Source organism: Pleurodeles waltl, unplaced genomic scaffold (genome assembly GCF_031143425.1).
Source record: "Pleurodeles waltl isolate 20211129_DDA unplaced genomic scaffold, aPleWal1.hap1.20221129 scaffold_69, whole genome shotgun sequence".
NCBI lineage: Eukaryota > Metazoa > Chordata > Amphibia > Caudata > Salamandridae > Pleurodeles > Pleurodeles waltl.
This window is the reverse complement of record NW_027150390.1, coordinates 1,240,085-1,482,120: the sequence shown is the minus strand read 5'-3', so window position 1 is coordinate 1,482,120 and position 242,036 is coordinate 1,240,085. Positions and strand designations below refer to the sequence as shown.

General features: G+C 47.0%; 86 non-coding genes across 86 annotated transcripts; all 86 read left to right on the top strand.

Moving 5' to 3' along the window:
• Positions 1–619: 619 nt before the first annotated feature.
• TRNAG-UCC (transfer RNA glycine (anticodon UCC)) lies at positions 620–691 on the top strand. Its single transcript has one exon. It is a non-coding gene; the product is annotated as a tRNA-Gly (tRNA).
• A 6,313-nt stretch (positions 692–7,004) lies between these two features.
• On the top strand, positions 7,005–7,076 carry TRNAG-UCC (transfer RNA glycine (anticodon UCC)). The gene has a single exon. It is a non-coding gene; the product is annotated as a tRNA-Gly (tRNA).
• A 1,532-nt stretch (positions 7,077–8,608) lies between these two features.
• TRNAG-UCC (transfer RNA glycine (anticodon UCC)) lies at positions 8,609–8,680 on the top strand. The gene has a single exon. It is a non-coding gene; the product is annotated as a tRNA-Gly (tRNA).
• A 9,508-nt stretch (positions 8,681–18,188) lies between these two features.
• On the top strand, positions 18,189–18,260 carry TRNAG-UCC (transfer RNA glycine (anticodon UCC)). Its single transcript has one exon. It is a non-coding gene; the product is annotated as a tRNA-Gly (tRNA).
• Positions 18,261–21,386: 3,126 nt separating this feature from the next.
• TRNAG-UCC (transfer RNA glycine (anticodon UCC)) lies at positions 21,387–21,458 on the top strand. Its single transcript has one exon. It is a non-coding gene; the product is annotated as a tRNA-Gly (tRNA).
• Positions 21,459–22,980: 1,522 nt separating this feature from the next.
• On the top strand, positions 22,981–23,052 carry TRNAG-UCC (transfer RNA glycine (anticodon UCC)). Its single transcript has one exon. It is a non-coding gene; the product is annotated as a tRNA-Gly (tRNA).
• Positions 23,053–30,972: 7,920 nt separating this feature from the next.
• TRNAG-UCC (transfer RNA glycine (anticodon UCC)) lies at positions 30,973–31,044 on the top strand. Its single transcript has one exon. It is a non-coding gene; the product is annotated as a tRNA-Gly (tRNA).
• Positions 31,045–34,171: 3,127 nt separating this feature from the next.
• Positions 34,172–34,243, top strand: TRNAG-UCC (transfer RNA glycine (anticodon UCC)). The gene has a single exon. It is a non-coding gene; the product is annotated as a tRNA-Gly (tRNA).
• A 3,127-nt stretch (positions 34,244–37,370) lies between these two features.
• TRNAG-UCC (transfer RNA glycine (anticodon UCC)) lies at positions 37,371–37,442 on the top strand. The gene has a single exon. It is a non-coding gene; the product is annotated as a tRNA-Gly (tRNA).
• Positions 37,443–38,964: 1,522 nt separating this feature from the next.
• Positions 38,965–39,036, top strand: TRNAG-UCC (transfer RNA glycine (anticodon UCC)). The gene has a single exon. It is a non-coding gene; the product is annotated as a tRNA-Gly (tRNA).
• Positions 39,037–42,163: 3,127 nt separating this feature from the next.
• On the top strand, positions 42,164–42,235 carry TRNAG-UCC (transfer RNA glycine (anticodon UCC)). The gene has a single exon. It is a non-coding gene; the product is annotated as a tRNA-Gly (tRNA).
• A 1,532-nt stretch (positions 42,236–43,767) lies between these two features.
• On the top strand, positions 43,768–43,839 carry TRNAG-UCC (transfer RNA glycine (anticodon UCC)). Its single transcript has one exon. It is a non-coding gene; the product is annotated as a tRNA-Gly (tRNA).
• Positions 43,840–45,371: 1,532 nt separating this feature from the next.
• On the top strand, positions 45,372–45,443 carry TRNAG-UCC (transfer RNA glycine (anticodon UCC)). Its single transcript has one exon. It is a non-coding gene; the product is annotated as a tRNA-Gly (tRNA).
• Positions 45,444–48,570: 3,127 nt separating this feature from the next.
• Positions 48,571–48,642, top strand: TRNAG-UCC (transfer RNA glycine (anticodon UCC)). The gene has a single exon. It is a non-coding gene; the product is annotated as a tRNA-Gly (tRNA).
• A 1,531-nt stretch (positions 48,643–50,173) lies between these two features.
• TRNAG-UCC (transfer RNA glycine (anticodon UCC)) lies at positions 50,174–50,245 on the top strand. Its single transcript has one exon. It is a non-coding gene; the product is annotated as a tRNA-Gly (tRNA).
• Positions 50,246–51,777: 1,532 nt separating this feature from the next.
• TRNAG-UCC (transfer RNA glycine (anticodon UCC)) lies at positions 51,778–51,849 on the top strand. The gene has a single exon. It is a non-coding gene; the product is annotated as a tRNA-Gly (tRNA).
• Positions 51,850–53,381: 1,532 nt separating this feature from the next.
• Positions 53,382–53,453, top strand: TRNAG-UCC (transfer RNA glycine (anticodon UCC)). The gene has a single exon. It is a non-coding gene; the product is annotated as a tRNA-Gly (tRNA).
• A 1,522-nt stretch (positions 53,454–54,975) lies between these two features.
• TRNAG-UCC (transfer RNA glycine (anticodon UCC)) lies at positions 54,976–55,047 on the top strand. Its single transcript has one exon. It is a non-coding gene; the product is annotated as a tRNA-Gly (tRNA).
• A 3,117-nt stretch (positions 55,048–58,164) lies between these two features.
• Positions 58,165–58,236, top strand: TRNAG-UCC (transfer RNA glycine (anticodon UCC)). Its single transcript has one exon. It is a non-coding gene; the product is annotated as a tRNA-Gly (tRNA).
• A 1,532-nt stretch (positions 58,237–59,768) lies between these two features.
• On the top strand, positions 59,769–59,840 carry TRNAG-UCC (transfer RNA glycine (anticodon UCC)). The gene has a single exon. It is a non-coding gene; the product is annotated as a tRNA-Gly (tRNA).
• Positions 59,841–61,363: 1,523 nt separating this feature from the next.
• Positions 61,364–61,435, top strand: TRNAG-UCC (transfer RNA glycine (anticodon UCC)). Its single transcript has one exon. It is a non-coding gene; the product is annotated as a tRNA-Gly (tRNA).
• Positions 61,436–62,967: 1,532 nt separating this feature from the next.
• Positions 62,968–63,039, top strand: TRNAG-UCC (transfer RNA glycine (anticodon UCC)). Its single transcript has one exon. It is a non-coding gene; the product is annotated as a tRNA-Gly (tRNA).
• Positions 63,040–64,560: 1,521 nt separating this feature from the next.
• TRNAG-UCC (transfer RNA glycine (anticodon UCC)) lies at positions 64,561–64,632 on the top strand. The gene has a single exon. It is a non-coding gene; the product is annotated as a tRNA-Gly (tRNA).
• Positions 64,633–66,164: 1,532 nt separating this feature from the next.
• TRNAG-UCC (transfer RNA glycine (anticodon UCC)) lies at positions 66,165–66,236 on the top strand. The gene has a single exon. It is a non-coding gene; the product is annotated as a tRNA-Gly (tRNA).
• Positions 66,237–67,759: 1,523 nt separating this feature from the next.
• Positions 67,760–67,831, top strand: TRNAG-UCC (transfer RNA glycine (anticodon UCC)). The gene has a single exon. It is a non-coding gene; the product is annotated as a tRNA-Gly (tRNA).
• A 1,532-nt stretch (positions 67,832–69,363) lies between these two features.
• Positions 69,364–69,435, top strand: TRNAG-UCC (transfer RNA glycine (anticodon UCC)). Its single transcript has one exon. It is a non-coding gene; the product is annotated as a tRNA-Gly (tRNA).
• A 1,532-nt stretch (positions 69,436–70,967) lies between these two features.
• Positions 70,968–71,039, top strand: TRNAG-UCC (transfer RNA glycine (anticodon UCC)). Its single transcript has one exon. It is a non-coding gene; the product is annotated as a tRNA-Gly (tRNA).
• Positions 71,040–72,571: 1,532 nt separating this feature from the next.
• On the top strand, positions 72,572–72,643 carry TRNAG-UCC (transfer RNA glycine (anticodon UCC)). The gene has a single exon. It is a non-coding gene; the product is annotated as a tRNA-Gly (tRNA).
• Positions 72,644–74,175: 1,532 nt separating this feature from the next.
• On the top strand, positions 74,176–74,247 carry TRNAG-UCC (transfer RNA glycine (anticodon UCC)). The gene has a single exon. It is a non-coding gene; the product is annotated as a tRNA-Gly (tRNA).
• A 1,532-nt stretch (positions 74,248–75,779) lies between these two features.
• On the top strand, positions 75,780–75,851 carry TRNAG-UCC (transfer RNA glycine (anticodon UCC)). The gene has a single exon. It is a non-coding gene; the product is annotated as a tRNA-Gly (tRNA).
• A 1,522-nt stretch (positions 75,852–77,373) lies between these two features.
• On the top strand, positions 77,374–77,445 carry TRNAG-UCC (transfer RNA glycine (anticodon UCC)). Its single transcript has one exon. It is a non-coding gene; the product is annotated as a tRNA-Gly (tRNA).
• A 1,522-nt stretch (positions 77,446–78,967) lies between these two features.
• Positions 78,968–79,039, top strand: TRNAG-UCC (transfer RNA glycine (anticodon UCC)). The gene has a single exon. It is a non-coding gene; the product is annotated as a tRNA-Gly (tRNA).
• Positions 79,040–80,571: 1,532 nt separating this feature from the next.
• Positions 80,572–80,643, top strand: TRNAG-UCC (transfer RNA glycine (anticodon UCC)). The gene has a single exon. It is a non-coding gene; the product is annotated as a tRNA-Gly (tRNA).
• Positions 80,644–82,150: 1,507 nt separating this feature from the next.
• Positions 82,151–82,222, top strand: TRNAG-UCC (transfer RNA glycine (anticodon UCC)). Its single transcript has one exon. It is a non-coding gene; the product is annotated as a tRNA-Gly (tRNA).
• A 1,532-nt stretch (positions 82,223–83,754) lies between these two features.
• Positions 83,755–83,826, top strand: TRNAG-UCC (transfer RNA glycine (anticodon UCC)). The gene has a single exon. It is a non-coding gene; the product is annotated as a tRNA-Gly (tRNA).
• Positions 83,827–85,357: 1,531 nt separating this feature from the next.
• Positions 85,358–85,429, top strand: TRNAG-UCC (transfer RNA glycine (anticodon UCC)). The gene has a single exon. It is a non-coding gene; the product is annotated as a tRNA-Gly (tRNA).
• Positions 85,430–90,159: 4,730 nt separating this feature from the next.
• TRNAG-UCC (transfer RNA glycine (anticodon UCC)) lies at positions 90,160–90,231 on the top strand. Its single transcript has one exon. It is a non-coding gene; the product is annotated as a tRNA-Gly (tRNA).
• A 1,532-nt stretch (positions 90,232–91,763) lies between these two features.
• On the top strand, positions 91,764–91,835 carry TRNAG-UCC (transfer RNA glycine (anticodon UCC)). Its single transcript has one exon. It is a non-coding gene; the product is annotated as a tRNA-Gly (tRNA).
• A 1,532-nt stretch (positions 91,836–93,367) lies between these two features.
• Positions 93,368–93,439, top strand: TRNAG-UCC (transfer RNA glycine (anticodon UCC)). The gene has a single exon. It is a non-coding gene; the product is annotated as a tRNA-Gly (tRNA).
• A 3,122-nt stretch (positions 93,440–96,561) lies between these two features.
• Positions 96,562–96,633, top strand: TRNAG-UCC (transfer RNA glycine (anticodon UCC)). Its single transcript has one exon. It is a non-coding gene; the product is annotated as a tRNA-Gly (tRNA).
• A 1,532-nt stretch (positions 96,634–98,165) lies between these two features.
• Positions 98,166–98,237, top strand: TRNAG-UCC (transfer RNA glycine (anticodon UCC)). The gene has a single exon. It is a non-coding gene; the product is annotated as a tRNA-Gly (tRNA).
• A 1,519-nt stretch (positions 98,238–99,756) lies between these two features.
• On the top strand, positions 99,757–99,828 carry TRNAG-UCC (transfer RNA glycine (anticodon UCC)). Its single transcript has one exon. It is a non-coding gene; the product is annotated as a tRNA-Gly (tRNA).
• Positions 99,829–101,360: 1,532 nt separating this feature from the next.
• Positions 101,361–101,432, top strand: TRNAG-UCC (transfer RNA glycine (anticodon UCC)). Its single transcript has one exon. It is a non-coding gene; the product is annotated as a tRNA-Gly (tRNA).
• A 3,134-nt stretch (positions 101,433–104,566) lies between these two features.
• Positions 104,567–104,638, top strand: TRNAG-UCC (transfer RNA glycine (anticodon UCC)). The gene has a single exon. It is a non-coding gene; the product is annotated as a tRNA-Gly (tRNA).
• Positions 104,639–106,169: 1,531 nt separating this feature from the next.
• Positions 106,170–106,241, top strand: TRNAG-UCC (transfer RNA glycine (anticodon UCC)). Its single transcript has one exon. It is a non-coding gene; the product is annotated as a tRNA-Gly (tRNA).
• Positions 106,242–107,773: 1,532 nt separating this feature from the next.
• Positions 107,774–107,845, top strand: TRNAG-UCC (transfer RNA glycine (anticodon UCC)). Its single transcript has one exon. It is a non-coding gene; the product is annotated as a tRNA-Gly (tRNA).
• A 1,522-nt stretch (positions 107,846–109,367) lies between these two features.
• Positions 109,368–109,439, top strand: TRNAG-UCC (transfer RNA glycine (anticodon UCC)). The gene has a single exon. It is a non-coding gene; the product is annotated as a tRNA-Gly (tRNA).
• Positions 109,440–112,575: 3,136 nt separating this feature from the next.
• On the top strand, positions 112,576–112,647 carry TRNAG-UCC (transfer RNA glycine (anticodon UCC)). The gene has a single exon. It is a non-coding gene; the product is annotated as a tRNA-Gly (tRNA).
• A 1,531-nt stretch (positions 112,648–114,178) lies between these two features.
• On the top strand, positions 114,179–114,250 carry TRNAG-UCC (transfer RNA glycine (anticodon UCC)). Its single transcript has one exon. It is a non-coding gene; the product is annotated as a tRNA-Gly (tRNA).
• Positions 114,251–117,375: 3,125 nt separating this feature from the next.
• TRNAG-UCC (transfer RNA glycine (anticodon UCC)) lies at positions 117,376–117,447 on the top strand. The gene has a single exon. It is a non-coding gene; the product is annotated as a tRNA-Gly (tRNA).
• Positions 117,448–120,572: 3,125 nt separating this feature from the next.
• TRNAG-UCC (transfer RNA glycine (anticodon UCC)) lies at positions 120,573–120,644 on the top strand. The gene has a single exon. It is a non-coding gene; the product is annotated as a tRNA-Gly (tRNA).
• Positions 120,645–123,772: 3,128 nt separating this feature from the next.
• TRNAG-UCC (transfer RNA glycine (anticodon UCC)) lies at positions 123,773–123,844 on the top strand. The gene has a single exon. It is a non-coding gene; the product is annotated as a tRNA-Gly (tRNA).
• Positions 123,845–128,583: 4,739 nt separating this feature from the next.
• On the top strand, positions 128,584–128,655 carry TRNAG-UCC (transfer RNA glycine (anticodon UCC)). The gene has a single exon. It is a non-coding gene; the product is annotated as a tRNA-Gly (tRNA).
• An 11,157-nt stretch (positions 128,656–139,812) lies between these two features.
• On the top strand, positions 139,813–139,884 carry TRNAG-UCC (transfer RNA glycine (anticodon UCC)). Its single transcript has one exon. It is a non-coding gene; the product is annotated as a tRNA-Gly (tRNA).
• A 7,946-nt stretch (positions 139,885–147,830) lies between these two features.
• On the top strand, positions 147,831–147,902 carry TRNAG-UCC (transfer RNA glycine (anticodon UCC)). The gene has a single exon. It is a non-coding gene; the product is annotated as a tRNA-Gly (tRNA).
• A 1,533-nt stretch (positions 147,903–149,435) lies between these two features.
• Positions 149,436–149,507, top strand: TRNAG-UCC (transfer RNA glycine (anticodon UCC)). Its single transcript has one exon. It is a non-coding gene; the product is annotated as a tRNA-Gly (tRNA).
• A 1,534-nt stretch (positions 149,508–151,041) lies between these two features.
• Positions 151,042–151,113, top strand: TRNAG-UCC (transfer RNA glycine (anticodon UCC)). Its single transcript has one exon. It is a non-coding gene; the product is annotated as a tRNA-Gly (tRNA).
• A 1,522-nt stretch (positions 151,114–152,635) lies between these two features.
• On the top strand, positions 152,636–152,707 carry TRNAG-UCC (transfer RNA glycine (anticodon UCC)). The gene has a single exon. It is a non-coding gene; the product is annotated as a tRNA-Gly (tRNA).
• A 1,533-nt stretch (positions 152,708–154,240) lies between these two features.
• On the top strand, positions 154,241–154,312 carry TRNAG-UCC (transfer RNA glycine (anticodon UCC)). Its single transcript has one exon. It is a non-coding gene; the product is annotated as a tRNA-Gly (tRNA).
• A 1,532-nt stretch (positions 154,313–155,844) lies between these two features.
• On the top strand, positions 155,845–155,916 carry TRNAG-UCC (transfer RNA glycine (anticodon UCC)). The gene has a single exon. It is a non-coding gene; the product is annotated as a tRNA-Gly (tRNA).
• A 3,124-nt stretch (positions 155,917–159,040) lies between these two features.
• On the top strand, positions 159,041–159,112 carry TRNAG-UCC (transfer RNA glycine (anticodon UCC)). The gene has a single exon. It is a non-coding gene; the product is annotated as a tRNA-Gly (tRNA).
• Positions 159,113–160,634: 1,522 nt separating this feature from the next.
• Positions 160,635–160,706, top strand: TRNAG-UCC (transfer RNA glycine (anticodon UCC)). Its single transcript has one exon. It is a non-coding gene; the product is annotated as a tRNA-Gly (tRNA).
• A 4,740-nt stretch (positions 160,707–165,446) lies between these two features.
• Positions 165,447–165,518, top strand: TRNAG-UCC (transfer RNA glycine (anticodon UCC)). The gene has a single exon. It is a non-coding gene; the product is annotated as a tRNA-Gly (tRNA).
• A 4,738-nt stretch (positions 165,519–170,256) lies between these two features.
• Positions 170,257–170,328, top strand: TRNAG-UCC (transfer RNA glycine (anticodon UCC)). The gene has a single exon. It is a non-coding gene; the product is annotated as a tRNA-Gly (tRNA).
• A 1,531-nt stretch (positions 170,329–171,859) lies between these two features.
• On the top strand, positions 171,860–171,931 carry TRNAG-UCC (transfer RNA glycine (anticodon UCC)). The gene has a single exon. It is a non-coding gene; the product is annotated as a tRNA-Gly (tRNA).
• A 1,531-nt stretch (positions 171,932–173,462) lies between these two features.
• On the top strand, positions 173,463–173,534 carry TRNAG-UCC (transfer RNA glycine (anticodon UCC)). Its single transcript has one exon. It is a non-coding gene; the product is annotated as a tRNA-Gly (tRNA).
• Positions 173,535–176,659: 3,125 nt separating this feature from the next.
• TRNAG-UCC (transfer RNA glycine (anticodon UCC)) lies at positions 176,660–176,731 on the top strand. Its single transcript has one exon. It is a non-coding gene; the product is annotated as a tRNA-Gly (tRNA).
• A 6,344-nt stretch (positions 176,732–183,075) lies between these two features.
• Positions 183,076–183,147, top strand: TRNAG-UCC (transfer RNA glycine (anticodon UCC)). The gene has a single exon. It is a non-coding gene; the product is annotated as a tRNA-Gly (tRNA).
• Positions 183,148–186,272: 3,125 nt separating this feature from the next.
• Positions 186,273–186,344, top strand: TRNAG-UCC (transfer RNA glycine (anticodon UCC)). The gene has a single exon. It is a non-coding gene; the product is annotated as a tRNA-Gly (tRNA).
• A 1,532-nt stretch (positions 186,345–187,876) lies between these two features.
• Positions 187,877–187,948, top strand: TRNAG-UCC (transfer RNA glycine (anticodon UCC)). The gene has a single exon. It is a non-coding gene; the product is annotated as a tRNA-Gly (tRNA).
• A 1,531-nt stretch (positions 187,949–189,479) lies between these two features.
• Positions 189,480–189,551, top strand: TRNAG-UCC (transfer RNA glycine (anticodon UCC)). The gene has a single exon. It is a non-coding gene; the product is annotated as a tRNA-Gly (tRNA).
• A 3,126-nt stretch (positions 189,552–192,677) lies between these two features.
• On the top strand, positions 192,678–192,749 carry TRNAG-UCC (transfer RNA glycine (anticodon UCC)). Its single transcript has one exon. It is a non-coding gene; the product is annotated as a tRNA-Gly (tRNA).
• A 1,532-nt stretch (positions 192,750–194,281) lies between these two features.
• Positions 194,282–194,353, top strand: TRNAG-UCC (transfer RNA glycine (anticodon UCC)). Its single transcript has one exon. It is a non-coding gene; the product is annotated as a tRNA-Gly (tRNA).
• A 3,126-nt stretch (positions 194,354–197,479) lies between these two features.
• Positions 197,480–197,551, top strand: TRNAG-UCC (transfer RNA glycine (anticodon UCC)). The gene has a single exon. It is a non-coding gene; the product is annotated as a tRNA-Gly (tRNA).
• Positions 197,552–202,270: 4,719 nt separating this feature from the next.
• TRNAG-UCC (transfer RNA glycine (anticodon UCC)) lies at positions 202,271–202,342 on the top strand. The gene has a single exon. It is a non-coding gene; the product is annotated as a tRNA-Gly (tRNA).
• Positions 202,343–205,479: 3,137 nt separating this feature from the next.
• Positions 205,480–205,551, top strand: TRNAG-UCC (transfer RNA glycine (anticodon UCC)). Its single transcript has one exon. It is a non-coding gene; the product is annotated as a tRNA-Gly (tRNA).
• A 1,532-nt stretch (positions 205,552–207,083) lies between these two features.
• On the top strand, positions 207,084–207,155 carry TRNAG-UCC (transfer RNA glycine (anticodon UCC)). The gene has a single exon. It is a non-coding gene; the product is annotated as a tRNA-Gly (tRNA).
• A 3,126-nt stretch (positions 207,156–210,281) lies between these two features.
• Positions 210,282–210,353, top strand: TRNAG-UCC (transfer RNA glycine (anticodon UCC)). The gene has a single exon. It is a non-coding gene; the product is annotated as a tRNA-Gly (tRNA).
• A 1,532-nt stretch (positions 210,354–211,885) lies between these two features.
• Positions 211,886–211,957, top strand: TRNAG-UCC (transfer RNA glycine (anticodon UCC)). Its single transcript has one exon. It is a non-coding gene; the product is annotated as a tRNA-Gly (tRNA).
• Positions 211,958–213,489: 1,532 nt separating this feature from the next.
• TRNAG-UCC (transfer RNA glycine (anticodon UCC)) lies at positions 213,490–213,561 on the top strand. Its single transcript has one exon. It is a non-coding gene; the product is annotated as a tRNA-Gly (tRNA).
• A 3,134-nt stretch (positions 213,562–216,695) lies between these two features.
• TRNAG-UCC (transfer RNA glycine (anticodon UCC)) lies at positions 216,696–216,767 on the top strand. The gene has a single exon. It is a non-coding gene; the product is annotated as a tRNA-Gly (tRNA).
• Positions 216,768–218,289: 1,522 nt separating this feature from the next.
• On the top strand, positions 218,290–218,361 carry TRNAG-UCC (transfer RNA glycine (anticodon UCC)). The gene has a single exon. It is a non-coding gene; the product is annotated as a tRNA-Gly (tRNA).
• Positions 218,362–221,497: 3,136 nt separating this feature from the next.
• TRNAG-UCC (transfer RNA glycine (anticodon UCC)) lies at positions 221,498–221,569 on the top strand. Its single transcript has one exon. It is a non-coding gene; the product is annotated as a tRNA-Gly (tRNA).
• A 6,318-nt stretch (positions 221,570–227,887) lies between these two features.
• On the top strand, positions 227,888–227,959 carry TRNAG-UCC (transfer RNA glycine (anticodon UCC)). The gene has a single exon. It is a non-coding gene; the product is annotated as a tRNA-Gly (tRNA).
• Positions 227,960–232,669: 4,710 nt separating this feature from the next.
• Positions 232,670–232,741, top strand: TRNAG-UCC (transfer RNA glycine (anticodon UCC)). The gene has a single exon. It is a non-coding gene; the product is annotated as a tRNA-Gly (tRNA).
• Positions 232,742–235,856: 3,115 nt separating this feature from the next.
• TRNAG-UCC (transfer RNA glycine (anticodon UCC)) lies at positions 235,857–235,928 on the top strand. The gene has a single exon. It is a non-coding gene; the product is annotated as a tRNA-Gly (tRNA).
• The last annotated feature ends 6,108 nt before the right edge of the window (positions 235,929–242,036 follow it).

Genomic DNA, 242,036 nt, shown 5'->3' with positions numbered 1-242,036 from the left:
GCAGCGGAAGCGTGCTGGGCCCATAACCCAGAGGTCGATGGATCGAAACCATCCTCTGCTAGCATGGATTGATTTTTTTTCTTGTGAGGACCACTCTCTCGTTTCCACGCTGCCAGAGCGGAAAACAGCAGGCTTGTGCCAGCTTTTTGTGGGAAGAGACTGCTCAACTATCGGTCTCTGCTCAAAGTCAGGGAGACAGATGGTCAGAGAATCAACCCTACACTTCAAAGGAAATGATGCACAGTTATGACCATTAACGAAAGATGGGACCCTCGCACTTCTTTCTGAGGCTGCTTGGAACGTTATTATTCCCTTTTTTTGTCCTGCTATTATCAATCTCCTGTGAATTTCGTGGAGCTGTTTTCTTTCTCTACCCTGCTGTTTTTCCCTTGCTGCCAATATATGCTTATTTCAATGATTTGAACTGCTGCTTTCCCTTTCTCCTTTTCTGCTCAGCTTTTGCATTGGTTTCAATCTCCAGTTCCTTAGCAGTTGCAAGAACTTTTTTCCTGATTTTCATGTTGGTCTGTAAACCAAACATACCTCTGATACTGGTGCAATATAGTCATTGAACTCAGGGTTGTGATGTCTAGAGTTTAAAAAAAACATATGCCATGGAGCGTTGGTGGTATAGTGGTGAGCATAGCTGCCTTCCAAGCAGTTGACCCGGGTTCGATTCCCGGCCAACGCAGTGCTAATATTTATACATTAAGCAAGCTGTAGCTATTCTAATGCAATATGTTAAAAAAAAGAGAAATATCTTGACCAGATTACTCAGCTATTAGATAAATAATAAACAAAGACATAGGCAGGCATCCCAAAAGCCCCGTCTGCGACTTTCTATGTCCTGAAATTTTTATATTTTACAAACAGCAGTCACCACTCACAACTGCTGGTAATAAATGGGCTGCAGGGGGGAAGGCAATGGAACGGCTAAGCCCTTCTGCCCGACCAGCCTTTAGAACTGCAGCATCTCTGCAGTAAAAAGTGTTTCAGGTCAATATCTCTCCCCTGGAAAAAATGTGCGAGACCCACCACCGATAAATGTGGCAAAAGTCCCCAACATTTTCTGCATATTTGTGCTCTTACCTGAAAGCAGCGCCACCTTGTAGTCATCGCAGGCAACTGCAGCATACAACCAAATTTATCCGAGAGCAAGGTGAAAGAAACCCAAGGGAACAGCCCCTGTCTGCAGCAGGATGGTTAGCTGTTTCGAATGGACAGAACTTCCAGTCCTAAGTCCACTCAAGTCCCGAACGCTCATACCGGGCAAGCCCTCACCGGGTGCACCTCTGGCTCCCAGGTAAGGCCAAAACCTGAGCATGGTAGCGCAGGATCACAGAGAAGGAGCGGGTGGGGGTGCTTCTGTCTTGACAAAGGCGTGACATGGCTAGTGACTGAGAGGGCCTTGACTTTCCCCTATGACTGACTGTGAGAGGGGAAGGCGAAGATTTTCTGCACCCAGCATGCCTTGTGACATTCTTAGGCAAATGAGGTGAGAGCCCTGCCAGAATAGCTCCAGCGATCCCATGCCACTCCTCTGAAGGCTCCTGATCTGCATAACCACAGCATTTTGAACAGGAAGCAGAGTGGCGCAGCGGAAGCGTGCTGGGCCCATAACCCAGAGGTCGATGGATCGAAACCATCCTCTGCTAGCATGGATTGATTTTTTTTCTTGTGAGGACCACTCTCTCGTTTCCACGCTGCCAGAGCGGAAAACAGCAGGCTTGTGCCAGCTTTTTGTGGGAAGAGACTGCTCAACTATCGGTCTCTGCTCAAAGTCAGGGAGACAGATGGTCAGAGAATCAACCCTACACTTCAAAGGAAATGATGCACAGTTATGACCATTAAAGAAAGATGGGACCCTCGCACTTCTTTCTGAGCCTGCTTGGAACGTTATTATTCCCTTTTTTTGTCCTGCTATTATCAATCTCCTGTGAATTTCGTGGAGCTGTTTTCTTTCTCTACCCTGCTGTTTTTCCCTTGCTGCCAATATATGCTTATTTCAATGATTTGAACTGCTGCTTTCCCTTTCTCCTTTTCTGCGCAGCTTTTGCATTGGTTTCAATCTCCAGTTCCTTAGCAGTTGCAAGAACTTTTTTCCTGATTTTCATGTTGGTCTGTAAACCAAAAATACCTCTGATACTGGTGCAATATAGTCATTGAACTCAGGGTTGTGATGTCTAGAGTTTAAAAAAAACATATGCCATGGAGCGTTGGTGGTATAGTGGTGAGCATAGCTGCCTTCCAAGCAGTTGACCCGGTTCGATTCCCGGCCAACGCAGTGCTAATATTTATACATTAAGCAAGCTGTAGCTATTCTAACGCAATATGTTAAAAAAAAGAGAAATATCTTGACCAGATTACTCAGCTATTAGATAAATAATAAACAAAGACATAGGCAGGCATCCCAAAAGCCCCGTCTGCGACTTTCTATGTCCTGAAATTTTTATATTTTACAAACAGCAGTCACCACTCACAACTGCTGGTAATAAATGGGCTGCAGGGGGGAAGGCAATGGAACGGCTAAGCCCTTCTGCCCGACCAGCCTTTAGAACTGCAGCATCTCTGCAGTAAAAAGTGTTTCAGGTCAATATCTCTCCCCTGGAAAAAATGTGCGAGACCCACCACCGATAAATGTGGCAAAAGTCCCCAACATTTTCTGCATATTTGTGCTCTTACCTGAAAGCAGCGCCACCTTGTAGTCATCGCAGGCAACTGCAGCATACAACCAAATTTATCCGAGAGCAAGGTGAAAGAAACCCAAGGGAACAGCCCCTGTCTGCAGCAGGAAGGTTGGCTGCTTCGAATGGACAGAACTTCCAGTCCTAAGTCCACTCACGTCCCAAACGCTCATACCGGGCAAGCCCTCACCGGGTGCACCTCTGGCTCCCAGGTAAGGCCAAAACCTGAGCATGGTAGCGCAGGATCACAGAGAAGGAGCGGGTGGGGGTGCTTCTGTCTTGACAAAGGCGTGACATGGCTAGTGACTGAGAGGGCCTTGACTTTCCCCTATGACTGACTGTGAGAGGGGAAGGCGAAGATTTTCTGCACCCAGCATGCCTTGTGACATTCTTAGGCAAATGAGGTGAGAGCCCTGCCAGAATAGCTCCAGCGATCCCATGCCACTCCTCTGAAGGCTCCTGATCTGCATAACCACAGCATTTTGAACAGGAAGCAGAGTGGCGCAGCGGAAGCGTGCTGGGCCCATAACCCAGAGGTCGATGGATCGAAACCATTCTCTGCTAGCATGGATTGATTTTTTTTCTTGTGAGGACCACTCTCTCGTTTCCACGCTGCCAGAGCGGAAAACAGCAGGCTTGTGCCAGGTTTTTGTGGGAAGAGACTGCTCAACTATCGGTCTCTGCTCAAAGTCAGGGAGACAGATGGTCAGAGAATCAACCCTACACTTCAAAGGAAATGATGCACAGTTATGACCATTAAAGAAAGATGGGACCCTCGCACTTCTTTCTGAGCCTGCTTGGAACGTTATTATTCCCTTTTTTTGTCCTGCTATTATCAATCTCCTGTGAATTTCGTGGAGCTGTTTTCTTTCTCTACCCTGCTGTTTTTCCCTTGCTGCCAATATATGCTTATTTCAATGATTTGAACTGCTGCTTTCCCTTTCTCCTTTTCTGCGCAGCTTTTGCATTGGTTTCAATCTCCAGTTCCTTAGCAGTTGCAAGAACTTTTTTCCTGATTTTCATGTTGGTCTGTAAACCAAAAATACCTCTGATACTGGTGCAATATAGTCATTGAACTCAGGGTTGTGATGTCTAGAGTTTAAAAAAAACATATGCCATGGAGCGTTGGTGGTATAGTGGTGAGCATAGCTGCCTTCCAAGCAGTTGACCCGGGTTTGATTCCCGGCCAACGCAGTGCTAATATTTATACATTAAGCAAGCTGTAGCTATTCTAACGCAATATGTTAAAAAAAAGAGAAATATCTTGACCAGATTACTCAGCTATTAGATAAATAATAAACAAAGACATAGGCAGGCATCCCAAAAGCCCCGTCTGCGACTTTCTATGTCCTGAAATTTTTATATTTTACAAACAGCAGTCACCACTCACAACTGCTGGTAATAAATGGGCTGCAGGGGGGCAGGCAATGAAACGGCTAAGCCCTTCTGCCCGACCAGCCTTTAGAACTGCAGCATCTCTGCAGTAAAAAGTGTTTCAGGTCAATATATCTCCCCTGGAAAAAATGTGCGAGACCCACCACCGATAAATGTGGCAAAAGTCCCCAACATTTTCTGCATATTTCTGCTCTTACCTGAAAGCAGCGCCACCTTGTAGTCATTGCAGGCAACTGCAGCATACAACCAAATTTATCCGAGAGCAAGGTGAAAGAAACCCAAGGGAACAGCCCCTGTCTGCAGCAGGAAGGTTGGCTGCTTCGAATGGACAGAACTTCCAGTCCTAAGTCCACTCACGTCCCGAACGCTCATACCGGGCAAGCCCTCACCGGTTGCACCTCTGGCTCCCAGGTAAGGCCAAAACCTGAGCATGGTAGCGCAGGATCACAGAGAAGGAGCGGGTGGGGGTGCTTCTGTCTTGACAAAGGCGTGACATGGCTAGTGACTGAGAGGGCCTTGACTTTCCCCTATGACTGACTGTGAGAGGGGAAGGCGAAGATTTTCTGCACCCAGCATGCCTTGTGACATTCTTAGGCAAATGAGGTGAGAGCCCTGCCAGAATAGCTCCAGCGATCCCATGCCACTCCTCTGAAGGCTCCTGATCTGCATAACCACAGCATTTTGAACAGGAAGCAGAGTGGCGCAGCGGAAGCGTGCTGGGCCCATAACCTAGAGGTTGATGGATCGAAACCATCCTCTGCTAGCATGGATTGATTTTTTTTCTTGTGAGGACCACTCTCTCGTTTCCACGCTGCCAGAGCGGAAAACAGCAGCCTTGTGTCAGCTTTTTGTGGGAAGAGACTGCTCAACTATCGGTCTCTGCTCAAAGTCAGGGAGACAGATGGTCAGAGAATCAACCCTACACTTCAAAGGAAATGATGCACAGTTATGACCATTAAAGAAAGATGGGACCCTCGCACTTCTTTCTGAGCCTGCTTGGAACGTTATTATTCCCTTTTTTTGTCCTGCTATTATCAATCTCCTGTGAATTTCGTGGAGCTGTTTTCTTTCTCTACCCTGCTGTTTTTCCCTTGCTGCCAATATATGCTTATTTCAATGATTTGAACTGCTGCTTTCCCTTTCTCCTTTTCTGCGCAGCTTTTGCATTGGTTTCAATCTCCAGTTCCTTAGCAGTTGCAAGAACTTTTTTCCTGATTTTCATGTTGGTCTGTAAACCAAAAATACCTCTGATACTGGTGCAATATAGTCATTGAACTCAGGGTTGTGATGTCTAGAGTTTTAAAAAAACCTATGCCACGGAGCGTTGGTGGTATAGTGGTGAGCATAGCTGCCTTCCAAGCAATTGACCCGGGTTTGATTCCCGGCCAACGCAGTGCTAATATTTATACATTAAGCAAGCTGTAGCTATTCTAACGCAATATGTTAAAAAAAAGAGAAATATCTTGACCAGATTACTCAGCTATTAGATAAATAATAAACAAAGACATAGGCAGGCATCCCAAAAGCCCCGTCTGCGACTTTCTATGTCCTGAAATTTTTATATTTTACAAACAGCAGTCACCACTCACAACTGCTGGTAATAAATGGGCTGCAGGGGGGCAGGCAATGAAACGGCTAAGCCCTTCTGCCCGACCAGCCTTAAGAACTGCAGCATCTCTGCAGTAAAAAGTGTTTCAGGTCAATATCTCTCCCCTGGAAAAAATGTGCAAGACCCACCACCGATAAATGTGGCAAAAGTCCCCAACATTTTCTGCATATTTGTGCTCTTACCTGAAAGCAGCGCCACCTTGTAGTCATCGCAGGCAACTGCAGCATACAACCAAATTTATCCGAGAGCAAGGTGAAAGAAACCCAAGGGAACAGCCCCTGTCTGCAGCAGGAAGGTTGGCTGCTTCGAATGGACAGAACTTCCAGTCCTAAGTCCACTCACGTCCCAAACGCTCCCAAACGCTCATACCAGGCAAGCCCTCACCGGGTGCACCTCTGGCTCCCAGGTAAGGCCAAAACCTGAGCATGGTAGCGCAGGATCACAGAGAAGGAGCGGGTGGGGGTGCTTCTGTCTTGACAAAGGCGTGACATGGCTAGTGACTGAGAGGGCCTTGACTTTCCCCTATGACTGACTGTGAGAGGGGAAGGCGAAGATTTTCTGCACCCAGCATGCCTTGTGACATTCTTAGGCAAATGAGGTGAGAGCCCTGCCAGAATAGCTCCAGCGATCCCATGTCACTCCTCTGAAGGCTCCTGATCTGCATAACCACAGCATTTTGAGCAGGAATCAGAGTGGCGCAGCGGAAGCGTGCTGGGCCCATAACCCAGAGGTCGATGGATCGAAACCATCCTCTGCTAGCATGGATTGATTTTTTTTCTTGTGTGGACCACTCTCTCGTTTCCACGCTGCCAGAGCGGAAAACAGCAGCCTTGTGCCAGCTTTTTGTGGGAAGAGACTGCTCAACTATCGGTCTCTGCTCAAAGTCAGGGAGACAGATGGTCAGAGAATCAACCCTACACTTCAAAGGAAATGATGCACAGTTATGACCATTAACGAAAGATGGGACCCTCGCACTTCTTTCTGAGCCTGCTTGGAACGTTATTATTCCCTTTTTTTGTCCTGCTATTATCAATCTCCTGTGAATTTCGTGGAGCTGTTTTCTTTCTCTACCCTGCTGTTTTTCCCTTGCTGCCAATATATGCTTATTTCAATGCTTTGAACTGCTGCTTTCCCTTTCTCCTTTTCTGCGCAGCTTTTGCATTGGTTTCAATCTCCAGTTCCTTAGCAGTTGCAAGAACTTTTTTCCTGATTTTCATGTTGGTCTGTAAACCAAAAATACCTCTGATACTGGTGCAATATAGTCATTGAACTCAGGGTGGTGATGTCTAGAGTTTAAAAAAAACATATGCCACGGAGCGTTGGTGGTATAGTGGTGAGCATAGCTGCCTTCCAAGCAGTTGACCCGGGTTCGATTCCCGGCCAACGCAGTGCTAATATTTATACATTAAGCAAGCTGTAGCTATTCTAACGCAATATGTTAAAAAAAAGAGAAATATCTTTACCAGATTACTCAGCTATTAGATAAATAATAAACAAAGACATAGGCAGGCATCCCAAAAGCCCCGTGTGCGACTTTATATGTCCTGAAATTTTTATATTTTACAAACAGCAGTCACCACTCACAACTGCTGGTAATAAATGGGCTGCAGGGGGGCAGGCAATGAAACGGCTAAGCCCTTCTGCCCGACCAGCCTTTAGAACTGCAGCATCTCTGCAGTAAAAAGTGTTTCAGGTCAATATCTCTCCCCTGGAAAAAATGTGCGAGACCCACCACCGATAAATGTGGCAAAAGTCCCCAACATTTTCTGCATATTTGTGCTCTTACCTGAAAGCAGCGCCACCTTGTAGTCATCGCAGGCAACTGCAGCATACAACCAAATTTATCCGAGAGCAAGGTGAAAGAAACCCAAGGGAACAGCCCCTGTCTGCAGCAGGAAGGTTGGCTGCTTCGAATGGACAGAACTTCCAGTCCTAAGTCCACTCACGTCCCGAACGCTCCCAAACGCTCATACCGGGCAAGCCCTCACCGGGTGCACCTCTGGCTCCCAGGTAAGGCCAAAACCTGAGCATGGTAACGCAGGATCACAGAGAAGGAGCGGGTGGGGGTGCTTCTGTCTTGACAAAGGCGTGACATGGCTAGTGACTGAGAGGGCCTTGACTTTCCCCTATGACTGACTGTGAGAGGGGAAGGCGAAGATTTTCTGCAACCTGCATGCCTTGTGACATTCTTAGGCAAATGAGGTGAGAGCCCTGCCAGAATAGCTCCAGCGATTCCATGCCACTCCTCTGAAGGCTCCTGATCTGCATAACCACAGCATTTTGAACAGGAAGCAGAGTGGCGCAGCGGAAGCGTGCTGGGCCCATAACCCAGAGGTCGATGGATCGAAACCATCCTCTGCTAGCATGGATTGATTTTTTTTCTTGTGAGGACCACTCTCTCGTTTCCACGCTGCCAGAGCGGAAAACAGCAGGCTTGTGCCAGCTTTTTGTGGGAAGAGACTGCTCAACTATCGGTCTCTGCTCAAAGTCAGGGAGACAGATGGTCAGAGAATCAACCCTACACTTCAAAGGAAATGATGCACAGTTATGACCATTAACGAAAGATGGGACCCTCGCACTTCTTTCTGAGGCTGCTTGGAACGTTATTATTCCCTTTTTTTGTCCTGCTATTATCAATCTCCTGTGAATTTCGTGGAGCTGTTTTCTTTCTCTACCCTGCTGTTTTTCCCTTGCTGCCAATATATGCTTATTTCAATGATTTGAACTGCTGCTTTCCCTTTCTCCTTTTCTGCGCAGCTTTTGCATTGGTTTCAATCTCCAGTTCCTTAGCAGTTGCAAGAACTTTTTTCCTGATTTTCATGTTGGTCTGTAAACCAAAAATACCTCTGATACTGGTGCAATATAGTCATTGAACTCAGGGTGGTGATGTCTAGAGTTTAAAAAAAACATATGCCACGGAGCGTTGGTGGTATAGTGGTGAGCATAGCTGCCTTCCAAGCAGTTGACCCGGGTTCGATTCCCGGCCAACACAGTGCTAATATTTATACATTAAGCAAGCTGTAGCTATTCTAACGCAATATGTTAAAAAAAAGAGAAATATCTTTACCAGATTACTCAGCTATTAGATAAATAATAAACAAAGACATAGGCAGGCATCCCAAAAGCCCCGTCTGCGACTTTATATGTCCTGAAATTTTTATATTTTACAAACAGCAGTCACCACTCACAACTGCTGGTAATAAATGGGCTGCAGGGGGGCAGGCAATGAAACGGCTAAGCCCTTCTGCCCGACCAGCCTTTAGAACTGCAGCATCTCTGCAGTAAAAAGTGTTTCAGGTCAATATCTCTCCCCTGGAAAAAATGTGCGAGACCCACCACCGATAAATGTGGCAAAAGTCCCCAACATTTTCTGCATATTTGTGCTCTTACCTGAAAGCAGCGCCACCTTGTAGTCATCGCAGGCAACTGCAGCATACAACCAAATTTATCCGAGAGCAAGGTGAAAGAAACCCAAGGGAACAGCCCCTGTCTGCAGCAGGAAGGTTGGCTGCTTCGAATGGACAGAACTTCCAGTCCTAAGTCCACTCACGTCCCGAACGCTCCCAAACGCTCATACCGGGCAAGCCCTCACCGGGTGCACCTCTGGCTCCCAGGTAAGGCCAAAACCTGAGCATGGTAACGCAGGATCACAGAGAAGGAGAGGGTGGGGGTGCTTCTGTCTTGACAAAGGCGTGACATGGCTAGTGACTGAGAGGGCCTTGACTTTCCCCTATGACTGACTGTGAGAGGGGAAGGCGAAGATTTTCTGCACCCAGCATGCCTTGTGACATTCTTAGGCAAATGAGGTGAGAGCCCTGCCAGAATAGCTCCAGCGATCCCATGCCACTCCTCTGAAGGCTCCTGATCTGCATAACCACAGCATTTTGAACAGGAAGCAGAGTGGCGCAGCGGAAGCGTGCTGGGCCCATAACCCAGAGGTCGATGGATCGAAACCATCCTCTGCTAGCATGGATTGATTTTTTTTCTTGTGAGGACCACTCTCTCGTTTCCACGCTGCCAGAGCGGAAAACAGCAGGCTTGTGCCAGCTTTTTGTGGGAAGAGACTGCTCAACTATCGGTCTCTGCTCAAAGTCAGGGAGACAGATGGTCAGAGAATCAACCCTACACTTCAAGGGAAATGATGCACAGTTATGACCATTAAAGAAAGATGGGACCCTCGCACTTCTTTCTGAGCCTGCTTGGAACGTTATTATTCCCTTTTTTTGTCCTGCTATTATCAATCTCCTGTGAATTTCGTGGAGATGTTTTCTTTCTCTACCCTGCTGTTTTTCCCTTGCTGCCAATATATGCTTATTTCAATGATTTGAACTGCTGCTTTCCCTTTCTCCTTTTCTGCGCAGCTTTTGCATTGGTTTCAATCTCCAGTTCCTTAGCAGTTGCAAGAACTTTTTTCCTGATTTTCATGTTGGTCTGTAATCCAAAAATACCTCTGATACTGGTGCAATATAGTCATTGAACTCAGGGTTGTGATGTCTAGAGTTTAAAAAAAACATATGCCATGGATCGTTGGTGGTATAGTGGTGAGCATAGCTGCCTTCCAAGCAGTTGACCCGGGTTTGATTTCCGGCCAACGCAGTGCTAATATTTATACATTAAGCAAGCTGTAGCTATTCTAACGCAATATGTTAAATAAAAGAGAAATATCTTGACCAGATTACTCAGCTATTAGATAAATAATAAACAAAGACATAGGCAGGCATCCCAAAAGCCCCGTCTGCGACTTTCTATGTCCTGAAATTTTTATATTTTACAAACAGCAGTCACCACTCACAACTGCTGGTAATAAATGGGCTGCAGGGGGGCAGGCAATGAAACGGCTAAGCCCTTCTGCCCGACCAGCCTTTAGAACTGCAGCATCTCTGCAGTAAAAAGTGTTTCAGGTCAATATCTCTCCCCTGGAAAAAATGTGCGAGACCCACCACCGATAAATGTGGCAAAAGTCCCCAACATTTTCTGCATATTTGTGCTCTTACCTGAAAGCAGCGCCACCTTGTAGTCATCGCAGGCAACTGCAGCATACAACCAAATTTATCCGAGAGCAAGGTGAAAGAAACCCAAGGGAACAGCCCCTGTCTGCAGCAGGATGGTTGGCTGCTTCGAATGGACAGAACTTCCAGTCCTAAGTCCACTCAAGTCCCGAACGCTCATACCGGGTAAGCCCTCACCGGGTGCACCTCTGGCTCCCAGGTAAGGCCAAAACCTGAGCATGGTAGCGCAGGATCACAGAGAAGGAGCGGGTGGGGGTGCTTCTGTCTTGACAAAGGCGTGACATGGATAGTGACTGAGAGGGCCTTGACTTTCCCCTATGACTGACTGTGAGAGGGGAAGGCGAAGATTTTCTGCACCCAGCATGCCTTGTGACATTCTTAGGCAAATGAGGTGAGAGCCCTGCCAGAATAGCTCCAGCGATCCCATGTCCTCTGAAGGCTCCTGATCTGCATAACCACAGCATTTTGAGCAGGAAGCAGAGTGGAGCAGTGGAAGCGTGCTGGGCCCATAACCCAGAGGTCGATGGATTGAAACCATCCTCTGCTAGCATGGATTGATTTTTTTTCTTGTGAGGACCACTCTCTCGTTTCCACGCTGCCAGAGCGGAAAACAGCAGGCTTGTGCCAGCTTTTTGTGGGAAGAGACTGCTCAACTATCGGTCTCTGCTCAAAGTCAGGGAGACAGATGGTCAGAGAATCAACACTACACTTCAAAGGAAATGATGCACAGTTATGACCTTTAAAGAAAGATGGGACCCTCGCACTTCTTTCTGAGCCTGCTTGGAACGTTATTATTCCATTTTTTTGTCCTGCTATTATCAATCTCCTGTGAATTTCGTGGAGCTGTTTTCTTTCTCTACCCTGCTGTTTTTCCCTTGCTGCCAATATATGCTTATTTCAATGATTTGAACTGCTGCTTTCCCTTTCTCCTTTTCTGCGCAGCTTTTGCATTGGTTTCAATCTCCAGTTCCTTAGCAGTTGCAAGAACTTTTTTCCTGATTTTCATGTTGGTCTGTAAACCAAAAATACCTCTGATACTGGTGCAATATAGTCATTGAACTCAGGGTTGTGATGTCTAGAGTTTAAAAAAAACATATGCCATGGAGCGTTGGTGGTATAGTGGTGAGCATAGCTGCCTTCAAAGCAGTTGACCCGGGTTTGATTCCCGGCCAACGCAGTGCTAATATTTATACATTAAGCAAGCTGTAGCTATTCTAACGCAATATGTTAAATAAAAGAGAAATATCTTGACCAGATTACTCAGCTATTAGATAAATAATAAACAAAGACATAGGCAGGCATCCCAAAAGCCCCGTCTGCGACTTTCTATGTCCTGAAATTTTTATATTTTACAAACAGCAGTCACCACTCACAACTGCTGGTAATAAATGGGCTGCAGGGGGGCAGGCAATGAAACGGCTAAGCCCTTCTGCCCGACCAGCCTTTAGAACTGCAGCATCTCTGCAGTAAAAAGTGTTTCAGGTCAATATCTCTCCCCTGGAAAAAATGTGCGAGACCCACCACCGATAAATGTGGCAAAAGTCCCCAACATTTTCTGCATATTTGTGCTCTTACCTGAAAGCAGCGCCACCTTGTAGTCATCGCAGGCAACTGCAGCATACAACCAAATTTATCCGAGAGCAAGGTGAAAGAAACCCAAGGGAACAGCCCCTGTCTGCAGCAGGATGGTTGGCTGCTTCGAATGGACAGAACTTCCAGTCCTAAGTCCACTCAAGTCCCGAACGCTCCCAAACGCTCAAGCCCTCACCGGGTGCACCTCTGGCTCCCAGGTAAGGCCAAAACCTGAGCATGGTAGCGCAGGATCACAGAGAAGGAGCGGGTGGGGGTGCTTCTGTCTTGACAAAGGCGTGACATGGCTAGTGACTGAGAGGGCCTTGACTTTCCCCTATGACTGACTGTGAGAGGGGAAGGCGAAGATTTTCTGCACCCAGCATGCCTTGTGACATTCTTAGGCAAATGAGGTGAGAGCCCTGCCAGAATAGCTCCAGCGATCCCATGCCACTCCTCTGAAGGCTCCTGATCTGCTTAACCACAGCATTTTGAGCAGGAAGCAGAGTGGCGCAGCGGAAGCGTGCTGGGCCCATAACCCAGAGGTCGATGGATCGAAACCATCCTCTGCTAGCATGGATTGATTTTTTTTCTTGTGAGGACCACTCTCTTGTTTCCACGCTGCCAGAGCGGAAAAAAGCAGGCTTGTGCCAGCTTTTTGTGGGAAGAGACTGCTCAACTATCGGTCTCTGCTCAAAGTCAGGGAGACAGATGGTCAGAGAATCAACCCTACACTTCAAAGGAAATTATGCACAGTTATGACCATTAACGAAAGATGGGACCCTCGCACTTCTTTCTGAGGCTGCTTGGAACGTTATTATTCCCTTTTTTTGTCCTGCTATTATCAATCTCCTGTGAATTTCGTGGAGCTGTTTTCTTTCTCTACCCTGCTGTTTTTCCCTTGCTGCCAATATATGCTTATTTCAATGATTTGAACTGCTGCTTTCCCTTTCTCCTTTTCTGCGCAGCTTTTGCATTGGTTTAAATCTCCAGTTCCTTAGCAGTTGCAAGAACTTTTTTCCTGATTTTCATGTTGGTCTGTAAACCAAAAATACCTCTGATACTGGTGCAATATAGTCATTGAACTCAGGGTTCTGATGTCTAGAGTTTAAAAAAAACATATGCCACGGAGCGTTGGTGGTATAGTGGTGAGCATAGCTGCCTTCCAAGCAGTTGACCCGGGTTTGATTCCCGGCCAACGCAGTGCTAATATTTATACATTAAGCAAGCTGTAGCTATTCTAACGCAATATGTTAAAAAAAGGAGAAATATCTTGACCAGATTACTCAGCTATTAGATAAATAATAAACAAAGACATAGGCAGGCATCCCAAAAGCCCCGTCTGCGACTTTCTATGTCCTGAAATTTTTATATTTTACAAACAGCAGTCACCACTCACAACTGCTGGTAATAAATGGGCTGCAGGGGGGCAGGCAATGAAATGGCTAAGCCCTTCTGCCCGACCAGCCTTTAGAACTGCAGCATCTCTGCAGTAAAAAGTGTTTCAGGTCAATATCTCTCCCCTGGAAAAAATGTGCGAGACCCACCACCGATAAATGTGGCAAAAGTCCCCAACATTTTCTGCATATTTGTGCTCTTACCTGAAAGCAGCGCCACCTTGTAGTCATCGCAGGCAACTGCAGCATACAACCAAATTTATCCGAGAGCAAGGTGAAAGAAACCCAAGGGAACAGCCCCTGTCTGCAGCAGGAAGGTTGGCTGCTTCGAATGGACAGAACTTCCAGTCCTAAGTCCAGTCACGTCCCGAATGCTCCCAAACGCTCAAGCCCTCACCGGGTGCACCTGTGGCTCCCAGGTAAGGCCAAAACCTGAGCATGGTAGCGCAGGATCACAGAGAAGGAGCGGGTGGGGGTGCTTCTGTCTTGACAAAGGTGTGACATGGCTAGTGACTGAGAGGGCCTTGACTTTCCCCTATGACTGACTGTGAGAGGGGAAGGCGAAGATTTTCTGCACCCAGCATGCCTTGTGACATTCTTAGGCAAATGAGGTGAGAGCCCTGCCAGAATAGCTCCAGCGATCCCATGCCACTCCTCTGAAGGCTCCTGATCTGCATAACCACAGCATTTTGAACAGGAAGCAGAGTGGCGCAGCGGAAGCGTGCTGGGCCCTTAACCCAGAGGTCGATGGATCGAAACCATCCTCTGCTAGCATGGATTGATTTTTGTTCTTGTGAGGACCACTCTCTCGTTTCCACGCTGCCAGAGCGGAAAACAGCAGGCTTGTGCCAGCTTTTTGTGGGAAGAGACTGCTCAACTATCGGTCTCTGCTCAAAGTCAGGGAGACAGATGGTCAGAGAATCAACCCTACACTTCAAAGGAAATGATGCACAGTTATGACCATTAAAGAAAGATGGGACCTTCGCACTTCTTTCTGAGCCTGCTTGGAACGTTATTATTCCCTTTTTTTGTCCTGCTATTATCAATCTCCTGTGAATTTCGTGGAGCTGTTTTCTTTCTCTACCCTGCTGTTTTTCCCTTGCTGCCAATATATGCTTATTTCAATGATTTGAACTGCTGCTTTCCCTTTCTCCTTTTCTGCGCAGCTTTTGCATTGGTTTCAATCTCCAGTTCCTTAGCAGTTGCAAGAACTTTTTTCCTGATTTTCATGTTGGTCTGTAAACCAAAAATACCTCTGATACTGGTGCAATATAGTCATTGAACTCAGGGTTGTGATGTCTAGAGTTTAAAAAAAACATATGCCATGGAGTGTTGGTGGTATAGTGGTGAGCATAGCTGCCTTCCAAGCAGTTGACCCGGGTTTGATTCCCGGCCAACGCAGTGCTAATATTTATACATTAAGCAAGCTGTAGCTATTCTAACGCAATATGTTAAATAAAAGAGAAATATCTTGACCAGATTACTCAGCTATTAGATAAATAATAAACAAAGACATAGGCAGGCATCCCAAAAGCCCCGTCTGCGACTTTCTATGTCCTGAAATTTTTATATTTTACAAACAGCAGTCACCACTCACAACTGCTGGTAATAAATGGGCTGCAGGGGGGCAGGCAATGAAACGGCTAAGCCCTTCTGCCCGACCAGCCTTTAGAACTGCAGCATCTCTGCAGTAAAAAGTGTTACAGGTCAATATCTCTCCCCTGGAAAAAATGTGCGAGACCCACCACCGATAAATGTGGCAAAAGTCCCCAACATTTTCTGCATATTTGTGCTCTTACCTGAAAGCAGCGCCACCTTGTAGTCATCGCAGGCAACTGCAGCATACAACCAAATTTATCCGAGAGCAAGGTGAAAGAAACCCAAGGGAACAGCCCTGTCTGCAGCAGGATGGTTGGCTGTTTCGAATGGACAGAACTTCCAGTCCTAAGTCCACTCAAGTCCCGAACGCTCATACCGGGCAAGCCCTCACCGGGTGCACCTCTGGCTCCCAGGTAAGGCCAAAACCTGAGCATGGTAGCGCAGGATCACAGAGAAGGAGCGGGTGGGGGTGCTTCTGTCTTGACAAAGGCGTGACATGGCTAGTGACTGAGAGGGCCTTGACTTTCCCCTATGACTGACTGTGAGAGGGGAAGGCGAAGATTTTCTGCACCCAACATGCCTTGTGACATTCTTAGGCAAATGAGGTGAGAGCCCTGCCAGAATAGCTCCAGCGATCCCATGCCACTCCTCTGAAGGCTCCTGATCTGCATAACCACAGCATTTTGAACAGGAAGCAGAGTGGCGCAGCGGAAGCGTGCTGGGCCCATAACCCAGAGGTCGATGGATCGAAACCATCCTCTGCTAGCATGGATTGATTTTTTTTCTTGTGAGGACCACTCTCTCGTTTCCACGCTGCCAGAGCGGAAAACAGCAGGCTTGTGCCAGCTTTTTGTGGGAAGAGACTGCTCAACTATCGGTCTCTGCTCAAAGTCAGGGAGACAGATGGTCAGAGAATCAACCCTACACTTCAAAGGAAATGATGCACAGTTATGACCATTAAAGAAAGATGGGACCCTTGCACTTCTTTCTGAGCCTGCTTGGAACGTTATTATTCCCTTTTTTTGTCCTGCTATTATCAATCTCCTGTGAATTTCGTGGAGCTGTTTTCTTTCTCTACCCTGCTGTTTTTCCCTTGCTGCCAATATATGCTTATTTCAATGATTTGAACTGCTGCTTTCCCTTTCTCCTTTTCTGCGCAGCTTTTGCATTGGTTTCAATCTCCAGTTCCTTAGCAGTTGCAAGAACTTTTTTCCTGATTTTCATGTTGGTCTGTAAACCAAAAATACCTCTGATACTGGTGCAATATAGTCATTGAACTCAGGGTTGTGATGTCTAGAGTTTAAAAAAAACATATGCCATGGAGCGTTGGTGGTATAGTGGTGAGCATAGCTGCCTTCCAAGCAGTTGACCCGGTTCGATTCCCGGCCAACGCAGTGCTAATATTTATACATTAAGCAAGCTGTAGCTATTCTAACGCAATATGTTAAAAAAAAGAGAAATATCTTGACCAGATTACTCAGCTATTAGATAAATAATAAACAAAGACATAGGCAGGCATCCCAAAAGCCCCGTCTACGACTTTCTATGTCCTGAAATTTTTATATTTTACAAACAGCAGTCACCACTCACAACTGCTGGTAATAAATGGGCTGCAGGGGGGAAGGCAATGGAACGGCTAAGCCCTTCTGCCCGACCAGCCTTTAGAACTGCAGCATCTCTGCAGTAAAAAGTGTTTCAGGTCAATATCTCTCCCCTGGAAAAAATGTGCGAGACCCACCACCGATAAATGTGGCAAAAGTCCCCAACATTTTCTGCATATTTGTGCTCTTACCTGAAAGCAGCGCCACCTTGTAGTCATCGCAGGCAACTGCAGCATACAACCAAATTTATCCGAGAGCAAGGTGAAAGAAACCCAAGGGAACAGCCCCTGTCTGCAGCAGGAAGGTTGGCTGCTTCGAATGGACAGAACTTCCAGTCCTAAGTCCACTCACGTCCCGAACGCTCCCAAACGCTCATGCCGGGCAAGCCCTCACCGGGTGCACCTCTGGCTCCCAGGTAAGGCCAAAACCTGAGCATGGTAGCGCAGGATCACAGAGAAGGAGCGGGTGGGGGTGCTTCTGTCTTGACAAAGGCGTGACATGGCTAGTGACTGAGAGGGCCTTGACTTTCCCCTATGACTGACTGTGAGAGGGGAAGGCGAAGATTTTCTGCACCCAGCATGCCTTGTGACATTCTTAGGCAAATGAGGTGAGAGCCCTGCCAGAATAGCTCCAGCGATCCCATGCCACTCCTCTGAAGGCTCCTGATCTGCATAACCACAGCATTTTGACAAGGAAGCAGAGTGGCGCAGCGGAAGCGTGCTGGGCCCATAACCCAGAGGTCGATGGATCAAAACCATCCTCTGCTAGCATGGATTGATTTTTTTTCTTGTGAGGACCACTCTCTCGTTTCCACGCTGCCAGAGCGGAAAACAGCAGGCTTGTGCCAGCTTTTTGTGGGAAGAGACTGCTCAACTATCGGTCTCTGCTCAAAGTCAGGGAGACAGATGGTCAGAGAATCAACCCTACACTTCAAAGGAAATGATGCACAGTTATGACCATTAAAGAAAGATGGGACCCTCGCACTTCTTTCTGAGCCTGCTTGGAACGTTATTATTCCCTTTTTTTGTCCTGCTATTATCAATCTCCTGTGAATTTCGTGGAGCTGTTTTCTTTCTCTACCCTGCTGTTTTTCCCTTGCTGCCAATATATGCTTATTTCAATGATTTGAACTGCTGCTTTCCCTTTCTCCTTTTCTGCGCAGCTTTTGCATTGGTTTCAATGTCCAGTTCCTTAGCAGTTGCAAGAACTATTTTCCTGATTTTCATGTTGGTCTGTAAACCAAAAATACCTCTGATACTGGTGCAATATAGTCATTGAACTCAGGGTTGTGATGTCTAGAGTTTAAAAAAAACATATGCCATGGAGCGTTGGTGGTATAGTGGTGAGCATAGCTGCCTTCCAAGCAGTTGACCCGGGTTTGATTCCCGGCCAACGCAGTGCTAATATTTATACATTAAGCAAGCTGTAGCTATTCTAACGCAATATGTTAAATAAAAGAGAAATATCTTGACCAGATTACTCAGCTATTAGATAAATAATAAACAAAGACATAGGCAGGCATCCCAAAAGCCCCGTCTGCGACTTTCTATGTCCTGAAATTTTTATATTTTACAAACAGCAGTCACCACTCACAACTGCTGGTAATAAATGGGCTGCAGGGGGGCAGGCAATGAAACGGCTAAGCCCTTCTGCCCGACCAGCCTTTAGAACTGCAGCATCTCTGCAGTAAAAAGTGTTTCAGGTCAATATCTCTCCCCTGGAAAAAATGTGCGAGACCCACCACCGATAAATGTGGCAAAAGTCCCCAACATTTTCTGCATATTTGTGCTCTTACCTGAAAGCAGCGCCACCTTGTAGTCATCGCAGGCAACTGCAGCATACAACCAAATTTATCCGAGAGCAAGGTGAAAGAAACCCAAGGGAACAGCCCCTGTCTGCAGCAGGATGGTTGGCTGCTTCGAATGGACAGAACTTCCAGTCCTAAGTCCACTCAAGTCCCGAACGCTCATACCGGGCAAGCCCTCACCGGGTGCACCTCTGGCTCCCAGATAAGGCCAAAACCTGAGCATGGTAGCGCAGGATCACAGAGAAGGAGCGGGTGGGGGTGCTTCTGTCTTGACAAAGGCGTGACATGGCTAGTGACTGAGAGGGCCTTGACTTTCCCCTATGACTGACTGTGAGAGGGGAAGGCGAAGATTTTCTGCACCCAGCATGCCTTGTGACATTCTTAGGCAAATGAGGTGAGAGCCCTGCCAGAATAGCTCCAGCGATCCCATGCCACTCCTCTGAAGGCTCCTGATCTGCATAACCACAGCATTTTGAACAGGAAGCAGAGTGGCGCAGCAGAAGCGTGCTGGGCCCATAACCCAGAGGTCGATGGATCGAAACCATTCTCTGCTAGCATGGATTGATTTTTTTTCTTGTGAGGACCACTCTCTCGTTTCCACGCTGCCAGAGCGGAAAACAGCAGCCTTGTGCCAGCTTTTTGTGGGAAGAGACTGCTCAACTATCGGTCTCTGCTCAAAGTCAGGGAGACAGATGGTCAGAGAATCAACCCTACACTTCAAAGGAAATGATGCACAGTTATGACCATTAAAGAAAGATGGGACCCTCGCACTTCTTTCTGAGCCTGCTTGGAACGTTATTATTCCCTTTTTTTGTCCTGCTATTATCAATCTCCTGTGAATTTCGTGGAGCTGTTTTCTTTCTCTACCCTGCTGTTTTTCCCTTGCTGCCAATATATGCTTATTTCAATGATTTGAACTGCTGCTTTCCCTTTCTCCTTTTCTGCGCAGCTTTTGCATTGGTTTCAATCTCCAGTTCCTTAGCAGTTGCAAGAACTTTTTTCCTGATTTTCATGTTGGTCTGTAAACCAAAAATACCTCTGATACTGGTGCAATATAGTCATTGAACTCAGGGTTGTGATGTCTAGAGTTTTAAAAAAACCTATGCCACGGAGCGTTGGTGGTATAGTGGTGAGCATAGCTGCCTTCCAAGCAATTGACCCGGGTTTGATTCCCGGCCAACGCAGTGCTAATATTTATACATTAAGCAAGCTGTAGCTATTCTAACGCAATATGTTAAAAAAAAGAGAAATATCTTGACCAGATTACTCAGCTATTAGATAAATAATAAACAAAGACATAGGCAGGCATCCCAAAAGCCCCGTCTGCGACTTTCTATGTCCTGAAATTTTTATATTTTACAAACAGCAGTCACCACTCACAACTGCTGGTAATAAATGGGCTGCAGGGGGGCAGGCAATGAAACGGCTAAGCCCTTCTGCCCGACCAGCCTTAAGAACTGCAGCATCTCTGCAGTAAAAAGTGTTTCAGGTCAATATCTCTCCCCTGGAAAAAATGTGCGAGACCCACCACCGATAAATGTGGCAAAAGTCCCCAACATTTTCTGCATATTTGTGCTCTTACCTGAAAGCAGCGCCACCTTGTAGTCATCGCAGGCAACTGCAGCATACAACCAAATTTATCCGAGAGCAAGGTGAAAGAAACCCAAGGGAACAGCCCCTGTCTGCAGCAGGAAGGTTGGCTGCTTCAAATGGACAGAACTTCCAGTCCTAAGTCCACTCACGTCCCAAACGCTCCCAAACGCTCATACCAGGCAAGCCCTCACCGGGTGCTCCTCTGGCTCCCAGGTAAGGCCAAAACCTGAGCATGGTAGCGCAGGATCACAGAGAAGGAGCGGGTGGGGGTGCTTCTGTCTTGACAAAGGCGTGACATGGCTAGTGACTGAGAGGGCCTTGACTTTCCCCTATGACTGACTGTGAGAGGGGAAGGCGAAGATTTTCTGCACCCAGCATGCCTTGTGACATTCTTAGGCAAATGAGGTGAGAGCCCTGCCAGAATAGCTCCAGCGATCCCATGCCACTCCTCTGAAGGCTCCTGATCTGCATAACCACAGCATTTTGAGCAGGAAGCAGAGTGGCGCAGCGGAAGCGTGCTGGGCCCATAACCCAGAGATCGATGGATCGAAACCATCCTCTGCTAGCATGGATTGATTTTTTTTCTTGTGAGGACCACTCTCTCGTTTCCACGCTGCCAGAGCGGAAAACAGCAGGCTTGTGCCAGCTTTTTGTGGGAAGAGACTGCTCAACTATCGGTCTCTGCTCAAAGTCAGGGAGACAGATGGTCAGAGAATCAACCCTACACTTCAAAGGAAATGATGCACAGTTATGACCATTAACGAAAGATGGGACCCTCGCACTTCTTTCTGAGCCTGCTTGGAACGTTATTATTCCCTTTTTTTGTCCTGCTATTATCAATCTCCTGTGAATTTCGTGGAGCTGTTTTCTTTCTCTACCCTGCTGTTTTTCCCTTGCTGCCAATATATGCTTATTTCAATGCTTTGAACTGCTGCTTTCCCTTTCTCCTTTTCTGCGCAGCTTTTGCATTGGTTTCAATCTCCAGTTCCTTAGCAGTTGCAAGAACTTTTTTCCTGATTTTCATGTTGGTCTGTAAACCAAAAATACCTCTGATACTGGTGCAATATAGTCATTGAACTCAGGGTGGTGATGTCTAGAGTTTAAAAAAAACATATGCCACGGAGCGTTGGTGGTATAGTGGTGAGCATAGCTGCCTTCCAAGCAGTTGACCCGGGTTCGATTCCCGGCCAACGCAGTGCTAATATTTATACATTAAGCAAGCTGTAGCTATTCTAACGCAATATGTTAAAAAAAAGAGAAATATCTTTACCAGATTACTCAGCTATTAGATAAATAATAAACAAAGACATAGGCAGGCATCCCAAAAGCCCCGTCTGCGACTTTCTATGTCCTGAAATTTTTATATTTTACAAACAGCAGTCACCACTCACAACTGCTGGTAATAAATGGGCTGCAGGGGGGCAGGCAATGAAACGGCTAAGCCCTTCTGCCCGACCAGCCTTTAGAACTGCAGCATCTCTGCAGTAAAAAGTGTTTCAGGTCAATATCTCTCCCCTGGAAAAAATGTGCGAGACCCACCACCGATAAATGTGGCAAAAGTCCCCAACATTTTCTGCATATTTGTGCTCTTACCTGAAAGCAGCGCCACCTTGTAGTCATCGCAGGCAACTGCAGCATACAACCAAATTTATCCGAGAGCAAGGTGAAAGAAACCCAAGGGAACAGCCCCTGTCTGCAGCAGGATGGTTGGCTGCTTCGAATGGACAGAACTTCCAGTCCTAAGTCCACTCAAGTCCCGAACGCTCATACCGGGTAAGCCCTCACCGGGTGCTCCTCTGGCTCCCAGGTAAGGCCAAAACCTGAGCATGGTAGCGCAGGATCACAGAGAAGGAGCGGGTGGGGGTTCTTCTGTCTTGACAAAGGCGTGACATGGCTAGTGACTGAGAGGGCCTTGACTTTCCCCTATGACTGACTGTGAGAGGGGAAGGCGAAGATTTTCTGCACCCAGCATGCCTTGTGACATTCTTAGGCAAATGAGGTGAGAGCCCTGCCAGAATAGCTCCAGCGATCCCATGCCACTCCTCTGAAGGCTCCTGATCTGCATAACCACAGCATTTTGAGCAGGAAGCAGAGTGGAGCAGCGGAAGCGTGCTGGGCCCATAACCCAGAGGTCGATGGATCGAAACCATCCTCTGCTAGCATGGATTGATTTTTTTTCTTGTGAGGACCACTCTCTCGTTTCCACGCTGCCAGAGCGGAAAACAGCAGGCTTGTGCCAGCTTTTTGTGGGAAGAGACTGCTCAACTATCGGTCTCTGCTCAAAGTCAGGGAGACAGATGGTCAGAGAATCAACCCTACACTTCAAAGGAAATGATGCACAGTTATGACCATTAACGAAAGATGGGACCCTCGCACTTCTTTCTGAGGCTGCTTGGAACGTTATTATTCCCTTTTTTTGTCCTGCTATTATCAATCTCCTGTGAATTTCGTGGAGCTGTTTTCTTTCTCTACCCTGCTGTTTTTCCCTTGCTGCCAATATATGCTTATTTCAATGATTTGAACTGCTGCTTTCCCTTTCTCCTTTTCTGCGCAGCTTTTGCATTGGTTTCAATCTCCAGTTCCTTAGCAGTTGCAAGAACTTTTTTCCAGATTTTCATGTTGGTCTGTAAACCAAAAATACCTCTGATACTGGTGCAATATTGTCATTGAACTCAGGGTGGTGATGTCTAGAGTTTAAAAAAAACATATGCCACGGAGCGTTGGTGGTATAGTGGTGAGCATAGCTGCCTTCCAAGCAGTTGACCCGGGTTCGATTCCCGGCCAACACAGTGCTAATATTTATACTTTAAGCAAGCTGTAGCTATTCTAACGCAATATGTTCAAAAAAAGAGAAATATCTTTACCAGATTACTCAGCTATTAGATAAATAATAAACAAAGACATAGGCAGGCATCCCAAAAGCCCTGTCTGCGACTTTATATGTCCTGAAATTTTTATATTTTACAAACAGCAGTCACCACTCACAACTGCTGGTAATAAATGGGCTGCAGGGGGGCAGGCAATGAAACGGCTAAGCCCTTCTGCCCGACCAGCCTTTAGAACTGCAGCATCTCTGCAGTAAAAAGTGTTTCAGGTCAATATCTCTCCCCTGGAAAAAATGTGCGAGACCCACCACCGATAAATGTGGCAAAAGTCCCCAACATTTTCTGCATATTTGTGCTCTTACCTGAAAGCAGCGCCACCTTGTAGTCATCGCAGGCAACTGCAGCATACAACCAAATTTATCCGAGAGCAAGGTGAAAGAAACCCAAGGGAACAGCCCCTGTCTGCAGCAGGAAGGTTGGCTGCTTCGAATGGACAGAACTTCCAGTCCTAAGTCCACTCACGTCCCGAACGCTCCCAAACGCTCATACCGGGCAAGCCCTCACCGGGTGCACCTCTGGCTCCCAGGTAAGGCCAAAACCTGAGCATGGTAACGCAGGATCACAGAGAAGGAGAGGGTGGGGGTGCTTCTGTCTTGACAAAGGCGTGACATGGCTAGTGACTGAGAGGGCCTTGACTTTCCCCTATGACTGACTGTGAGAGGGGAAGGCGAAGATTTTCTGCACCCAGCATGCCTTGTGACATTCTTAGGCAAATGAGGTGAGAGCCCTGCCAGAATAGCTCCAGCGATCCCATGCCACTCCTCTGAAGGCTCCTGATCTGCATAACCACAGCATTTTGAACAGGAAGCAGAGTGGCGCAGCGGAAGCGTGCTGGGCCCATAACCCAGAGGTCGATGGATCGAAACCATCCTCTGCTAGCATGGATTGATTTTTTTTCTTGTGAGGACCACTCTCTCGTTTCCACGCTGCCAGAGCGGAAAACAGCAGGCTTGTGCCAGCTTTTTGTGGGAAGAGACTGCTCAACTATCGGTCTCTGCTCAAAGTCAGGGAGACAGATGGTCAGAGAATCAACCCTACACTTCAAGGGAAATGATGCACAGTTATGACCATTAAAGAAAGATGGGACCCTCGCACTTCTTTCTGAGCCTGCTTGGAACGTTATTATTCCCTTTTTTTGTCCTGCTATTATCAATCTCCTGTGAATTTCGTGGAGATGTTTTCTTTCTCTACCCTGCTGTTTTTCCCTTGCTGCCAATATATGCTTATTTCAATGATTTGAACTGCTGCTTTCCCTTTCTCCTTTTCTGCGCAGCTTTTGCATTGGTTTCAATCTCCAGTTCCTTAGCAGTTGCAAGAACTTTTTTCCTGATTTTCATGTTGGTCTGTAAACCAAAAATACCTCTGATACTGGTGCAATATAGTCATTGAACTCAGGGTTGTGATGTCTAGAGTTTAAAAAAAACATATGCCATGGATCATTGGTGGTATAGTGGTGAGCATAGCTGCCTTCCAAGCAGTTGACCCGGGTTTGATTCCCGGCCAACGCAGTGCTAATATTTATACATTAAGCAAGCTGTAGCTATTCTAACGCAATATGTTAAATAAAAGAGAAATATCTTGACCAGATTACTCAGCTATTAGATAAATAATAAACAAAGACATAGGCAGGCATCCCAAAAGCCCCGTCTGCGACTTTCTATGTCCTGAAATTTTTATATTTTACAAACAGCAGTCACCACTCACAACTGCTGGTAATAAATGGGCTGCAGGGGGGCAGGCAATGAAACGGCTAAGCCCTTCTGCCCGACCAACCTTTAGAACTGCAGCATCTCTGCAGTAAAAAGTGTTTCAGGTCAATATCTCTCCCCTGGAAAAAATGTGCGAGACCCACCACCGATAAATGTGGCAAAAGTCCCCAACATTTTCTGCATATTTGTGCTCTTACCTGAAAGCAGCGCCACCTTGTAGTCATCGCAGGCAACTGCAGCATACAACCAAATTTATCTGAGAGCAAGGTGAAAGAAACCCAAGGGAACAGCCCCTGTCTGCAGCAGGATGGTTGGCTGCTTCGAATGGACAGAACTTCCAGTCCTAAGTCCACTCAAGTCCCGAACGCTCATACCGGGTAAGCCCTCACCGGGTGCACCTCTGGCTCCCAGGTAAGGCCAAAACCTGAGCATGGTAGCGCAGGATCACAGAGAAGGAGCGGGTGGGGATGCTTCTGTCTTGACAAAGGCGTGACATGGCTAGTGACTGAGAGGGCCTTGACTTTCCCCTATGACTGACTGTGAGAGGGGAAGGCGAAGATTTTCTGCACCCAGCATGCCTTGTGACATTCTTAGGCAAATGAGGTGAGAGCCCTGCCAGAATAGCTCCAGCGATCCCATGCCACTCCTCTGAAGGCTCCTGATCTGCATAACCACAGCATTTTGAGCAGGAAGCAGAGTGGAGCAGCGGAAGCGTGCTGGGCCCATAACCCAGAGGTCGATGGATCGAAACCATCCTCTGCTAGCATGGATTGATTTTTTTTCTTGTGAGGACCACTCTCTTGTTTCCACGCTGCCAGAGCGGAAAACAGCAGGCTTGTGCCAGCTTTTTGTGGGAAGAGACTGCTCAACTATCGGTCTCTGCTCAAAGTCAGGGAGACAGATGGTCAGAGAATCAACCCTACACTTCAAAGGAAATGATGCACAGTTATGACCATTAAAGAAAGATGGGACCCTCGCACTTCTTTCTGAGCCTGCTTGGAACGTTATTATTCCCTTTTTTTGTCCTGCTATTATCAATCTCCTGTGAATTTCGTGGAGCTGTTTTCTTTCTCTACCCTGCTGTTTTTCCCTTGCTGCCAATATATGCTTATTTCAATGATTTGAACTGCTGCTTTCCCTTTCTCCTTTTCTGCGCAGCTTTTGCATTGGTTTCAATCTCCAGTTCCTTAGCAGTTGCAAGAACTTTTTTCCTGATTTTCATGTTGGTCTGTAAACCAAAAATACCTCTGATACTGGTGCAATATAGTCATTGAACTCAGGGTTGTGATGTCTAGAGTTTAAAAAAAACATATGCCATGGAGTGTTGGTGGTATAGTGGTGAGCATAGCTGCCTTCCAAGCAGTTGACCCGGGTTTGATTCCCGGCCAACGCAGTGCTAATATTTATACATTAAGCAAGCTGTAGCTATTCTAACGCAATATGTTAAATAAAAGAGAAATATCTTGACCAGATTACTCAGCTATTAGATAAATAATAAACAAAGACATAGGCAGGCATCCCAAAAGCCCCGTCTGCGACTTTCTATGTCCTGAAATTTTTATATTTTACAAACAGCAGTCACCACTCACAACTGCTGGTAATAAATGGGCTGCAGGGGGGCAGGCAATGAAACGGGTAAGCCCTTCTGCCCGACCAGCCTTTAGAACTGCAGCATCTCTGCAGTAAAAAGTGTTTCAGGTCAATATCTCTCCCCTGGAAAAAATGTGCGAGACCCACCACCGATAAATGTGGCAAAAGTCCCCAACATTTTCTGCATATTTGTGCTCTTACCTGAAAGCAGCGCCACCTTGTAGTCATCGCAGGCAACTGCAGCATACAACCAAATTTATCCGAGAGCAAGGTGAAAGAAACCCAAGGGAACAGCCCCTGTCTGCAGCAGGATGGTTGGTTGCTTCGAATGGACAGAACTTCCAGTCCTAAGTCCACTCAAGTCCCGAACGCTCCCAAACGCTCAAGCCCTCACCGGGTGCACCTCTGGCTCCCAGGTAAGGCCAAAACCTGAGCATGGTAGCGCAGGATCACAGAGAAGGAGCGGGTGGGGGTGCTTCTGTCTTGACAAAGGCGTGACATGGCTAGTGACTGAGAGGGCCTTGACTTTCCCCTATGACTGACTGTGAGAGGGGAAGGCGAAGATTTTCTGCACCCAGCATGCCTTGTGACATTCTTAGGCAAATGAGGTGAGAGCCCTGCCAGAATAGCTCCAGCGATCCCATGCCACTCCTCTGAAGGCTCCTGATCTGCTTAACCACAGCATTTTGAGCAGGCAGCAGAGTGGCGCAGCGGAAGCGTGCTGGGCCCATAACCCAGAGGTCGATGGATCGAAACCATCCTCTGCTAGCATGGATTGATTTTTTTTCTTGTGAGGACCACTCTCTTGTTTCCACGCTGCCAGAGCGGAAAAAAGCAGGCTTGTGCCAGCTTTTTGTGGGAAGAGACTGCTCAACTATCGGTCTCTGCTCAAAGTCAGGGAGACAGATGGTCAGAGAATCAACCCTACACTTCAAAGGAAATGATGCACAGTTATGACCATTAACGAAAGATGGGACCCTCGCACTTCTTTCTGAGGCTGCTTGGAACGTTATTATTCCCTTTTTTTGTCCTGCTATTATCAATCTCCTGTGAATTTCGTGGAGCTGTTTTCTTTCTCTACCCTGCTGTTTTTCCCTTGCTGCCAATATATGCTTATTTCAATGATTTGAACTGCTGCTTTCCCTTTCTCCTTTTCTGCGCAGCTTTTGCATTGGTTTAAATCTCCAGTTCCTTAGCAGTTGCAAGAACTTTTTTCCTGATTTTCATGTTGGTCTGTAAACCAAAAATACCTCTGATACTGGTGCAATATAGTCATTGAACTCAGGGTTCTGATGTGTAGAGTTTAAAAAAAACATATGCCACGGAGCGTTGGTGGTATAGTGGTGAGCAAAGCTGCCTTCCAAGCAGTTGACCCGGGTTTGATTCCCGGCCAACGCAGTGCTAATATTTATACATTAAGCAAGCTGTAGCTATTCTAACGCAATATGTTAAAAAAAGGAGAAATATCTTGACCAGATTACTCAGCTATTAGATAAATAATAAACAAAGACATAGGCAGGCATCCCAAAAGCCCCGTCTGCGACTTTCTATGTCCTGAAATTTTTATATTTTACAAACAGCAGTCACCACTCACAACTGCTGGTAATAAATGGGCTGCAGGGGGGCAGGCAATGAAATGGCTAAGCCCTTCTGCCCGACCAGCCTTTAGAACTGCAGCATCTCTGCAGTAAAAAGTGTTTCAGGTCAATATCTCTCCCCTGGAAAAAATGTGCGAGACCCACCACCGATAAATGTGGCAAAAGTCCCCAACATTTTCTGCATATTTGTGCTCTTACCTGAAAGCAGCGCCACCTTGTAGTCATCGCAGGCAACTGCAGCATACAACCAAATTTATCCGAGAGCAAGGTGAAAGAAACCCAAGGGAACAGCCCCTGTCTGCAGCAGGAAGGTTGGCTGCTTCGAATGGACAGAACTTCCAGTCCTAAGTCCACTCACGTCCCGAACGCTCCCAAACGCTCATACCGGGCAAGCCCTCACCGGGTGCACCTGTGGCTCCCAGGTAAGGCCAAAACCTGAGCATGGTAGCGCAGGATCACAGAGAAGGAGCGGGTGGGGGTGCTTCTGTCTTGACAAAGGTGTGACATGGCTAGTGACTGAGAGGGCCTTGACTTTCCCCTATGACTGACTGTGAGAGGGGAAGGCGAAGATTTTCTGCACCCAGCATGCCTTGTGACATTCTTAGGCAAATGAGGTGAGAGCCCTGCCAGAATAGCTCCAGCGATCCCATGCCACTCCTCTGAAGGCTCCTGATCTGCATAACCACAGCATTTTGAACAGGAAGCAGAGTGGCGCAGAGGAAGCGTGCTGGGCCCATAACCCAGAGGTCGATGGATCGAAACCATCCTCTGCTAGCATGGATTGATTTTTTTTCTTGTGAGGACCACTCTCTCGTTTCCACGCTGCCAGAGCGGAAAACAGCAGGCTTGTGTCAGCTTTTTGTGGGAAGAGACTGCTCAACTATCGGTCTCTGCTCAAAGTCAGGGAGACAGATGGTCAGAGAATCAACCCTACACTTCAAAGGAAATGATGCACAGTTATGACCATTAAAGAAAGATGGGACCCTCACACTTCTTTCTGAGCCTGCTTGGAACGTTATTATTCCCTTTTTTTGTCCTGCTATTATCAATCTCCTGTGAATTTCGTGGAGCTGTTTTCTTTCTCTACCCTGCTGTTTTTCCCTTGCTGCCAATATATGCTTATTTCAATGATTTGAACTGCTGCTTTCCCTTTCTCATTTTCTGCGCAGCTTTTGCATTGGTTTCAATGTCCAGTTCCTTAGCAATTGCAAGAACTTTTTTCCTGATTTTCATGTTGGTCTGTAAACCAAAAATACCTCTGATACTGGTGCAATATAGTCATTGAACTCAGGGTTGTGATGTCTAGAGTTTTAAAAAAACATATGCCACGGAGCGTTGGTGGTATAGTGGTGAGCATAGCTGCCTTCCAAGCAGTTGACACGGGTTTGATTCCCGGCCAACGCAGTGCTAATATTTATACATTAAGCAAGCTGTAGCTATTCTAACGCAATATGTTAAAAAAAAGAGAAATATCTTGACCAGATTACTCAGCTATTAGATAAATAATAAACAAAGACATAGGCAGGCATCCCAAATGCCCCGTCTGCGACTTTATATGTCCTGAAATTGTTTATATTTTACAAACAGCAGTCACCACTCACAACTGCTGGTAATAAATGGGCTGCAGGGGGGCAGGCTATGAAACGGCTAAGCCCTTCTGCCCGACCAGCCTTTAGAACTGCAGCATCTCTGCAGTAAAAAGTATTTCAGGTCAATATCTCTCCCCTGGAAAAAATGTGCGAGACCCACCACCGATAAATGTGGCAAAAGTCCCCAACATTTTCTGCATATTTGTGCTCTTACCTGAAAGCAGCGCCACCTTGTAGTCATCGCAGGCAACTGCAGCATACAACCAAATTTAACCGAGAGCAAGGTGAAAGAAACCCAAGGGAACAGCCCCTGTCTGCAGCAGGAAGGTTGGCTGCTTCGAATGGACAGAACTTCCAGTCCTAAGTCCACTCACGTCCCGAACGCTCATACCGGGCAAGCCCTCACCGGGTGCACCTCTGGCTCCCAGGTAAGGCCAAAACCTGAGCATGGTAGCGCAGGATCACAGAGAAGGAGCGGGTGGGGGTGCTTCTGTCTTGACAAAGGCGTGACATGGCTAGTGACTGAGAGGGCCTTGACTTTCCCCTATGACTGACTGTGAGAGGGGAAGGCGAAGATTTTCTGCACCCAGCATGCCTTGTGACATTCTTAGGCAAATGAGGTGAGAGCCCTGCCAGAATAGCTCCAGCGATCCCATGCCACTCCTCTGAAGGCTCCTGCTCTGCATAACCACAGCATTTTGAGCAGAAAGCAGAGTGGCGCAGCGGAAGCGTGCTGGGCCCATAACCCAGAGGTCGATGGATCGAAACCATCCTCTGCTAGCATGGATTCATTTTTTTTCTTGTGAGGACCACTCTCTCCTTTCCACGCTGCCAGAGCGGAAAACAGCAGGCTTGTGCCAGCTTTTTGTGGGAAGAGACTGCTCAACTATCGGTCTCTGCTCAAAGTCAGGGAGACAGATGGTCAGAGAATCAACCCTACACTTCAAAGGAAATGATGCACAGTTATGACCATTAACGAAAGATGGGACCCTCGCACTTCTTTCTGAGGCTGCTTGGAACGTTATTATTCCCTTTTTTTGTCCTGCTATTATCAATCTCCTGTGAATTTCGTGGAGCTGTTTTCTTTCTCTACCCTGCTGTTTTTCCCTTGCTGCCAATATATGCTTATTTCAATGATTTGAACTGCTGCTTTCCATTTCTCCTTTTCTGCGCAGCTTTTGCATTGGTTTCAATCTCCAGTTCCTTAGCAGTTGCAAGAACTTTTTTCCTGATTTTCATGTTGGTCTGTAAACCAAAAATACCTCTGATACTGGTGCAATATAGTCATTGAACTCAGGGTGGTGATGTCTAGAGTTTAAAAAAAACATATGACATGGAGCGTTGGTGGTATAGTGGTGAGCATAGCTGCCTTCCAAGCAGTTAACCCGGGTTCGATTCCCGGCCAACGCAGTGCTAATATTTATACATTAAGCAAGCTGTAGCTATTCTAAAGCAATATGTTAAAAAAAAGAGAAATATCTTGACCAGATTACTCAGCTATTAGATAAATAATAAACAAAGACATAGGCAGGCATCCCAAAAGCCCCGTCTGCGACTTTATATGTCCTGAAATTTTTAAATTTTAAAAACAGCAGTCACCACTCACAACTGCTGGTAATAAATGGGCTGCAGGGGGGCAGGCAATGAAACGGCTAAGCCCTTCTGCCCGACCAGCCTTTAGAACTGCAGCATCTCTGCAGTAAAAAGTGTTTCAGGTCAATATCACTCCCCTGGAAAAAATGTGCGAGACCCACCACCGATAAATGTGGCAAAAGTCCCCAACATTTTCTGCATATTTGTGCTCTTACCTGAAAGCAGCGCCACCTTGTAGTCATCGCAGGCAACTGCAGCATACAACCAAATTTATCCGAGCGCAAGGTGAAAGAAACCCAAGGGAACAGCCCCTGTCTGCAGCAGGAAGGTTGGCTGCTTCGAATGGACAGAACTTCCAGTTCTAAGTCCACTCACGTCCCGAACGCTCCCAAACGCTCATACCGGGCAAGCCCTCACCGGGTGCACCTCTGGCTCCCAGGTAAGGCCAAAACCTGAGCATGGTAGCGCAGGATCACAGAGAAGGAGCGAGTGGGGGTGCTTCTGTCTTGACAAAGGCGTGACATGGCTAGTGACTGAGAGGGCCTTGACTTTCCCCTATGACTGACTGTGAGAGGGGAAGGCGAAGATTTTCTGCACCCAGCATGCCTTGTGACATTCTTAGGCAAATGAGGTGAGAGCCCTGCCAGAATAGCTCCAGCGATCCCATGCCACTCCTCTGAAGGCTCCTGATCTGCATAACCACAGCATTTTGAACAGGAAGCAGAGTGGCGCAGAGGAAGCGTGCTGGGCCCATAACCCAGAGGTCGATGGATCGAAACCATCCTCTGCTAGCATGGATTGATTTTTTTTCTTGTGAGGACCACTCTCTCGTTTCCACGCTGCCAGAGCGGAAAACAGCAGGCTTGTGTCAGCTTTTTGTGGGAAGAGACTGCTCAACTATCGGTCTCTGCTCAAAGTCAGGGAGACAGATGGTCAGAGAATCAACCCTACACTTCAAAGGAAATGATGCACAGTTATGACCATTAAAGAAAGATGGGACCCTCACACTTCTTTCTGAGCCTGCTTGGAACGTTATTATTCCCTTTTTTTGTCCTGCTATTATCAATCTCCTGTGAATTTCGTGGAGCTGTTTTCTTTCTCTACCCTGCTGTTTTTCCCTTGCTGCCAATATATGCTTATTTCAATGATTTGAACTGCTGCTTTCCCTTTCTCATTTTCTGCGCAGCTTTTGCATTGGTTTCAATGTCCAGTTCCTTAGCAATTGCAAGAACTTTTTTCCTGATTTTCATGTTGGTCTGTAAACCAAAAATACCTCTGATACTGGTGCAATATAGTCATTGAACTCAGGGTTGTGATGTCTAGAGTTTTAAAAAAACATATGCCACGGAGCGTTGGTGGTATAGTGGTGAGCATAGCTGCCTTCCAAGCAGTTGACACGGGTTTGATTCCCGGCCAACGCAGTGCTAATATTTATACATTAAGCAAGCTGTAGCTATTCTAACGCAATATGTTAAAAAAAAGAGAAATATCTTGACCAGATTACTCAGCTATTAGATAAATAATAAACAAAGACATAGGCAGGCATCCCAAATGCCCCGTCTGCGACTTTATATGTCCTGAAATTGTTTATATTTTACAAACAGCAGTCACCACTCACAACTGCTGGTAATAAATGGGCTGCAGGGGGGCAGGCTATGAAACGGCTAAGCCCTTCTGCCCGACCAGCCTTTAGAACTGCAGCATCTCTGCAGTAAAAAGTATTTCAGGTCAATATCTCTCCCCTGGAAAAAATGTGCGAGACCCACCACCGATAAATGTGGCAAAAGTCCCCAACATTTTCTGCATATTTGTGCTCTTACCTGAAAGCAGCGCCACCTTGTAGTCATCGCAGGCAACTGCAGCATACAACCAAATTTAACCGAGAGCAAGGTGAAAGAAACCCAAGGGAACAGCCCCTGTCTGCAGCAGGAAGGTTGGCTGCTTCGAATGGACAGAACTTCCAGTCCTAAGTCCACTCACGTCCCGAACGCTCATACCGGGCAAGCCCTCACCGGGTGCACCTCTGGCTCCCAGGTAAGGCCAAAACCTGAGCATGGTAGCGCAGGATCACAGAGAAGGAGCGGGTGGGGGTGCTTCTGTCTTGACAAAGGCGTGACATGGCTAGTGACTGAGAGGGCCTTGACTTTCCCCTATGACTGACTGTGAGAGGGGAAGGCGAAGATTTTCTGCACCCAGCATGCCTTGTGACATTCTTAGGCAAATGAGGTGAGAGCCCTGCCAGAATAGCTCCAGCGATCCCATGCCACTCCTCTGAAGGCTCCTGCTCTGCATAACCACAGCATTTTGAGCAGAAAGCAGAGTGGCGCAGCGGAAGCGTGCTGGGCCCATAACCCAGAGGTCGATGGATCGAAACCATCCTCTGCTAGCATGGATTCATTTTTTTTCTTGTGAGGACCACTCTCTCCTTTCCACGCTGCCAGAGCGGAAAACAGCAGGCTTGTGCCAGCTTTTTGTGGGAAGAGACTGCTCAACTATCGGTCTCTGCTCAAAGTCAGGGAGACAGATGGTCAGAGAATCAACCCTACACTTCAAAGGAAATGATGCACAGTTATGACCATTAACGAAAGATGGGACCCTCGCACTTCTTTCTGAGGCTGCTTGGAACGTTATTATTCCCTTTTTTTGTCCTGCTATTATCAATCTCCTGTGAATTTCGTGGAGCTGTTTTCTTTCTCTACCCTGCTGTTTTTCCCTTGCTGCCAATATATGCTTATTTCAATGATTTGAACTGCTGCTTTCCATTTCTCCTTTTCTGCGCAGCTTTTGCATTGGTTTCAATCTCCAGTTCCTTAGCAGTTGCAAGAACTTTTTTCCTGATTTTCATGTTGGTCTGTAAACCAAAAATACCTCTGATACTGGTGCAATATAGTCATTGAACTCAGGGTGGTGATGTCTAGAGTTTAAAAAAAACATATGACATGGAGCGTTGGTGGTATAGTGGTGAGCATAGCTGCCTTCCAAGCAGTTAACCCGGGTTCGATTCCCGGCCAACGCAGTGCTAATATTTATACATTAAGCAAGCTGTAGCTATTCTAAAGCAATATGTTAAAAAAAAGAGAAATATCTTGACCAGATTACTCAGCTATTAGATAAATAATAAACAAAGACATAGGCAGGCATCCCAAAAGCCCCGTCTGCGACTTTATATGTCCTGAAATTTTTAAATTTTAAAAACAGCAGTCACCACTCACAACTGCTGGTAATAAATGGGCTGCAGGGGGGCAGGCAATGAAACGGCTAAGCCCTTCTGCCCGACCAGCCTTTAGAACTGCAGCATCTCTGCAGTAAAAAGTGTTTCAGGTCAATATCACTCCCCTGGAAAAAATGTGCGAGACCCACCACCGATAAATGTGGCAAAAGTCCCCAACATTTTCTGCATATTTGTGCTCTTACCTGAAAGCAGCGCCACCTTGTAGTCATCGCAGGCAACTGCAGCATACAACCAAATTTATCCGAGCGCAAGGTGAAAGAAACCCAAGGGAACAGCCCCTGTCTGCAGCAGGAAGGTTGGCTGCTTCGAATGGACAGAACTTCCAGTTCTAAGTCCACTCACGTCCCGAACGCTCCCAAACGCTCATACCGGGCAAGCCCTCACCGGGTGCACCTCTGGCTCCCAGGTAAGGCCAAAACCTGAGCATGGTAGCGCAGGATCACAGAGAAGGAGCGAGTGGGGGTGCTTCTGTCTTGACAAAGGCGTGACATGGCTAGTGACTGAGAGGGCCTTGACTTTCCCCTATGACTGACTGTGAGAGGGGAAGGCGAAGATTTTCTGCACCCAGCATGCCTTGTGACATTCTTAGGCAAATGAGGTGAGAGCCCTGCCAGAATAGCTCCAGCGATCCCATGCCACTCCTCTGAAGGCTCCTGATCTGCATAACCACAGCATTTTGAACAGGAAGCAGAGTGGCGCAGCGGAAGCGTGCTGGGCCCATAACCCAGAGGTTGTTGGATCGAAACCATCCTCTGCTAGCATGGATTGATTTTTTTTCTTGTGAGGACCACTCTCTCGTTTCCACGCTGCCAGAGCGGAAAACAGCAGGCTTGTGTCAGCTTTTTGTGGGAAGAGACTGCTCAACTATCGGTCTCTGCTCAAAGTCAGGGAGACAGATGGTCAGAGAATCAACCCTACACTTCAAAGGAAATGATGCACAGTTATGACCATTAAAGAAAGATGGGACCCTCACACTTCTTTCTGAGCCTGCTTGGAACGTTATTATTCCCTTTTTTTGTCCTGCTATTATCAATCTCCTGTGAATTTCGTGGAGCTGTTTTCTTTCTCTACCCTGCTGTTTTTCCCTTGCTGCCAATATATGCTTATTTCAATGATTTGAACTGCTGCTTTCCCTTTCTCATTTTCTGCGCAGCTTTTGCATTGGTTTCAATGTCCAGTTCCTTAGCAGTTGCAAGAACTTTTTTCCTGATTTTCATGTTGGTCTGTAAACCAAAAATACCTCTGATACTGGTGCAATATAGTCATTGAACTCAGGGTTGTGATGTCTAGAGTTTTAAAAAAACATATGCCACGGAGCGTTGGTGGTATAGTGGTGAGCATAGCTGCCTTCCAAGCAGTTAACCCGGGTTTGATTCCCGGCCAACGCAGTGCTAATATTTATACATTAAGCAAGCTGTAGCTATTCTAATGCAATATGTTAAAAAAAAGAGAAATATCTTGACCAGATTACTCAGCTATTAGATAAATAATAAACAAAGACATAGGCAGGCATCCCAAAAGCCCCGTCTGCGACTTTCTATGTCCTGAAATTTTTTATATTTTACAAACAGCAGTCACCACTCACAACTGCTGGTAATAAATGGGCTGCAGGGGGGCAGCCAATGAAACGGCTAAGCCCTTCTGCCCGACCAGCCTTTAGAACTGCAGCATCTCTGCAGTAAAAAGTATTTCAGGTCAATATCTCTCCCCTGGAAAAAATGTGCGAGACCCACCACCGATAAATGTGGCAAAAGTCCCCAACATTTTCTGCATATATGTGCTCTTACCTGAAAGCAGCGCCACCTTGTAGTCATCGCAGGCAACTGCAGCATACAACCAAATTTAACCGAGAGCAAGGTGAAAGAAACCCAAGGGAACAGCCCCTGACTGCAGCAGGAAGGTTGGCTGCTTCGAATGGACAGAACTTCCAGTCCTAAGTCCACTCACGTCCCGAACGCTCATACCGGGCAAGCCCTCACCGGGTGCACCTCTGGCTCCCAGGTAAGGCCAAAACCTGAGCATGGTAGCGCAGGATCACAGAGAAGGAGCGGGTGGGGGTGCTTCTGTCTTGACAAAGGCGTGACATGGCTAGTGACTGAGAGGGCCTTGACTTTCCCCTATGACTGACTGTGAGAGGGGAAGGCGAAGATTTTCTGCACCCAGCATGCCTTGTGACATTCTTAGGCAAATGAGGTGAGAGCCCTGCCAGAATAGCTCCAGCGATCCCATGCCACTCCTCTGAAGGCTCCTGATCTGCATAACCACAGCATTTTGAACAGGAAGCAGAGTGGCGCAGCGGAAGCGTGCTGGGCCCATAACCCAGAGGTCGATGGATCGAAACCATCCTCTGCTAGCATGGATTGATTTTTTTTCTTGTGAGGACCACTCTCTCGTTTCCACGCTGCCAGAGCGGAAAACAGCAGGCTTGTGTCAGCTTTTTGTGGGAAGAGACTGCTCAACTATCGGTCTCTGCTCAAAGTCAGGGAGACAGATGGTCAGAGAATCAACCCTACACTTCAAAGGAAATGATGCACAGTTATGACCATTAACGAAAGATGGGACCCTCGCACTTCTTTCTGAGGCTGCTTGGAACGTTATTATTCCCTTTTTTTGTCCTGCTATTATCAATCTCCTGTGAATTTCGTGGAGCTGTTTTCTTTCTCTACCCTGCTGTTTTTCCCTTGCTGCCAATATATGCTTATTTCAATGATTTGAACTGCTGCTTTCCATTTCTCCTTTTCTGCGCAGCTTTTGCATTGGTTTCAATCTCCAGTTCCTTAGCAGTTGCAAGAACTTTTTTCCTGATTTTCATGTTGGTCTGTAAACCAAAAATACCTCTGATACTGGTGCAATATAGTCATTGAACTCAGGGTGGTGATGTCTAGAGTTTAAAAAAAACATATGCCATGGAGCGTTGGTGGTATAGTGGTGAGCATAGCTGCCTTCCAAGCAGTTGACCCGGGTTCGATTCCCGGCCAACGCAGTGCTAATATTTATACATTAAGCAAGCTGTAGCTATTCTAAAGCAATATGTTAAAAAAAAGAGAAATATCTTGACCAGATTACTCAGCTATTAGATAAATAATAAACAAAGACATAGGCAGGCATCCCAAAAGCCCCGTCTGCGACTTTATATGTCCTGAAATTTTTAAATTTTAAAAACAGCAGTCACCACTCACAACTGCTGGTAATAAATGGGCTGCAGGGGGGCAGCCAATGAAACGGCTAAGCCCTTCTGCCCGACCAGCCTTTAGAACTGCAGCATCTCTGCAGTAAAAAGTATTTCAGGTCAATATCTCTCCCCTGGAAAAAATGTGCGAGACCCACCACCGATAAATGTGGCAAAAGTCCCCAACATTTTCTGCATATATGTGCTCTTACCTGAAAGCAGCGCCACCTTGTAGTCATCGCAGGCAACTGCAGCATACAACCAAATTTAACCGAGAGCAAGGTGAAAGAAACCCAAGGGAACAGCCCCTGACTGCAGCAGGAAGGTTGGCTGCTTCGAATGGACAGAACTTCCAGTCCTAAGTCCACTCACGTCCCGAACGCTCATACCGGGCAAGCCCTCACCGGGTGCACCTCTGGCTCCCAGGTAAGGCCAAAACCTGAGCATGGTAGCGCAGGATCACAGAGAAGGAGCGGGTGGGGGTGCTTCTGTCTTGACAAAGGCGTGACATGGCTAGTGACTGAGAGGGCCTTGACTTTCCCCTATGACTGACTGTGAGAGGGGAAGGCGAAGATTTTCTGCACCCAGCATGCCTTGTGACATTCTTAGGCAAATGAGGTGAGAGCCCTGCCAGAATAGCTCCAGCGATCCCATGCCACTCCTCTGAAGGCTCCTGATCTGCATAACCACAGCATTTTGAACAGGAAGCAGAGTGGCGCAGCGGAAGCGTGCTGGGCCCATAACCCAGAGGTCGATGGATCGAAACCATCCTCTGCTAGCATGGATTGATTTTTTTTCTTGTGAGGACCACTCTCTCGTTTCCACGCTGCCAGAGCGGAAAACAGCAGGCTTGTGTCAGCTTTTTGTGGGAAGAGACTGCTCAACTATCGGTCTCTGCTCAAAGTCAGGGAGACAGATGGTCAGAGAATCAACCCTACACTTCAAAGGAAATGATGCACAGTTATGACCATTAACGAAAGATGGGACCCTCGCACTTCTTTCTGAGGCTGCTTGGAACGTTATTATTCCCTTTTTTTGTCCTGCTATTATCAATCTCCTGTGAATTTCGTGGAGCTGTTTTCTTTCTCTACCCTGCTGTTTTTCCCTTGCTGCCAATATATGCTTATTTCAATGATTTGAACTGCTGCTTTCCATTTCTCCTTTTCTGCGCAGCTTTTGCATTGGTTTCAATCTCCAGTTCCTTAGCAGTTGCAAGAACTTTTTTCCTGATTTTCATGTTGGTCTGTAAACCAAAAATACCTCTGATACTGGTGCAATATAGTCATTGAACTCAGGGTGGTGATGTCTAGAGTTTAAAAAAAACATATGCCATGGAGCGTTGGTGGTATAGTGGTGAGCATAGCTGCCTTCCAAGCAGTTGACCCGGGTTCGATTCCCGGCCAACGCAGTGCTAATATTTATACATTAAGCAAGCTGTAGCTATTCTAAAGCAATATGTTAAAAAAAAGAGAAATATCTTGACCAGATTACTCAGCTATTAGATAAATAATAAACAAAGACATAGGCAGGCATCCCAAAAGCCCCGTCTGCGACTTTATATGTCCTGAAATTTTTAAATTTTAAAAACAGCAGTCACCACTCACAACTGCTGGTAATAAATGGGCTGCAGGGGGGCACGCAATGAAACGGCTAAGCCCTTCTGCCCGACCAGCCTTTAGAACTGCAGCATCTCTGCAGTAAAAAGTGTTTCAGGTCAATATCTCTCCCCTGGAAAAAATGTGCGAGACCCACCACCGATAAATGTGGCAAAAGTCCCCAACATTTTCTGCATATTTGTGCTCTTACCTGAAAGCAGCGCCACCTTGTAGTCATCGCAGGCAACTGCAGCATACAACCAAATTTATCCGAGAGCAAGGTGAAAGAAACCCAAGGGAACAGCCCCTGTCTGCAGCAGGAAGGTTGGCTGCTTCGAATGGACAGAACTTCCAGTTCTAAGTCCACTCACGTCCCGAACGCTCCCAAACGCTCATACCGGGCAAGCCCTCACCGTGTGCACCTCTGGCTCCCAGGTAAGGCCAAAACCTGAGCATGGTAGCGCAGGATCACAGAGAAGGAGCGAGTGGGGGTGCTTCTGTCTTGACAAAGGCGTGACATGGCTAGTGACTGAGAGGGCCTTGACTTTCCCCTATGACTGACTGTGAGAGGGGAAGGCGAAGATTTTCTGCACCCAGCATGCCTTGTGACATTCTTAGGCAAATGAGGTGAGAGCCTTGCCAGAATAGCTCCAGCGATCCCATGCCACTCCTCTGAAGGCTCCTGATCTGCATAACCACAGCATTTTGAACAGGAAGCAGAGTGGCGCAGCGGAAGCGTGCTGGGCCCATAACCCAGAGGTTGTTGGAACGAAACCATCCTCTGCTAGCATGGATTGATTTTTTTTCTTGTGAGGACCACTCTCTCGTTTCCACGCTGCCAGAGCGGAAAACAGCAGGCTTGTGTCAGCTTTTTGTGGGAAGAGACTGCTCAACTATCGGTCTCTGCTCAAAGTCAGGGAGACAGATGGTCAGAGAATCAACCCTACACTTCAAAGGAAATGATGCACAGTTATGACCATTAAAGAAAGATGGGACCCTCACACTTCTTTCTGAGCCTGCTTGGAACGTTATTATTCCCTTTTTTTGTCCTGCTATTATCAATCTCCTGTGAATTTCGTGGAGCTGTTTTCTTTCTCTACCCTGCTGTTTTTCCCTTGCTGCCAATATATGCTTATTTCAATGATTTGAACTGCTGCTTTCCCTTTCTCATTTTCTGCGCAGCTTTTGCATTGGTTTCAATGTCCAGTTCCTTAGCAGTTGCAAGAACTTTTTTCCTGATTTTCATGTTGGTCTGTAAACCAAAAATACCTCTGATACTGGTGCAATATAGTCATTGAACTCAGGGTTGTGATGTCTAGAGTTTTAAAAAAACATATGCCACGGAGCGTTGGTGGTATAGTGGTGAGCATAGCTGCCTTCCAAGCAGTTGACCAGGGTTTGATTCCCGGCCAACGCAGTGCTAATATTTATACATTAAGCAAGCTGTAGCTATTCTAATGCAATATGTTAAAAAAAAGAGAAATATCTTGACCAGATTACTCAGCTATTAGATAAATAATAAACAAAGACATAGGCAGGCATCCCAAAAGCCCCGTCTGCGACTTTCTATGTCCTGAAATTTTTTATATTTAACAAACAGCAGTCACCACTCACAACTGCTGGTAATAAATGGGCTGCAGGGGGGCAGCCAATGAAACGGCTAAGCCCTTCTGCCCGACCAGCCTTTAGAACTGCAGCATCTCTGCAGTAAAAAGTATTTCAGGTCAATATCTCTCCCCTGGAAAAAATGTGCGAGACCCACCACCGATAAATGTGGCAAAAGTCCCCAACATTTTCTGCATATATGTGCTCTTACCTGAAAGCAGCGCCACCTTGTAGTCATCGCAGGCAACTGCAGCATACAACCAAATTTAACCGAGAGCAAGGTGAAAGAAACCCAAGGGAACAGCCCCTGACTGCAGCAGGAAGGTTGGCTGCTTCGAATGGACAGAACTTCCAGTCCTAAGTCCACTCACGTCCCGAACGCTCATACCGGGCAAGCCCTCACCGGGTGCACCTCTGGCTCCCAGGTAAGGCCAAAACCTGAGCATGGTAGCGCAGGATCACAGAGAAGGAGCGGGTGGGGGTGCTTCTGTCTTGACAAAGGCGTGACATGGCTAGTGACTGAGAGGGCCTTGACTTTCCCCTATGACTGACTGTGAGAGGGGAAGGCGAAGATTTTCTGCACCCAGCATGCCTTGTGACATTCTTAGGCAAATGAGGTGAGAGCCCTGCCAGAATAGCTCCAGCGATCCCATGCCACTCCTCTGAAGGCTCCTGATCTGCATAACCACAGCATTTTGAACAGGAAGCAGAGTGGCGCAGCGGAAGCGTGCTGGGCCCATAACCCAGAGGTCGATGGATCGAAACCATCCTCTGCTAGCATGGATTGATTTTTTTTCTTGTGAGGACCACTCTCTCGTTTCCACGCTGCCAGAGCGGAAAACAGCAGGCTTGTGTCAGCTTTTTGTGGGAAGAGACTGCTCAACTATCGGTCTCTGCTCAAAGTCAGGGAGACAGATGGTCAGAGAATCAACCCTACACTTCAAAGGAAATGATGCACAGTTATGACCATTAAAGAAAGATGGGACCCTCGCACTTCTTTCTGAGCCTGCTTGGAACGTTATTATTCCCTTTTTTTGTCCTGCTATTATCAATCTCCTGTGAATTTCGTGGAGCTGTTTTCTTTCTCTACCCTGCTGTTTTTCCCTTGCTGCCAATATATGCTTATTTCAATGATTTGAACTGCTGCTTTCCCTTTCTCCTTTTCTGCGCAGCTTTTGCATTGGTTTCAATCTCCAGTTCCTTAGCAGTTGCAAGAACTTTTTTCCTGATTTTCATGTTGGTCTGTAAACCAAAAATACCTCTGATACTGGTGCAATATAGTCATTGAACTCAGGGTTGTGATGTCTAGAGTTTAAAAAAAACATATGCCATGGAGCGTTGGTGGTATAGTGGTGAGCATAGCTGCCTTCCAAGCAGTTGACCCGGGTTTGATTCCCGGCCAACGCAGTGCTAATATTTATACATTAAGCAAGCTGTAGCTATTCTAACGCAATATGTTAAATAAAAGAGAAATATCTTGACCAGATTACTCAGCTATTAGATAAATAATAAACAAAGACATAGGCAGGCATCCCAAAAGCCCCGTCTGCGACTTTCTATGTCCTGAAATTTTTATATTTTACAAACAGCAGTCACCACTCACAACTGCTGGTAATAAATGGGCTGCAGGGGGGCAGGCAATGAAACGGCTAAGCCCTTCTGCCCGACCAGCCTTTAGAACTGCAGCATCTCTGCAGTAAAAAGTGTTTCAGGTCAATATCTCTCCCCTGGAAAAAATGTGTGAGACCCACCACCGATAAATGTGGCAAAAGTCCCCAAAATTTTCTGCATATTTGTGCTCTTACCTGAAAGCAGCGCCACCTTGTAGTCATCGCAGGCAACTGCAGCATACAACCAAATTTATCCGAGAGCAAGGTGAAAGAAACCCAAGGGAACAGCCCCTGTCTGCAGCAGGATGGTTGGCTGCTTCGAATGGACAGAAATTCCAGTCCTAAGTCCACTCAAGTCCCGAACGCTCCCAAACGCTCATACCGGGCAAGCCCTCACCGGGTGCACCTCTGGCTCCCAGGTAAGGCCAAAACCTGAGCATGGTAGCGCAGGATCACAGAGAAGGAGCGGGTGGGGGTGCTTCTGTCTTGACAAAGGCGTGACATGGCTAGTGACTGAGAGGGCCTTGACTTTCCCCTATGACTGACTGTGAGAGGGGAAGGCGAAGATTTTCTGCACCCAGCATGCCTTGTGACATTCTTAGGCAAATGAGGTGAGAGCCCTGCCAGAATAGCTCCAGCGATCCCATGCCACTCCTCTGAAGGCTCCTGATCTGCATAACCACAGCATTTTGAACAGGAAGCAGAGTGGCGCAGCGGAAGCGTGCTGGGCCCATAACCCAGAGGTCGATGGATTGAAACCATCCTCTGCTAGCATGGATTGATTTTTTTTCTTGTGAGGACCACTCTCTCGTTTCCACGCTGCCAGAGCGGAAAACAGCAGGCTTGTGTCAGCTTTTTGTGGGAAGAGACTGCTCAACTATCGGTCTCTGCTCAAAGTCAGGGAGACAGATGGTCAGAGAATCAACCCTACACTTCAAAGGAAATGATGCACAGTTATGACCATTAAAGAAAGATGGGACCCTCGCACTTCTTTCTGAGCCTGCTTGGAACGTTATTATTCCCTTTTTTTGTCCTGCTATTATCAATCTCCTGTGAATTTCGTGGAGCTGTTTTCTTTCTCTACCCTGCTGTTTTTCCCTTGCTGCCAATATATGCTTATTTCAATGATTTGAACTGCTGCTTTCCCTTTCTCCTTTTCTGCGCAGCTTTTGCATTGGTTTAAATCTCCAGTTCCTTAGCAGTTGCAAGAACTTTTTTCCTGATTTTCATGTTGGTCTGTAAACCAAAAATACCTCTGATACTGGTGCAATATAGTCATTGAACTCAGGGTTCTGATGTCTAGAGTTTAAAAAAAACATATGCCACGGAGCGTTGGTGGTATAGTGGTGAGCATAGCTGCCTTCCAAGCAGTTGACCCGGGTTTGATTCCCGGCCAACGCAGTGCTAATATTTATACATTAAGCAAGCTGTAGCTATTCTAACGCAATATGTTAAATTAAAGAGAAATATCTTGACCAGATTACTCAGCTATTAGATAAATAATAAACAAAGACATAGGCAGGCATCCCAAAAGCCCCGTCTGCGACTTTCTATGTCCTGAAATTTTTATATTTTACAAACAGCAGTCACCACTCACAACTGCTGGTAATAAATGGGCTGCAGGGGGGCAGGCAATGAAACGGCTAAGCCCTTCTGCCCGACCAGCCTTTAGAACTGCAGCATCTCTGCAGTAAAAAGTGTTTCAGGTCAATATCTCTCCCCTGGAAAAAATGTGCGAGACCCACCACCGATAAATGTGGCAAAAGTCCCCAACATTTTCTGCATATTTGTGCTCTTACCTGAAAGCAGCGCCACCTTGTAGTCATCGCAGGCAACTGCAGCATACAACCAAATTTATCCGAGAGCAAGGTGAAAGAAACCCAAGGGAACAGCCCCTGTCTGCAGCAGGATGGTTGGCTGCTTCGAATGGACAGAACTTCCAGTCCTAAGTCCACTCAAGTCCCGAACGCTCCCAAACGCTCATACCGGGCAAGCCTTCACCGGGTGCACCTCTGGCTCCCAGGTAAGGCCAAAACCTGAGCATGGTAGCGCAGGATCACAGAGAAGGAGCGGGTGGGGGTGCTTCTGTCTTGACAAAGGCGTGACATGGCTAGTGACTGAGAGGGCCTTGACTTTCCCCTATGACTGACTGTGAGAGGGGAAGGCGAAGATTTTCTGCACCCAGCATGCCTTGTGACATTCTTAGGCAAATGAGGTGAGAGCCCTGCCAGAATAGCTCCAGCGATCCCATGCCACTCCTCTGAAGGCTCCTGATCTGCTTAACCACAGCATTTTGAGCAGGAAGCAGAGTGGCGCAGCGGAAGCGTGCTGGGCCCATAACCCAGAGGTCGATGGATTGAAACCATTCTCTGCTAGCATGGATTGATTTTTTTTCTTGTGAGGACCACTCTCTTGTTTCCACGCTGCCAGAGCGGAAAAAAGCAGGCTTGTGCCAGCTTTTTGTGGGAAGAGACTGCTCAACTATCGGTCTCTGCTCAAAGTCAGGGAGACAGATGGTCAGAGAATCAACCCTACACTTCAAAGGAAATGATGCACAGTTATGACCATTAACGAAAGATGGGACCCTCGCACTTCTTTCTGAGGCTGCTTGGAACGTTATTATTCCCTTTTTTTGTCCTGCTATTATCAATCTCCTGTGAATTTCGTGGAGCTGTTTTCTTTCTCTACCCTGCTGTTTTTCCCTTGCTGCCAATATATGCTTATTTCAATGATTTGAACTGCTGCTTTCCCTTTCTCATTTTCTGCGCAGCTTTTGCATTGGTTTCAATGTCCAGTTCCTTAGCAGTTGCAAGAACTTTTTTCCTGATTTTCATGTTGGTCTGTAAACCAAAAATACCTCTGATACTGGTGCAATATAGTCATTGAACTCAGGGTTGTGATGTCTAGAGTTTTAAAAAAACATATGCCACGGAGCGTTGGTGGTATAGTGGTGAGCATAGCTGCCTTCCAAGCAGTTGACCCGGGTTTGATTCCCGGCCAACGCAGTGCTAATATTTATACATTAAGCAAGCTGTAGCTATTCTAACGCAATATGTTAAAAAAAAGAGAAATATCTTGACCAGATTACTCAGCTATTAGATAAATAATAAACAAAGACATAGGCAGGCATCCCAAAAGCCCCGTCTGCGACTTTCTATGTCCTGAAATTTTTTATATTTTACAAACAGCAGTCACCACTCACAACTGCTGGTAATAAATGGGCTGCAGGGGGGCAGGCAATGAAACGGCTAAGCCCTTCTGCCCGACCAGCCTTTAGAACTGCAGCATCTCTGCAGTAAAAAGTATTTCAGGTCAATATCTCTCCCCTGGAAAAAATGTGCGAGACCCACCACCGATAAATGTGGCAAAAGTCCCCAACATTTTCTGCATATTTGTGCTCTTACCTGAAAGCAGCGCCACCTTGTAGTCATCGCAGGCAACTGCAGCATACAACCAAATTTAACCGAGAGCAAGGTGAAAGAAACCCAAGGGAACAGCCCCTGTCTGCAGCAGGAAGGTTGGCTGCTTCGAATGGACAGAACTTCCAGTCCTAAGTCCACTCACGTCCCGAACGCTCATACCGGGCAAGCCCTCACCGGGTGCACCTCTGGCTCCCAGGTAAGGCCAAAACCTGAGCATGGTAGCGCAGGATCACAGAGAAGGAGCGGGTGGGGGTGCTTCTGTCTTGACAAAGGCGTGACATGGCTAGTGACTGAGAGGGCCTTGACTTTCCCCTATGACTGACTGTGAGAGGGGAAGGCGAAGATTTTCTGCACCCAGCATGCCTTGTGACATTCTTAGGCAAATGAGGTGAGAGCCCTGCCAGAATAGCTCCAGCGATCCCATGCCACTCCTCTGAAGGCTCCTGATCTGCATAACCACAGCATTTTGAGCAGAAAGCAGAGTGGCGCAGCGGAAGCGTGCTGGGCCCATAACCCAGAGGTCGATGGATCGAAACCATCCTCTGCTAGCATGGATTGATTTTTTTTCTTGTGAGGACCACTCTCTCGTTTCCACGCTGCCAGAGCGGAAAACAGCAGGCTTGTGCCAGCTTTTTGTGGGAAGAGACTGCTCAACTATCGGTCTCTGCTCAAAGTCAGGGAGACAGATGGTCAGAGAATCAACCCTACACTTCAAAGGAAATGATGCACAGTTATGACCATTAACGAAAGATGGGACCCTCGCACTTCTTTCTGAGGCTGCTTGGAACGTTATTATTCCCTTTTTTTGTCCTGCTATTATCAATCTCCTGTGAATTTCGTGGAGCTGTTTTCTTTCTCTACCCTGCTGTTTTTCCCTTGCTGCCAATATATGCTTATTTCAATGATTTGAACTGCTGCTTTCCCTTTCTCCTTTTCTGCGCAGCTTTTGCATTGGTTTCAATCTCCAGTTCCTTAGCAGTTGCAAGAACTTTTTTCCTGATTTTCATGTTGGTCTGTAAACCAAAAATACCTCTGATACTGGTGCAATATAGTCATTGAACACAGGGTGGTGATGTCTAGAGTTTTAAAAAAACATATGCCATGGAGCGTTGGTGGTATAGTGGTGAGCATAGCTGCCTTCCAAGCAGTTGACCAGGGTTCGATTCCCGGCCAACGCAGTGCTAATATTTATACATTAAGCAAGCTGTAGCTATTCTAACGCAATATGTTAAAAAAAAGAGAAATATCTTGACCAGATTACTCAGCTATTAGATAAATAATAAACAAAGACATAGGCAGGCATCCCAAAAGCCCCGTCTGCGACTTTATATGTCCTGAAATTTTTATATTTTAAAAACAGCAGTCACCACTCACAACTGCTGGTAATAAATGGGCTGCAGGGGGGCAGGCAATGAAACGGCTAAGCCCTTCTGCCTGACCAGCCTTTAGAACTGCAGCATCTCTGCAGTAAAAAGTGTTTCAGGTCAATATCTCTCCCCTGGAAAAAATGTGCGAGACCCACCACCGATAAATGTGGCAAAAGTCCCCAACATTTTCTGCATATTTGTGCTCTTACCTGAAAGCAGCGCCACCTTGTAGTCATCGCAGGCAACTGTGCCATACAACCAAATTTATCCGAGAGCAAGGTGAAAGAAACCCAAGGGAACAGCCCCTGTCTGCAGCAGGAAGGTTGGCTGCTTCGAATGGACAGAACTTCCAGTCCTAAGTCCACTCACGTCCCGAACGCTCCCAAACGCTCATACTGGGCAAGCCCTCACCGGGTGCACCTCTGGCTCCCAGGTAAGGCCAAAACCTGAGCATGGTAGCGCAGGATCACAGAGAAGGAGCGGGTGGGGGTGCTTCTGTCTTGACAAAGGCGTGACATGGCTAGTGACTGAGAGGGCCTTGACTTTCCCCTATGACTGACTGTGAGAGGGGAAGGCGAAGATTTTCTGCACCCAGCATGCCTTGTGACATTCTTAGGCAAATGAGGTGAGAGCCCTGCCAGAATAGCTCCAGCGATCCCATGCCACTCCTCTGAAGGCTCCTGATCTGCATAACCACAGCATTTTGAACAGGAAGCAGAGTGGCGCAGCGGAAGCGTGCTGGGCCCATAACCCAGAGGTCGTTGGATCGAAACCATCCTCTGCTAGCATGGATTGATTTTTTTTCTTGTGAGGACCACTCTCTCGTTTCCACGCTGCCAGAGCGGAAAACAGCAGGCTTGTGTCAGCTTTTTGTGGGAAGAGACTGCTCAACTATCGGTCTCTGCTCAAAGTCAGGGAGACAGATGGTCAGAGAATCAACCCTACACTTCAAAGGAAATGATGCACAGTTATGACCATTAAAGAAAGATGGGACCCTCACACTTCTTTCTGAGCCTGCTTGGAACGTTATTATTCCCTTTTTTTGTCCTGCTATTATCAATCTCCTGTGAATTTCGTGGAGCTGTTTTCTTTCTCTACCCTGCTGTTTTTCCCTTGCTGCCAATATATGCTTATTTCAATGATTTGAACTGCTGCTTTCCCTTTCTCCTTTTCTGCGCAGCTTTTGCATTGGTTTCAATCTCCAGTTCCTTAGCAGTTGCAAGAACTTTTTTCCTGATTTTCATGTTGGTCTGTAAACCAAAAATACCTCTAATACTGGTGCAATATAGTCATTGAACTCAGGGTTGTGATGTCTAGAGTTTTAAAAAAACATATGCCATGGAGCGTTGGTGGTATAGTGGTGAGCATAGCTGCCTTCCAAGCAGTTGACCCGGGTTTGATTCCCGGCCAACGCAGTGCTAATATTTATACATTAAGCAAGCTGTAGCTATTCTAACGCAATATGTTAAATAAAAGAGAAATATCTTGACCAGATTACTCAGCTATTTGATAAATAATAAACAAAGACATAGGCAGGCATCCCAAAAGCCCCGTCTGCGACTTTCTATGTCCTGAAATTTTTATATTTTACAAACAGCAGTCACCACTCACAACTGCTGGTAATAAATGGGCTGCAGGGGGGCAGGCAATGAAACGGCTAAGCCCTTCTGCCCGACCAGCCTTTAGAACTGCAGCATCTCTGCAGTAAAAAGTGTTTCAGGTCAATATCTCTCCCCTGGAAAAAATGTGCGAGACCCACCACCGATAAATGTGGCAAAAGTCCCCAACATTTTCTGCATATTTGTGCTCTTACCTGAAAGCAGCGCCACCTTGTAGTCATCGCAGGCAACTGCAGCATACAACCAAATTTATCCGAGAGCAAGGTGAAAGAAACCCAAGGGAACAGCCCCTGTCTGCAGCAGGAAGGTTGGCTGCTTCGAATGGACAGAACTTCCAGTTCTAAGTCCACTCACGTCCCGAACGCTCCCAAACGCTCATACCGGGCAAGCCCTCACCGTGTGCACCTCTGGCTCCCAGGTAAGGCCAAAACCTGAGCATGGTAGCGCAGGATCACAGAGAAGGAGCGAGTGGGGGTGCTTCTGTCTTGACAAAGGCGTGACATGGCTAGTGACTGAGAGGGCCTTGACTTTCCCCTATGACTGACTGTGAGAGGGGAAGGCGAAGATTTTCTGCACCCAGCATGCCTTGTGACATTCTTAGGCAAATGAGGTGAGAGCCCTGCCAGAATAGCTCCAGCGATCCCATGCCACTCCTCTGAAGGCTCCTGATCTGCATAACCACAGCATTTTGAACAGGAAGCAGAGTGGCGCAGCAGAAGCGTGCTGGGCCCATAACCCAGAGGTCGATGGATCGAAACCATCCTCTGCTAGCATGGATTGAATTTTTTTCTTGTGAGGACCACTCTCTCGTTTCCACGCTGCCAGAGCGGAAAACAGCAGGCTTGTGTCAGCTTTTTGTGGGAAGAGACTGCTCAACTATCGGTCTCTGCTCAAAGTCAGGGAGACAGATGGTCAGAGAATCAACCCTACACTTCAAAGGAAATGATGCACAGTTATGACCATTAAAGAAAGATGGGACCCTCGCACTTCTTTCTGAGCCTGCTTGGAACGTTATTATTCCCTTTTTTGTCCTGCTATTATCAATCTCCTGTGAATTTCGTGGAGCTGTTTTCTTTCTCTACCCTGCTGTTTTTCCCTTGCTGCCAATATATGCTTATTTCAATGATTTGAACTGCTGCTTTCCCTTTCTCCTTTTCTGCGCAGCTTTTGCATTGGTTTAAATCTCCAGTTCCTTAGCAGTTGCAAGAACTTTTTTCCTGATTTTCATGTTGGTCTGTAAACCAAAAATACCTCTGATACTGGTGCAATATAGTCATTGAACTCAGGGTTCTGATGTCTAGAGTTTAAAAAAAACATATGCCACGGAGCGTTGGTGGTATAGTGGTGAGCATAGCTGCCTTCCAAGCAGTTGACCCGGGTTTGATTCCCGGCCAACGCAGTGCTAATATTTATACATTAAGCAAGCTGTAGCTATTCTAACGCAATATGTTAAATTAAAGAGAAATATCTTGACCAGATTACTCAGCTATTAGATAAATAATAAACAAAGACATAGGCAGGCATCCCAAAAGCCCCGTCTGCGACTTTCTATGTCCTGAAATTTTTATATTTTACAAACAGCAGTCACCACTCACAACTGCTGGTAATAAATGGGCTGCAGTGGGGCAGGCAATGAAACGGCTAAGCCCTTCTGCCCGACCAGCCTTTAGAACTGCAGCATCTCTGCAGTAAAAAGTGTTTCAGGTCAATATCTCTCCCCTGGAAAAAATGTGCGAGACCCACCACCGATAAATGTGGCAAAAGTCCCCAACATTTTCTGCATATTTGTGCTCTTACCTGAAAGCAGCGCCACCTTGTAGTCATCGCAGGCAACTGCAGCATACAACCAAATTTATCCGAGAGCAAGGTGAAAGAAACCCAAGGGAACAGCCCCTGTCTGCAGCAGGAAGGTTGGCTGCTTCGAATGGACAGAACTTCCAGTCCTAAGTCCACTCACGTCCCGAACGCTCCCAAACGCTCATACCGGGCAAGCCCTCACCGGGTGCACCTCTGGCTCCCAGGTAAGGCCAAAACCTGAGCATGGTAGCGCAGGATCACAGAGAAGGAGCGGGTGGGGGTGCTTCTGTCTTGACAAAGGCGTGACATGGCTAGTGACTGAGAGGGCCTTGACTTTCCCCTATGACTGACTGTGAGAGGGGAAGGCGAAGATTTTCTGCACCCAGCATGCCTTGTGACATTCTTAGGCAAATGAGGTGAGAGCCCTGCCCCAATAGCTCCAGCGATCCCATGCCACTCCTCTGAAGGCTCCTGATCTGCATAATCACAGCATTTTGAGCAGAAAGCAGAGTGGCGCAGCGGAAGCGTGCTGGGCCCATAACCCAGAGGTCGATGAATCGAAACCATCCTCTGCTAGCATGGATTGATTTTTTTTCTTGTGAGGACCACTCTCTCGTTTCCACGCTGCCAGAGCGGAAAACAGCAGGCTTGTGCCAGCTTTTTGTGGGAAGAGACTGCTCAACTATCGGTCTCTGCTCAAAGTCAGGGAGACAGATGGTCAGAGAATCAACCCTACACTTCAAAGGAAATGATGCACAGTTATGACCATTAACGAAAGATGGGACCCTCGCACTTCTTTCTGAGGCTGCTTGGAACGTTATTATTCCCTTTTTTTGTCCTGCTATTATCAATCTCCTGTGAATTTCGTGGAGCTGTTTTCTTTCTCTACCCTGCTGTTTTTCCCTTGCTGCCAATATATGCTTATTTCAATGATTTGAACTGCTGCTTTCCATTTCTCCTTTTCTGCGCAGCTTTTGCATTGGTTTCAATGTCCAGTTCCTTAGCAGTTGCAAGAACTTTTTTCCTGATTTTCATGTTGGTCTGTAAACCAAAAATACCTCTGATACTGGTGCAATATAGTCATTGAACACAGGGTGGTGATGTCTAGAGTTTTAAAAAAACATATGCCATGGAGCGTTGGTGGTATAGTGGTGAGCATAGCTGCCTTCCAAGCAGTTGACCCGGGTTCGATTCCCGGCCAACGCAGTGCTAATATTTATACATTAAGCAAGCTGTAGCTATTCTAACGCAATATGTTAAAAAAAAGAGAAATATCTTGACCAGATTACTCAGCTATTAGATAAATAATAAACAAAGACATAGGCAGGCATCCCAAAAGCCCCGTCTGCGACTTTATATGTCCTGAAATTTTTATATTTTAAAAACAGCAGTCACCACTCACAACTGCTGGTAATAAATGGGCTGCAGGGGGGCAGGCAATGAAACGGCTAAGCCCTTCTGCCCGACCAGCCTTTAGAACTGCAGCATCTCTGCAGTAAAAAGTGTTTCAGGTCAATATCTCTCCCCTGGAAAAAATGTGCGAGACCCACCACCGATAAATGTGGCAAAAGTCCCCAACATTTTCTGCATATTTGTGCTCTTACCTGAAAGCAGCGCCACCTTGTAGTCATCGCAGGCAACTGTGCCATACAACCAAATTTATCCGAGAGCAAGGTGAAAGAAACCCAAGGGAACAGCCCCTGTCTGCAGCAGGAAGGTTGGCTGCTTCGAATGGACAGAACTTCCAGTCCTAAGTCCACTCACGTCCCGAACGCTCCCAAACGCTCATACTGGGCAAGCCCTCACCGGGTGCACCTCTGGCTCCCAGGTAAGGCCAAAACCTGAGCATGGTAGCGCAGGATCACAGAGAAGGAGCGGGTGGGGGTGCTTCTGTCTTGACAAAGGCGTGACATGGCTAGTGACTGAGAGGGCCTTGACTTTCCCCTATGACTGACTGTGAGAGGGGAAGGCGAAGATTTTCTGCACCCAGCATGCCTTGTGACATTCTTAGGCAAATGAGGTGAGAGCCCTGCCAGAATAGCTCCAGCGATCCCATGCCGCTCCTCTGAAGGCTCCTGATCTGCATAACCACAGCATTTTGAACAGGAAGCAGAGTGGCGCAGCGGAAGCGTGCTGGGCCCATAACCCAGAGGTCGATGGATCGAAACCATCCTCTGCTAGCATGGATTGATTTTTTTTCTTGTGAGGACCACTCTCTCGTTTCCACGCTGCCAGAGCGGAAAACAGCAGGCTTGTGTCAGCTTTTTGTGGGAAGAGACTGCTCAACTATCGGTCTCTGCTCAAAGTCAGGGAGACAGATGGTCAGAGAATCAACCCTACACTTCAAAGGAAATGATGCACAGTTATGACCATTAAAGAAAGATGGGACCCTCGCACTTCTTTCTGAGCCTGCTTGGAACGTTATTATTCCCTTTTTTTGTCCTGCTATTATCAATCTCCTGTGAATTTCGTGGAGCTGTTTTCTTTCTCTACCCTGCTGTTTTTCCCTTGCTGCCAATATATGCTTATTTCAATGATTTGAACTGCTGCTTTCCCTTTCTCCTTTTCTGCGCAGCTTTTGCATTGGTTTCAATGTCCAGTTCCTTAGCAGTTGCAAGAACTTTTTTCCTGATTTTCATGTTGGTCTGTAAACCAAAAATACCTCTGATACTGGTGCAATATAGTCATTGAACTCAGGGTTGTGATGTCTAGAGTTTTAAAAAAACATATGCCATGGAGCGTTGGTGGTATAGTGGTGAGCATAGCTGCCTTCCAAGCAGTTGACCCGGGTTTGATTCCCGGCCAACGCAGTGCTAATATTTATACATTAAGCAAGCTGTAGCTATTCTAACGCAATATGTTAAAAAAAAGAGAAATATCTTGACCAGATTACTCAGCTATTAGATAAATAATAAACAAAGACATAGGCAGGCATCCCAAAAGCCCCGTCTGCGACTTTCTATGTCCTGAAATTTTTATATTTTACAAACAGCAGTCACCACTCACAACTGCTGGTAATAAATGGGCTGCAGGGGGGCAGGCAATGAAACGGCTAAGCCCTTCTGCCCGACCAGCCTTTAGAACTGCAGCATCTCTGCAGTAAAAAGTGTTTCAGGTCAATATCTCTCCCCTGGAAAAAATGTGCGAGACCCACCACCGATAAATGTGGCAAAAGTCCCCAACATTTTCTGCATATTTGTGCTCTTACCTGGAAGCAGCGCCACCTTGTAGTCATTGCAGGCAACTGCAGCATACAACCAAATTTATCCGAGAGCAAGGTGAAAGAAACCCAAGGGAACAGCCCCTGTCTGCAGCAGGAAGGTTGGCTGCTTCGAATGGACAGAACTTCCAGTCCTAAGTCCACTCACGTCCCGAACGCTCATACCGGGCAAGCCCTCACCGGGTGCACCTCTGGCTCCCAGGTAAGGCCAAAACCTGAGCATGGTAGCGCAGGATCACAGAGAAGGAGCGGGTGGGGGTGCTTCTGTCTTGACAAAGGCGTGACATGGCTAGTGACTGAGAGGGCCTTGACTTTCCCCTATGACTGACTGTGAGAGGGGAAGGTGAAGATTTTCTGCACCCAGCATGCCTTGTGACATTCTTAGGCAAATGAGGTGAGAGCCCTGCCAGAATAGCTCCAGCGATCCCATGCCACTCCTCTGAAGGCTCCTGATCTGCTTAACCACAGCATTTTGAGCAGGAAGCAGAGTGGCGCAGCGGAAGCGTGCTGGGCCCATAACCCAGAGGTCGATGGATCGAAACCATCCTCTGCTAGCATGGATTGATTTTTTTTCTTGTGAGGACCACTCTCTTGTTTCCACGCTGCCAGAGCGGAAAAAAGCAGGCTTGTGCCAGCTTTTTGTGGGAAGAGACTGCTCAACTATCTGTCTCTGCTCAAAGTCAGGGAGACAGATGGTCAGAGAATCAACCCTACACTTCAAAGGAAATGATGCACAGTTATGACCATTAACGAAAGATGGGACCCTCGCACTTCTTTCTGAGGCTGCTTGGAACGTTATTATTCCCTTTTTTTGTCCTGCTATTATCAATCTCCTGTGAATTTCGTGGAGCTGTTTTCTTTCTCTACCCTGCTGTTTTTCCCTTGCTGCCAATATATGCTTATTTCAATGATTTGAACTGCTGCTTTCCCATTCTCATTTTCTGCGCAGCTTTTGCATTGGTTTCAATGTCCAGTTCCTTAGCAGTTGCAAGAACTTTTTTCCTGATTTTCATGTTGGTCTGTAAACCAAAAATACCTCTGATACTGGTGCAATATAGTCATTGAACTCAGGGTTGTGATGTCTAGAGTTTTAAAAAAACATATGCCACGGAGCGTTGGTGGTATAGTGGTGAGCATAGCTGCCTTCCAAGCAGTTGACCCGGGTTTGATTCCCGGCCAACGCAGTGCTAATATTTATACATTAAGCAAGCTGTAGCTATTCTAATGCAATATGTTAAAAAAAAGAGAAATATCTTGACCAGATTACTCAGCTATTAGATAAATAATAAACAAAGACATAGGCAGGCATCCCAAAAGCCCCGTCTGCGACTTTCTATGTCCTGAAATTTTTTATATTTTACAAACAGCAGTCACCACTCACAACTGCTGGTAATAAATGGGCTGCAGGGGGGCAGGCAATGAAACGGCTAAGCCCTTCTGCCCGACCAGCCTTTAGAACTGCAGCATCTCTGCAGTAAAAAGTATTTCAGGTCAATATCTCTCCCCTGGAAAAAATGTGCGAGACCCACCACCGATAAATGTGGCAAAAGTCCCCAACATTTTCTGCATATATGTGCTCTTACCTGAAAGCAGCGCCACCTTGTAGTCATCGCAGGCAACTGCAGCATACAACCAAATTTAACCGAGAGCAAGGTGAAAGAAACCCAAGGGAACAGCCCCTGACTGCAGCAGGAAGGTTGGCTGCTTCGAATGGACAGAACTTCCAGTCCTAAGTCCACTCACGTCCCGAATGCTCATACCGGGCAAGCCCTCACCGGGTGCACCTCTGGCTCCCAGGTAAGGCCAAAACCTGAGCATGGTAGCGCAGGATCACAGAGAAGGAGCGGGTGGGGGTGCTTCTGTCTTGACAAAGGCGTGACATGGCTAGTGACTGAGAGGGCCTTGACTTTCCCCTATGACTGACTGTGAGAGGGGAAGGCGAAGATTTTCTGCACCCAGCATGCCTTGTGACATTCTTAGGCAAATGAGGTGAGAGCCCTGCCAGAATAGCTCCAGCGATCCCATGCCACTCCTCTGAAGGCTCCTGATCTGCATAACCACAGCATTTTGAGCAGAAAGCAGAGTGGCGCAGCGGAAGCGTGCTGGGCCCATAACCCAGAGGTCGATGGATCGAAACCATCCTCTGCTAGCATGGATTGATTTTTTTTCTTGTGAGGACCACTCTCTCGTTTCCACGCTGCCAGAGCGGAAAACAGCAGGCTTGTGCCAGCTTTTTGTGGGAAGAGACTGCTCAACTATCGGTCTCTGCTCAAAGTCAGGGAGACAGATGGTCAGAGAATCAACCCTACACTTCAAAGGAAATGATGCACAGTTATGACCATTAACGAAAGATGGGACCCTCGCACTTCTTTCTGAGCCTGCTTGGAACGCTATTATTCCCTTTTTTTGTCCTGCTATTATCAATCTCCTGTGAATTTCGTGGAGCTGTTTTCTTTCTCTACCCTGCTGTTTTTCCCTTGCTGCCAATATATGCTTATTTCAATGATTTGAACTGCTGCTTTCCCTTTCTCCTTTTCTGCGCAGCTTTTGCATTGGTTTCAATCTCCAGTTCCTTAGCAGTTGCAAGAACTTTTTTCCTGATTTTCATGTTGGTCTGTAAACCAAAAATACCTCTGATACTGGTGCAATATAGTCATTGAACTCAGGGTTGTGATGTCTAGAGTTTAAAAAAAACATATGCCATGGAGCGTTGGTGGTATAGTGGTGAGCATAGCTGCCTTCCAAGCAGTTGACCCGGGTTTGATTCCTGGCCAACGCAGTGCTAATATTTATACATTAAGCAAGCTGTAGCTATTCTAACGCAATATGTTAAATTAAAGAGAAATATCTTGACCAGATTACTCAGCTATTAGATAAATAATAAACAAAGACATAGGCAGGCATCACAAAAGCCCCGTCTGCGACTTTCTATGTCCTGAAATTTTTATATTTTAGAAAAAGCAGTCACCACTCACAACTGCTGGTAATAAATGGGCTGCAGGGGGGCAGGCAATGAAACGGCTTAGCCCTTCTGCCCGACCAGCCTTTAGAACTGCAGCATCTCTGCAGTAAAAAGTGTTTCAGGTCAATATCTCTCCCCTGGAAATAATGTGCGAGACCCACCACCGATAAATGTGGCAAAAGTCCCCAACATTTTCTGCATATTTGTGCTCTTACCTGAAAGCAGCGCCACCTTGTAGTCATCGCAGGCAACTGTGCCATACAACCAAATTTATCCGAGAGCAAGGTGAAAGAAACCCAAGGGAACAGCCCCTGTCTGCAGCAGGAAGGTTGGCTGCTTCGAATGGACAGAACTTCCAGTCCTAAGTCCACTCACGTCCCGAACGCTCATACCGGGCAAGCCCTCACCGGGTGCACCTCTGGCTCCCAGGTAAGGCCAAAACCTGAGCATGGTAGCGCAAGATCACAGAGAAGGAGCGGGTGGGGGTGCTTCTGTCTTGACAAAGGCGTGACATGGCTAGTGACTGAGAGGGCCTTGACTTTCCCCTATAACTGACTGTGAGAGGGGAAGGCGAAGATTTTCTGCACCCAGCATGCCTTGTGACATTCTTAGGCAAATGAGGTGAGAGCCCTGCCAGAATAGCTCCAGCGATCCCATGCCACTCCTCTGAAGGCTCCTGATCTGCTTAACCACAGCATTTTGAACAGGAAGCAGAGTGGCGCAGCGGAAGCGTGCTGGGCCCATAACCCAGAGGTCGATGGATCGAAACCATCCTCTGCTAGCATGGATTGATTTTTTTTCTTGTGAGGACCACTCTCTCGTTTCCACGCTGCCAGAGCGGAAAACAGCAGGCTTGTGTCAGCTTTTTGTGGGAAGAGACTGCTCAACTATCGGTCTCTGCTCAAAGTCAGGGAGACAGATGGTCAGAGAATCAACCCTACACTTCAAAGGAAATGATGCACAGTTATGACCATTAAAGAAAGATGGGACCCTCGCACTTCTTTCTGAGCCTGCTTGGAACGTTATTATTCCCTTTTTTTGTCCTGCTATTATCAATCTCCTGTGAATTTCGTGGAGCTGTTTTCTTTCTCTACCCTGCTGTTTTTCCCTTGCTGCCAATATATGCTTATTTCAATGATTTGAACTGCTGCTTTCCCTTTCTCCTTTTCTGCGCAGCTTTTGCATTGGTTTCAATCTCCAGTTCCTTAGCAGTTGCAAGAACTTTTTTCCTGATTTTCATGTTGGTCTGTAAACCAAAAATACCTCTGATACTGGTGCAATATAGTCATTGAACTCAGGGTTGTGATGTCTAGAGTTTAAAAAAAACATATGCCATGGAGCGTTGGTGGTATAGTGGTGAGCATAGCTGCCTTCCAAGCAGTTGACCCGGGTTTGATTCCCGGCCAACGCAGTGCTAATATTTATACATTAAGCAAGCTGTAGCTATTCTAACGCAATATGTTAAATAAAAGAGAAATATCATGACCAGATTACTCAGCTATTAGATAAATAATAAACAAAGACATAGGCAGGCATCCCAAAAGCCCCGTCTGCGACTTTCTATGTCCTGAAATTTTTATATTTTACAAACAGCAGTCACCACTCACAACTGCTGGTAATAAATGGGCTGCAGGGGGGCAGGCAATGAAACGGCTAAGCCCTTCTGCCCGACCAGCCTTTAGAACTGCAGCATCTCTGCAGTAAAAAGTGTTTCAGGTCAATATCTCTCCCCTGGAAAAAATGTGCGAGACCCACCACCGATAAATGTGGCAAAAGTCCCCAAAATTTTCTGCATATTTGTGCTCTTACCTGAAAGCAGCGCCACCTTGTAGTCATCGCAGGCAACTGCAGCATACAACCAAATTTATCCGAGAGCAAGGTGAAAGAAACCCAAGGGAACAGCCCCTGTCTGCAGCAGGATGGTTCGCTGCTTCGAATGGACAGAACTTCCAGTCCTAAGTCCACTCAAGTCCCGAACGCTCCCAAACGCTCATACCGGGCAAGCCCTCACCGGGTGCACCTGTGGCTCCCAGGTAAGGCCAAAACCTGAGCATGGTAGCGCAGGATCACAGAGAAGGAGCGGGTGGGGGTGCTTCTGTCTTGACAAAGGCGTGACATGGCTAGTGACTGAGAGGGCCTTGACTTTCCCCTATGACTGACTGTGAGAGGGGAAGGCGAAGATTTTCTGCACCCAGCATGCCTTGTGACATTCTTAGGCAAATGAGGTGAGAGCCCTGCCAGAATAGCTCCAGCGATCCCATGCCACTCCTCTGAAGGCTCCTGATCTGCTTAACCACAGCATTTTGAGCAGGAAGCAGAGTGGCGCAGCGGAAGCGTGCTGGGCCCATAACCCAGAGGTCGATGGATCGAAACCATCCTCTGCTAGCATGGATTGATTTTTTTTCTTGTGAGGACCACTCTCTTGTTTCCACGCTGCCAGAGCGGAAAAAAGCAGGCTTGTGCCAGCTTTTTGTGGGAAGAGACTGCTCAACTATCTGTCTCTGCTCAAAGTCAGGGAGACAGATGGTCAGAGAATCAACCCTACACTTCAAAGGAAATGATGCACAGTTATGACCATTAACGAAAGATGGTACCCTCGCACTTCTTTCTGAGGCTGCTTGGAACGTTATTATTCCCTTTTTTTGTCCTGCTATTATCAATCTCCTGTGAATTTCGTGGAGCGGTTTTCTTTCTCTACCCTGCTGTTTTTCCCTTGCTGCCAATATATGCTTATTTCAATGATTTGAACTGCTGCTTTCCCTTTCTCCTTTTCTGCGCAGCTTTTGCATTGGTTTAAATCTCCAGTTCCTTAGCAGTTGCAAGAACTTTTTTCCAGATTTTCATGTTGGTCTGTAAACCAAAAATACCTCTGATACTGGTGCAATATAGTCATTGAACTCAGGGTTCTGATGTCTAGAGTTTAAAAAAAACATTTGCCACGGAGCGTTGGTGGTATAGTGGTGAGCATAGCTGCCTTCCAAGCAGTTGACCCGGGTTTGATTCCCGGCCAACGCAGTGCTAATATTTATACATTAAGCAAGCTGTAGCTATTCTAACGCAATATGTTAAAAAAAGGAGAAATATCTTGACCAGATTACTCAGCTATTAGATAAATAATAAACAAAGACATAGGCAGGCATCCCAAAAGCCCCGTCTGCGACTTTCTATGTCCTGAAATTTTTTATATTTTACAAACAGCAGTCACCACTCACAACTGCTGGTAATAAATGGGCTGCAGGGGGGCAGGCAATGAAACGGCTAAGCCCTTCTGCCCGACCAGCCTTTAGAACTGCAGCATCTCTGCAGTAAAAAGTATTTCAGGTCAATATCTCTCCCCTGGAAAAAATGTGCGAGACCCACCACCGATAAATGTGGCAAAAGTCCCCAACATTTTCTGCATATTTGTGCTCTTACCTGAAAGCAGCGCCACCTTGTAGTCATCGCAGGCAACTGCAGCATACAACTAAATTTAACCGAGAGCAAGGTGAAAGAAACCCAAGGGAACAGCCCCTGTCTGCAGCAGGAAGGTTGGCTGCTTCGAATGGACAGAACTTCCAGTCCTAAGTCCACTCACGTCCCGAACGCTCATACCGGGCAAGCCCTCACCGGGTGCACCTCTGGCTCCCAGGTAAGGCCAAAACCTGAGCATGGTAGCGCAGGATCACAGAGAAGGAGCGGGTGGGGGTGCTTCTGTCTTGACAAAGGCGTGACATGGCTAGTGACTGAGAGGGCCTTGACTTTCCCCTATGACTGACTGTGAGAGGGGAAGGCGAAGATTTTCTGCACCCAGCATGCCTTGTGACATTCTTAGGCAAATGAGGTGAGAGCCCTGCCAGAATAGCTCCAGCGATCCCATGCCACTCCTCTGAAGGCTCCTGATCTGCATAACCACAGCATTTTGAGCAGAAAGCAGAGTGGCGCAGCGGAAGCGTGCTGGGCCCATAACCCAGAGGTCGATGGATCGAAACCATCCTCTGCTAGCATGGATTGATTTTTTTTCTTGTGAGGACCACTCTCTCGTTTCCACGCTGCCAGAGCGGAAAACAGCAGGCTTGTGCCAGCTTTTTGTGGGAAGAGACTGCTCAACTATCGGTCTCTGCTCAAAGTCAGGGAGACAGATGGTCAGAGAATCAACCCTACACTTCAAAGGAAATGATGCACAGTTATGACCATTAACGAAAGATGGGACCCTCGCACTTCTTTCTGAGGCTGCTTGGAACGTTATTATTCCCTTTTTTTGTCCTGCTATTATCAATCTCCTGTGAATTTCGTGGAGCTGTTTTCTTTCTCTACCCTGCTGTTTTTCCCTTGCTGCCAATATATGCTTATTTCAATGATTTGAACTGCTGCTTTCCCTTTCTCCTTTTCTGCGCAGCTTTTGCATTGGTTTCAATCTCCAGTTCCTTAGCAGTTGCAAGAACTTTTTTCCTGATTTTCATGTTGGTCTGTAAACCAAAAATACCTCTGATACTGGTGCAATATAGTCATTGAACTCAGGGTGGTGATGTCTAGAGTTTTAAAAAAACATATGCCATGGAGCGTTGGTGGTATAGTGGTGAGCATAGCTGCCTTCCAAGCAGTTGACCCGGGTTCAATTCCCGGCCAACGCAGTGCTAATATTTATACATTAAGCAAGCTGTAGCTATTCTAACGCAATATGTTAAAAAAAAGAAAAATATCTTGACCAGATTACTCAGCTATTAGATAAATAATAAACAAAGACATAGGCAGGCATCCCAAAAGCCCCGTCTGCGACTTTATATGTCCTGAAATTTTTATATTTTAAAAACAGCAGTCACCACTCACAACTGCTGGTAACAAATGGGCTGCAGGGGGGCAGGCAATGAAACGGCTAAGCCCTTCTGCCCGACCAGCCTTTAGAACTGCAGCATCTCTGCAGTAAAAAGTGTTTCAGGTCAATATCTCTCCCCTGGAAAAAATGTGCGAGACCCACCACCGATAAATGTGGCAAAAGTCCCCAACATTTTCTGCATATTTGTGCTCTTACCTGAAAGCAGCGCCACCTTGTAGTCATCGCAGGCAACTGTGCCATACAACCAAATTTATCCGAGAGCAAGGTGAAAGAAACCCAAGGGAACAGCCACTGTCTGCAGCAGGAAGGTTGGCTGCTTCGAATGGACAGAACTTCCAGTCCTAAGTCCACTCACGTCCCGAACGCTCCCAAACGCTCATACTGGGCAAGCCCTCACCGGGTGCACCTCTGGCTCCCAGGTAAGGCCAAAACCTGAGCATGGTAGCGCAGGATCACAGAGAAGGAGCGGGTGGGGGTGCTTCTGTCTTGACAAAGGCGTGACATGGCTAGTGACTGAGAGGGCCTTGACTTTCCCCTATGACTGACTGTGATAGGGGAAGGCGAAGATTTTCTGCACCCAGCATGCCTTGTGACATTCTTAGGCAAATGAGGTGAGAGCCCTGCCAGAATAGCTCCAGCGATCCCATGCCACTCCTCTGAAGGCTCCTGATCTGCATAACCACAGCATTTTGAACAGGAAGCAGAGTGGCGCAGCGGAAGCGTGCTGGGCCCATAACCCAGAGGTCGATGGATCGAAACCATCCTCTGCTAGCATGGATTGATTTTTTTTCTTGTGAGGACCACTCTCTCGTTTCCACGCTGCCAGAGCGGAAAACAGCAGGCTTGTGTCAGCTTTTTGTGGGAAGAGACTGCTCAACTATCGGTCTCTGCTCAAAGTCAGGGAGACAGATGGTCAGAGAATCAACCCTACACTTCAAAGGAAATGATGCACAGTTATGACCATTAAAGAAAGATGGGACCCTCGCACTTCTTTCTGAGCCTGCTTGGAACGTTATTATTCCCTTTTTTTGTCCTGCTATTATCAATCTCCTGTGAATTTCGTGGAGCTGTTTTCTTTCTCTACCCTGCTGTTTTTCCCTTGCTGCCAATATATGCTTATTTCAATGATTTGAACTGCTGCTTTCCCTTTCTCCTTTTCTGCGCAGCTTTTGCATTGGTTTCAATCTCCAGTTCCTTAGCAGTTGCAAGAACTTTTTTCCTGATTTTCATGTTGGTCTGTAAACCAAAAATACCTCTGATACTGGTGGAATATAGTAATTGAACTCAGGGTTCTGATGTCTAGAGTTTAAAAAAAACATATGCCACAGAGCGTTGGTGGTATAGTGGTGAGCATAGCTGCCTTCCAAGCAGTTGACCCGGGTTTGATTCCCGGCCAACGCAGTGCTAATATTTATACATTAAGCAAGCTGTAGCTATTCTAACGCAATATGTTAAAAAAAGGAGAAATATCTTGACCAGATTACTCAGCTATTAGATAAATAATAAACAAAGACATAGGCAGGCATCCCAAAAGCCCCGTCTGCGACTTTCTATGTCCTGAAATTTTTATATTTTACAAACAGCAGTCACCACTCACAACTGCTGGTAATAAATGGGCTGCAGGGGGGCAGGCAATGAAACGGCTAAGCCCTTCTGCCCGACCAGCCTTTAGAACTGCAGCATCTCTGCAGTAAAAAGTGTTTCAGGTCAATATCTCTCCCCTGGAAAAAATGTGCGAGACCCACCACTGATAAATGTGGCAAAAGTCCCCAACATTTTCTGCATATTTGTGCTCTTACCTGAAAGCAGCGCCACCTTGTAGTCATCGCAGGCAACTGCAGCATACAACCAAATTTATCCGAGAGCAAGGTGAAAGAAACCCAAGGGAACAGCCCCTGTCTGCAGCAGGAAGGTTGGCTGCTTCGAATGGACAGAACTTCCAGTCCTAAGTCCACTCACGTCCCGAACGCTCCCAAACGCTCGCCCTCACCGGGTGCACCTCTGGCTCCCAGGTAAGGCCAAAACCTGAGCATGGTAGCGCAGGATCACAGAGAAGGAGCGGGTGGGGGTGCTTCTGTCTTGACAAAGGCGTGACATGGCTAGTGACTGAGAGGGCCTTGACTTTCCCCTATGACTGACTGTGAGAGAGGAAGGCGAAGATTTTCTGCACCCAGCATGCCTTGTGACATTCTTAGGCAAATGAGGTGAGAGCCCTGCCAGAATAGCTCCAGCGATCCCATGCCACTCCTTTGAAGGCTCCTGATCTGCATAACCACAGCATTTTGAACAGGAAGCAGAGTGGTGCAGCGGAAGCGTGCTGGGCCCATAACCCAGAGGTCGATGGATCGAAACCATCCTCTGCTAGCATGGATTGATTTTTTTTCTTGTGAGGACCACTCTCTCGTTTCCACGCTGCCAGAGCGGAAAACAGCAGGCTTGTGTCAGCTTTTTGTGGGAAGAGACTGCTCAACTATCGGTCTCTGCTCAAAGTCAGGGAGACAGATGGTCAGAGAATCAACCCTACACTTCAAAGGAAATGATGCACAGTTATGACCATTAAAGAAAGATGGGACCCTCGCACTTCTTTCTGAGCCTGCTTGGAACGTTATTATTCCCTTTTTTTGTCCTGCTATTATCAATCTCCTGTGAATTTCGTGGAGCTGTTTTCTTTCTCTACCCTGCTGTTTTTCCCTTGCTGCCAATATATGCTTATTTCAATGATTTGAACTGCTGCTTTCCCTTTCTCCTTTTCTGCGCAGCTTTTGCATTGGTTTCAATCTCCAGTTCCTTAGCAGTTGCAAGAACTTTTTTCCTGATTTTCATGTTGGTCTGTAAACCAAAAATACCTCTGATACTGGTGCAATATAGTCATTGAACTCAGGGTTGTGATGTCTAGAGTTTAAAAAAAACATATGCCACGGAGCGTTGGTGGTATAGTGGTGAGCATAGCTGCCTTCCAAGCAGTTGACCCGGGTTTGATTCCCGGCCAACGCAGTGCTAATATTTATACATTAAGCAAGCTGTAGCTATTCTAACGCAATATGTTAAATAAAAGAGAAATATCATGACCAGATTACTCAGCTATTAGATAAATAATAAACAAAGACATAGGCAGGCATCCCAAAAGCCCCGTCTGCGACTTTCTATGTCCTGAAATTTTTATATTTTACAAACAGCAGTCACCACTCACAACTGCTGGTAATAAATGGGCTGCAGGGGGGCAGGCAATGAAACGGCTAAGCCCTTCTGCCCGACCAGCCTTTAGAACTGCAGCATCTCTGCAGTAAAAAGTGTTTCAGGTCAATATCTCTCCCCTGGAAAAAATGTGCGAGACCCACCACCGATAAATGTGGCAAAAGTCCCCAAAATTTTCTGCATATTTGTGCTCTTACCTGAAAGCAGCGCCACCTTGTAGTCATCGCAGGCAACTGCAGCATACAACCAAATTTATCCGAGAGCAAGGTGAAAGAAACCCAAGGGAACAGCCCCTGTCTGCAGCAGGATGGTTCGCTGCTTCGAATGGACAGAACTTCCAGTCCTAAGTCCACTCAAGTCCCGAACGCTCCCAAACGCTCATACCGGGCAAGCCCTCACCGGGTGCACCTGTGGCTCCCAGGTAAGGCCAAAACCTGAGCATGGTAGCGCAGGATCACAGAGAAGGAGCGGGTGGGGGTGCTTCTGTCTTGACAAAGGCGTGACATGGCTAGTGACTGAGAGGGCCTTGACTTTCCCCTATGACTGACTGTGAGAGGGGAAGGCGAAGATTTTCTGCACCCAGCATGCCTTGTGACATTCTTAGGCAAATGAGGTGAGAGCCCTGCCAGAATAGCTCCAGCGATCCCATGCCACTCCTCTGAAGGCTCCTGATCTGCTTAACCACAGCATTTTGAGCAGGAAGCAGAGTGGCGCAGCGGAAGCGTGCTGGGCCCATAACCCAGAGGTCGATGGATCGAAACCATCCTCTGCTAGCATGGATTGATTTTTTTTCTTGTGAGGACCACTCTCTTGTTTCCACGCTGCCAGAGCGGAAAAAAGCAGGCTTGTGCCAGCTTTTTGTGGGAAGAGACTGCTCAACTATCTGTCTCTGCTCAAAGTCAGGGAGACAGATGGTCAGAGAATCAACCCTACACTTCAAAGGAAATGATGCACAGTTATGACCATTAACGAAAGATGGTACCCTCGCACTTCTTTCTGAGGCTGCTTGGAACGTTATTATTCCCTTTTTTTGTCCTGCTATTATCAATCTCCTGTGAATTTCGTGGAGCGGTTTTCTTTCTCTACCCTGCTGTTTTTCCCTTGCTGCCAATATATGCTTATTTCAATGATTTGAACTGCTGCTTTCCCTTTCTCCTTTTCTGCGCAGCTTTTGCATTGGTTTAAATCTCCAGTTCCTTAGCAGTTGCAAGAACTTTTTTCCAGATTTTCATGTTGGTCTGTAAACCAAAAATACCTCTGATACTGGTGCAATATAGTCATTGAACTCAGGGTTCTGATGTCTAGAGTTTAAAAAAAACATTTGCCACGGAGCGTTGGTGGTATAGTGGTGAGCATAGCTGCCTTCCAAGCAGTTGACCCGGGTTTGATTCCCGGCCAACGCAGTGCTAATATTTATACATTAAGCAAGCTGTAGCTATTCTAACGCAATATGTTAAAAAAAGGAGAAATATCTTGACCAGATTACTCAGCTATTAGATAAATAATAAACAAAGACATAGGCAGGCATCCCAAAAGCCCCGTCTGCGACTTTCTATGTCCTGAAATTTTTTATATTTTACAAACAGCAGTCACCACTCACAACTGCTGGTAATAAATGGGCTGCAGGGGGGCAGGCAATGAAACGGCTAAGCCCTTCTGCCCGACCAGCCTTTAGAACTGCAGCATCTCTGCAGTAAAAAGTATTTCAGGTCAATATCTCTCCCCTGGAAAAAATGTGCGAGACCCACCACCGATAAATGTGGCAAAAGTCCCCAACATTTTCTGCATATTTGTGCTCTTACCTGAAAGCAGCGCCACCTTGTAGTCATCGCAGGCAACTGCAGCATACAACTAAATTTAACCGAGAGCAAGGTGAAAGAAACCCAAGGGAACAGCCCCTGTCTGCAGCAGGAAGGTTGGCTGCTTCGAATGGACAGAACTTCCAGTCCTAAGTCCACTCACGTCCCGAACGCTCATACCGGGCAAGCCCTCACCGGGTGCACCTCTGGCTCCCAGGTAAGGCCAAAACCTGAGCATGGTAGCGCAGGATCACAGAGAAGGAGCGGGTGGGGGTGCTTCTGTCTTGACAAAGGCGTGACATGGCTAGTGACTGAGAGGGCCTTGACTTTCCCCTATGACTGACTGTGAGAGGGGAAGGCGAAGATTTTCTGCACCCAGCATGCCTTGTGACATTCTTAGGCAAATGAGGTGAGAGCCCTGCCAGAATAGCTCCAGCGATCCCATGCCACTCCTCTGAAGGCTCCTGATCTGCATAACCACAGCATTTTGAGCAGAAAGCAGAGTGGCGCAGCGGAAGCGTGCTGGGCCCATAACCCAGAGGTCGATGGATCGAAACCATCCTCTGCTAGCATGGATTGATTTTTTTTCTTGTGAGGACCACTCTCTCGTTTCCACGCTGCCAGAGCGGAAAACAGCAGGCTTGTGCCAGCTTTTTGTGGGAAGAGACTGCTCAACTATCGGTCTCTGCTCAAAGTCAGGGAGACAGATGGTCAGAGAATCAACCCTACACTTCAAAGGAAATGATGCACAGTTATGACCATTAACGAAAGATGGGACCCTCGCACTTCTTTCTGAGGCTGCTTGGAACGTTATTATTCCCTTTTTTTGTCCTGCTATTATCAATCTCCTGTGAATTTCGTGGAGCTGTTTTCTTTCTCTACCCTGCTGTTTTTCCCTTGCTGCCAATATATGCTTATTTCAATGATTTGAACTGCTGCTTTCCCTTTCTCCTTTTCTGCGCAGCTTTTGCATTGGTTTCAATCTCCAGTTCCTTAGCAGTTGCAAGAACTTTTTTCCTGATTTTCATGTTGGTCTGTAAACCAAAAATACCTCTGATACTGGTGCAATATAGTCATTGAACTCAGGGTGGTGATGTCTAGAGTTTTAAAAAAACATATGCCATGGAGCGTTGGTGGTATAGTGGTGAGCATAGCTGCCTTCCAAGCAGTTGACCCGGGTTCGATTCCCGGCCAACGCAGTGCTAATATTTATACATTAAGCAAGCTGTAGCTATTCTAACGCAATATGTTAAAAAAAAGAGAAATATCTTGACCAGATTACTCAGCTATTAGATAAATAATAAACAAAGACATAGGCAGGCATCCCAAAACCCCCGTCTGCGACTTTCTATGTCCTGAAATTTTTATATTTTACAAACAGCAGTCACCACTCACAACTGCTGGAAATAAATGGGCTGCAGGGGGGCAGGCAATGAAACGGCTAAGCCCTTCTGCCCGACCAGCCTTTAGAACTGCAGCATCTCTGCAGTAAAAAGTGTTTCAGGTCAATATCTCTCCCCTGGAAAAAATGTGCGAGACCCACCACTGATAAATGTGGCAAAAGTCCCCAACATTTTCTGCATATTTGTGCTCTTACCTGAAAGCAGCGCCACCTTGTAGTCATCGCAGGCAACTGCAGCATACAACCAAATTTATCCGAGAGCAAGGTGAAAGAAACCCAAGGGAACAGCCCCTGTCTGCAGCAGGATGGTTGGCTGCTTCGAATGGACAGAACTTCCAGTCCTAAGTCCACTCAAGTCCCGAACGCTCCCAAACGCTCATACCGGGCAAGCCTTCACCGGGTGCACCTCTGGCTCCCAGGTAAGGCCAAAACCTGAGCATGGTAGCGCAGGATCACAGAGAAGGAGCGGGTGGGGGTGCTTCTGTCTTGACAAAGGCGTGACATGGCTAGTGACTGAGAGGGCCTTGACTTTCCCCTATGACTGACTGTGAGAGGGGAAGGCGAAGATTTTCTGCACCCAGCATGCCTTGTGACATTCTTAGGCAAATGAGGTGAGATCCCTGCCAGAATAGCTCCAGCGATCCCATGCCACTCCTCTGAAGGCTCCTGATCTGCATAACCACAGCATTTTGAAAAGGAAGCAGAGTGGCGCAGCGGAAGCGTGCTGGGCCCATAACCCAGAGGTCGATGGATCGAAACCATCCTCTGCTTGCATGGATTGATTTTTTTTCTTGTGAGGACCACTCTCTCGTTTCCACGCTGCCAAAGCGGAAAACAGCAGGCTTGTGTCAGCTTTTTGTGGGAAGAGACTGCTCAACTATCGGTCTCTGCTCAAAGTCAGGGAGACAGATGGTCAGAGAATCAACCCTACACTTCAAAGGAAATGATGCACAGTTATGACCATTAAAGAAAGATGGGACCCTCGCACTTCTTTCTGAGGCTGCTTGGAACGTTATTATTCCCTTTTTTTGTCCTGCTATTATCAATCTCCTGTGAATTTCGTGGAGCTGTTTTCTTTCTCTACCCTGCTGTTTTTCCCTTGCTGCCAATATATGCTTATTTCAATGATTTGAACTGCTGCTTTCCCTTTCTCCTTTTCTGCGCAGCTTTTGCATTGGTTTCAATGTCCAGTTCCTTAGCAGTTGCAAGAACTTTTTTCCTGATTTTCATGTTGGTCTGTAAACCAAAAATACCTCTGATACTGGTGCAATATTGTCATTGAACTCAGGGTTGTGATGTCTAGAGTTTTAAAACAACATATGCCACGGAGCGTTGGTGGTATAGTGGTGAGCATAGCTGCCTTCCAAGCAGTTGACCCGGGTTTGATTCCCGGCCAACGCAGTGCTAATATTTATACATTAAGCAAGCTGTAGCTATTCTAACGCAATATGTTAAAAAAAAGAGAAATATCTTGACCAGATTACTCAGCTATTAGATAAATAATAAACAAAGACATAGGCAGGCATCCCAAAAGCCCCGTCTGCGACTTTCTATGTCCTGAAATTTTTATATTTTACAAACAGCAGTCACCACTCACAACTGCTGGTAATAAATGGGCTGCAGGGGGGCAGGCAATGAAACGGCTAAGCCCTTCTGCCCGACCAGCCTTTAGAACTGCAGCATCTCTGCAGTAAAAAGTGTTTCAGGTCAATATCTCTCCCCTGGAAAAAATGTGCGAGACCCACCACCGATAAATGTGGCAAAAGTCCCCAACATTTTCTGCATATTTGTGCTCTTACCTGAAAGCAGCTCCACCTTGTAGTCATCGCAGGCAACTGCAGCATACAACCAAATTTATCCGAGAGCAAGGTGAAAGAAACCCAAGGGAACAGCCCCTGTCTGCAGCAGGAAGGTTGGCTGCTTCGAATGGACAGAACTTCCAGTCCTAAGTCCACTCACGTCCCGAAAGCTCCCAAACGCTCATACCGGGCAAGCCCTCACCGGGTGCACCTCTGGCTCCCAGGTAAGGCCAAAACCTGAGCATGGTAGCGCAGGATCACAGAGAAGGAGCGGGTGGGGGTGCTTCTGTCTTGACAAAGGCGTGACATGGCTAGTGACTGAGAGGGCCTTGACTTTCCCCTATGACTGACTGTGAGAGGGGAAGGCGAAGATTTTCTGCACCCAGCATGCCTTGTGACATTCTTAGGCAAATGAGGTGAGAGCCCTGCCAGAATAGCTCCAGCGATCCCATGCCACTCCTCTGAAGGCTCCTGATCTGCATAACCACAGCATTTTGAGCAGAAAGCAGAGTGGCGCAGCGGAAGCGTGCTGGGCCCATAACCCAGAGGTCGATGGATCGAAACCATCCTCTGCTAGCATGGATTGATTTTTTTTCTTGTGAGGACCACTCTCTCGTTTCCACGCTGCCAGAGCGGAAAACAGCAGGCTTGTGCCAGCTTTTTGTGGGAAGAGACTGCTCAACTATCGGTCTCTGCTCAAAGTCAGGGAGACAGATGGTCAGAGAATCAACCCTACACTTCAAAGGAAATGATGCACAGTTATGACCATTAACGAAAGATGGGACCCTCGCACTTCTTTCTGAGGCTGCTTGGAACGTTATTATTCCCTTTTTTTGTCCTGCTATTATCAATCTCCTGTGAATTTCGTGGAGCTGTTTTCTTTCTCTACCCTGCTGTTTTTCCCTTGCTGCCAATATATGCTTATTTCAATGATTTGAACTGCTGCTTTCCCTTTCTCCTTTTCTGTGCAGCTTTTGCATTGCCTTCAATCTCCAGTTCCTTAGCAGTTGCAAGAACTTTTTTCCTGATTTTCATGTTGGTCTGTAAACCAAAAATACCTCTGATACTGGTGCAATATAGTCATTGAACTCAGGGTGGTGATGTCTAGAGTTTTAAAAAAACATATGCCATGGAGCGTTGGTGGTATAGTGGTGAGCATAGCTGCCTTCCAAGCAGTTGACCCGGGTTCGATTCCCGGCCAACGCAGTGCTAATATTTATACATTAAGCAAGCTGTAGCTATTCTAACGCAATATGTTAAAAAAAAGAGAAATATCTTGACCAGATTACTCAGCTATTAGATAAATAATAAACAAAGACATAGGCAGGCATCCCAAAAGCCCCGTCTGCGACTTTATATGTCCTGAAATTTTTATATTTTAAAAACAGCAGTCACCACTCACAACTGCTGGTAATAAATGGGCTGCAGGGGGGCAGGCAATGAAACGGCTAAGCCCTTCTGCCCGACCAGCCTTTAGAACTGCAGCATCTCTGCAGTAAAAAGTGTTTCAGGTCAATATCTCTCCCCTGGAAAAAATGTGCGAGACCCACCACCGATAAATGTGGCAAAAGTCCCCAACATTTTCTGCATATTTGTGCTCTTACCTGAAAGCAGCGCCACCTTGTAGTCATCGCAGGCAACTGTGCCATACAACCAAATTTATCCGAGAGCAAGGTGAAAGAAACCCAAGGGAACAGCCCCTGTCTGCAGCAGGAAGGTTGGCTGCTTCGAATGGACAGAACTTCCAGTCCTAAGTCCACTCACGTCCCGAACGCTCCCAAACGCTCATACTGGGCAAGCCCTCACCGGGTGCACCTCTGGCTCCCAGGTAAGGCCAAAACCTGAGCATGGTAGCGCAGGATCACAGAGAAGGAGCGGGTGGGGGTGCTTCTGTCTTGACAAAGGCGTGACATGGCTAGTGACTGAGAGGGCCTTGACTTTCCCCTATGACTGACTGTGAGAGGGGAAGGCGAAGATTTTCTGCACCCAGCATGCCTTGTGACATTCTTAGGCAAATGAGGTGAGAGCCCTGCCAGAATAGCTCCAGCGATCCCACGCCACTCCTCTGAAGGCTCCTTATCTGCATAACCACCGAATTTTGAACAGGAAGCAGAGTGGCGCAGCGGAAGCGTGCTGGGCCCATAACCCAGAGGTCGATGGATCAAAACCATCCTCTGCTAGCATGGATTGATTTTTTTTCTTGTGAGGACCACTCTCTCGTTTCCACGCTGCCAGAGCGGAAAACAGCAGGCTTGTGCCAGCTTTTTGTGGGAAGAGACTGCTCAACTATCGGTCTCTGCTCAAAGTCAGGGAGACAGATGGTCAGAGAATCAACCCTACACTTCAAAGGAAATGATGCACAGTTATGACCATTAAAGAAAGATGGGACCCTCGCACTTCTTTCTGAGCCTGCTTGGAACGTTATTATTCCCTTTTTTTGTCCTGCTATTATCAATCTCCTGTGAATTTCGTGGAGCTGTTTTCTTTCTCTACCCTGCTGTTTTTCCCTTGCTGCCAATATATGCTTATTTCAATGATTTGAACTGCTGCTTTCCCTTTCTCCTTTTCTGCGCAGCTTTTGCATTGGTTTCAATCTCCAGTTCCTTAGCAGTTGCAAGAACTTTTTTCCTGATTTTCATGTTGGTCTGTAAACCAAAAATACCTCTGATACTGGTGCAATATAGTCATTGAACTCAGGGTTGTGATGTCTAGAGTTTAAAAAAAACATATGCCATGGAGCGTTGGTGGTATAGTGGTGAGCATAGCTGCCTTCCAAGCAGTTGACCCGGGTTTGATTCCCGGCCAACGCAGTGCTAATATTTATACATTAAGCAAGCTGTAGCTATTCTAACGCAATATGTTAAAAAAAAGAGAAATATCTTGACCAGATTACTCAGCTATTAGATAAATAATAAACAAAGACATAGGCAGGCATCCCAAAAGCCCCGTCTGCGACTTTCTATGTCCTGAAATTTTTATATTTTACAAACAGCAGTCACCACTCACAACTGCTGGTAATAAATGGGCTGCAGGGGGGCAGGCAATGAAACGGCTAAGCCCTTCTGCCCGACCAGCCTTTAGAACTGCAGCATCTCTGCAGTAAAAAGTGTTTCAGGTCAATATCTCTCCCCTGGAAAAAATGTGCGAGACCCACCACCGATAAATGTGGCAAAAGTCCCCAACATTTTCTGCATATTTGTGCTCTTACCTGAAAGCAGCGCCACCTTGTAGTCATCGCAGGCAACTGCAGCATACAACCAAATTTATCCGAGAGCAAGGTGAAAGAAACCCAAGGGAACAGGCCCTGTCTGCAGCAGGAAGGTTGGCTGCTTCAAATAGACAGAACTTCCAGTCCTAAGTCCACTCACGTCCCGAACGCTCCCAAACTCTCATACCATGCAAGCCCTCACCGGGTGCACCTCTGGCTCCCAGGTAAGGCCAAAACCTGAGCATGGTAGCGCAGGATCACAGAGAAGGAGCGGGTGGGGGTGCTTCTGTCTTGACAAAGGCGTGACATGGCTAGTGACTGAGAGGGCTTTGACTTTCCCCTATGACTGACTGTGAGAGGGGAAGGCGAAGATTTTCTGCACCCAGCATGCCTTGTGACATTCTTAGGCAAATGAGGTGAGAGCCCTGCCAGAATAGCTCCAGCGATCCCATGCCACTCCTCTGAAGGCTCCTGATCTGCATAACCACAGCATTTTGAACAGGAAGCAGAGTGGCGCAGCGGAAGCGTGCTGGGCCCATAACCCAGAGGTCGATGGATCGAAACCATCCTCTGCTAGCATGGATTGATTTTTTTTCTTGTGAGGACCACTCTCTCGTTTCCACACTGCCAGAGCGGAAAACAGCAGGCTTGTGCCAGCTTTTTGTGGGAAGAGACTGCTCAACTATCGGTCTCTGCTCAAAGTCAGGGAGACAGATGGTCAGAGAATCAACCCTACACTTCAAAGGAAATGATGCACAGTTATGACCATTAAAGATAGATGGGACCCTCGCACTTCTTTCTGAGCCTGCTTGGAACGTTATTATTCCCTTTTTTTGTCCTGCTATTATCAATCTCCTGTGAATTTCGTGGAGCTGTTTTCTTTCTCTACCCTGCTGTTTTTCCCTTGCTGCCAATATATGCTTATTTCAATGATTTGAACTGCTGCTTTCCCTTTCTCCTTTTCTGCACAGCTTTTGCATTGGTTTCAATCTCCAGTTCCTTAGCAGTTGCAAGAACTTTTTTCCTGATTTTCATGTTGGTCTGTAAACCAAAAATACCTCTGATACTGGTGCAATATAGTCATTGAACTCAGGGTTCTGATGTCTAGAGTTTAAAAAAAACATATGCCACGGAGCGTTGGTGGTATAGTGGTGAGCATAGCTGCCTTCCAAGCAGTTGACCTGGGTTCGATTCCCGGCCAACGCAGTGCTAATATTTATACATTAAGCAAGCTGTAGCTATTCTAAAGCAATATGTTAAAAAAAAGAGAAATATCTTGACCAGATTACTCAGCTATTAGATAAATAATAAACAAAGACATAGGCAGGCATCCCAAAAGCCCCGTCTGCGACTTTCTATGTCCTGAAATTTTGATATTTTACAAACAGCAGTCACCACTCACAACTGCTGGTAATAAATGGGCTGCAGGGGGGCAGGCAATGAAACGGCTAAGCCCTTCTGCCCGACCAGCCTTTAGAACTGCAGCATCTCTGCAGTAAAAAGTGTTTCAGGTCAATATCTCTCCCCTGGAAAAAATGTGCGAGACCCACCACCGATAAATGTGGCAAAAGTCCCCAACATTTTCTGCATATTTGTGCTCTTACCTGAAAGCAGCGCCACCTTGTAGTCATCGCAGGCAACTGCAGCATACAACCAAATTTATCCGAGAGCAAGGTGAAAGAAACCCAAGGGAACAGCCCCTGTCTGCAGCAGGAAGGTTGGCTGCTTCAAATAGACAGAACTTCCAGTCCTAAGTCCACTCACGTCCCGAACGCTCCCAAACTCTCATACCATGCAAGCCCTCACCGGGTGCACCTCTGGCTCCCAGGTAAGGCCAAAACCTGAGCATGGTAGCGCAGGATCACAGAGAAGGAGCGGGTGGGGGTGCTTCTGTCTTGACAAAGGCGTGACATGGCTAGTGACTGAGAGGGCTTTGACTTTCCCCTATGACTGACTGTGAGAGGGGAAGGCGAAGATTTTCTGCACCCAGCATGCCTTGTGACATTCTTAGGCAAATGAGGTGAGAGCCCTGCCAGAATAGCTCCAGCGATCCCATGCCACTCCTCTGAAGGCTCCTGATCTGCATAACCACAGCATTTTGAACAGGAAGCAGAGTGGCGCAGCGGAAGCGTGCTGGGCCCATAACCCAGAGGTCGATGGATCGAAACCATCCTCTGCTAGCATGGATTGATTTTTTTTCTTGTGAGGACCACTCTCTCGTTTCCACACTGCCAGAGCGGAAAACAGCAGGCTTGTGCCAGCTTTTTGTGGGAAGAGACTGCTCAACTATCGGTCTCTGCTCAAAGTCAGGGAGACAGATGGTCAGAGAATCAACCCTACACTTCAAAGGAAATGATGCACAGTTATGACCATTAAAGATAGATGGGACCCTCGCACTTCTTTCTGAGCCTGCTTGGAACGTTATTATTCCCTTTTTTTGTCCTGCTATTATCAATCTCCTGTGAATTTCGTGGAGCTGTTTTCTTTCTCTACCCTGCTGTTTTTCCCTTGCTGCCAATATATGCTTATTTCAATGATTTGAACTGCTGCTTTCCCTTTCTCCTTTTCTGCACAGCTTTTGCATTGGTTTCAATCTCCAGTTCCTTAGCAGTTGCAAGAACTTTTTTCCTGATTTTCATGTTGGTCTGTAAACCAAAAATACCTCTGATACTGGTGCAATATAGTCATTGAACTCAGGGTTCTGATGTCTAGAGTTTAAAAAAAACATATGCCACGGAGCGTTGGTGGTATAGTGGTGAGCATAGCTGCCTTCCAAGCAGTTGACCTGGGTTCGATTCCCGGCCAACGCAGTGCTAATATTTATACATTAAGCAAGCTGTAGCTATTCTAAAGCAATATGTTAAAAAAAAGAGAAATATCTTGACCAGATTACTCAGCTATTAGATAAATAATAAACAAAGACATAGGCAGGCATCCCAAAAGCCCCGTCTGCGACTTTCTATGTCCTGAAATTTTGATATTTTACAAACAGCAGTCACCACTCACAACTGCTGGTAATAAATGGGCTGCAGGGGGGCAGGCAATGAAACGGCTAAGCCCTTCTGCCCGACCAGCCTTTAGAACTGCAGCATCTCTGCAGTAAAAAGTGTTTCAGGTCAATATCTCTCCCCTGGAAAAAATGTGCGAGACCCACCACCGATAAATGTGGCAAAAGTCCCCAACATTTTCTGCATATTTGTGCTCTTACCTGAAAGCAGCGCCACCTTGTAGTCATCGCAGGCAACTGCAGCATACAACCAAATTTATCCGAGAGCAAGGTGAAAGAAACCCAAGGGAACAGCCCCTGTCTGCAGCAGGAAGGTTGGCTGCTTCGAATGGACAGAACTTCCAGTCCTAAGTCCACTCACGTCCCAAACGCTCCCACCGGGCAAGCCCTCACCGGGTGCACCTCTGGCTCCCAGGTAAGGCCAAAACCTGAGCATGGTAGCGCAGGATCACAGAGAAGGAGCGGGTGGGGGTGCTTCTGTCTTGACAAAGGCGTGACATGGCTAGTGACTGAGAGGGCCTTGACTTTCCCCTATGACTGACTGTGAGAGGGGAAGGCGAAGATTTTCTGCACCCAGCATGCCTTGTGACATTCTTAGGCAAATGAGGTGAGAGCCCTGCCAGAATAGCTCCAGCGATCCCATGCCACTCCTCTGAAGGCTCCTGATCTGCATAACCACAGCATTTTGAACAGGAACTAGAGTGGCGCAGCGGAAGCGTGCTGGGCCCATAACCCAGAGGTCGATGGATCAAAACCATCATCTGCTAGCATGGATTGATTTTTTTTCTTGTGAGGACCACTCTCTCGTTTCCACGCTGCCAGAGCGGAAAACAGCAGGCTTGTGCCAGCTTTTTGTGGGAAGAGACTGCTCAACTATCGGTCTCTGCTCAAAGTCAGGGAGACAGATGGTCAGAGAATCAACCCTACACTTCAAAGGAAATGATGCACAGTTATGACCATTAAAGAAAGATGGGACCCTCGCACTTCTTTCTGAGCCTGCTTGGAACGTTATTATTCCCTTTTTTTGTCCTGCTATTATCAATCTCCTGTGAATTTCATGGAGCTGTTTTCTTTCTCTACCCTGCTGTTTTTCCCTTGCTGCCAATATATGCTTATTTCAATGATTTGAACTGCTGCTTTCCCTTTCTCCTTTTCTGCGCAGCTTTTGCATTGGTTTCAATCTCCAGTTCCTTAGCAGTTGCAAGAACTTTTTTCCTGATTTTCATGTTGGTCTGTAAACCAAAAATACCTCTGATACTGGTGCAATATAGTCATTGAACTCAGGGTTGTGATGTCTAGAGTTTAAAAAAAACATATGCCATGGAGCGTTGGTGGTATAGTGGTGAGCATAGCTGCCTTCCAAGCAGTTGACCCGGGTTTGATTCCCGGCCAACGCAGTGCTAATATTTATACATTAAGCAAGCTGTAGCTATTCTAACGCAATATGTTAAAAAAAAGAGAAATATCTTGACCAGATTACTCAGCTATAAGATAAATAATAAACAAAGACATAGGCAGGCATCCCAAAAGCCCCGTCTACGACTTTCTATGTCCTGAAATTTTTATATTTTACAAACAGCAGTCACCACTCACAACTGCTGGTAATAAATGGGCTGCAGGGGGGCAGGCAATGAAACGGCTAAGCCCTTCTGCCCGACCAGCATTTAGAACTGCAGCATCTCTGCAGTAAAAAGTGTTTCAGGTCAATATCTCTCCCCTGGAAAAAATGTGCGAGACCCACCACCGATAAATGTGGCAAAAGTCCCCAACATTTTCTGCATATTTGTGTTCTTACCTGAAAGCAGCGCCACCTTGTAGTCATCGCAGGCAACTGCAGCATACAACCAAATTTAACCGAGAGCAAGGTGAAAGAAACCCAAGGGAACAGCCCCTGTCTGCAGCAGGAAGGTTGGCTGCTTCGAATGGACAGAACTTCCAGTCCTAAGTCCACTCACGTCCCAAACGCTCATACCGGGCAAGCCCTCACCGGGTGCACCTCTGGCTCCCAGGTAAGGCCAAAACCTGAGCATGGTAGCGCAGGATCACAGAGAAGGAGCGGGTGGGGGTGCTTCTGTCTTGACAAAGGCGTGACATGGCTAGTGACTGAGAGGGCCTTGACTTTCTCCTATGACTGACTGTGAGAGGGGAAGGCGAAGATTTTCTGCACCCAGCATGCGTTGTGACATTCTTAGGCAAATGAGGTGAGAGCCCTGCCAGAATAGCTCCAGCGATCCCATGCCACTCCTCTGAAGGCTCCTGATCTGCATAACCACAGCATTTTGAACAGGAAGCAGAGTGGCGCAGCGGAAGCGTGCTGGGCCCATAACCCAGAGGTCGATGGATCGAAACCATCCCCTGCTAGCATGGATTGATTTTTTTTCTTGTGAGGACCACTCTCTCGTTTCCACGCTGCCAGAGCGGAAAACAGCAGGCTTGTGCCAGCTTTTTGTGGGAAGAGACTGCTCAACTATCGGTCTCTGCTCAAAGTCAGGGAGACAGATGGTCAGAGAATCAACCCTACACTTCAAAGGAAATGATGCACAGTTATGACCATTAAAGAAAGATGGGACCTTCGCACTTCTTTCTGAGCCTGCTTGGAACGTTATTATTCCCTTTTTTTGTCCTGCTATTATCAATCTCCTGTGAATTTCGTGGAGCTGTTTTCTTTCTCTACCCTGCTGTTTTTCCCTTGCTGCCAATATATGCTTATTTCAATGATTTGAACTGCTGCTTTCCCTTTCTCCTTTTCTGCGCAGCTTTTGCATTGGTTTCAATCTCCAGTTCCTTAGCAGTTGCAAGAACTTTTTTCCTGATTTTCATGTTGGTCTGTAAACCAAAAATACCTCTGATACTGGTGCAATATAGTCATTGAACTCAGGGTTGTGATGTCTAGAGTTTAAAAAAAACATATGCCACAGAGCGTTGGTGGTATAGTGGTGAGCATAGCTGCCTTCCAAGCAGTTGACCCGGGTTTGATTCCCGGCCAACGCAGTGCTAATATTTATACATTAAGCAAGCTGTAGCTATTCTATCGCAATATGTTAAAAAAAAGAGAAATATCTTGACCAGATTACTCAGCTATTAGATAAATAATAAACAAAGACATAGGCAGGCATCCCAAAAGCCCCGTCTGCGACTTTCTATGTCCTGAAATTTTTATATTTTACAAACAACAGTCACCACTCACAACTGCTGGTAATAAATGGGCTGCAGGGGGGCAGGCAATGAAACGCCTAAGCCCTTCTGCCCGACCAGCCTTTAGAACTGCAGCATCTCTGCAGTAAAAAGTGTTTCAGGTCAATATCTCTCCCCTGGAAAAAATGTGCGAGACCCACCACCGATAAATGTGGCAAAAGTCCCCAACATTTTCTGCATATTTGTGCTCTTACCTGAAAGCAGCGCCACCTTGTAGTCATCGCAGGCAACTGCAGCATACAACCAAATTTATCCGAGAGCAAGGTGAAAGAAACCCAAGGGAACAGCCCCTGTCTGCAGCAGGAAGGTTGGCTGCTTCGAATGGACAGAACTTCCAGTCCTAAGTCCACTCACGTCCCAAACGCTCCCAAACGCTCATACCGGGCAAGCCCTCACCGGGTGCACCTCTGGCTCCCAGGTAAGGCCAAAACCTGAGCATGGTAGCGCAGGATCACAGAGAAGGAGCGGGTGGGGGTGCTTCTGTCTTGACAAAGTCGTGACATGGCTAGTGACTGAGAGGGCCTTGACTTTCCCCTATGACTGACTGTGAGAGGGGAAGGCGAAGATTTTCTGCACCCAGCATGCCTTGTGACATTCTTAGGCAAATGAGGTGAGAGCCCTGCCAGAATAGCTCCAGCGATCCCATGCCACTCCTCTGAAGGCTCCTGATCGGCATAACCACAGCATTTTGAACAGGAAGCAGAGTGGCGCAGCGGAAGCGTGCTGGGCCCATTACCCAGAAGTCGATGGATCAAAACCATCCTCTGCTAGCATGGATTGATTTTTTTTCTTGTGAGGACCACTCTCTCGTTTCCACGCTGCCAGAGCGGAAAACAGCAGGCTTGTGCCAGCTTTTTGTGGGAAGAGACTGCTCAACTATCGGTCTCTGCTCAAAGTCAGGGAGACAGATGGTCAGAGAATCAACCCTACACTTCAAAGGAAATGATGCACAGTTATGACCATTAAAGAAAGATGGGACCCTCGCACTTCTTTCTGAGCCTGCTTGGAACGTTATTATTCCCTTTTTTTGTCCTGCTATTATCAATCTCCTGTGAATTTCGTGGAGCTGTTTTCTTTCTCTACCCTGCTGTTTTTCCCTTGCTGCCAATATATGCTTATTTCAATGATTTGAACTGCTGCTTTCCCTTTCTCCTTTTCTGCGCAGCTTTTGCATTGGTTTCAATCTCCAGTTCCTTAGCAGTTGCAAGAACTTTTTTCCTGATTTTCATGTTGGTCTGTAAACCAAAAATACCTCTGATACTGGTGCAATATAGTCATTGAACTCAGGGTTGTGATGTCTAGAGTTTAAAAAAAACATATGCCATGGAGCGTTGGTGGTATAGTGGTGAGCATAGCTGCCTTCCAAGCAGTTGACCCGGGTTTGATTCCCGGCCAACGCAGTGCTAATATTTATACATTAAGCAAGCTGTAGCTATTCTAACGCAATATGTTAAAAAAAAGAGAAATATCTTGACCAGATTACTCAGCTATTAGATAAATAATAAACAAAGACATAGGCAGGCATCCCAAAAGCCCCGTCTGCGACTTTCTATGTCCTGAAATTTTTATATTTTACAAACAGCAGTCACCACTCACAACTGCTGGTAATAAATGGGCTGCAGGGGGGCAGGCAATGAAACGGCTAAGCCCTTCTGCAAGACCAGCCTTTAGAACTGCAGCATCTCTGCAGTAAAAAGTGTTTCAGGTCAATATCTCTCCCCTGGAAAAAATGTGCGAGACCCACCACCGATAAATGTGGCAAAAGTCCCCAACATTTTCTGCATATTTGTGCTCTTACTTGAAAGCAGCGCCACCTTGTAGTCATCGCAGGCAACTGCAGCATACAACCAAATTTATCCGAGAGCAAGGTGAAAGAAACCCAAGGGAACAGCCCCTGTCTGCAGCAGGAAGGTTGGCTGCTTCGAATGGACAGAACTTCCAGTCCTAAGTCCACTCACGTCCCAAACGCTCTCACCGGGTGCACCTCTGGCTCCCAGGTAAGGCCAAAACCTGAGCATGGTAGCGCAGGATCACAGAGAAGGAGCGGGTGGGGGTGCTTCTGTCTTGACAAAGGCGTGACATGGCTAGTGACTGAGAGGGCCTTGACTTTCCCCTATGACTGACTGTGAGAGGGGAAGGCGAAGATTTTCTGCACCCAGCATGCCTTGTGACATTCTTAGGCAAATGAGGTGAGAGCCCTGCCAGAATAGCTCCAGCGATCCCATGCCACTCCTCTGAAGGCTCCTGATCTGCATAACCACAGCATTTTGAGCAGGAAGCAGAGTGGCGCAGCGGAAGCGTGCTGGGCCCATAACCCAGAGGTCGATGGATCAAAACCATCCTCTGCTAGCATGGATTGATTTTTTTTCTTGTGAGGACCACTCTCTCGTTTCCACGCTGCCAGAGCGGAAAACAGCAGGCTTGTGCCAGCTTTTTGTGGGAAGAGACTGCTCAACTATCGGTCTCTGCTCAAAGTCAGGGAGACAGATGGTCAGAGAATCAACCCTACACTTCAAAGGAAATGATGCACAGTTATGACCATTAAAGAAAGATGGGACCCTCGCACTTCTTTCTGAGCCTGCTTGGAACGTTATTATTCCCTTTTTTTGTCCTGCTATTATCAATCTCCTGTGAATTTCGTGGAGCTGTTTTCTTTCTCTACCCTGCTGTTTTTCCCTTGCTGCCAATATATGCTTATTTCAATGATTTGAACTGCTGCTTTCCCTTTCTCCTTTTCTGCGCAGCTTTTGCATTGGTTTCAATCTCCAGTTCCTTAGCAGTTGCAAGAACTTTTTTCCTGATTTTCATGTTGGTCTGTAAACCAAAAATACCTCTGATACTGGTGCAATATAGTCATTGAACTCAGGGTTGTGATGTCTAGAGTTGAAAAAAAACATATGCCATGGAGCGTTGGTGGTATAGTGGTGAGCATAGCTGCCTTCCAAGCAGTTGACCCGGGTTTGATTCCCGGCCAACGCAGTGCTAATATTTATACATTAAGCAAGCTGTAGTTATTCTAACGCAATATGTTAAAAAAAAGAGAAATATCTTGACCAGATTACTCAGCTATAAGATAAATAATAAACAAAGACATAGGCAGGCATCCCAAAAGCCCCGTCTGCGACTTTCTATGTCCTGAAATTTTTATATTTTACAAACAGCAGTCACCACTCACAACTGCTGGTAATAAATGGGCTGCAGGGGGGCAGGCAATGAAACGGCTAAGCCCTTCTGCCCGACCAGCATTTAGAACTGCAGCATCTCTGCAGTAAAAAGTGTTTCAGGTCAATATCTCTCCCCTGGAAAAAATGTGCGAGACCCACCACCGATAAATGTGGCAAAAGTCCCCAACATTTTCTGCATTTTTGTGCTCTTACCTGAAAGCAGCGCCACCTTGTAGTCATCGCAGGCAACTGCAGCATACAACCAAATTTATCCGAGAGCAAGGTGAAAGAAACCCAAGGGAACAGCCCCTGTCTGCAGCAGGAAGGTTGGCTGCTTCGAATGGACAGAACTTCCAGTCCTAAGTCCACTCACGTCCCGAACGCTCCCAAACGCTCATACCGGGCAAGCCCTCACCGGGTGCACCTCTGGCTCCCAGGTAAGGCCAAAACCTGAGCATGGTAGCGCAGGATCACAGAGAAGGAGCGGGTGGGGGTGCTTCTGTCTTGACAAAGGCGTGACATGGCTAGTGACTAAGAGGGCCTTGACTTTCCCCTATGACTGACTGTGAGAGGGGAAGGCGAAGATTTTCTGCACCCAGCATGCCTTGTGACATTCTTAGGCAAATGAGGTGAGAGCCCTGCCAGAATAGCTCCAGCGATCCCATGCCACTCCTCTGAAGGCTCCTGATCTGCATAACCACAGCATTTTGAGCAGGAAGCAGAGTGGCTCAGCGGAAGCGTGCTGGGCCCATAACCCAGAGGTCGATGGATCGAAACCATCCTCTGCTAGCATGGATTGATTTTTTTTCTTGTGAGGACCACTCTCTCGTTTCCACGCTGCCAGAGCGGAAAAAAGCAGGCTTGTGCCGGCTTTTTGTGGGAAGAGAGTGCTCAACTATCGGTCTCTGTTCAAAGTCAGGGAGACAGATGGTCAGAGAATCAACCCTACACTTCAAAGGAAATGATGCACAGTTATGACCATTAACGAAAGATGGGACCCTCGCACTTCTTTCTGAGGCTGCTTGGAACGTTATTATTCCCTTTTTTTGTCCTGCTATTATCAATCTCCTGTGAATTTCGTGGAGCTCTTTTCTTTCTCTACCCTGCTGTTTTTCCCTTGCTGCCAATACATGCTTATTTCAATGATTTGAACTGCTGCTTTCCCTTTCTCCTTTTCTGCGCAGCTTTTGCATTGGTTTCAATCTCCAGTTCCTTAGCAGTTGCAAGAACTTTTTTCCTGATTTTCATGTTGGTCTGTAAACCAAAAATACCTCTGATACTGGTGCAATATAGTCATTGAACTCAGGGTTGTGATGTCTAGAGTTTAAAAAAAACATATGCGATGGAGCGTTGGTGGTATAGTGGTGAGCATAGCTGCCTTCCAAGCAGTTGACCCGGGTTTGATTCCCGGCCAACGCAGTGCTAATATTTATACATTAAGCAAGCTGTAGCTATTCTAACGCAATATGTTAAAAAAAAGAGAAATATCTTGACCAGATTACTCAGCTATTAGATAAATAATAAACAAAGACATAGGCAGGCATCCCAAAAGCCCCGTCTGCGACTTTCTATGTCCTGAAATTTTTATATTTTACAAACAGCAGTCACCACTCACAACTGCTGGTAATAAATGGGCTGCAGGGGGAAGGCAATGAAACGGCTAAGCCCTTCTGCCCGACCAGCCTTTAGAACTGCAGCATCTCTGCAGTAAAAAGTGTTTCAGGTCAATATCTCTCCCCTGGAAAAAATGTGCGAGACCCACCACCGATAAATGTGGCAAAAGTCCCCAACATTTTATGCATATTTGTGCTCTTACCTGAAAGCAGCGCCACCTTGTAGTCATCGCAGGCAACTGCAGCATACAACCAAATTTATCCGAGAGCAAGGTGAAAGAAACCCAAGGGAACAGCCCCTGTCTGCAGCAGGAAGGTTGGCTGCTTCGAATGGACAGAATTTCCAGTCCTAAGTTCACTCACGTCCCGAACGCTCCCAAACGCTCATACCAGGCAAGCCCTCACCGGGTGCACCTCTGGCTCCCAGGTAAGGCCAAAACCTGAGCATGGTAGCGCAGGATCACAGAGAAGGAGCGGATGGGGGTGCTTCTGTCTTGACAAAGGCGTGACATGGCTAGTGACTGAGAGGGCCTTGACTTTCCCCTATGACTGACTGTGAGAGGGGAAGGCGAAGATTTTCTGCACCCAGCATGCCTTGTGACATTCTTAGGCAAATGAGGTGAGAGCCCTGCCAGAATAGCTCCAGCGATCCCATGCCACTCCTCTGAAGGCTCCTGATCTGCATAACCACAGCATTTTGAGCAGGAAGCAGAGTGGCGCAGCGGAAGCGTGCTGGGCCCGTAACCCAGAGGTCGATGGATTGAAACCATCCTCTGCTAGCATGGATTGATTTTTTTTCTTGTGAGGACCACTCTCTCGTTTCCACGCTGCCAGAGCAGAAAACAGCAGGCTTGTGCCAGCTTTTTGTGGGAAGAGACTGCTCAACTATCGGTCTCTGCTCAAAGTCAGGGAGACAGATTGTCAGAGAATCAACCCTGCACTTCAAAGGAAATGATGCACAGTTATGACCATTAACGAAAGATGGGACCCTCGCACTTCTTTCTGAGGCTGCTTGGAACGTTATTATTCCCTTTTTTTGTCCTGCTATTATCAATCTCCTGTGAATTTCGTGGAGCTGTTTTCTTTCTCTACCCTGTTGTTTTTCCCTTGCTGCCAATATATGCTTATTTCAATGATTTGAACTGCTGCTTTCCCTTTCTCCTTTTCTGCGCAGCTTTTGCATTGGTTTCAATCTCCAGTTCCTTAGCAGTTGCAAGAACTTTTTTCCTGATTTTCATGTTGGTCTGTAAACCAAAAATACCTCTGATACTGGTGCAATATAGTCATTGAACTCAGGGTTGTGATGTCTAGAGTTTAAAAAATTCTTATGCCATGGAGCGTTGGTGGTATAGTGGTGAGCATAGCTGCCTTCCAAGCAGTTGACCCGGGTTTGATTCCCGGCCAACGCAGTGCTAATATTTATACATTAAGCAAGCTGTAGCTATTCTAACGCAATATGTTAAAAAAAAGAGAAATATCTTGACCAGATTACTCAGCTATTAGATAAATAATAAACAAAGACATAGGCAGGCATCCCAAAAGCCCCGTCTGCGACTTTCTATGTCCTGAAATTTTTATATTTTACAAACAGCAGTCACCACTCACAACTGCTGGTAATAAATGGGCTGCAGGGGGGCAGGCAATGAAACGGCTAAGCCATTCTGCCCGACCAGCCTTTAGAACTGCAGCATCTCTGCAGTAAAAAGTGTTTCAGGTCAATATCTCTCCCCTGGAAAAAATGTGCGAGACCCACCACCGATAAATGTGGCAAAAGTCCCCAACATTTTCTGCATATTTGTGCTCTTACCTGAAAGCAGCGCCACCTTGTAGTCATCGCAGGCAACTGTGCCATACAACCAAATTTATCCGAGAGCAAGGTGAAAGAAACCCAAGGGAACAGCCCCTGTCTGCAGCAGGAAGGTTGGCTGCTTCGAATGGACAGAACTTCCAGTCCTAAGTCCACTCACGTCCCGAACGCTCCCAAACGCTCATACCGGGCAAGCCCTCACCGGGTGCACCTCTGGCTCCCAGGTAAGGCCAAAACCTGAGCATGGTAGCGCAGGATCACAGAGAAGGAGCGGGTGGGGGTGCTTCTGTCTTGACAAAGGCGAGACATGGCTAGTGACTGAGAGGGCCTTGACTTTCCCCTATGACTGACTGTGAGAGGGGAAGGCGAAGATTTTCTGCACCCAGCATGCCTTGTGACATTCTTAGGCAAATGAGGTGAGAGCCCTGCCAGAATAGCTCCAGCGATCCCATGCCACTCCTCTGAAGGCTCCTGATCTGCATAACCACAGCATTTTGAACAGGAAGCAGAGTGGCGCAGCAGAAGCGTGCTGGGCCCATAACCCAGAGGTCGATGGATCGAAACCATCCTCTGCTAGCATGGATTGAATTTTTTTCTTGTGAGGACCACTCTCTCGTTTCCACGCTGCCAGAGCGGAAAACAGCAGGCTTGTGTCAGCTTTTTGTGGGAAGAGACTGCTCAACTATCGGTCTCTGCTCAAAGTCAGGGAGACAGATGGTCAGAGAATCAACCCTACACTTCAAAGGAAATGATGCACAGTTATGACCATTAAAGAAAGATGGGACCCTCGCACTTCTTTCTGAGGCTGCTTGGAACGTTATTATTCCCTTTTTTTGTCCTGCTATTATCAATCTCCTGTGAATTTCGTGGAGCTCTTTTCTTTCTCTACCCTGCTGTTTTTCCCTTGCTGCCAATATATGCTTATTTCAATGATTTGAACTGCTGCTTTCCCTTTCTCCTTTTCTGCGCAGCTTTTGCATTGGTTTCAATCTCCAGTTCCTTAGCAGTTGCAAGAACTTTTTTCCTGATTTTCATGTTGGTCTGTAAACCAAAAATACCTCTGATACTGGTGCAATATAGTCATTGAACTCAGGGTTGTGATGTCTAGAGTTTAAAAAAAACATATGCGATGGAGCGTTGGTGGTATAGTGGTGAGCATAGCTGCCTTCCAAGCAGTTGACCTGGGTTTGATTCCCGGCCAACGCAGTGCTAATATTTATACATTAAGCAAGCTGTAGCTATTCTAACGCAATATGTTAAAAAAAAGAGAAATATCTTGACCAGATTACTCAGCTATTAGATAAATAATAAACAAAGACATAGGCAGGCATCCCAAAAGCCCCGTCTGCGACTTTCTATGTCCTGAAATTTTTATATTTTACAAACAGCAGTCACCACTCACAACTGCTGGTAATAAATGGGCTGCAGGGGGCAGGCAATGAAACGGCTAAGCCCTTCTGCCCGACCAGCCTTTAGAACTGCAGCATCTCTGCAGTAAAAAGTGTTTCAGGTCAATATCTCTCCCCTGGAAAAAATGTGCGAGACCCACCACCGATAAATGTGGCAAAAGTCCCCAACATTTTATGCATATTTGTGCTCTTACCTGAAAGCAGCGCCACCTTGTAGTCATCGCAGGCAACTGCAGCATACAACCAAATTTATCCGAGAGCAAGGTGAAAGAAACCCAAGGGAACAGCCCCTGTCTGCAGCAGGAAGGTTGGCTGCTTCGAATGGACAGAACTTCCAGTCCTAAGTTCACTCACGTCCCGAACGCTCCCAAACGCTCATACCAGGCAAGCCCTCACCGGGTGCACCTCTGGCTCCCAGGTAAGGCCAAAACCTGAGCATGGTAGCGCAGGATCACAGAGAAGGAGCGGGTGGGGGTGCTTCTGTCTTGACAAAGGCGTGACATGGCTAGTGACTGAGAGGGCCTTGACTTTCCCCTATGACTGACTGTGAGAGGGGAAGGCGAAGATTTTCTGCACCCAGCATGCCTTGTGACATTCTTAGGCAAATGAGGTGAGAGCCCTGCCAGAATAGCTCCAGCGATCCCATGCCACTCCTCTGAAGGCTCCTGATCTGCATAACCACAGCATTTTGAGCAGGAAGCAGAGTGGCGCAGCGGAAGCGTGCTGGGCCCGTAACCCAGAGGTCGATGGATTGAAACCATCCTTTGCTAGCATGGATTGATTTTTTTTCTTGTGAGGACCACTCTCTCGTTTCCACGCTGCCAGAGCAGAAAACAGCAGGCTTGTGCCAGCTTTTTGTGGGAAGAGACTGCTCAACTATCGGTCTCTGCTCAAAGTCAGGGAGACAGATTGTCAGAGAATCAACCCTGCACTTCAAAGGAAATGATGCACAGTTATGACCATTAACGAAAGATGGGACCCTCGCACTTCTTTCTGAGGCTGCTTGGAACGTTATTATTCCCTTTTTTTGTCCTGCTATTATCAATCTCCTGTGAATTTCGTGGAGCTGTTTTCTTTCTCTACCCTGTTGTTTTTCCCTTGCTGCCAATATATGCTTATTTCAATGATTTGAACTGCTGCTTTCCCTTTCTCCTTTTCTGCGCAGCTTTTGCATTGGTTTCAATCTCCAGTTCCTTAGCAGTTGCAAGAACTTTTTTCCTGATTTTCATGTTGGTCTGTAAACCAAAAATACCTCTGATACTGGTGCAATATAGTCATTGAACTCAGGGTTGTGATGTCTAGAGTTTAAAAAATACTTATGCCACGGAGCATTTATTGGTATAGTGGTGAGCATAGCTGCCTTCCAAGCAGTTGACCCGGGTTCGATTCCCGGCCAACGCAGTGCTAATATTTATACATTAAGCAAGCTGTAGCTATTCTAACGCAATATGTTAAAAAAAAGAGAAATATCTTGACCAGATTACTCAGCTATTAGATAAATAATAAACAAAGACATAGGCAGGCATCCCAAAAGCCCCGTCTGCGACTTTCTATGTCCTGAAATTTTTATATTTTACAAACAGCAGTCACCACTCACAACTGCTGGTAATAAATGGGCTGCAGGGGGGCAGGCAATGAAACGGCTAAGCCATTCTGCCCGACCAGCCTTTAGAACTGCAGCATCTCTGCAGTAAAAAGTGTTTCAGGTCAATATCTTTCCCCTGGAAAAAATGTGCGAGACCCACCACCGATAAATGTGGCAAAAGTCCCCAACATTTTCTGCATATTTGTGCTCTTACCTGAAAGCAGCGCCACCTTGTAGTCATCGCAGGCAACTGCAGCATACAACCAAATTTATCCGAGAGCAAGGTGAAAGAAACCCAAGGGAACAGCCCCTGTCTGCAGCAGGAAGGTTGGCTGCTTCGAATGGACAGAACTTCCAGTCCTAAGTCCACTCACGTCCCGAACGCTCATACCGGGCAAGCCCTCACCGGGTGCACCTCTGGCTCCCAGGTAAGGTCAAAACCTGAGCATGGTAGCGCAGGATCACAGAGAAGGAGCGGGTGGGGGTGCTTGTGTCTTGACAAAGGCGTGACATGGCTAGTGACTGAGAGGGCCTTGACTTTCCCCTATGACTGACTGTGAGAGGGGAAGGCGAAGATTTTCTGCACCCAGCATGCCTTGTGACATTCTTAGGCAAATGAGGTGAGAACCCTGCCAGAATAGCTCCAGCGATCCCATGCCACTCCTCTGAAGGCTCCTGATCTGCATAACCACAGCATTTTGAACAGGAAGCAGAGTGGCGCAGCGGAAGCGTGCTGGGCCCATAACCCAGAGGTTGATGGATCAAAACCATCCTCTTCTAGCATGGATTGATTTTTTTTCTTGTGAGGACCACTCTCTCGTTTCCACGCTGCCAGAGCGGAAAACAGCAGGCTTGTGCCAGCTTTTTGTGGGAAGAGACTGCTCAACTATCGGTCTCTGCTCAAAGTCAGGGAGACAGATGGTCAGAGAATCAACCCTACACTTCAAAGGAAATGATGCACAGTTATGACCATTAAAGAAAGATGGGACCCTCGCACTTCTTTCTGAGCCTGCTTGGAACGTTATTATTCCCTTTTTTTGTCCTGCTATTATCAATCTCCTGTGAATTTCGTGGAGCTGTTTTCTTTCTCTACCCTGCTGTTTTTCCCTTGCTGCCAATATATGCTTATTTCAATGATTTGAACTGCTGCTTTCCCTTTCTCCTTTTCTGCGCAGCTTTTGCATTGGTTTCAATCTCCAGTTCCTTAGCAGATGCAAGAACTTTTTTCCTGATTTTCATGTTGGTCTGTAAACCAAAAATACCTCTGATACTGGTGCAATATAGTCATTGAACTCAGGGTTGTGATGTCTAGAGTTTAAAAAAAACATATGCCATGGAGCGTTGGTGGTATAGTGGTGAGCATAGCTGCCTTCCAAGCAGTTGACCCGGGTTTGATTCCCGGCCAACGCAGTGCTAATATTTATACATTAAGCAAGCTGTAGCTATTCTAACGCAATATGTTAAAAAAAAGAGAAATATCTTGACCAGATTACTCAGCTATTAGATAAATAATAAACAAAGACATAGGCAGGCATCCCAAAAGCCCCGTCTGCGACTTTCTATGTCCTGAAATTTTTATATTTTACAAACAGCAGTCACCACTCACAACTGCTGGTAATAAATGGGCTGCAGGGGGGCAGGCAATGAAACGGCTAAGCCCTTCTGCCCGACCAGCCTTTAGAACTGCAGCATCTCTGCAGTAAAAAGTGTTTCAGGTCAATATCTCTCCCCTGGAAAAAATGTGCGAGACCCACCACCGATAAATGTGGCAAAAGTCCCCAACATTTTCTGCATATTTGTGCTCTTACCTGAAAGCAGCGCCACCTTGTAGTCATCGCAGGCAACTGCAGCATACAACCAAATTTATCCGAGAGCAAGGTGAAAGAAACCCAAGGGAACAGCCCCTGTCTGCAGCAGGAAGGTTGGCTGCTTCGAATGGACCGAACTTCCAGTCCTAAGTCCACTCACGTCCCGAACGCTCCCAAACGCTCATACCGGGCAAGCCCTCACCGGGTGCACCTCTGGCTCCCAGGTAAGGCCAAAACCTGAGCATGGTAGCGCAGGATCACAGAGAAGGAGCGGGTGGGGGTGCTTGTGTCTTGACAAAGGCGTGACATGGCTAGTGACTGAGAGGGCCTTGACTTTCCCCTATGACTGACTGTGAGAGGGGAAGGCGAAGATTTTCTGCACCCAGCATGCCTTGTGACATTCTTAGGCAAATGAGGTGAGAGCTCTGCCAGAATAGCTCCAGCGATCCCATGCCACTCCTCTGAAGGCTCCTGATCTGCATAACCACAGCATTTTGAACAGGAAGCAGAGTGGCGCAGCGGAAGCGTGCTGGGCCCATAACCCAGAGGTCGATGGATCGAAACCATCCTCTGCTAGCATGGATTGATTTTTTTTCTTGTGAGGACCACTCTCTCGTTTCCACGCTGCCAGAGCGGAAAACAGCAGGCTTGTGCCAGCTTTTTGTGGGAAGAGACTGCTCAACTATCGGTCTCTGCTCAAAGTCAGGGAGACAGATGGTCAGAGAATCAACCCTACACTTCAAAGGAAATGATGCACAGTTATGACCATTAAAGAAAAATGGGACCTTCGCACTTCTTTCTGAGCCTGCTTGGAACGTTATTATTCCCTTTTTTTGTCCTGCTATTATCAATCTCCTGTGAATTTCGTGGAGCTGTTTTCTTTCTCTACCCTGCTGTTTTTCCCTTGCTGCCAATATATGCTTATTTCAATGATTTGAACTGCTGCTTTCCCTTTCTCCTTTTCTGCGCAGCTTTTGCATTGGTTTCAATCTCCAGTTCCTTAGCAGTTGCAAGAACTTTTTTCCTGATTTTCATGTTGGTCTGTAAACCAAAAATACCTCTGATACTGGTGCAATATAGTCATTGAACTCAGGGTTGTGATGTCTAGAGTTTAAAAAAAACATATGCCACGGAGCGTTGGTGGTATAGTGGTGAGCATAGCTGCCTTCCAAGCAGTTGACCCGGGTTTGATTCCCGGCCAACGCAGTGCTAATATTTATACATTAAGCAAGCTGTAGCTATTCTATCGCAATATGTTAAAAAAAAGAGAAATATCTTGACCAGATTACTCAGCTATTAGATAAATAATAAACAAAGACATAGGCAGGCATCCCAAAAGCCCCGTCTGCGACTTTCTATGTCCTGAAATTTTTATATTTTACAAACAACAGTCACCACTCACAACTGCTGGTAATAAATGGGCTGCAGTGGGGCAGGCAATGAAACGGCTAAGCCCTTCTGCCCGACCAGCCTTTAGAACTGCAGCATCTCTGCAGTAAAAAGTGTTTCAGGTCAATATCTCTCCCCTGGAAAAAATGTGCGAGACCCACCACCGATAAATGTGGCAAAAGTCCCCAACATTTTCTGCATATTTGTGCTCTTACCTGAAAGCAGCGCCACCTTGTAGTCATCGCAGGCAACTGCAGCATACAACCAAATTTATCCGAGAGCAAGGTGAAAGAAACCCAAGGGAACAGCCCCTGTCTGCAGCAGGAAGGTTGGCTGCTTCGAATGGACAGAACTTCCAGTCCTAAGTCCACTCACGTCCCGAATGCTCCCAAACGCTCATACCGGGCAAGCCCTCACCGGGTGCACCTCTGGCTCCCAGGTAAGGCCAAAACCTGAGCATGGTAGCGCAGGATCACAGAGAAGGAGCGGGTGGGGGTGCTTCTGTCTTGACAAAGGCGTGACATGGCTAGTGACTGAGAGGGCCTTGACTTTCCCCTATGACTGACTGTGAGAGGGGAAGGCGAAGATTTTCTGCACCCAGCATGCCTTGTGACATTCTTAGGCAAATGAGGTGAGAGCCCTGCCAGAATAGCTCCAGCGATCCCATGCCACTCCTCTGAAGGCTCCTGATCTGCATAACCACAGCATTTTGAGCAGGAAGCAGAGTGGCGCAGCGGAAGCGTGCTGGGCCCATAACCCAGAGGTCGATGGATCAAAACCATCCTCTGCTAGCATGGATTGATTTTTTTTCTTGTGAGGACCACTCTCTCGTTTCCACGCTGCCAGAGCAGAAAAAAGCAGGCTTGTGCCGGCTTTTTGTGGGAAGAGACTGCTCAACTATCGGTCTCTGCTCAAAGTCAGGGAGACAGATGGTCAGAGAATCAACCCTACACTTCAAAGGAAATGATGCACAGTTATGACCATTAACGAAAGATGGGACCCTCGCACTTCTTTCTGAGGCTGCTTGGAACGTTATTATTCCCTTTTTTTGTCCTGCTATTATCAATCTCCTGTGAATTTCGTGGAGCTGTTTTCTTTCTCTACCCTGCTGTTTTTCCCTTGCTGCCAATATATGCTTATTTCAATGATTTGAACTGCTGCTTTCCCTTTCTCCTTTTCTGCGCAGCTTTTGCATTGGTTTCAATCTCCAGTTCCTTAGCAGTTGCAAGAACTTTTTTCCTGATTTTCATGTTGGTCTGTAAACCAAAAATACCTCTGATACTGGTGCAATATAGTCATTGAACTCAGGGTTGTGATGTCTAGAGTTTAAAAAAAGCATATGCCATGGAGCGTTGGTGGTATAGTGGTGAGCATAGCTGCCTTCCAAGCAGTTGACCCGGGTTTGATTCCCGGCCAACGCAGTGCTAATATTTATACATTAAGCAAGCTGTAGCTATTCTAACGCAATATGTTAAAAAAAAGAGAAATATCTTGACCAGATTACTCAGCTATTAGATAAATAATAAACAAAGACACAGGCAGGCATCCCAAAAGCCCCGTCTGCGACTTTCTATGTCCTGAAATTTTTATATTTTACAAACAGCAGTCACCACTCACAACTGCTGGTAATAAATGGGCTGCAGGGGGCAGGCAATGAAACGGCTAAGCCCTTCTGCCCGACCAGCCTTTAGAACTGCAGCATCTCTGCAGTAAAAAGTGTTTCAGGTCAATATCTCTCCCCTGGAAAAAATGTGCGAGACCCACCACCGATAAATGTGGCAAAAGTCCCCAACATTTTATGCATATTTGTGCTCTTACCTGAAAGCAGCGCCACCTTGTAGTCATCGCAGGCAACTGCAGCATACAACCAAATTTATCCGAGAGCAAGGTGAAAGAAACCCAAGGGAACAGCCCCTGTCTGCAGCAAGAAGGTTGGCTGCTTCGAATGGACAGAACTTCCAGTCCTAAGTCCACTCACGTCCCGAACGCTCCCAAACGCTCATACCGGGCAAGCCCTCACCGGGTGCACCTCTGGCTCCCAGGTAAGGCCAAAACCTGAGCATGGTAGCGCAGGATCACAGAGAAGGGGCGGGTGGGGGTGCTTCTGTCTTGACAAAGGCGTGACATGGCTAGTGACTGAGAGGGCCTTGACTTTCCCCTATGACTGACTGTGAGAGGGGAAGGCGAAGATTTTCTGCACCCAGCATGCCTTGTGACATTCTTAGGCAAATGAGGTGAGAGCCCTGCCAGAATAGCTCCAGCGATCCCATGCCACTCCTCTGAAGGCTCCTGATCTGCATAACCACAGCATTTTGAACAGGAAGCAGAGTGGCGCAGCGGAAGCGTGCTGGGCCCATAACCCAGAGCTTGATGGATCAAAACCATACTCTTCTAGCATGGATTGATTTTTTTTCTTGTGGGACCACTCTCTCGTTTCCACGCTGCCAGAGCGGAAAACAGCAGGCTTGTGCCAGCTTTTTGTGGGAAGAGACTGCTCAACTATCGGTCTCTGCTCAAAGTCAGGGAGACAGATGGTCAGAGAATCAACCCTACACTTCAAAGGAAATGATGCACAGTTATGACCATTAAAGAAAGATGGGACCCTCGCACTTCTTTCTGAGCCTGCTTGGAACGTTATTATTCCCTTTTTTTGTCCTGCTATTATCAATCTCCTGTGAATTTCGTGGAGCTGTTTTCTTTCTCTACCCTGCTGTTTTTCCCTTGCTGCCAATATATGCTTATTTCAATGATTTGAACTGCTGCTTTCCCTTTCTCCTTTTCTGCGCAGCTTTTGCATTGGTTTCAATCTCCAGTTCCTTAGCAGATGCAAGAACTTTTTTCCTGAATTTCATGTTGGTCTGTAAACCAAAAATACCTCTGATACTGGTGCAATATAGTCATTGAACTCAGGGTTGTGATGTCTAGAGTTTAAAAAAAACATATGCCATGGAGTGTTGGTGGTATAGTGGTGAGCATAGCTGCCTTCCAAGCAGTTGACCTGGGTTTGATTCCCGGCCAACGCAGTGCTAATATTTATACATTAAGCAAGCTGTAGCTATTCTAACGCAATATGTTAAAAAAAAGAGAAATATCTTGACCAGATTACTCAGCTATTAGATAAATAATAAACAAAGACATAGGCAGGCATCCCAAAAGCCCCGTCTGCGACTTTCTATGTCCTGAAATTTTTATATTTTACAAACAGCAGTCACCACTCACAACTGCTGGTAATAAATGGGCTGCAGGGGGGCAGGCAATGAAACGGCTAAGCCATTCTGCCCGACCAGCCTTTAGAACTGCAGCATCTCTGCAGTAAAAAGTGTTTCAGGTCAATATCTCTCCCCTGGAAAAAATGTGCGAGACCCACCACCGATAAATGTGGCAAAAGTCCCCAACATTTTCTGCATATTTGTGCTCTTACCTGAAAGCAGCGCCACCTTGTAGTCATCGCAGGCAACTGCAGCATACAACCAAATTTATCCGAGAGCAAGGTGAAAGAAACCCAAGGGAACAGCCCCTGTCTGCAGCAGGAAGGTTGGCTGCTTCGAATTGACAGAACTTCCAGTCCTAAGTCCACTCACGTCCCGAACGCTCCCAAACGCTCAGCCCTCACCGGGTGCACCTCTGGCTCCCAGGTAAGGCCAAAACCTGAGCATGGTAGCGCAGGATCACAGAGAAGGAGCGGGTGGGGGTGCTTCTGTCTTGACAAAGGCGTGACATGGCTAGTGACTGAGAGGGCCTTGACTTTCCCCTATGACTGACTGTGAGAGGGGAAGGCGAAGATTTTCTGCATCCAGCATGCCTTGTGACATTCTTAGGCAAATGAGGTGAGAGCCCTGCCAGAATAGCTCCAGCGATCCCATGCCACTCCTCTGAAGGCTCCTGATCTGCATAACCACAGCATTTTGATCAGGAAGCAGAGTGGCGCAGGTGAAGCGAGCTGGGCCCATAACCCAGAGGTTGATGGATCAAAACCATCCTCTTCTAGCATGGATTGATTTTTTTTCTTGTGAGGACCAATCTCGTTTCCACGCTGCCAGAGCGGAAAACAGCAGGCTTGTGCCAGCTTTTTGTGGGAAGAGACTGCTCAACTATCGGTCTCTGCTCAAAGTCAGGGAGACAGATGGTCAGAGAATCAACCCTACACTTCAAAGGAAATGATGCACAGTTGTGACCATTAAAGAAAGATGGGACCCTCGCACTTCTTTCTGAGCCTGCTTGGAACGTTATTATTCCCTTTTTTTGTCCTGCTATTATCAATCTCCTGTGAATTTCGTGGAGCTGTTTTCTTTCTCTACCCTGCTGTTTTTCCCTTGCTGCCAATATATGCTTATTTCAATGATTTGAACTGCTGCTTTCCCTTTCTCCTTTTCTGCACAGCTTTTGCATTGGTTTCAATCTCCAGTTCCTTAGCAGATGCAAGAACTTTTTTCCTGATTTTCATGTTGGTCTGTAAACCAAAAATACCTCTGATACTGGTGCAATATAGTCATTGAACTCATGGTTGTGATGTCTAGAGTTTAAAAAAAACATATGCCATGGAGCGTTGGTGGTATAGTGGTGAGCATAGCTGCCTTCCAAGCAGTTGACCCGGGTTTGATTCCCGGCCAACGCAGTGCTAATATTTATACATTAAGCAAGCTGTAGCTATTCTAACGCAATATGTTAAAAAAAAGAGAAATATCTTGACCAGATTACTCAGCTATTAGATAAATAATAAACAAAGACATAGGCAGGCATCCCAAAAGCCCCGTCTGCGACTTTCTATGTCCTGAAATTTTTATATTTTACAAACAGCAGTCACCACTCACAACTGCTGGTAATAAATGGGCTGCAGGGGGGCAGGCAATGAAACGGCTAAGCCCTTCTGCCCGACCAGCCTTTAGAACTGCAGCATCTCTGCAGTAAAAAGTGTTTCAGGTCAATATCTCTCCCCTGGAAAAAATGTGCGAGACCCACCACCGATAAATGTGGCAAAAGTCCCCAACATTTTCTGCATTTTTGTGCTCTTACCTGAAAGCAGCGCCACCTTGTAGTCATCGCAGGCAACTGCAGCATACAACCAAATTTATCCGAGAGCAAGGTGAAAGAAACCCAAGGGAACAGCCCCTGTCTGCAGCAGGAAGGTTGGCTGCTTCGAATGGACAGAACTTCCAGTCCAAAGTCCACTCACGTCCCGTACACTCCCAAACGCTCATACCAGGCAAGCCCTCACCGGGTGCACCTCTGGCTCCCAGGTAAGGCCAAAACCTGAGCATGGTAGCGTAGGATCACAGAGAAGGAGCGGGTGGGGGTGCTTCTGTCTTGACAAAGGCGTGACATGGCTAGTGACTGAGAGGGCCTTGACTTTCCCCTATGACTGACTGTGAGAGGGGAAGGCGAAGATTTTCTGCACCCAGCATGCCTTGTGACATTCTTAGGCAAATGAGGTGAGAGCCCTGCCAGAATAGCTCCAGCGATCCCATGCCACTCCTCTGAAGGCTCCTGATCTGCATAACCACAGCATTGTGAGCAGGAAGCAGAGTGGCGCAGCGGAAGCGTGCTGGGCCCATAACCCAGAGGTCGATGGATCGAAACCATCCTCTGCTAGCATGGATTGATTTTTTTTCTTGTGAGGACCACTCTCTCGTTTCCACGCTGCCAGAGCGGAAAAAAGCAGGCTTGTGCCAGCTTTTTGTGGGAAGAGACTGCTCAACTATCGGTCTCTGCTCAAAGTCAGGGAGACAGATTGTCAGAGAATCAACCCTACACTTCAAAGAAAATGATGCACAGTTATGACCATTAACGAAAGATGGGACCCTCGCACTTCTTTCTGAGGCTGCTTGGAACGTTATTATTCCCTTTTTTTGTCCTGCTATTATCAATCTCCTGTGAATTTCGTGGAGCTGTTTTCTTTCTCTACCCTGCTGTTTTTCCCTTGCTGCCAATATATGCTTATTTCAATGATTTGAACTGCTGCTTTCCCTTTCTCCTTTTCTGCGCAGCTTTTGCATTGGTTTCAATCTCCAGTTCCTTAGCAGTTGCAAGAACTTTATTCCTGATTTTCATGTTGGTCTGTAAACCAAAAATACCTCTGATACTGGTGCAATATAGTCATTGAACTCAGGGTTGTGATGTCTAGAGTTTTAAAAAAACATATGCCACGGAGCGTTGGTGGTATAGTGGTGAGCATAGCTGCCTTCCAAGCAGTTGACCCGGGTTTGATTCCCGGCCAACGCAGTGCTAATATTTATACATTAAGCAAGCTGTAGCTATTCTAACGCAATATGTTAAAAAAAGAGAAATATCTTGACCAGATTACTCAGCTATTAGATAAATAATAAACAAAGACATAGGCAGGCCTCCCAAAAGCCCCGTCTGCGACTTTCTAAGTCCTGAAATTTTTATATTTTACAAACAGCAGTCACCACTCACAACTGCTGGTAATAAATGGGCTGCAGGGGGGCAGGCAATGAAACGGCTAAGCCATTCTGCCCGACCAGCCTTTAGAACTGCAGCATCTCTGCAGTAAAAAGTGTTTCAGGTCAATATCTCTCCCCTGGAAAAAATGTGCGAGACCCACCACCGACAAATGTGGCAAAAGTCCCCAACATTTTCTGCATATTTGTGCTCTTACCTGAAAGCAGCGCCACCTTGTAGTCATCGCAGGCAACTGCAGCATACAACCAAATTTATCCGAGAGCAAGGTGAAAGAAACCCAAGGGAACAGCCCCTGTCTGCAGCAGGAAGGTTGGCTGCTTCGAATTGACAGAACTTCCAGTCCTAAGTCCACTCACGTCCCGAACGCTCCCAAACGCTCAGCCCTCACCGGGTGCACCTCTGGCTCCCAGGTAAGGCCAAAACCTGAGCATGGTAGCGCAGGATCACAGAGAAGGAGCGGGTGGGGGTGCTTCTGTCTTGACAAAGGCGTGACATGGCTAGTGACTGAGAGGGCCTTGACTTTCCCCTATGACTGACTGTGAGAGGGGAAGGCGAAGATTTTCTGCACCCAGCATGCCTTGTGACATTCTTAGGCAAATGAGGTGAGAGCCCTGCCAGAATAGCTCCAGCGATCCCATGCCACTCCTCTGAAGGCTCCTGATCTGCATAACCACAGCATTTTGATCAGGAAGCAGAGTGGCGCAGGTGAAGCGTGCTGGGCCCATAACCCAGAGGTTGATGGATCAAAACCATCCTCTTCTAGCATGGATTGATTTTTTTTCTTGTGAGGACCAATCTCGTTTCCACGCTGCCAGAGCGGAAAACAGCAGGCTTGTGCCAGCTTTTTGTGGGAAGAGACTGCTCAACTATCGGTCTCTGCTCAAAGTCAGGGAGACAGATGGTCAGAGAATCAACTCTACACTTCAAAGGAAATGATGCACAGTTGTGACCATTAAAGAAAGATGGGACCCTCGCACTTCTTTCTGAGCCTGCTTGGAACGTTATTATTCCCTTTTTTTGTCCTGCTATTATCAATCTCCTGTGAATTTCGTGGAGCTGTTTTCTTTCTCTACCCTGCTGTTTTTCCCTTGCTGCCAATATATGCTTATTTCAATGATTTGAACTGCTGCTTTCCCTTTCTCCTTTTCTGCACAGCTTTTGCATTGGTTTCAATCTCCAGTTCCTTAGCAGATGCAAGAACTTTTTTCCTGATTTTCATGTTGGTCTGTAAACCAAAAATACCTCTGATACTGGTGCAATATAGTCATTGAACTCATGGTTGTGATGTCTAGAGTTTAAAAAAAACATATGCCATGGAGCGTTGGTGGTATAGTGGTGAGCATAGCTGCCTTCCAAGCAGTTGACCCGGGTTTGATTCCCGGCCAACGCAGTGCTAATATTTATACATTAAGCAAGCTGTAGCTATTCTAACGCAATATGTTAAAAAAAAGAGAAATATCTTGACCAGATTACTCAGCTATTAGATAAATAATAAACAAAGACATAGGCAGGCATCCCAAAAGCCCCGTCTGCGACTTTCTATGTCCTGAAATTTTTATATTTTACAAACAGCAGTCACCACTCACAACTGCTGGTAATAAATGGGCTGCAGGGGGGCAGGCAATGAAACGGCTAAGCCCTTCTGCCCGACCAGCCTTTAGAACTGCAGCATCTCTGCAGTAAAAAGTGTTTCAGGTCAATATCTCTCCCCTGGAAAAAATGTGCGAGACCCACCACCGATAAATGTGGCAAAAGTCCCCAACATTTTCTGCATTTTTGTGCTCTTACCTGAAAGCAGCGCCACCTTGTAGTCATCGCAGGCAACTGCAGCATACAACCAAATTTATCCGAGAGCAAGGTGAAAGAAACCCAAGGGAACAGCCCCTGTCTGCAGCAGGAAGGTTGGCTGCTTCGAATGGACAGAACTTCCAGTCCAAAGTCCACTCACGTCCCGAACACTCCCAAACGCTCATACCAGGCAAGCCCTCACCGGGTGCACCTCTGGCTCCCAGGTAAGGCCAAAACCTGAGCATGGTAGCGTAGGATCACAGAGAAGGAGCGGGTGGGGGTGCTTCTGTCTTGACAAAGGCGTGACATGGCTAGTGACTGAGAGGGCCTTGACTTTCCCCTATGACTGACTGTGAGAGGGGAAGGCGAAGATTTTCTGCACCCAGCATGCCTTGTGACATTCTTAGGCAAATGAGGTGAGAGCCCTGCCAGAATAGCTCCAGCGATCCCATGCCACTCCTCTGAAGGCTCCTGATCTGCATAACCACAGCATTGTGAGCAGGAAGCAGAGTGGCGCAGCGGAAGCGTGCTGGGCCCATAACCCAGAGGTCGATGGATCGAAACCATCCTCTGCTAGCATGGATTGATTTTTTTTCTTGTGAGGACCACTCTCTCGTTTCCACGCTGCCAGAGCGGAAAAAAGCAGGCTTGTGCCAGCTTTTTGTGGGAAGAGACTGCTCAACTATCGGTCTCTGCTCAAAGTCAGGGAGACAGATTGTCAGAGAATCAACCCTACACTTCAAAGAAAATGATGCACAGTTATGACCATTAACGAAAGATGGGACCCTCGCACTTCTTTCTGAGGCTGCTTGGAACGTTATTATTCCCTTTTTTTGTCCTGCTATTATCAATCTCCTGTGAATTTCGTGGAGCTGTTTTCTTTCTCTACCCTGCTGTTTTTCCCTTGCTGCCAATATATGCTTATTTCAATGATTTGAACTGCTGCTTTCCCTTTCTCCTTTTCTGCGCAGCTTTTGCATTGGTTTCAATCTCCAGTTCCTTAGCAGTTGCAAGAACTTTATTCCTGATTTTCATGTTGGTCTGTAAACCAAAAATACCTCTGATACTGGTGCAATATAGTCATTGAACTCAGGGTTGTGATGTCTAGAGTTTTAAAAAAACATATGCCACGGAGCGTTGGTGGTATAGTGGTGAGCATAGCTGCCTTCCAAGCAGTTGACCCGGGTTTGATTCCCGGCCAACGCAGTGCTAATATTTATACATTAAGCAAGCTGTAGCTATTCTAACGCAATATGTTAAAAAAAGAGAAATATCTTGACCAGATTACTCAGCTATTAGATAAATAATAAACAAAGACATAGGCAGGCCTCCCAAAAGCCCCGTCTGCGACTTTCTATGTCCTGAAATTTTTATATTTTACAAACAGCAGTCACCACTCACAACTGCTGGTAATAAATGGGCTGCAGGGGGGCAGGCAATGAAACGGCTAAGCCCTTCTGCCCGACCTGCCTTTAGAACTGCAGCATCTCTGCAGTAAAAAGTGTTTCAGGTCAATATCTCTCCCCTGGAAAAAATGTGCGAGACCCACCACCGATAAATGTGGCAAAAGTCCCCAACATTTTCTGCATATTTGTGCTCTTACCTGAAAGCAGCGCCACCTTGTAGTCATCGCAGGCAACTGCAGCATACAACCAAATTATCCGAGAGCAAGGTGAAAGAAACCCAAGGGAACAGCCCCTGTCTGCAGCAGGAAGGTTGGCTGCTTCGAATGGACAGAACTTCCAGTCCAAAGTCCACTCACGTCCCGAACGCTGCCAAACGCTCATACCAGGCAAGCCCTCACCGGGTGCACCTCTGGCTCCCAGGTAAGGCCAAAACCTGAGCATGGTAGCGCAGGATCACAGAGAAGGAGCGGGTGGGGGTGCTTCTGTCTTGACAAAGGCGTGACATGGCTAGTGACTGAGAGGGCCTTGACTTTCCCCTATGACTGACTGTGAGAGGGGAAGGCGAAGATTTTCTGCACCCAGCATGCCTTGTGACATTCTTAGGCAAATGAGGTGAGAGCCCTGCCAGAATAGCTCCAGCGATCCCATGCCACTCCTCTGAAGGCTCCTGATCTGCATAACCACAGCATTTTGAGCAGGAAGCAGAGTGGCGCAGCGGAAGCGTGCTGGGCCCATAACCCAGAGGTCGATGGATCGAAACCATCCTCTGCTAGCATGGATTGATTTTTTTTCTTGTGAGGACCACTCTCTCGTTTCCACGCTGCCAGAGCGGAAAAAAGCAGGCTTGTGCCAGCTTTTTGTGGGAAGAGACTGCTCAACTATCGGTCTCTGCTCAAAGTCAGGGAGACAGATTGTCAGAGAATCAACCCTACACTTCAAGGAAAATGATGCACAGTTATGACCATTAACGAAAGATGGGACCCTCGCACTTCTTTCTGAGGCTGCTTGGAACGTTATTATTCCCTTTTTTTGTCCTGCTATTATCAATCTCCTGTGAATTTCGTGGAGCTGTTTTCTTTCTCTACCCTGCTGTTTTTCCCTTGCTGCCAATATATGCTTATTTCAATGATTTGAACTGCTGCTTTCCCTTTCTCCTTTTCCGCGCAGCTTTTGCATTGGTTTCAATCTCCAGTTCCTTAGCAGTTGCAAGAACTTTATTCCTGATTTTCATGTTGGTCTGTAAACCAAAAATACCTCTGATACTGGTGCAATATAGTCATTGAACTCAGGATTGTGATGTCTAGAGTTTAAAAAAAACATATGCCACGGAGCATTGGTGGTATAGTGGTGAGCATAGCTGCCTTCCAAGCAGTTGACCCGGGTTCGATTCCCGGCCAACGCAGTGCTAATATTTATACATTAAGCAAGCTGTAGCTATTCTAACGCAATATGTTAAAAAAAAGAGAAATATCTTGACCAGATTACTCAGCTATTAGATAAATAATAAACAAAGACATAGGCAGGCATCCGAAAAGCCCCGTCTGCGACTTTCTATGTCCTGAAATTTTTATATTTTACAAACAGCAGTCACCACTCACAACTGCTGGTAATAAATGGGCTGCAGGGGGGCAGGCAATGAAACGGCTAAGCCCTTCTGCCCGACCAGCCTTTAGAACTGCAGCATCTCTGCAGTAAAAAGTGTTTCAGGTCAATATCTCTCCCCTGGAAAAAATGTGCGAGACCCACCACCGATAAATGTGGCAAAAGTCCCCAACATTTTCTGCATATTTGTGCTCTTACCTGAAAGCAGCGCCACCTTGTAGTCATCGCAGGCAACTGCAGCATACAACCAAATTTATCCGAGAGCAAGGTGAAAGAAACCCAAGGGAACAGCCCCTGTCTGCAGCAGGAAGGTTGGCTGCTTTGAATGGACAGAACTTCCAGTCCTAAGTCCACTCACGTCCCGAACGCTCCCAAACGCTCATACCGGGCAAACCCTCACCGGGTGCACCTCTGGCTCCCAGGTAAGGCCAAAACCTGAGCATGGTAGCGCAGGATCACAGAGAAGGAGCGGGTGGGGGTGCTTCTGTCTTGACAAAGGCGTGACATGGCTAGTGACTGAGAGGGCCTTGACTTTCCCCTATGACTGACTGTGAGAGGGGAAGGCGAAGATTTTCTGCACCCAGCATGCCTTGTGACATTCTTAGGCAAATGAGGTGAGAGCCCTGCCAGAATAGCTCCAGCGATCCCGTGCCACTCCTCTGAAGGCTCCTGATCTGCATAACCACAGCATTTTGAACAGGAAGCAGAGTGGCGCAGCGGAAGCGTGCTGGGCCCATAACCCAGAGGTCGATGGATCAAAACCATCCTCTGCTAGCATGGATTGATTTTTTTTCTTGTGAGGACCACTCTCTCGTTTCCACGCTGCCAGAGCGGAAAACAGCAGGCTTGTGCCAGCTTTTTGTGGGAAGAGACTGCTCAACTATCGGTCTCTGCTCAAAGTCAGGGAGACAGATGGTCAGAGAATCAACCCTACACTTCAAAGGAAATGATGCACAGTTATGACCATTAAAGAAAGATGGGACCCTCGCACTTCTTTCTGAGCCTGCTTGGAACGTTATTATTCCCTTTTTTTGTCCTGCTATTATCAATCTCCTGTGAATTTCGTGGAGCTGTTTTCTTTCTCTACCCTGCTGTTTTTCCCTTGCTGCCAATATATGCTTATTTCAATGATTTGAACTGCTGCTTTCCCTTTCTCCTTTTCTGCGCAGCTTTTGCATTGGTTTCAATCTCCAGTTCCTTAGCAGTTGCAAGAACTTTTTTCCTGATTTTCATGTTGGTCTGTAAACCAAAAATACCTCTGATACTGGTGCAATATAGTCATTGAACTCAGGGTTGTGATGTCTAGAGTTTTAAAAAAACATATGCCACGGAGCGTTGGTGGTATAGTGGTGAGCATAGCTGCCTTCCAAGCAGTTGACCCGGGTTTGATTCCCGGCCAACGCAGTGCTAATATTTATACATTAAGCAAGCTGTAGCTATTCTAACGCAATATGTTAAAAAAAGAGAAATATCTTGACCAGATTACTCAGCTATTAGATAAATAATAAACAAAGACATAGGCAGGCATCCCAAAAGCCCCGTCTGCGACTTTCTATGTCCTGAAATTTTTATATTTTACAAACAGCAGTCACCACTCACAACTGCTGGTAATAAATGGGCTGCAGGGGGGCAGGCAATGAAACGGCTAAGCCCTTCTGCCCGACCTGCCTTTAGAACTGCAGCATCTCTGCAGTAAAAAGTGTTTCAGGTCAATATCTCTCCCCTGGAAAAAATGTGCGAGACCCACCACCGATAAATGTGGCAAAAGTCCCCAACATTTTCTGCATATTTGTGCTCTTACCTGAAAGCAGCGCCACCTTGTAGTCATCGCAGGCAACTGCAGCATACAACCAAATTTATCCGAGAGCAAGGTGAAAGAAACCCAAGGGAACAGCCCCTGTCTGCAGCAGGAAGGTTGGCTGCTTCGAATGGACAGAACTTCCAGTCCTAAGTCCACTCACGTCCCGAATGCTCCCAAACGCTCATACCGGGCAAGCCCTCACCGGGTGCACCTCTGGCTCCCAGGTAAGGCCAAAACCTGAGCATGGTAGCGCAGGATCACAGAGAAGGAGCGGGTGGGGGTGCTTCTGTCTTGACAAAGGCGTGACATGGCTAGTGACTGAGAGGGCCTTGACTTTCCCCTATGACTGACTGTGAGAGGGGAAGGCGAAGATTTTCTGCACCCAGCATGCCTTGTGACATTCTTAGGCAAATGAGGTGAGAGCCCTGCCAGAATAGCTCCAGCGATCCCATGCCACTCCTCTGAAGGCTCCTGATCTGCATAACCACAGCATTTTGAGCAGGAAGCAGAGTGGCGCAGCGGAAGCGTGCTGGGCCCATAACCCAGAGGTCGATGGATCAAAACCATCCTCTGCTAGCATGGATTGATTTTTTTTCTTGTGAGGACCACTCTCTCGTTTCCACGCTGCCAGAGCAGAAAAAAGCAGGCTTGTGCCGGCTTTTTGTGGGAAGAGACTGCTCAACTATCGGTCTCTGCTCAAAGTCAGGGAGACAGATGGTCAGAGAATCAACCCTACACTTCAAAGGAAATGATGCACAGTTATGACCATTAACGAAAGATGGGACCCTCGCACTTCTTTCTGAGGCTGCTTGGAACGTTATTATTCCCTTTTTTTGTCCTGCTATTATCAATCTCCTGTGAATTTCGTGGAGCTGTTTTCTTTCTCTACCCTGCTGTTTTTCCCTTGCTGCCAATATATGCTTATTTCAATGATTTGAACTGCTGCTTTCCCTTTCTCCTTTTCTGCGCAGCTTTTGCATTGGTTTCAATCTCCAGTTCCTTAGCAGTTGCAAGAACTTTTTTCCTGATTTTCATGTTGGTCTGTAAACCAAAAATACCTCTGATACTGGTGCAATACAGTCATTGAACTCAGGGTTGTGATGTCTAGAGTTTAAAAAAAGCATATGCCATAGAGCGTTGGTGGTATAGTGGTGAGCATAGCTGCCTTCCAAGCAGTTGACCCGGGTTTGATTCCCGGCCAACGCAGTGCTAATATTTATACATTAAGCAAGCTGTAGCTATTCTAACGCAATATGTTAAAAAAAAGAGAAATATCTTGACCAGATTACTCAGCTATTAGATAAATAATAAACAAAGACATAGGCAGGCATCCCAAAAGCCCCGTCTGCGACTTTCTATGTCCTGAAATTTTTATATTTTACAAACAGCAGTCACCACTCACAACTGCTGGTAATAAATGGGCTGCAGGGGGCAGGCAATGAAACGGCTAAGCCCTTCTGCCCGACCAGCCTTTAGAACTGCAGCATCTCTGCAGTAAAAAGTGTTTCAGGTCAATATCTCTCCCCTGGAAAAAATGTGCGAGACCCACCACCGATAAATGTGGCAAAAGTCCCCAACATTTTATGCATATTTGTGCTCTTACCTGAAAGCAGCGCCACCTTGTAGTCATCGCAGGCAACTGCAGCATACAACCAAATTTATCCGAGAGCAAGGTGAAAGAAACCCAAGGGAACAGCCCCTGTCTGCAGCAGGAAGGTTGGCTGCTTCGAATGGACAGAACTTCCAGTCCTAAGTCCACTCACGTCCCGAACGCTCCCAAACGCTCATACCGGGCAAGCCCTCACCGGGTGCACCTCTGGCTCCCAGGTAAGGCCAAAACCTGAGCATGGTAGCGCAGGATCACAGAGAAGGAGCGGGTGGGGGTGCTTCTGTCTTGACAAAGGCGTGACATGGCTAGTGACTGAGAGGGCCTTGACTTTCCCCTATGACTGACTGTGAGAGGGGAAGGCGAAGATTTTCTGCACCCAGCATGCCTTGTGACATTCTTAGGCAAATGAGGTGAGAGCCCTGCCAGAATAGCTCCAGCGATCCCATGCCACTCCTCTGAAGGCTCCTGATCTGCATAACCACAGCATTTTGAACATGAAGCAGAGTGGCGCAGCGGAAGCGTGCTGGGCCCATAACCCAGAGGTTGATGGATCAAAACCATCCTCTTCTAGCATGGATTGATTTTTTTTCTTGTGAGGACCACTCTCTCGTTTCCACGCTGCCAGAGCGGAAAACAGCAGGCTTGTGCCAGCTTTTTGTGGGAAGAGACTGCTCAACTATCGGTCTCTGCTCAAAGTCAGGGAGACAGATGGTCAGAGAATCAACCCTACACTTCAAAGGAAATGATGCACAGTTATGACCATTAAAGAAAGATGGGACCCTCGCACTTCTTTCTGAGCCTGCTTGGAACGTTATTATTCCCTTTTTTTGTCCTGCTATTATCAATCTCCTGTGAATTTCGTGGAGCTGTTTTCTTTCTCTACCCTGCTGTTTTTCCCTTGCTGCCAATATATGCTTATTTCAATGATTTGAACTGCTGCTTTCCCTTTCTCCTTTTCTGCGCAGCTTTTGCATTGGTTTCAATCTCCAGTTCCTTAGCAGATGCAAGAACTTTTTTCCTGATTTTCATGTTGGTCTGTAAACCAAAAATACCTCTGATACTGGTGCAATATAGTCATTGAACTCAGGGTTGTGATGTCTAGAGTTTAAAAAAAAAAATATGCCATGGAGCGTTGGTGGTATAGTGGTGAGCATAGCTGCCTTCCAAGCAGTTGACCCGGGTTTGATTCCCGGCCAACGCAGTGCTAATATTTATACATTAAGCAAGCTGTAGCTATTCTAACGCAATATGTTAAAAAAAAGAGAAATATCTTGACCAGATTACTCAGCTATTAGATAAATAATAAACAAAGACATAGGCAGGCATCCCAAAAGCCCCGTCTGCGACTTTCTATGTCCTGAAATTTTTATATTTTACAAACAGCAGTCACCACTCACAACTGCTGGTAATAAATGGGCTGCAGGGGGGCAGGCAATGAAACGGCTAAGCCATTCTGCCCGACCAGCCTTTAGAACTGCAGCATCTCTGCAGTAAAAAGTGTTTCAGGTCAATATCTCTCCCCTGGAAAAAATGTGCGAGACCCACCACCGATAAATGTGGCAAAAGTCCCCAACATTTTCTGCATATTTGTGCTCTTACCTGAAAGCAGCGCCACCTTGTAGTCATCGCAGGCAACTGCAGCATACAACCAAATTTATCCGAGAGCAAGGTGAAAGAAACCCAAGGGAACAGCCCCTGTCTGCAGCAGGAAGGTTGGCTGCCTCGAATTGACAGAACTTCCAGTCCTAAGTCCACTCACGTCCCGAACGCTCCCAAACGCTCAGCCCTCACCGGGTGCACCTCTGGCTCCCAGGTAAGGCCAAAACCTGAGCATGGTAGCGCAGGATCACAGAGAAGGAGCGGGTGGGGGTGCTTCTGTCTTGAGAAAGGCGTGACATGGCTAGTGACTGAGAGGGCCTTGACTTTCCCCTATGACTGACTGTGAGAGGGGAAGGCGAAGATTTTCTGCACCCAGCATGCCTTGTGACATTCTTAGGCAAATGAGGTGAGAGCCCTGCCAGAATAGCTCCAGCGATCCCATGCCACTCCTCTGAAGGCTCCTGATCTGCATAACCACAGCATTTTCAACAGGAAGCAGAGTGGCGCAGGTGAAGCGTGCAGGGCCCATAACCCAGAGGTTGATGGATCAAAACCATCCTCTTCTAGCATGGATTGATTTTTTTTCTTGTGAGGACCACTCTCTCGTTTCCACGCTGCCAGAGCGGAAAACAGCAGGCTTGTGCCAGCTTTTTGTGGGAAGAGACTGCTCAACTATCGGTCTCTGCTCAAAGTCAGGGAGACAGATGGTCAGAGAATCAACCCTACACTTCAAAGGAAATGATGCACAGTTATGACCATTAAAGAAAGATGGGACCCTCGCACTTCTTTCTGAGCCTGCTTGGAACGTTATTATTCCCTTTTTTTGTCCTGCTATTATCAATCTCCTGTGAATTTCGTGGAGCTGTTTTCTTTCTCTACCCTGCTGTTTTTCCCTTGCTGCCAATATATGCTTATTTCAATGATTTGAACTGCTGCTTTCCCTTTCTCCTTTTCTGCACAGCTTTTGCATTGGTTTCAATCTCCAGTTCCTTAGCAGATGCAAGAACTTTTTTCCTGATTTTCATGTTGGTCTGTAAACCAAAAATACCTCTGATACTGGTGCAATATAGTCATTGAACTCATGGTTGTGATGTCTAGAGTTTAAAAAAAACATATGCCATGGAGCGTTGGTGGTATAGTGGTGAGCATAGCTGCCTTCCAAGCAGTTGACCCGGGTTTGATTCCCGGCCAACGCAGTGCTAATATTTATACATTAAGCAAGCTGTAGCTATTCTAACGCAATATGTTAAAAAAAAGAGAAATATCTTGACCAGATTACTCAGCTATTAGATAAATAATAAACAAAGACATAGGCAGGCATCCCAAAAGCCCCGTCTGCGACTTTCTATGTCCTGAAATTTTTATATTTTACAAACAGCAGTCACCACTCACAACTGCTGGTAATAAATGGGCTGCAGGGGGGCAGGCAATGAAACGGCTAAGCCCTTCTGCCCGACCTGCCTTTAGAACTGCAGCATCTCTGCAGTAAAAAGTGTTTCAGTTCAATATCTCTCCCCTGGAAAAAATGTGCGAGACCCACCACCGATAAATGTGGCAAAAGTCCCCAACATTTTCTGCATATTTGTGCTCTTACCTGAAAGCAGCGCCACCTTGTAGTCATCGCAGGCAACTGCAGCATACAACCAAATTTATCCGAGAGCAAGGTGAAAGAAACCCAAGGGAACAGCCCCTGTCTGCAGCAGGAAGGTTGGCTGCTTCGAATGGACAGAACTTCCAGTCCTAAGTCCACTCACGTCCCGAACGCTCCCAAACGCTCATACCGGGCAAGCCCTCACCGGGTGCACCTCTGGCTCCCAGGTAAGGCCAAAACCTGAGCATGGTAGCGCAGGATCACAGAGAAGGAGCGGGTGGGGGTGCTTCTGTCTTGACAAAGGCGTGACATGGCTAGTGACTGAGAGGGCCTTGACTTTCCCCTATGACTGACTGTGAGAGGGGAAGGCGAAGATTTTCTGCACCCAGCATGCCTTGTGACATTCTTAGGCAAATGAGGTGAGAGCCCTGCCAGAATAGCTCCAGCGATCCCATGCCACTCCTCTGAAGGCTCCTGATCTGCATAACCACAGCATTTTGAGCAGGAAGCAGAGTGGCGCAGCGGAAGCGTGCTGGGCCCATAACCCAGAGGTCGATGGATCGAAACCATCCTCTGCTAGCATGGATTGATTTTTTTTCTTGTGAGGACCACTCTCTCGTTTCCACGCTGCCAGAGCGGAAAAAAGCAGGCTTGTGCCAGCTTTTTGTGGGAAGAGACTGCTCAACTATCGGTCTCTGCTCAAAGTCAGGGAGACAGATTGTCAGAGAATCAACCCTACACTTCAAAGAAAATGATGCACAGTTATGACCATTAACGAAAGATGGGACCCTCGCACTTCTTTCTGAGGCTGCTTGGAACGTTATTATTCCCTTTTTTTGTCCTGCTATTATCAATCTCCTGTGAATTTCGTGGAGCTGTTTTCTTTCTCTACCCTGCTGTTTTTCCCTTGCTGCCAAAATATGCTTATTTCAATGATTTGAACTGCTGCTTTCCCTTTCTCCTTTTCCGCGCAGCTTTTGCATTGGTTTCAATCTCCAGTTCCTTAGCAGTTGCAAGAACTTTATTCCTGATTTTCATGTTGGTCTGTAAACCAAAAATACCTCTGATACTGGTGCAATATACTCATTGAACTCAGGATTGTGATGTCTAGAGTTTAAAAAAAACATATGCCACGGAGCATTGGTGGTATAGTGGTGAGCATAGCTGCCTTCCAAGCAGTTGACCCGGGTTCGATTCCCGGCCAACGCAGTGCTAATATTTATACATTAAGCAAGCTGTAGCTATTCTAACGCAATATGTTAAAAAAAAGAGAAATATCTTGACCAGATTACTCAGCTATTAGATAAATAATAAACAAAGACATAGGCAGGCATCCGAAAAGCCCCGTCTGCGACTTTCTATGTCCTGAAATTTTTATATTTTACAAACAGCAGTCACCACTCACAACTGCTGGTAATAAATGGGCTGCAGGGGGGCAGGCAATGAAACGGCTAAGCCCTTCTGCCCGACCAGCCTTTAGAACTGCAGCATCTCTGCAGTAAAAAGTGTTTCAGGTCAATATCTCTCCCCTGGAAAAAATGTGCGAGACCCACCACCGATAAATGTGGCAAAAGTCCCCAACATTTTCTGCATATTTGTGCTCTTACCTGAAAGCAGCGCCACCTTGTAGTCATCGCAGGCAACTGCAGCATACAACCAAATTTATCCGAGAGCAAGGTGAAAGAAACCCAAGGGAACAGCCCCTGTCTGCAGCAGGAAGGTTGGCTGCTTCGAATGGACAGAACTTCCAGTCCTAAGTCCACTCACGTCCCGAACGCTCCCAAACGCTCATACCGGGCAAACCCTCACCGGGTGCACCTCTGGCTCCCAGGTAAGGCCAAAACCTGAGCATGGTAGCGCAGGATCACAGAGAAGGAGCGGGTGGGGGTGCTTCTGTCTTGACAAAGGCGTGACATGGCTAGTGACTGAGAGGGCCTTGACTTTCCCCTATGACTGACTGTGAGAGGGGAAGGCGAAGATTTTCTGCACCCAGCATGCCTTGTGACATTCTTAGGCAAATGAGGTGAGAGCCCTGCCAGAATAGCTCCAGCGATCCCATGCCACTCCTCTGAAGGCTCCTGATCTGCATAACCACAGCATTTTGAACAGGAAGCAGAGTGGCGCAGCGGAAGCGTGCTGGGCCCATAACCCAGAGGTCGATGGATCAAAACCATCCTCTGCTAGCATGGGTTGATTTTTTTTCTTGTGAGGACCACTCTCTCGTTTCCACGCTGCCAGAGCGGAAAACAGCAGGCTTGTGCCAGCTTTTTGTGGGAAGAGACTGCTCAACTATCGGTCTCTGCTCAAAGTCAGGGAGACAGATGGTCAGAGAATCAACCCTACACTTCAAAGGAAATGATGCACAGTTATGACCATTAAAGAAAGATGGGACCCTCGCACTTCTTTCTGAGCCTGCTTGGAACGTTATTATTCCCTTTTTTTGTCCTGCTATTATCAATCTCCTGTGAATTTCGTGGAGCTGTTTTCTTTCTCTACCCTGCTGTTTTTCCCTTGCTGCCAATATATGCTTATTTCAATGATTTGAACTGCTGCTTTCCCTTTCTCCTTTTCTGCGCAGCTTTTGCATTGGTTTCAATCTCCAGTTCCTTAGCAGTTGCAAGAACTTTTTTCCTGATTTTCATGTTGGTCTGTAAACCAAAAATACCTCTGATACTGGTGCAATATAGTCATTGAACTCAGGGTTGTGATGTCTAGAGTTTTAAAAAAACATATGCCACGGAGCGTTGGTGGTATAGTGGTGAGCATAGCTGCCTTCCAAGCAGTTGACCCGGGTTTGATTCCCGGCCAACGCAGTGCTAATATTTATACATTAAGCAAGCTGTAGCTATTCTAACGCAATATGTTAAAAAAAGAGAAATATCTTGACCAGATTACTCAGCTATTAGATAAATAATAAACAAAGACATAGGCAGGCATCCCAAAAGCCCCGTCTGCGACTTTCTATGTCCTGAAATTTTTATATTTTACAAACAGCAGTCACCACTCACAACTGCTGGTAATAAATGGGCTGCAGGGGGGCAGGCAATGAAACGGCTAAGCCCTTCTGCCCGACCTGCCTTTAGAACTGCAGCATCTCTGCAGTAAAAAGTGTTTCAGGTCAATATCTCTCCCCTGGAAAAAATGTGCGAGACCCACCACCGATAAATGTGGCAAAAGTCCCCAACATTTTCTGCATATTTGTGCTCTTACCTGAAAGCAGCGCCACCTTGTAGTCATCGCAGGCAACTGCAGCATACAACCAAATTTATCCGAGAGCAAGGTGAAAGAAACCCAAGGGAACAGCCCCTGTCTGCAGCAGGAAGGTTGGCTGCTTCGAATGGACAGAACTTCCAGTCCTAAGTCCACTCACGTCCCGAATGCTCCCAAACGCTCATACCGGGCAAGCCCTCACCGGGTGCACCTCTGGCTCCCAGGTAAGGCCAAAACCTGAGCATGGTAGCGCAGGATCACAGAGAAGGAGCGGGTGGGGGTGCTTCTGTCTTGACAAAGGCGTGACATGGCTAGTGACTGAGAGGGCCTTGACTTTCCCCTATGACTGACTGTGAGAGGGGAAGGCGAAGATTTTCTGCACCCAGCATGCCTTGTGACATTCTTAGGCAAATGAGGTGAGAGCCCTGCCAGAATAGCTCCAGCGATCCCATGCCACTCCTCTGAAGGCTCCTGATCTGCATAACCACAGCATTTTGAGCAGGAAGCAGAGTGGCGCAGCGGAAGCGTGCTGGGCCCATAACCCAGAGGTCGATGGATCAAAACCATCCTCTGCTAGCATGGATTGATTTTTTTTCTTGTGAGGACCACTCTCTCGTTTCCACGCTGCCAGAGCAGAAAAAAGCAGGCTTGTGCCGGCTTTTTGTGGGAAGAGACTGCTCAACTATCGGTCTCTGCTCAAAGTCAGGGAGACAGATGGTCAGAGAATCAACCCTACACTTCAAAGGAAATGATGCACAGTTATGACCATTAACGAAAGATGGGACCCTCGCACTTCTTTCTGAGGCTGCTTGGAACGTTATTATTCCCTTTTTTTGTCCTGCTATTATCAATCTCCTGTGAATTTCGTGGAGCTGTTTTCTTTCTCTACCCTGCTGTTTTTCCCTTGCTGCCAATATATGCTTATTTCAATGATTTGAACTGCTGCTTTCCCTTTCTCCTTTTCTGCGCAGCTTTTGCATTGGTTTCAATCTCCAGTTCCTTAGCAGTTGCAAGAACTTTTTTCCTGATTTTCATGTTGGTCTGTAAACCAAAAATACCTCTGATACTGGTGCAATATAGTCATTGAACTCAGGGTTGTGATGTCTAGAGTTTAAAAAAAGCATATGCCATGGAGCGTTGGTGGTATAGTGGTGAGCATAGCTGCCTTCCAAGCAGTTGACCCGGGTTTGATTCCCGGCCAACGCAGTGCTAATATTTATACATTAAGCAAGCTGTAGCTATTCTAACGCAATATGTTAAAAAAAAGAGAAATATCTTGACCAGATTACTCAGCTATTAGATAAATAATAAACAAAGACATAGGCAGGCATCCCAAAAGCCCCGTCTGCGACTTTCTATGTCCTGAAATTTTTATATTTTACAAACAGCAGTCACCACTCACAACTGCTGGTAATAAATGGGCTGCAGGGGGCAGGCAATGAAACGGCTAAGCCCTTCTGCCCGACCAGCCTTTAGAACTGCAGCATCTCTGCAGTAAAAAGTGTTTCAGGTCAATATCTCTCCCCTGGAAAAAATGTGCGAGACCCACCACCGATAAATGTGGCAAAAGTCCCCAACATTTTATGCATATTTGTGCTCTTACCTGAAAGCAGCGCCACCTTGTAGTCATCGCAGGCAACTGCAGCATACAACCAAATTTATCCGAGAGCAAGGTGAAAGAAACCCAAGGGAACAGCCCCTGTCTGCAGCAGGAAGGTTGGCTGCTTCGAATGGACAGAACTTCCAGTCCTAAGTCCACTCACGTCCCGAACGCTCCCAAACGCTCATACCGGGCAAGCCCTCACCGGGTGCACCTCTGGCTCCCAGGTAAGGCCAAAACCTGAGCATGGTAGCGCAGGATCACAGAGAAGGAGCGGGTGGGGGTGCTTCTGTCTTGACAAAGGCGTGACATGGCTAGTGACTGAGAGGGCCTTGACTTTCCCCTATGACTGACTGTGAGAGGGGAAGGCGAAGATTTTCTGCACCCAGCATGCCTTGTGACATTCTTAGGCAAATGAGGTGAGAGCCCTGCCAGAATAGCTCCAGCGATCCCATGCCACTCCTCTGAAGGCTCCTGATCTGCATAACCACAGCATTTTGAGCAGGAAGCAGAGTGGCGCAGCGGAAGCGTGCTGGGCCCATAACCCAGAGGTCGATGGATCAAAACCATCCTCTGCTAGCATGGATTGATTTTTTTTCTTGTGAGGACCACTCTTTCGTTTCCACGCTGCCAGAGCAGAAAAAAGCAGGCTTGTGCCGGCTTTTTGTGGGAAGAGACTGCTCAACTATCGGTCTCTGCTCAAAGTCAGGGAGACAGATGGTCAGAGAATCAACCCTACACTTCAAAGGAAATGATGCACAGTTATGACCATTAACGAAAGATGGGACCCTCGCACTTCTTTCTGAGGCTGCTTGGAACGTTATTATTCCCTTTTTTTGTCCTGCTATTATCAATCTCCTGTGAATTTCGTGGAGCTGTTTTCTTTCTCTACCCTGCTGTTTTTCCCTTGCTGCCAATATATGCTTATTTCAATGATTTGAACTGCTGCTTTCCCTTTCTCCTTTTCTGCGCAGCTTTTGCATTGGTTTCAATCTCCAGTTCCTTAGAAGTTGCAAGAAATTTTTTCCTGATTTTCATGTTGGTCTGTAAACCAAAAATACCTCTGATACTGGTGCAATATAGTCATTGAACTCAGGGTTGTGATGTCTAGAGTTTAAAAAAAGCATATGCCATGGAGCGTTGGTGGTATAGTGGTGAGCATAGCTGCCTTCCAAGCAGTTGACCCGGGTTTGATTCCCAGCCAACGCAGTGCTAATATTTATACATTAAGCAAGCTGTAGCTATTCTAACGCAATATGTTAAAAAAAAGAGAAATATCTTGACCAGATTACTCAGCTATTAGATAAATAATAAACAAAGACATAGGCAGGCATCCCAAAAGCCCCGTCTGCGACTTTCTATGTCCTGAAATTTTTATATTTTACAAACAGCAGTCACCACTCACAACTGCTGGTAATAAATGGGCTGCAGGGGGGCAGGCAATGAAACGGCTAAGCCATTCTGCCCGACCAGCATTTAGAACTGCAGCATCTCTGCAGTAAAAAGTGTTTCAGGTCAATATCTCTCCCCTGGAAAAAATGTGCGAGACCCACCACCGATAAATGTGGCAAAAGTCCCCAACATTTTCTGCATATTTGTGCTCTTACCTGAAAGCAGCGCCACCTTGTAGTCATCGCAGGCAACTGCAGCATACAACCAAATTTATCCGAGAGCAAGGTGAAAGAAACCCAAGGGAACAGCCCCTGTCTGCAGCAGGAAGGTTGGCTGCTTCGAATTGACAGAACTTCCAGTCCTAAGTCCACTCACGTCCCGAACGCTCCCAAACGCTCAGCCCTCACCGGGTGCACCTCTGGCTCCCAGGTAAGGCCAAAACCTGAGCATGGTAGCGCAGGATCACAGAGAAGGAGCGGGTGGGGGTGCTTCTGTCTTGACAAAGGCGTGACATGGCTAGTGACTAAGAGGGCCTTGACTTTCCCCTATGACTGACTGTGAGAGGGGAAGGCGAAGATTTTCTGCACCCAGCATGCCTTGTGACATTCTTAGGCAAATGAGGTGAGAGCCCTGCCAGAATAGCTCCAGCGATCCCATGCCACTCCTCTGAAGGCTCCTGATCTGCATAACCACAGCATTTTGAACAGGAAGCAGAGTGGCGCAGGTGAAGCGTGCTGGGCCCATAACCCAGAGGTTGATGGATCAAAACCATCCTCTTCTAGCATGGATGGATTTTTTTTCTTGTGAGGACCACTCTCTCGTTTCCACGCTGCCAGAGCGGAAAACAGCAGGCTTGTGCCAGCTTTTTGTGGGAGGAGACTGCTCAACTATCGGTCTCTGCTCAAAGTCAGGGAGACAGATGGTCAGAGAATCAACCCTACACTTCAAAGGAAATGATGCACAGTTATGACCATTAAAGAAAGATGGGACCCTCGCACTTCTTTCTGAGCCTGCTTGGAACGTTATTATTCCCTTTTTTTGTCCTGCTATTATCAATCTCCTGTGAATTTCGTGGAGCTGTTTTCTTTCTCTACCCTGCTGTTTTTCCCTTGCTGCCAATATATGCTTATTTCAATGATTTGAACTGCTGCTTTCCCTTTCTCCTTTTCTGCACAGCTTTTGCATTGGTTTCAATCTCCAGTTCCTTAGCAGATGCAAGAACTTTTTTCCTGATTTTCATGTTGGTCTGTAAACCAAAAATACCTCTGATACTGGTGCAATATAGTCATTGAACTCATGGTTGTGATGTCTAGAGTTTAAAAAAAACATATGCCATGGAGCGTTGGTGGTATAGTGGTGAGCATAGCTGCCTTCCAAGCAGTTGACCCGGGTTTGATTCCCGGCCAACGCAGTGCTAATATTTATACATTAAGCAAGCTGTAGCTATTCTAACGCAATATGTTAAAAAAAAGAGAAATATCTTGACCAGATTACTCAGCTATTAGATAAATAATAAACAAAGACATAGGCAGGCATCCCAAAAGCCCCGTCTGCGACTTTCTATGTCCTGAAATTTTTATATTTTACAAACAGCAGTCACCACTCACAACTGCTGGTAATAAATGGGCTGCAGGGGGGCAGGCAATGAAACGGCTAAGCCCTTCTGCCCGACCAGCCTTTAGAACTGCAGCATCTCTGCAGTAAAAAGTGTTTCAGGTCAATATCTCTCCCCTGGAAAAAATGTGCGAGACCCACCACCGATAAATGTGGCAAAAGTCCCCAACATTTTCTGCATATTTGTGCTCTTACCTGAAAGCAGCGCCACCTTGTAGTCATCGCAGGCAACTGCAGCATACAACCAAATTATCCGAGAGCAAGGTGAAAGAAACCCAAGGGAACAGCCCCTGTCTGCAGCAGGAAGGTTGGCTGCTTCGAATGGACAGAACTTCCAGTCCAAAGTCCACTCACGTCCCGAACACTCCCAAACGCTCATACCAGGCAAGCCCTCACCGGGTGCACCTCTGGCTCCCAGGTAAGGCCAAAACCTGAGCATGGTAGCGCAGGATCACAGAGAAGGAGCGGGTGGGGGTGCTTCTGTCTTGACAAAGGCGTGACATGGCTAGTGACTGAGAGGGCCTTGACTTTCCCCTATGACTGACTGTGAGAGGGGAAGGCGAAGATTTTCTGCACCCAGCATGCCTTGTGACATTCTTAGGCAAATGAGGTGAGAGCCCTGCCAGAATAGCTCCAGCGATCCCATGCCACTCCTCTGAAGGCTCCTGATCTGCATAACCACAGCATTTTGAGCAGGAAGCAGAGTGGCGCAGCGGAAGCGTGCTGGGCCCATAACCCAGAGGTCGATGGATCGAAACCATCCTCTGCTAGCATGGATTGATTTTTTTTCTTGTGAGGACCACTCTCTCGTTTCCACGCTGCCAGAGCGGAAAAAAGCAGGCTTGTGCCAGCTTTTTGTGGGAAGAGACTGCTCAACTATCGGTCTCTGCTCAAAGTCAGGGAGACAGATTGTCAGAGAATCAACCCTACACTTCAAAGAAAATGATGCACAGTTATGACCATTAACGAAAGATGGGACCCTCGCACTTCTTTCTGAGCCTGCTTGGAACGTTATTATTCCCTTTTTTTGTCCTGCTATTATCAATCTCCTGTGAATTTCGTGGAGCTGTTTTCTTTCTCTACCCTGCTGTTTTTCCCTTGCTGCCAATATATGCTTATTTCAATGATTTGAACTGCTGCTTTCCCTTTCTCCTTTTCTGCGCAGCTTTTGCATTGGTTTCAATCTCCAGTTCCTTAGCAGTTGCAAGAACTTTATTCCTGATTTTCATGTTGGTCTGTAAAACAAAAATACCTCTGATACTGGTGCAATATAGTAATTGAACTCAGGATTGTGATGTCTAGAGTTTAAAAAAAACATATGCCACGGAGCATTGGTGGTATAGTGGTGAGCATAGCTGCCTTCCAAGCAGTTGACCCGGGTTCGATTCCCAGCCAACGCAGTGCTAATATTTATACATTAAGCAAGCTGTAGCTATTCTAACGCAATATGTTAAAAAAAAGAGAAATATCTTGACCAGATTACTCAGCTATTAGATAAATAATAAACAAAGACATAGGCAGGCATCCGAAAAGCCCCGTCTGCGACTTTCTATGTCCTGAAATTTTTATATTTTACAAACAGCAGTCACCACTCACAACTGCTGGTAATAAATGGGCTGCAGGGGGGCAGGCAATGAAACGGCTAAGCTCTTCTGCCCGACCAGCCTTTAGAACTGCAGCATCTCTGCAGTAAAAAGTGTTTCAGGTCAATATCTCTCCCCTGGAAAAAATGTGCGAGACCCACCACCGATAAATGTGGCAAAAGTCCCCAACATTTTCTGCATATTTGTGCTCTTACCTGAAAGCAGCGCCACCTTGTAGTCATCGCAGGCAACTGCAGCATACAACCAAATTTATCCGAGAGCAAGGTGAAAGAAACCCAAGGGAACAGCCCCTGTCTGCAGCAGGAAGGTTGGCTGCTTCGAATGGACAGAACTTCCAGTCCTAAGTCCACTCACGTCCCGAACGCTCCCAAACGCTCAGCCCTCACCGGGTGCACCTCTGGCTCCCAGGTAAGGCCAAAACCTGAGCATGGTAGCGCAGGATCACAGAGAAGGAGCGGGTGGGGGTGCTTCTGTCTTGACAAAGGCGTGACATGGCTAGTGACTGAGAGGGCCTTGACTTTCCCCTATGACTGACTGTGAGAGGGGAAGGCGAAGATTTTCTGCACCCAGCATGCCTTGTGACATTCTTAGGCAAATGAGGTGAGAGCCCTGCCAGAATAGCTCCAGCGATCCCATGCCACTCCTCTGAAGGCTCCTGATCTGCATAACCACAGCATTTTGAACAGGAAGCAGAGTGGCGCAGGTGAAGCGTGCTGGGCCCATAACCCAGAGGTTGATGGATCAAAACCATCCTCTTCTAGCATGGATGGATTTTTTTTCTTGTGAGGACCACTCTCTCGTTTCCACGCTGCCAGAGCGGAAAACAGCAGGCTTGTGCCAGCTTTTTGTGGGAGGAGACTGCTCAACTATCGGTCTCTGCTCAAAGTCAGGGAGACAGATGGTCAGAGAATCAACCCTACACTTCAAAGGAAATGATGCACAGTTATGACCATTAAAGAAAGATGGGACCCTCGCACTTCTTTCTGAGCCTGCTTGGAACGTTATTATTCCCTTTTTTTGTCCTGCTATTATCAATCTCCTGTGAATTTCGTGGAGCTGTTTTCTTTCTCTACCCTGCTGTTTTTCCCTTGCTGCCAATATATGCTTATTTCAATGATTTGAACTGCTGCTTTCCCTTTCTCCTTTTCTGCACAGCTTTTGCATTGGTTTCAATCTCCAGTTCCTTAGCAGATGCAAGAACTTTTTTCCTGATTTTCATGTTGGTCTGTAAACCAAAAATACCTCTGATACTGGTGCAATATAGTCATTGAACTCATGGTTGTGATGTCTAGAGTTTAAAAAAAACATATGCCATGGAGCGTTGGTGGTATAGTGGTGAGCATAGCTGCCTTCCAAGCAGTTGACCCGGGTTTGATTCCCGGCCAACGCAGTGCTAATATTTATACATTAAGCAAGCTGTAGCTATTCTAACGCAATATGTTAAAAAAAAGAGAAATATCTTGACCAGATTACTCAGCTATTAGATAAATAATAAACAAAGACATAGGCAGGCATCCCAAAAGCCCCGTCTGCGACTTTCTATGTCCTGAAATTTTTATATTTTACAAACAGCAGTCACCACTCACAACTGCTGGTAATAAATGGGCTGCAGGGGGGCAGGCAATGAAACGGCTAAGCCCTTCTGCCCGACCAGCCTTTAGAACTGCAGCATCTCTGCAGTAAAAAGTGTTTCAGGTCAATATCTCTCCCCTGGAAAAAATGTGCGAGACCCACCACCGATAAATGTGGCAAAAGTCCCCAACATTTTCTGCATATTTGTGCTCTTACCTGAAAGCAGCGCCACCTTGTAGTCATCGCAGGCAACTGCAGCATACAACCAAATTATCCGAGAGCAAGGTGAAAGAAACCCAAGGGAACAGCCCCTGTCTGCAGCAGGAAGGTTGGCTGCTTCGAATGGACAGAACTTCCAGTCCAAAGTCCACTCACGTCCCGAACACTCCCAAACGCTCATACCAGGCAAGCCCTCACCGGGTGCACCTCTGGCTCCCAGGTAAGGCCAAAACCTGAGCATGGTAGCGCAGGATCACAGAGAAGGAGCGGGTGGGGGTGCTTCTGTCTTGACAAAGGCGTGACATGGCTAGTGACTGAGAGGGCCTTGACTTTCCCCTATGACTGACTGTGAGAGGGGAAGGCGAAGATTTTCTGCACCCAGCATGCCTTGTGACATTCTTAGGCAAATGAGGTGAGAGCCCTGCCAGAATAGCTCCAGCGATCCCATGCCACTCCTCTGAAGGCTCCTGATCTGCATAACCACAGCATTTTGAGCAGGAAGCAGAGTGGCGCAGCGGAAGCGTGCTGGGCCCATAACCCAGAGGTCGATGGATCGAAACCATCCTCTGCTAGCATGGATTGATTTTTTTTCTTGTGAGGACCACTCTCTCGTTTCCACGCTGCCAGAGCGGAAAAAAGCAGGCTTGTGCCAGCTTTTTGTGGGAAGAGACTGCTCAACTATCGGTCTCTGCTCAAAGTCAGGGAGACAGATTGTCAGAGAATCAACCCTACACTTCAAAGAAAATGATGCACAGTTATGACCATTAACGAAAGATGGGACCCTCGCACTTCTTTCTGAGCCTGCTTGGAACGTTATTATTCCCTTTTTTTGTCCTGCTATTATCAATCTCCTGTGAATTTCGTGGAGCTGTTTTCTTTCTCTACCCTGCTGTTTTTCCCTTGCTGCCAATATATGCTTATTTCAATGATTTGAACTGCTGCTTTCCCTTTCTCCTTTTCTGCGCAGCTTTTGCATTGGTTTCAATCTCCAGTTCCTTAGCAGTTGCAAGAACTTTATTCCTGATTTTCATGTTGGTCTGTAAAACAAAAATACCTCTGATACTGGTGCAATATAGTAATTGAACTCAGGATTGTGATGTCTAGAGTTTAAAAAAAACATATGCCACGGAGCATTGGTGGTATAGTGGTGAGCATAGCTGCCTTCCAAGCAGTTGACCCGGGTTCGATTCCCAGCCAACGCAGTGCTAATATTTATACATTAAGCAAGCTGTAGCTATTCTAACGCAATATGTTAAAAAAAAGAGAAATATCTTGACCAGATTACTCAGCTATTAGATAAATAATAAACAAAGACATAGGCAGGCATCCGAAAAGCCCCGTCTGCGACTTTCTATGTCCTGAAATTTTTATATTTTACAAACAGCAGTCACCACTCACAACTGCTGGTAATAAATGGGCTGCAGGGGGGCAGGCAATGAAACGGCTAAGCTCTTCTGCCCGACCAGCCTTTAGAACTGCAGCATCTCTGCAGTAAAAAGTGTTTCAGGTCAATATCTCTCCCCTGGAAAAAATGTGCGAGACCCACCACCGATAAATGTGGCAAAAGTCCCCAACATTTTCTGCATATTTGTGCTCTTACCTGAAAGCAGCGCCACCTTGTAGTCATCGCAGGCAACTGCAGCATACAACCAAATTTATCCGAGAGCAAGGTGAAAGAAACCCAAGGGAACAGCCCCTGTCTGCAGCAGGAAGGTTGGCTGCTTCGAATGGACAGAACTTCCAGTCCTAAGTCCACTCACGTCCCGAACGCTCCCAAACGCTCAGCCCTCACCGGGTGCACCTCTGGCTCCCAGGTAAGGCCAAAACCTGAGCATGGTAGCGCAGGATCACAGAGAAGGAGCGGGTGGGGGTGCTTCTGTCTTGACAAAGGCGTGACATGGCTAGTGACTGAGAGGGCCTTGACTTTCCCCTATGACTGACTGTGAGAGGGGAAGGCGAAGATTTTCTGCACCCAGCATGCCTTGTGACATTCTTAGGCAAATGAGGTGAGAGCCCTGCCAGAATAGCTCCAGCGATCCCATGCCACTCCTCTGAAGGCTCCTGATCTGCATAACCACAGCATTTTGAACAGGAAGCAGAGTGGCGCAGCGGAAGCGTGCTGGGCCCATAACCCAGAGGTCGATGGATCAAAACCATCCTCTGCTAGCATGGATTGATTTTTTTTCTTGTGAGGACCACTCTCTCGTTTCCACGCTGCCAGAGCGGAAAACAGCAGGCTTGTGCCAGCTTTTTGTGGGAAGAGACTGCTCAACTATCGGTCTCTGCTCAAAGTCAGGGAGACAGATGGTCAGAGAATCAACCCTACACTTCAAAGGAAATGATGCACAGTTATGACCATTAAAGAAAGATGGGACCCTCGCACTTCTTTCTGAGCCTGCTTGGAACGTTATTATTCCCTTTTTTTGTCCTGCTATTATCAATCTCCTGTGAATTTCGTGGAGCTGTTTTCTTTCTCTACCCTGCTGTTTTTCCCTTGCTGCCAATATATGCTTATTTCAATGATTTGAACTGCTGCTTTCCCTTTCTCCTTTTCTGCGCAGCTTTTGCATTGGTTTCAATCTCCAGTTCCTTAGCAGTTGCAAGAACTTTTTTCCTGATTTTCATGTTGGTCTGTAAACCAAAAATACCTCTGATACCTCTGGTGCAATATAGTCATTGAACTCAGGGTTGTGATGTCTAGAGTTTTAAAAAAACATATGCCACGGAGCGTTGGTGGTATAGTGGTGAGCATAGCTGCCTTCCAAGCAGTTGACCCGGGTTTGATTCCCGGCCAACGCAGTGCTAATATTTATACATTAAGCAAGCTGTAGCTATTCTAACGCAATATGTTAAAAAAAGAGAAATATCTTGACCAGATTACTCAGCTATTAGATAAATAATAAACAAAGACATAGGCAGGCATCCCAAAAGCCCCGTCTGCGACTTTCTATGTCCTGAAATTTTTATATTTTACAAACAGCAGTCACCACTCACAACTGCTGGTAATAAATGGGCTGCAGGGGGGCAGGCAATGAAACGGCTAAGCCCTTCTGCCCGACCTGCCTTTAGAACTGCAGCATCTCTGCAGTAAAAAGTGTTTCAGGTCAATATCTCTCCCCTGGAAAAAATGTGCGAGACCCACCACCGATAAATGTGGCAAAAGTCCCCAACATTTTCTGCATATTTGTGCTCTTACCTGAAAGCAGCGCCACCTTGTAGTCATCGCAGGCAACTGCAGCATACAACCAAATTTATCCGAGAGCAAGGTGAAAGAAACCCAAGGGAACAGCCCCTGTCTGCAGCAGGAATGTTGGCTGCTTCGAATGGACAGAACTTCCAGTCCTAAGTCCACTCACGTCCCGAACGCTCCCAAACGCTCATACCGGGCAAGCCCTCACCGGGTGCACCTCTGGCTCCCAGGTAAGGTCAAAACCTGAGCATGGTAGCACAGGATCACAGAGAAGGAGCGGGTGGGGGTGCTTCTGTCTTGACAAAGGCGTGACATGGCTAGTGACTGAGAGGGCCTTGACTTTCCCCTATGACTGACTGTGAGAGGGGAAGGCGAAGATTTTCTGCACCCAGCATGCCTTGTGACATTCTTAGGCAAATGAGGTGAGAGCCCTGCCAGAATAGCTCCAGCGATCCCATGCCACTCCTCTGAAGGCTCCTGATCTGCATAACCACAGCATTTTGAACAGGAAGCAGAGTGGCGCAGCGGAAGCGTACTGGGCCCATAACCCAGAGGTCGATGGATCGAAACCATCCTCTGCTAGCATGGATTGATTTTTTTTCTTGTGAGGACCACTCTCTCGTTTCCACGCTGCCAGAGCGGAAAACAGCAGGCTTGTGCCAGCTTTTTGTGGGAAGAGACTGCTCAACTATCGGTCTCTGCTCAAAGTCAGGGAGACAGATGGTCAGAGAATCAACCCTACACTTCAAAGGAAATGATGCACAGTTATGACCATTAAAGAAAGATGGGACCTTCGCACTTCTTTCTGAGCCTGCTTGGAACGTTATTATTCCCTTTTTTTGTCCTGCTATTATCAATCTCCTGTGAATTTCGTGGAGCTGTTTTCTTTCTCTACCCTGCTGTTTTTCCCTTGCTGCCAATATATGCTTATTTCAATGATTTGAACTGCTGCTTTCCCTTTCTCCTTTTCTGCGCAGCTTTTGCATTGGTTTCAATCTCCAGTTCCTTAGCAGTTGCAAGAACTTTTTTCCTGATTTTCATGTTGGTCTGTAAACCAAAAATACCTCTGATACTGGTGCAATATAGTCATTGAACTCAGGGTTGTGATGTCTAGAGTTTAAAAAAAACATATGCCATGGAGCGTTGGTGGTATAGTGGTGAGCATAGCTGCCTTCCAAGCAATTGACCCGGGTTTGATTCCCGGCCAACGCAGGGCTAATATTTATACATTAAGCAAGCTGTAGCTATTCTAACGCAATATGTTAAAAAAAAGAGAAATATCTTGACCAGATTACTCAGCTATTAGATAAATAATAAACAAAGACATAGGCAGGCATCCCAAAAGCCCCGTCTGCGACTTTCTATGTCCTGAAATTTTTATATTTTACAAACAGCAGTCACCACTCACAACTGCTGGTAATAAATGGGCTGCAGGGGGGCAGGCAATGAAACGGCTAAGCCCTTCTGCCCGACCAGCCTTTAGAACTGCAGCATCTCTGCAGTAAAAAGTGTTTCAGGTCAATATCTCTCCCCTGGAAAAAATGTGCGAGACCCACCACCGATAAATGTGGCAAAAGTCCCCAACATTTTCTGCATATTTGGGCTCTTACCTGAAAGCAGCGCCACCTTGTAGTCATCGCAGGCAACTGCAGCATACAACCAAATTATCCGAGAGCAAGGTGAAAGAAACCCAAGGGAACAGCCCCTGTCTGCAGCAGGAAGGTTGGCTGCTTCGAATGGACAGAACTTCCAGTCCAAAGTCCACTCACGTCCCGAACGCTCCCAAACGCTCATACCAGGCAAGCCCTCACCGGGTGCACCTCTGGCTCCCAGGTAAGGCCAAAACCTGAGCATGGTAGCGCAGGATCACAGAGAAGGAGCGGGTGGGGGTGCTTCTGTCTTGACAAAGGCGTGACATGGCTAGTGACTGAGAGGGCCTTGACTTTCCCCTATGACTGACTGTGAGAGGGGAAGGCGAAGATTTTCTGCACCCAGCATGCCTTGTGACATTCTTAGGCAAATGAGGTGAGAGCCCTGCCAGAATAGCTCCAGCGATCCCATGCCACTCCTCTGAAGGCTCCTGATCTGCATAACCACAGCATTTTGAGCAGGAAGCAGAGTGGCGCAGCGGAAGCGTGCTGGGCCCATAACCCAGAGGTCGATGGATCGAAACCATCCTCTGCTAGCATGGATTGATTTTTTTTCTTGTGAGGACCACTCTCTCGTTTCCACGCTGCCAGAGCGGAAAAAAGCAGGCTTGTGCCAGCTTTTTGTGGGAAGAGACTGCTCAACTATCGGTCTCTGCTCAAAGTCAGGGAGACAGATTGTCAGAGAATCAACCCTACACTTCAAAGAAAATGATGCACAGTTATGACCATTAACGAAAGATGGGACCCTCGCACTTCTTTCTGAGGCTGCTTGGAACGTTATTATTCCCTTTTTTTGTCCTGCTATTATCAATCTCCTGTGAATTTCGTGGAGCTGTTTTCTTTCTCTACCCTGCTGTTTTTCCCTTGCTGCCAATATATGCTTATTTCAATGATTTGAACTGCTGCTTTCCCTTTCTCCTTTTCCGCGCAGCTTTTGCATTGGTTTCAATCTCCAGTTCCTTAGCAGTTGCAAGAACTTTATTCCTGATTTTCATGTTGGTCTGTAAACCAAAAATACCTCTGATACTGGTGCAATATAGTCATTGAACTCAGGATTGTGATGTCTAGAGTTTAAAAAAAACATATGCCACGGAGCATTGGTGGTATAGTGGTGAGCATAGCTGCCTTCCAAGCAGTTGACCCGGGTTCGATTCCCGGCCAACGCAGTGCTAATATTTATACATTAAGCAAGCTGTAGCTATTCTAACGCAATATGTTAAAAAAAAGAGAAATATCTTGACCAGATTACTCAGCTATTAGATAAATAATAAACAAAGACATAGGCAGGCATCCGAAAAGCCCCGTCTGCGACTTTCTATGTCCTGAAATTTTTATATTTTACAAACAGCAGTCACCACTCACAACTGCTGGTAATAAATGGGCTGCAGGGGGGCAGGCAATGAAACGGCTAAGCCCTTCTGCCCGACCAGCCTTTAGAACTGCAGCATCTCTGCAGTAAAAAGTGTTTCAGGTCAATATCTCTCCCCTGGAAAAAATGTGCGAGACCCACCACCGATAAATGTGGCAAAGGTCCCCAACATTTTCTGCATATTTGTGCTCTTACCTGAAAGCAGCGCCACCTTGTAGTCATCGCAGGCAACTGCAGCATACAACCAAATTTATCCGAGAGCAAGGTGAAAGAAACCCAAGGGAACAGCCCCTGTCTGCAGCAGGAAGGTTGGCTGCTTCGAATGGACAGAACTTCCAGTCCTAAGTCCACTCACGTCCCGAACACTCCCAAACGCTCATACCGGGCAAGCCCTCACCGGGTGCACCTCTGGCTCCCAGGTAAGGCCAAAACCTGAGCATGGTAGCGCAGGATCACAGAGAAGGAGCGGGTGGGGGTGCTTCTGTCTTGACAAAGGCGTGACATGGCTAGTGACTGAGAGGGCCTTGACTTTCCCCTATGACTGACTGTGAGAGGGGAAGGCGAAGATTTTCTGCACCCAGCATGCCTTGTGACATTCTTAGGCAAATGAGGTGAGAGCCCTGCCAGAATAGCTCCAGCGATCCCATGCCACTCCTCTGAAGGCTCCTGATCTGCATAACCACAGCATTTTGAACAGGAAGCAGAGTGGCGCAGCGGAAGCGTGCTGGGCCCATAACCCCGAGGTCGATGGATCAATACCATCCTCTACTAGCATGGATTGATTTTTTTTTCTTGTGAGGACCACTCTCTCGATTCCACGCTGCCAGAGCGGAAAACAGCAGGCTTGTGCCAGCTTTTTGTGGGAAGAGACTGCTCAACTATCGGTCTCTGCTCAAAGTCAGGGAGACAGATGGTCAGAGAATCAACCCTACACTTCAAAGGAAATGATGCACAGTTATGACCATTAAAGAAAGATGGGACCCTCGCACTTCTTTCTGAGCCTGCTTGGAACGTTATTATTCCCTTTTTTTGTCCTGCTATTATCAATCTCCTGTGAATTTCGTGGAGCTGTTTTCTTTCTCTACCCTGCTGTTTTTCCCTTGCTGCCAATATATGCTTATTTCAATGATTTGAACTGCTGCTTTCCCTTTCTCCTTTTCTGCGCAGCTTTTGCATTGGTTTCATTCTCCAGTTCCTTAGCAGTTGCAAGAACTTTTTTCCTGATTTTCATGTTGGTCTGTAAACCAAAAATACCTCTGATACTGGTGCAATATAGTCATTGAACTCAGGGTTGTGATGTCTAGAGTTTAAAAAAAACATATGCCATGGAGCGTTGGTGGTATAGTGGTGAGCATAGCTGCCTTCCAAGCAGTTGACCCGGGTTTGATTCCCGGCCAACGCAGTGCTAATATTTATACATTAAGCAAGCTGTAGCTATTCTATCGCAATATGTTAAAAAAAAGAGAAATATCTTGACCAGATTACTCAGCTATTAGATAAATAATAAACAAAGACATAGGCAGGCATCCCAAAAGCCCCGTCTGCGACTTTCTATGTCCTGAAATTTTTATATTTTACAAACAACAGTCACCACTCACAACTGCTGGTAATAAATGGGCTGCAGGGGGGCAGGCAATGAAACGGCTAAGCCCTTCTGCCCGACCAGCCTTTAGAACTGCAGCATCTCTGCAGTAAAAAGTGTTTCAGGTCAATATCTCTCCCCTGGAAAAAATGTGCGAGACCCACCACCGATAAATGTGGCAAAAGTCCCCAACATTTTCTGCATATTTGTGCTCTTACCTGAAAGCAGCGCCACCTTGTAGTCATCGCAGGCAACTGCAGCATACAACCAAATTTATCCGAGAGCAAGGTGAAAGAAACCCAAGGGAACAGCCCCTGTCTGCAGCAGGAAGGTTGGCTGCTTCGAATGGACAGAACTTCCAGTCCTAAGTCCACTCACGTCCCGAACGCTCCCAAACGCTCATACCGGGCAAGCCCTCACCGGGTGCACCTCTGGCTCCCAGGTAAGGCCAAAACCTGAGCATGGTAGCGCAGGATCACAGAGAAGGAGCGGGTGGGGGTGCTTCTGTCTTGACAAAGGCGTGACATGGCTAGTGACTGAGAGGGCCTTGACTTTCCCCTATGACTGACTGTGAGAGGGGAAGGCGAAGATTTTCTGCACCCAGCATGCGTTGTGACATTCTTAGGCAAATGAGGTGAGAGCCCTGCCAGAATAGCTCCAGCGATCCCATGCCACTCCTCTGAAGGCTTCTGATCTGCATAACCACAGCATTTTGAACAGGAAGCAGAGTGGCGCAGCGGAAGCGTGCTGGGCCCATAACCCAGAGGTCGATGGATCGAAACCATCCTCTGCTAGCATGGATTGATTTTTTTTCTTGTGAGGACCACTCTCTCGTTTCCACGCTGCCAGAGCGGAAAACAGCAGGCTTGTGCCAGCTTTTTGTGGGAAGAGACTGCTCAACTATCGGTCTCTGCTCAAAGTCAGGGAGACAGATGGTCAGAGAATCAACCCTACACTTCAAAGGAAATGATGCACAGTTATGACCATTAAAGAAAGATGGGACCCTCGCACTTCTTTCTGAGCCTGCTTGGAACGTTATTATTCCCTTTTTTTGTCCTGCTATTATCAATCTCCTGTGAATTTCGTGGAGCTGTTTTCTTTCTCTACCCTGCTGTTTTTCCCTTGCTGCCAATATATGCTTATTTCAATGATTTGAACTGCTGCTTTCCCTTTCTCCTTTTCTGCGCAGCTTTTGCATTGCCTTCAATCTCCAGTTCCTTAGCAGTTGCAAGAACTTTTTTCCTGATTTTCATGTTGGTCTGTAAACCAAAAATACCTCTGATACTGGTGCAATATAGTCATTGAACTCTGGGTTGTGATGTCTAGAGTTTAAAAAAAACATATGCCACAGAGCGTTGGTGGTATAGTGGTGAGCATAGCTGCCTTCCAAGCAGTTGACCTGGGTTTGATTCCTGGCAAACGCAGTGCTAATATTTATACATTAAGCAAGCTGTAGCTATTCTATCGCAATATGTTAAAAAAAAGAGAAATATCTTGACCAGATTACTCAGCTATTAGATAAATAATAAACAAAGACATAGGCAGGCATCCCAAAAGCCCCGTCTGCGACTTTCTATGTCCTGAAATTTTTATATTTTACAAACAACAGTCACCACTCACAACTGCTGGTAATAAATGGGCTGCAGGGGGGCAGGCAATGAAACGGCTAAGCCCTTCTGCCCGACCAGCCTTTAGAACTGCAGCATCTCTGCAGTAAAAAGTGTTTCAGGTCAATATCTCTCCCCTGGAAAAAATGTGCGAGACCCACCACCGATAAATGTGGCAAAAGTCCCCAACATTTTCTGCATATTTGTGCTCTTACCTGAAAGCAGCGCCACCTTGTAGTCATCGCAGGCAACTGCAGCATACAACCAAATTTATCCGAGAGCAAGGTGAAAGAAACCCAAGGGAACAGCCCCTGTCTGCAGAAGGAAGGTTGGCTGCTTCGAATGGACAGAACTTCCAGTCCTAAGTCCACTCACGTCCCGAACGCTCCCAAACGCTCATACTGGGCAAGCCCTCACCGGGTGCACCTCTGGCTCCCAGGTAAGGCCAAAACCTGAGCATGGTAGCGCAGGATCACAGAGAAGGAGCGGGTGGGGGTGCTTCTGTCTTGACAAAGGCGTGACATGGCTAGTGACTGAGAGGGCCTTGACTTTCCCCTATGACTGACTGTGAGAGGGGAAGGCGAAGATTTTCTGCACCCAGCATGCCTTGTGACATTCTTAGGCAAATGAGGTGAGAGCCCTGCCAGAATAGCTCCAGCGATCCCATGCCACTCCTCTGAAGGCTCCTGATCTGCATAACCACAGCATTTTGAACAGGAAGCAGAGTGGCGCAGCGGAAGCGTGCTGGGCCCATAACCCAGAGGTCGATGGATCGAAACCATCCTCTGCTAGCATGGATTGATTTTTTTTCTTGTGAGGACCACTCTCTCGTTTCCACGCTGCCAGAGAGGAAAACAGCAGGCTTGTGCCAGCTTTTTGTGGGAAGAGACTGCTCAACTATCGGTCTCTGCTCAAAGTCAGGGAGACAGATGGTCAGAGAATCAACCCTACACTTCAAAGGAAATGATGCACAGTTATGACCATTAAAGAAAGATGGGACCCTCGCACTTCTTTCTGAGCCTGCTTGGAACGTTATTATTCCCTTTTTTTGTCCTGCTATTATCAATCACCTGTGAATTTCGTGGAGCTGTTTTCTTTCTCTACCCTGCTGTTTTTCCCTTGCTGCCAATATATGCTTATTTCAATGATTTGAACTGCTGCTTTCCCTTTCTCCTTTTCTGCACAGCTTTTGCATTGGTTTCAATCTCCAGTTCCTTAGCAGTTGCAAGAACTTTTTTCCTGATTTTCATGTTGGTCTGTAAACCAAAAATACCTCTGATACTGGTGCAATATAGTCATTGAACTCAGGGTTGTGATGTCTAGAGTTTAAAAAAAACATATGCCACATAGCGTTGGTGGTATAGTGGTGAGCATAGCTGCCTTCCAAGCAGTTGACCCGGGTTTGATTCCCGGCAAACGCAGTGCTAATATTTATACATTAAGCAAGCTGTAGCTATTCTATCGCAATATGTAAAAAAAAAAGAGAAATATCTTGACCAGATTACTCAGCTATTAGATAAATAATAAACAAAGACATAGGCAGGCATCCCAAAAGCCCCGTCTGCGACTTTCTATGTCCTGAAATTTTTATATTTTACAAACAACAGTCACCACTCACAACTGCTGGTAATAAATGGGCTGCAGGGGGGCAGGCAATGAAACGGCTAAGCCCTTCTGCCCGACCAGCCTTTAGAACTGCAGCATCTCTGCAGTAAAAAGTGTTTCAGGTCAATATCTCTCCCTTGGAAAAAATGTGCGAGACCCACCACCGATAAATGTGGCAAAAGTCCCCAACATTTTCTGCATATTTGTGCTCTTACCTGAAAGCAGCGCCACCTTGTAGTCATTGCAGGCAACTGCAGCATACAACCAAATTTATCCGAGAGCAAGGTGAAAGAAACCCAAGGGAACAGCCCCTGTCTGCAGCAGGAAGGTTGGCTGCTTCGAATGGACAGAACTTCCAGTCCTAAGTCCACTCACGTCCCGAACACTCCCAAACGCTCATACCGGGCAAGCCCTCACCGGGTGCATCTCTGGCTCCCAGGTAAGGCCAAAACCTGAGCATGGTAGCGCAGGATCACAGAGAAGGAGCGGGTGGGGGTGCTTCTGTCTTGACAAAGGCGTGACATGGCTAGTGACTGAGAGGGCCTTGACTTTCCCCTATGACTGACTGTGAGAGGGGAAGGCGAAGATTTTCTGCACCCAGCATGCCTTGTGACATTCTTAGGCAAATGAGGTGAGAGCCCTGCCAGAATAGCTCCAGCGATCCCATGCCACTCCTCTGAAGGCTCCTGATCTGCATAACCACAGCATTTTGAACAGGAAGCAGAGTGGCGCAGCGGAAGCGTGCTGGGCCCATAACCCAGAGGTCGATGGATCAAAACCATCCTCTGCTAGCATGGATTGATTTTTTTTCTTGTGAGGACCACTCTCTCGATTCCACGCTGCCAGAGCGGAAAACAGCAGGCTTGTGCCAGCTTTTTGTGGGAAGAGACTGCTCAACTATCGGTCTCTGCTCAAAGTCAGGGAGACAGATGGTCAGAGAATCAACCCTACACTTCAAAGGAAATGATGCACAGTTATGACCATTAAAGAAAGATGGGACCCTCGCACTTCTTTCTGAGCCTGCTTGGAACGTTATTATTCCCTTTTTTTGTCCTGCTATTATCAATCTCCTGTGAATTTCGTGGAGCTGTTTTCTTTCTCTACCCTGCTGTTTTTCCCTTGCTGCCAATATATGCTTATTTCAATGATTTGAACTGCTGCTTTCCCTTTCTCCTTTTCTGCGCAGCTTTTGCATTGGTTTCAATCTCCAGTTCCTTAGCAGTTGCAAGAACTTTTTTCCTGATTTTCATGTTGGTCTGTAAACCAAAAATACCTCTGATACTGGTGCAATATAGTCATTGAACTCAGGGATGTGATGTCTAGAGTTTAAAAAAAACATATGCCATGGAGCGTTGGTGGTATAGTGGTGAGCATAGCTGCCTTCCAAGCAATTGACCCGGGTTTGATTCCCGGCCAACGCAGTGCTAATATTTATACATTAAGCAAGCTGTAGCTATTCTATCGCAATATGTTAAAAAAAAGAGAAATATCTTGACCAGATTACTCAGCTATTAGATAAATAATAAACAAAGACATAGGCAGGCATCCCAAAAGCCCCGTCTGCGACTTTCTATGTCCTGAAATTTTTATATTTTACAAACAACAGTCACCACTCACAACTGCTGGTAATAAATGGGCTGCAGGGGGGCAGGCAATGAAACGGCTAAGCCCTTCTGCCCGACCAGCCTTTAGAACTGCAGCATCTCTGCAGTAAAAAGTGTTTCAGGTCAATATCTCTCCCCTGGAAAAAATGTGCGAGACCCACCACCGATAAATGTGGCAAAAGTCCCCAACATTTTCTGCATATTTGTGCTCTTACCTGAAAGCAGCGCCACCTTGTAGTCATCGCAGGCAACTGCAGCATACAACCAAATTTATCCGAGAGCAAGGTGAAAGAAACCCAAGGGAACAGCCCCTGTCTGCAGCAGGAAGGTTGGCTGCTTCGAATGGACAGAACTTCCAGTCCTAAGTCCACTCACGTCCCGAACGCTCCCAAACGCTCATACCGGGCAAGCCCTCACCGGGTGCACCTCTGGCTCCCAGGTAAGGCCAAAACCTGAGCATGGTAGCGCAGGATCACAGAGAAGGAGCGGGTGGGGGTGCTTCTGTCTTGACAAAGGCGTGACATGGCTAGTGACTGAGAGGGCCTTGACTTTCCCCTATGACTGACTGTGAGAGGGGAAGGCGAAGATTTTCTGCACCCAGCATGCGTTGTGACATTCTTAGGCAAATGAGGTGAGAGCCCTGCCAGAATAGCTCCAGCGATCCCATGCCACTCCTCTGAAGGCTTCTGATCTGCATAACCACAGCATTTTGAACAGGAAGCAGAGTGGCGCAGCGGAAGCGTGCTGGGCCCATAACCCAGAGGTCGATGGATCGAAACCATCCTCTGCTAGCATGGATTGATTTTTTTTCTTGTGAGGACCACTCTCTCGTTTCCACGCTGCCAGAGCGGAAAACAGCAGGCTTGTGCCAGCTTTTTGTGGGAAGAGACTGCTCAACTATCGGTCTCTGCTCAAAGTCAGGGAGACAGATGGTCAGAGAATCAACCCTACACTTCAAAGGAAATGATGCACAGTTATGACCATTAAAGAAAGATGGGACCCTCGCACTTCTTTCTGAGCCTGCTTGGAACGTTATTATTCCCTTTTTTTGTCCTGCTATTATCAATCTCCTGTGAATTTCGTGGAGCTGTTTTCTTTCTCTACCCTGCTGTTTTTCCCTTGCTGCCAATATATGCTTATTTCAATGATTTGAACTGCTGCTTTCCCTTTCTCCTTTTCTGCGCAGCTTTTGCATTGGTTTCAATCTCCAGTTCCTTAGCAGTTGCAAGAACTTTTTTCCTGATTTTCATGTTGGTCTGTAAACCAAAAATACCTCTGATACTGGTGCAATATAGTCATTGAACTCAGGGTTGTGATGTCTAGAGTTTAAAAAAAACATATGCCATGGAGCGTTGGTGGTATAGTGGTGAGCATAGCTGCCTTCCAAGCAGTTGACCCGGGTTTGATTCCCGGGCAACGCAGTGCTAATATTTATACATTAAGCAAGCTGTAGCTATTCTATCGCAATATGTTAAAAAAAAGAGAAATATCTTGACCAGATTACTCAGCTATTAGATAAATAATAAACAAAGACATAGGCAGGCATCCCAAAAGCCCCGTCTGCGACTTTCTATGTCCTGAAATTTTTATATTTTACAAACAACAGTCACCACTCACAACTGCTGGTAATAAATGGGCTGCAGGGGGGCAGGCAATGAAACGGCTAAGCCCTTCTGCCCGACCAGCCTTTAGAACTGCAGCATCTCTGCAGTAAAAAGTGTTTCAGGTCAATATCTCTCCCCTGGAAAAAATGTGCGAGACCCACCACCGATAAATGTGGCAAAGGTCCCCAACATTTTCTGCATATTTGTGCTCTTACCTGAAAGCAGCGCCACCTTGTAGTCATCGCAGGCAACTGCAGCATACAACCAAATTTATCCGAGAGCAAGGTGAAAGAAACCCAAGGGAACAGCCCCTGTCTGCAGCAGGAAGGTTGGCTGCTTCGAATGGACAGAACTTCCAGTCCTAAGTCCACTCACGTCCCGAACGCTCCCAAACGCTCATACCGGGCAAGCCCTCACCGGGTGCACCTCTGGCTCCCAGGTAAGGCCAAAACCTGAGCATGGTAGCGCAGGATCACAGAGAAGGAGCGGGTGGGGGTGCTTCTGTCTTGACAAAGGCGTGACATGGCTAGTGACTGAGAGGGCCTTGACTTTCCCCTATGACTGACTGTGAGAGGGGAAGGCGAAGATTTTCTGCACCCAGCATGCGTTGTGACATTCTTAGGCAAATGAGGTGAGAGCCCTGCCAGAATAGCTCCAGCGATCCCATGCCACTCCTCTGAAGGCTTCTGATCTGCATAACCACAGCATTTTGAACAGGAAGCAGAGTGGCGCAGCGGAAGCGTGCTGGGCCCATAACCCAGAGGTCGATGGATCGAAACCATCCTCTGCTAGCATGGATTGATTTTTTTTCTTGTGAGGACCACTCTCTCGTTTCCACGCTGCCAGAGCGGAAAACAGCAGGCTTGTGCCAGCTTTTTGTGGGAAGAGACTGCTCAACTATCGGTCTCTGCTCAAAGTCAGGGAGACAGATGGTCAGAGAATCAACCCTACACTTCAAAGGAAATGATGCACAGTTATGACCATTAAAGAAAGATGGGACCCTCGCACTTCTTTCTGAGCCTGCTTGGAACGTTATTATTCCCTTTTTTTGTCCTGCTATTATCAATCTCCTGTGAATTTCGTGGAGCTGTTTTCTTTCTCTACCCTGCTGTTTTTCCCTTGCTGCCAATATATGCTTATTTCAATGATTTGAACTGCTGCTTTCCCTTTCTCCTTTTCTGCGCAGCTTTTGCATTGCCTTCAATCTCCAGTTCCTTAGCAGTTGCAAGAACTTTTTTCCTGATTTTCATGTTGGTCTGTAAACCAAAAATACCTCTGATACTGGTGCAATATAGTCATTGAACTCTGGGTTGTGATGTCTAGAGTTTAAAAAAAACATATGCCACGGAGCGTTGGTGGTATAGTGGTGAGCATAGCTGCCTTCCAAGCAGTTGACCTGGGTTTGATTCCCGGCAAACGCAGTGCTAATATTTATACATTAAGCAAGCCGTAGCTATTCTATCGCAATATGTTAAAAAAAAGAGAAATATCTTGACCAGATTACTCAGCTATTAGATAAATAATAAACAAAGACATAGGCAGGCATCCCAAAAGCCCCGTCTGCGACTTTCTATGTCCTGAAATTTTTATATTTTACAAACAACAGTCACCACTCACAACTGCTGGTAATAAATGGGCTGCAGGGGGGCAGGCAATGAAACGGCTAAGCCCTTCTGCCCGACCAGCCTTTAGAACTGCAGCATCTCTGCAGTAAAAAGTGTTTCAGGTCAATATCTCTCCCCTGGAAAAAATGTGCGAGACCCACCACCGATAAATGTGGCAAAAGTCCCCAACATTTTCTGCATATTTGTGCTCTTACCTGAAAGCAGCGCCACCTTGTAGTCATCGCAGGCATCTGCAGCATACAACCAAATTTATCCGAGAGCAAGGTGAAAGAAACCCAAGGGAACAGCCCCTGTCTGCAGAAGGAAGGTTGGCTGCTTCGAATGGACAGAACTTCCAGTCCTAAGTCCACTCACGTCCCGAACGCTCCCAAACGCTCATACTGGGCAAGCCCTCACCGGGTGCACCTCTGGCTCCCAGGTAAGGCCAAAACCTGAGCATGGTAGCGCAGGATCACAGAGAAGGAGCGGGTGGGGGTGCTTCTGTCTTGACAAAGGCGTGACATGGCTAGTGACTGAGAGGGCCTTGACTTTCCCCTATGACTGACTGTGAGAGGGGAAGGCGAAGATTTTCTGCACCCAGCATGCCTTGTGACATTCTTAGGCAAATGAGGTGAGAGCCCTGCCAGAATAGCTCCAGCGATCCCATGCCACTCCTCTGAAGGCTCCTGATCTGCATAACCACAGCATTTTGAACAGGAAGCAGAGTGGCGCAGCGGAAGCATGCTGGGCCCATAACCCAGAGGTCGATGGATCGAAACCATCCTCTGCTAGCATGGATTGATTTTTTTTCTTGTGAGGACCACTCTCTCGTTTCCACGCTGCCAGAGAGGAAAACAGCAGGCTTGTGCCAGCTTTTTGTGGGAAGAGACTGCTCAACTATCGGTCTCTGCTCAAAGTCAGGGAGACAGATGGTCAGAGAATCAACCCTACACTTCAAAGGAAATGATGCACAGTTATGACCATTAAAGAAAGATGGGACCCTCGCACTTCTTTCTGAGCCTGCTTGGAACGTTATTATTCCCTTTTTTTGTCCTGCTATTATCAATCACCTGTGAATTTCGTGGAGCTGTTTTCTTTCTCTACCCTGCTGTTTTTCCCTTGCTGCCAATATATGCTTATTTCAATGATTTGAACTGCTGCTTTCCCTTTCTCCTTTTCTGCGCAGCTTTTGCATTGGTTTCAATCTCCAGTTCCTTAGCAGTTGCAAGAACTTTTTTCCTGATTTTCATGTTGGTCTGTAAACCAAAAATACCTCTGATACTGGTGCAATATAGTCATTGAACTCAGGGTTGTGATGTCTAGAGTTTAAAAAAAACATATGCCACATAGCGTTGGTGGTATAGTGGTGAGCATAGCTGCCTTCCAAGCAGTTGACCCGGGTTTGATTCCCGGCAAACGCAGTGCTAATATTTATACATTAAGCAAGCTGTAGCTATTCTATCGCAATATGTAAAAAAAAAGAGAAATATCTTGACCAGATTACTCAGCTATTAGATAAATAATAAACAAAGACATAGGCAGGCATCCCAAAAGCCCCGTCTGCGACTTTCTATGTCCTGAAATTTTTATATTTTACAAACAACAGTCACCACTCACAACTGCTGGTAATAAATGTGCTGCAGGGGGGCAGGCAATGAAACGGCTAAGCCCTTCTGCCCGACCAGCCTTTAGAACTGCAGCATCTCTGCAGTAAAAAGTGTTTCAGGTCAATATCTCTCCCTTGGAAAAAATGTGCGAGACCCACCACCGATAAATGTGGCAAAAGTCCCCAACATTTTCTGCATATTTGTGCTCTTACCTGAAAGCAGCGCCACCTTGTAGTCATTGCAGGCAACTGCAGCATACAACCAAATTTATCCGAGAGCAAGGTGAAAGAAACCCAAGGGAACAGCCCCTGTCTGCAGCAGGAAGGTTGGCTGCTTCGAATGGACAGAACTTCCAGTCCTAAGTCCACTCACGTCCCGAACACTCCCAAACGCTCATACCGGGCAAGCCCTCACCGGGTGCATCTCTGGCTCCCAGGTAAGGCCAAAACCTGAGCATGGTAGCGCAGGATCACAGAGAAGGAGCGGGTGGGGGTGCTTCTGTCTTGACAAAGGCGTGACATGGCTAGTGACTGAGAGGGCCTTGACTTTCCCCTATGACTGACTGTGAGAGGGGAAGGCGAAGATTTTCTGCACCCAGCATGCCTTGTGACATTCTTAGGCAAATGAGGTGAGAGCCCTGCCAGAATAGCTCCAGCGATCCCATGCCACTCCTCTGAAGGCTCCTGATCTGCATAACCACAGCATTTTGAACAGGAAGCAGAGTGGCGCAGCGGAAGCGTGCTGGGCCCATAACCCAGAGGTCGATGGATCAAAACCATCCTCTGCTAGCATGGATTGATTTTTTTTCTTGTGAGGACCACTCTCTCGATTCCACGCTGCCAGAGCGGAAAACAGCAGGCTTGTGCCAGCTTTTTGTGGGAAGAGACTGCTCAACTATCGGTCTCTGCTCAAAGTCAGGGAGACAGATGGTCAGAGAATCAACCCTACACTTCAAAGGAAATGATGCACAGTTATGACCATTAAAGAAAGATGGGACCCTCGCACTTCTTTCTGAGCCTGCTTGGAACGTTATTATTCCCTTTTTTTGTCCTGCTATTATCAATCTCCTGTGAATTTCGTGGAGCTGTTTTCTTTCTCTACCCTGCTGTTTTTCCCTTGCTGCCAATATATGCTTATTTCAATGATTTGAACTGCTGCTTTCCCTTTCTCCTTTTCTGCGCAGCTTTTGCATTGGTTTCAATCTCCAGTTCCTTAGCAGTTGCAAGAACTTTTTTCCTGATTTTCATGTTGGTCTGTAAACCAAAAATACCTCTGATACTGGTGCAATATAGTCATTGAACTCAGGGTTGTGATGTCTAGAGTTTAAAAAAAACATATGCCATGGAGCGTTGGTGGTATAGTGGTGAGCATAGCTGCCTTCCAAGCAGTTGACCCGGGTTTGATTCCCGGCCAACGCAGTGCTAATATTTATACATTAAGCAAGCTGTAGCTATTCTATCGCAATATGTTAAAAAAAAGAGAAATATCTTGACCAGATTACTCAGCTATTAGATAAATAATAAACAAAGACATAGGCAGGCATCCCAAAAGCCCCGTCTGCGACTTTCTATGTCCTGAAATTTTTATATTTTACAAACAACAGTCACCACTCACAACTGCTGGTAATAAATGGGCTGCAGGGGGGCAGGCAATGAAACGGCTAAGCCCTTCTGCCCGACCAGCCTTTAGAACTGCAGCATCTCTGCAGTAAAAAGTGTTTCAGGTCAATATCTCTCCCCTGGAAAAAATGTGCGAGACCCACCACCGATAAATGTGGCAAAAGTCCCCAACATTTTCTGCATATTTGTGCTCTTACCTGAAAGCAGCGCCACCTTGTAGTCATCGCAGGCAACTGCAGCATACAACCAAATTTATCCGAGAGCAAGGTGAAAGAAACCCAAGGGAACAGCCCCTGTCTGCAGCAGGAAGGTTGGCTGCTTCGAATGGACAGAACTTCCAGTCCTAAGTCCACTCACGTCCCGAACGCTCCCAAACGCTCATACCGGGCAAGCCCTCACCGGGTGCACCTCTGGCTCCCAGGTAAGGCCAAAACCTGAGCATGGTAGCGCAGGATCACAGAGAAGGAGCGGGTGGGGGTGCTTCTGTCTTGACAAAGGCGTGACATGGCTAGTGACTGAGAGGGCCTTGACTTTCCCCTATGACTGACTGTGAGAGGGGAAGGCGAAGATTTTCTGCACCCAGCATGCGTTGTGACATTCTTAGGCAAATGAGGTGAGAGCCCTGCCAGAATAGCTCCAGCGATCCCATGCCACTCCTCTGAAGGCTTCTGATCTGCATAACCACAGCATTTTGAACAGGAAGCAGAGTGGCGTAGCGGAAGCGTGCTGGGCCCATAACCCAGAGGTCGATGGATCGAAACCATCCTCTGCTAGCATGGATTGATTTTTTTTCTTGTGAGGACCACTCTCTCGTTTCCACGCTGCCAGAGCGGAAAACAGCAGGCTTGTGCCAGCTTTTTGTGGGAAGAGACTGCTCAACTATCGGTCTCTGCTCAAAGTCAGGGAGACAGATGGTCAGAGAATCAACCCTACACTTCAAAGGAAATGATGCACAGTTATGACCATTAAAGAAAGATGGGACCCTCGCACTTCTTTCTGAGCCTGCTTGGAACGTTATTATTCCCTTTTTTTGTCCTGCTATTATCAATCTCCTGTGAATTTCGTGGAGCTGTTTTCTTTCTCTACCCTGCTGTTTTTCCCTTGCTGCCAATATATGCTTATTTCAATGATTTGAACTGCTGCTTTCCCTTTCTCCTTTTCTGCGCAGCTTTTGCATTGCCTTCAATCTCCAGTTCCTTAGCAGTTGCAAGAACTTTTTTCCTGATTTTCATGTTGGTCTGTAAACCAAAAATACCTCTGATACTGGTGCAATATAGTCATTGAACTCTGGGTTGTGATGTCTAGAGTTTAAAAAAAACATATGCCACGGAGCGTTGGTGGTATAGTGGTGAGCATAGCTGCCTTCCAAGCAGTTGACCTGGGTTTGATTCCCGGCAAACGCAGTGCTAATATTTATACATTAAGCAAGCTGTAGCTATTCTATCGCAATATGTTAAAAAAAAGAGAAATATCTTGACCAGATTACTCAGCTATTAGATAAATAATAAACAAAGACATAGGCAGGCATCCCAAAAGCCCCGTCTGCGACTTTCTATGTCCTGAAATTTTTATATTTTACAAACAACAGTCACCACTCACAACTGCTGGTAATAAATGGGCTGCAGGGGGGCAGGCAATGAAACGGCTAAGCCCTTCTGCCCGACCAGCCTTTAGAACTGCAGCATCTCTGCAGTAAAAAGTGTTTCAGGTCAATATCTCTCCCCTGGAAAAAATGTGCGAGACCCACCACCGATAAATGTGGCAAAAGTCCCCAACATTTTCTGCATATTTGTGCTCTTACCTGAAAGCAGCGCCACCTTGTAGTCATCGCAGGCAACTGCAGCATACAACCAAATTTATCCGAGAGCAAGGTGAAAGAAACCCAAGGGAACAGCCCCTGTCTGCAGAAGGAAGGTTGGCTGCTTCGAATGGACAGAACTTCCAGTCCTAAGTCCACTCACGTCCCGAACGCTCCCAAACGCTCATACTGGGCAAGCCCTCACCGGGTGCACCTCTGGCTCCCAGGTAAGGCCAAAACCTGAGCATGGTAGCGCAGGATCACAGAGAAGGAGCGGGTGGGGGTGCTTCTGTCTTGACAAAGGCGTGACATGGCTAGTGACTGAGAGGGCCTTGACTTTCCCCTATGACTGACTGTGAGAGGGGAAGGCGAAGATTTTCTGCACCCAGCATGCCTTGTGACATTCTTAGGCAAATGAGGTGAGAGCCCTGCCAGAATAGCTCCAGCGATCCCATGCCACTCCTCTGAAGGCTCCTGATCTGCATAACCACAGCATTTTGAACAGGAAGCAGAGTGGCGCAGCGGAAGCGTGCTGGGCCCATAACCCAGAGGTCGATGGATCGAAACCATCCTCTGCTAGCATGGATTGATTTTTTTTCTTGTGAGGACCACTCTCTCGTTTCCACGCTGCCAGAGAGGAAAACAGCAGGCTTGTGCCAGCTTTTTGTGGGAAGAGACTGCTCAACTATCGGTCTCTGCTCAAAGTCAGGGAGACAGATGGTCAGAGAATCAACCCTACACTTCAAAGGAAATGATGCACAGTTATGACCATTAAAGAAAGATGGGACCCTCGCACTTCTTTCTGAGCCTGCTTGGAACGTTATTATTCCCTTTTTTTGTCCTGCTATTATCAATCACCTGTGAATTTCGTGGAGCTGTTTTCTTTCTCTACCCTGCTGTTTTTCCCTTGCTGCCAATATATGCTTATTTCAATGATTTGAACTGCTGCTTTCCCTTTCTCCTTTTCTGCGCAGCTTTTGCATTGGTTTCAATCTCCAGTTCCTTAGCAGTTGCAAGAACTTTTTTCCTGATTTTCATGTTGGTCTGTAAACCAAAAATACCTCTGATACTGGTGCAATATAGTCATTGAACTCAGGGTTGTGATGTCTAGAGTTTAAAAAAAACATATGCCACATAGCGTTGGTGGTATAGTGGTGAGCATAGCTGCCTTCCAAGCAGTTGACCCGGGTTTGATTCCCGGCAAACGCAGTGCTAATATTTATACATTAAGCAAGCTGTAGCTATTCTATCGCAATATGTAAAAAAAAAGAGAAATATCTTGACCAGATTACTCAGCTATTAGATAAATAATAAACAAAGACATAGGCAGGCATCCCAAAAGCCCCGTCTGCGACTTTCTATGTCCTGAAATTTTTATATTTTACAAACAACAGTCACCACTCACAACTGCTGGTAATAAATGGGCTGCAGGGGGGCAGGCAATGAAACGGCTAAGCCCTTCTGCCCGACCAGCCTTTAGAACTGCAGCATCTCTGCAGTAAAAAGTGTTTCAGGTCAATATCTCTCCCTTGGAAAAAATGTGCGAGACCCACCACCGATAAATGTGGCAAAAGTCCCCAACATTTTCTGCATATTTGTGCTCTTACCTGAAAGCAGCGCCACCTTGTAGTCATTGCAGGCAACTGCAGCATACAACCAAATTTATCCGAGAGCAAGGTGAAAGAAACCCAAGGGAACAGCCCCTGTCTGCAGCAGGAAGGTTGGCTGCTTCGAATGGACAGAACTTCCAGTCCTAAGTCCACTCACGTCCCGAACGCTCCCAAACGCTCATACCGGGCAAGCCCTCACCGGGTGCACCTCTGGCTCCCAGGTAAGGCCAAAACCTGAGCATGGTAGCGCAGGATCACAGAGAAGGAGCGGGTGGGGGTGCTTCTGTCTTGACAAAGGCGTGACATGGCTAGTGACTGAGAGGGCCTTGACTTTCCCCTATGACTGACTGTGAGAGGGGAAGGCGAAGATTTTCTGCACCCAGCATGCGTTGTGACATTCTTAGGCAAATGAGGTGAGGGCCCTGCCAGAATAGCTCCAGCGATCCCATGCCACTCCTCTGAAGGCTCCTGATCTGCATAACCACAGCATTTTGAACAGGAAGCAGAGTGGCGCAGCGGAAGCGTGCTGGGCCCATAACCCAGAGGTCGATGGATCGAAACCATCCTCTGCTAGCATGGATTGATTTTTTTTCTTGTGAGGACCACTCTCTCGTTTCCACGCTGCCAGAGCGGAAAACAGCAGGCTTGTGCCAGCTTTTTGTGGGAAGAGACTGCTCAACTATCGGTCTCTGCTCAAAGTCAGGGAGACAGATGGTCAGAGAATCAACCCTACACTTCAAAGGAAATGATGCACAGATATGACCATTAAAGAAAGATGGGACCCTCGCACTTCTTTCTGAGCCTGCTTGGAACGTTATTATTCCCTTTTTTTGTCCTGCTATTATCAATCTCCTGTGAATTTCGTGGAGCTGTTTTCTTTCTCTACCCTGCTGTTTTTCCCTTGCTGCCAATATATGCTTATTTCAATGATTTGAACTGCTGCTTTCCCTTTCTCCTTTTCTGCGCAGCTTTTGCATTGCCTTCAATCTCCAGTTCCTTAGCAGTTGCAAGAACTTTTTTCCTGATTTTCATGTTGGTCTGTAAACCAAAAATACCTCTGATACTGGTGCAATATAGTCATTGAACTCAGGGTTGTGATGTCTAGAGTTTAAAAAAAACATATGCCACGGAGCGTTGGTGGTATAGTGGTGAGCATAGCTGCCTTCCAAGCAGTTGACCTGGGTTTGATTCCCGGCAAACGCAGTGCTAATATTTATACATTAAGCAAGCTGTAGCTATTCTATCGCAATATGTTAAAAAAAAGAGAAATATCTTGACCAGATTACTCAGCTATTAGATAAATAATAAACAAAGACATAGGCAGGCATCCCAAAAGCCCCATCTGCGACTTTCTATGTCCTGAAATTTTTATATTTTACAAACAACAGTCACCACTCACAACTGCTGGTAATAAATGGGCTGCAGGGGGGCAGGCAATGAAACGGCTAAGCCCTTCTGCCCGACCAGCCTTTAGAACTGCAGCATCTCTGCAGTAAAAAGTGTTTCAGGTCAATATCTCCCCTGGAAAAAATGTGCGAGACCCACCACCGATAAATGTGGCAAAAGTCCCCAACATTTTCTGCATATTTGTGCTCTTACCTGAAAGCAGCGCCACCTTGTAGTCATCGCAGGCAACTGCAGCATACAACCAAATTTATCCGAGAGCAAGGTGAAAAAAACCCAAGGGAACAGCCCCTGTCTGCAGCAGGAAGGTTGGCTGCTTCGAATGGACAGAACTTCCAGTCCTAAGTCCACTCACGTCCCGAACGCTCCCAAACGCTCATACTGGGCAAGCCCACACCGGGTGCACCTCTGGCTCCCAGGTAAGGCCAAAACCTGAGCATGGTAGCGCAGGATCACAGAGAAGGAGCGGGTGGGGGTGCTTCTGTCTTGACAAAGGCGTGACATGGCTAGTGACTGAGAGGGCCTTGACTTTCCCCTATGACTGACTGTGAGAGGGGAAGGCGAAGATTTTCTGCACCCAGCATGCCTTGTGACATTCTTAGGCAAATGAGGTGAGAGCCCTGCCAGAATAGCTCCAGCGATCCCATGCCACTCCTCTGAAGGCTCCTGATCTGCATAACCACAGCATTTTGAACAGGAAGCAGAGTGGCGCAGCGGAAGCGTGCTGGGCCCATAACCCAGCGGTCGATGGATCGAAACCATCCTCTGCTAGCATGGATTGATTTTTTTTCTTGTGAGGACCACTCTCTCGTTTCCACGCTGCCAGAGAGGAAAACAGCAGGCTTGTGCCAGCTTTTTGTGGGAAGAGACTGCTCAACTATCGGTCTCTGCTCAAAGTCAGGGAGACAGATGGTCAGAGAATCAACCCTACACTTCAAAGGAAATGATGCACAGTTATGACCATTAAAGAAAGATGGGACCCTCGCACTTCTTTCTGAGCCTGCTTGGAACGTTATTATTCCCTTTTTTTGTCCTGCTATTATCAATCTCCTGTGAATTTCGTGGAGCTGTTTTCTTTCTCTACCCTGCTGTTTTTCACTTGCTGCCAATATATGCTTATTTCAATGATTTGAACTGCTGCTTTCCCTTTCTCCTTTTCTGCGCAGCTTTTGCATTGGTTTCAATCTCCAGTTCCTTAGCAGTTGCAAGAACTTTTTTCCTGATTTTCATGTTGGTCTGTAAACCAAAAATACCTCTGATACTGGTGCAATATAGTCATTGAACTCAGGGTTGTGATGTCTAGAGTTTAAAAAAAACATATGCCACGGAGCGTTGGTGGTATAGTGGTGAGCATAGCTGCCTTCCAAGCAGTTGACCCGGGTTTGATTCCCGGCAAACGCAGTGCTAATATTTATACATTAAGCAAGCTGTAGCTATTCTATCGCAATATGTTAAAAAAAAGAGAAATATCTTGACCAGATTACTCAGCTATTAGATAAATAATAAACAAAGACATAGGCAGGCATCCCAAAAGCCCCGTCTGCGACTTTCTATGTCCTGAAATTTTTATATTTTACAAACAACAGTCACCACTCACAACTGCTGGTAAAAAATGGGCTGCAGGGGGGCAGGCAATGAAACGGCTAAGCCCTTCTGCCCGACCAGCCTTTAGAACTGCAGCATCTCTGCAGTAAAAAGTGTTTCAGGTCAATATCTCTCCCCTGGAAAAAATGTGCGAGACCCACCACCGATAAATGTGGCAAAAGTCCCCAACATTTTCTGCATATTTGTGCTCTTACCTGAAAGCAGCGCCACCTTGTAGTCATCGCAGGCAACTGCAGCATACAACCAAATTTATCCGAGAGCAAGGTGAAAGAAACCCAAGGGAACAGCCCCTGTTAGCAGCAGGAAGGTTGGCTGCTTCGAATGGACAGAACTTCCAGTCCTAAGTCCACTCACGTCCCGAATGCTCCCAAACGCTCATACCGGGCAAGCCCTCACCGGGTGCACCTCTGGCTCCCAGGTAAGGCCAAAACCTGAGCATGGTAGCGCAGGATCACAGAGAAGGAGCGGGTGGGGGTGCTTCTGTCTTGACAAAGGCGTGACATGGCTAGTGACTGAGAGGGCCTTGACTTTCCCCTATGACTGACTGTGAGAGGGGAAGGCGAAGATTTTCTGCACCCAGCATGACTTGTGACATTCTTAGGCAAATGAGGTGAGAGCCCTGCCAGAATAGCTCCAGCGATCCCATGCCACTCCTCTGAAGGCTCCTGATCTGCATAACCACAGCATTTTGAGCAGGAAGCAGAGTGGCGCAGCGGAAGCGTGCTGGGCCCATAACCCAGAGGTCGATGGATCGAAACCATCCTCTGCTAGCATGGATTGATTTTTTTTCTTGTGAGGACCACTCTCTCGTTTCCACGCTGCCAGAGCGGAAAAAAGCAGGCTTGTGCCAGCTTTTTGTGGGAAGAGACTGCTCAACTATCGGTCTCTGCTCAAAGTCAGGGAGACAGATGGTCAGAGAATCAACCCTGCACTTCAAAGGAAATGATGCACAGTTATGACCATTAACGAAAGATGGGACCCTCGCACTTCTTTCTGAGGCTGCTTGGAACGTTATTATTCCCTTTTTTTGTCCTGCTATTATCAATCTCCTGTGAATTTCGTGGAGCTGTTTTCTTTCTCTACCCTGCTGTTTTTCCCTTGCTGCCAATATATGCTTATTTCAATGATTTGAACTGCTGCTTTCCCTTTCTCCTTTTCTGCGCAGCTTTTGCATTGGTTTCAATCTCCAGTTCCTTAGCAGTTGCAAGAACTTTTTTCCGGATTTTCATGTTGGTCTGTAAACCAAAAATACCTCTGATACTGGTGCAATATAGTCATTGAACTCAGGGTTGTGATGTCTAGAGTTTAAAAAAAACATATGCCACGGAGCGTTGGTGGTATAGTGGTGAGCATAGCTGCCTTCCAAGCAGTTGACCCGGGTTCGATTCCCGGCCAACGCAGTGCTAATATTTATACATTAAGCAAGCTGTAGCTATTCTAACGCAATATGTTAAAAAAAAAGAGAAATATCTTGACCAGATTACTCAGCTATTAGATAAATAATAAACAAAGACATAGGCAGGCATCCCAAAAGCCCCGTCTGCGACTATCTATGTCCTGAAATTTTTATATTTTACAAACAGCAGTCACCACTCACAACTGCTGGTAATAAATGGGCTGCAGGGGGGCAGGCAATGAAACGGCTAAGCCCTTCTGCCCGACCAGCCTTTAGAACTGCAGCATCTCTGCAGTAAAAAGTGTTTCAGGTCAATATCTCTCCCCTGGAAAAAATGTGCGAGACCCACCACCAATAAATGTGGCAAAAGTCCCCAACATTTTCTGCATATTTGTGCTCTTACCTGAAAGCAGCGCCACCTTGCAGTCATCGCAGGCAACTGCAGCATACAACCAAATTTATCCGAGAGCAAGGTGAAAGAAACCCAAGGGAACAGCCCCTGTCTGAATCAGGAAGGTTGGCTGCTTCGAATGGACAGAACTTCCAGTTCTAAGTCCACTCACGTCCCAAACGCTCCCAAACGCTCATACCGGGCAAGCCCTCACCGGGTGCACCTCTGGCTCCCAGGTAAGGCCAAAACCTGAGCATGGTAGCGCAGGATCACAGAGAAGGAGCGGTTGGGGGTGCTTCTGTCTTGACAAAGGCGTGACATGGCTAGTGACTGAGAGGGCCTTGACTTTCCCTTATGACTGACTGTGAGAGGGGAAGGCGAAGATTTTCTGCACCCAGCATGCCTTGTGACATTCTTAGGCAAATGAGGTGAGAGCCCTGCCAGAATAGCTCCAGCGATCCCATGCCACTCCTCTGAAGGCTCCTGATCTGCATAACCACAGCATTTTGAGCAGGAAGCAGAGTGGCGCAGCGGAAGCGTGCTGGGCCCATAACCCAGAGGTCGATGGATCGAAACCATCCTCTGCTAGCATGGATTGATTTTTTTTCTTGTGAGGACCACTCTCTCGTTTCCACGCTGCCAGAGCGGAAAAAAGCAGGTTTGTGCCAGCTTTTTGTGGGAAGAGACTGCTCAACTATCGGTCTCTGCTCAAAGTCAGGGAGACAGATGGTCAGAGAATCAACCCTGCACTTCAAAGGAAATGATGCACAGTTATGACCATTAACGAAAGATGGGACCCTCGCACTTCTTTCTGAGGCTGCTTGGAACGTTATTATTCCCTTTTTTTGTCCTGCTATTATCAATCTCCTGTGAATTTCGTGGAGCTGTTTTCTTTCTCTACCCTGCTGTTTTTCCCTTGCTGCCAATATATGCTTATTTCAATGATTTGAACTGCTGCTTTCCCTTTCTCCTTTTCTGCGCAGCTTTTGCATTGGTTTCAATCTCCAGTTCCTTAGCAGTTGCAAGAACTTTTTTCCGGATTTTCATGTTGGTCTGTAAACCAAAAATACCTCTGATACTGGTGCAATATAGTCATTGAACTCAGGGTTGTGATGTCTAGAGTTTAAAAAAAACATATGCCACGGAGCGTTGGTGGTATAGTGGTGAGCATAGCTGCCTTCCAAGCAGTTGACCCGGGTTCGATTCCCGGCCAACGCAGTGCTAATATTTATACATTAAGCAAGCTGTAGCTATTCTAACGCAATATGTTAAAAAAAAAGAGAAATATCTTGACCAGATTACTCAGCTATTAGATAAATAATAAACAAAGACATAGGCAGGCATCCCAAAAGCCCCGTCTGCGACTTTCTATGTCCTGAAATTTTTATATTTTACAAACAGCAGTCACCACTCACAACTGCTGGTAATAAATGGGCTGCAGGGGGGCAGGCAATGAAACGGCTAAGCCCTTCTGCCCGACCAGCCTTTAGAACTGCAGCATCTCTGCAGTAAAAAGTGTTTCAGGTCAATATCTCTCCCCTGGAAAAAATGTGCGAGACCCACCACCAATAAATGTGGCAAAAGTCCCCAACATTTTCTGCATATTTATGCTCTTACCTGAAAGCAGCGCCACCTTGCAGTCATCGCAGGCAACTGCAGCATACAACCAAATTTATCCGAGAGCAAGGTGAAAGAAACCCAAGGGAACAGCCCCTGTCTGAATCAGGAAGGTTGGCTGCTTCGAATGGACAGAACTTCCAGTTCTAAGTCCACTCACGTCCCAAACGCTCCCAAACGCTCATACCGGGCAAGCCCTCACCGGGTGCACCTCTGGCTCCCAGGTAAGGCCAAAACCTGAGCATGGTAGCGCAGGATCACAGAGAAGGAGCGGTTGGGGGTGCTTCTGTCTTGACAAAGGCGTGACATGGCTAGTGACTGAGAGGGCCTTGACTTTCCCTTATGACTGACTGTGAGAGGGGAAGGCGAAGATTTTCTGCACCCAGCATGCCTTGTGACATTCTTAGGCAAATGAGGTGAGAGCCCTGCCAGAATAGCTCCAGCGATCCCATGCCACTCCTCTGAAGGCTCCTGATCTGCATAACCACAGCATTTTGAGCAGGAAGCAGAGTGGCGCAGCGGAAGCGTGCTGGGCCCATAACCCAGAGGTCGATGGATCGAAACCATCCTCTGCTAGCATGGATTGATTTTTTTTTCTTGTGAGGACCACTCTCTCGTTTCCACGCTGCCAGAGCGGAAAAAAGCAGGCTTGTGCCAGCTTTTTGTGGGAAGAGACTGCTCAACTATCGGTCTCTGCTCAAAGTCAGGGAGACAGATGGTCAGAGAATCAACCCTGCACTTCAAAGGAAATGATGCACAGTTATGACCATTAACGAAAGATGGGACCCTCGCACTTCTTTCTGAGGCTGCTTGGAACGTTATTATTCCCTTTTTTTGTCCTGCTATTATCAATCTCCTGTGAATTTCGTGGAGCTGTTTTCTTTCTCTACCCTGCTGTTTTTCCCTTGCTGCCAATATATGCTTATTTCAATGATTTGAACTGCTGCTTTCCCTTTCTCCTTTTCTGCGCAGCTTTTGCATTGGTTTCAATCTCCAGTTCCTTAGCAGTTGCAAGAACTTTTTTCCTGATTTTCATGTTGGTCTGTAAACCAAAAATACCTCTGATACTGGTGCAATATAGTCATTGAACTCAGGGTTGTGATGTCTAGAGTTTAAAAAAAACATATGCCACGGAGCGTTGGTGGTATAGTGGTGAGCATAGCTGCCTTCCAAGCAGTTGACCCGGGTTCGATTCCCGGCCAACGCAGTGCTAATATTTATACATTAAGCAAGCTGTAGCTATTCTAACGCAATATGTTAAAAAAAAGAGAAATATCTTGACCAGATTACTCAGCTATTAGATAAATAATAAACAAAGACATAGGCAGGCATCCCAAAAGCCCCGTCTGCGACTTTCTATGTCCTGAAATTTTTATATTTTACAAACAGCAGTCACCACTCACAACTGCTGGTAATAAATGGGCTGCAGGGGGGCAGGCAATGAAACGGCTAAGCCCTTCTGCCCGACCAGCCTTTAGAACTGCAGCATCTCTGCAGTAAAAAGTGTTTCAGGTCAATATCTCTCCCCTGGAAAAAATGTGCGAGACCCACCACCGATAAATGTAGCAAAAGTCCCCAACATTTTATGCATATTGGTGCTCTTACCTGAAAGCAGCGCCACCTTGTAGTCATCGCAGGCAACTGCAGCATACAACCAAATTTATCCGAGAGCAAGGTGAAAGAAACCCAAGGGAACAGCCCCTGTCTGAATCAGGAAGGTTGGCTGCTTCGAATGGACAGAACTTCCAGTCCTAAGTCCACTCACGTCCCAAACGCTCATACTGGGCAAGCCCTCACCGGGTGCACCTCTGGCTCCCAGGTAAGGCCAAAACCTGAGCATGGTAGCGCAGGATCACAGAGAAGGAGCGGGTGGGGGTGCTTCTGTCTTGACAAAGGCGTGACATGGCTAGTGACTGAGAGGGCCTTGACTTTCCCCTATGACTGACTGTGAGAGGGGAAGGCGAAGATTTTCTGCACCCAGCATGCCTTGTGACATTCTTAGGCAAATGAGGTGAGAGCCCTGCCAGAATAGCTCCAGCGATCCCATGCCACTCCTCTGAAGGCTCCTGATCTGCATAACCACAGCATTTTGAACAGGAAGCAGAGTGGCGCAGCGGAAGCGTGCTGGGCCCATAACCCAGAGGTCGATGGATCGAAACCATCCTCTGCTAGCATGGATTGATTTTTTTTCTTGTGAGGACCACTCTCTCGTTTCCACGCTGCCAGAGCGGAAAACAGCAGGCTTGTGCCAGCTTTTTGTGGGAAGAGACTGCTCAACTATCGGTCTCTGCTCAAAGTCAGGGAGACAGATGGTCAGAGAATCAACCCTACACTTCAAAGGAAATGATGCACAGTTATGACCATTAAAGAAAGATGGGACCCTCGCACTTCTTTCTGAGCCTGCTTGGAACGTTATTATTCCCTTTTTTTGTCCTGCTATTATCAATCTCCTGTGAATTTCGTGGAGCTGTTTTCTTTCTCTACCCTGCTGTTTTTCCCTTGCTGCCAATATATGCTTATTTCAATGATTTGAACTGCTGCTTTCCCTTTCTCCTTTTCTGCGCAGCTTTTGCATTGGTTTCAATCTCCAGTTCCTTAGCAGTTGCAAGAACTTTTTTCCTGATTTTCATGTTGGTCTGTAAACCAAAAATACCTCTGATACTGGTGCAATATAGTCATTGAACTCAGGGTTGTGATGTCTAGAGTTTAAAAAAAACATATGCCACGGAGCGTTGGTGGTATAGTGGTGAGCATAGCTGCCTTCCAAGCAGTTGACCCGGGTTTGATTCCCGGCCAACGCAGTGCTAATATTTATACATTAAGCAAGCTGTAGCTATTCTAACGCAATATGTTAAAAAAAAAGAGAAATATCTTGACCAGATTACTCAGCTATTAGATAAATAATAAACAAAGACATAGGCAGGCATCCCAAAAGCCCCGTCTGCGACTTTCTATGTCCTGAAATTTTTATATTTTACAAAGAGCAGTCACCACTCACAACTGCTGGTAATAAATGGGCTGCAGGGGGGCAGGCAATGAAACGGCTAAGCCCTTCTGCCCGACCAGCCTTTAGAACTGCAGCATCTCTGCAGTAAAAAGTGTTTCAGGTCAATATCTCTCCCCTGGAAAAAATGTGCGAGACCCACCACCGATAAATGTGGCAAAAGTCCCCAACATTTTCTGCATATTTGTGCTCTTACCTGAAAGCAGCGCCACCTTGTAGTCATCGCAGGCAACTGCAGCATACAACCAAATTTATCCGAGAGCAAGGTGAAAGAAACCCAAGGGAACAGCCCCTGTCTGCAGCAGGAAGGTTGGCTGCTTCGAATGGACAGAACTTCCAGTCCTAAGTCCACTCACGTCCCGAACGCTCCCAAACGCTCATACCGGGCAAGCCTTCACCGGGTGCACCTCTGGCTCCCAGGTAAGGCCAAAACCTGAACATGGTAGCGCAGGATCACAGAGAAGGAGCGGGTGAGGGTGCTTCTGTCTTGACAAAGGCGTGACATGGCTAGTGACTGAGAGGGCCTTGACTTTCCCCTATGACTGACTGTGAGAGGGGAAGGCGAAGATTTTCTGCACCCAGCATGCCTTGTGACATTCTTAGGCAAATGAGGTGAGAGCCCTGCCAGAATAGCTCCAGCGATCCCATGCCACTCCTCTGAAGGCTCCTGATCTGCATAACCACAGCATTTTGAACAGGAAGCAGAGTGGCGCAGCGGAAGCGTGCTGGGCCCATAACCCAGAGATCGATGGATCAAAACCATCCTCTGCTAGCATGGATTGATTTTTTTTCTTGTGAGGACCACTCTCTCGTTTCCACGCTGCCAGAGCGGAAAACAGCAGGCTTGTGCCAGCTTTTTGTGGGAAGAGACTGCTCAACTATCGGTCTCTGCTCAAAGTCAGGGAGACAGATGGTCAGAGAATCAACCCTACACTTCAAAGGAAATGATGCACAGTTATGACCATTAAAGAAAGATGGGACCCTCGCACTTCTTTCTGAGCCTGCTTGGAACGGTATTATTCCCTTTTTTTGTCCTGCTATTATCAATCTCCTGTGAATTTCGTGGAGCTGTTTTCTTTCTCTACCCTGCTGTTTTTCCCTTGCTGCCAATATATGCTTATTTCAATGATTTGAACTGCTGCTTTCCCTTTCTCCTTTTCTGCGCAGCTTTTGCATTGGTTTCAATCTCCAGTTCCTTAGCAGTTGCAAGAACTTTTTTCCTGATTTTCATGTTGGTCTGTAAACCAAAAATACCTCTGATACTGGTGCAATATAGTCATTGAACTCAGGGTTGTGATGTCTAGAGTTTAAAAAAAACATATGCCACGGAGCGTTGGTGGTATAGTGGTGAGCATAGCTGCCTTCCAAGCAGTTGACCCGGGTTTGATTCCCGGCCAACGCAGTGCTAATATTTATACATTAAGCAAGCTGTAGCTATTCTAACGCAATATGTTAAAAAAAAGAGAAATATCTTGACCAGATTACTCAGCTATTAGATAAATAATAAACAAAGACATAGGCAGGCATCCCAAAAGCCCCGTCTGCGACTTTCTATGTCCTGAAATTTTTATATTTTACAAACAGCAGTCACCACTCACAACTGCTGGTAATAAATGGGCTGCAGGGGGGCAGGCAATGAAACGGCTAAGCCCTTCTGCCCGACCAGCCTTTAGAACTGCAGCATCTCTGCAGTAAAAAGTGTTTCAGGTCAATATCTCTCCCCTGGAAAAAATGTGCGAGACCCACCACCGATAAATGTGGCAAAAGTCCCCAACATTTTCTGCATATTTGTGCTCTTACCTGAAAGCAGCGCCACCTTGTAGTCATCGCAGGCAACTGCAGCATACAACCAAATTTATCCGAGAGCAAGGTGAAAGAAACCCAAGGGAACAGCCCCTGTCTGCAGCAGGAAGGTTGGCTGCTTCGAATGGACAGAACTTCCAGTCCTAAGTCCACTCACGTCCCGAACGCTCCCAAACGCTCATACCGGGCAAGCCCTCACCGGGTGCACCTCTGGCTCCCAGGTAAGGCCAAAACCTGAGCATGGTAGCGCAGGATCACAGAGAAGGAGCGGGTGGGGGTGCTTCTGTCTTGACAAAGGCGTGACATGGCTAGTGACTGAGAGGGCCTTGACTTTCCCCTATGACTGACTGTGAGAGGGGAAGGCGAAGATTTTCTGCACCCAGCATGCCTTGTGACATTCTTAGGCAAATGAGGTGAGAGCCCTGCCAGAATAGCTCCAGCGATCCCATGCCACTCCTCTGACGGCTCCTGATCTGCATAACCACAGCATTTTGAACAGGAAGCAGAGTGGCGCAGCGGAAGCGTGCTGGGCCCATAACCCAGAGGTCGATGGATCGAAACCATCCTCTGCTAGCATGGATTGATTTTTTTTCTTGTGAGGACCACTCTCTCGTTTCCACGCTGCCAGAGCGGAAAACAGCAGGCTTGTGCCAGCTTTTTGTGGGAAGAGACTGCTCAACTATCGGTCTCTGCTCAAAGTCAGGGAGACAGATGGTCAGAGAATCAACCCTACACTTCAAAGGAAATGATGCACAGTTATGACCATTAAAGAAAGATGGGACCCTCGCACTTCTTTCTGAGCCTGCTTGGAACGTTATTATTCCCTTTTTTTGTCCTGCTATTATCAATCTCCTGTGAATTTCGTGGAGCTGTTTTCTTTCTCTACCCTGCTGTTTTTCCCTTGCTGCCAATATATGCTTATTTCAATGATTTGAACTGCTGCTTTCCCTTTCTCCTTTTCTGCGCAGCTTTTGCATTGGTTTCAATCTCCAGTTCCTTAGCAGTTGCAAGAACTTTTTTCCGGATTTTCATGTTGGTCTGTAAACCAAAAATACCTCTGATACTGGTGCAATATAGTCATTGAACTCAGGGTTGTGATGTCTAGAGTTTAAAAAAAACATATGCCACGGAGCGTTGGTGGTATAGTGGTGAGCATAGCTGCCTTCCAAGCAGTTGACCCGGGTTTGATTCCCGGCCAACGCAGTGCTAATATTTATACATTAAGCAAGCTGTAGCTATTCTAACACAATATGTTAAAAAAAAGAGAAATATCTTGACCAGATTACTCAGCTATTAGATAAATAATAAACAAAGACATAGGCAGACATCCCAAAACCCCGTCTGCGACTTTCTATGTCCTGAAATTTTTATATTTTACAAACAGCAGTCACCACTCACAACTGCTGGTAATAAATGGGCTGCAGGGGGGCAGGCAATGAAACGGCTAAGCCCTTCTGCCCGACCAGCCTTTAGAACTGCAGCATCTCTGCAGTAAAAAGTGTTTCAGGTCAATATCTCTCCCCTGGAAAAAATGTGCGAGACACACCACCGATAAATGTGGCAAAAGTCCCCAACATTTTCTGCATATTTGTGCTCTTACCTGAAAGCAGCGCCACCTTGTAGTCATCGCAGGCAACTGCAGCATACAACCAAATTTATCCGAGAGCAAGGTGAAAGAAACCCAAGGGAACAGCCCCTGTCTGCAGCAGGAAGGTTGGCTGCTTCGAATGGACAGAACTTCCAGTCCTAAGTCCACTCACGTCCCGAACGCTCCCAAACGCTCATATCGGGCAAGCCCTCACCGGGTGCACCTCTGGCTCCCAGGTAAGGCCAAAACCTGAGCATGGTAGCGCAGGATCACAGAGAAGGAGCGGGTGGGGGTGCTTCTGTCTTGACAAAGGCGTGACATGGCTAGTGACTGAGAGGGCCTTGACTTTCCCCTATGACTGACTGTGAGAGGGGAAGGCGAAGATTTTCTGCACCCAGCATGCCTTGTGACATTCTTAGGCAAATGAGGTGAGAGCCCTGCCAGAATAGCTCCAGCGATCCCATGCCACTCCTCTGAAGGCTCCTGATCTGCATAACCACAGCATTTTGAGCAGGAAGCAGAGTGGCGCAGCAGAAGCGTGCTGGGCCCATAACCCAGAGGTCGATGGATCGAAACCATTCTCTGCTAGCATGGATTGATTTTTTTTCTTGTGAGGACCACTCTCTCGTTTCCACGCTGCCAGAGCGGAAAAAAGCAGGCTTGTGCCAGCTTTTTGTGGGAAGAGACTGCTCAACTATCGGTCTCTGCTCAAAGTCAGGGAGACAGATGGTCAGAGAATCAACCCTACACTTCAAAGGAAATGATGCACAGTTATGACCATTAACGAAAGATGGGACCCTCGCACTTCTTTCTGAAGCTGCTTGGAACGTTATTATTCCCTTTTTTTGTCCTGCTATTATCAATCTCCTGTGAATTTCGTGGAGCTGTTTTCTTTCTCTACCCTGCTGTTTTTCCCTTGCTGCCAATATATGCTTATTTCAATGATTTGAACTGCTGCTTTCCCTTTCTCCTTTTCTGCGCAGCTTTTGCATTGGTTTCAATCTCCAGTTCCTTAGCAGTTGCAAGAACTTTTTTCCTGATTTTCATGTTGGTCTGTAAACCAAAAATACCTCTGATACTGGTGCAATATAGTCATTGAACTCAGGGTTGTGATGTCTAGAGTTTAAAAAAAACATATGCCACGGAGCGTTGGTGGTATAGTGGTGAGCATAGCTGCCTTCCAAGCAGTTGACCCGGGTTCGATTCCTGGCCAACACAGTGCTAATATTTATACATTAAGCAAGCTGTAGCTATTCTAACGCAATATGTTAAAAAAAAGAGAAATATCTTGACCAGATTACTCAGCTATTAGATAAATAATAAACAAAGACATAGGCAGGCATCCCAAAAGCCCCGTCTGCGACTTTCTATGTCCTGAAATTTTTATATTTTACAAACAGCAGTCACCACTCACAACTGCTGGTAATAAATGGGCTGCAGGGGGGCAGGCAATGAAACGGCTAAGCCCTTCTGCCCGACCAGCCTTTAGAACTGCAGCATCTCTGCAGTAAAAAGTGTTTCAGGTCAATATCTCTCCCCTGGAAAAAATGTGTGAGACCCACCACCAATAAATGTGGCAAAAGTCCCCAACATTTTCTGCATATTTGTGCTCTTACCTGAAAGCAGCGCCACCTTGTAGTCATCGCAGGCAACTGCAGCATACAACCAAATTTATCCGAGAGCAAGGTGAAAGAAACCCAAGGGAACAGCCCCTGTCTGCAGCAGGAAGGTTGGCTGCTTCGAATGGACAGAACTTCCAGTCCTAAGTCCACTCACGTCCCGAACGCTCATACCGGGCAAGCCCTCACCGGGTGCACCTCTGGCTCCCAGGTAAGGCCAAAACCTGAGCATGGTAGCGCAGGATCACAGAGAAGGAGCGGGTGGGGGTGCTTCTGTCTTGACAAAGGCGTGACATGGCTAGTGACTGAGAGGGCCTTGACTTTCCCCTATGACTGACTGTGAGAGGGGAAGGCGAAGATTTTCTGCACCCAGCATGCCTTGTGACATTCTTAGGCAAATGAGGTGAGAGCCCTGCCAGAATAGCTCCAGCGATCCCATGCCACTCCTCTGAAGGCTCCTGATCTGCATAACCACAGCATTTTGAACAGGAAGCAGAGTGGCGCAGCGGAAGCGTGCTGGGCCCATAACCCAGAGCTTGATGGATCAAAACCATCCTCTTCTAGCATGGATTGATTTTTTTTCTTGTGGGACCACTCTCTCGTTTCCACGCTGCCAGAGCGGAAAACAGCAGGCTTGTGCCAGCTTTTTGTGGGAAGAGACTGCTCAACTATCGGTCTCTGCTCAAAGTCAGGGAGACAGATGGTTAGAGAATCAACCCTACACTTCAAAGGAAATGATGCACAGTTATGACCATTAAAGAAAGATGGGACCCTCGCACTTCTTTCTGAGCCTGCTTGGAACGTTATTATTCCCTTTTTTTGTCCTGCTATTATCAATCTCCTGTGAATTTCGTGGAGCTGTTTTCTTTCTCTACCCTGCTGTTTTTCCCTTGCTGCCAATATATGCTTATTTCAATGATTTGAACTGCTGCTTTCCCTTTCTCCTTTTCTGCGCAGCTTTTGCATTGGTTTCAATCTCCAGTTCCTTAGCAGTTGCAAGAACTTTTTTCCGGATTTTCATGTTGGTCTGTAAACCAAAAATACCTCTGATACTGGTGCAATATAGTCATTGAACTCAGGGTTGTGATGTCTAGAGTTTAAAAAAAACATATGCCACGGAGCGTTGGTGGTATAGTGGTGAGCATAGCTGCCTTCCAAGCAGTTGACCCGGGTTTGATTCCCGGCCAACGCAGTGCTAATATTTATACATTAAGCAAGCTGTAGCTATTCTAACGCAATATGTTAAAAAAAAGAGAAATATCTTGACCAGATTACTCAGCTATTAGATAAATAATAAACAAAGACATAGGCAGACATCCCAAAAGCCCCGTCTGCGACTTTCTATGTCCTGAAATTTTTATATTTTACAAACAGCAGTCACCACTCACAACTGCTGGTAATAAATGGGCTGCAGGGGGGCAGGCAATGAAACGGCTAAGCCCTTCTGCCCGACCAGCCTTTAGAACTGCAGCATCTCTGCAGTAAAAAGTGTTTCAGGTCAATATCTCTCCCCTGGAAAAAATGTGCGAGACCCACCACCGATAAATGTGGCAAAAGTCCCCAACATTTTCTGCATATTTGTGCTCTTACCTGAAAGCAGCGCCACCTTGTAGTCATCGCAGGCAACTGCAGCATACAACCAAATTTATCCGAGAGCAAGGTGAAAGAAACCCAAGGGAACAGCCCCTGTCTGCAGCAGGAAGGTTGGCTGCTTCGAATGGACAGAACTTCCAGTCCTAAGTCCACTCACGTCCCGAACGCTCATACCGGGCAAGCCCTCACCGGGTGCACCTCTGGCTCCCAGGTAAGGCCAAAACCTGAGCATGGTAGCGCAGGATCACAGAGAAGGAGCGGGTGGGGGTGCTTCTGTCTTGACAAAGGCGTGACATGGCTAGTGACTGAGAGGGCCTTGACTTTCCCCTATGACTGACTGTGAGAGGGGAAGGCGAAGATTTTCTGCACCCAGCATGCCTTGTGACATTCTTAGGCAAATGAGGTGAGAGCCCTGCCAGAATAGCTCCAGCGATCCCATGCCACTCCTCTGAAGGCTCCTGATCTGCATAACCACAGCATTTTGAACAGGAAGCAGAGTGGCGCAGCGGAAGCGTGCTGGGCCCATAACCCAGAGGTCGATGGATCGAAACCATCCTCTGCTAGCATGGATTGATTTTTTTTCTTGTGAGGACCACTCTCTCGTTTCCACGCTGCCAGAGCGGAAAACAGCAGGCTTGTGCCAGCTTTTTGTGGGAAGAGACTGCTCAACTATCGGTCTCTGCTCAAAGTCAGGGAGACAGATGGTCAGAGAATCAACCCTACACTTCAAAGGAAATGATGCACAGTTATGACCATTAACGAAAGATGGGACCCTCGCACTTCTTTCTGAGGCTGCTTGGAACGTTATTATTCCCTTTTTTTGTCCTGCTATTATCAATCTCCTGTGAATTTCGTGGAGCTGTTTTCTTTCTCTACCCTGCTGTTTTTCCCTTGCTGCCAATATATGCTTATTTCAATGATTTGAACTGCTGCTTTCCCTTTCTCCTTTTCTGCGCAGCTTTTGCATTGGTTTCAATCTCCAGTTCCTTAGCAGTTGCAAGAACTTTTTTCCTGATTTTCATGTTGGTCTGTAAACCAAAAATACCTCTGATACTGGTGCAATATAGTCATTGAACTCAGGGTTGTGATGTCTAGAGTTTAAAAAAAACATATGCCACGGAGCGTTGGTGGTATAGTGGTGAGCATAGCTGCCTTCCAAGCAGTTGACCCGGGTTCGATTCCCGGCCAACGCAGTGCTAATATTTATACATTAAGCAAGCTGTAGCTATTCTAACGCAATATGTTAAAAAAAAGAGAAATATCTTGACCAGATTACTCAGCTATTAGATAAATAATAAACAAAGACATAGGCAGGCATCCCAAAAGCCCCGTCTGCGACTTTCTATGTCCTGAAATTTTTATATTTTACAAACAGCAGTCACCACTCACAACTGCAGGTAATAAATGGGCTGCAGGGGGGCAGGCAATGAAACGGCTAAGCCCTTCTGCCCGACCAGCCTTTAGAACTGCAGCATCTCTGCAGTAAAAAGTGTTTCAGGTCAATATCTCTCCCCTGGAAAAAATGTGTGAGACCCACCACCAATAAATGTGGCAAAAGTCCCCAACATTTTCTGCATATTTGTGCTCTTACCTGAAAGCAGCGCCACCTTGTAGTCATCGCAGGCAACTGCAGCATACAACCAAATTTATCCGAGAGCAAGGTGAAAGAAACCCAAGGGAACAGACCCTGTCTGCAGCAGGAAGGTTGGCTGCTTCGAATGGACAGAACTTCCAGTCCTAAGTCCACTCACATCCCGAACGCTCCCAAACGCTCATACCGGGCAAGCCCTCACCGGGTGCACCTCTGGCTCCCAGGTAAGGCCAAAACCTGAGCATGGTAGCGCAGGATCACAGAGAAGGAGCGGGTGGGGGTGCTTCTGTCTTGACAAAGGCGTGACATGGCTAGTGACTGAGAGGGCCTTGACTTTCCCCTATGACTGACTGTGAGAGGGGAAGGCGAAGATTTTCTGCACCCAGCATGCCTTGTGACATTCTTAGGCAAATGAGGTGAGAGCCCTGCCAGAATAGCTCCAGCGATCCCATGCCACTCCTCTGAAGGCTCCTGATCTGCATAACCACAGCATTGTGAGCAGGAAGCAGAGTGGCGCAGCGGAAGCGTGCTGGGCCCATAACACAGAGGTCGATGGATCGAAACCATCCTTTGCTAGCATGGATTGATTTTTTTTCTTGTGAGGACCACTCTCTCGTTTCCACGCTGCCAGAGCGGAAAAAAGCAGGCTTGTGCCAGCTTTTTGTGGGAAGAGACTGCTCAACTATCGGTCTCTGCTCAAAGTCAGGGAGACAGATGGTCAGAGAATCAACCCTACACTTCAAAGGAAATGATGCACAGTTATGACCATTAACGAAAGATGGGACCCTCGCACTTCTTTCTGAGGCTGCTTGGAACGTTATTATTCCCTTTTTTTGTCCTGCTATTATCAATCTCCTGTGAATTTCGTGGAGCTGTTTTCTTTCTCTACCCTGCTGTTTTTCCCTTGCTGCCAATATATGCTTATTTCAATGATTTGAAATGCTGCTTTCCCTTTTTCCTTTTCTGCGCAGCTTTTGCATTGGTTTCAATCTCCAGTTCCTTAGCAGTTGCAAGAACTTTTTTCCTGATTTTCATGTTGGTCTGTAAACCAAAAATACCTCTGATACTGGTGCAATATAGTCATTGAACTCAGGGTTGTGATGTCTAGAGTTTAAAAAAAACATATGCCATCGAGCGTTGATGGTATAGTGGTGAGCATAGCTGCCTTCCAAGCAGTTGACCCGGGTTTGATTCCCGGCCAACGCAGTGCTAATATTTATACATTAAGCAAGCTGTAGCTATTCTAACGCAATATGTTAAAAAAAAGAGAAATATCTTGACCAGATTACTCAGCTATTAGATAAATAATAAACAAAGACATAGGCAGGCATCCCAAAAGCCCCGTCTGCGACTTTCTATGTCCTGAAATTTTTATATTTTACAAACAGCAGTCACCACTCACAACTGCTGGTAATAAATGGGCTGCAGGGGGGCAGGCAATGAAACGGCTAAGCCCTTCTGCCCGACCAGCCTTTAGAACTGCAGCATCTCTGCAGTAAAAAGTGTTTCAGGTCAATATCTCTCCCCTGGAAAAAATGTGCGAGACCCACCACAGATAAATGTGACAAAAGTCCCCAACATTTTCTGCATATTTGTGCTCTTACCTGAAAGCAGCGCCACCTTGTAGTCATCGCAGGCAACTGCAGCATACAACCAAATTTATCCGAGAGCAAGGTGAAAGAAACCCAAGGGAACAGCCCCTGTCTGCAGCAGGAAGGTTGGCTGCTTCGAATGGACAGAACTTCCAGTCCTAAGTCCAGTCACGTCCCGAACGCTCCCAAACGCTCATACCGGGCAAGCCCTCACCGGGTGCACCTCTGGCTCCCAGGTAAGGCCAAAACCTGAGCATGGTAGCGCAGGATCACAGAGAAGGAGCGGGTGGGGGTGCTTCTGTCTTGACAAAGGCGTGACATGGCTAGTGACTGAGAGGGCCTTGACTTTCCCCTATGACTGACTGTGAGAGGGGAAGACGAAGATTTTCTGCACCCAGCATGCCTTGTGACATTCTTAGGCAAATGAGGTGAGAGCCCTGCCAGAATAGCTCCAGCGATCCCATGCCACTCCTCTGAAGGCTCCTGATCTGCATAACCACAGCATTTTGATCAGGAAGCAGAGTGGCGCAGCGGAAGCGTGCTGGGCCCATAGCCTAGAGGTCGATGGATCGAAACCATCCTCTGCTAGCATGGATTGATCTTTTTTCTTGTGAGGACCACTCTCTCGTTTCCACGCTGCCAGAGCGGAAAAAAGCAGGCTTGTGCCAGCTTTTTGTGGGAAGAGACTGCTCAACTATCGGTCTCTGCTCAAAGTCAGGGAGACAGATGGTAAGAGAATCAACCCTACACTTCAAAGGAAATGATGCACAGTTATGACCATTAACGAAAGATGGGACCCTCGCACTTCTTTCTGAGGCTGCTTGGAACGTTATTATTCCCTTTTTTTGTCCTGCTATTATCAATCTCCTGTGAATTTCGTGGAGCTGTTTTCTTTCTCTACCCTGCTGTTTTTCCCTTGCTGCCAATATATGCTTATTTCAATGATTTCAACTGCTGCTTTCCCTTTCTCCTTTTCTGCGCAGCTTTTGCATTGGTTTCAATCTCCAGTTCCTTAGCAGTTGCAAGAACTTTTTTCCTGATTTTCATGTTGGTCTGTAAACCAAAAATACCTCTGATACTGGTGCAATATAGTCATTGAACTCAGGGTTGTGATGTCTAGAGTTTAAAAAAAACATATGCCACAGAGCATTGGTGGTATAGTGGTGAGCATAGCTGCCTTCCAAGCGGCTGACCCGGGTTCGATTCCCAGCCAACGCAGTGCTAATATTTATACATTAAGCAAGCTGTAGCTATTCTAACGCAATATGTTAAAAAAAAGAGAAATATCTTGACCAGATTACTCAGCTATTAGATAAATAATAAACAAAGACATAGGCAGACATCCCAAAAGCCCCCTCTGCGACTTTCTATGTCCTGAAATTTTTATATTTTACAAACAGCAGTCACCACTCACAACTGCTGGTAATAAATGGGCTGCAGGGGGGCAGGCAATGAAACGGCTAAGCCCTTCTGCCCGACCAGCCTTTAGAACTGCAGCATCTCTGCAGTAAAAAGTGTTTCAGGTCAATATCTCTCCCCTGGAAAAAATGTGCGAGACCCACCACCGATAAATGTGGCAAAAGTCCCCAACATTTTCTGCATATTTGTGCTCTTACCTGAAAGCAGCGCCACCTTGTAGTCATCGCAGGCAACTGCAGCATACAACCAAATTTATCCGAGAGCAAGGTGAAAGAAACCCAAGGGAACAGCCCCTGTCTGCAGCAGGAAGGTTGGCTGCTTCGAATGGACAGAACTTCCAGTCCTAAGTCCACTCACGTCCCGAACGCTCCCAAACGCTCATACCGGGCAAGCCCTCACCGGGTGCACCTCTGGCTCCCAGGTAAGGCCAAAACCTGAGCATGGTAGCGCAGGATCACAGAGAAGGAGCGGGTGGGGGTGCTTCTGTCTTGACAAAGGCGTGACATGGCTAGTGACTGAGAGGGCCTTGACTTTCCCCTATGACTGACTGTGAGAGGGGAAGACGAAGATTTTCTGCACCCAGCATGCCTTGTGACATTCTTAGGCAAATGAGGTGAGAGCCCTGCCAGAATAGCTCCAGCGATCCCATGCCACTCCTCTGAAGGCTCCTGATCTGCATAACCACAGCATTTTGAACAGGAAGCAGAGTGGCGCAGCGGAAGCGTGCTGGGCCCATAACCCAGAGGTCGATGGATCGAAACCATCCTCTGCTAGCATGGATTGATTTTTTTTCTTGTGAGGACCACTCTCTCGTTTCCACGCTGCCAGAGCGGAAAACAGCAGGCTTGTGCCAGCTTTTTGTGGGAAGAGACTGCTCAACTATCGGTCTCTGCTCAAAGTCAGGGAGACAGATGGTCAGAGAATCAACCCTACACTTCAAAGGAAATGATGCACAGTTATGACCATTAAAGAAAGATGGGACCCTCGCACTTCTTTCTGAGCCTGCTTGGAACGTTATTATTCCCTTTTTTTGTCCTGCTATTATCAATCTCCTGTGAATTTCGTGGAGCTGTTTTCTTTCTCTACCCTGCTGTTTTTCCCTTGCTGCCAATATATGCTTATTTCAATGATTTGAACTGCTGCTTTCCCTTTCTCCTTTTCTGCGCAGCTTTTGCATTGGTTTCAATCTCCAGTTCCTTAGCAGTTGCAAGAACTTTTTTCCGGATTTTCATGTTGGTCTGTAAACCAAAAATACCTCTGATACTGGTGCAATATAGTCATTGAACTCAGGGTTGTGATGTCTAGAGTTTAAAAAAAACATATGCCACGGAGCGTTGGTGGTATAGTGGTGAGCATAGCTGCCTTCCAAGCAGTTGACCCGGGTTTGATTCCCGGCCAACGCAGTGCTAATATTTATACATTAAGCAAGCTGTAGCTATTCTAACACAATATGTTAAAAAAAAGAGAAATATCTTGACCAGATTACTCAGCTATTAGATAAATAATAAACAAAGACATAGGCAGACATCCCAAAACCCCGTCTGCGACTTTCTATGTCCTGAAATTTTTATATTTTACAAACAGCAGTCACCACTCACAACTGCTGGTAATAAATGGGCTGCAGGGGGGCAGGCAATGAAACGGCTAAGCCCTTCTGCCCGACCAGCCTTTAGAACTGCAGCATCTCTGCAGTAAAAAGTGTTTCAGGTCAATATCTCTCCCCTGGAAAAAATGTGTGAGACCCACCACCAATAAATGTGGCAAAAGTCCCCAACATTTTCTGCATATTTGTGCTCTTACCTGAAAGCAGCGCCACCTTGTAGTCATCGCAGGCAACTGCAGCATACAACCAAATTTATCCGAGAGCAAGGTGAAAGAAACCCAAGGGAACAGACCCTGTCTGCAGCAGGAAGGTTGGCTGCTTCGAATGGACAGAACTTCCAGTCCTAAGTCCACTCACATCCCGAACGCTCCCAAACGCTCATACCGGGCAAGCCCTCACCGGGTGCACCTCTGGCTCCCAGGTAAGGCCAAAACCTGAGCATGGTAGCGCAGGATCACAGAGAAGGAGCGGGTGGGGGTGCTTCTGTCTTGACAAAGGCGTGACATGGCTAGTGACTGAGAGGGCCTTGACTTTCCCCTATGACTGACTGTGAGAGGGGAAGGCGAAGATTTTCTGCACCCAGCATGCCTTGTGACATTCTTAGGCAAATGAGGTGAGAGCCCTGCCAGAATAGCTCCAGCGATCCCATGCCACTCCTCTGAAGGCTCCTGATCTGCATAACCACAGCATTGTGAGCAGGAAGCAGAGTGGCGCAGCGGAAGCGTGCTGGGCCCATAACACAGAGGTCGATGGATCGAAACCATCCTTTGCTAGCATGGATTGATTTTTTTTCTTGTGAGGACCACTCTCTCGTTTCCACGCTGCCAGAGCGGAAAAAAGCAGGCTTGTGCCAGCTTTTTGTGGGAAGAGACTGCTCAACTATCGGTCTCTGCTCAAAGTCAGGGAGACAGATGGTCAGAGAATCAACCCTACACTTCAAAGGAAATGATGCACAGTTATGACCATTAACGAAAGATGGGACCCTCGCACTTCTTTCTGAGGCTGCTTGGAACGTTATTATTCCCTTTTTTTGTCCTGCTATTATCAATCTCCTGTGAATTTCGTGGAGCTGTTTTCTTTCTCTACCCTGCTGTTTTTCCCTTGCTGCCAATATATGCTTATTTCAATGATTTGAACTGCTGCTTTCCCTTTTTCCTTTTCTGCGCAGCTTTTGCATTGGTTTCAATCTCCAGTTCCTTAGCAGTTGCAAGAACTTTTTTCCTGATTTTCATGTTGGTCTGTAAACCAAAAATACCTCTGATACTGGTGCAATATAGTCATTGAACTCAGGGTTGTGATGTCTAGAGTTTAAAAAAAACATATGCCATCGAGCGTTGATGGTATAGTGGTGAGCATAGCTGCCTTCCAAGCAGTTGACCCGGGTTTGATTCCCGGCCAACGCAGTGCTAATATTTATACATTAAGCAAGCTGTAGCTATTCTAACGCAATATGTTAAAAAAAAGAGAAATATCTTGACCAGATTACTCAGCTATTAGATAAATAATAAACAAAGACATAGGCAGGCATCCCAAAAGCCCCGTCTGCGACTTTCTATGTCCTGAAATTTTTATATTTTACAAACAGCAGTCACCACTCACAACTGCTGGTAATAAATGGGCTGCAGGGGGGCAGGCAATGAAACGGCTAAGCCCTTCTGCCCGACCAGCCTTTAGAACTGCAGCATCTCTGCAGTAAAAAGTGTTTCAGGTCAATATCTCTCCCCTGGAAAAAATGTGCGAGACCCACCACAGATAAATGTGACAAAAGTCCCCAACATTTTCTGCATATTTGTGCTCTTACCTGAAAGCAGCGCCACCTTGTAGTCATCGCAGGCAACTGCAGCATACAACCAAATTTATCCGAGAGCAAGGTGAAAGAAACCCAAGGGAACAGCCCCTGTCTGCAGCAGGAAGGTTGGCTGCTTCGAATGGACAGAACTTCCAGTCCTAAGTCCAGTCACGTCCCGAACGCTCCCAAACGCTCATACCGGGCAAGCCCTCACCGGGTGCACCTCTGGCTCCCAGGTAAGGCCAAAACCTGAGCATGGTAGCGCAGGATCACAGAGAAGGAGCGGGTGGGGGTGCTTCTGTCTTGACAAAGGCGTGACATGGCTAGTGACTGAGAGGGCCTTGACTTTCCCCTATGACTGACTGTGAGAGGGGAAGACGAAGATTTTCTGCACCCAGCATGCCTTGTGACATTCTTAGGCAAATGAGGTGAGAGCCCTGCCAGAATAGCTCCAGCGATCCCATGCCACTCCTCTGAAGGCTCCTGATCTGCATAACCACAGCATTTTGATCAGGAAGCAGAGTGGCGCAGCGGAAGCGTGCTGGGCCCATAGCCTAGAGGTCGATGGATCGAAACCATCCTCTGCTAGCATGGATTGATCTTTTTTCTTGTGAGGACCACTCTCTCGTTTCCACGCTGCCAGAGCGGAAAAAAGCAGGCTTGTGCCAGCTTTTTGTGGGAAGAGACTGCTCAACTATCGGTCTCTGCTCAAAGTCAGGGAGACAGATGGTAAGAGAATCAACCCTACACTTCAAAGGAAATGATGCACAGTTATGACCATTAACGAAAGATGGGACCCTCGCACTTCTTTCTGAGGCTGCTTGGAACGTTATTATTCCCTTTTTTTGTCCTGCTATTATCAATCTCCTGTGAATTTCGTGGAGCTGTTTTCTTTCTCTACCCTGCTGTTTTTCCCTTGCTGCCAATATATGCTTATTTCAATGATTTCAACTGCTGCTTTCCCTTTCTCCTTTTCTGCGCAGCTTTTGCATTGGTTTCAATCTCCAGTTCCTTAGCAGTTGCAAGAACTTTTTTCCTGATTTTCATGTTGGTCTGTAAACCAAAAATACCTCTGATACTGGTGCAATATAGTCATTGAACTCAGGGTTGTGATGTCTAGAGTTTAAAAAAAACATATGCCACGGAGCATTGGTGGTATAGTGGTGAGCATAGCTGCCTTCCAAGCGGCTGACCCGGGTTCGATTCCCAGCCAACGCAGTGCTAATATTTATACATTAAGCAAGCTGTAGCTATTCTAACGCAATATGTTAAAAAAAAGAGAAATATCTTGACCAGATTACTCAGCTATTAGATAAATAATAAACAAAGACATAGGCAGACATCCCAAAAGCCCCGTCTGCGACTTTCTATGTCCTGAAATTTTTATATTTTACAAACAGCAGTCACCACTCACAACTGCTGGTAATAAATGGGCTGCAGGGGGGCAGGCAATGAAACGGCTAAGCCCTTCTGCCCGACCAGCCTTTAGAACTGCAGCATCTCTGCAGTAAAAAGTGTTTCAGGTCAATATCTCTCCCCTGGAAAAAATGTGCGAGACCCACCACCGATAAATGTGGCAAAAGTCCCCAACATTTTCTGCATATTTGTGCTCTTACCTGAAAGCAGCGCCACCTTGTAGTCATCGCAGGCAACTGCAGCATACAACCAAATTTATCCGAGAGCAAGGTGAAAGAAACCCAAGGGAACAGCCCCTGTCTGCAGCAGGAAGGTTGGCTGCTTCGAATGGACAGAACTTCCAGTCCTAAGTCCACTCACGTCCCGAACGCTCCCAAACGCTCATACCGGGCAAGCCCTCACCGGGTGCACCTCTGGCTCCCAGGTAAGGCCAAAACCTGAGCATGGTAGCGCAGGATCACAGAGAAGGAGCGGGTGGGGGTGCTTCTGTCTTGACAAAGGCGTGACATGGCTAGTGACTGAGAGGGCCTTGACTTTCCCCTATGACTGACTGTGAGAGGGGAAGGCGAAGATTTTCTGCACCCAGCATGCCTTGTGACATTCTTAGGCAAATGAGGTGAGAGCCCTGCCAGAATAGCTCCAGCGATCCCATGCCACTCCTCTGAAGGCTCCTGATCTGCATAACCACAGCATTTTGAACAGGAAGCAGAGTGGCGCAGCGGAAGCGTGCTGGGCCCATAACCCAGAGGTCGATGGATCGAAACCATCCTCTGCTAGCATGGATTGATTTTTTTTCTTGTGAGGACCACTCTCTCGTTTCCACGCTGCCAGAGCGGAAAACAGCAGGATGTGCCAGCTTTTTGTGGGAAGAGACTGCTCAACTATCGGTCTCTGCTCAAAGTCAGGGAGACAGATGGTCAGAGAATCAACCCTACACTTCAAAGGAAATGATGCACAGTTATGACCATTAAAGAAAGATGGGACCCTCGCACTTCTTTCTGAGCCTGCTTGGAACGTTATTATTCCCTTTTTTTGTCCTGCTATTATCAATCTCCTGTGAATTTCGTGGAGCTGTTTTCTTTCTCTACCCTGCTGTTTTTCCCTTGCTGCCAATATATGCTTATTTCAATGATTTGAACTGCTGCTTTCCCTTTCTCCTTTTCTGCGCAGCTTTTGCATTGGTTTCAATCTCCAGTTCCTTAGCAGTTGCAAGAACTTTTTTCCGGATTTTCATGTTGGTCTGTAAACCAAAAATACCTCTGATACTGGTGCAATATAGTCATTGAACTCAGGGTTGTGATGTCTAGAGTTTAAAAAAAACATATGCCACGGAGCGTTGGTGGTATAGTGGTGAGCATAGCTGCCTTCCAAGCAGTTGACCCGGGTTTGATTCCCGGCCAACGCAGTGCTAATATTTATACATTAAGCAAGCTGTAGCTATTCTAACACAATATGTTAAAAAAAAGAGAAATATCTTGACCAGATTACTCAGCTATTAGATAAATAATAAACAAAGACATAGGCAGACATCCCAAAACCCCGTCTGCGACTTTCTATGTCCTGAAATTTTTATATTTTACAAACAGCAGTCACCACTCACAACTGCTGGTAATAAATGGGCTGCAGGGGGGCAGGCAATGAAACGGCTAAGCCCTTCTGCCCGACCAGCCTTTAGAACTGCAGCATCTCTGCAGTAAAAAGTGTTTCAGGTCAATATCTCTCCCCTGGAAAAAATGTGCGAGACCCACCACCGATAAATGTGGCAAAAGTCCCCAACATTTTCTGCATATTTGTGCTCTTACCTGAAAGCAGCGCCACCTTGTAGTCATCGCAGGCAACTGCAGCATACAACCAAATTTATCCGAGAGCAAGGTGAAAGAAACCCAAGGGAACAGCCCCTGTCTGCAGCAGGAAGGTTGGCTGCTTCGAATGGACAGAACTTCCAGTCCTAAGTCCACTCACGTCCCGAAAGCTCCCAAACGCTCATACCGGGCAAGCCCTCACCGGGTGCACCTCTGGCTCCCAGGTAAGGCCAAAACCTGAGCATGGTAGCGCAGGATCACAGAGAAGGAGCGGGTGGGGGTGCTTCTGTCTTGACAAAGGCGTGACATGGCTAGTGACTGAGAGGGCCTTGACTTTCCCCTATGACTGACTGTGAGAGGGGAAGGCGAAGATTTTCTGCACCCAGCATGCCTTGTGACATTCTTAGGCAAATGAGGTGAGAGCCCTGCCAGAATAGCTCCAGCGATCCCATGCCACTCCTCTGAAGGCTCCTGATCTGCATAACCACAGCATTTTGAACAGGAAGCAGAGTGGCGCAGCGGAAGCGTGCTGGGCCCATAACCCAGAGGTCGATGGATCGAAACCATCCTCTGCTAGCATGGATTGATTTTTTTTCTTGTGAGGACCACTCTCTCGTTTCCACGCTGCCAGAGCGGAAAACAGCAGGCTTGTGCCAGCTTTTTGTGGGAAGAGACTGCTCAACTATCGGTCTCTGCTCAAAGTCAGGGAGACAGATGGTCAGAGAATCAACCCTACACTTCAAAGGAAATGATGCACAGTTATGACCATTATAGAAAGATGGGACCCTCGCACTTCTTTCTGAGCCTGCTTGGAACGTTATTATTCCCTTTTTTTGTCCTGCTATTATCAATCTCCTGTGAATTTCGTGGAGCTGTTTTCTTTCTCTACCCTGCTGTTTTTCCCTTGCTGCCAATATATGCTTATTTCAATGATTTGAACTGCTGCTTTCCCTTTCTCCTTTTCTGCGCAGCTTTTGCATTGGTTTCAATCTCCAGTTCCTTAGCAGTTGCAAGAACTTTTTTCCGGATTTTCATGTTGGTCTGTAAACCAAAAATACCTCTGATACTGGTGCAATATAGTCATTGAACTCAGGGTTGTGATGTCTAGAGTTTAAAAAAAACATATGCCACGGAGCGTTGGTGGTATAGTGGTGAGCATAGCTGCCTTCCAAGCAGTTGACCCGGGTTTGATTCCCGGCCAACGCAGTGCTAATATTTATACATTAAGCAAGCTGTAGCTATTCTAACACAATATGTTAAAAAAAAGAGAAATATCTTGACCAGATTACTCAGCTATTAGATAAATAATAAACAAAGACATAGGCAGACATCCCAAAACCCCGTCTGCGACTTTCTATGTCCTGAAATTTTTATATTTTACAAACAGCAGTCACCACTCACAACTGCTGGTAATAAATGGGCTGCAGGGGGGCAGGCAATGAAACGGCTAAGCCCTTCTGCCCGACCAGCCTTTAGAACTGCAGCATCTCTGCAGTAAAAAGTGTTTCAGGTCAATATCTCTCCCCTGGAAAAAATGTGCGAGACACACCACCGATAAATGTGGCAAAAGTCCCCAACATTTTCTGCATATTTGTGCTCTTACCTGAAAGCAGCGCCACCTTGTAGTCATCGCAGGCAACTGCAGCATACAACCAAATTTATCCGAGAGCAAGGTGAAAGAAACCCAAGGGAACAGCCCCTGTCTGCAGCAGGAAGGTTGGCTGCTTCGAATGGACAGAACTTCCAGTCCTAAGTCCACTCACGTCCCGAACGCTCCCAAACGCTCATATCGGGCAAGCCCTCACCGGGTGCACCTCTGGCTCCCAGGTAAGGCCAAAACCTGAGCATGGTAGCGCAGGATCACAGAGAAGGAGCGGGTGGGGGTGCTTCTGTCTTGACAAAGGCGTGACATGGCTAGTGACTGAGAGGGCCTTGACTTTCCCCTATGACTGACTGTGAGAGGGGAAGGCGAAGATTTTCTGCACCCAGCATGCCTTGTGACATTCTTAGGCAAATGAGGTGAGAGCCCTGCCAGAATAGCTCCAGCGATCCCATGCCACTCCTCTGAAGGCTCCTGATCTGCATAACCACAGCATTTTGAGCAGGAAGCAGAGTGGCGCAGCAGAAGCGTGCTGGGCCCATAACCCAGAGGTCGATGGATCGAAACCATTCTCTGCTAGCATGGATTGATTTTTTTTCTTGTGAGGACCACTCTCTCGTTTCCACGCTGCCAGAGCGGAAAAAAGCAGGCTTGTGCCAGCTTTTTGTGGGAAGAGACTGCTCAACTATCGGTCTCTGCTCAAAGTCAGGGAGACAGATGGTCAGAGAATCAACCCTACACTTCAAAGGAAATGATGCACAGTTATGACCATTAACGAAAGATGGGACCCTCGCACTTCTTTCTGAGGCTGCTTGGAACGTTATTATTCCCTTTTTTTGTCCTGCTATTATCAATCTCCTGTGAATTTCGTGGAGCTGTTTTCTTTCTCTACCCTGCTGTTTTTCCCTTGCTGCCAATATATGCTTATTTCAATGATTTGAACTGCTGCTTTCCCTTTCTCCTTTTCTGCGCAGCTTTTGCATTGGTTTCAATCTCCAGTTCCTTAGCAGTTGCAAGAACTTTTTTCCTGATTTTCATGTTGGTCTGTAAACCAAAAATACCTCTGATACTGGTGCAATATAGTCATTGAACTCAGGGTTGTGATGTCTAGAGTTTAAAAAAAACATATGCCACGGAGCGTTGGTGGTATAGTGGTGAGCATAGCTGCCTTCCAAGCAGTTGACCCGGGTTCGATTCCCGGCCAACACAGTGCTAATATTTATACATTAAGCAAGCTGTAGCTATTCTAACGCAATATGTTAAAAAAAAGAGAAATATCTTGACCAGATTACTCAGCTATTAGATAAATAATAAACAAAGACATAGGCAGGCATCCCAAAAGCCCCGTCTGCGACTTTCTATGTCCTGAAATTTTTATATTTTACAAACAGCAGTCACCACTCACAACTGCTGGTAATAAATGGGCTGCAGGGGGGCAGGCAATGAAACGGCTAAGCCCTTCTGCCCGACCAGCCTTTAGAACTGCAGCATCTCTGCAGTAAAAAGTGTTTCAGGTCAATATCTCTCCCCTGGAAAAAATGTGTGAGACCCACCACCAATAAATGTGGCAAAAGTCCCCAACATTTTCTGCATATTTGTGCTCTTACCTGAAAGCAGCGCCACCTTGTAGTCATCGCAGGCAACTGCAGCATACAACCAAATTTATCCGAGAGCAAGGTGAAAGAAACCCAAGGGAACAGCCCCTGTCTGCAGCAGGAAGGTTGGCTGCTTCGAATGGACAGAACTTCCAGTCCTAAGTCCACTCACGTCCCGAACGCTCATACCGGGCAAGCCCTCACCGGGTGCACCTCTGGCTCCCAGGTAAGGCCAAAACCTGAGCATGGTAGCGCAGGATCACAGAGAAGGAGCGGGTGGGGGTGCTTCTGTCTTGACAAAGGCGTGACATGGCTAGTGACTGAGAGGGCCTTGACTTTCCCCTATGACTGACTGTGAGAGGGGAAGGCGAAGATTTTCTGCACCCAGCATGCCTTGTGACATTCTTAGGCAAATGAGGTGAGAGCCCTGCCAGAATAGCTCCAGCGATCCCATGCCACTCCTCTGAAGGCTCCTGATCTGCATAACCACAGCATTTTGAACAGGAAGCAGAGTGGCGCAGCGGAAGCGTGCTGGGCCCATAACCCAGAGCTTGATGGATCAAAACCATCCTCTTCTAGCATGGATTGATTTTTTTTCTTGTGGGACCACTCTCTCGTTTCCACGCTGCCAGAGCGGAAAACAGCAGGCTTGTGCCAGCTTTTTGTGGGAAGAGACTGCTCAACTATCGGTCTCTGCTCAAAGTCAGGGAGACAGATGGTCAGAGAATCAACCCTACACTTCAAAGGAAATGATGCACAGTTATGACCATTAAAGAAAGATGGGACCCTCGCACTTCTTTCTGAGCCTGCTTGGAACGTTATTATTCCCTTTTTTTGTCCTGCTATTATCAATCTCCTGTGAATTTCGTGGAGCTGTTTTCTTTCTCTACCCTGCTGTTTTTCCCTTGCTGCCAATATATGCTTATTTCAATGATTTGAACTGCTGCTTTCCCTTTCTCCTTTTCTGCGCAGCTTTTGCATTGGTTTCAATCTCCAGTTCCTTAGCAGTTGCAAGAACTTTTTTCCGGATTTTCATGTTGGTCTGTAAACCAAAAATACCTCTGATACTGGTGCAATATAGTCATTGAACTCAGGGTTGTGATGTCTAGAGTTTAAAAAAAACATATGCCACGGAGCGTTGGTGGTATAGTGGTGAGCATAGCTGCCTTCCAAGCAGTTGACCTGGGTTTGATTCCCGGCCAACGCAGTGCTAATATTTATACATTAAGCAAGCTGTAGCTATTCTAACGCAATATGTTAAAAAAAAGAGAAATATCTTGACCAGATTACTCAGCTATTAGATAAATAATAAACAAAGACATAGGCAGACATCCCAAAAGCCCCGTCTGCGACTTTCTATGTCCTGAAATTTTTATATTTTACAAACAGCAGTCACCACTCACAACTGCTGGTAATAAATGGGCTGCAGGGGGGCAGGCAATGAAACGGCTAAGCCCTTCTGCCCGACCAGCCTTTAGAACTGCAGCATCTCTGCAGTAAAAAGTGTTTCAGGTCAATATCTCTCCCCTGGAAAAAATGTGCGAGACCCACCACCGATAAATGTGGCAAAAGTCCCCAACATTTTCTGCATATTTGTGCTCTTACCTGAAAGCAGCGCCACCTTGTAGTCATCGCAGGCAACTGCAGCATACAACCAAATTTATCCGAGAGCAAGGTGAAAGAAACCCAAGGGAACAGCCCCTGTCTGCAGCAGGAAGGTTGGCTGCTTCGAATGGACAGAACTTCCAGTCCTAAATCCACTCACGTCCCGAACGCTCCCAAACGCTCATACCGGGCAAGCCCTCACCGGGTGCACCTCTGGCTCCCAGGTAAGGCCAAAACCTGAGCATGGTAGCGCAGGATCACAGAGAAGGAGCGGGTGGGGGTGCTTCTGTCTTGACAAAGGCGTGACATGGCTAGTGACTGAGAGGGCCTTGACTTTCCCCTATGACTGACTGTGAGAGGGGAAGGCAAAGATTTTCTGCACCCAGCATGCCTTGTGACATTCTTAGGCAAATGAGGTGAGAGCCCTGCCAGAATAGCTCCAGCGATCCCATGCCACTCCTCTGAAGGCTCCTGATCTGCATAACCACAGCATTTTGAACAGGAAGCAGAGTGGCGCAGCGGAAGCGTGCTGGGCCCATAACCCAGAGGTCGATGGATCGAAACCATCCTCTGCTAGCATGGATTGATTTTTTTTCTTGTGAGGACCACTCTCTCGTTTCCACGCTGCCAGAGCGGAAAACAGCAGGCTTGTGCCAGCTTTTTGTGGGAAGAGACTGCTCAACTATCGGTCTCTGCTCAAAGTCAGGGAGACAGATGGTCAGAGAATCAACCCTACACTTCAAAGGAAATGATGCACAGTTATGACCATTAACGAAAGATGGGACCCTCGCACTTCTTTCTGAGGCTGCTTGGAACGTTATTATTCCCTTTTTTTGTCCTGCTATTATCAATCTCCTGTGAATTTCGTGGAGCTGTTTTCTTTCTCTACCCTGCTGTTTTTCCCTTGCTGCCAATATATGCTTATTTCAATGATTTGAACTGCTGCTTTCCCTTTCTCCTTTTCTGCGCAGCTTTTGCATTGGTTTCAATCTCCAGTTCCTTAGCAGTTGCAAGAACTTTTTTCCTGATTTTCATGTTGGTCTGTAAACCAAAAATACCTCTGATACTGGTGCAATATAGTCATTGAACTCAGGGTTGTGATGTCTAGAGTTTAAAAAAAACATATGCCACGGAGCGTTGGTGGTATAGTGGTGAGCATAGCTGCCTTCCAAGCAGTTGACCCGGGTTCGATTCCCGGCCAACGCAGTGCTAATATTTATACATTAAGCAAGCTGTAGCTATTCTAACGCAATATGTTAAAAAAAAGAGAAATATCTTGACCAGATTACTCAGCTATTAGATAAATAATAAACAAAGACATAGGCAGGCATCCCAAAAGCCCCGTCTGCGACTTTCTATGTCCTGAAATTTTTATATTTTACAAACAGCAGTCACCACTCACAACTGCTGGTAATAAATGGGCTGCAGGGGGGCAGGCAATGAAACGGCTAAGCCCTTCTGCCCGACCAGCCTTTAGAACTGCAGCATCTCTGCAGTAAAAAGTGTTTCAGGTCAATATCTCTCCCCTGGAAAAAATGTGTGAGACCCACCACCAATAAATGTGGCAAAAGTCCCCAACATTTTCTGCATATTTGTGCTCTTACCTGAAAGCAGCGCCACCTTGTAGTCATCGCAGGCAACTGCAGCATACAACCAAATTTATCCGAGAGCAAGGTGAAAGAAACCCAAGGGAACAGACCCTGTCTGCAGCAGGAAGGTTGGCTGCTTCGAATGGACAGAACTTCCAGTCCTAAGTCCACTCACATCCCGAACGCTCCCAAACGCTCATACCGGGCAAGCCCTCACCGGGTGCACCTCTGGCTCCCAGGTAAGGCCAAAACCTGAGCATGGTAGCGCAGGATCACAGAGAAGGAGCGGGTGGGGGTGCTTCTGTCTTGACAAAGGCGTGACATGGCTAGTGACTGAGAGGGCCTTGACTTTCCCCTATGACTGACTGTGAGAGGGGAAGGCGAAGATTTTCTGCACCCAGCATGCCTTGTGACATTCTTAGGCAAATGAGGTGAGAGCCCTGCCAGAGCAGCTCCAGCGATCCCATGCCACTCCTCTGAAGGCTCCTGATCTGCATAACCACAGCATTTTGAACAGGAAGCAGAGTGGCGCAGCGGAAGCGTGCTGGGCCCATAACCCAGAGGTCGATGGATCGAAACCATCCTCTGCTAGCATGGATTGATTTTTTTTCTTGTGAGGACCACTCTCTCGTTTCCACGCTGCCAGAGCGGAAAACAGCAGGCTTGTGCCAGCTTTTTGTGGGAAGAGACTGCTCAACTATCGGTCTCTGCTCAAAGTCAGGGAGACAGATGGTCAGAGAATCAACCCTACACTTCAAAGGAAATGATGCACAGTTATGACCATTAAAGAAAGATGGGACCCTCGCACTTCTTTCTGAGGCTGCTTGGAACGTTATTATTCCCTTTTTTTGTCCTGCTATTATCAATCTCCTGTGAATTTCGTGGAGCTGTTTTCTTTCTCTACCCTGCTGTTTTTCCCTTGCTGCCAATATATGCTTATTTCAATGATTTGAACTGCTGCTTTCCCTTTCTCCTTTTCTGCGCAGCTTTTGCATTGGTTTCAATCTCCAGTTCCTTAGCAGTTGCAAGAACTTTTTTCCTGATTTTCATGTTGGTCTGTAAACCAAAAATACCTCTGATACTGGTGCAATATAGTCATTGAACTCAGGGTTGTGATGTCTAGAGTTTAAAAAAAACATATGCCACGGAGAGTTGGTGGTATAGTGGTGAGCATAGCTGCCTTCCAAGCAGTTGACCCGGGTTCGATTCCCGGCCAACACAGTGCTAATATTTATACATTAAGCAAGCTGTAGCTATTCTAACGCAATATGTTAAAAAAAAGAGAAATATCTTGACCAGATTACTCAGCTATTAGATAAATAATAAACAAAGACATAGGCAGGCATCCCAAAAGCCCCGTCTGCGACTTTCTATGTCCTGAAATTTTTATATTTTACAAACAGCAGTCACCACTCACAACTGCTGGTAATAAATGGGCTGCAGGGGGGCAGGCAATGAAACGGCTAAGCCCTTCTGCCCGACCAGCCTTTAGAACTGCAGCATCTCTGCAGTAAAAAGTGTTTCAGGTCAATATCTCTCCCCTGGAAAAAATGTGTGAGACCCACCACCAATAAATGTGGCAAAAGTCCCCAACATTTTCTGCATATTTGTGCTCTTACCTGAAAGCAGCGCCACCTTGTAGTCATCGCAGGCAACTGCAGCATACAACCAAATTTATCCGAGAGCAAGGTGAAAGAAACCCAAGGGAACAGCCCCTGTCTGCAGCAGGAAGGTTGGCTGCTTCGAATGGACAGAACTTCCAGTCCTAAGTCCACTCACGTCCCGAACGCTCCCAAACGCTCATACCGGGCAAGCCCTCACTGGGTGCACCTCTGGCTCCCAGGTAAGGCCAAAACCTGAGCATGGTAGCGCAGGATCACAGAGAAGGAGCGGGTGGGGGTGCTTCTGTCTTGACAAAGGCGTGACATGGCTAGTGACTGAGAGGGCCTTGACTTTCCCCTATGACTGACTGTGAGAGGGGAAGGCGAAGATTTTCTGCACCCAGCATGCCTTGTGACATTCTTAGGCAAATGAGGTGAGAGCCCTGCCAGAATAGCTCCAGCGATCCCATGCCACTCCTCTGAAGGCTCCTGATCTGCATAACCACAGCATTGTGAGCAGGAAGCAGAGTGGCGCAGCGGAAGCGTGCTGGGCCCATAACACAGAGGTCGATGGATCGAAACCATCCTTTGCTAGCATGGATTGATTTTTTTTCTTGTGAGGACCACTCTCTCGTTTCCACGCTGCCAGAGCGGAAAAAAGCAGGCTTGTGCCAGCTTTTTGTGGGAAGAGACTGCTCAACTATCGGTCTCTGCTCAAAGTCAGGGAGACAGATGGTCAGAGAATCAACCCTACACTTCAAAGGAAATGATGCACAGTTATGACCATTAACGAAAGATGGGACCCTCGCACTTCTTTCTGAGGCTGCTTGGAACATTATTATTCCCTTTTTTTGTCCTGCTATTATCAATCTCCTGTGAATTTCGTGGAGCTGTTTTCTTTCTCTACCCTGCTGTTTTTCCCTTGCTGCCAATATATGCTTATTTCAATGATTTGAACTGCTGCTTTCCCTTTTTCCTTTTCTGCGCAGCTTTTGCATTGGTTTCAATCTCCAGTTCCTTAGCAGTTGCAAGAACTTTTTTCCTGATTTTCATGTTGGTCTGTAAACCAAAAATACCTCTGATACTGGTGCAATATAGTCATTGAACTCAGGGTTGTGATGTCTAGAGTTTAAAAAAAACATATGCCATCGAGCGTTGATGGTATAGTGGTGAGCATAGCTGCCTTCCAAGCAGTTGACCCGGGTTTGATTCCCGGCCAACGCAGTGCTAATATTTATACATTAAGCAAGCTGTAGCTATTCTAACGCAATATGTTAAAAAAAAGATAAATATCTTGACCAGATTACTCAGCTATTAGATAAATAATAAACAAAGACATAGGCAGGCATCCCAAAAGCCCCGTCTGCGACTTTCTATGTCCTGAAATTTTTATATTTTACAAACAGCAGTCACCACTCACAACTGCTGGTAATAAATGGGCTGCAGGGGGGCAGGCAATGAAACGGCTAAGCCCTTCTGCCCGACCAGCCTTTAGAACTGCAGCATCTCTGCAGTAAAAAGTGTTTCAGGTCAATATCTCTCCCCTGGAAAAAATGTGCGAGACCCACCACAGATAAATGTGACAAAAGTCCCCAACATTTTCTGCATATTTGTGCTCTTACCTGAAAGCAGCGCCACCTTGTAGTCATCGCAGGCAACTGCAGCATACAACCAAATTTATCCGAGAGCAAGGTGAAAGAAACCCAAGGGAACAGCCCCTGTCTGCAGCAGGAAGGTTGGCTGCTTCGAATGGACAGAACTTCCAGTCCTAAGTCCACTCACGTCCCGAACGCTCCCAAACGCTCATACCGGGCAAGCCCTCACCGGGTGCACCTCTGGCTCCCAGGTAAGGCCAAAACCTGAGCATGGTAGCGCAGGATCACAGAGAAGGAGCGGGTGGGGGTGCTTCTGTCTTGACAAAGGCGTGACATGGCTAGTGACTGAGAGGGCCTTGACTTTCCCCTATGACTGACTGTGAGAGGGGAAGACGAAGATTTTCTGCACCCAGCATGCCTTGTGACATTCTTAGGCAAATGAGGTGAGAGCCCTGCCAGAATAGCTCCAGCGATCCCATGCCACTCCTCTGAAGGCTCCTGATCTGCATAACCACAGCATTTTGATCAGGAAGCAGAGTGGCGCAGCGGAAGCGTGCTGGGCCCATAGCCTAGAAGTCGATGGATCGAAACCATCCTCTGCTAGCATGGATTGATCTTTTTTCTTGTGAGGACCACTCTCTCGTTTCCACGCTGCCAGAGCGGAAAAAAGCAGGCTTGTGCCAGCTTTTTGTGGGAAGAGACTGCTCAACTATCGGTCTCTGCTCAAAGTCAGGGAGACAGATGGTAAGAGAATCAACCCTACACTTCAAAGGAAATGATGCACAGTTATGACCATTAACGAAAGATGGGACCCTCGCACTTCTTTCTGAGGCTGCTTGGAACGTTATTATTCCCTTTTTTTGTCCTGCTATTATCAATCTCCTGTGAATTTCGTGGAGCTGTTTTCTTTCTCTACCCTGCTGTTTTTCCCTTGCTGCCAATATTTGCTTATTTCAATGATTTCAACTGCTGCTTTCCCTTTCTCCTTTTCTGCGCAGCTTTTGCATTGGTTTCAATCTCCAGTTCCTTAGCAGTTGCAAGAACTTTTTTCCTGATTTTCATGTTGGTCTGTAAACCAAAAATACCTCTGATACTGGTGCAATATAGTCATTGAACTCAGGGTTGTGATGTCTAGAGTTTAAAAAAAACATATGCCACGGAGCATTGGTGGTATAGTGGTGAGCATAGCTGCCTTCCAAGCGGCTGACCCGGGTTCGATTCCCAGCCAACGCAGTGCTAATATTTATACATTAAGCAAGCTGTAGCTATTCTAACGCAATATGTTAAAAAAAAGAGAAATATCTTGACCAGATTACTCAGCTCTTAGATAAATAATAAACAAAGACATAGGCAGACATCCCAAAAGCCCCGTCTGCGACTTTCTATGTCCTGAAATTTTTATATTTTACAAACAGCAGTCACCACTCACAACTGCTGGTAATAAATGGGCTGCAGGGGGGCAGGCAATGAAACGGCTAAGCCCTTCTGCCCGACCAGCCTTTAGAACTGCAGCATCTCTGCAGTAAAAAGTGTTTCAGGTCAATATCTCTCCCCTGGAAAAAATGTGCGAGACCCACCACCGATAAATGTGGCAAAAGTCCCCAACATTTTCTGCATATTTGTGCTCTTACCTGAAAGCAGCGCCTCCTTGTAGTCATCGCAGGCAACTGCAGCATACAACCAAATTTATCCGAGAGCAAGGTGAAAGAAACCCAAGGGAACAGCCCCTGTCTGCAGCAGGAAGGTTGGCTGCTTCGAATGGACAGAACTTCCAGTCCTAAGTCCACTCACGTCCCGAACGCTCCCAAACGCTCATACCGGGCAAGCCCTCACCGGGTGCACCTCTGGCTCCCAGGTAAGGCCAAAACCTGAGCATGGTAGCGCAGGATCACAGAGAAGGAGCGGGTGGGGGTGCTTCTGTCTTGACAAAGGCGTGACATGGCTAGTGACTGAGAGGGCCTTGACTTTCCCCTATGACTGACTGTGAGAGGGGAAGGCGAAGATTTTCTGCACCCAGCATGCCTTGTGACATTCTTAGGCAAATGAGGTGAGAGCCCTGCCAGAATAGCTCCAGTGATCCCATGCCACTCCTCTGAAGGCTCCTGATCTGCATAACCACAGCATTTTGAACAGGAAGCAGAGTGGCGCAGCGGAAGCGTGCTGGGCCCATAACCCAGAGGTCGATGGATCGAAACCATCCTCTGCTAGCATGGATTGATTTTTTTTCTTGTGAGGACCACTCTCTCGTTTCCACGCTGCCAGAGCGGAAAACAGCAGGCTTGTGCCAGCTTTTTGTGGGAAGAGACTGCTCAACTATCGGTCTCTGCTCAAAGTCAGGGAGACAGATGGTCAGAGAATCAACCCTACACTTCAAAGGAAATGATGCACAGTTATGACCATTAAAGAAAGATGGGACCCTCGCACTTCTTTCTGAGCCTGCTTGGAACGTTATTATTCCCTTTTTTTGTCCTGCTATTATCAATCTCCTGTGAATTTCGTGGAGCTGTTTTCTTTCTCTACCCTGCTGTTTTTCCCTTGCTGCCAATATATGCTTATTTCAATGATTTGAACTGCTGCTTTCCCTTTCTCCTTTTCTGCGCAGCTTTTGCATTGGTTTCAATCTCCAGTTCCTTAGCAGTTGCAAGAACTTTTTTCCGGATTTTCATGTTGGTCTGTAAACCAAAAATACCTCTGATACTGGTGCAATATAGTCATTGAACTCAGGGTTGTGATGTCTAGAGTTTAAAAAAAACATATGCCACGGAGCGTTGGTGGTATAGTGGTGAGCATAGCTGCCTTCCAAGCAGTTGACCCGGGTTTGATTCCCGGCCAACGCAGTGCTAATATTTATACATTAAGCAAGCTGTAGCTATTCTAACACAATATGTTAAAAAAAAGAGAAATATCTTGACCAGATTACTCAGCTATTAGATAAATAATAAACAAAGACATAGGCAGACATCCCAAAACCCCGTCTGCGACTTTCTATGTCCTGAAATTTTTATATTTTACAAACAGCAGTCACCACTCACAACTGCTGGTAATAAATGGGCTGCAGGGGGGCAGGCAATGAAACGGCTAAGCCCTTCTGCCCGACCAGCCTTTAGAACTGCAGCATCTCTGCAGTAAAAAGTGTTTCAGGTCAATATCTCTCCCCTGGAAAAAATGTGCGAGACCCACCACCGATAAATGTGGCAAAAGTCCCCAACATTTTCTGCATATTTGTGCTCTTACCTGAAAGCAGCGCCACCTTGTAGTCATCGCAGGCAACTGCAGCATACAACCAAATTTATCCGAGAGCAAGGTGAAAGAAACCCAAGGGAACAGCCCCTGTCTGCAGCAGGAAGGTTGGCTGCTTCGAATGGACAGAACTTCCAGTCCTAAGTCCACTCACGTCCCGAAAGCTCCCAAACGCTCATACCGGGCAAGCCCTCACCGGGTGCACCTCTGGCTCCCAGGTAAGGCCAAAACCTGAGCATGGTAGCGCAGGATCACAGAGAAGGAGCGGGTGGGGGTGCTTCTGTCTTGACAAAGGCGTGACATGGCTAGTGACTGAGAGGGCCTTGACTTTCCCCTATGACTGACTGTGAGAGGGGAAGGCGAAGATTTTCTGCACCCAGCATGCCTTGTGACATTCTTAGGCAAATTAGGTGAGAGCCCTGCCAGAATAGCTCCAGCGATCCCATGCCACTCCTCTGAAGGCTCCTGATCTGCATAACCACAGCATTTTGAACAGGAAGCAGAGTGGCGCAGCGGAAGCGTGCTGGGCCCATAACCCCGAGGTCGATGGATCGAAACCATCCTCTGCTAGCATGGATTGATTTTTTTTCTTGTGAGGACCACTCTCTCGTTTCCACGCTGCCAGAGCGGAAAACAGCAGGCTTGTGCCAGCTTTTTGTGGGAAGAGACTGCTCAACTATCGGTCTCTGCTCAAAGTCAGGGAGACAGATGGTCAGAGAATCAACCCTACACTTCAAAGGAAATGATGCACAGTTATGACCATTAAAGAAAGATGGGACCCTCGCACTTCTTTCTGAGCCTGCTTGGAACGTTATTATTCCCTTTTTTTGTCCTGCTATTATCAATCTCCTGTGAATTTCGTGGAGCTGTTTTCTTTCTCTACCCTGCTGTTTTTCCCTTGCTGCCAATATATGCTTATTTCAATGATTTGAACTGCTGCTTTCCCTTTCTCCTTTTCTGCGCAGCTTTTGCATTGGTTTCAATCTCCAGTTCCTTAGCAGTTGCAAGAACTTTTTTCCTGATTTTCATGTTGGTCTGTAAACCAAAAATACCTCTGATACTGGTGCAATATAGTCATTGAACTCAGGGTTGTGATGTCTAGAGTTTAAAAAAAACATATGCCACGGAGTGTTGGTGGTATAGTGGTGAGCATAGCTGCCTTCCAAGCAGTTGACCCGGGTTTGATTCCCGGCCAACGCAGTGCTAATATTTATACATTAAGCAAGCTGTAGCTATTCTAACGCAATATATTAAAAAAAAGAGAAATATCTTGACCAGATTACTCAGCTATTAGATAAATAATAAACAAAGACATAGGCAGGCATCCCAAAAGCCCCGTCTGCGACTTTCTATATCCTGAAATTTTTATATTTTACAAACAGCAGTCACCACTCACAACTGCTGGTAATAAATGGGCTGCAGGGGGGCAGGCAATGAAACGGCTAAGCCCTTCTGCCCGACCAGCCTTTAGAACTGCAGCATCTCTGCAGTAAAAAGTGTTTCAGGTCAATATCTCTACCCAGGAAAAAATGAGCGAGACCCACCACCGATAAATGTGGCAAAAGTCCCCAACATTTTCTGCATATTTGTGCTCTTACCTGAAAGCAGCGCCACCTTGTAGTCATCGCAGGCAACTGCAGCATACAACCAAATTTATCCGAGAGCAAGGTGAAAGAAACCCAAGGGAACAGACCCTGTCTGCAGCAGGAAGGTTGGCTGCTTCGAATGGACAGAACTTCCAGTCCTAAGTCCACTCACGTCCCGAACGCTCATACCGGGCAAGCCCTCACCGGGTGCACCTCTGGCTCCCAGGTAAGGCCAAAACCTGAGCATGGTAGCGCAGGATCACAGAGAAGGAGCGGGTGGGGGTGCTTCTGTCTTGACAAAGGCGTGACATGGCTAGTGACTGAGAGGGCCTTGACTTTCCCCTATGACTGACTGTGAGAGGGGAAGGCGAAGATTTTCTGCACCCAGCATGCCTTGTGACATTCTTAGGCAAATGAGGTGAGAGCCCTGCCAGAATAGCTCCAGCGATCCCATGCCACTCCTCTGAAGGCTCCTGATCTGCATAACCACAGCATTTTGAACAGGAAGCAGAGTGGCGCAGGGGAAGCGTGCTGGGCCCATAACCCAGAGGTCGATGGATCGAAACCATCCTCTGCTAGCATGGATTGATTTTTTTTCTTGTGAGGACCACTCTCTCGTTTCCACGCTGCCAGAGCGGAAAACAGCAGGCTTGTGCCAGCTTTTTGTGGGAAGAGACTGCTCAACTATCGGTCTCTGCTCAAAGTCAGGGAGACAGATGGTCAGAGAATCAACCCTACACTTCAAAGGAAATGATGCACAGTTATGACCATTAAAGAAAGATGGGACCCTCGCACTTCTTTCTGAGCCTGCTTGGAACGTTATTATTCCCTTTTTTTGTCCTGCTATTATCAATCTCCTGTGAATTTCGTGGAGCTGTTTTCTTTCTCTCCCCTGCTGTTTTTCCCTTGCTGCCAATATATGCTTATTTCAATGATTTGAACTGCTGCTTTCCCTTTCTCCTTTTCTGCGCAGCTTTTGCATTGGTTTCAATCTCCAGTTCCTTAGCAGTTGCAAGAACTTTTTTCCGGATTTTCATGTTGGTCTGTAAACCAAAAATACCTCTGATACTGGTGCAATATAGTCATTGAACTCAGGGTTGTGATGTCTAGAGTTTAAAAAAAACATATACCACGGAGCGTTGGTGGTATAGTGGTGAGCATAGCTGCCTTCCAAGCAGTTGACCCGGGTTTGATTCCCGGCCAACGCAGTGCTAATATTTATACATTAAGCAAGCTGTAGCTATTCTAACGCAATATGTTAAAAAAAAGAGAAATATCTTGACCAGATTACTCAGCTATTAGATAAATAATAAACAAAGACATAGGCAGACATCCCAAAAGCCCCGTCTGCGACTTTCTATGTCCTGAAATTTTTATATTTTACAAACAGCAGTCACCACTCACAACTGCTGGTAATAAATGGGCTGCAGGGGGGCAGGCAATGAAACGGCTAAGCCCTTCTGCCCGACCAGCCTTTAGAACTGCAGCATCTCTGCAGTAAAAAGTGTTTCAGGTCAATATCTCTCCCCTGGAAAAAATGTGCGAGACCCACCACCGATAAATGTGGCAAAAGTCCCCAACATTTTCTGCATATTTGTGCTCTTACCTGAAAGCAGCGCCACCTTGTAGTCATCGCAGGCAACTGCAGCATACAACCAAATTTATCCGAGAGCAAGGTGAAAGAAACCCAAAGGAACAGCCCCTGTCTGCAGCAGGAAGGTTGGCTGCTTCGAATGGACAGAACTTCCAGTCCTAAGTCCACTCACGTCCCGAACGCTCCCAAACGCTCATACCGGGCAAGCCCTCACCGGGTGCACCTCTGGCTCCCAGGTAAGGCCAAAACCTGAGCATGGTAGCGCAGGATCACAGAGAAGGAGCGGCTGGGGGTGCTTCTGTCTTGACAAAGGCGTGACATGGCTAGTGACTGAGAGGGCCTTGACTTTCCCCTATGACTGACTGTGAGAGGGGAAGGCGAAGATTTTCTGCACCCAGCATGCCTTGTGACATTCTTAGGCAAATGAGGTGAGAGCCCTGCCAGAATAGCTCCAGCGATCCCATGCCACTCCTCTGAAGGCTCCTGATCTGCATAACCACAGCATTTTGAGCAGGAAGCAGAGTGGCGCAGCGGAAGCGTGCTGGGCCCATAACCCAGAGGTCGATGGATCGAAACCATTCTCTGCTAGCATGGATTGATTTTTTTTCTTGTGAGGACCACTCTCTCGTTTCCACGCTGCCAGAGCGGAAAAAAGCAGGCTTGTGCCAGCTTTTTGTGGGAAGAGACTGCTCAACTATCGGTCTCTGCTCAAAGTCAGGGAGACAGATGGTCAGAGAATCAACCCTACACTTCAAAGGAAATGATGCACAGTTATGACCATTAACGAAAGATGGGACCCTCGCACTTCTTTCTGAGGCTGCTTGGAACGTTATTATTCCCTTTTTTTGTCCTGCTATTATCAATCTCCTGTGAATTTCGTGGAGCTGTTTTCTTTCTCTACCCTGCTGTTTTTCCCTTGCTGCCAATATATGCTTATTTCAATGATTTGAACTGCTGCTTTCCCTTTCTCCTTTTCTGCGCAGCTTTTGCATTGGTTTCAATCTCCAGTTCCTTAGCAGTTGCAAGAACTTTTTTCCTGATTTTCATGTTGGTCTGTAAACCAAAAATACCTCTGATACTGGTGCAATATAGTCATTGAACTCAGGGTTGTGATGTCTAGAGTTTAAAAAAAACATATGCCACGGAGCGTTGGTGGTATAGTGGTGAGCATAGCTGCCTTCCAAGCAGTTGACCCGGGTTCGATTCCCGGCCAACGCAGTGCTAATATTTATACATTAAGCAAGCTGTAGCTATTCTAACGCAATATGTTAAAAAAAGAGAAATATCTTGACCAGATTACTCAGCTATTAGATAAATAATAAACAAAGACATAGGCAGGCATCCCAAAAGCCCCGTCTGCGACTTTCTATGTCCTGAAATTTTTATATTTTACAAACAGCAGTCACCACTCACAACTGCTGGTAATAAATGGGCTGCAGGGGGGCAGGCAATGAAACGGCTAAGCCCTTCTGCCCGACCAGCCTTTAGAACTGCAGCATCTCTGCAGTAAAAAGTGTTTCAGGTCAATATCTCTCCCCTGGAAAAAATGTGTGAGACCCACCACCAATAAATGTGGCAAAAGTCCCCAACATTTTCTGCATATTTGTGCTCTTACCTGAAAGCAGCGCCACCTTGTAGTCATCGCAGGCAACTGCAGCAAACAACCAAATTTATCCGAGAGCAAGGTGAAAGAAACCCAAGGGAACAGACCCTGTCTGCAGCAGGAAGGTTGGCTGCTTCGAATGGACAGAACTTCCAGTCCTAAGTCCACTCACATCCCGAACGCTCCCAAACGCTCATACCGGGCAAGCCCTCACCGGGTGCACCTCTGGCTCCCAGGTAAGGCCAAAACCTGAGCATGGTAGCGCAGGATCACAGAGAAGGAGCGGGTGGGGGTGCTTCTGTCTTGACAAAGGCGTGACATGGCTAGTGACTGAGAGGGCCTTGACTTTCCCCTATGACTGACTGTGAGAGGGGAAGGCGAAGATTTTCTGCACCCAGCATGCCTTGTGACATTCTTAGGCAAATGAGGTGAGAGCCCTGCCAGAACAGCTCCAGCGATCCCATGCCACTCCTCTGAAGGCTCCTGATCTGCATAACCACATCATTTTGAACAGGAAGCAGAGTGGCGCAGCGGAAGCGTGCTGGGCCCATAACCCAGAGGTCGATGGATCGAAACCATCCTCTGCTAGCATGGATTGATTTTTTTTCTTGTGAGGACCACTCTCTCGTTTCCACGCTGCCAGAGCGGAAAACAGCAGGCTTGTGCCAGCTTTTTGTGGGAAGAGACTGCTCAACTATCGGTCTCTGCTCAAAGTCAGGGAGACAGATGGTCAGAGAATCAACCCTACACTTCAAAGGAAATGATGCACAGTTATGACCATTAAAGAAAGATGGGACCCTCGCACTTCTTTCTGAGGCTGCTTGGAACGTTATTATTCCCTTTTTTTGTCCTGCTATTATCAATCTCCTGTGAATTTCGTGGAGCTGTTTTCTTTCTCTACCCTGCTGTTTTTCCCTTGCTGCCAATATATGCTTATTTCAATGATTTGAACTGCTGCTTTCCCTTTCTCCTTTTCTGCGCAGCTTTTGCATTGGTTTCAATCTCCAGTTCCTTAGCAGTTGCAAGAACTTTTTTCCTGATTTTCATGTTGGTCTGTAAACCAAAAATACCTCTGATACTGGTGCAATATAGTCATTGAACTCAGGGTTGTGATGTCTAGAGTTTAAAAAAAACATATGCCACGGAGCGTTGGTGGTATAGTGGTGAGCATAGCTGCCTTCCAAGCAGTTGACCCGGGTTCGATTCCCGGCCAACGCAGTGCTAATATTTATACATTAAGCAAGCTGTAGCTATTCTAACGCAATATGTTAAAAAAAAGAGAAATATCTTGACCAGATTACTCAGCTATTAGATAAATAATAAACAAAGACATAGGCAGGCATCCCAAAAGCCCCGTCTGCGACTTTCTATGTCCTGAAATTTTTATATTTTACAAACAGCAGTCACCACTCACAACTGCTGGTAATAAATGGGCTGCAGGGGGGCAGGCAATGAAACGGCTAAGCCCTTCTGCCCGACCAGCCTTTAGAACTGCAGCATCTCTGCAGTAAAAAGTGTTTCAGGTCAATATCTCTCCCCTGGAAAAAATGTGTGAGACCCACCACCAATAAATGTGGCAAAAGTCCCCAACATTTTCTGCATATTTGTGCTCTTACCTGAAAGCAGCGCCACCTTGTAGTCATCGCAGGCAACTGCAGCATACAACCAAATTTATCCGAGAGCAAGGTGAAAGAAACCCAAGGGAACAGACCCTGTCTGCAGCAGGAAGGTTGGCTGCTTCGAATGGACAGAACTTCCAGTCCTAAGTCCACTCACATCCCGAACGCTCCGAAACGCTCATACCGGGCAAGCCCTCACCGGGTGCACCTCTGGCTCCCAGGTAAGGCCAAAACCTGAGCATGGTAGCGCAGGATCACAGAGAAGGAGCGGGTGGGGGTGCTTCTGTCTTGACAAAGGCGTGACATGGCTAGTGACTGAGAGGGCCTTGACTTTCCCCTATGACTGACTGTGAGAGGGGAAGGCGAAGATTTTCTGCACCCAGCATGCCTTGTGACATTCTTAGGCAAATGAGGTGAGAGCCCTGCCAGAACAGCTCCAGCGATCCCATGCCACTCCTCTGAAGGCTCCTGATCTGCATAACCACAGCATTTTGAACAGGAAGCAGAGTGGCGCAGCGGAAGCGTGCTGGGCCCATAACCCAGAGGTCGATGGATCGAAACCATCCTCTGCTAGCATGGATTGATTTTTTTTCTTGTGAGGACCACTCTCTCGTTTCCACGCTGCCAGAGCGGAAAACAGCAGGCTTGTGCCAGCTTTTTGTGGGAAGAGACTGCTCAACTATCGGTCTCTGCTCAAAGTCAGGGAGACAGATGGTCAGAGAATCAACCCTACACTTCAAAGGAAATGATGCACAGTTATGACCATTAAAGAAAGATGGGACCCTCGCACTTCTTTCTGAGCCTGCTTGGAACGTTATTATTCCCTTTTTTTGTCCTGCTATTATCAATCTCCTGTGAATTTCGTGGAGCTGTTTTCTTTCTCTACCCTGCTGTTTTTCCCTTGCTGCCAATATATGCTTATTTCAATGATTTGAACTGCTGCTTTCCCTTTCTCCTTTTCTGCGCAGCTTTTGCATTGGTTTCAATCTCCAGTTCCTTAGCAGTTGCAAGAACTTTTTTCCTGATTTTCATGTTGGTCTGTAAACCAAAAATACCTCTGATACTGGTGCAATATAGTCATTGAACTCAGGGTTGTGATGTCTAGAGTTTAAAAAAAACATATGCCACGGAGTGTTGGTGGTATAGTGGTGAGCATAGCTGCCTTCCAAGCAGTTGACCCGGGTTTGATTCCCGGCAAACGCAGTGCTAATATTTATACATTAAGCAAGCTGTAGCTATTCTATCGCAATATGTTAAAAAAAAGAGAAATATCTTGACCAGATTACTCAGCTATTAGATAAATAATAAACAAAGACATAGGCAGGCATCCCAAAAGCCCCGTCTGCGACTTTCTATGTCCTGAAATTTTTATATTTTACAAACAACAGTCACCACTCACAACTGCTGGTAATAAATGGGCTGCAGGGGGGCAGGCAATGAAACGGCTAAGCCCTTCTGCCCGACCAGCCTTTAGAACTGCAGCATCTCTGCAGTAAAAAGTGTTTCAGGTCAATATCTCTCCCCTGGAAAAAATGTGCGAGACACACCACCGATAAATGTGGCAAAAGTCCCCAACATTTTCTGCATATTTGTGCTCTTACCTGAAAGCAGCGCCACCTTGTAGTCATCGCAGGCAACTGCAGCATACAACCAAATTTATACGAGAGCAAGGTGAAAGAAACCCAAGGGAACAGCCCCTGTCTGCAGCAGGAAGGTTGGCTGCTTCGAATGGACAGAACTTCCAGTACTAAGTCCACTCACGTCCCGAACGCTCATACCGGGCAAGCCCTCACCGGGTGCACCTCTGGCTCCCAGGTAAGGCCAAAACCTGAGCATGGTAGCGCAGGATCACAGAGAAGGAGCGGGTGGGGGTGCTTCTGTCTTGACAAAGGCGTGACATGGCTAGTGACTGAGAGGGCCTTGACTTTCCCCTATGACTGACTGTGAGAGGGGAAGGCGAAGATTTTCTGCACCCAGCATGCCTTGTGACATTCTTAGGCAAATGAGGTGAGAGCCCTGCCAGAATAGCTCCAGCGATCCCATGCCACTCCTCTGAAGGCTCCTGATCTGCATAACCACAGCATTTTGAGCAGGAAGCAGAGTGGCGCAGCGGAAGCGTGCTGGGCCCATAACCCAGAGGTCGATGGATCGAAACCATCCTCTGCTAGCATGGATTGATTTTTTTTCTTGTGAGGACCACTCTCTCGTTTCCACGCTGCCAGAGCGGAAAAAAGCAGGCTTGTGCCAGCTTTTTGTGGGAAGAGACTGCTCAACTATCGGTCTCTGCTCAAAGTCAGGGAGACAGATGGTCAGAGAATCAACCCTACACTTCAAAGGAAATGATGCACAGTTATGACCATTAACGAAAGATGGGACCCTCGCACTTCTTTCTGAGGCTGCTTGGAACGTTATTATTCCCTTTTTTTGTCCTGCTATTATCAATCTCCTGTGAATTTCGTGGAGCTGTTTTCTTTCTCTACCCTGCTGTTTTTCCCTTGCTGCCAATATATGCTTATTTCAATGATTTGAACTGCTGCTTTCCCTTTCTCCTTTTCTGCGCAGCTTTTGCATTGGTTTCAATCTCCAGTTCCTTAGCAGTTGCAAGAACTTTTTTCCTGATTTTCATGTTGGTCTGTAAACCAAAAATACCTCTGATACTGGTGCAATATAGTCATTGAACTCAGGGTTGTGATGTCTAGAGTTTAAAAAAAACATATGCCACGGAGCGTTGGTGGTATAGTGGTGAGCATAGCTGCCTTCCAAGCAGTTGACCCGGGTTTGATTCCCGGCCAACGCAGTGCTAATATGTATACATTAAGCAAGCTGTAGCTATTCTAACGCAATATGTTAAAAAAAAGAGAAAAATCTTGACCAGATTACTCAGCTATTAGATAAATAATAAACAAAGACATAGGCAGGCATCCCAAAAGCCCTGTCTGCGACTTTCTATGTCCTGAAATTTTTATATTTTACAAACAGCAGTCACCACTCACAACTGCTGGTAATAAATGGGCTGCAGGGGGGCAGGCAATGAAACGGCTAAGTCCTTCTGCCCGACCAGCCTTTAGAACTGCAGCATCTCTGCAGTAAAAAGTGTTTCAGGTCAATATCTCTCCCCTGGAAAAAATGTGCGAGACCCACCACCGATAAATGTGGCAAAAGTCCCCAACATTTTCTGCATATTTGTGCTCTTACCTGAAAGCAGCGCCACCTTGTAGTCATCGCAGGCAACTGCAGCATACAACCAAATTTATCCGAGAGCAAGGTGAAAGAAACCCAAGGGAACAGCCCCTGTCTGCAGCAGGAAGGTTGGCTGCTTCGAATGGACAGAACTTCCAGTCCTAAGTCCACTCACGTCCCGAACGCTCCCAAACGCTCATATCGGGCAAGCCCTCACCGGGTGCACCTCTGGCTCCCAGGTAAGGCTAAAACCTGAGCATGGTAGCGCAGGATCACAGAGAAGGAGCGGGTGGGGGTGCTTCTGTCTTGACAAAGGCGTGACATGGCTAGTGACTGAGAGGGCCTTGACTTTCCCCTATGACTGACTGTGAGAGGGGAAGGCGAAGATTTTCTGCACCCAGCATGCCTTGTGACATTCTTAGGCAAATGAGGTGAGAGCCCTGCCAGAATAGCTCCAGCGATCCCATGCCACTCCTCTGAAGGCTCCTGATCTGCATAACCACAGCATTGTGAGCAGGAAGCAGAGTGGCGCAGCGGAAGCGTGCTGGGCCCATAACACAGAGGTCGATGGATCGAAACCATCCTCTGCTAGCATGGATTGATTTTTTTTCTTGTGAGGACCACTCTCTCGTTTCCACGCTGCCAGAGCGGAAAAAAGCAGGCTTGTGCCAGCTTTTTGTGGGAAGAGACTGCTCAACTATCGGTCTCTGCTCAAAGTCAGGGAGACAGATGGTCAGAGAATCAACCCTACACTTCAAAGGAAATGATGCACAGTTATGACCATTAAAGAAAGATGGGACCCTCGCACTTCTTTCTGAGCCTGCTTGGAACGTTATTATTCCCTTTTTTTGTCCTGCTATTATCAATCTCCTGTGAATTTCGTGGAGCTGTTTTCTTTCTCTACCCTGCTGTTTTTCCCTTGCTGCCAATATATGCTTATTTCAATGATTTGAACTGCTGCTTTCCCTTTCTCCTTTTCTGCGCAGCTTTTGCATTGGTTTCAATCTCCAGTTCCTTAGCAGTTGCAAGAACTTTTTTCCTGATTTTCATGTTGGTCTGTAAACCAAAAATACCTCTGATACTGGTGCAATATAGTCATTGAACTCAGGGTTGTGATGTCTAGAGTTTAAAAAAAACATATGCCATGGAGCGTTGGTGGTATAGTGGTGAGCATAGCTGCCTTCCAAGCAGTTGACCCGGGTTTGATTCCCGGCCAACGCAGTGCTAATATTTATACATTAAGCAAGCTGTAGCTATTCTAACGCAATATGTTAAAAAAAAGAGAAATATCTTGACCAGATTACTCAGCTATTAGATAAATAATAAACAAAGACATAGGCAGGCATCCCAAAAGCCCCGTCTGCGACTTTCTATGTCCTGAAATATTTATATTTTACAAACAGCAGTCACCACTCACAACTGCTGGTAATAAATGGGCTGCAGGGGGGCAGGCAATGAAACGGCTAAGCCCTTCTGCCCGACCAGCCTTTAGAACTGCAGCATCTCTGCAGTAAAAAGTGTTTCAGGTCAATATCTCTCCCCTGGAAAAAATGTGCGAGACCCACCACAGATAAATGTGACAAAAGTCCCCAACATTTTCTGCATATTTGTGCTCTTACCTGAAAGCAGCGCCACCTTGTAGTCATCGCAGGCAACTGCAGCATACAACCAAATTTATCCGAGAGCAAGGTGAAAGAAACCCAAGGGAACAGCCCCTGTCTGCAGCAGGAAGGTTGGCTGCTTCGAATGGACAGAACTTCCAGTCCTAAGTCCACTCACGTCCCGAACGCTCATACCGGGCAAGCCCTCACCGGGTGCACCTCTGGCTCCCAGGTAAGGCCAAAACCTGAGCATGGTAGCGCAGGATCACAGAGAAGGAGCGGGTGGGGGTGCTTCTGTCTTGACAAAGGCGTGACATGGCTAGTGACTGAGAGGGCCTTGACTTTCCCCTATGACTGACTGTGAGAGGGGAAGACGAAGATTTTCTGCACCCAGCATGCCTTGTGACATTCTTAGGCAAATGAGGTGAGAGCCCTGCCAGAATAGCTCCAGCGATCCCATGCCACTCCTCTGAAGGCTCCTGATCTGCATAACCACAGCATTTTGAGCAGGAAGCAGAGTGGCGCAGCGGAAGCGTGCTGGGCCCATAGCCTAGAGGTCGATGGATCGAAACCATCCTCTGCTAGCATGGATTGATCTTTTTTCTTGTGAGGACCACTCTCTCGTTTCCACGCTGCCAGAGCGGAAAAAAGCAGGCTTGTGCCAGCTTTTTGTGGGAAGAGACTGCTCAACTATCGGTCTCTGCTCAAAGTCAGGGAGACAGATGGTAAGAGAATCAACCCTACACTTCAAAGGAAATGATGCACAGTTATGACCATTAACGAAAGATGGGACCCTCGCACTTCTTTCTGAGGCTGCTTGGAACGTTATTATTCCCTTTTTTTGTCCTGCTATTATCAATCTCCTGTGAATTTCGTGGAGCTGTTTTCTTTCTCTACCCTGCTGTTTTTCCCTTGCTGCCAATATATGCTTATTTCAATGATTTCAACTGCTGCTTTCCCTTTCTCCTTTTCTGCGCAGCTTTTGCATTGGTTTCAATCTCCAGTTCCTTAGCAGTTGCAAGAACTTTTTTCCTGATTTTCATGTTGGTCTGTAAACCAAACATACCTCTGATACTGGTGCAATATAGTCATTGAACTCAGGGTTGTGATGTCTAGAGTTTAAAAAAAACATATGCCACGGAGCATTGGTGGTATAGTGGTGAGCATAGCTGCCTTCCAAGCGGCTGACCCGGGTTCGATTCCCAGCCAACGCAGTGCTAATATTTATACATTAAGCAAGCTGTAGCTATTCTAACGCAATATGTTAAAAAAAAGAGAAATATCTTGACCAGATTACTCAGCTATTAGATAAATAATAAACAAAGACATAGGCAGACATCCCAAAAGCCCCGTCTGCGACTTTCTATGTCCTGAAATTTTTATATTTTACAAACAGCAGTCACCACTCACAACTGCTGGTAATAAATGGGCTGCAGGGGGGCAGGCAATGAAACGGCTAAGCCCTTCTGCCCGACCAGCCTTTAGAACTGCAGCATCTCTGCAGTAAAAAGTGTTTCAGGTCAATATCTCTCCCCTGGAAAAAATGTGCGAGACCCACCACTGATAAATGTGGCAAAAGTCCCCAACATTTTCTGCATATTTGTGCTCTTACCTGAAAGCAGCGCCACCTTGTAGTCATCGCAGGCAACTGCAGCATACAACCAAATTTATCCGAGAGCAAGGTGAAAGAAACCCAAGGGAACAGCCCCTGTCTGCAGCAGGAAGGTTGGCTGCTTCGAATGGACAGAACTTCCAGTCCTAAGTCCACTCACGTCCCCAACGCTCCCAAACGCTCATACCGGGCAAGCCCTCACCGGGTGCACCTCTGGCTCCCAGGTAAGGCCAAAACCTGAGCATGGTAGCGCAGGATCACAGAGAAGGAGCGGGTGGGGGTGCTTCTGTCTTGACAAAGGCGTGACATGGCTAGTGACTGAGAGGGCCTTGACTTTCCCCTATGACTGACTGTGAGAGGGGAAGGCGAAGATTTTCTGCACCCAGCATGCCTTGTGACATTCTTAGGCAAATGAGGTGAGAGCCCTGCCAGAATAGCTCCAGCGATCCCATGCCACTCCTCTGAAGGCTCCTGATCTGCATAACCACAGCATTTTGAGCAGGAAGCAGAGTGGCGCAGCGGAAGCGTGCTGGGCCCATAACCCAGAGGTCGATGGATCGAAACCATCCTCTGCTAGCATGGATTGATTTTTTTTCTTGTGAGGACCACTCTCTCGTTTCCACGCTGCCAGAGCGGAAAAAAGCCGGCTTGTGCCAGCTTTTTGTGGAAAGAGACTGCTCAACTATCGGTCTCTGCTCAAAGTCAGGGAGACAGATGGTCAGAGAATCAACCCTACACTTCAAAGGAAATGATGCACAGTTATGACCATTAACGAAAGATGGGACCCTCGCACTTCTTTCTGAGGCTGCTTGGAACGTTATTATTCCCTTTTTTTGTCCTGCTATTATCAATCTCCTGTGAATTTCGTGGAGCTGTTTTCTTTCTCTACCCTGTTGTTTTTCCCTTGCTGCCAATATATGCTTATTTCAATGATTTGAACTGCTGCTTTCCCTTTCTCCTTTTCTGCGCAGGTTTTGCATTGGTTTCAATCTCCAGTTCCTTAGCAGTTGCAAGAACTTTTTTCCTGATTTTCATGTTGGTCTGTAAACCAAAAATACCTCTGATACTGGTGCAATATAGTCATTGAACTCAGGGTTGTGATGTCTAGAGTTTAAGAAAAACATATGCCATGGAGCGTTGGTGGTATAGTGGTGAGCATAGCTGCCTTCCAAGCAGTTGACCCGGGTTCGATTCCCGGCCAACGCAGTGCTAATATTTATACATTAAGCAAGCTGTAGCTATTCTAATGCAATATGTTAAAAAAAAGAGAAATATCTTGACCAGATTACTCAGCTATTAGATAAATAATAAACAAAGACATAGGCAGGCATCCCAAAAGCCCCGTCTGCGACTTTCTATGTCCTGAAATTTTTATATTTTACAAACAGCAGTCACCACTCACAACTGCTGGTAATAAATGGGCTGCAGGGGGGCAGGCAATGAAACGGCTAAGCCCTTCTGCCCGACCAGCCTTTAGAACTGCAGCATCTCTGCAGTAAAAAGTGTTTCAGGTCAATATCTCTCCCCTGGAAAACATGTGCGAGACCCACCACCGATAAATGTGGCAAAAGTCCCCAACATTTTCTGCATATTTGTGCTCTTACCTGAAAGCAGCGCCACCTTGTAGTCATCGCAGGCAACTGCAGCATACAACCAAATTTATCCGAGAGCAAGGTGAAAGAAACCCAAGGGAACAGCCCCTCTCTGCAGCAGGAAGGTTGGCTGCTTCGAATGGACAGAACTTCCAGTCCTAAGTCCACTCACGTCCCGAACGCTCATAGCTGGCAAGCCCTCACCGGGTGCACCTCTGGCTCCCAGGTAAGGCCAAAACCTGAGCATGGTAGCGCAGGATCATAGAGAAGGAGCGGGTGGGGGTGCTTCTGTCTTGACAAAGGCGTGACATGGCTAGTGACTGAGAGGGCCTTGACTTTCCCCTATGACTGACTGTGAGAGGGGAAGGCGAAGATTTTCTGCACCCAGCATGCCTTGTGACATTCTTAGGCAAATGAGGTGAGAGCCCTGCCAGAATAGCTCCAGCGATCCCATGCCACTCCTCTGAAGGCTCCTGATCTGCATAACCACAGCATTTTGAGCAGGAAGCAGAGTGGCGCAGCGGAAGCGTGCTGGGCCCATAACCCAGAGGTCGATGGATCGAAACCATCCTCTGCTAGCATGGATTGATTTTTTTTCTTGTGAGGACCACTCTCTCGTTTCCACGCTACCAGAGCGGAAAAAAGCAGGCTTGTGCCAGCTTTTTGTGGGAAGAGACTGCTCAACTATCGGTCTCTGCTCAAAGTCAGGGAGACAGATGGTCAGAGAATCAACCCTACACTTCAAAGGAAATGATGCACAGTTATGACCATTAACGAAAGATGGGACCCTCGCACTTCTTTCTGAGGCTGCTTGGAACGTTATTATTCCCTTTTTTTGTCCTGCTATTATCAATCTCCTGTGAATTTCGTGGAGCTGTTTTCTTTCTCTACCCTGCTGTTTTTCCCTTGCAGCCAATATATGCTTATTTCAATGATTTGAACTGCTGCTTTCCCTTTCTCCTTTTCTGCGCAGCTTTTGCATTGGTTTCAATCTCCAGTTCCTTAGCAGTTGCAAGAACTTTTTTCCTGATTTTCATGTTGGTCTGTAAACCAAAAATACCTCTGATACTGGTGCAATATAGTCATTGAACTCAGGGTTGTGATGTCTAGAGTTTAAAAAAAACATATGCCACGGAGCGTTGGTGGTATAGTGGTGAGCATAGCTGCCTTCCAAGCAGTTGACCCGGGTTCGATTCCTGGCCAACGCAGTGCTAATATTTATACATTAAGCAAGCTGTAGCTATTCTAACGCAATATGTTAAAAAAAAGAGAAATATCTTGACCAGATTACTCAGCTATTAGATAAATAATAAACAAAGACATAGGCAGGCATCCCAAAAGCCCCGTCTGCGACTTTCTATGTCCTGAAATTTTTATATTTTACAAACAGCAGTCACCACTCACAACTGCTGGTAATAAATGGGCTGCAGGGGGGCAGGCAATGAAACGGCTAAGCCCTTCTGCCCGACCAGCCTTTAGAACTGCAGCATCTCTGCAGTAAAAAGTGTTTCAGGTCAATATCTCTCCCCTGGAAAAAATGTGCGAGACCCACCACCGATAAATGTGGCAAAAGTCCCCAGCATTTTCTGCATATTTGTGCTCTTACCTGAAAGCAGCGCCACCTTGTAGTCATCGCAGGCAACTGCAGCATACAACCAAATTTATCCGAGAGCAAGGTAAAAGAAACCCAAGGGAACAGCCCCTGTCTGCAGCAGGAAGGTTGGCTGCTTCGAATGGACAGAACTTCCAGTCCTAAGTCCACTCACGTCCCGAACGCTCATACCGGGCAAGCCCTCACCGGGTGCACCTCTGGCTCCCAAGTAAGGCCAAAACCTGAGCATGGTAGCACAGGATCACAGGGAAGGAGCGGGTGGGGGTGCTTCTGTCTTGACAAAGGCGTGACATGGCTAGTGACTGAGAGGGCCTTGACTTTCCCCTATGACTGACTTTGAGAGGGGAAGGCGAAGATTTTCTGCACCCAGCATGCCTTGTGACATTCTTAGGCAAATGAGGTGAGAGCCCTGCCAGAATAGCTCCAGCGATCCCATGCCACTCCTCTGAAGGCTCCTGATCTGCATAACCACAGCATTTTGAACAGGAAGCAGAGTGGCGCAGCAGAAGCGTGCGGGGCCCATAACCCAGAGGTCGATGGATCGAAACCATCCTCTGCTAGCATGGATTGATTTTTTTTCTTGTGAGGACCACTCTCTCGTTTCCACGCTGCCAGAGCGGAAAACAGCAGGCTTGTGCCAGCTTTTTGTGGGAAGAGACTGCTCAACTATCGGTCTCTGCTCAAAGTCAGGGAGAGAGAATGTCAGAGAATCAGCCTACACTTCAAAGGAAATGATGCACAGTTATGACCATTAACGAAAGATGGGACCCTCGCACTTCTTTCTGAGGCTGCTTGGAACGTTATTATTCCCTTTTTTTGTCCTGCTATTATCAATCTCCTGTGAATTTCGTGGAGCTGTTTTCTTTCTCTACCCTGCTGTTTTTCCCTTGCTGCCAATATATGCTTTTTTCAATGATTTGAACTGCTGCTTTCCCTTTCTCCTTTTCTGCGCAGCTTTTGCATTGGTTTCAATCTCCAGTTCCTTAGCAGTTGCAAGAACTTTTTTCCTGATTTTCATGTTGGTCTGTAAATCAAAAATACCTCTGATACTGGTGCAATATAGTCATTGAACTCAGGGTTGTGATGTCTAGAGTTTAAAAAAAACATATGCCACGGAGCATTGGTGGTATAGTGGTGAGCATAGCTGCCTTCCAAGCAGTTGACCCGGGTTCGATTCCCGGCCAACGCAGTGCTAATATTTATACATTAAGCAAGCTGTAGCTATTCTAACGCAATATGTTAAAAAAAAGAGAAATATCTTGACCAGATTACTCAGCTATTAGATAAATAATAAACAAAGACATAGGCAGGCATCCCAAAAGCCCCGTCTGCGACTTTCTATGTCCTGAAATTTTTATATTTTACAAACAGCAGTCACCACTCACAACTGCTGGTAATAAATGGGCTGCAGGGGGGCAGGCAATGAAACGGCTAAGCCCTTCTGCCCGACCAGCCTTTAGAACTGCAGCATCTCTGCAGTAAAAAGTGTTTCAGGTCAATATCTCTCCCCTGGAAAAAATGTGCGAGACCCACCACCGATAAATGTGGCAAAAGTCCCCAACATTTTCTGCATATTTGTGCTCTTACCTGAAAGCAGCGCCACCTTGTAGTCATCGCAGGCAACTGCAGCATACAACCAAATTTATCCGAGAGCAAGGTGAAAGAAACCCAAGGGAACAGCCCCTGTCTGCAGCAGGAAGGTTGGCTGCTTCGAATGGACAGAACTTCCAGTCCTAAGTCCACTCACGTCCCAAACGCTCCCAAACGATCATACCAGGCAAGCCCTCACAGGGTGCACCTCTGGCTCCCAGGTAAGGCCAAAACCTGAGCATGGTAGCGCAGGATCACAGAGAAGGAGCGGGTGGGGGTGCTTCTGTCTTGACAAAGGCGTGACATGGCTAGTGACTGAGAGGGCCTTGACTTTCCCCTCTGACTGACTGTGAGAGGGGAAGGCGAAGATTTTCTTCACCCAGCATGCCTTGTGACATTCTTAGGCAAATGAGGTGAGAGCCCTGCCAGAATAGCTCCAGCGATCCCATGCCACTCCTCTGAAGGCTCCTGATCTGCATAACCACAGCATTTTGAACAGGAAGCAGAGTGGCGCAGCGGAAGCGTGCTGGGCCCATAACCCAGAGGTCGATGGATCGAAACCATCCTCTGCTAGCATGGATTGATTTTTTTTCTTGTGAGGACCACTCTCTCGTTTCCACGCTGCCAGAGTGGAAAACAGCAGGCTTGTGCCAGCTTTTTGTGGGAAGAGACTGCCCAACTATCGGTCTCTGCTCAAAGTCAGGGAGACAGATGGTCAGAGAATCAACCCTACACTTCAAAGGAAATGATGCACAGTTATGACCATTAAAGAAAGATGGGACCCTCGCACTTCTTTCTGAGCCTGCTTGGAACGTTATTATTCCCTTTTTTTGTCCTGCTATTATCAATCTCCTGTGAATTTCGTGGAGCTGTTTTCTTTCTCTACCCTGCTGTTTTTCCCTTGCTGACAATATATGCTTATTTCAATGATTTGAACTGCTGCTTTCCCTTTCTCCTTTTCTGCGCAGCTTTTGCATTGGTTTCAATATCCAGTTCCTTAGCAGTTGCAAGAACTTTTTTCCTGATTTTCATGTTGGTCTGTAAACCAAAAATACCTCTGATACTGGTGCAATATAGTCATTGAACTCAGGGTTGTGATGTCTAGAGTTTAAAAAAAACATATGCCATGGAGCGTTGGTGGTATAGTGGTGAGCATAGCTGCCTTCCAAGCAGTTGACCCGGGTTTGATTCCCGGCCAACGCAGTGCTAATATTTATACATTAAGCAAGCTGTAGCTATTTTAACGCAATATGTTAAAAAAAAGAGAAATATCTTGACCAGATTACTCAGCTATTAGATAAATAATAAACAAAGACATAGGCAGGCATCCCAAAAGCCCCGTCTGCGACTTTCTATGTCCTGAAATGTTTATATTTTACAAACAGCAGTCACCACTCACAACTGCTGGTAATAAATGGGCTGCAGGGGGGCAGGCAATGAAACGGCTAAGCCCTTCTGCCCGACCAGCCTTTAGAACTGCAGAATCTCTGCAGTAAAAAGTGTTTCAGGTCAATATCTCTCCCCTGGAAAAAATGTGCGAGACCCACCACCGATAAATGTGGCAAAAGTCCCCAACATTTTCTGCATATTTGTGCTCTTACCTGAAAGCAGCGCCACCTTGTAGTCATCGCAGGCAACTGCAGCATACAACCAAATTTATCCGAGAGCAAGGTGAAAGAAACCCAAGGGAACAGCCCCTGTCTGCAGCAGGAAGGTTGGCTGCTTCGAATGGACAGAACTTCCAGTCCTAAGTCCACTCACCCTCCCAAACGCTCCCAAACGCTCATACCGGGCAAGCCCTCACCGGGTGCACCTCTGGCTCCCAGGTAAGGCCAAAACCTGAGCATGGTAGCGCAGGATCACAGAGAAGGAGCGGGTGGGGGTGCTTCTGTCTTGACAAAGGCGTGACATGGCTAGTGACTGAGAGGGCCTTGACTTTCCCCTATGACTGACTGTGAGAGGGGAAGGCGAAGATTTTCTGCACCCAGCATGCCTTGTGACATTCTTAGGCAAATGAGGTGAGAGCCCTGCCAGAATAGCTCCAGCGATCCCATGCCACTCCTCTGAAGGCTCCTGATCTGCATAACCACAGCATTTTGAACAAGAAACAGAGTGGCGCAGCGGAAGCGTGCTGGGCCCATAACCCAGAGGTCGATGGATCGAAACCATCCTCTGCTAGCATGGATTGATTTTTTTTCTTGTGAGGACCACTCTCTCGTTTCCACGCTGCCAGAGCGGAAAACAGCAGGCTTGTGCCAGCTTTTTGTGGGAAGAGACTGCTCAACTATCGGTCTCTGCTCAAAGTCAGGGAGACAGATGGTCAGAGAATCAACCCTACACTTCAAAGGAAATGATGCACAGTTATGACCATTAAAGAAAGATGGGACCCTCGCACTTCTTTCTGAGCCTGCTTGGAACGTTATTATTCCCTTTTTTTGTCCTGCTATTATCAATCTCCTGTGAATTTCGTGGAGCTGTTTTCTTTCTCTACCCTGCTGTTTTTCCCTTGCTGCCAATATATGCTTATTTCAATGATTTGAACTGCTGCTTTCCCTTTCTCCTTTTCTGCGCAGCTTTTGCATTGGTTTCAATCTCCAGTTCCTTAGCAGTTGCAAGAACTTTTTTCCTGATTTTCATGTTGGTCTGTAAAGCAAAAATACCTCTGATACTGGTGCAATATAGTAATTGAACTCAGGGTTGTGATGTCTAGAGTTTAAAAAAAACATATGCCACGGAGCGTTGGTGGTATAGTGGTGAGCATAGCTGCCTTCCAAGCAGTTGACCCGGGTTCGATTCCCGGCAAACGCAGTGCTAATATTTATACATTAAGCAAGCTGTAGCTATTCTAACGCAATATGTTAAAAAAAAGAGAAATATCTTGACCAGATTACTCAGCTATTAGATAAATAATAAACAAAGACATAGGCAGGCATCCCAAAAGCCCCGTCTGCGACTTTCTATGTCCTGAAATTTTTATATTTTACAAACAGCAGTCACCACTCACAACTGCTGGTAATAAATGGGCTGCAGGGGGGCAGGCAATGAAACGGCTAAGCCCTTCTGCCCGACCAGCCTTTAGAACTGCAGCATCTCTGCAGTAAAAAGTGTTTCAGGTCAATATCTCTCCCCTGGAAAAAATGTGCGAGACCCACCACCGATAAATGTGGCAAAAGTCCCCAACATTTTCTGCATATTTGTGCTCTTACCTGAAAGCAGCGCCACCTTGTAATCATCGCAGGCAACTGCAGCATACAACCAAATTTATCCGAGAGCAAGGTGAAAGAAACCCAAGGGAACAGCCCCTGTCTGCAGCAGGAAGGTTGGCTGCTTCGAATGGACAGAACTTACAGTCCTAAGTCCACTCACGTCCCGAACGCTCCCAAACGCTCATACCAGGCAAGCCCTCACCGGGTGCACCTCTGGCTCCCAGGTAAGGCCAAAACCTGAGCATGGTAGCGCAGGATCACAGAGAAGGAGCGGGTGGGGGTGCTTCTATCTTGACAAAGGCGTGACATGGCTAGTGACTGAGAGGGCCTTGACTTTCCCCTATGACTGACTGTGAGAGGGGAAGGCGAAGATTTTCTGCACCCAGCATGCCTTGTGACATTCTTAGGCAAATGAGGTGAGAGCCCTGCCAGAATAGCTCCAGCGATCCCATGCCACTCCTCTGAAGGCTCCTGATCTGCATAACCACAGCATTTTGAACAAGAAACAGAGTGGCGCAGCGGAAGCGTGCTGGGCCCATAACCCAGAGGTCGATGGATCGAAACCATCCTCTGCTAGCATGGATTGATTTTTTTTCTTGTGAGGACCACTCTCTCGTTTCCACGCTGCCAGAGCGGAAAACAGCAGGCTTGTGCCAGCTTTTTGTGGGAAGAGACTGCTCAACTATCGGTCTCTGCTCAAAGTCAGGGAGACAGATGGTCAGAGAATCAACCCTACACTTCAAAGGAAATGATGCACAGTTATGACCATTAAAGAAAGATGGGACCCTCGCACTTCTTTCTGAGCCTGCTTGGAACGTTATTATTCCCTTTTTTTGTCCTGCTATTATCAATCTCCTGTGAATTTCGTGGAGCTGTTTTCTTTCTCTACCCTGCTGTTTTTCCCTTGCTGCCAATATATGCTTATTTCAATGATTTGAACTGCTGCTTTCCCTTTCTCCTTTTCTGCGCAGCTTTTGCATTGGTTTCAATCTCCAGTTCCTTAGCAGTTGCAAGAACTTTTTTCCCGATTTTCATGTTGGTCTGTAAACCAAAAATACCTCTGATACTGGTGCAATATAGTCATTGAACTCAGGGTTGTGATGTCTAGAGTTTAAAAAAAACATATGCCATGGAGCGTTGGTGGTATAGTGGTGAGCATAGCTGCCTTCCAAGCAGTTGACCCGGGTTTGATTCCCGGCCAACGCAGTGCTAATATTTATACATTAAGCAAGCTGTAGCTATTCTAACGCAATATGTTAAAAAAAAGAGAAATATCTTGACCAGATTACTCAGCTATTAGATAAATAATAAACAAAGACATATGCAGGCATCCCAAAAGCCCCGTCTGCGACTTTCTATGTCCTGAAATTTTTATATTTTACAAACAGCAGTCACCACTCACAACTGCTGGTAATAAATGGGCTGCAGGGGGGCAGGCAATGAAACGGCTAAGCCCTTCTGCCCGACCAGCCTTTAGAACTGCAGAATCTCTGCAGTAAAAAGTGTTTCAGGTCAATATCTCTCCCCTGGAAAAAATGTGCGAGACCCACCACCGATAAATGTGGCAAAAGTCCCCAACATTTTCTGCATATTTGTGCTCTTACCTGAAAGCAGCGCCACCTTGTAGTCATCGCAGGCAACTGCAGCATACATTCAAATTTATCCGAGAGCAAGGTGAAAGAAACCCAAGGGAACAGCCTCTTTCTGCAGCAGGAAGGTTGGCTGCTTTGAATGGACAGAACTTCCAGTCCTAAGTCCACTCACGTCCCGAACGCTCCCAAACGCTCATACCGGGCAAGCCCTCACCGGGTGCACCTCTGGCTCCCAGGTAAGGCCAAAACCTGAGCATGGTAGCGCAGGATCACAGAGAAGGCGCGGGTGGGGGTGCTTCTGTCTTGACAAAGGCGTGACATGGCTAGTGACTGAGAGGGCCTTGACTTTCCCCTATGCCTGACTGAGAGAGGGGAAGGTGAAGATTTTCTGCACCCAGCATGCCTTGTGACATTCTTAGGCAAATGAGGTGAGAGCCCTGCCAGAATAGCTCCAGCGATCCCATGCCACTCCTCTGAAGGCTCCTGATCTGCATAACCATAGCATTTTGAGCAGGAAGCAGAGTGGCGCAGCGGAAGCGTGCTGGGCCCATAACCCAGAGGTCGATGGATCGAAACCATCCTCTGCTAGCATGGATTGATTTTTTTTCTTGTGAGGACCACTCTCTCGTTTCCACGCTGCCAGAGCGGAAAAAAGCAGGCTTGTGCCAGCTTTTTGTGGGAAGAGACTGCTCAACTATCGGTCTCTGCTCAAAGTCAGGGAGACAGATGGTCAGAGAATCAACCCTACACTTCAAAGGAAATGATGCACAGTTATGACCATTAACGAAAGATGGGACCCTCGCACTTCTTTCTGAGGCTGCTTGGAACGTTATTATTCCCTTTTTTTGTCCTGCTATTATCAATCTCCTGTGAATTTCGTGGAGCTGTTTTCTTTCTCTACCCTGCTGTTTTTCCCTTGCTGCCAATATATGCTTATTTCAATGATTTGAACTGCTGCTTTCCCTTTCTCCTTTTCTGCGCAGCTTTTGCATTGGTTTCAATCTCCAGTTCCTTAGCAGTTGCAAGAACTTTTTTCCTGATTTTCATGTTGGTCTGTAAACCAAAAATACCTCTGATACTGGTGCAATATAGTCATTGAACTCAGGGTTGTGATGTCTAGAGTTTAAAAAAAACATATGCCACGGAGCGTTGGTGGTATAGTGGTGAGCATAGCTGCCTTCCAAGCAGTTGACCTGGGTTCGATTCCCGGCCAACGCAGTGCTAATATTTATACATTAAGCAAGCTGTAGCTATTCTAACGCAATATGTTAAAAAAAAGAGAAATATCTTGACCAGATTACTCAGCTATTAGATAAATAATAAACAAAGACATAGGCAGGCATCCCAAAAGCCCCGTCTGCGACTTTCTATGTCCTGAAATTTTTATATTTTACAAACAGCAGTCACCACTCACAACTGCTGGTAATAAATGGGCGGCAGGGGGGCAGGCAATGAAACGGCTAAGCCCTTCTGCCCGACCAGCCTTTAGAACTGCAGCATCTCTGCAGTAAAAAGTGTTTCAGGTCAATATCTCTCCCCTGGAAAAAATGTGCGAGACCCACCACCGATAAATGTGGCAAAAGTCCCCAACATTTTCTGCATATTTGTGCTCTTACCTGAAAGCAGCGCCACCTTGTAGTCATCGCAGGCAACTGCAGCATACAACCAAATTTATCCGAGAGCAAGGTGAAAGAAACCCAAGGGAACAGCCCCTGTCTGCAGCAGGAAGGTTGGCTGCTTCGAATGGACAGAACTTCCAGTCCTAAGTCCACTCACGTCCCGAACGCTCCCAAACGCTCATACCAGGCAAGCCCTCACCAGGTGCACCTCTGGCTCCCAGGTAAGGCCAAAACCTGAGCATGGTAGCGCAGGATCACAGAGAAGGAGCGGGTGGGGGTGCTTCTGTCTTGACAAAGGCGTGACATGGCTAGTGACTGAGAGGGCCTTGACTTTCCCCTCTGACTGACTGTGAGAGGGGAAGGCGAAGATTTTCTGCACCCAGCATGCCTTGTGACATTCTTAGGCAAATGAGGTGAGAGCCCTGCCAGAATAGCTCCAGCGATCCCATGTCACTCCTCTGAAGGCTCCTGATCTGCATAACCACAGCATTTTGAACAGGAAGCAGAGTGGCGCAGCGGAAGCGTGCTGGGCCCATAACCCAGAGATCGATGGATCGAAACCATCCTCTGCTAGCATGGATTGATTTTTTTTCTTGTGAGGACCACTCTCTCGTTTCCACGCTGCCAGAGTGGAAAACAGCAGGCTTGTGCCAGCTTTTTGTGGGAAGAGACTGCCCAACTATCGGTCTCTGCTCAAAGTCAGGGAGACAGATGGTCAGAGAATCAACCCTACACTTCAAAGGAAATGATGCACAGTTATGACCATTAAAGAAAGATGGGACCCTCGCACTTCTTTCTGAGCCTGCTTGGAACGTTATTATTCCCTTTTTTTGTCCTGCTATTATCAATCTCCTGTGAATTTCGTGGAGCTGTTTTCTTTCTCTACCCTGCTGTTTTTCCCTTGCTGCCAATATATGCTTATTTCAATGATTTGAACTGCTGCTTTCCCTTTCTCCTTTTCTGCGCAGCTTTTGCATTGGTTTCAATATCCAGTTCCTTAGCAGTTGCAAGAACTTTTTCCCTGATTTTCATGTTGGTCTGTAAACCAAAAATACCTCTGATACTGGTGCAATATAGTCATTGAACTCAGGGTTGTGATGTCTAGAGTTTAAAAAAAACATATGCCACGGAGCGTTGGTGTTATAGTGGTGAGCATAGCTGCCTTCCAAGCAGTTGACCCGGGTTCGATTCCCGGCCAACGCAGTGCTAATATTTATACATTAAGCAAGCTGTAGCTATTTTAACGCAATATGTTAAAAAAAAGAGAAATATCTTGACCAGATTACTCAGCTATTAGATAAATAATAAACAAAGACATAGGCAGGCATCCCAAAAGCCCCGTCTGCGACTTTCTATGTCCTGACATTTTTATATTTTACAAACAGCAGTCACCACTCACAACTGCTGGTAATAAATGGGCTGCAGGGGGGCAGGCAATGAAACGGCTAAGCCCTTCTGCCCGACCAGCCTTTAGAACTGCAGCATCTCTGCAGTAAAAAGTGTTTCAGGTCAATATCTCTCCCCTGGAAAAAATGTGCGAGACCCACCACCGATAAATGTGGCAAAAGTCCCCAGCATTTTCTGCATATTTGTGCTCTTACCTGAAAGCAGCGCCACCTTGTAGTCATCGCAGGCAACTGCAGCATACAACCAAATTTATCCGAGAGCAAGGTGAAAGAAACCCAAGGGAACAGCCCCTGTCTGCAGCAGGAAGGTTGGCTGCTTCGAATTGACAGAACTTCCAGTCCTAAGTCCACTCACGTCCCGAACGCTCCCAAACGCTCAGCCCTCACCGGGTGCACCTCTGGCTCCCAGGTAAGGCCAAAACCTGAGCATGGTAGCGCAGGATCACAGAGAAGGAGCGGGTGGGGGTGCTTCTGTCTTGACAAAGGCGTGACATGGCTAGTGACTGAGAGGGCCTTGACTTTCCCCTATGACTGACTGTGAGAGGGGAAGGCGAAGATTTTCTGCACCCAGCATGCCTTGTGACATTCTTAGGCAAATGAGGTGAGAGCCCTGCCAGAATAGCTCCAGCGATCCCATGCCACTCCTCTGAAGGCTCCTGATCTGCATAACCACAGCATTTTGAACAGCGAGCAGAGTGGCGCAGCGGAAGCGTGCTGGGCCCATAACCCAGAGGTCGATGGATCGAAACCATCCTCTGCTAGCATGGATTGATTTTTTTTCTTGTGAGGACCACTCTCTCGTTTCCACGCTGCCAGAGCGGAAAACAGCAGGCTTGTTCCAGCTTTTTGTGGGAAGAGACTGCTCAACTATCGGTCTCTCCTCAAAGTCAGGGAGACAGATGGTCAGAGAATCAACCCTACACTTCAAAGGAAATCATGCACAGTTATGACCATTAAAGAAAGATGGGACCCTCGCACTTCTTTCTGGGCCTGCTTGGAACGTTATTATTCCCTTTTTTTGTCCTGCTATTATCAATCTCCTGTGAATTTCGTGGAGCTGTTTTCTTTCTCTACCCTGCTGTTTTTCCCTTGCTGCCAATATATGCTTATTTCAATGATTTGAACTGCTGCTTTCCCTTTCTCCTTTTCTGCGCAGCTTTTGCATTGGTTTCAATCTCCAGTTCCTTAGCAGTTGCAAGAACTTTTTTCCTGATTTTCATGTTGGTCTGTAAACCAAAAATACCTCTGATACTGGTGCAATATAGTCATTGAACTCAGGGTTGTGATGTCTAGAGTTTAAAAAAAACATATGCCACGGAGCGTTGGTGGTATAGTGGTGAGCATAGCTGCCTTCCAAGCAGTTGACCCGGGTTTGATTCCCGGCCAACGCAGTGCTAATATTTATACATTAAGCAAGCTGTAGCTATTCTATCGCAATATGTTAAAAAAAAGAGAAATATCTTGACCAGATTACTCAGCTATTAGATAAATAATAAACAAAGACATAGGCAGGCATCCCAAAAGCCCCGTCTGCGACTTTCTATGTCCTGAAATTTTTATATTTTACAAACAGCAGTCACCACTCACAACTGCTGGTAATAAATGGGCTGCAGGGGGGCAGGCAATGAAACGGCTAAGCCCTTCTGCCCGACCAGCCTTTAGAACTGCAGCATCTCTGCAGTAAAAAGTGTTTCAGGTCAATATCTCTCCCCTGGAAAAAATGTGCGAGACCCACCACCGATAAATGTGGCAAAAGTCCCCAACATTTTCTGCATATTTGTGCTCTTACCTGAAAGCAGCGCCACCTTGTAGTCATCGCAGGCAACTGCAGCATACAACCAAATTTATCCGAGAGCAAGGTGAAAGAAACCCAAGGGAACAGCCCCTGTCTGCAGCAGGAAGGTTGGCTGCTTCGAATGGACAGAACTTCCAGTCCTAAGTCCACTCACGTCCCGAACGCTCCCAAACGCTCATACCAGGCAAGCCCTCACCGGGTGCACCTCTGGCTCCCAGGTAAGGCCAAAACCTGAGCATGGTAGCGCAGGATCACAGAGAAGGAGCGGGTGGGGGTGCTTCTATCTTGACAAAGGCGTGACATGGCTAGTGACTGAGAGGGCCTTGACTTTCCCCTATGACTGACTGTGAGAGGGGAAGGCGAAGATTTTCTGCACCCAGCATGCCTTGTGACATTCTTAGGCAAATGAGGTGAGAGCCCTGCCAGAATAGCTCCAGCGATCCCATGCCACTCCTCTGAAGGCTCCTGATCTGCATAACCACAGCATTATGAACAGGAAGCAGAGTGGCGCAGCGGAAGCGTGCTGGGCCCATAACCCAGAGGACGATGGATCGAAACCATCCTCTGCTAGCATGGATTGATTTTTTTTCTTGTGAGGACCACTCTCTCGTTTCCACGCTGCCAGAGCGGAAAACAGCAGGCTTGTGCCAGCTTTTTGTGGGAAGAGACTGCTCAACTATCGGTCTCTGCTCAAAGTCAGGGAGACAGATGGTCAGAGAATCAACCCTACACTTCAAAGGAAATGATGCACAGTTATGACCATTAAAGAAAGATGGGACCCTCGCACTTCTTTCTGGGCCTGCTTGGAACGTTATTATTCCCTTTTTTTGTCCTGCTATTATCAATCTCCTGTGAATTTCGTGGAGCTGTTTTCTTTCTCTACCCTGCTGTTTTTCCCTTGCTGCCAATATATGCTTATTTCAATGATTTGAACTGCTGCTTTCCCTTTCTCCTTTTCTGCGCAGCTTTTGCATTGGTTTCAATCTCCAGTTCCTTAGCAGTTGCAAGAACTTTTTTCCTGATTTTCATGTTGGTCTGTAAACCAAAAATACCTCTGATACTGGTGCAATATAGTCATTGAACTCAGGGTTGTGATGTCTAGAGTTTAAAAAAAACATATGCCACGGAGCGTTGGTGGTATAGTGGTGAGCATAGCTGCCTTCCAAGCAGTTGACCCGGGTTTGATTCCCGGCCAACGCAGTGCTAATATTTATACATTAAGCAAGCTGTAGCTATTCTATCGCAATATGTTAAAAAAAAGAGAAATATCTTGACCAGATTACTCAGCTATTAGATAAATAATAAACAAAGACATAGGCAGGCATCCCAAAAGCCCCGTCTGCGACTTTCTATGTCCTGAAATTTTTATATTTTACAAACAGCAGTCACCACTCACAACTGCTGGTAATAAATGGGCTGCAGGGGGGCAGGCAATGAAACGGCTAAGCCCTTCTGCCCGACCAGCCTTTAGAACTGCAGCATCTCTGCAGTAAAAAGTGTTTCAGGTCAATATCTCTCCCCTGGAAAAAATGTGCGAGACCCACCACCGATAAATGTGGCAAAAGTCCCCAACATTTTCTGCATATTTGTGCTCTTACCTGAAAGCAGCGCCACCTTGTAATCATCGCAGGCAACTGCAGCATACAACCAAATTTATCCGAGAGCAAGGTGAAAGAAACCCAAGGGAACAGCCCCTGTCTGCAGCAGGAAGGTTGGCTGCTTCGAATGGACAGAACTTCCAGTCCTAAGTCCACTCACGTCCCAAACGCTCCCAAACGCTCATACCGGGCAAGCCCTCACCGGGTGCACCTCTGGCTCCCAGGTAAGGCCAAAACCTGAGCATGGTAGCGCAGGATCACAGAGAAGGAGCGGGTGGGCGTGCTTCTGTCTTGACAAAGGCGTGACATGGCTAGTGACTGAGAGGGCCTTGACTTTCCCCTATGACTGACTGTGAGAGGGGAAGGCGAAGATTTTCTGCACCCAGCATGCCTTGTGACATTCTTAGGCAAATGAGGTGAGAGCCCTGCCAGAATAGCTCCAGCGATCCCATGCCACTCCTCTGAAGGCTCCTGATCTGCATAACCACAGCATTTTGAACAGGGAGCAGAGTGGCGCAGCGGAAGCGTGCTGGGCCCATAACCCAGAGGTTGATGGATCGAAACCATCCTCTGCTAGCATGGATTGATTTTTTTTCTTGTGAGGACCACTCTCTCGTTTCCACGCTGCCAGAGCGGAAAACAGCAGGCTTGTTCCAGCTTTTTGTGGGAAGAGACTTCTCAACTATCGGTCTCTGCTCAAAGTCAGGGAGACAGATGGTCAGAGAATCAACCCTACACTTCAAAGGAAATCATGCACAGTTATGACCATTAAAGAAAGATGGGACCCTCGCACTTCTTTCTGGGCCTGCTTGGAACGTTATTATTCCCTTTTTTTGTCCTGCTATTATCAATCTCCTGTGAATTTCGTGGAGCTGTTTTCTTTCTCTACCCTGCTGTTTTTCCCTTGCTGCCAATATATGCTTATTTCAATGATTTGAACTGCTGCTTTCCCTTTCTCCTTTTCTGCGCAGCTTTTGCATTGGTTTCAATCTCCAGTTCCTTAGCAGTTGCAAGAACTTTTTTCCTGATTTTCATGTTGGTCTGTAAACCAAAAATACCTCTGATACTGGTGCAATATAGTCATTGAACTCAGGGTTGTGATGTCTAGAGTTTAAAAAAAACATATGCCACGGAGCGTTGGTGGTATAGTGGTGAGCATAGCTGCCTTCCAAGCAGTTGACCCGGGTTTGATTCCCGGCCAACGCAGTGCTAATATTTATACATTAAGCAAGCTGTAGCTATTCTATCGCAATATGTTAAAAAAAAGAGAAATATCTTGACCAGATTACTCAGCTATTAGATAAATAATAAACAAAGACATAGGCAGGCATCCCAAAAGCCCCGTCTGCGACTTTCTATGTCCTGAAATTTGTATATTTTACAAACAGCAGTCACCACTCACAACTGCTGGTAATAAATGGGCTGCAGGGGGGCAGGCAATGAAACGGCTAAGCCCTTCTGCCCGACCAGCCTTTAGAACTGCAGCATCTCTGCAGTAAAAAGTGTTTCAGGTCAATATCTCTCCCCTGGAAAAAATGTGCGAGACTCACCACCAATAAATGTGGCAAAAGTCCCCAACATTTTCTGCATATTTGTGCTCTTACCTGAAAGCAGCGCCACCTTGTAGTCATCGCAGGCAACTGCAGCATACAACCAAATTTATCCGAGAGCAAGGTGAAAGAAACCCAAGGGAACAGCCCCTATCTGCAGCAGGAAGGTTGGCTGCTTCGAATGGACCGAACTTCCAGTCCTAAGTCCACTCACGTCCCGAACGCTCCCAAACGCTCTTACCGGGCAAGCCCTCACCGGGTGCACCTCTGGCTCCAGGTAAGGCCAAAACCTGAGCATGGTAGCGCAGGATCACAGAGAAGGAGCGGGTGGGGGTGCTTCTGTCTTGACAAAGGCGTGACATGGCTAGTGACTGAGAGGGCCTTGACTTTCCCCTATGACTGACTGTGAGAGGGGAAGGCGAAGATTTTCTGCACCCAGCATGCCTTGTGACATTCTTAGGCAAATGAGGTGAGAGCCCTGCAAAATAGCTCCAGCGATCCCATGCCACTCCTCTGAAGGCTCCTGATCTGCATAACCACATCATTTTGAGCAGGAAGCAGAGTGGCGCAGCGGAAGCGTGCTGGGCCCATAACCCAGAGGTCGATGGATCGAAACCATCCTCTGCTAGCATGGATTGATTTTTTTTCTTGTGAGGACCACTCTCTCGTTTCCACGCTGCCAGAGCGGAAAAAAGCAGGCTTGTGCCAGCTTTTTGTGGGAAGAGACTGCTCAACTATCGGTCTCTGCTCAAAGTCAGGGAGACAGATGGTCAGAGAATCAACCCTACACTTCAAAGGAAATGATGCACAGTTATGACCATTAACGAAAGATGGGACCCTCGCACTTCTTTCTGAGGCTGCTTGGAACGTTATTATTCCCTTTTTTTGTCCTGCTATTATCAATCTCCTGTGAATTTCGTGGAGCTGTTTTCTTTCTCTACCCTGCTGTTTTTCCCTTGCTGCCAATATATGCTTATTTCAATGATTTGAACTGCTGCTTTCCCTTTCTCCTTTTCTGCGCAGCTTTTGCATTGGTTTCAATCTCCAGTTCCTTAGCAGTTGCAAGAACTTTTTTCCTGATTTTCATGTTGGTCTGTAAACCAAAAATACCTCTGATACTGGTGCAATATAGTCATTGAACTCAGGGTTGTGATGTCTAGAGTTTAAAAAAAACATATGCCACGGAGCATTGGTGGTATAGTGGTGAGCATAGCTGCCTTCCAAGCAGTTGACCCGGGTTCGATTCCCGGCCAACGCAGTGCTAATATTTATACATTAAGCAAGCTGTAGCTATTCTAACGCAATATGTTAAAAAAAAGAGAAATATCTTGACCAGATTACTCAGCTATTAGATAAATAATAAACAAAGACATAGGCAGGCATCCCAAAAGCCCCGTCTGCGACTTTCTATGTCCTGAAATTTTTATATTTTACAAACAGCAGTCACCACTCACAACTGCTGGTAATAAATGGGCTGCAGGGGGGCAGGCAATGAAACGGCTAAGCCCTTCTGCCCGACCAGCCTTTAGAACTGCAGCATCTCTGCAGTAAAAAGTGTTTCAGGTCAATATCTCTCCCCTGGAAAAAATGTGCGAGACCCACCACCGATAAATGTGGCAAAAGTCCCCAACATTTTCTGCATATTTGTGCTCTTACCTGAAAGCAGCGCCACCTTGTAGTCATCGCAGGCAACTGCAGCATACAACCAAATTTATCCGAGAGCAAGGTGAAAGAAACCCAAGGGAACAGCCCCTGTCTGCAGCAGGAAGGTTGGCTGCTTTGAATGGACAGAACTTCCAGTCCTAAGTCCACTCACGTCCCGAACGCTCCCAAACGCTCATACCGGGCAAGCCCTCACCGGGTGCACCTCTGGCTCCCAGGTAAGGCCAAAACCTGAGCATGGTAGCGCAGGATCACAGAGAAGGAGCGGGTGGGGGTGCTTCTATCTTGACAAAGGCGTGACATGGCTAGTGACTGAGAGGGCCTTGACTTTCCCCTATGACTGACTGTGAGAGGGGAAGGCGAAGATTTTCTGCACCCAGCATGCCTTGTGACATTCTTAGGCAAATGAGGTGAGAGCCCTGCCAGAATAGCTCCAGCGAGCCCATGCCACTCCTCTGAAGGCTCCTGATCTGCATAACCACAGCATTTTGAACAGGAAGCAGAGTGGCGCAGCGGAAGCGTGCTGGGCCCATAACCCAGAGGTTGATGGATCGAAACCATCCTCTGCTAGCATGGATTGATTTTTTTTCTTGTGAGGACCACTCTCTCGTTTCCACGCTGCCAGAGCGGAAAACAGCAGGCTTGTGCCAGCTTTTTGTGGGAAGAGACTGCTCAACTATCGGTCTCTGCTCAAAGTCAGGGAGACAGATGGTCAGAGAATCAACCCTACACTTCAAAGGAAATGATGCACAGTTATGACCATTAAAGAAAGATGGGACCCTCGCACTTCTTTCTGAGCCTGCTTGGAACGTTATTATTCCCTTTTTTTGTCCTGCTATTATCAATCTCCTGTGAATTTCGTGGAGCTGTTTTCTTTCTCTACCCTGCTGTTTTTCCCTTGCTGCCAATATATGCTTATTTCAATGATTTGAACTGCTGCTTTCCCTTTCTCCTTTTCTGCGCAGCTTTTGCATTGGTTTCAATCTCCAGTTCCTTAGCAGTTGCAAGAACTTTTTTCCTGATTTTCATGTTGGTCTGTAAAGCAAAAATACCTCTGATACTGGTGCAATATAGTCATTGAACTCAGGGTTGTGATGTCTAGAGTTTAAAAAAAACATATGCCATGGAGCGTTGGTGGTATAGTGGTGAGCATAGCTGCCTTCCAAGCAGTTGACCTGGGTTCAATTCCCGGCCAACGCAGTGCTAATATTTATACATTAAGCAAGCTGTAGCTATTCTAACGCAATATGTTAAAAAAAAGAGAAATATCTTGACCAGATTACTCAGCTATTAGATAAATAATAAACAAAGACATAGGCAGGCATCCCAAAAGCTCCGTCTGCGACTTTCTATGTCCTGAAATTTTTATATTTTACAAACAGCAGTCACCACTCACAACTGCTGGTAATAAATGGGCTGCAGGGGGGCAGGCAATGAAACGGCTAAGCCCTTCTGCCCGACCAGCCTTTAGAACTGTAGCATCTCTGCAGTAAAAAGTGTTTCAGGTCAATATCTCTCCCCTGGAAAAAATGTGCGAGACCCACCACCGATAAATGTGGCAAAAGTCCCCAACATTTTCTGCATATTTGTGCTCTTACCTGAAAGCAGCGCCACCTTGTAGTCATCGCAGGCAACTGCAGCATACAACCAAATTTATCCGAGAGCAAGGTGAAAGAAACCCAAGGGAACAGCCCCTGTCTGCAGCAGGAAGGTTGGCTGCTTCGAATGGACAGAACTTCCAGTCCTAAGTCCACTCACGTCCCGAACGCTCATACCGGGCAAGCCCTCACCGGGTGCACCTCTGGCTCCCAGGTAAGGCCAAAACCTGAGCATGGTAGCGCAGGATCACAGAGAAGGAGCGGGTGGGGGTGCTTCTGTCTTGACAAAGGCGTGATATGGCTAGTGACTGAGAGGGCCTTGACTTTCCCCTATGACTGACTGTGAGAGGGGAAGGCGAAGATTTTCTGCACCCAGCATGCCTTGTGACATTCTTAGGCAAATGAGGTGAGAGCCCTGCCAGAATAGCTCCAGCGATCCCATGCTACTCCTCTGAAGGCTCCTGATCTGCATAACCACAGGATTTTGAGCAGGAAGCAGAGTGGCGCAGCGGAAGCGTGCTGGGCCCATAACCCAGAGGTCGATGGATCGAAACCATCCTCTGCTAGCATGGATTGAATTTTTTTCTTGTGAGGACCACTCTCTCGTTTCCACGCTGGCAGAGTGGAAAACAGCAGGCTTGTGCCAGCTTTTTGTGGGAAGAGACTGCTCAACTATCGGTCTCTGCTCAAAGTCAGGGAGACAGATGGTCAGAGAATCAACTCTACACTTCAAAGGAAATGATGCACAGTTATGACCATTAAAGAAAGATGGGACCCTCGCACTTCTTTCTGAGCCTGCTTGGAACGTTATTATTCCCTTTTTTTGTCCTGCTATTATCAATCTCCTGTGAATTTCGTGGAGCTGTTTTCTTTCTCTACCCTGCTGTTTTTCCCTTGCTGCCAATATATGCTTATTTCAATGATTTGAACTGCTGCTTTCCCTTTCTCCTTTTCTGCGCAGCTTTTGCATTGGTTTCAATCTCCAGTTCCTTAGCAGTTGCAAGAACTTTTTTCCTGATTTTCATGTTGGTCTGTAAACCAAAAATACCTCTGATACTGGTGCAATATAGTCATTGAACTCAGGGTTGTGATGTCTAGAGTTTAAAAAAAACATATGCCATGGAGCGTTGGTGGTATAGTGGTGAGCATAGCTGCCTTCCAAGCAGTTGACCCGGGTTTGATTCCCGGCCAACGCAGTGCTAATATTTATACATTAAGCAAGCTGTAGCTATTCTAACGCAATATGTTAAAAAAAAGAGAAATATCTTGACCAGATTACTCAGCTATTAGATAAATAATAAACAAAGACATAGGCAGGCATCCCAAAAGCCCCGTCTGCGACTTTCTATGTCCTGAAATTTTTATATTTTACAAACAGCAGTCACCACTCACAACTGCTGGTAATAAATGGGCTGCAGGGGGGCAGGCAATGAAACGGCTAAGCCCTTCTGCCCGACCAGCCTTTAGAACTGCAGAATCTCTGCAGTAAAAAGTGTTTCAGGTCAATATCTCTCCCCTGGAAAAAATGTGCGAGACCCACCACCGATAAATGTGGCAAAAGTCCCCAGCATTTTCTGCATATTTGTGCTCTTACCTGAAAGCAGTGCCACCTTGTAGTCATCGCAGGCAACTGCAGCATACAACCAAATTTATCCGAGAGCAAGGTGAAAGAAACCCAAGGGAACAGCCCCTGTCTGCAGCAGGAAGGTTGGCTGCTTCGAATGGACAGAACTTCCAGTCCTAAGTCCACTCACGTCCCGAATGCTCCCAAACGCTCATACCGGGCAAGCCCTCACCGGGTGCACCTCTGGCTCCCAGGTAAGGCCAAAACCTGAGCATGGTAGCGCAGGATCACAGAGAAGGAGCGGGTGGGGGTGCTTCTGTCTTGACAAAGGCGTGACATGGCTAGTGACTGAGAGGGCCTTGACTTTCCCCTATGACTGACTGTGAGAGGGGAAGGCGAAGATTTTCTGCACCCAGCATGCCTTGTGACATTCTTAGGCAAATGAGGTGAGAGCCCTGCCAGAATAGCTCCAGCGATCCCATGCCACTCCTTTGAAGGCTCCTGATCTGCATAACCACAGCATTTTGAGCAGGAAGCAGAGTGGTGCAGCGGAAGCGTGCTGGGCCCATAACCCAGAGGTCGATGGATCGAAACCATCCTCTGCTAGCATGGATTGATTTTTTTTCTTGTGAGGACCACTCTCTCGTTTCCACGCTGCCAGAGCGGAAAACAGCAGGCTTGTGCCAGCTTTTTGTGGGAAGAGACTGCTCAACTATCGGTCTCTGCTCAAAGTCAGGGAGACAGATGGTCAGAGAATCAATCCTACACTTCAAAGGAAATGATGCACAGTTATGACCATTAAATAAAGATGGGACCCTCGCACTTCTTTCTGAGCCTGCTTGGAACGTTATTATTCCCTTTTTTTGTCCTGCTATTATCAATCTCCTGTGAATTTCGTGGAGCTGTTTTCTTTCTCTACCCTGCTGTTTTTCCCTTGCTGCCAATATATGCTTATTTCAATGATTGGAACTGCTGCTTTCCCTTTCTCCTTTTCTGCGCAGCTTTTGCATTGGTTTCAATCTCCAGTTCCTTAGCAGTTGCAAGAACTTTTTTCCTGATTTTCATGTTGGTCTGTAAACCAAAAATACCTCTGATACTGGTGCAATATAGTCATTGAACTCAGGGTTGTGATGTCTAGAGTTTAAAAAAAACATATGCCACGGAGCGTTGGTGGTATAGTGGTGAGCATAGCTGCCTTCCAAGCAGTTGACCCGGGTTCGATTCCCAGCCAACGCAGTGCTAATATTTATACATTAAGCAAACTGTAGCTATTTTAACGCAATATGTTAAAAAAAAGAGAAATATCTTGACCAGATTACTCAGCTATTAGATAAATAATAAACAAAGACATAGGCAGGCATCCCAAAAGCCCCGTCTGCGACTTTCTATGTCCTGAAATTTTTATATTTTACAAACAGCAGTCACCACTCACAACTGCTGGTAATAAATGGGATGCAGGGGGGCAGGCAATGAAACGGCTAAGCCCTTCTGCCCGACCAGCCTTTAGAACTGCAGCATCTCTGCAGTAAAAAGTGTTTCAGGTCAATATCTCTCCCCTGGAAAAAATGTGCGAGACCCACCACCGATAAATGTGGCAAAAGTCCCCAGCATTTTCTGCATATTTGTGCTCTTATCTGAAAGCAGCGCCACCTTGTAGTCATCGCAGGCAACTGCAGCATACAACCAAATTTATCCGAGAGCAAGGTGAAAGAAACCCAAGGGAACAGCCCCTGTCTGCAGCAGGAAGGTTGGCTGCTTCGAATGGACAGAACTTCCAGTCCTAAGTCCACTCACGTCCCGAATGCTCCCAAACGCTCATACCGGGCAAGCCCTCACCGGGTGCACCTCTGGCTCCCAGGTAAGGCCAAAACCTGAGCATGGTAGCGCAGGATCACAGAGAAGGAGCGGGTGGGGGTGCTTCTGTCTTGACAAAGGCGTGACATGGCTAGTGACTGAGAGGGCCTTGACTTTCCCCTATGACTGACTGTGAGAGGGGAAGGCGAAGATTTTCTGCACCCAGCATGCCTTGTGACATTCTTAGGCAAATGAGGTGAGAGCCCTGCCAGAATAGCTCCAGCGATCCCATGACACTCCTCTGAAGGCTCCTGATCTGCATAACCACAGCATTTTGAGCAGGAAGCAGAGTGGCGCAGCGGAAGCGTGCTGGGCCCATAACCCAGAGGTCGATGGATCGAAACCATCCTCTGCTAGCATGGATTGATTTTTTTTCTTGTGAGGACCACTCTCTCGTTTCCACGCTGCAAGAGCGGAAAACAGCAGGCTTGTGCCAGCTTTTTGTGGGAAGAGACTGCTCAACTATCGGTCTCTGCTCAAAGTCAGGGAGACAGATGGTCAGAGAATCAACCCTACACTTCAAAGGAAATGATGCACAGTTATGACCATTAAAGAAAGATGGGACCCTCGCACTTCTTTCTGAGCCTGCTTGGAACGTTATTATTCCCTTTTTTTGTCCTGCTATTATCAATCTCCTGTGAATTTCGTGGAGCTGTTTTCTTTCTCTACCCTGCTGTTTTTCCCTTGCTGCCAATATATGCTTATTTCAATGATTTGAACTGCTGCTTTCCCTTTCTCCTTTTCTGCGCAGCTTTTGCATTGGTTTCAATCTCCAGTTCCTTAGCAGTTGCAAGAACTTTTTTCCTGATTTTCATGTTGGTCTGTAAACCAAAAATACCTCTGATACTGGTGCAATATAGTCATTGAACTCAGGGTTGTGATGTCTAGAGTTTAAAAAAAACATATGCCATGGAGCGTTGGTGGTATAGTGGTGAGCATAGCTGCCTTCCAAGCAGTTGACCCGGGTTTGATTCCCGGCCAACGCAGTGCTAATATTTATACATTAAGCAAGCTGTAGCTATTCTAACGCAATATGTTAAAAAAAAGAGAAATATCTTGACCAGATTACTCAGCTATTAGATAAATAATAAACAAAGACATAGGCAGGCATCCCAAAAGCCCCGTCTGCGACTTTCTATGTCCTGAAATTTTTATATTTTACAAACAGCAGTCACCACTCACAACTGCTGGTAATAAATGGGCTGCAGGGGGGCAGGCAATGAAACGGCTAAGCCCTTCTGCCCGACCAGCCTTTAGAACTGCAGAATCTCTGCAGTAAAAAGTGTTTCAGGTCAATATCTCTCCCCTGGAAAAAATGTGCGAGACCCACCACCGATAAATGTGGCAAAAGTCCCCAACATTTTCTGCATATTTGTGCTCTTACCTGAAAGCAGCGCCACCTTGTAGTCATCGCAGGCAACTGCAGCATACAACCAAATTTATCTGAGAGCAAGGTGAAAGAAACCCAAGGCAACAGCCCCTGTCTGCAGCAGGAAGGTTGGCTGCTTCGAATGGACAGAACTTCCAGTCCTAAGTCCACTCACGTCCCGAACGCTCCCAAACGCTCATACCGGGTGCACCTCTGCCTCCCAGGTAAGGCCAAAACCTGAGCATGGTAGCGCAGGATCACAGAGAAGGAGCGGGTGGGGGTGCTTCTGTCTTGACAAAGGCGTGACATGGCTAGAGACTGAGAGGGCCTTGACTTTCCCCTATGACTGACTGTGAGAGGGGAAGGTGAAGATTTTCTGCACCCAGCATGCCTTGTGACATTCTTAGGCAAATGAGGTGAGAGCCCTACCAGAATAGCTCCAGCGATCCCATGCCACTCCTCTGAAGGCTCCTGATCTGCATAACATAGCATTTTGAGCAGGAAGCAGAGTGGCGCAGCGGAAGCGTGCTGGGCCCATAACCCAGAGGTCGATGGATCGAAACCATCCTCTGCTAACATGGATTGATTTTTTTTCTTGTGAGGACCACTCTCTCGTTTCCACGCTGCCAGAGCGGAAAAAAGCAGGCTTGTGCCAGCTTTTTGTGGGAAGAGACTGCTCAACTATCGGTCTCTGCTCAAAGTCAGGGAGACAGATGGTCAGAGAATCAACCCTACACTTCAAAGGAAATGATGCACAGTTATGACCATTAACGAAAGATGGGACCCTCGCACTTCTTTCTGAGGCTGCTTGGAACGTTATTATTCCCTTTTTTTGTCCTGCTATTATCAATCTCCTGTGAATTTCGTGGAGCTGTTTTCTTTCTCTACCCTGCTGTTTTTCCCTTGCTGCCAATATATGCTTATTTCAATGATTTGAACTGCTGCTTTCCCTTTCTCCTTTTCTGCGCAGCTTTTGCGTTGGTTTCAATCTCCAGTTCCTTAGCAGTTGCAAGAACTTTTTTCTTGATTTTCATGTTGGTCTGTAAACCAAAAATACCTCTGATACTGGTGCAATATAGTAATTGAACTCAGGGTTGTGATGGCTAGAGTTTAAAAAAAACATATGCCACGGAGAGTTGGTGGTATAGTGGTGAGCATAGCTGCCTTCCAAGCAGTTGACCTGGGTTCAATTCCCGGCCAACGCAGTGCTAATATTTATACATTAAGCAAGCTGTAGCTATTCTAACGCAATATGTTAAAAAAAAGAGAAATATCTTGACCAGATTACTCAGCTATTAGATAAATAATAAACAAAGACATAGGCAGGCATCCCAAAAGCCCCGTCTGCGACTTTCTATGTCCTGAAATTTTTATATTTTACAAACAGCAGTCACCACTCACAACTGCTGGTAATAAATGGGCTGCAGGGGGGCAGGCAATGAAACGGCTAAGCCCTTCTGCCCGACCAGCCTTTAGAACTGTAGCATCTCTGCAGTAAAAAGTGTTTCAGGTCAATATCTCTCCCCTGGAAAAAATGTGCGAGACCCACCACCGATAAATGTGGCAAAAGTCCCCAACATTTTCTGCATATTTGTGCTCTTACCTGAAAGCAGCGCCACCTTGTAGTCATCGCAGGCAACTGCAGCATACAACCAAATTTATCCGAGAGCAAGGTGAAAGAAACCCAAGGGAACAGCCCCTGTCTGCAGCAGGAAGGTTGGCTGCTTCGAATGGACAGAACTTCCAGTCCTAAGTCCACTCACGTCCCGAACGCTCATACCGGGCAAGCCCTCACCGGGTGCACCTCTGGCTCCCAGGTAAGGCCAAAACCTGAGCATGGTAGCGCAGGATCACAGAGAAGGAGCGGGTGGGGGTGCTTCTGTCTTGACAAAGGCGTGATATGGCTAGTGACTGAGAGGGCCTTGACTTTCCCCTATGACTGACTGTGAGAGGGGAAGGTGAAGTTTTTCTGCACCCAGCATGCCTTGTGACATTCTTAGGCAAATGAGGTGAGAGCCCTGCCAGAATAGCTCCAGCGATCCCATGCCACTCCTCTGAAGGCTCCTGATCTGCATAACCACAGGATTTTGAGCAGGAAGCAGAGTGGCGCAGCGGAAGCGTGCTGGGCCCATAACCCAGAGGTCGATTGATCGAATCCATCCTCTGCTAGCATGGATTGAATTTTTTTCTTGTGAGGACCACTCTCTCGTTTCCACGCTGGCAGAGCGGAAAACAGCAGGCTTGTGCCAGCTTTTTGTGGGAAGAGACTGCTCAACTATCGGTCTCTGCTCAAAGTCAGGGAGACAGATGGTCAGAGAATCAACTCTACACTTCAAAGGAAATGATGCACAGTTATGACCATTAAAGAAAGATGGGACCCTCGCACTTCTTTCTGAGCCTGCTTGGAACGTTATTATTCCCTTTTTTTGTCCTGCTATTATCAATCTCCTGTGAATTTCGTGGAGCTGTTTTCTTTCTCTACCCTGCTGTTTTTCCCTTGCTGCCAAAATATGCTTATTTCAATGATTTGAACTGCTGCTTTCCCTTTCTCCTTTTCTGCGCAGCTTTTGCATTGGTTTCAATCTCCAGTTCCTTAGCAGTTGCAAGAACTTTTTTCCTGATTTTCATGTTGGTCTGTAAACCAAAAATACCTCTGATACTGGTGCAATATAGTCACTGAACTCAGGGTTGTGATGTCTAGAGTTTAAAAAAAACATATGCCATGGAGCGTTGGTGGTATAGTGGTGAGCATAGCTGCCTTCCAAGCAGTTGACCCGGGTTCGATTCCTGGCCAACGCAGTGCTAGTATTTATACATTAAGCAAGCTGTAGCTATTCTATCGCAATATGTTAAAAAATAGAGAAATATCTTGACCAGATTACTCAGCTATTAGATAAATAATAAACAAAGACATAGGCAGGCATCCCAAAAGCCCCGTCTGCGACTTTCTATGTCCTGAAATTTTTATATTTTACAAACAGCAGTCACCACTCACAACAGCTGGTAATAAATGGGCTGCAGGGGGGCAGGCAATGAAACGGCTAAGCCCTTCTGCCCGACCAGCCTTTAGAACTGCAGAATCTCTGCAGTAAAAAGTGTTTCAGGTCAATATCTCTCCCCTGGAAAAAATGTGCGAGACCCACCACCGATAAATGTGGCAAAAGTCCCCAACATTTTCTGCATATTTGTGCTCTTACCTGAAAGCAGCGCCACCTTGTAGTCATCGCAGGCAACTGCAGCATACAACCAAATTTATCCGAGAGCAAGGTGAAAGAAACCCAAGGGAACAGCCCCTGTCTGCAGCAGGAAGGTTGGCTGCTTCGAATGGACAGAACTTCCAGGCCTAAGTCCACTCACGTCCCGAACGCTCCCAAACGCTCATACCGGGCAAGCCCTCACCGGGTGCACCTCTGGCTCCCAGGTAAGGCCAAAACCTGAGCATGGTAGCGCAGGATCACAGAGAAGGAGCGGGTGGGGGTGCTTCTGTCTTGACAAAGGCGTGACATGGCTAGTGACTGAGAGGGCCTTGACTTTCCCCTATGACTGACTGTGAGAGGGGAAGGCGAAGATTTTCTGCACCCAGCATGCCTTGTGACATTCTTAGGCAAATGAGGTGAGAGCCCTGCCAGAATAGCTCCAGCGATCCCATGCCACTCCTCTGAAGGCTCCTGATCTGCATAACCACAGCATTTTGAACAGGAAGCAGAGTGGCGCAGCGGAAGCGTGCTGGGCCCATAACCCAGAGGTCGATGGATCGAAACCATCCTCTGCTAGCATGGATTGATTTTTTTTCTTGTGAGGACCACTCTCTCGTTTCCACGCTGCCAGAGCGGAAAACAGCAGGCTTGTGCCAGCTTTTTGTGGGAAGAGACTGCTCAACTATCGGTCTCTGCTCAAAGTCAGGGAGACAGATGGTCAGAGAATCAACCCTACACTTCAAAGGAAATGATGCACAGTTATGACCATTAACGAAAGATGGGACCCTCGCACTTCTTTCTGAGGCTGCTTGGAACGTTATTATTCCCTTTTTTTGTCCTGCTATTATCAATCTCCTGTGAATTTCGTGGAGCTGTTTTCTTTCTCTACCCTGCTGTTTTTCCCTTGCTGCCAATATATGCTTATTTCAATGATTTGAACTGCTGCTTTCCCTTTCTCCTTTTCTGCGCAGCTTTTGCATTGGTTTCAATCTCCAGTTCCTTAGCAGTTGCAAGAACTTTTTTCCTGATTTTCATGTTGGTCTGTAAACCAAAAATACCTCTGATACTGGTGCAATATAGTCATTGAACTCAGGGTTGTGATGTCTAGAGTTTAAAAAAAACATATGCCATGGAGCGTTGGTGGAATAGTGGTGAGCATAGCTGCCTTCCAAGCAGTTGACCCGGGTTCGATTCCTGGCCAACGCAGTGCTAATATTTATACATTAAGCAAGCTGTAGCTATTCTATCGCAATATGTTAAAAAATAGAGAAATATCTTGACCAGATTACTCAGCTATTAGATAAATAATAAACAAAGACATAGGCAGGCATCCCAAAAGCCCCGTCTGCGACTTTCTATGTCCTGAAATTTTTATATTTTACAAACAGCAGTCACCACTCACAACTGCTGGTAATAAATGGGCTGCAGGGGGGCAGGCAATGAAACGGCTAAGCCCTTCTGCCCGACCAGCCTTTAGAACTGCAGAATCTCTGCAGTAAAAAGTGTTTCAGGTCAATATCTCTCCCCTGGAAAAAATGTGCGAGACCCACCACCGATAAATGTGGCAAAAGTCCCCAACATTTTCTGCATATTTGTGCTCTTACCTGAAAGCAGCGCCACCTTGTAGTCATCGCAGGCAACTGCAGCACACAACCAAATTTATCCGAGAGCAAGGTGAAAGAAACCCAAGGGAACAGCCCCTGTCTGCAGCAGGAAGGTTGGCTGCTTCGAATGGACAGAACTTCCAGGCCTAAGTCCACTCACGTCCCGAACGCTCCCAAACGCTCATACCGGGCAAGCCCTCACCGGGTGCACCTCTGGCTCCCAGGTAAGGCCAAAACCTGAGCATGGTAGCGCAGGATCACAGAGAAGGAGCGGGTGGGGGTGCTTCTGTCTTGACAAAGGCGTGACATGGCTAGTGACTGAGAGGGCCTTGACTTTCCCCTATGACTGACTGTGAGAGGGGAAGGCGAAGATTTTCTGCACCCAGCATGCCTTGTGACATTCTTAGGCAAATGAGGTGAGAGCCCTGCCAGAATAGCTCCAGCGATCCCATGCCACTCCTCTGAAGGCTCCTGATCTGCATAACCACAGCATTTTGAACAGGAAGCAGAGTGGCGCAGCGGAAGCGTGCTGGGCCCATAACCCAGAGGTCGATGGATTGAAACCATCCTCTGCTAGCATGGATTGATTTTTTTTCTTGTGAGGACCACTCTCTCGTTTCCACGCTGCCAAAGCGGAAAACAGCAGGCTTGTGCCAGCTTTTTGTGGGAAGAGACTGCTCAACTATCGGTCTCTGCTCAAAGTCAGGGAGACAGATGGTCAGAGAATCAACCCTACACTTCAAAGGAAATGATGCACAGTTATGACCATTAACGAAAGATGGGACCCTCGCACTTCTTTCTGAGGCTGCTTGGAACGTTATTATTCCCTTTTTTTGTCCTGCTATTATCAATCTCCTGTGAATTTCGTGGAGCTGTTTTCTTTCTCTACCCTGCTGTTTTTCCCTTGCTGCCAATATATGCTTATTTCAATGATTTGAACTGCTGCTTTCCCTTTCTCCTTTTCTGCGCAGCTTTTGCATTGGTTTCAATCTCCAGTTCCTTAGCAGTTGCAAGAACTTTTTTCCTGATTTTCATGTTGGTCTGTAAACCAAAAATACCTCTGATACTGGTGCAATATAGTCATTGAACTCAGGGTTGTGATGTCTAGAGTTTAAAAAAAACATATGCCACGGAGCGTTGGTGGTATAGTGGTGAGCATAGCTGCCTTCCAAGCAGTTGACCTGGGTTCGATTCCCGGCCAACGCAGTGCTAATATTTATACATTAAGCAAGCTGTAGCTATTCTAACGCAATATGTTAAAAAAAAGAGAAATATCTTGACCAGATTATTCAGCTATTAGATAAATAATAAACAAAGACATAGGCAGGCATCCCAAAAGCCCCGTCTGCGACTTTCTATGTCCTGAAATTTTTATATTTTACAAACAGCAGTCACCACTCACAACTGCTGGTAATAAATGGGCTGCAGGGGGGCAGGCAATGAAACGGCTAAGCCCTTCTGCCCGACCAGCCTTTAGAACTGCAGCATCTCTGCAGTAAAAAGTGTTTCAGGTCAATATCTCTCCCCTGGAAAAAATGTGCGAGACCCACCACCGATAAATGTGGCAAAAGTCCCCAACATTTTCTGCATATTTGTGCTCTTACCTGAAAGCAGCGCCACCTTGTAGTCATCGCAGGCAACTGCAGCATACAACCAAATTTATCCGAGAGCAAGGTGAAAGAAACCCAAGGGAACAGCCCCTGTCTGCAGCAGGAAGGTTGGCTGCTTCGAATGGACAGAACTTCCAGTCCTAAGTCCACTCACGTCCCGAACGCTCATACCGGGCAAGCCCTCACCGGGTGCACCTCTGGCTCCCAGGTAAGGCCAAAACCTGAGCATGGTAGCGCAGGATCACAGAGAAGGAGCGGGTGGGGGTGCTTCTGTCTTGACAAAGGCGTGACATGGCTAGTGACTGAGAGGGCCTTGACTTTCCCCTATGACTGACTGTGAGAGGGGAAGGCGAAGATTTTCTGCACCCAGCATGCCTTGTGACATTCTTAGGCAAATGAGGTGAGAGCCCTGCCAGAATAGCTCCAGCGATCCCATGCCACTCCTCTGAAGGCTCCTGATCTGCATAACCACAGCATTTTGAGCAGGAAGCAGAGTGGCGCAGCGGAAGTGTGCTGGGCCCATAACCCAAAGGTCGATGGATCGAAAGCATCCTCTGCTAGCATGGATTGATTTTTTTTCTTGTGAGGACCACTCTCTCGTTTCCACGCTGCCAGAGCGGAAAAAAGCAGGCTTGTGCCAGCTTTTTGTGGGAAGAGACTGCTCAACTATCGGTCTCTGCTCAAAGTCAGGGAGACAGATGGTCAGAGAATCAACCCTACACTTCAAAGGAAATGATGCACAGTTATGACCATTAACGAAAGATGGGACCCTCGCACTTCTTTCTGAGGCTGCTTGGAACGTTATTATTCCCTTTTTTTGTCCTGCTATTATCAATCTCCTGTGAATTTCGTGGAGCTGTTTTCTTTCTCTACCCTGCTGTTTTTCCCTTGCTGCCAATATATGCTTATTTCAATGATTTGAACTGCTGCTTTCCCTTTCTTCTTTTCTGCGCAGCTTTTGCATTGGTTTCAATCTCCAGTTCCTTAGCAGTTGCAAGAACTTTTTTCCTGATTTTCATGTTGGTCTGTAAACCAAAAATACCTCTGATACTGGTGCAATATAGTAATTGAACTCAGGGTTGTGATGTCTAGAGTTTTAAAAAAACATATGCCCCGGAGCGTTGGTGGTATAGTGGTGAGCATAGCTGCCTTCCAAGCAGTTGACCCGGGTTTGATTCCCAGCCAACGCAGTGCTAATATTTATACATTAAGCAAGCTGTAGCTATTCTAACGCAATATGTTAAAAAAAAGAGAAATATCTTGACCAGATTACTCAGCTATTAGATAAATAATAAAGAAAGACATAGGCAGGCATCCCAAAAGCCCCGTCTGCGACTTTCTATGTCCTGAAATTTTTATATTTTACAAACAGCAGTCACCACTCACAACTGCTGGTAATAAATGGGCTGCAGGGGGGCAGGCAATGAAACGGCTAAGCCCTTCTGCCCGACCAGCCTTTAGAACTGCAGAATCTCTGCAGTAAAAAGTGTTTCAGGTCAATATCTCTCCCCTGGAAAAAATGTGCGAGACCCACCACCGATAAATGTGGCAAAAGTCCCCAACATTTTCTGCATATTTGTGCTCTTACCTGAAAGCAGCGCCACCTTGTAGTCATCGCAGGCAACTGCAGCATACAACCAAATTTATCCGAGAGCAAGGTGAAAGAAACCCAAGGGAACAGCCCCTGTCTGCAGCAGGAAGGTTGGCTGCTTCGAATGGACAGAACTTCCAGGCCTAAGTCCCGAACGCTCCCAAACGCTCATACCGGGCAAGCCCTCACCGGGTGCACCTCTGGCTCCCAGGTAAGGCCAAAACCTGAGCATGGTAGCGCAGGATCACAGAGAAGGAGCGGGTGGGGGTGCTTCTGTCTTGACAAAGGCGTGACATGGCTAGTGACTGAGAGGGCCTTGACTTTCCCCTATGACTGACTGTGAGAGGGGAAGGCGAAGATTTTCTGCACCCAGCATGCCTTGTGACATTCTTAGGCAAATGAGGTGAGAGCCCTGCCAGAATAGCTCCAGCGATCCCATGCCACTCCTCTGAAGGCTCCTGATCTGCATAACCACAGCATTTTGAACAGGAAGCAGAGTGGCGCAGCGGAAGCGTGCTGGGCCCATAACCCAGAGGTCGATGGATCGAAACCATCCTCTGCTAGCATGGATTGATTTTTTTTCTTGTGAGGACCACTCTCTCGTTTCCACGCTGCCAGAGCGGAAAACAGCAGGCTTGTGCCAGCTTTTTGTGGGAAGAGACTGCTCAACTATCGCTCTCTGCTCAAAGTTAGGGAGACAGATGGTCAGAGAATCAACCCTACACTTCAAAGGAAATGATGCACAGTTATGACCATTAACGAAAGATGGGACCCTCGCACTTCTTTCTGAGGCTGCTTGGAACGTTATTATTCCCTTTTTTTGTCCTGCTATTATCAATCTCCTGTGAATTTCGTGGAGCTGTTTTCTTTCTCTACCCTGCTGTTTTTCCCTTGCTGCCAATATATGCTTATTTCAATGATTTGAACTGCTGCTTTCCCTTTCTCCTTTTCTGCGCAGCTTTTGCATTGGTTTCAATCTCCAGTTCCTTAGCAGTTGCAAGAACTTTTTTCCTGATTTTCATGTTGGTCTGTAAACCAAAAATACCTCTGATACTGGTGCAATATAGTCATTGAACTCAGGGTTGTGATGTCTAGAGTTTAAAAAAAACATATGCCATGGAGCGTTGGTGGTATAGTGGTGAGCATAGCTGCCTTCCAAGCAGTTGACCCGGGTTCGATTCCTGGCCAACGCAGTGCTAATATTTATACATTAAGCAAGCTGTAGCTATTCTATCGCAATATGTTAAAAAATAGAGAAATATCTTGACCAGATTACTCAGCTATTAGATAAATAATAAACAAAGACATAGGCAGGCATCCCAAAAGCCCCGTCTGCGACTTTCTATGTCCTGAAATTTTTATATTTTACAAACAGCAGTCACCACTCACAACTGCTGGTAATAAATGGGCTGCAGGGGGGCAGGCAATGAAACGGCTAAGCCCTTCTGCCCGACCAGCCTTTAGAACTGCAGAATCTCTGCAGTAAAAAGTGTTTCAGGTCAATATCTCTCCCCTGGAAAAAATGTGCGAGACCCACCACCGATAAATGTGGCAAAAGTCCCCAACATTTTCTGCATATTTGTGCTCTTACCTGAAAGCAGCGCCACCTTGTAGTCATCGCAGGCAACTGCAGCATACAACCAAATTTATCCGAGAGCAAGGTGAAAGAAACCCAAGGGAACAGCCCCTGTCTGCAGCAGGAAGGTTGGCTGCTTCGAATGGACAGAACTTCCAGGCCTAAGTCCACTCACGTCCCGAACGCTCATACCGGGCAAGCCCTCACCGGGTGCACCTCTGGCTCCCAGGTAAGGCCAAAACCTGAGCATGGTAGCGCAGGATCACAGAGAAGGAGCGGGTGGGGGTGCTTCTGTCTTGACAAAGGCGTGACATGGCTAGTGACTGAGAGGGCCTTGACTTTCCCCTATGACTGACTGTGAGAGGGGAAGGCGAAGATTTTCTGCACCCAGCATGCCTTGTGACATTCTTAGGCAAATGAGGTGAGAGCCCTGCCAGAATAGCTCCAGCGATCCCATGCCACTCCTCTGAAGGCTCCTGATCTGCATAACCACAGCATTTTGAACAGGAAGCAGAGTGGCGCAGCGGAAGCGTGCTGGGCCCATAACCCAGAGGTCGATGGATCGAAACCATCCTCTGCTAGCATGGATTGATTTTTTTTCTTGTGAGGACCACTCTCTCGTTTCCACGCTGCCAGAGCGGAAAACAGCAGGCTTGTGCCAGCTTTTTGTGGGAAGAGACTGCTCAACTATCGGTCTCTGCTCAAAGTCAGGGAGACAGATGGTCAGAGAATCAACCCTACACTTCAAAGGAAATGATGCACAGTTATGACCATTAACGAAAGATGGGACCCTCGCACTTCTTTCTGAGGCTGCTTGGAACGTTATTATTCCCTTTTTTTGTCCTGCTATTATCAATCTCCTGTGAATTTCGTGGAGCTGTTTTCTTTCTCTACCCTGCTGTTTTTCCCTTGCTGCCAATATATGCTTATTTCAATGATTTGAACTGCTGCTTTCCCTTTCTCCTTTTCTGCGCAGCTTTTGCATTGGTTTCAATCTCCAGTTCCTTAGCAGTTGCAAGAACTTTTTTCCTGATTTTCATGTTGGTCTGTAAACCAAAAATACCTCTGATACTGGTGCAATATAGTCATTGAACTCAGGGTTGTGATGTCTAGAGTTTAAAAAAAACATATGCCATGGAGCGTTGGTGGTATAGTGGTGAGCATAGCTGCCTTCCAAGCAGTTGACCTGGGTTCGATTCCCGGCCAACGCAGTGCTAATATTTATACATTAAGCAAGCTGTAGCTATTCTAACGCAATATGTTAAAAAAAAGAGAAATATCTTGACCAGATTATTCAGCTATTAGATAAATAATAAACAAAGACATAGGCAGGCATCCCAAAAGCCCCGTCTGCGACTTTCTATGTCCTGAAATTTTTATATTTTACAAACAGCAGTCACCACTCACAACTGCTGGTAATAAATGGGCTGCAGGGGGGCAGGCAATGAAACGGCTAAGCCCTTCTGCCCGACCAGCCTTTAGAACTGCAGCATCTCTGCAGTAAAAAGTGTTTCAGGTCAATATCTCTCCCCTGGAAAAAATGTGCGAGACCCACCACCGATAAATGTGGCAAAAGTCCCCAACATTTTCTGCATATTTGTGCTCTTACCTGAAAGCAGCGCCACCTTGTAGTCATCGCAGGCAACTGCAGCATACAACCAAATTTATCCGAGAGCAAGGTGAAAGAAACCCAAGGGAACAGCCCCTGTCTGCAGCAGGAAGGTTGGCTGCTTCGAATGGACAGAACTTCCAGTCCTAAGTCCACTCACGTCCCGAACGCTCATACCGGGCAAGCCCTCACCGGGTGCACCTCTGGCTCCCAGGTAAGGCCAAAACCTGAGCATGGTAGCGCAGGATCACAGAGAAGGAGCGGGTGGGGGTGCTTCTGTCTTGACAAAGGCGTGACATGGCTAGTGACTGAAAGGGCCTTGACTTTCCCCTATGACTGACTGTGAGAGGGGAAGGCGAAGATTTTCTGCACCCAGCATGCCTTGTGACATTCTTAGGCAAATGAGGTGAGAGCCCTGCCAGAATAGCTCCAGCGATCCCATGCCACTCCTCTGAAGGCTCCTGATCTGCATAACCACAGCATTTTGAGCAGGAAGCAGAGTGGCGCAGCGGAAGTGTGCTGGGCCCATAACCCAAAGGTCGATGGATCGAAACCATCCTCTGCTAGCATGGATTGATTTTTTTTCTTGTGAGGACCACTCTCTCGTTTCCACGCTGCCAGAGCGGAAAAAAGCAGGCTTGTGCCAGCTTTTTGTGGGAAGAGACTGCTCAACTATCGGTCTCTGCTCAAAGTCAGGGAGACAGATGGTCAGGGAATCAACCCTACACTTCAAAGGAAATGATGCACAGTTATGACCATTAACGAAAGATGGGACCCTCGCACTTCTTTCTGAGGCTGCTTGGAACGTTATTATTCCCTTTTTTTGTCCTGCTATTATCAATCTCCTGTGAATTTCGTGGAGCTGTTTTCTTTCTCTACCCTGCTGTTTTTCCCTTGCTGCCAATATATGCTTATTTCAATGATTTGAACTGCTGCTTTCCCTTTCTTCTTTTCTGCGCAGCTTTTGCATTGGTTTCAATCTCCAGTTCCTTAGCAGTTGCAAGAACTTTTTTCCTGATTTTCATGTTGGTCTGTAAACCAAAAATACCTCTGATACTGGTGCAATATAGTAATTGAACTCAGGGTTGTGATGTCTAGAGTTTTAAAAAAACATATGCCCCGGAGCGTTGGTGGTATAGTGGTGAGCATAGCTGCCTTCCAAGCAGTTGACCCGGGTTTGATTCCCAGCCAACGCAGTGCTAATATTTATACATTAAGCAAGCTGTAGCTATTCTAACGCAATATGTTAAAAAAAAGAGAAATATCTTGACCAGATTACTCAGCTATTAGATAAATAATAAAGAAAGACATAGGCAGGCATCCCAAAAGCCCCGTCTGCGACTTTCTATGTCCTGAAATTTTTATATTTTACAAACAGCAGTCACCACTCACAACTGCTGGTAATAAATGGGCTGCAGGGGGGCAGGCAATGAAACGGCTAAGCCCTTCTGCCCGACCAGCCTTTAGAACTGCAGAATCTCTGCAGTAAAAAGTGTTTCAGGTCAATATCTCTCCCCTGGAAAAAATGTGCGAGACCCACCACCGATAAATGTGGCAAAAGTCCCCAACATTTTCTGCATATTTGTGCTCTTACCTGAAAGCAGCGCCACCTTGTAGTCATCGCAGGCAACTGCAGCATACAACCAAATTTATCCGAGAGCAAGGTGAAAGAAACCCAAGGGAACAGCCCCTGTCTGCAGCAGGAAGGTTGGCTGCTTCGAATGGACAGAACTTCCAGTCCTAAGTCCACTCACGTCCCAAACGCTCATACCGGGCAAGCCCTCACCGGGTGCACCTCTGGCTCCCAGGTAAGGCCAAAACCTGAGCATGGTAGCGCAGGATCACAGAGAAGGAGCGGGTGGGGGTGCTTCTGTCTTGCCAAAGGCGTGACATGGCTAGTGACTGAGAGGGCCTTGACTTTCCCCTATGACTGACTGTGAGAGGGGAAGGTGAAGATTTTCTGCACCCAGCATGCCTTGTGACATTCTTAGGCAAATGAGGTGAGAGCCCTGCCAGAATAGCTCCAGCGATCCCATGCCACTCCTCTGAAGGCTCCTGATCTGCATAACCACAGCATTTTGAGCAGGAAGCAGAGTGGCGCAGCGGAAGCGTGCTGGGCCCATACCCCAGAGGTCCATGGATCGAAACCATCCTCTGCTAGCATGGATTGATTTTTTTTCTTGTGAGGACCACTCTCTCGTTTCCACGCTGCCAGAGCGGAAAACAGCAGGCTTGTGCCAGCTTTTTGTGGGAAGAGACTGCTCAACTATCGGTCTCTGCTCAAAGTCAGGGAGACAGATGGTCAGAGAATCAACCCTACACTTCAAAGGAAATGATGCACAGTTATAACCATTAACGAAAGATGGGACCCTCGCACTTCTTTCTGAGGCTGCTTGGAACGTTATTATTCCCTTTTTTTGTACTGCTATTATCAATCTCCTGTGAATTTCGTGGAGCTGTTTTCTTTCTCTACCCTGCTGTTTTTCCCTTGCTGCCAATATATCTTATTTCAATGATTTGAACTGCTGCTTTCCCTTTCTCCTTTTCTGCGCAGCTTTTGCATTGGTTTCAATCTCCAGTTCCTTAGCAGTTGCAAGAACTTTTTTCCTGATTTTCATGTTGGTCTGTAAACCAAAAATACCTCTGATACTGGTGCAATATAGTCATTGAACTCAGGGTTGTGATGTCTAGAGTTTAAAAAAAACATATGCCACGGAGCGTTGGTGGTATAGTGGTGAGCATAGCTGCCTTCCAAGCAGTTGACCCGGGTTCGATTCCCGGCCAACGCAGTGCTAATATTTATTCATTAAGCAAGCTGTAGCTATTTTAACGCAATATGTTAAAAAAAAGAGAAATATCTTGACCAGATCACTCAGTTATTAGATAAATAATAAACAAAGACATAGGCAGGCATCCCAAAAGGCCCGTCTGCGACTTTCTATGTCCTGAAATTTTTATATTTTACAAACAGCAGTCACCACTCACAACTGCTGGTAATAAATGGGCTGCAGGGGGGCAGGCAATGAAACGGCTAAGCCCTTCTGCCCGACCAGCCTTTAGAACTGCAGCATCTCTGCAGTAAAAAGTGTTTCAGGTCAATATCTCTCCCCTGGAAAAAATGTGCGAGACCCACCACCGATAAATGTGGCAAAAGTCCCCAACATTTTCTGCATATTTGTGCTCTTACCTGAAAGCAGCGCCACCTTGTAGTCATCACAGGCAACTGCAGCATACAACCAAATTTATCCGAGAGTAAGGTGAAAGAAACACAAGGGAACAGCCCCTGTCTGCAGCAGGAAGGTTGGCTGCTTCGAATGGACAGAACTTCCAGTCCTAAGTCCACTAACGTCCCAAACGCTCCCAAACGCTCATACCGGGCAAGCCCTCACCGGGTGCACCTCTGGCTCCCAGGTAAGGCCAAAACCTGAGCATGGTAGCGCAGGATCACAGAGAAGGAGCGGGTGGGGGTGCTTCTGTCTTGACAAAGGCGTGATATGGCTAGTGACTGAGAGGGCCTTGACTTTCCCCTATGACTGACTGTGAGAGGGGAAGGCGATGATTTTCTGCAAACAGCATGCCTTGTGACATTCTTAGGAAATGAGGTGAGAGCCCTGCCAGAATAGCTCCAGCGATCCCATGCCACTCCTCTGAAGGCTCCTGATCTGCATAACCACAGGAGTTTGAGCAGGAAGCAGAGTGGCGCAGCGGAATCGTGCTGGGCCCATAACCCAGAGGTCGATGGATCGAAACCATCCTCTGCTAGCATGGATTGAATTTTTTTCTTGTGAGGACCACTCTCTCGTTTCCACGCTGGCAGAGCGGAAAACAGCAGGCTTGTGCCAGCTTTTTGTGGGAAGAGACTGCTCAACTATCGGTCTCTGCTCAAAGTCAGGGAGACAGATGGTCAGAGAATCAACTCTACACTTCAAAGGAAATGATGCACAGTTATGACCATTAAAGAAAGATGGGACCCTCGCACTTCTTTCTGAGCCTGCTTGGAACGTTATTATTCCCTTTTTTTGTCCTGCTATTATCAATCTCCTGTGAATTTCGTGGAGCTGTTTTCTTTCTCTACCCTGCTGTTTTTCCCTTGCTGCCAAAATATGCTTATTTCAATGATTTGAACTGCTGCTTTCCCTTTCTCCTTTTCTGCGCAGCTTTTGCATTGGTTTCAATCTCCAGTTCCTTAGCAGTTGCAAGAACTTTTTTCCTGATTTTCATGTTGGTCTGTAAACCAAAAATACCTCTGATACTGGTGCAATATAGTCATTGAACTCAGGGTTGTGATGTCTAGAGTTTAAAAAAAACATATGCCATGGAGCGTTGGTGGTATAGTGGTGAGCATAGCTGCCTTCCAAGCAGTTGACCCGGGTTCGATTCCTGGCCAACGCAGTGCTAATATTTATACATTAAGCAAGCTGTAGCTATTCTATCGCAATATGTTAAAAAAAAGAGAAATATCTTGACCAGATTACTCAGCTATTAGATAAATAATAAACAAAGACATAGGCAGGCATCCCAAAAGCCCCGTCTGCGACTTTCTATGTCCTGAAATTTTTATATTTTACAAACAGCAGTCACCACTCACAACTGCTGGTAATAAATGGGCTGCAGGGGGGCAGGCAATGAAACGGCTAAGCCCTTCTGCCCGACCAGCCTTTAGAACTGCAGAATCTCTGCAGTAAAAAGTGTTTCAGGTCAATATCTCTCCCCTGGAAAAAATGTGCGAGACCCACCACCGATAAATGTGGCAAAAGTCCCCAACATTTTCTGCATATTTGTGCTCTTACCTGAAAGCAGCGCCACCTTGTAGTCATCGCAGGCAACTGCAGCATACAACCAAATTTATCCGAGAGCAAGGTGAAAGAAACCCAAGGGAACAGCCCCTGTCTGCAGCAGGAAGGTTGGCTGCTTCGAATGGACAGAACTTCCAGGCCTAAGTCCACTCACGTCCCGAACGCTCCCAAACGCTCATACCGGGCAAGCCCTCACCGGGTGCACCTCTGGCTCCCAGGTAAGGCCAAAACCTGAGCATGGTAGCGCAGGATCACAGAGAAGGAGCGGGTGGGGGTGCTTCTGTCTTGACAAAGGCGTGACATGGCTAGTGACTGAGAGGGCCTTGACTTTCCCCTATGACTGACTGTGAGAGGGGAAGGCGAAGATTTTCTGCACCCAGCATGCCTTGTGACATTCTTAGGCAAATGAGGTGAGAGCCCTGCCAGAATAGCTCCAGCGATCCCATGCCACTCCTCTGAAGGCTCCTGATCTGCATAACCACAGCATTTTGAACAGGAAGCAGAGTGGCGCAGCGGAAGCGTGCTGGGCCCATAACCCAGAGGTCGATGGATCGAAACCATCCTCTGCTAGCATGGATTGATTTTTTTTCTTGTGAGGACCACTCTCTCGTTTCCACGCTGCCAGAGCGGAAAACAGCAGGCTTGTGCCAGCTTTTTGTGGGAAGAGACTGCTCAACTATCGGTCTCTGCTCAAAGTCAGGGAGACAGATGGTCAGAGAATCAACCCTACACTTCAAAGGAAATGATGCACAGTTATGACCATTAAAGAAAGATGGGACCCTCGCACTTCTTTCTGAGCCTGCTTGGAACGTTATTATTCCCTTTTTTTGTCCTGCTATTATCAATCTCCTGTGAATTTCGTGGAGCTGTTTTCTTTCTCTACCCTGCTGTTTTTCCCTTGCTGCCAATATATGCTTATTTCAATGATTTGAACTGCTGCTTTCCCTTTCTCCTTTTCTGCGCAGCTTTTGCATTGGTTTCAATCTCCAGTTCCTTAGCAGTTGCAAGAACTTTTTTCCTGATTTTCATGTTGGTCTGTAAACCAAAAATACCTCTGATACTGGTGCAATATAGTCATTGAACTCAGGGTTGTGATGTCTAGAGTTTAAAAAAAACATATGCCATGGAGCGTTGGTGTTATAGTGGTGAGCATAGCTGCCTTCCAAGCAGTTGACCGGGTTTGATTCCCGGCCAACGCAGTGCTAATATTTATACATTAAGCAAGCTGTAGCTATTCTAACGCAATATGTTAAAAAAAAGAGAAATATCTTGACCAGATTACTCAGCTATTAGATAAATAATAAACAAAGACATAGGCAGGCATCCCAAAAGCCCCGTCTGCGACTTTCTATGTCCTGAAATTTTTATATTTTACAAACAGCAGTCACCACTCACAACTGCTGGTAATAAATGGGCTGCAGGGGGGCAGGCAATGAAACGGCTAAGCCCTTCTGCCCGACCAGCCTTTAGAACTGCAGAATCTCTGCAGTAAAAAGTGTTTCAGGTCAATATCTCTCCCCTGGAAAAAATTTGCGAGACCCACCATCGATAAATGTGGCAAAAGTCCCCAACATTTTCTGCATATTTGTGCTCTTACCTGAAAGCAGCGCCACCTTGTAGTCATCGCAGGCAACTGCAGCATACAACCAAATTTATCCGAGAGCAAGGTGAAAGAAACCCAAGGGAACAGCCCCTGTCTGCAGCAGGAAGGTTGGCTGCTTCGAATGGACAGAACTTCAAGTCCTAAGTCCACTCACGTCCCGAACGCTCCCAAACGCTCATACCGGGCAAGCCCTCACCGGGTGCACCTCTGGCTCCCAGGTAAGGCCAAAACCTGAGCATGGTAGCGCAGGATCACAGAGAAGGAGCGGGTGGGGGTGCTTCTGTCTTGACAAAGGCGTGACATGGCTAGTAAATGAGAGGGCCTTGACTTTCCCCTATGACTGACTGTGAGAGGGGAAGGCGAAGATTTTCTGCACCCAGCATGCCTTGTGACATTCTTAGGCAAATGAGGTGAGAGCCCTGCCAGAATAGCTCCAGCGATCCCATGCCACTCCTCTGAAGGCTACTGATCTGCATAACCACAGCATTTTGAACAGGAAGCAGAGTGGCGCAGCGGAAGCGTGCTGGGCCCATAACCCAGAGGTCGATGGATCGAAACCATCCTCTGCTAGCATGGATTGATTTTTTTTCTTGTGAGGACCACTCTCTCGTTTCCACGCTGCCAGAGCGGAAAACAGCAGGCTTGTGCCAGCTTTTTGTGGGAAGAGACTGCTCAACTATCGGTCTCTGCTCAAAGTCAGGGAGACAGATGGTCAGAGAATCAACCCTACACTTCAAAGGAAATGATGCACAGTTATGACCATTAAAGAAAGATGGGACCCTCGCACTTCTTTCTGAGCCTGCTTGGAACGTTATTATTCCCTTTTTTTGTCCTGCTATTATCAATCTCCTGTGAATTTCGTGGAGCTGTTTTCTTTCTCTACCCTGCAGTTTTTCCCTTGCTGCCAATATATGCTTATTTCAATGATTTGAACTGCTGCTTTCCCTTTCTCCTTTTCTGCGCAGCTTTTGCATTGGTTTCAATCTCCAGTTCCTTAGCAGTTGCAAGAACTTTTTTCCTGATTTTCATGTTGGTCTGTAAACCAAAAATACCTCTGATACTGGTGCAATATAGTCATTGAACTCAGGGTTGTGATGTCTAGAGTTTAAAAAAAACATATACCATGGAGCGTTGGTGGTATAGTGGTGAGCATAGCTGCCTTCCAAGCAGTTGACCCGGGTTTGATTCCCGGCTAACGCAGTGCTAATATTTATACATTAAGCAAGCTGTAGCTATTCTAACGCAATATGTTAAAAAAAAGAGAAATATCTTGACCAGATTACTCAGCTATTAGATAAATAATAAACAAAGACATAGGCAGGCATCCCAAAAGCCCTGTCTGCGACTTTCTATGTCCTGAAATTTTTATATTTTACAAACAGCAGTCACCACTCACAACTGCTGGTAATAAATGGGCTGCAGGGGGGCAGGCAATGAAACGGCTAAGCCCTTCTGCCCGACCAGCCTTTAGAACTGCAGAATCTCTGCAGTAAAAAGTGTTTCAGGTCAATATCTCTCCCCTGGAAAAAATGTGCGAGACCCACCACCGATAAATGTGGCAAAAGTCCCCAACATTTTCTGCATATTTGTGCTCTTACCTGAAAGCAGCGCCACCTTGTAGTCATCGCAGGCAACTGCAGCATACAACCAAATTTATCCGAGAGCAAGGTGAAAGAAACCCAAGGGAACAGCCCCTGTCTGCAGCAGGACGGTTGACTGCTTCGAATGGACAGAACTTCCAGTCCTAAGTCCACTCACGTCCCAAACGCTCCCAAACGCTCATACCGGGCAAGCCCTCACCGGGTGCACCTCTGGCTCCCAGGTAAGGCCAAAACCTGAGCATGGTAGCGCAGGATCACAGAGAAGGAGCGGGTGGGGGTGCTTCTGTCTTGACAAAGGCGTGACATGGCTAGTGACTGAGAGGGCCTTGACTTTCCCCTATGACTGACTGTGAGAGGGGAAGGTGAAGATTTTCTGCACCCAGCATGCCTTGTGACATTCTTAGGCAAATGAGGTGAGAGCCCTGCCAGAATAGCTCCAGCGATCCCATGCCACTCCTCTGAAGGCTCCTGATCTGCATAACCATAGCATTTTGAGCAGGAAGCAGAGTGGCGCAGCGGAAGCGTGCTGGGCCCATAACCCAGAGGTCAATGGATCGAAACCATCCTCTGCTAGCATGGATTGATTTTTTTTCTTGTGAGGACCAATCTCTCGTTTCCACGCTGCCAGAGCGGAAAAAAGCAGGCTTGTGCCAGCTTTTTGTGGGAAGAGACTGCTCAACTATCGGTCTCTGCTCAAAGTCAGGGAGACAGATGGTCAGAGAATCAACCCTACACTTCAAAGGAAATGATGCACAGTTATGACCATTAACGAAAGATGGGACCCTCGCACTTCTTTCTGAGGCTGCTTGGAACGTTATTATTCCCTTTTTTTGTCCTGCTATTATCAATCTCCTGTGAATTTCGTGGAGCTGTTTTCTTTCTCTACCCTGCTGTTTT